At 48.3% G+C, this 288,358-nt stretch overlaps 3 protein-coding genes and 3 long non-coding RNA genes across 9 annotated transcripts; 1 reads left to right on the top strand and 5 right to left on the bottom strand.

Annotated features, from left to right (window-relative positions):
- Positions 1-28,934: 28,934 nt before the first annotated feature.
- On the bottom strand, positions 28,935-30,888 carry LOC128806669 (uncharacterized). The gene is made up of 3 exons (XR_008436901.1): positions 30,744-30,888; positions 30,480-30,583; positions 28,935-29,651 (listed from the first exon to the last, which is right to left on the bottom strand). It is a non-coding gene; the product is annotated as an uncharacterized LOC128806669 (long non-coding RNA).
- Positions 30,889-36,715: 5,827 nt separating this feature from the next.
- On the bottom strand, positions 36,716-43,674 carry FGF5 (fibroblast growth factor 5). Its single transcript, XM_053975680.1, has 3 exons — positions 43,356-43,674; positions 41,012-41,115; positions 36,716-37,980 (listed from the first exon to the last, which is right to left on the bottom strand). The coding sequence occupies exons 1-3, from the start codon at positions 43,672-43,674 to the stop codon at positions 37,639-37,641; spliced, it is 765 nt and encodes a 254-aa protein (XP_053831655.1). The 3' UTR covers positions 36,716-37,638.
- A 6,362-nt stretch (positions 43,675-50,036) lies between these two features.
- On the bottom strand, positions 50,037-54,753 carry PRDM8 (PR/SET domain 8). The gene is given in 6 exon segments (XM_053975716.1): positions 50,037-51,419; positions 51,421-52,169; positions 52,370-52,601; positions 52,832-53,052; positions 54,422-54,576; positions 54,698-54,753. Coding segments are annotated over 4 exon segments (1,833 nt in total). The 5' UTR covers positions 53,051-53,052; positions 54,422-54,576; positions 54,698-54,753; the 3' UTR covers positions 50,037-50,786.
- A 14,320-nt stretch (positions 54,754-69,073) lies between these two features.
- LOC128805943 (uncharacterized) lies at positions 69,074-78,326 on the bottom strand. 3 transcript variants are annotated; one of them, XR_008436661.1, is made up of 3 exons: positions 78,229-78,326; positions 71,525-77,304; positions 69,074-70,437 (listed from the first exon to the last, which is right to left on the bottom strand). It is a non-coding gene; the product is annotated as an uncharacterized LOC128805943 (long non-coding RNA). The 3 variants fall into 3 exon arrangements; XR_008436662.1 differs by lacking the exon at positions 78,229-78,326 and adding an exon at positions 77,400-77,571; XR_008436660.1 differs by lacking the exon at positions 78,229-78,326 and adding an exon at positions 77,417-77,571 and having other exon boundaries at positions 69,075-70,437.
- On the top strand, positions 77,611-155,340 carry ANTXR2 (ANTXR cell adhesion molecule 2). 2 transcript variants are annotated; one of them, XM_053974972.1, is made up of 17 exons: positions 77,611-77,806; positions 78,340-78,411; positions 80,849-80,920; positions 86,626-86,707; positions 87,663-87,770; positions 87,870-87,938; positions 88,746-88,826; positions 102,247-102,307; positions 103,273-103,368; positions 106,039-106,108; positions 119,095-119,173; positions 121,439-121,534; positions 125,873-125,914; positions 126,476-126,571; positions 129,410-129,577; positions 130,471-130,551; positions 153,503-155,340. In XM_053974972.1, exons 1-17 carry the CDS (start codon positions 77,682-77,684, stop codon positions 153,539-153,541), a joined length of 1,437 nt encoding a protein of 478 aa, XP_053830947.1. In that variant the 5' UTR covers positions 77,611-77,681; the 3' UTR covers positions 153,542-155,340. The 2 variants fall into 2 exon arrangements, with proteins under 2 accessions (XP_053830947.1, XP_053830946.1); XM_053974971.1 differs by lacking the exon at positions 153,503-155,340 and adding an exon at positions 140,905-141,045.
- Positions 151,088-178,522, bottom strand: LOC128805945 (uncharacterized). The gene is made up of 2 exons (XR_008436664.1): positions 178,443-178,522; positions 151,088-151,285 (listed from the first exon to the last, which is right to left on the bottom strand). It is a non-coding gene; the product is annotated as an uncharacterized LOC128805945 (long non-coding RNA).
- Positions 178,523-288,358: the final 109,836 nt, after the last annotated feature.

Here is a 288,358-nt window from a genome sequence, read left to right as displayed (position 1 = left end):
TGATCTCCGGCTCCTCGCCCTTGCTGAGGATACCAAGGGCCAGCAGGGTGCCGAGCACGCCGTGTGCCGTGCCCGCCGCATGCTATGGGGGCTGTCATTGCACCTCAGCAACTGTTTTATAATGAGCACTCATGAAACGCTTTTCCTCACTGCCAACCCTGTGTACATCCTGTACCATCTCAAAATCAAACTGGGCCTATTGCATTGATCATCAGCAACAAAAACAGAACAACCAGTTAGGCTCTGCACAGTGTCAACTGTTCTTAAGGGACACTGCTATTGAGAAGTGGAATTTTGCTCACACTTCAGCTACAGATCCAAGATAGGGCACGTTTTTCTAACCATTTCTTCACAGAATGCCTTTGGAGGATTATAAATACACGCTATTTATAATTTACTACAGTAAGTTTGCCATGGAAACTTACTAAGGATGGAACCCCCAGGTTTCTTCCTCTGAACTATACAGGTCAGTTCTCACTTGAGTGCTTCAGGAGCTGACACATCAGATCTGCCTTGGCCTCCAGACTCCATTGGGAGGGAACACCACAGTTTTTACCTGTGATGTTTTCCCTAGAACTAGAAACAGAGACAGTGGCACAGCCCTCCTTGCACAGTGTCAGATGCTGTCCTGAGGCCGGCCACCAAGCCAAGCAGCAGTTTCTAATACTTCTGTGTTCTGAGTCTCCAGATTTAAGCAATCAGGAAATGGTAATTGGCTAATTATATAGAGAAGTGTCACACGTACTGCCTGTCACCAACAGTTAGTGCAGAACAATCCTTCTGCAGAGAAAACCTTCCACCTCAATTCCCATGGGAAAGTGACAAACACACCCTTTCATAACAGCAGTAGCCCAAGATAAAGTCTCCAGCCAGGTTCAGCCAACAGCGCATACTACACCAAGAGCTAGCAGGCCACTGCAGTTCTTTAGAATCTGACAGTTACTCTTCCCTGATAATTAGGAGCTTGGGAAGAGGCAGGCTGCTTTCCCTTTCAGGGATGCTTGATCCATGTCCAGCTGTAGTGCTGAGTTACAGAACCAGCAGCTGCACCGGTCCTGAGTGCTGTCACCATGGGAGGAGGCAGGAGTATTCACAAAGAACCAATTAGAATGAAACAAGTGACAAGTAGGATTGAAGAGAGACAGAGATGCTGTCTCCAAATCCTGCTTTTCTTGGGAAGTTGAGAATTTCTTTCACAAACTTTAACACAGCCCTCCAATAATGTCCTCCTGGGGTAACAAACCCAAAATACCAAAACTCAGTAGAGTTTTTTTTTACAGAGAAGGGACAACTTCTGGAGGAACAAGCACCTCCTTTTGGAGATGTTTGTTACCTGGCTCGACTGACACTGGACACATCAAGAACACGCTCCCAGCCAGAGCTCTGCAGGAACCAACTCAAACAGGGCATCCCCTAAACACCTGGCACCGAATAAAACACAGCAGAGAATTCCAGGTGCCTTGCTGGAAATCATTTGAAATTGCTTGTTTTCATGTTATTTGAGCCTGCATCAATATGTTAAGTGAAAAAATTCTTGACCACTCCCTTTTTCCAAGTGAACAGTGATTCACAGAAACCTTCTGGGGTGGGAGGGGAAGGGGAGAAGCAAACCTGACATTTTGAGCTGTAGAAGTCAGCAAACAAACAGGATGAAACTGAGGGAAGAGCAAGCAAAAGTTAGGGCCATGCTTCCTCAGCCATAAATTGCACAACAGGAAAACATGTTAAATTGTCAGCCAGAGTGAGGGCAGAGGAAACCACCCCCCCAAAAATGTATCACAGCCTAAAACAAAGCTTATCCCACCAGAGCTCTCACTGGAGAGGGGTGGTAAAAAGCCTCAGAAATCTGGATGAGGGCAATATCCAGCAGGGCCCCAGCTACTTTTCAAAGACTTGACATTCATTCTGTGAAACTCTTCAAGCTCAGCAGAGCTGTCAGGAGAGCTGGATTCCCCTTCTGCAGGTGCAATTTTACACATGGAAAATGAATTCCAGATGCAAAGCTGAGTACTTGTCCATCTCCAGAACATGAACTGCAGTTTGAGTGACGTTCACTTGCTGAAATTCCCCCCTGCAGGTCAACTATGGGTTAACATGGAGGGAGCCCTCTCCTCAAAACTCCTGGTGATCTATCTCCTTCTGCCCCACTGCCACATACACAGTGACACAGGGGGCAACAAACCTGCACTTCGGCCTTGGGCAAAGGATTTTAGGCACGTAACTCATGTATGCCAATTATTTGTGGTGCGTAAAAATAATTCTTCAATTCTGTATTAGATGTAAAGAGAACAACAAACAACTGGAAAGGTCTTTTGTGTACTTGCAAATATGGAGTTTAGAAAGAGTATGAAATCTTTGGGGATGTCAAACTCTTCAAAATTCTTGATAATCACATTTCCAATTTCCTTCCCTCACCTCCCCCCCGTAACACACAGCACTGGAATCTGAGGCAAGCTGAAGGTACAGAACTTCTGTAGAAGCAATCAAATGTCCCAGCTGGCCCTAAAGCAGTGCAGTGAGCTAAGGAGCTGTTCTGCCTGGGATCAGTGCAGTTACTCTGCACCATTACTCCCCATTCAACACTTGCTGAACGGATGCCTGACTTAGGATCCCAGGCAGGGACACACAGAGCATGCTCTCCTGGGCAGACACATCACCTGAGGCTGCATGTCCCAAAGGAATGGCCTGATCACAGCCCTGGGCAGCTTCCTGGCACAGCTCCACGCTCAGCCATGGCAGCTTGGACAAACACTTTCTCTTACAGGTTAAACTTGTCTAATCAACCTGTCACTAGATGCAAGAGGAAATGATGAGAAAAATTCCTTAGCAGCGCTCCTAACTGCCAGAGTAAATACAACCCAACTTAGGTCTGACATACTGAACACTACCAAAAAGACAGATAGCTCTCTCTAAAGACCAGGGTCTTTATCTGCTGCTATCTGAAAATTAATGCCAATTGGCACCAATAATAACTCCCTGCAATTCATGAAGCTTTACTTGCCATAATCTGTGGTGCTCCAGAAAGCAGAGGGATGCTCTGAGGAGAGTCAGGCTTAGAAATGACAGCTGTGCCACAGAGAAACAGATCCCAAGTTCCCCACAATGGTGCTTTCCCTGTAGGAAAGCTGTTTGCTCTGAGCATTGCAAGGAGTAAGGAGACACACACCATCACTTCTGCATCTCCTCTTCTCGCCTGTTTAAATCTGCTCCTGTCCCAGCACATCGCAGCCCAGCTATGTCTGAGCACATTTCCCCTGCAGAACAGTACACCCTGGGGCAGCAGGTACCACATCCTGGCATGACACTTCACCCCGGGCAGAACAAACCAACAAGCACCCAGCAGCATCACCACCCACACAGGCCACTGCCTCCTGGCATTGTATATGGATCATGGACTTGGAAAAGCAGCAGCCCAGGCCTTGTGCTCTGGGAGAACTCACTGTGCGCTGCCACCAAAACACAGCCTAGCCGCCAAGGTGGAAGAGAGAGGTGTATATGGGAATTACTGAGGCTTTCGAGCCCACCCCCACGGCTACAAACCCAAGGTTTCTGCTAACAATTATTCACTCCATTAACCAGATTGCTTTGGTGCACGAAAGGAAGTCATATCAGCGAATCTCGCGTTTCCTGGGCTGACTCTGATCAAAGAAGCCCATGGGTAACACCACAGCACTTGGCATTTTACAGTATTGAAAGTAGCATCCGTGCTACTTGAGGCATATTGTTGGGGGAAGAAGTATAAAAACATCCTAAGAGATGGTTTTCATTCCAGTGAGCTCACGGTGTCGGTAAGACAAGCCAAGGGCAGAGGGGGAGCAGTAGCATAAGCCTGTTCAATGACTTTGCTGAAGATGGAGGATCTTCATACAAGGAGACTAATGCTGCCATCTCCCCAGCACAAACACTTGGGTCTCTAAAGACTAAAGGGAAAGTTCTGCTTCCCTAAAATGCAGGTACATTCTTTCCAAAGCACACCCAGCCAATTAAAAGCAATTTTCAAACATTTCCTAGCCCTATTTCCAGTTAAGAAAATTGAAACTTGGAACCCCAGTTTTCAATTGACATTAATAGGATCAATATGGATCCCTGAACAGTTGCCATCGGTGACAGCAGAGCAGAATTCCACAGACACAAGTAGTAAAGTAGCAACTCTCATTTTACAGCATTTCTGAAATCATACAGCAGATGTGCAGACTTTTAAGGATGCAAATAGTGAATAATGAATAATAATGAGTCTTTATCATGAGACAAAGGGAGAAAAAGTAGCATTAAATAAAAGCCAATATTTGAAAATTGGAAGATTCTTTTTAATAATCTGTAATTCTAAAGTAAGATGAGCAATTTAAGACACATAATTTGCTTAAGAGTAGCAATTTTCAAGACAAAGCAATCTTTCAGGCTGCTGTTGTAGCTATATTGATTGTGGGGCACCTTCAGCCTGAAGAAACCACTGCTGCTCACAACACACACACTGGATTACAGTGACAGCAGACACTGCCTGCACATGGTCGTTGGTTCTTAGGGAGCACCTGACACAAGTGTCCCTATTCTCTGTTCAACTGCCCTTGCTACTTTCACAAAGTGCTCCATTTTGCCAAGTTTTCCCTAGACAGGCCTTTAAATCAACACAGATGCCTCAAGCAAAACCTGCAAACCAACCATCTCCCATACGGTGGATTTCAACACGACTTCACTCTTGTTAGCACTGTGGCTAGAAATCAATTTCCAAAGCACGTCATGTCGCTGTGGCTTGGACCTGGCCTGTCCTTCCCTCTGTGCCCTGGCTCCCTCAGGACATGTCTTTGAAGGCCAGGGGGTCACAGCCTTTCCATCTGCCGGCAGCGCAGCGGTAAAAGCACCCCAGAACTCACAAGAAAAGATAGGAAGGCTTTCAGTGCTATCAGGTGCTTCCACACGAGTTCAAACGAAATCTTGGTATCTCAGGGAAATGTGCCTCTCCTTGCCAAGAAAGATCCTCAGCAGCAGCTCTGTTAAGAGTATTGCCTTTTATTCTAAGTGAGCTCAGATGAAAATGAAGGTGCAAAGCAGAAATTCCCCCTGCTGCCAGTTGGGAATGACAACACCAGACGCACTCTGCGGTACCTCAGGGGTTTCAAACAGCCTGTGGGACCGCAGACAGGCTTTCTGCACAAAGCCAGAGCAACCAGGAACTGCAACTCCTTTGGAAAGTACCTGTGTGCCTCAACCACAGCCCGTGGGCTGCACTGTTTACAGTGCCCCTCCTGCCAGACACCTGGCGTCTGTAAACATGCCACTGACCAAGGCCACCTCAACGACTGGCCAGAGCTTCCCCCGCTGGCTCTGTCTCCTGTGTCCCACAAGAGCCCAGCTCCGGCGCAGCCTCCCCAGCACACACTGCCAACAGAAACCAGCGCACAGCACCCCGGCTCTTGTGCTGCCTGGATCAAAAGGTGAATTCCACGTCTATTCCCACCAAAATCGCCTCCCTAGGTAAGGCTGGCAGACTGCCGAGTTTCACAGCTCCATAACACTGAGTTAAGCAGCCAAGTGCCTGGATGCACTCTGCAGGTACCAGTGCCACAGCATCGGCCTCCTGCCTGCACAGCCCTGGCAGCATGCTCGTCTTTCGGAGGCTCCCTCCCGGCACCCCAGCAATGAGCAATTGGTTTTCCTTGTTAGTTCATTCATGCTGTTAAACCTGCTCACATCCTGGGAGACTGAGCACCGACAGCCTAAAACCAGAGGGCTCTATACTGATTTCTGACCATGCCAATGTCAGTAAAAAGCAAACAGCCACTAAAACAGCAACTCCCCAGCCCACAGCCACTCTGGTGAGCCAAGAACCCAGCATTGAGGCACCTGCAGCCCCTTGCCGCCCTCTGGAGATCCCAGCCCTCTTCCAAGCACCCACTGCCCAACAGCCCTGGAGCTGCTGCCACCAGCCCCGGGTGCTCCAGCTCCCTGCCTTGGCAGAGGTGCTCCTGACTTCTGCTGCTCCCTGACACCTACAGGACATCATAAAGGGGAATTTCCTAAGCTTGGAAGTAACCCAATGTTACAGATCCATTAACAGCTTTAAGCAATTCACACAAGGTGAAAAGCAATACCTGTGGTCAGGCAGGAAAATGGAAGCTGAGCCTTTCCACAAGCTCACATCTATCGCTGTGCCCTCCCCACAGCTCGTGCACCACCCCAGTGCCTGCGGAGCTGCCGGATGCTCTAACCACAGCAGGCTGCATGGCTGCAGGCTCCCTCAGGATAATTACCCCAAAACAGTTTCATTTGACTTGAGACTGCAGATTGGAATGGCATCTGTGTGTTTTGTTGTGCTCTTTTCCTATTCCTGGTATTAGCTCCCTTTGCTCCTTGTCTAAACACAGCATAGATTATGAATTTCTTAAACAACCAGATTGTGTCATTCCCACAACAAAAATCATTGGTCTGGTATCACCTGCTTCCCCCAGCAGCAGTTTATGTGGTTCTTTCAGAGAAAGGGTTTCAAAACTGAAAACTTTTCAGTACTAAAAGGTAAACTCTAAACTTCCATCTGCACCTATGATTGCCACGGCTTAAAGCTCTCAAAAGTAAATCAAACCTCAAAGCAGGCAGCAGCAGAAACTGTGTATTCAGGTGAGCGCGCTGAGACACAAGTCCCGTTGGCACCTCGATTCCCACCCGAGACACTCCTTCCCTAAGCAGAGACACCACGCAGCAGGTTCTCCCCTCTGGATACGCTGCCAAACGGGGAATGGCGGGGGCTGTGAGAGAGGGGTGGAACAGTGGGGCACTGGTGTCCCCTCAGCAGGCTGCACAGCAGCCCTGCCCCAGGAACACCTCCTGGCCTCTCCAGGTTCCTAAGCGAGTCATGGGATTGAGCAGCCCAAACCCCCTGTATTCCAGCTGATAGCAGCCGTCTTGCTGGAAATTAATTTGCTGCCTCACTCCCCTCAGCCAAGAATCCAGCATAAGCATCTTCCAAACCTGCAGTTCTTACTTTTTTCACTTAAAGAATGTCACATTTGATGAAATACTACATTGTGTAAACAAAAGCCTTATCCCTAGCTATTAAATGTAAAGTCCCTTGTTTTGTTAAAGACATAACAAAGCCAAGTCCAAAGTCCCCAGATAGGCCTGCAGGATACTCAGAGCGATTAACCCCTCTGTCAGTGTGCCCTGACCTCCAGATGGATCAGGGATTTTCTGCAAGCGTTTCTTCAGAGATCCTGGCAGCACTAACAGTCTGTTCTCACCTGCAGCAGTGGAGGTGCTGCCCGTCCCGGGACCAGCGCTGGTTGGACACCGGGATAACAGAAAGTCCTTCCAGACTGGGAAGAACCAGGTCGCTTATCTCAGTGCTGACCACAGCTATTTTCAAAGCCTCTTTTTAAGGTGGTTTAGAGGCAAACTCTGGCTGCCGCCCCCAGCATAGTCCTTCTGAAATGTGTATAAAAGGGATTATTCAGGAAATCTGAAAGAGCCCTCAGAAACTGAACATTAAGGCCCCAAATCCTTCTCCAAACATCAATACTGCAGAGCATGTAAGAGAGAAATCCTGGACTCTCCCTCTGGAGAAAGAATTGCTGAAAACTGCGTCAACTGCATTTCTCACTGAGGAAATGCTGATGTTCACACTGCTCCAGAGCATAAGGCAGCAATGTCTTCATGCTCAAAACATGGAACTTAGAACTCTAAACTGTGCAGATAACAGGATAAAGGGACCACACCCTCAAAGAATATAAATCAGCAAAGCTTCTGGGCAACAGCTTCCAGTTGAACATAGATTTGCAGGCACAACATGAGCTATAAAACCAAGCTTGCACCCCTCTTCTGCTGGGCTGACCCCACAGGCAGTGAGGCGCAGCTCTGACAACACGTTTACCATCTTCCCCTCCCTTCTCACACAAGCATCTGACCTGGCAGAAGGCAGTCATTTTGAGACTCCTTCCATAGTATTTGTGTGAAGGAGGTGCAATTCCATATTTTGGCAATATGTCCTGCCTAATACAAATGTCTGGTCTGCACGAGAACAATGTAGAAAAAAGAAGTTTGGCTCCGAAATCAGACTTCAGCTCAGCAGTAGTCAGACCATGTAAGCCCCAAAAGCCTCCACAGCCAAGACCAGGGAAATCTGGTTTTTGTGTCTGCTCAGACTTCTAAATTAAAAAATGTATTTGCAGAGCAGCCATGGTGGAACTCCACAAGAAGTGCTTTTCACTCCAGTTTCAAACAGCAACACTGACTCAAAAAGAGGGGAAAATAAGTTAAAAAAAAAAAAGAGAGACCTGTAATCAAAACCTCAGGAATTAGATGGAAAACATACTTCTGAAGTAACACGTTTCTTACCATTCTCTGCAGCTGAGAATGGCTTTCAAAGAAGGTGTTTTCCTCTAGCTAGTGACCACAGCTAGAAATGCCAGCAACCCAACTCTAACTGTTCATAGCTGAAGCTTGTGCACTTGCTATTAGCCATTTCTATCCTCAAATATCAATTAAATGCTGTTCTCATTTTGCAACAAATAATTTAGTCACCCAGCCAGCAAGCAGAAACTGGCAACTACACTGTACACCTGTTATTATGCATTACAATGAAATTAAAGTATTTAGAGAATTTGGCAAGGCCGCGCTGCTAAAACTGTGGCGGCGGCTGTAACTGCAAACACGCAGATGAGTGCTGCTCCTGCCTGCTAGGAAAATACTGCTGCACAAAGAACTGCTGGCGTCCAGCAGCTGGCCTTTCAAGAGGAGTATCCACAAACATGCCCTCCGTGACACCTGCTCAGGTGGCACGGGCGCCAGGCTCCGGCGCTGCAGCAGGAGCAGCAGGGAAGGGGCCCAGGAACGGCCCCGCACAAGCGCTGACCTCCTTGGGGGAAGTGCAGAGCACTATTTATTCAGGTGCAATAATACAAATCTTTGTGGGCTGTTCCGCAGTGATAAAACGAAGAGGATTCCAAAGAATGCGTTCCCTGCGTGACTTCCTGAGCCCCACTGTAAGCACACCGTGTTTGCAATATCTAGTGATGGCCAGAAGCAAAATTATTGTTATTTGGGGCCTCCGAGTGCAGAACTTGAGCAGCTTTTCAAACTGGGAAAGTTTTATGGTGCTGCAGAGTGTAACTGGGACGTGGGGAACAATACAGGGACCCAGTGGAGATAAGCTTTTGCTCCCCCAGGCATCATTTCAGCTGTCCTAACCTTTTCATGTAAAACTAACCAGGACAAGCCTGCAATAAAAGGCAATTTATGTGCTGTGGCTGCACCATGAAAGCCTAGGGAGCTGGAGGCATCCCAGCACAGTCAGTGACCTGCGCTTGTGTCATTAATTACTGGTTTTGTTCAAGATGAGAGAATTTATGCTCATAAAACAAAGTAGTGCAGACACCTCAGCACCAACAACACCCAACCCCAGAAAACGTGTCCAAACGTGGGCTTCAGACCCGGAGGCTTTGCCAGATATGCACACCTGGGACTAGCGGTGTGCAACCAATCCCTCCTGCAGTCCTGGCTGCAGCTCACAGTGCCAGCAGGTCACTGTAACCTCATCTACTCGGCCAGGCCAATAACATCCTCATCCCAGGGTTTTCAAAAGAACACATCTGAGGGACCTGTGATTTCCCAACACAACACTGGCTGTTTCGTATCAGATCTATAAGCTGGATGATGCCTGACAATTTCCAGGGAAACTTACACTGGGTAATCTTGGGAAGTTTCTCTCTAAATTCAATGGAGACAGACGTGGCATGCAGGTAAGCTGCTGTGCTACACCTGACCCATTTGAGGGGCAGAGAGGGACAAGGTGAACTCAGGCCTTGACTGTGATCAAGTCACAATCCTGAAGAAAAAACTGCTAAAGAAGCTGTGTAAAAATACTCCTAAAAGACATTTTTCTGCTTGTCTGTATGAATCTGCCTTTTGCCTGTCAGCAATAGCTCTGTTGCATTTCTGAATAACGCTGGAGTTCAGGCACAATTATACATCCTGATGAGCAGGAAAACTGCAGAGTCACAGGATACAGCAGAACACCATGATCCTTGTGCTGAGATGGAGCTTGAAGAAAAGCAGTTGGATGCACTGGATGTTCCCTTGTCAAAGCCAAGCTGGAAGCTTCTAAGGAAACTTAAGCCTTCCCCTGCCTCATTTTCTTGATGTCTGTCAGAGGTAAGGGCATTGGAAGAAAAGCACAGAGGCTCCCTCTGCTATATGGAATGCCAAGGAATCCATGTCTCTCTTTCACCCGGAAGTTTTCTAATTTTACTTGCTCCACTACCAGACTAGATCACCAGTGCTAACATGAGTGGGTACCACCAGCAGGAGGCTGGCAGCACATAGCCTTCTGTGACAAAGGTTCCTCTGGTGTACCCCAGGCACAAGGAAGGTTTGGAAAATTATACCTATGCTGTTCCTGCTGGAATCTGAGTTCAGCCATCAAATTAAATATGATCGTATACAAAAGACTAAAGCTAAAGAGCAACAGTAACAGGGAACTGATATGCCAAGTTTAAAAATACACTTGTGTTCTGACCCATTTCAGTCATTTGCTTCTAATAAAACTGGATGGCTCTTGGAAACAAAAAACACTGATTTCCATTGAGAAAGAAGAAAGGTAGGCCCAAATTCCAGTTCTAGAGTGGTCAAAAAAACCCAAAAGAAACAAGACTGAAACATAACTCCCTCTTTGATTTAGACTGAATGGTCACCTGCATGAGAAACAAGTTCATTATCACACCTCTGTTCAGAGAGCAATTGTGTGTACACAGCGAAGGCACGCAGCAAGAGCAACTCTGCTAAGAAACCCCACAACAAAGCAGGTTTCAAAACAGAAGAACCTGTGTACACCTCACTGTGTAAACCAGACAGACGCTAGGAAAAGATGACAAGAGTTGTTTGATATGAATCCAAGATACAGCCATTTTAACAAAGCTTTTTTTAAGCCTCCTGTTGACAGTTTGAATAAACACACCTCGCATCAAGCTGGACACATAATTATGTCTCCATTGAGTGCATTGGGCTATATAAGTTAACTAAAAGCACTTGCATTGCCAGCTCTCACGTCATTGTCCGGCGTTTAGTTCTTTCAATAATCACATTGAGCACATTGGACAGAAATAAAACTGAAGATTTCACCTTATGAATAATACTTCCTTTTGCCTGTGGAAAAGACAGCTTCTATACAATGGATCTTCTTCACCACAGGACAACAAAAATGGTACCTGGATTACAGCAATTCTGTGCTCTCTTCTGGTCCAAGTGATTGCCATAGAGTAAAATCACAACTATTTTAAACTAGTCCTGTGCACACATCTATGATCTGGCTAAGCACATTATCAGCAGCTCAGTTCCAAACTACAGTAACTGCTGTAACTCTGGTGACTGGGAAAGTCAGACCCATAATGGAAAGCAACATTGATACTTTTAATCATTTCAGGCCCCATAAGAGACTCCCCAGTGAGCACTGAAATGGCATCAATAAAATTTTGTGCAAGCATTAGAGCAGATCTTGCTATTATGCTACACGGCGGCAGCAAAAGCACATCCCTGGAACGCACAAATATTATTAAGTCAGGGAAAAGCAAAGATGAGCAGAAACATGAGAAGCAAAACACTCTTGATTTCGGGAGGTTAACACTGATTAAAAAAACCTCTTAATGAGGTTCAAACTCACAAGTATACAAGACCTCTTAACTTGTTGTTAAGCCAAAAATCTAAGCAGTCCAGGCAGTCTCCACATAAGAAAACACTGTTCAGGTTGCAGCCTCCCTCTGGAATTCCTGTCAATAACCAATCTGCAGGTTGAATATTCTGATTCTCCCTCTGCACCAGGAGGGACAGAACTGGCCAAACACACCAAACCATGAACCTGATTGAAAACAGAAATGCCAACCTGCCTAAGGCCTCCCAGGCCGATAGGGAGCACTCCCATCGTGGAGCCTGCAACCTCCCCTGCACAGCCACACCACGGTTCCAGGGCTCATACCAATTCCAAAGTATTGAGGTTCTGGGCTGGCCAAGTGCCCCAGAGGTAATGGTTCATTCAACATCATCATCTTATCCTACAGCAGTGATAGATCCAACCAAAATACAGGAAATTCACCACTGAGCGTGGCACAACCCAAATGTGTGGCAGCTGGTCTTCTCCTCACTATCTCCATGAACCTGGAACACGTTGGGGTTCCTGGACTGGCTACCCTTGCAGACCAAAGGTAACATGCAGATGTCTCATGCAGCCAGCTGCCTCTTGCATGATGAAATTGAAATACATCACATCATGCAGATAGTCAATTTATTTTCTGCTGTCTTGAAGAGGACAATAAGGTAGGCAAGACAAAACATTTTATCTATATGTAAATATATATGTACATATAAATTCCCTTATGAGGCAGTCCCTCCTGTGCACCAGCAGCCTGCTCACACCCATGCCTGCACCCACCACACTCTGGCATCTATGGAGATGCCTGTGCTGCTGGAGAGACCTGGGCACCAGAGCTGGGACTATCTCAGCCTCTGTGCATGGCAAATCCTGCCTGTGCCAGAGCCTCTGTGCATGGCAAATCCTGCCTGTGCCAGAGCCTCTGTGCATGGCAAATCCTGCAGAGACACACAATGCCAACACCACTGACTGCCAGGGGAGTGAGACCTGGGTCAGCCAATCACCTCCTGATGCTCCCATACCAATTTGGCTGCTCCAGGAAGGTTTCCTCAAGTGTGACCATATCAAAGGGGCTTAGAATGGAGGGAGGAAAGAGAGGAAGGTAACTCTTCAAGCAAAATTGAAATGAAGAGTTCGAGCACTAGAATTCATAGCTGCCTAAATATTTTAGTAAATAAAGATTGATCCAGTAAACAGTTTTTTTAGTAAATAAACTATTTTAGTAAATAAAGATTTCCAGTCACAGAAATTCTAGGCCATCATTTCAGTGTGGTGTAACAAACTTTGGCTTTGGCCTCACACACATCTGGTTCCAATTAGCACCTGCATACCTCGGTTATTAAATGAAAACCAGCGCTCTCCACATGACCTGCAGAGTCCTTGTGCACAAGATCCAACACCATCATGTCCTCTCTTATCAGACGTGTGTGGTGTGACATAATGAACACAGTGCTGCAACACAAGTGGCACCAGCTCAATCCCCGAGTGCCAGGTCACGTTTCCCATCGCGCTGTTTTAACACAAACACTACGGGCTTGGTGGCTAATGGATGGAGCCCTGGAATTTTACCTCAGATCCTTCACATTTAACCTAAGGCTGATGAACTAAGTGCAGTCTCTAGGGAAAAATGCATCTGTCAAAACCATTGCTTGCACCACATGGCCGAACCGAGAAGTATGCACCAGCCATTTCCATCTTGATTTGTTGCACCCAGCCTCCAGTGTCTGCTATGCAAGCTGGATTACAAATGAAAAGTTGCTGCTCTAGATATTTTTCCAAAACAGCACTTGGGGATTTGGATGGAGAAAGCAAATTGTTTTATTGTTAAAGCATACATCTCCGTGTTCGGGAGAGCTTGCTTCTATTTCTGACTCCCCACGTGTACTGTGTGAGCCAACACAAAATTCAAACAACACTCATATTCAAACAACCTTCACAATTGTGAGCAGATTCAAGAATTTAGTAACTCCTTTAGGCAATGGACCCATCACTGGTGTCCCGAGATTCCCACTGCTGTCACTGGGCACTGCACAGGTCCAGCCTTCTGCAGGCCTTTAAATATCAGGCAAAAACTCACTGACCTGCAGGAAAAAAGACCTTGACTGAAAAGCAGTTTTGTGAGAAGGAAAGAGGAAGCATGGGGATATATCTGCCCATTTTTTTGTTCAATATAGCAGAAACCCTTGGGGTAATAAGGTTTCCATACATTTCCACAGCCTTTCGAGAGGCTGCCCAGCAGATTTCCCTGCAGACCAAGAGCTGTGATGGTACATTGCTAGCACAGGGACACCTCCTAGCAGTCTGAAGTGCTTGCAGTGACCACCCGAGCACAAAGACTGGGCAAAGGACAAGGAGCTTCCTCACAATGACTCTCAGGAACCTGAATGACTGTCTGTAGGTTGGGTCACACCTCCAGCTGACACAAGCTGGACTCGGGCCCCCGTGCCGCATTGTGAATTCACTTCCAGTCAGATCTGTGCATCCTTCCTGCCTCAGTGCAGGCTTGAGTTACCAAAAATTACCTAACAAAACCTTAGTTTTCATGTATTTCATGAGGCTCATGTTCTGTTTGAAATCCCTGGGTAACAAGCTGAAGAAGCTCAATGCATGACTTTGCTCAGATCTGCTCAGCTGGATGCTTAAAAGCAATTCTGAGTAACAGATAATTTTTTTTCTACTTCTGTACCCTACAGTAAAGAGCTCTTCGAGACGTGCCTCAGGAGCTCCTGGAAGTAATCAGGCTCAGAGGGCAGCCTGTGTCAAACTGCAACATTAATTTACTCTGCACTTGCCCAAAGGCTGCAGAAAGGAAAACTTCCAAGTGCAAACACTGAGACATCCAAGGAGATTAGATTAAATGCCTCCCTTTTTGTTTCTGCAGAGCACTGGCCAGTAAATACCCTAACTGGTGTCAGACAACATGGTACAGCTGTTTGTTAGAGCAAACAAGAGGAAATCATTAAAGATAGAAGCTTCCAGCCACTTGACTTCCACACCAAAATAGAAGCAGCAAGCAGACACATCCGTGACGCGATTTCACGCTCGCAAGCAAACTGCCGAGCGTGGCCCTGCCTTACAGCACGAATGAGAATTTTTCTCCACCGTAACCGAGAGCTTGCCAGTTCCGCTCTCCTGGGCTCCCATGCCTACATGTCCAGTAGCTGCAATTTACATAATTGCAATTTCATCTTGCAAATATGGCTGGGCTCTCTTTATGCCTGATTTTCCCAACGGCGGCTTCTTGGAGTTCAAGGCTCCGCTCATTATTTCAAACACTTAGCGGAAAAAACACAAACCATAATTGATACAATTATTACACAAAAAAACCCGGAAAAATTCTCATGGTTTGGAAGATGAGGGGACTGAAGGTTTTTGTGTTGGGCTTTTTCCCCCTTTTGTTCTCCTTTGCTCTTTAAGAACAGCACATGCAAAACATTTGTGAAGCCAACACAGCTGTGGGGCCCGCTCACCAGACCAGGACTGTCTACTCAGTATCCTTTCTAGCTTTTTATAGATACAACTTAAAAACACCATGAAATTTATTTCCTGTAATAATGATCCCCAAATATTTTCTTTAAAAGTGGACGTTTCAGCAAAACTCTCCCAAGAATGTGGAATTATGCACTTACATTGTGCTAGCACAGTCCTTCCCTCCCCACTTCCTTTACTGTGCCCCCTCAGACTCTCCCCGGTGTTTTATTTCACCTGCCCAGGTCTCTGATGTTTGCGAAGCCAGGCTGGCACCATCATACCCATAACAGACCTTGCTGCAAACTGGCACACCCCACGCTGGAGAAAGGCCCCAACAGACATCGAAAACATACAGGGTCGAGAGTTCTTCCCCCAAAATTTCCCTTTTTCCTCTGGTAAATTCCTGGGCCGATAACTTTATAGCTCATTTTCCTCTGTATGCTCCAGGACACTCCTGGTCTCCATCTCTGCATTTTCAGAGTCTAGCCTAGCCTCAGGAAGGACCTCTAGAAGCTGTTATAAAAAATGTTATTTTAAGCTAATAAATATAAGTCTCCTGGCCTGCATGCACAACCCATTCCAACGCATTGGTACCATTTCCTCATACAGCAGTCACTCTTTTAAACAATTTACAGCCTTCCTTCCACAGCAGCACTCTCCCCCTGGAGAAGGCCCAAGGGATCCACACCCATACACACCAGATTCCAGCTTTGGCTGTGTGAGAGACCCGCTGGCATGCCCTGTGGTCGCTGGACACCGACAGCACCTGGCACACTGCTCTCAGCATGTCAGGGTTTGGTTCCCAAAGCTTGGGGAGGACATTGGATATGCCTGAAGGCGATTTGCTCATGCTAAATCCATTGCTCAGGCTAATAATCCGCACTGCACCTTGCCACTTTGGTCCTTACCCCACTGGGGTTACGGCAGCAGCAGAAAAAAATAACAAAAATGCTCCCTCCCACACAAAGGCCAGTCAACTACGAACACTTCTCCAGCACCTCAGAGTTAGACAGTGGAAGCTGTCCAAACAAACAGGGTAAGCACGAACCAAACCAGGACAGCACAGAACTTCAATTCCCAAAGTGGAGCACGTGTCCAGGTAAGAGTGCAAAGAAGAAAGACAGGACAGTGGATGCAACGTGGAGTTTAATAAAGCAGAAACAAATGGCAGGTCTGGCAGTTTTGCCTCCTTGGAGGACTTGAAACACTAGGATGATTTTCCCTCTTCCTTTTACAGATGGCAAAGCTGCAGTTCAGGAGCTGTGCTATGATACAGTTCTACACTGGAAAAGTGTGCAGGTTCTTGGGGCTGTAGCCCACCAGAACCTACACAACCAGCGGCATATAAAGCACTTTGCAGACTCAGAGCTTTTCAGAGGGCTGGGGCTTGCACCAGAGGCATTTGTATTTGTATTTTACCAGTACCTAGGTGTACCTGGTTGTCAAGTGTCTGAGCAGAGAAACTGTCTGCTCAGACAAAAATCTAAAAAAATTCTAAGTACTCACAAAATCTAACTTCTCACAGCACACCCTTAACAACACAGTCCTCAGGTGCAGGGACATCCAACCTCAAAAGAAGAGTCAGTCATCCGCTGCAGAATGGAGGCCAGTTCACTTGCAAGGTAGAAACTTTTTTTCTGCATTCACTGCCCAAGAAACAGTTTCCAGACACTTGAGACTCAGCCAGACCATTTAATTGCCTTTTTCAGTCACAGTGTTACTGTAAAATCTTCTCGGGAATAGCCACTTTGTGGCTTCATAGCACCACAAATACAGCTTTGGGATCTCAGGTAAGCCCGGGCTGGGGTTTGGGAGTTAATTAAAAAAGAAAGGGTGGCAAATGTTTCCCATGACCTTCTCCTCGTATTTGACCAAAGTATCTGTTTTTCTAAAAAAGCAGGTGGTCATCAGTTCGGCCATACACTCTCCACCCAAGCCTGAGGCTGCACACCCTTGGGAGGGAGAAAGGAAGCCCTTAGGGCAGCGCAGGTCCTGGTGGACCACACCTCCTGCCTCCTCCAACTCCTCCCCAGCCACAGCCTTTTGGGATGCTTGCTGTGAAGCAGGGGGAAGTTGTTTTCTGCTGAGATGTACTTAGCCCAATGATATTTAGGACCTGAGGTGGAAGACAATTTGTCATCTCACTGCCTGTTTTTCTATTCTTACCCCATTCATTTAGTTCCCATCTCAGACAGCAGCGGCTATAAATTCACTCTGTACCATTTTGGTGTGACAGCAATGTCTGTGCCTGAGACATGTCAAAATAAACCCTCCTGGGAGAAGCCGATCACTAAGCACGCCATGTCAGAAACAGTTGCTAAATGCAACAAGCAGATCTTTGCTCCCCAGACCATGTTTTGATCCCTGAGGCTTATGCTCCTGACCCATGTTTTGAGGCATGTGGCAGCCAGCACTGACCTAGGCCTTTCTGTGCACCAGAAGAGGCTGCTTGCTCCACAGCAGCACTAATTGTTTGACCCTGCGCTGTCTGTTCCTGTGAAACACTTTACTTCCACCTGCACTGGATGCTGGACTTACACACACACAGGCTAGAAAAGAAAGGAACAGAGCACGCAGGGCCAAGGAATAAGCACATCTAACTGAAGGGGGAGAGCCTGAGACCCTCTGACTCTGGCAATAGCCACCATCAACATCTCTAGCTTCTGCATCTCCGCTGTGCTCAGAGCCACCAGAAAGGGAATCAGGCACTGGGATGAAAAATGAATAACTCAACAAATAATATTAATTGAGCTATCTAATTTCACGTGTCCAGTACAAGGAAAAATTCAGTTTATTTTACCCCACCTTATTTTGACAAGACTGTCAACACGAGTTCAGAATCATATGATACACAATATTTTTACCTCAAATGCTGCCACTTGAACAAAAAAACACCTCCTACAACTGTTACAATTCCACACAGAACAGAAGCTGCCTTGTGTGCAATCACCATCTCACTGCTACTGATCACCAAACACGCAGGAGTCTGTCCCTAAGGTATATTTACCATGTCCAGGGATTCCTGTTGCTAAACAAAGCAGTAGCACTTACCAATGACTACAGAAGGGTTATGGAAATCCCCTGGAGCAGAGCCTAGAGAAAAGCCTTCACAGGTGGGCACCCGATGGAAGTACTGACAGTCCCGTGCCCATTCCAACTGTAGTGCATTCCAAAGGAAAGGAGCAAGGGCTGCAGTGGCACTACTGTTTATGTTTGCCAATACATTCCCCCTCCACCTTGTTTTCAGACCTGGCATAATTAACTAAAGTGGGAGCAGAGTCAGTCACAAGTAGTCACCAACTTCAACTGAACCCAGGCCTTCAGGAGCAGTCCCTGAGCACTGAAATCACAGGGGAAACACCTCCAAGCTAACTAAATATCCTATCTGTATGAAGCACATCCAATCCTCTTTTTTTTTCCTTTTATTTAACAAATACTGCATGGGATGAAAGAATGTCAGGGCTGAACTCTCCAGAACAGATGTAGAACACATGTATTTGCATCAGTTTAAAGCAAGATTCCAGACACTAGAAAGCAGTTGTGGTTTGGCAGTGGAGATAGCTCATTTTAATTAGTTCAGGGTACTAATGATTTCTAGAAAGCCTTCTTCATCCTGGACTAGGGTTACTTCTGTCGGGACAGAACTTCTAGGCATGTTTTCATGGGGGGAAAACTGCAGGGGTAACGATTCCAACTCAACACGCCCAGTCCACAACAGCAGGCAAATTCATACACAAGGAGGTTCCCCAAGCCCCTGGGGTAGTGTCAGCAGCCACCTCAGAACCAGGTGTGACTGCACAGCCCACAGAGCATGACCCACCACAGGCACAGCAGCACCACGTCTGCTTCGCAGGGACCCTCCCATGCCTCACAGTTTTCTTGATCGGTCTTCTACAGATGTGCATTTCTTCCTAGCTCAGCTCAAGGGAAATTGAGTCAAGGTGGGACTAGCTCAGCTAATGAGCAGTTGTCATTTCCTATCTGCTAAGTAAAGTACTGGTATCACCCAATCTTTGCTCCCTGTTGCAATTATTTCCCTCTTAAGTTTGCTTAGCTTTCATGTTCTGCATAAGTGACTGGTCTAAGGAACACACAGAATTATTCCACAACCAAAAACTTGCTCTTAATTAGAAAGGAAATGTAAGAAAGAATTAATACGCCTGATTGTGTCTCCCGACATACTAAACTCCAAAGCCTGGGATATCACTCATTTGTCATGTCCTCAGCATCAGTGCTCAGGAACAGCCATTGGCCAGAGTATCAGGCAATGACATCACCACAGCAAACGGAAAAGACAGCACTCACCTTTGCAAAGGGAGGGCAAACAAATAGCTAACAACATGGAAAGATGAAATGGTTGCATTTCTTTCAAGACCCAACTTCAGCTGACAGGAGACAAGGGAGAAATGCCATGAACTGAACTTGGATTGACTGAAGCGACCCCAGAACACGGGCTGACACGTCACCGAAGTACCCCGTGCTGCGCTGTCCTGCCCAAGAACCAGGTTTGCTCCAATGCCAGCCCCACCAGGAGGGCAGGAGCCCACCCTGGATAGAACCCTGTCCAGCTAGGACATGTGCTGCCTCTTGCTATTTGAATAATTACCAGCAACTGCAGCAGAATGCTTGTTACAGTCTAGTCTCTTCCTCATTTACAAGGTTTAAGCCATCAGCTCTAGAAGACATGAAGTTTTCATCATCTCACGCTCTGGATCAGTCTTGTTCAAAGGGACAGCAGGATTTCTCCTGGAGATAAGGGCCACGGGCAGCCAGACAACAGGTAACTTCCCTAAGGCACATCCCTTCCCCAGGGAGCGGAACAGAGACCAGTCCGTGCTCACCATGAGACATACTCCTCTCTGCATTTGCACTGAAATGTGCAAAGCTTTGCTCTGCTCAAACCAGAGGCATTCAGCACACTTTGGAAAATGTTACCATTTATAGAATGTCCAGTGCTCTTCTGCCGTACTAAGGTTTCATCCTTTCTCCATTGTTCATAGATATTTTCCATAAAAAGCTCTACGTTTAATGGATAGATTCAGAGGGAAAAAGCTGAAAAAAAAAAACAACATCCCTGGGAGTTAAATCAAAGGAAGGGTTAGTTTTTCCAGCTGGGTTCTGGAAGATGGAAGACAGTCTGTCATTCTGAGGCCAGAAAATGTCTTTTACATACACCAGTCTCAGTAAACCTACCCTAAGTTATAAGGTTTATTTTATAATAGTTTAAGTCTTATATTGTACTTGACTTCTGCTGCTAACAACCAAGGCCTATGCAATAGCTATCAGAAAAGTTATTTTTAGCTAGAAAGCAGCACCTAGTTCATTCTATTTTGCCAAAGCACAATGTGCAGCCATAAATCCAAAACAGTCCTTCCCAGGTTGTTTATTATTATCATTAGAACAACGCTAAAGTTTGCACACTGTCACTGTAAGCGAGGAGTGTTCTCTAAGGGCAGCTCTTCTAGGAGAGCAAGCAAGGGCTGTAGAACATCTCCTGAGTGCAAACACAGCCTGTATCGTTCCGACACCTCAGCTCATTTGGAAACCAAATGCTGGAATTGCATCCCTCAGGTCAGCCTCGGGCACTTGAGGTAAGATACACGACAGCAAAACGAAACATGGGGTAGACCTCACAGCTGATGGAACATGGAGTTTTCTCCATGCTGAAAAGGTGAGGTGATTTGCCTTACACTGCTCTGAAATGGTGCATGCTGTGCTTGAAGGGCACGTGCCCCTCCCTGCCAGTGTGCTCTGCCCAGGGCGGTGGGGATGGGTGAGCAGCTTTGGGAAATGCCCCTCTGCCACACGCCCTTCTCAGAGACTTCAGAGCCACCTCCTGATCAGCTCTTGCTGACAACAGCTGTCCAATGCTCCCACAAGGCAGCTAACAGATGACCTGAGCATTTCCTTGAGCTTACTTCGGGCAGACAACCCTGAATTATTGGATCCAACGGGTGGATAAATTCATAGGAGGCACTGGTGCTCATTCTCCCCTACATATGGAAGCCCTTTTATGCAAACAGTGCAAACCAGGCACATGAGCACTAGGAGGTCCCAGCCCACCCAAGCCACACTCCCCAGAGGTGTTTTAACTTCCTACTACACAATTCCAGAGAACTGGCCCCTATTTCTAACGCTGGGATTGCTGCATCTGCACAGGACACCCAGTCAGGAGCCCTGAGCTGGCTGGCCAGGAACAGCCCCTCAGCACATTCCAAGAGAGATCATTTGGCACAAGCATGTGGGCAAAGTGGCAGCAGGCACCATGGATGCTCCTGGCCTCAGCAATTGAAAAACTTACATATTTACAGGAGTTAAAGACCAGAGAAAAAGCAGGCAGGAAAGAACAGCAGACAGTTAAGGTTCCTAAACAATTGAAATCCCTATGAAAAGGTCAATTAAGCTAAGATTTTAGTCCGCTCAGTCTTTCTACCAGCACCCAGAGCTGGGAAGGTTTTGGGTTCAATCCAACAGTGAAAACGTAAAAGGCTGGACATAGGCAGACATCTCTCCAGAGACCAGAACTTCCCTTGCTTTGTCCCTTTTCAGCTGCAGAAGACTAGTGTGACACAGACCATTTTGACCTCATTGACCATTTCACCTTTTTTCGTTATTAGTCTGAGCAATAACTCACATTACTACAATTTAGCTGAGGCATGCAGAATCTACACCAAGTTCCTCTAGGAAGAATGAGAATTCTCCCCACCAACCGAAATGCAAACTGATTCAACAGCATTGCTCTGTTCACAGTTAAGGGATGGATTAGAAACCTACCAAGTGTTTGGACACACTCTGAGATGGGTGTTATGGAGACTTCATGCACAGGGAAGAAAGAGTCATCCACAGTCCTTTGAGCACATTAGCTCATCTGAGAGCTCAAATAAAAATTATAAAAATACAAGAAAGGGCTGAACCCCCCCCAAATGATTATAGGCTGACCAGGAAGCCCACCAGCCCCTCCTCCAGGTGTGCAGACCCCCCCGACACCAGCACAGACCTCCAGTTCACAGCACTGTATCTATTTATGTGTCTCTGCTAGGCTTGCACTGTAGCTTCTCTCCTGACTTCAGGAGGAAATTACTATTTCCAAAAGATACCTTTTCCTTTTTTTTCCTGCTTTGTTTTTCTACTTAACTGCATAGAGTATTGCAAACACCTCATTAATGCTGCTCTGCTTTGGTCAGCTATACATAACAGCATTTATTAGAAGAGATTATTACAAGCATGAAAATGTTCATTATCACATTTGCGATATGACATCTAATTTGTGGGGAATGGAACAAATACACTCCTACATGAAAATCAACACAATGATTATGAGGTCAGGCTCCTGGTTTACTTCAGAGCTATGGGGTATCTGTTTCCTTTTCAGTTTAGGAGTGCCAGTGCTTCATCTCCCACCTGGTTCGCTTTCCACGTGCAACTACCACATAGCAGCTGGCAATTACCTCGTAGGTATGGATGCTACCTATTCTCTCACATAATACCTCGCAAATACAAGTTTCCAGGAACTGCCTGAAAGGATGATTAGGAAGTGTCCATAGACACCTGTGCATTCCAACCAGGTTCCCTGTGTTCTGCTCTCCACCTTGGCAGCTCAGCTCCTTACAGCAAACTGAGCGCTGTGTGTGTGCCGTGCATCGTCCCAGAAGCACAGGCTTGACCTGGTCCCTCCCTGTGCCAACCAGCTGCCCCATTCCAGGCTCACAGTGGCCTACACGAGTCTCTGGGCAGTCTCCAGACACCTGTGGCCCACGGGCTGGCAGGGGCAGAGGGGAGAAGGTGAGGAGCTGACCCCACACAGTTCCCAGAGGCTCCTGGCTGGAGCCCAGCTCTGGACCTGCCCCCCTCCCAGTGCTCCCATGTGAACCTGGAGCACATTTCTGACTGCCAGCGCAGGTGTGAGCTGCACCTGGCAAAGCATTCCCTTTGTTCTGTGCGCTAAAAACGGGAGCTCACAGGTGCACCTGGTGCTGTGAGGTGACGGGACTGTCCCTGAGGGAAAGGCCCTCTGCTCCGGGGGGGTGCCCGTGGCTGCTGCGCTCCAGTGAAATCCTACAGAGCGCAGTCACTTCCTGCAACATCTGAGCTCTCTTGGCCAGGCTAGTCTGTAGTCCCTGATGTAACGTGTCATCTACTGGACTCTCAAAATTCATCTTTCTAATGCCTTTGAAGGTCTAAATTATCGGGGGTTTGCTTTATGCCCTCTCATACCCCAGATGCGGCCCCACCCTCCATGCACTCTAAAGTCCTTGGGAGTTGAGCTCAATTCCACTGAGCTACCCCAAATTCTATTGTAACCCCCCTGACTTCTCTTGGAAAGCAAAGATGTGCCTTATGGCCACCAAAAATCTCTTTTATCAACCCAAACCTGCACACAGTTCAGCTCCAAGTCCAGCAGCACATTTAGTGCTGCAAATAGACGCAATTAATCATTCTTGCAAACCAAATTTGAAGGAGGAATTAACAACGCCCACCTCAAACACTGTGATTTCTCTCTTGTAATCATGGACAGGGAGGAAGAACAATTCAGAAACACTGTAAGAAAGGTGTCCCTGCTCATGGCAGGTGGGTGGGACTCATGACTTTTAAAGGTCCTCTCCAACCCTGCCTATTCCATGATTCCATTCTATGATTTTTAGACTTGGATTCTATTTCCCAGGTTAATGGAATTGATCAAAATTCTTCTGGACAGGAAAAACAGGTAGTTTTTCTTTTACCTCACAGCACAAGTACGTGGCTGTTATTTACAGCTGTTATGTCACTGAAATGGTACAATTCATGAACTCCATGAAATATTCTCAGCTCTCCAAACCTGTACTTCACTTGGATGATTTACAGCAAAGAATGAAGAAATAAAAGACGCTCTGCATTTCTCCTTGTTGTCCACTCACTTTTCCACACGGAGTCACAGCCAGCACCCTGGCCCTGGGGAACACGCACTACAGGAAGTCATGCCATTTTTAGGCATTTAAAACCATCCACAGGTCATGCCCTGCTACTGAATGGGAATTATTTGTCCATGCTACCACAGCTAAGACTTAAAGAGATGGATCTCAGGAAGGGAGAGAAGCAATAATTATACTAATTGGTCCTTTGTAAGTAACAGCTAATAAGCACAAAGAAAAGCTACAATGAACTTCAGACCTGCCTTAGCCTGCCCTACCATTTGAAACACCATTCTCTTTCCTATTCCCTCGCTGCTGCTTTTCCCTTTTCTGCTTCATGATCCTGTAAGTGAAATAACAGAAACCAGTGTGCACCGTAAAGGGACAGCCAGCTTCCCCCAGCTTCTTTCAGGGTCCAGAGGGCTCTAGATCCAGAGGCCCCATTTCTGAGCACTCCAAGTGCTTTTGTGCTCCACCACACCTGTTGTCAAAGGTGCAGCATGAGGTGTGTGAGAGGCAGAGCATCACACCTAGGGTGTCTGGAGAGAAAAGGTTCCAGTTGTCACCTGCACAGGAAGGCTCAACAAGGAACACCATTTCCAGACTTTCCTATCACCCTACTGCCCTGGGAAGAAACGCACACTGAGCCTTCCAGAGATGAAACTGCCATCTGATATATGCAGGAAAGGCAGTCTATCCTACCCTACACTGCCCAGTGACATGGAACCTGACAGCTATTTTGTACTGCAAGGGCAAAAGTGTTTAAAATTAGGGTTATGGTTCCCTGCATGACTCACGCCATTTCCATAGCAATTCATTAAACAGACAAAGATGGCTTCATTTAAAAGAAATACATATTCCTATAATACCCTCTTTTCCTTGACTGGGAACCCTTCAGGGATATTAGCAAACAGTAAAGGGGAAAGAAATCATGTCAGGAGGACACTGTTGGTCAGATCCAACACCATCCTCAGCCTCACCAATTTTCCACACGTGAAATGGGTCCTCTGGAAAGCTTTTTTGAGCCTTCTGCAGTGGCTGATGTGGGAGGCTTTAGGGGAACAAGTATTACCAGTGCTCTTGCCCAGCCTCAGGAACACACACTTGAAGCCCAAAAGGATCACCCAACTGCCTTCACAGCCAACACTCAGGGGCAGGAAAAAACCAACAAGTTCCATTCTCTCAGGCATGGATTTCATACGATGATCTGGTTGTAGTTCTCACACAGCTGAGAACACCAACACTGGGATTGGGGGTTTTTATATGCTTTGTGGTTTGGTTTTATTGGTGGAAACCTTTCCCCCGCCTACACACCCCCAATCAGTGGAACAGTAGAGAAAGGACAAATCCTCATCCTTCTGAGTTCCCTAATTTCCACCAACAGATTCCACCTATTTATTTGAAGCGACTAAACACTTTTGATGTCTGCTTATCACTTCTGTGGCTGTTACCCACAGAACCACAGCTAAAACTTGCTCCAATCGCCATGGAAGCCACATCCAAGCTTACAGGGTCCTCAGACACATCAGTGAAGCTGGAGTGTTCCTCTCTGGCCAGTCACAGTGAGCCCCTCCCAAAAGACCAGCACAGTCCCTGAGAGACTTGTTCTGGGACACAAAGAAGGAGTTCCCAACTGTTACATAATTTCCCAAGGCTTTTGTCAACACCAGGGCTCACATCCACAGGGCTCTTTATCACCTTGAATAAACAAGTAATATTTAATGCATACCAGAGGAGAGGTTAGGGCTAGACAGGGTAAACATACACCTGTGTAAAGAAGTCAGGACCTGTCTGCCTGCCGAGTTCTTCTGGCCATGACACCGGCACTGGCTTCCAGGTGAATTCCACCTCCTACAGCTCATTCCTCACACACGCTTTTCCGGATCAGGTCTGGAACAGACCTGGTCAACAAGCAAGTGTAGGCAATGCTTCTGTCCCAGCAGGCTCACTTGAGGGAACAACCCTCCCAGAACAACCTGCCACATGGGGGGTGTGTAAGAAAAGGGGAGGAAACAGGAACCCCAGCTAGTGCTGTTGGGGTCGAGTTTCCTACGCAAGGATAGGCTGGCTGTACACCCAGAAAAGACAACAGAAATTCATCCTCTGGCAGAGGTTGGTTGCTAAGGGTCTAGACACAGCCTCTAAAGCTGTACAGCACTGCTGCTGATACAGAGGGCACTGGCCAGATTTAAAACCCCACAGTTCCACAGGGATCACCTGCTCTCTGTTGGCTCAGTAGGTACACAACAGAGAAAACCAGAAATGCCTTCTGTGTGTCTCTGTGATGGCAGCCAACAGTAACTTCTGACCCACCAGCTGAAATTCCTCTCCACGTTGAAGTGTTTCAAGAAAACATTTTGGGGTTTCCTGTAAACCAGCAAACTGCAGGAGAACCAGGCTATCTCCATGACAGCACTAAGAAGACAAACAGACCAATAGCAGGGAACACCACAGATCACGGATACGTACCAGAGCAGCAGGAAAAAAAAAAAAAAAAATGGGAAAAAAACTACCCTAAAAACCTTTTGAATTACTGCAGATTCTAGAAAAAGAGCTTTCTAGGCTATAAAAGTTAAATCCTGCTGCCCTTCGGTGCAGGCAGAACCATCTCTGGCACGCACTGAGAGCCCTCCCAGGCTGGAATGGCTCTGGAATGACCCCAGCTGGAGAAGGAGGAAATTGCAGCTCCTTTCCAAGGAGATCGGAAAACTCTAGCCAGAGAGGGAGCCGAGGGAGTCACGGGCCGCAGCTGCCAATGGCTATTTTACCCTTTTTCTAACATTATGTGGAATAAGCCAAGGAATGTTTCCCTTTTCAAGGCTAAACCATCCCAGCACAGTCCCATCCTCTCTGAGCTCAGGCACAGATTTAACCTTTAGTGTCACATTTCTCCCCAAATATCCCAAGGAGAACAGCTCCCAGGACATTTGCCAGGCAGCAGAAACTGTGACCCATTTGAAGCTCATGCAAAACCTTGCTCATGTCTGCTGTGGAGCCACACTTGAGGCAGCATTTCCTCTGTCCATTAGCCAATCAGAACAAAAAATAACCCCAGAGGGATGGAAGGGAATAACACTTCTATTTCAAGCAAAAGTTATACAAAAAAACCCTAAACGTCAACATACTTCTCGCTGTCAAGAAATCTCTCATCAAATCATCTTTCTCACATGTTCCACCTGAGGTTTTTCTTCAAAATAACATGATTATCCAGATTAATTTTGAAGCTGTTACATTTATCATCATCTCACAGGTACTCACGGGAACTCTTCCAGCACAATTTGCTGCTCCTCTCCCCATTAGGGCTTGCAAGAAGTTAACATTCAGGTCTTGTCGCACGCTTCCCAGTGACCTAGGGGAAAAAAAAAAAAAAGTACAACTCAGAACGGTTTTACAAATGGTTTTGTGTTCACTGTTGGGTTAAGGGTTTCATAAGTATAAGGAGTCAGTCCTCAGCCTATTGGAGCCCACTTGTCTCACCCTGTTCTGCTTGTACAAACCCTCAGCCACTCTCTGAGACTCGGCGCTTCTGCAAACCTGCAACACAACAGCTGCTTCTCCAAAAGCCGCTTTTACTACGGAGCGTTTTCTGCTACGCACCCAGAGCACTCTGAGGGCTTATTTCACACGCTCGCGTACGCCAGAACACCTCATTTTCAGTACACCAACAGAAACCCGAGCAGGTGCAACACATTATTCCTCGGACAACACCCGCACAAACCAACTCCTGGGCGCTGCTCGACCCGGCCACCACCAGGCCCAGAGACCGCGGGGCCTCACGGCCCCAGCGCAGCATCCCCGCGCCCACCTCAGGCCGGCTGCAGCGCCGGTGCCGCCGCTGCCCGGGAGCACGGCCGCGCCGCAAGGCGCCATTGCCCCCCGCCCCCCGGCCGGAAGGGCCGCGCGCCTTCCGGCACCGGCGCCCAAGTTTGCCGCCCTGCCTCGCCATTGGCCGCTGCCGTGCGCCGCGCACCGCGCTGATTGGGCGAGGGCGCCAGGCCCCGCCCCTCCCCGGGCAGGGCGGGGCCGGGCCCGCCGGAGGGAGCTCGGTGCTGCTGCCGGGTTACTCTCACCGCTTAGCTTTGTGATTTCTTTTTAAAAAACAGTTTGTGCCTAACCTCGCAGCTTGTAATCGCATTTTGCACGAGTTGTGGCAACAGCAGAACGAGCTCTGTGCTCTCGGCCCTACCGCTCACAAAGCACACTGACAAAGTAACGCTTAAGAAGGAGTTTTTGGCTCCTTAGGGCAAGCCAAGCTCCCCATCCTCCCCCCAAAAAAGCCTCTAGCTCCCGTATTTATTAATTTGTTTTCATTAAGAGTCTAGAAGAGCACACAGTTGAAAGTCTGAAGATGTACAGAGCAGTGAAACAGCAGGGACAGGGCAAGAATAAGAAAGCAGGGGGAAACACAAGTTAAGTAGAATAAAGTGTGACTGCAGAGCACAGAACTGTCGGGGCGAAGTCACCGTTCCTGAAAAGCACACGCTGCAAAAGGTATGAAAAGGCAGAGTTCAAAACAACAGCCTGAAGCTAAAACTTGCATGAGCACTGCTTGTACAGCCCTGGCCAGAGATTTTTGGGGATCACATCAGCTCTGCCCTCACAGGCAAGAGGCTGAGGGGGCACAGCATGGGGAAGCCTTGCTGTGAGAGCGAGCAGCTGGCATGCTGGGGGGCCACCAGTGATAGGAAAAGGTCCCGGTGAATTAGGTGGAAGCCTCAGAAATAGTTCACCTTCTCCTCTGAGCAGCTTTTGAAGTAAGCCTCTGTCTTGCCTACAAGGACTTGTTGGAAGCTCATGAGCGAGCCGGCTCACATCTGCTGTGGACCCACACCTGAGGCAGCATTTCCTCTGCCCACCAGCCAGCCATAACAGAACACATAATGCCCCCAGAATTATGGAGGGGATGGAGGGGAGTGACACTTTTATTTCAAGCAGAGAGCCAAAGGAGATGAAGTAGATCAGCAGGGCTGATCATCCAGTCTGTGTCCCAGCCAAAACCAGGATATCAGGTCAGAACCACTCCTGCCTTGCAGAGCACCCAGCCGTGCCTTTGCAGGCCCCTGCAGGACTTGTCTTGAGCACCAAGGCCACCTAGGAGAGAGAAGTCCAAGCTCTGCCCTCTCCTTGAAAAAGGGACCGGAGGCACTATTCTGAACACCAAGACCACAATGCTCTTCCTGGGGCAAAACGAAAGCTCTTTAAAAGCCAAGAACTCAGGACAATCCTCCCTTGGAACTGAAGAATATAGATGCAGCTCTGCAGAAAGCAGCAATTTTAACTTGAGCCAAACCATCCTGAGACAACCAGTTGGGAGTGTGGGAGTGGCAGACGAGGCAGCAGCGATCCCAAGCGTGTCCTCAGCTCCTCACTAACCTTCCATCGCCTTCCTGGAGTGTTTCCAGATGCTTTGCTCATGTAAAAAAAACCAACATCAACATATTTCTTGCTGTCAAGAAATCTCTCATCAAATCATCTTTCTCATGAGTTCCACCTGAGGTTTTCCTTCAAAATAACGTGGTTTCCTTTCCAGATTCATTTTAAAACTGTAGATCATCACCTCACAGGTACACATGGGAACTCTTCTAGCACAATTTGCTGCTCCTCTCCCTGACAGGGCTTGCGAGAAGTTATGGTTCAGTTCTTGTCCCACACTTCCCAGTGACCTTGAGAAGAAAAAGTCCAACTCTTACTTGGAATCATTGCCACAGGTTTTAATCACTATTGGATTAAGTGTTCTGTAAATTATGGGGGATGGTCCTCAGCCTACTGGAGCTGATTTGTCTAGTCCCTGTTCTGCTTTGTCAAACCCTCAAACCACTCTTTGAGACTCAGCACTTCTGCAGATGTACAATACAACAGCAGTTTCTCCAAAGGCGAATCGTCCACTGCAGAGCAACCTAAAGCAACCAATGCTGAGGAACACCAGGGCTGGGCTCTGCGGTCTGCAGGGAGCCAACAGCCAAGCACAGACTCCTCTCCTCTGCAAGGAGACAAACAGGGACAAAGAATGATGAAGCTGGCCCCAAACCCGGCCAGTGCGCACCTGCTGCACAGACCTGAGGCCAGGCAGGACACGAATCCACACCCAGCACAGCCTCAGGGAAGGCCCAGCTGCTCATTTCCAGCAATAGCCAAACACCCAGTCCCGGTGTTCCTCAGCCCCTGCTCCCCTTTGCCCCGAACCAGCAACTCCCGAGACGCGTTGGCACCCCTGGATTGCCTGAACAGCCACAAACCCACACTGCCAATATCAGGTTTCTCTGCCCACCCAGGACACACCAGCCAGGGGCGTCTCTGTCTCCCACTGAACCAACAGAGACCTCCTCACTCCACGCCCCATTCAGCGAACACCAACTCAACCCCGAGCTGGGAAAGCAAAGACAAGACGTATATCAAAAACATCCCTGCCGTGGTGCTGTCCAGACGTGGGACAAAGCCCTTCCCGCCACCCTGCTGGCCCTTTCCCACTCCGAGTCCCTGTGGAAACGCACATCCAAAGGCAGGTCAGACAGACAGCGACGTTTTCCACCTGCCGAACGCCACAGCCGCAAGCACCAGGAGCCTCAGGATGCTCCGGATTCCAATTCAGTCAACCCTGCGGGGAAAGTCGAGTGGTTTGCGCACAGACAAAGTAAAAGTCACCATTTTCAACAGTTAAAATATCCATAGGAGTTACTGGCTGCTTACAGCAGCAGGCTTCATGCGCTCAGTTCCCCTCCTCAGGGCTTTTCCCAGGCTCGCCGGTCCCCGCTCACCTTCAGCGCGGCTGCGGCCACCGCAACCGCTCGGCTCCTCCATTGTCTCACCGCAGCCGGGCCCCGCTTCTGCTCGTCCCCCGCTGCTCCCGGGCACGGCAGCTCGGCGTCCCGGGAAGCGCCGCCGCTCCTGCCCTGCACCACCGGCCGCTCCCCACACGGCGGCAGCGCTCCGCGCGGGAACGCCACGGCGCATGCGCGCCGCCGGGGCGCTGTTCCGCCCTTAGACACCACGCGATGCGGGGCGCCTGCCCTCCACTGCGCATGCTCCGCGTCGCCCTCAGCGGCCGCGCGACGCGCAGCGCCTCCGTGCTCAGCGCGCAGGCGCGCCCCACCGCTGCGGCACCGCGTCGCGGCCCGCAGGTATCCCCGCCGCGCCCCTCGGTGCAGTGCGCATGCGCTGCTCTTGCTGCAGGAGCGCTGTCCGGCCGGCAGGCGGCAGCACCGAGGCGCGGCGCCCGGCCCGGCCCGGTAAGGCAAGGCCGGGCCTCGGGATACCAGCCACGGGCTGGATCGCCTCGGGAACGGCTGGGAATAAACTGAACCGGCCTCGTCTTCCGCTGCTCACAGTCCAGCCGGAGCGCCTGGGGAATAAACACTTGCTCCGTGTCTCCCGGGAAGAGCTTCTCCAGGTGGAAGCGCTGGGAAACAGGACTTGGCACAGCGCGTTTCTCCCTGCTGTAGCGACCAGAGCACAAAGGCGCAGCTCTCAGCGCTGTCTTACCCAAACACAACTCCGGGCTCCTCTGCAAGCTGTCTCTGCCGTGTGGTTTTCTCCAGGGGAAAAAAAAAAAAATTTGCTCATAGCAATTTGGAGAATAAATTACCACGCAGGGAAGTAAATAATCAAATATTCCTCTAAGAGCCCTTGGGATCTGTTGGACTGAATTGAGAAGGGGACGTTCATTCCCTGCAGAGCAAATACACAACAACCTCCAGCACACAGCACAGACTGCCAGGTGTGGTGACAGCCCCACTCTGACAATCCTCCCTGTCCTTCTCCCTTTCAGTGACTTCTGCAATCAAGCTCTGAGGCTGACAGGCCCAAAAGCTCTGTCCGGCCACCCAGGAAGAAAAGGACGCTCCCAGGGATGAGGAACATTCCCAGCAAACACTCCCAGTGCAGCACAGAGGCAGCCCTGGAGCTCGTGTGTGGGGCTGGCAAGGGCTGCCAGGAGGGCACAGCCCCCAGGTGGGGTGGCAGTGGCAGTGACAGCAGCCAATTGCCACAGTCTGATGGCACAACACACAGACAAAGGCCAGCAATGCCCGTGGGAGGTGCAGGTTTGCCTTCAGCTCCTTGTGGTGCAGCATCACCTTCCACCACAGCCACATCCCGGGAGAAGTCTCAGGAGGGCACATAAAAATCCCAGGATGCAACAAAATGCAGCGTCTGTCACCCTGATTGTGTTCCAGCCCAGTGTGGGGGCCCAAACCCCACAACTACGGGTAAACATTGACCTGAGCTGGGTCAGTGTTAAACACAGCCCCAATTCTGACCCACAGCACGGTCCCAGAGGTTTCCTGCCCAGGGCTGAGGGCAGTCCGACATGATGTGCATAAATAACATTTGCTGAGAGCAGCCACCACCCCAGTCCCTCAGACCTCACAAGATTCTGTAGTGAACAGACCCAACTCCTCATCCTTAATATAAATTTCAAACACATTCCATTAGAAAAATAGCAGTACATGATGCACAATCATACAACAGAATTAAAAGGAATAACAGAATATACAAGGAATAAAACAGAATATATAAGGAATAACAGAAGATTTTCCACAAAAAACACAAGTTTATTTTTCCCCTCGTCTGTCTTGGTCTGTAGGACCAAATCTTTGCAACTGAGACACAGGTTTTGGCTTAGAAAGTAAAAACTTTAGTGCATCTGGCTACATGATTAAAACACATAGATGCATGGGTGGTCATAGATGGAAAGCTTTTCAGGAGAGAAGAGAGCTGTTTCGATAGCACACTTCCATACACCCTCAGAAAAAGCAGAATTGCCACCAACCCCTGAAACCCTTTGAGAGGAATCCAGCCCTCCTTGGGACACCCAACACAGCAGACATTGAAAAAGGAAAGAAAAACTCAAACTTGTAGGAGGAAAAAATTAACAAGTCTCTCAAGTTTGTTTACCAAAGAGGACACAAGGTATCACGAGCTAACTCCTCTCTGTTTGGACCCAAGCAAACCCTTCCTGGATGAATGACCCATAACATGTCCCAGCTGTGGACTAAAAGACTCCCATTATTTTCCTTGGGTATGTTCAAGGCCAGATTGGACAGCACTTGGAGCAACCTGGTCTACTGAAGGTTGTCCCTACTCATGGCAGGGGCATGGAATGAGATTAACTTCAAGGTCCTTTGCAAGCAAAACCATCCTAAGATTCTGTGATTCTATAAAGAGTCAACCCTGCATCGTAAATAAATTTTTAAAAATTTAAAAAGGCATTAAAAAAAAAAAAAAATCAGTTTTTTCCTGAATTAGGAGCTTGAAACAGGATAGCACATGAGGTATGGCAATAGCTGAACTATGCAGCACATGTGCTCCTGGCCCACAAATGCTACCAAAGACGTTTGACACATGCTATTAAATTATGCCATAATCATCTCACAACACCAGAAGAAGGGGGAAATAACACAGGACAACGAAGCTACTCAGTGGCTCTACTGTTCACCAGCTATGCTGACAACCTAAGTGCTATAAAAATGTTTTTTAGCTCCTCGTAGCAAGGTCCCCCTCCAAACTACTATTTATGGTAGTTGTTAATTTATTTTTCTCAAGAGGCCAGGAAAGTACACAAATAAGTGTTTGAAGACGTACACACCAGGGAAAAAGAGTGGAGAAATGGCAAGAACAAAAAATCAGAGGGAACCATGCACAAGATACGCTAATATATGACTGCTGCAAAGCCCAGAATTCCCGAGGCAGACTGTTGTGCACTAACACAAGCTCAAAGGGTTTTTCATGGCGAGTTAAACACGGCGCATGAAGGAGCGGGACACACTGTAACAGCACAAAACGCCCCGGGTAGAGGACCCTGTACCTTGTGACAGCACCCACGGCAAAACAGGCGCTTGGCCTTCATCCCCTTCGTCCCCCGGGGCCTGAAGCTTTGGAAAACACACATTTCGGGGCCACAGCTGCGGAAGGAGGAGCAGATAATGCCCTTACCTTGCGGAGCCGCCCCCGCCGCAAGGTGTGCCCGGAGCACCACCCCGCTCCTCCCGCTGCCGCTCCACGGCCGCGCTGTGCCACGAGGGGCTCCCGGCCGGGGTGAGTTACCCCGAGACACCGGGGACGCCCAGCCCGGCACGGCGGCCGCGGCCGAGCGATGAGGATCCAGCGGCCGCTGCCGCCTCCCGGCCGGGCACTGCCGGCTTTCTGGGAGCTCAGCACACCCGCAAGCGACCGGCCCTGCCCTCAGTGTGGGACAGAGCGCCTGCGAGCATCCCGCTCCCCCCCTAGAGTTTGCTCCCAGCAGTGTGGCACTTCGGAGATGCAAATTCCAGCGTTTGGGACGCTTTGACTGTCGCTGTGATGCAGCTTGTTCAAGCAGATGCGCCCCTGGGAACGATTCAGCGCCCAAATCGTACTCCATAAGCACTGCACGGGATCTCCTTCGCACTTCTGGGCCGGGAGCAGCAAAAGGCTGCCTTTGCCGACCCGAGCCAGCCCCACCGTCAGCTGACCTCATACCTCCGGACAGATATTCGTGCCAAACTGTTTGACTCTCGGCAGCGGGGGACACACATCAGCAGCAAACACCCCAAAAGCCAGCGCTGCGCCCGGGACAGGCTGGGCGGGAGAGCCGCTCCCTGCTCCAGCCGAGCCCGGCCCAGACCCGGTGTGCCGGCCCCAGTGCCCCTCGATGCTCCACGACCGCCCGCTGCCATCAGACTCCAACCCTGCGCCTCCTCCCTCCTGGGGACAGGCGAAGCCACCGGGCCGATCGCTCCCCGGGAAAGCGGGGAGATGCCGACGGGCCCCCGCACTGAACGGACACCGAGCGCTGCTCAGCGAGCCCGGCCACGCCCGGGAGCCGAGCCCCGGCAGCCCCGGAGCCGTCCCGGCGGAGCCGCGCTGACCTGCGCTACGAGGGGGCCTCGGCCCGGCCCCCCAGCGGTGGCCGGGGGATCTTCGGGGTTCCTCTTGGAGGTGGGGTTTGGGGGGGCTGCGCACACCTTGCCCTGGTCACAGTCCCATCCCACCCGGAGACCCCTGAGGCACCGTAAGGGACCCTTCAGCTCTTCCATTTGTTCATTTTTCTTTTCTCACCTGGCCAGACTCGCCAGCTCCATAGGAAATCCTCTTCCTCTCGCTCCTGCTAAAGGATGCTCCTTCCAAGCCATGGATTCGGGAGTTCAGGACACACACATATCCTTCTGGGGGAACTGGAATAAGACATACATCCCTGATAGGAGTGACTGCAGGGTGAAAAGGGGATGGGAAGGTTCTTTTCTTCTCAGGTTCATTCTTCTTTGGAGAATGAACATCTCCAAAACCAGGGAGCTGGGGGACAGTGTCAGCTCGCTGCACTCTGCTGCACTTCTCACATCCCCCTTCTCAGCTCCGCGTGGATTTGCACCTCCTCTGAAGGCGGCAATTTTCTGGAAAGGAACTTGGGAATCCTCTTTAGCTTCTTTGGTTTCTGGCTTGTTCTCCCCAGCACTGCAGCAGTACCTCTGATATAGCGTACCTCTGAGGTGGTTGAAAAGGAAAAGAGAGAAAGAGAAAAAACACCCCCCAAAAAAAAACTAATTGGAATTTTAAATTTAACAGAAATATTTACCACATTCTCAGCCTTTAGTCCCCTGCTGCTGAGCAAGCCCAGTGAATTCCCTTAAAGAAGAGAGTCCAACAGGAATGGGAAGTGTCTGCTGGATTGCCCGACCCTGCTCTCCCTGCTGGGGCTGCTCTCTTCCTGGCACAGACCTCTTTTTTTTTCAATAGCATGACTATGTTTTAATTATTACCACAACAGCAAAACATCATTTTGGAGTTTTTTTTCCCCATAAGAGTTTTCTGTAAAAAAAAGATGAAACCAATACCTTTTGTCCTCTGAGGGGATGCAGTGGCAGGAAGACCAGCACATTTGCTCCTCCCTTACCTGCCCGGGCTGGAACAGCACCTGCAAAGGCTCTGATTCCATTAGCTGAGATGAATTGAGCACAAATCGCGTGGATTCTGTCTGTGCACATTCAGACAGTCCAGCTGGAAGTGACAGGGAACACAGGACACCCCTGTTCACCTGCCCCTGCCATGACCCAGCTGCAAGCAGCTGCCCCAGAGGAGCCATCGGGAGGGACACCCCGGGGCTCAGTTTGGGGAGCACAGCAAAGGGAGCACACACATCCCTTCCGCTCTGCTCCACCCCATCACCGACACCACGCTGGCCAGCCCCAACCCAACAGAAACACATGCAACGGCCAGTTTTGCAGAGCTCATTTTTTTCCTTCAGAAGAGAAGAAAACATAGACAAAGCAAGAGATCACACAATCAGGTTATAAAATGAAACACAACTGTTTTATTCCAGCGTCCCCATCCATCCTCATACATGGAGCACACATATCCGGCCCGGGGCTGCCCAGAAGGATGATAAAGGCAAAGAACCACGATCCCAATGGAAACAGCCATTTGTACCACAGTCCCATGTGGAGAGGAGGGTAATTATTGCTGGCGGATGCTGGCAGGGCTCAGGTCCTGAGAGGCTCTGCCAACCTGAGCCCACCTGGGCTCCTATTAAGGCTTCACCGGTGAGGTTCAATGCTACCAGTGCCTGTATGTACAGCAACGCTGCTAAACACTGACTACAAACTCCCTGTGCACAGCTACTCCACAGATCACACCACGACGGAGAAACAATTCCACATCAGGGCCGTCAGGCAACCTGGGTGGCAGAAACACTCCCCAAGGGACAAGCAGCTGTAACAGCATTTATTGCCACATCGCCCCGCACACAGTTAAAAAAAAAAAAAAAAAAACACCTTGCTCCCTGCCTCTGCAAATGTATTGAGAGTGATAAAATAAATCAGCAGCAAAAACTGTTGGACGAAACCGGTGGGCACCTGGGGGCCACAGGCATCTCTATCCTGTGGGGATACCTGCGGGGGGACTCCTCCAGGGAGCAGGAATGCCCCGGCACCGGGTCAGAGGTATTTTAAAGCAGGCATCGAATCCGCACTTGGATGGAGAGGAAGAGACTCGCTCCTCCAGCTGTCGAGGGAAGAACGGGAGAGACCACCAGGAGCAGGCTGCAAACAGCCATCCTCACCCAGCCTGCGACCCTGACAAAATATATGCACACATCTATTATTGCCAAAAAAGGGTTTGAAGACCACTTTGCACCACAGATAAGGCGACAGAGTTTGCAGGGCTTGGTCTCTGGGTTTAATTTGTGGAAGGGAAGAGCTGGCTTCCAAGAGAAGGGAAAGGGACAGACCTGGATATACGGTGCCTGAGGTATGGTAGGAGGAAAAAGTGCAGCAAGAAGGAGATGCAAGAAAAACAAACAAAACAGCTTGGCTCTAAACATCTCTCTCGTGTGAAAATGATTGTCAAAGGAGTCACTAGTGAAAATAAGGTAAGAAAATATGTTCGCTGTAGAGGTACCTTTCTACTTCTTCCAACAACAGAACGCTAACCCGAGGTCCGTCCAGTGCTTTCAGTTCGCCACAGGAATTCTCTTTGGCAAGCCCGAGCCGCTCATTGCCGGCGCACGCCTCCGGGGTCGCCGCCCAGCCTGCGCGGTGAAGAGAAGACCTCGAGCCCGGCACGGCCACCCGGGAGCTTCCCCGTGTCCGTCTGCAGAGGGAGACACGGATCTCCCGCGGGGTCACCCCCGAGAGCTCCCCGGTGCCCGGTCTCTCCGGCGCCAGCATCCCCGCCGCGGCACTACCCGAAGCGGAACTTCAGCCGGTACTTGACGGGGCCGGCGTTCTTCCGAGGCGGGGATGGGGCGACCTTGGGCTTGGGCGGCGGGGGTTTCTTCTCGGGGAGGGCGACGGTGAAGGCGAGCTCGGGGGGCTGCGGCTGCCAGAAGCGGGGCAGGAAGTGCGTGGAGACATGCTGGGGCCGGGCGCGGGGGCTGCAGCCCCGCTTGGCTTTGCCCCGCTTGTTGAGGGCCACGTACCACTGGCGGCCCGAGCGAGGGCTGCGGTGCACGGCCGAGGCGTAGGTGTTGTAGCTGTTCTCCTGGAAGCGCTCCCGGAAATGGCAGTCCACCGTGAAGCGGGCCTGCGGGGACAGAGGGGACACCGCTCGCAAGGGCCGGGTGGCAGCTGTCCCCCACCCCCAGTGCTTGCTGGTTGGGCTGCCTCCCAAAAGCCGGCCCTAAGGAGTGGCTGGAAACACGGGGCGCCAACACCGAGAGTGACAGGCACCTGACTGGTTGGAAAACCCCCGGTGCAGATACTTCAGCAGCTGCTTGCCACCCAGGTTTGGGCTTTCCTACGAATAAAAAGGCTTGGGCTGACCCAGCGGTGCCCATCCCTTCTCTCTAAACAAAGCATTCCAAAACCAAAGAGCAGAGCCTAGCACTCCACCTGTGTGCCCACAGCCCCAGAATCCCCATCTGTAGCTTCTGGCAGCCCCTCCAAAATGCTCTGCCACACTTGAACCTAAAGGTGGGCATGATGGTACTTGGTGCCCTAAAAGCTTCCCCAGCTCCATTTCCCAGCAACACCTCCAAAGCACTGACACAGAGGAGATGCTGAGCTCTCCAGCTCCAAAAGCAGCCACCCAGAACAAGACCCAACCCCCAGCAGAGCTTTGTAACTACAAGAAAAGTGCTTGAAAGCCCAAATTTAACCCAAGTTGAGCCTTAGAGCACAAGTGACAGAGCCCACAACCTGCCACGCACATTTTGCCTCATAGCACTTGGATTTAGGTCTTCTTTAGCTTGCTGATTCTGAGGGATGTCACCTCTGTGACTCATTTCTGCTCTCCCTGTCTTTCATACACCCTCTTGGCTGCTTCCCCCGTGCACAGGCCTTCACCTTCCCTAGCAAGGCTTTGCTGACCCTTGGTGCTCCCTGAAGCCCCAGTGCTCAGGCAGGATATCCCACGTGCCTGGGAAGCGCATCAACAGCTGCCTCACCATGATCCTGTCAGACTTGCCCATGTCCCAGCCTCTCAGCTCATCACTGCTCCGCTCCAGCCTGGAAAAGCCATTTTTTTCCCCGCATAGGGCAGGGGTGGCAGCCACAGCACATGGCTGGCATCGGACTTGCTCTGCAGAGCTCCAGAGCAGTCCTGAAATCAACTGAATTTCAAAATCCAGTTGAGCAGAGATCCGCCCCAGCGAGGAACACGGCTTTGTGTCAGCTCTTGGGAAAGGAGAATTACCTGGGCAAATCTGTCCCCCCAGGATCTGTGCTGGACAGGCACAAAACCCCTCCCACCCGCTCCGTGCTAAAAATGGACAAACAGGAGAGCGAGGATTTACCAACGAGGAAAAAGCCATCTGTGCATGCAACTGATAATTGCCAGGATAACTGTCATTTTCTGAAGCTGGTGCCTCTAAAAATGAACCACTCAGTAATTTAATTAAGCTGGCATAAAAAAAAAAAAGAGAAAAGAAAGAGGAGGAGGAGGAGAGCATCCATAAAACACCAAGCTGGGATGGAGCTGAGCCTGAGAGCGAGTTTTGAAGGAGCCCAAATTCCTGCAGGAATGAGTTTTGTCTGTGGTTCAGCAAGAAGCCCCCGGCCTGACTCCCATATCAAAGCACTGCCCTGAGTGACGGGCACAGGACGTGCTTTGTACTGCTCAGAACTCATTAGGCCATGAAATAACCTCGATCCTGCCAGCGCAGGAAAGAACAACAGATGCGGGGTTTGCATTATTGGCATTGTTTAGTCCGGCAATCTTTAGACATTTGGGTCAAGTTTCTACAAATTCGCAGCTTTCACCCGAGCGGGGCATCGTGTGTCCTCACCCCTGCCCTGACCCTCCTGACTGAGGTCCCTCTCTGGCCCTGCCCTTTGTGTGTCAACAATTAACCATGCACCAACGAGGCTTGATTTAATTTCTGCCTGTGCCAGGGCATAAATCAAGGCTTCAGCTCAGATAAGAGGCCCATTGTACGCCAGAGGGGAAGGCTCTGGAGGGTCCAGCAACCGCGCTCTGCCTCCTTCCCTCTCCTCTCCATCCTTTCCCTCTCCTCCTGCTCTGCCCCTCTGCTCTCGCCTCATGTTTTTTCCTCCATGGAACCAATCCCCTTTTCCCCTAGATCCCATTCATGCTCCTACTTGATTTCTTAAAAGAAGCAATCACGTGCTCACCCTTTAAGCATCTGTAGGCTGCAGGAGCAACACACCAAAAGGACTTAAGGGAGAGAGAGGGGAGTTGATAAATCCCCCTGGAAGTGATCTGCAGCCTCGGGCAGTGCAAGCACATCCGTGACATCCGCCCTGGGATCCGGAGGTTTGTCTCGGAACTGCAGGGTGGGCAACTGCCTTTTCCCTTTCCCCAGCCATCAGCCCTAGCCGAGGCTCTGAGGGAATCACCCTCAGCAATGAGATGCTGCCTTACAAATGCCCTTCTTAGGGTGGTACACGTACACACACCTTCCAAAGTCACCGACTTCAGTGTAAGCACAGGAGCGCACTGTGTTTGTTTAAAAGGTCTCCAGAGCTCACTACAAGAAACCGGGAAGCAACATCCCGAGGTTGAAATAAGCAGTGAAATCAGATTATGGATTCATTCGACACAGAAAGCTGGAAAAAGCATAATGAGACCTGCAGGAAACCTCAGCCTCCAGGAACACATCCTGCAGAGAAAAGTTACCGGGATTTTTCCACCCTAGCTGCAACATACCTGCGCAGCCTGGACCTCACCTGCCCGAGCCTCCCCAGGCTTCTCTGTCTCGAAGGGCAAAGGCAGCCCGAGCCCTGGGGCTGCCGGCGCCGCGCATGCTGCTCGCCGGGAGACATTTGGCTAAACCCTTCTGCGCGATCTGCGGCAGAAGCGGCTAAAAATAACCCGGCCGTGCTCAGAGAACAGGCTCTGCTGGTGCAAACACCCGACTGCACACCAAAAGGCGCGCTCTGCACGGTCAGAAGCTTTCAGTAGGAAGGTGGGCTTGGGGGGGCTGCAGCTCCACCTGTCCCCTCTCTCTTTGTCTGCGTGGCGCCGGAGCCGGCCCGGCAGCCCGAGGGGGCCGGCATGCCAGGGCCCTGCCTGGGACTGCCTCTGTGCCGACAGGCGGAGGTGCCACAAAGCCTTTAATACACAACACATACTGATAAGGGGGGGGTTTACTTACACTTGCATGGAGTTTTCCTTTTTTTGACATCGCTAAAAATTTGTTGCTGAAAACTCCTCGTATTCCTACAATCCCCTGAGACACAGCAAATATTTCCAAAATACCTAGGATGACAGAAATCCCAAAATAAATCACAGTTCTTTTCACATCGGTGTGACAGAGAAAAAATAAATACAACTTAGTCTGACAGGTTTGCATTTCCTCTCCCACGTCCCTGCTCCTCAGCTGCCTGGCTCCACCCAGCTCCTGCTCCATCCCTCTACCTCACAGAGCAGCCTCCATCCACTCTGGGATGGATACAGGCTGGTAGCTGGGACTTGTGTGGTCTTTTTTTAAAGTTCCATTTTGGGGCACAATTCCTGGCTGGGCTGTGGTAGAACAAGTTAACCCCTGGGGAAACCACCTACACCAGCCTGCTGGGATCGGAGTTGCCTGTGCTCATCCCACAGATGCAGAACTTGGGAAGTCAGTGTCCCACAAGCCAGCTGGGACTGGAGGCACTGCTGATGTTTCCTCACACCCCGTCCTCTCAGCAGGGCTTGGGGGACGGGGCACTGCGCAGCCCAGCCATGGAAATAATGCGACTTTTCTGAGCGTGATGGGGGTTCTGGCCCCTGATGGGGCATGCAGAACCTGCAACTCATCTGACAGAAGAACTGCAGCCTCCAAGCATCCCTCAGCAACAGCACCAACACGTCACCTGCCCAGATGGTGCAGGCTAACTTGGGCAGAAGGCAGGACATCCCCCCCTCAAGCTCTGCCAGCTGGGGTGCAGCGCCACATCCCCAGCATACCCCTTGCACCCCGGGGAGCCACACTGCTGCCCAGCTGCAGCCCCAGGGGCTCTGTGGCCCCGGCCCCAGAAGGAGGAGCCCGGAGAGCATCTCGCCCGGCCCCCACAGGGCTGTGGGATTAACGTGCCGGGAGCCAACACGAAGCCACGTTAAATCCCCCAAGGCTGGATATCGGATCACCACTTCCCATATTTATTTTAAGGAGGAAGCACATCCCCCTGAGGCACCCAAGCCCCAGCACCAAGGGCCTGGGGGCACTTTGCGGGGGTTATGAGCTGCCACACCCCTCACCCCATAGGCCACAAACCATGAGGCTCAGCAGCCCCACAGGAGCAAGGCAGGTACCTTTGTCAAACACCTGTCTGTCCTCAAGGGCACCCCAAAACCTCCTGCCCTTTGTGGGGTGGTCCTGCTGCCGTGGCAGACACACTCCTGTTTATTGGGGTTGCCTGGGGTCAAGCTCTATTTCCCAGAGGCCAAAGCTCGGGTCTCCCTGCCAAAAGCCAACTTCTTCCTCCTGAGAGCCTCCTCAGTGCCACAGCCCGGCACAGCCCCCTGTCACCAGCGCGTGTCCCCAGCTAGGGCTGGCTCTGCTCCGACGTGCGGAGCTGGTGTCACTGTGGCCTTTCCGGGGGAGATATCTCAGGTTAAGGAGGAAGGAACTGCACATAATTCAGGTCTCTGCAGGACAGCTGTAGCACCAAACTTCTGCCAGCCCTTCCAAGCCCATGTCTCCCAAAACAGCCGTGGTGTGGGGGGCCCCTTTTCCTATCCATCCTCTAAACCCCTCCAGGCCATGTGCCTGCTGTGCCCATGAAGCCCCGAGCAGAGCTCCTGGGCTCCGGCATTCCTGCCCAGGGGCTGCTGTCCCTCATGGAGCCACGGCACAGTCTGGGCCGCAAATCCTTTGGTCCCGGGCAGATGTGGTGGCTGCTGCGTGAGCGCTCCCAACAGCTGAGCCACACACGCTGCCAGGGTCACCTCGGGCCCAAGCCCTTGGGCTCCTGAAGGGATTTTTCATCCCCACCTGCCATTTCATTCTCTCTAGCAGGATATCATGGCAACTCCGACCAGAGGATAAGCCATGAGTTAGCACAGCTTTCTCTCAGGGGAACGTCAGCCTCAGTCCTATTTTTAAACTGAATATATCCTATCACTGTGCTGGGAGAATGAGAAAGCAGAGAGAGGGATGGAAAAGTCCCACAGGGAAAGGACCAAAAAGGGGCAGCATCTCCTCCCCCAGGTGCCTGGCGAGGGGCCGTGGTGGGAATGCAGACCTCACGCTCTCACACCATCCCCACGGGCTCACTTCCTCGGGCTGGGCGAGCCCCCAGGTGGCACTTCCCAGAGGAAGACAGGCAGCTCCCCTGACACCCCAAATGCCTCTTCCCGGGCCCGCCAGTGCTGCAGCTTGCCGCAGGCGAGGGCGACAGGAGCGAGGGGCTCTGTCAGCCCCCGCGGCGGTGGGAAGCGCGCAAGGACAGGGATGCTCAGCCCCGCTCGCCCGGCCCGGGCGCGGCAGCCCCCCAGACCTCCCGTTCCCCACTCACTGAGCGGACTCGCGTCGTGGGCGCCGTCCACGCGGCCGTCGGGGTGCAGCTGGAGGTGGAAGCCGATGCCCACCCGGCAGTACAGCCGGCCCCGCCGCCGATCCGGGCGGCTCCGCGGGAAGCGGCTCGGCCCCGCCGCCGCCGCCGGGGAGGAGGCAGAGGAGGAGGAGGAAGACGCGGGGGCGTTGCGGCCCCGCTGCGCCCCGCCGGGCACCTGCTCTCGCCGGGCGCGGGCGGGCAGGGCGAGGAGGAGGAGGAGGAGGAGGAAGGACGGGCTCATGCTGCCGGCGGGCGGGAGGAGGGAGGGAGGGCGCCGCATCCCGCTCCGCTCCGAGCCCTGGAGGGGGGGACCGAGCACGGGGGGAGCCGGGCCGCCCCTCCCCGCTATTTATAACCGGGCGGCGGCCCCGCACCTGTGCCCGGCCCCACGCCCCCCCCCCCCCCCCCCCGTGCCCGCGGCAGATGCGGGGCTTGGGGTGCATCTATCTGGGAATTAACTTGTCCTCCTCGCCGGGACGAGGCCACGGGGCTGCAGGACCCTGGGGACAGGCTCGGGTTGCAGCCCCCCGCCTGGGGTTCGGGGGGTGACACAGCAGCTGCACGCCCAGCCCAGCCTCGGGCAGGGGGCTCGGGGCAGCCCCCGAACCACAAAGCCGCTCTCCCTCACTCACGGGCCACACTCGGCCCTTGGGGATAAGGGGGGGGGTTCCCCATCACGACCCCCCAATGGCATCTCACAGCCTGCAGGGAAGTGGTGATGGCCCTTGTCGGTCCACAACATCCTTTTCGCTTCCCGGGCAGGGACTACAAGGCCCCCAGCCTCCCACCACTATCAGGGTGACCCACACACGTGCCAGGTGCCCCCAGCACCAGCAGCCGTGCTGCTCCCCAAACACAATGACCCCACAGCACAGCCGTGCAGGAGACGCCACAGCAACAGCCCATCAATCCCTCCGGCACAACTCCACGTGGATTATGCTTTCCTCAGCTCCTAGGGCTGCTCCAGGTCCTCAAAGCCACTGGGGAAACCTCACCTCTACCAAAGCCAACACGGGCCAAACACGCCCTGCCCAGCCTGCAGCCCCAACTCCACCCCTCTGTGCCCTCAGCACTCCTGCCAGCCGGGGTTGTCCCCTAAAGCCCACCTAGGAACTGCCCCTCAGCCATCCCAGGGGTGCTTCTGGCTGGTGGGCTCATCCAGGCCACGCGCCCAGGGATCAGGTTCGACAGGAAGGAGGCAGAGCCGGTGGCACGCCGGAGGGTGACCTTCGCCTTCCAAGGAAGCTGAAGGTCAGGGGCACAGAGAGGGACACGCACTTGAGGGGCTGTATCCAGCCTGGTTGACACCTGGCACAGGCTGGTGTGAGCAGATGATCTCACAGCATTGCTGCCATTTCAAACCATTTCTCAGCACATATCCATATCCCCAGAGCTATATGCACACGCGTTATATATAGACACGTACACATAGACAGCCCTATATATAGATGCACATACCTGGAGGAAGGTCAGGGCACTCAAACCTTGTTTACTTCTCCCAGCTGTAGTGGTTAGCCTGGCAAAAGCCATGACTTCCACTTACCCACCTCCTCTTGAATTACACACACATGCTGATTCCGAATCCAGATCCACGAGGAGGATGAGGACCTGCAGGACTTCCTAACCTCTCGAGTGGTGTTTGCGTGAGACTTCCTGTATCAGCATAGCTGAGGGAGGCACAGCCACTTTGCTTGAGGAGGATTTCCTCTTGGGCATCTTGGTGTAAAGGCTGCAGCTGGTACAGGAGCATGGCAGCAAAATCCCTGTTCTCCATCTGGGGCAGCAGACCAGAAACCATTTCTGCCACTAGGATTTAAAGGTGAATGCAAAAATGTTCACAGTTACTGTCCTGGGGGTGACGGGGCACAGCATCAGCCCAGGAGCAGAAAGGAGGCACCTGCATGCCTAGGCCAAAGATACACACCCTTAGAAAAGCTTCTGTGCCCAGAGGTTCACTAGCAAATCCAGCTTTGCCAGCTTTGACACTATTGTCCACCCTCACAGCTTCCAACAGCACTTATGGTACCACCCTGGCTGCCAGGCATCCTCTGCTCACTCACACTGCTGTTATTCCCCCCCTGTGAAGAATTCCCAGACAACTCAAACTTCCAAGAGGGGTGGCCACCAAGATGGCAACACCAGCCAGGTGGGCTTGCCCAGGCTGGTCCCCAGGACCCGCTTTTGGAAGGAATCCTACTGCAGTGAATGTTTCTGACCCTTTCGGGGTGCCCAGTGAGGCAACAGAGCCCTTGGGGGTTCACTCATTGCCTGTACTCCTCTTTTCTTTGTTGCAGAACAGGACAACTGCGGGACAGCAGTTGCAGGATAGCATCCCCCTTGTCTGTGGATTCCCCTGTCCCCCTCAGAGCAATACCCAACCACCCTCACTGCAGAGAAATGACTCACACGAGTCCCCGTGGCACGCAGCGTGTTTTCATCCTCACCGTGACACTCCGAGAGCTCACAAGCAGTGCTGTGGGCATGACCTGCGTGGCTCTGGACGCTTTCCATTTATTCACCTGCCTAACACACCCATTTCAAATGCTCCGGGCGCTCCTATAGCACAACTCAAAAAAATGCCCCAAAGAACGCCAACATAAAAACAAACCAAACATTGGGTTTAAATCTAAATAAATAAGTAGGTGCAATAGTGAACTTCCTAGAGCAATTGTGTGTAATTGCCTTTGGCAGTAGCAACCCTCACACACACATACCAGCAGCTTTGGAAGCCTAATGCTGATGTTATGTTATTTAAATTATTCAGGGCTCAGTTACATGGGAAACTCAGCAAATGGAGAGGATAAGCTGTGTTTCAAGTGTAAAATTCCCCGATTGAAGATGAGAAGGACTCTTCTGAGCCTGTTTGATCTGCTGCAGAGCACCGGGCCTGCAAGTTGCACCACAGGAGCACTCCCCCCTTCCAATGTCAGCCTGGTGCTACTTAATTGCCACTTAAAAATACGCGAGGCAAAGCATGAGGAGACATAAGACCAGCCAGCAGAGCCTGGAAATCAACCCCTTGCAATGAGGATGTGCCTGAAGGAGACTCACTGCAGTCAAATGGAGATGGCTGGTCCCCAGGCCACCCTGCATGTCCCTCTGAAGTGTCCCAGCTCCTGAAACAGGGAGAACTGCAGCTACTCAGGGTTGCAGAACTGCTGTCTGGTTGCAGAACCAAACAGGTTACCAGGGGGATGTGCATTAAAACAGGTGAATTTAATTAAGATGGTTGTCCTCCCCTTATTTAATTAAGATGATTATTACCCTCGGGTGCTGGGGGAAGCACAGGTGCAAGTGGTTAACATGCCCCATGGGCATGAATGTCACCAAGATCACTCAGAAGCCACCTCACAAGCCGGGATAAAGAAAGAAAACAAACTCTGACAAGTGAAAAGCATATCTCTTTAAATAAAGCTCAGAGCATGCCAGGCATTCCAGCATTCTGCAGGACAGCAGTGTATCTCACAGAAACATCCCCCTTGCGTTTTGGTTTTTGTCTGTCTTTGCTCTAAACACACTATCAACATGTTCTGTACTGGGCCAGGTTTCTCCCCACTCCAAATCAGTCCTTAGCAGCAGGGAAAGTAGAGAAGAAACACGTACAGCTCACGTGACTTCCAAAACAAGGGAACTACTTCAGCCTTTCCTAGACATCCACAGCTGAACAACGCATTTTCAAGAGCTGGGTATTGCAATGAAATCCTAGTAGCTGATTTTCCAAATTTAACCAATTAGAGGTTAACTGGAGACAGACACTGCACAAAGAGGAGCTCGGCCTCCTCGCAGCAATGGCAGCAAGCAGTGCCAGCGGCCGGGCAGCAGATCTCCATCTGTCCAGCACGCTGCTCAGCACCTTCACGTGCAGCACAAAACCCAACACACAGATTTTGGGACAGGCTTGCTGTGAGGATGCTCAGAGGTTGCGAAAGCCTCGCTTGTACACCTCTGTCCAGACCTAAGGGAAAGAATCCATGTGGAATTCTGTACAGCCCGTGCCCACGCTGATGAGCAGTTCAGGTGCCTGTGTCCAGCTGCCCTGTGCTAATCCATTCCCAAACCTGCTGCCATGTGGAGCCACAGGCACAGCTCCTGCTGGCTTCAGCAGGATGGGATCAGGCCCCGAGGCAGGCAGCTACCCCCAGCTCAAGCCCAAAAGTGCACAGCCTGTGGGTCTGCTGCCCGTGGCTGCCCGACTACTGCAGGAGTACTACTACTACTGAGGACCCTACATGGGGGAAAGCCAGCTGGTGCCACAGCTCAGCCAGCTTCTGTGCTCTGCAGAGACACAGCACAGCATCAACCATGGACAGGGAAAGACATTTAAAGAAAAAAAAAAAAAAAGGGAAAAAAGAAAAAATGAAAAAAAAACCCCCTATTCTCTTCCTGTTTCCCAAGCAGCAGAAATGTTGACAAAGAAGCAGCGTGTGGCAATGGTACCCATTCTGACCTGAGGAGAGCCAGCATGGTTCTGGGGAATGAGGGACCTGCTGTGGCCAAGCCCTGATCCCAAATGTCCCAAGGGGAACTTGTGTGAATCCTCTCCATATAACACCCAACTCCACTGGATCACGGGCACTGCCTGCCCTTATTATAGCATGTTCTGCTTGTGCAGGAAGCATTAGTTGGAGTTTGATTTATCACTTTGGAGTTCGATATCCAATTTCACCAAAACAAAGTCTTAGATTAAATTTCCTAGTCTGTAGATTTTTTGTCCTTTTAGACAGAAACAGTGTGAGCTTTGTGTGGCAGTAACAATGCAGGCACCTGCTGCACCACACGTGCCCTGTCTAACAGTGTTTTTAGGGGGGTGACTGCAGGCTGATCCAATCCCGATGGGAGAAGTCCTGGGGCTTAGCACAGTGCCTTCTGAGAGAGTCACATAGAACACACGGAAAGCACGGTGCTGCAGGATGCTGCCAGGGCAGGGCAGGGGCACAGCTCACCACACGGCTGCGAAAGGCCATAAAATATTTGGGATAGATGGAGGAGATTCTGAAACCTGCAGGTGTGTGCTGGGTTCCCGAGTGCACCTTCGTGCAGAGGAAGCGCCATCCTTCCAGCAGCACCAGGACAAGCGCGGGGAGCCAGGGAGAGCGCAATTAACACCGCCGCTATGAACCGCCCCGGCTGCCGGAGGGATCCAGCCCCGAAGCGGGCCCGGGGCTGCCGGAAAAACGAAGCCGCCGCGGTAGAGGAGTCCGGAGCATCAAACCCGGGGAAAGAGCCCGCCGGGGCCCCGAGCATACCCGCTAGCCCCGCGGCGGCCCCGCTAGATGGCGGTGCCCACCCGCCTCTGCCGCCCCCGGCATCCCCGCGGCCCGCCCGCATCCCCCGGAGCCCCGTCGCAGCATCCCGGGGAACCCTCAACAAAGGGACGGGCAGGGGTGGCACCGCTTTTAAGGAAAATCCGCGGGATAATCAGTGTCTCGCCCCCGCAATTAACGGCAGCAGGTGAATTCCAGAGGCAGGGAATGAAAGCAGGGAGGCCACTTCGGCTCCTGGCGTGGCTTGGGGGTTATTGGTACCATGCTGGGGTCAGCGCGCTGAGAGAGCGAGCAACATCAGCGGGAAGCTGGACTGTCCGCGGCGGGGACTTCTCTAGGCTGTCCTACGTGAAGCCTCAGGCACTTCCCCAGGACCCGCAAAGGCTTTGCAGCAGGCCCGGGTACTCCGTGCAAGTCCCAAACCCCACGGCAGCCGACGCCGGTGGCACCTGGACCCTATTTCCATGGCACTGTGGGGCTCTCACGTTCTGCCGTGGGCTCCGGCCTTGCACAGCTCCGGCTTTGGGATATCTTCCCTGCCAGTGACCTGCTGAGCCCCGCACAGCCTCGGTGCCAGGGTGAGGGCAGCCCGTGTGTGGAAATGGGTTTCCTGCACATCCCTGGGCTGCTGCGTGCCCCGGTGCCCTCCCGTGTCACCCAAAGCACGCGGGGCTGGCACTGAACGCACCCGCTGCAGGTGGTGCCCTACGGACCCGGCTGTGCACCCATGCCCGGGAGTGTCCCCCTTGTCTTGGTCCTCCCGGGTGTCCCTGGCTGCGATGTCACCACCCCGGTAATACACCAGGACAGAGGGGACCCATCCCTGGCCCCTTCAAGCACTCCCTACCCCAAGACAGTGCGGGCTGGGGGGCTTCCTCGGGTCCTGTCACCCCAGACAAGCTCCGGGCAACCTCCGTGGTTGTGCCCACCCTGCAAGGACCACCGGGGACCACCCATAGCCGAGACAAGAGGGAGGCAATACGGGCTCCTGGAAGAGGTGAGGTGGGAAAATACCAAAACACAGAAAGACAGAAAGAAAAAGAAAGACAGGCAAAAAGAAAGACAAAAAGAAAAAGAAAGGCAAAATGAAAGACATTAAAGACAACCCAAAAGACGAAGGGAAAAGGAAAGGAAGGGAAGGACAGGATGAAGGAGACAGATAAAGGCTGAATAAAATGCCGGACAAAAGCAAAGACGCACAGAGGAAGGACGGACAGATGTCGGAGGGGCCGAAGGAAGGCAGGCGAGCAGGGAAGGAGAGCGCAGAGAACAGGCGGCGCGGTCGGGCTTTTCTGCCTTTCCCTACGGCCCGATGCGGTCGGGGTTCCCGTTGCCACCGCGCAGCCGAGGGGCCACCCCTTCGTCCACTCACCGCCCACTCCCCCGCATCGATTAACGTCCAGGTGCTTTGAAGAAAATAAAGTCATTTATTGTCAAAGCATCCAACATACCCGGATAAACTATAAAGTTTAATAAATCTTTTTTTTTTTTTTTTTCCAGAGGGTCGAGGAAAAAAAAAAAACCAAAAACAACCCAAACGGGAAAGGGAAGGTAACACGGAACTACCGAGACTCCATTCCACGGGCACCAGTGACACTCGGGGGGAAAGGGGCGCGGGCGGCGGGGCCGGACGGGGGTAGCGCCCGGTGCATGCAGGACCCCGGCCCGCCGCCCGCCGGCCCCCGCCGCGCTCCCCTCGCCCTTAGCTTCATATCCAAAATAAAAATTTACCCTGACATAGAATTATTATTACATCTAAACCATAAGTGCTTAATAATTTAAGTAGAAACGTATGACAAATGCATCAATATGTTGCAATATATGACATTTTAAAAAATGTATTTTGTAAGTCATTTGATTTTTTTTCTTTTTCCCGGTGCTTCTCTTTTCTCTCTCTCTCTCTCTTTTTTTTTTTTTATTTTTTATTTTTTTTTTATTTTTTACTTTTACCTTCATTTTCTGCTTCTTCTTCTCCTTCACCTCCTCCTCCTCACCCGCTGCCCTCCCCGCCCCTCCCCGGACTGTGGAAACGCGTGCATCGAAGGGGAAGGGTGGGAGAGGCGGGCGGTGTGGGTGTCCCCCGCGCGGGGGTCTCGGACGGGTTCCCGGGGCCGGGGGGGTGTCCCCGCTAGTTGTGGGAGGTCATGTGGCGGGAGAGGTGGTGGCGCTCGCGGAAGGACTCGTTGCAGATGGGGCACTTGAGCTTCTCCTCGCGGCGGCGCTTGACGAGGGGCTCCAGCGCGTATTCCTTCTTGTGGTGGGAGCGCATGTGGTAGACCAGGTCCGAGGTCATGCGGAAGGACGCGTTGCACTTGGCGCACCAGTTCTGAGCCGGCAGGCACAGCGAGGTGAACGACGGCGGCAGCAGCGTCAGCGCCGACGGCAGCTGCAGCTGCAGCGGCCCCGCCGCCGCCGCCGCCACCGCCGCCGCCGCCGAGCTCTTGGGCCAGAAGGCCGTGGTGTAGAGGAAGGGGCTTTGCTTGGGCAGGCCCCCGCCGCCGCCGCCACCGCCGCCAGCCGCCTCCCCGCCGCCCGGCAGCTTGGCGGCCAGCGCCTCGGCGGCGTACAGGCGGGCGGGGGCGGCGGCGCCGTCGGGGCAGGGCTCGCCCAGCCCGCCCAGCTTAGGACCCAGCACCAGCGGCGGGACGTGCGGGAAGGAGCGGGCGGGCTGCGAGAAGGCGCTTTTTCTCTCGTCGGCCCCGCCGCCGCCGGGCCCCCCGGGGCCGGCCCCGAGCTGCGGCACCGTGCTGAAGGCGCTCCCCCCGCGCCGGGCTGCCGCCGTCCAGGCGGGCGGCCAGCGGGCCCCCCGCGCCGCCGCGGGGGCACAGCCCCGGCTCTGCGCCGCCCGCGCCCGGGGAGCCGCGCTCCGGGCCGTCTTCGGGGCCGCCGTCGGGCTCGGGGCCGCGGGCCGCCTTCTTCACCTCCACGAAGGCGCTGCGCTTGGCCTCGCCGGTCTCCGGGCTGGGCGGTGCGAAGAGGCGTCCGCCCTCCTCGAGCCCGCAGTAGGAGCCGGCGGCGCGGTACTGCTGCTGCGGGGCGCAGCCCGGCTCCTCCTTGGGCGCCGCCGGCAGCCCTGGCCGCTCCGCCGGGAAGCGGCCCCGCGCCGCGCCGGGCCCGCGCTCTTCCTCCTCGGGGAAGCGCCGCTTCGCCTTCCCGGCCGCCGCCTCAGGGCCACCCTCGGGGGGCGCCGGCCGCCCCGGGGACCCGGCGCGCCCGCCGCGGGAGTTCTCCAGCTCCCGCGCCAGGTTGTGGAAGTCCGTGGAGGGCTTGGTGCTGGCGGCAGGGCCGCCGTCGGGCCCGGGGAAGGGGTGGTGCTGCGGTCCGCCGGGCTTCCCGAACTTGCCGGGCTCCTGCTCCTTGCCGGCGCCATCCTTGGCGGCAGTGGCCTCGGCGGCGGGGCCGATGTCGGGGCCGTGCAGCCTCTTGGGGCAGCGGAACCGGAGGTGTGCGGCGAAGGGCAGCTCGAACTGGAAGCGTTGGCTGCACTCAGGGCAGGCGAAGGGCGGCGAGCCTGCGTCAGGCGGGCACGACAGAGAGAAAGAGAGAGAGAGAGAGAGAGAGAGAGAGAGAGCACCGTCAGCCGGGACCACCGACGGGATATCCGCCGAGAGTTTAGGGATCGGGAGCGGGGGATCCCGAAGCCGACCGCCGCCTCCCGATTCCCCCCCGGTGGCAGGGATCCTCCTCCTTCCTCCCGCCCGGGGCACCCACCGTTGGTGCGGGCGGGGGCCCGGGCCGGGCCGAGCAGCAGCAGCTCGGTGAGCTCCTTCCCGTACCACACCAGCAGCTCCTCGTCCTTGGCGATGCGGCGTAGGGAGCGATAAAAGAGCTGCCCGCTCTTGATGTAGGCCTCCAGGTTCTGCTCCTCCCGCTCCCGCGCCGACTGCACCAGCCGTAGCCACATCAGCCCCTCCGACGAGCCGTTGGCCGCCGACGTGTCCACCTGAAACCCCGCTTTAATCACCACCGGACCGAAAAACAGACAGACCGACCGACCGACCGACAGCACGGGGCCAGGCTACAGTAGGAACGGCGCGGCGGCGCGGCTCTGCCCTCGGGGACAGCCTCCCGGCGGCGGGGGCTCCCCGGACCGAACTGCGCTCCGCGGCGGGGACGCGTGTGGGCACCGGCCGACTTGGAGAGCGGCTGGGCCCGCGGGCGAGAGGCTCTTACCCGGAATATGTAGGGGACGGTGCGCTTGTCGGTGGACTTGAGGGCGATGAAGGCGATGCTGTCATACAAGGACGTGTGGCTCAGGACGCAGGGGCCGAAAATGGCATTTTCCGGGATGTCGCAGGTGGTGTAAACGCTGGTAAAAATGTCAGTCAAGCACTGCTGGACCGTCTTGGCATCCCCGTCCCATATTCCCCGCTGGACGCCGGCGTCCTCCATCCCTGCGGGCGGAGAGAGGGGCAGAGAGGGGCCGTTACCGCAGCGGGTCCTGCTCAGAGGTACGCCGGGATGCCCCGGAAAACAAAATAAAATCGACTTGAATTATGAAATAAAACATTACGAAAAAAACTCCAAAAATTATTTAAAAAAAGAAAAGAGAGATAGAAAGAGGAAAAGCAGGTGACCAGTTTCTCTGGTTTGAAAAAAATTTAAAGCAGGCTGGGAGCTGCGAGCAGAGGCGACGTACGGGGACTCTGCCGCGTTGATTTATTTTTTTTAGATATCGCGGCGGGGCTGATTCTGGGCAGGGACCCGGGAATCCCACCGGCCAGGTCCTGTCCCGAGCAGGCGCCGGGCCTCCCTCCTGCAATCCCCGGAGCCGGGCCGGGCTGCGGGCTATGCCGGGGGAGCGGGTGGGTTCCAGTGGCTTGTCATTGTCGCCGATTGCGTGTCAGCTCACCTCCCGCTCCGCGCGACAAGGGGAACGTATGGCTGCTCATTATCATAATCCAGCACTTTCCCTCCGAGACTTTAATTAAAAGCAGCAAGCAGAGGTAATTATTTTTACCTCGACACGCTTATTTATGGAGCAGGGTGAGCCCCGGCTGCCGCGCGTTACGAGGGGAGGGATGCGGGCGGCGGGCAGCTGGCGGGGCGCGGGCAGCGTGCGGGGCCGGCGGCGCCGAGGCCGGGGAGGGAGCATCGCGCCCGGCTGCGGTGCCCTCGCCCTTCCCGACCAGATTAGCGCACGGCTGCCTCCCCCCGCCCCATCTGCCATCGAAATCCGTCATTTGGGGCTGGCTCGGGAAAAGACCGGTGCTCCTCCCGGTGCGCCGGCTGACGGCTGCCACCGCTCGCACTGGGCACGGCTTCGCCGAGCCGCCGCTCTCCCCCTCGATTTCGGGGTACGACCCGCACCGCCGGGAACTTCACCCCCCACCCCCCCCGGAGCGGCGGGGGTCCCAGCCCCTCCTCGGGAACGGAGGCCGGGGGGAAGGCGCTCCGGCCGCCTCCCCGGCGCTCTCCCCGTTCCGCCGCTGCCCGACGCATCCCTTCCCCGAAGGAATGATTTCGCCAAACGAAACCACCGGCAGCGAGTGGCCCCCGCCGAACTTTCCTCCCGGTGGCGGCGAACCCCGTACGGCTCCCCACGGCGCCGCATCCCCCCGGCTCCCCGGGCCGCCCCCGGCCCCGCGGCGCTGCCTCCCCCCGGCCGCCCTTTGTCCGGGCCGGGCGGCGCCGGGGCCGCTCCCGGAGGCTCCCCCACCGGTCCCCGCAGCCCGGGCAGGCCCGCCGGCAGCACGGCCATCCCCGGCATTGTTCCCGCTCCGGGGCGGCGGAGGGCGGCGGAGCCCCTCCGCCGGTACTCACCAGGGACGGTGGGGATAATCCTCGCCCCGACAGTGGCACAAAGGCGGCTTCGGGCTGGCTGCCTCGGGCTCTCAGCGCCGCTCCATGCCGGGCCGGGCCGTGCGGGCGGCGGAGCGGGAGGCGCGCGGTGCAGACGGACCCGGTGCAGTGAGGGGCTGGCACGCAGACACACACTTTTTGTTTGCTGCACATAATCTGCCCAATGACGCGTGACAGCCCACGTCCCTCCCGTTAACCCCTTCGGGGCTGCCCGCTCGCCGCCCGCCCGCCCCTCACCTGGACCCGCTGCCACCGGGCACCAGCGGGGAAGGGGGTGGGAAACGCGAGGCGCGTTCCCCCACCGACCCTCTGCCGGGGCAGGGAGCGTGTTTGGGGCCGCGGCTCCGCTTCGGCCGGCGGGGGTGCGGGGCGGGGAGCGGGGGTGCCCGACGGCCGCTCCGCCCGGCGCCGGGATCTCGGCGGCTGCTTCCCGCCCTGTCCCCGCACCTGCCAGGTAGGGGCAATCGGACACGCAGGAAAAAACCTCCTCGACGGGACGGAGCCGAGTGGGGATGCCCATGCCCGGCTCCACGGAGCGGCCCTCCTGTGCTGCCGGCGCCCGGCGAAGGCCCGGCGTGCGGAGAAGCGGCACCAGGCAGCCCCGCGCTCCCCGCCGGAGCTGGGTCTCCGCAGGAGCGGGGAAGGGGGCAGCCCCGACTGGAGCCCCCCGGGGGACGGCCACGGGCTCTCCCCCTGCACACGCGGGGCTCCCGCATTCACCGACACGCGCGCAGCTTCAGGGAACAGAGACGCGCAGATGCTCTGCGCGGAAATAAGGGGTTTATCGCGTGGAAAAGTGTTTACCGGTCCCTCCCTGATCGTCGTCATTTCAGATACCAAATAGATTAAAAAAAAAAAAAAAGAAGAATTAAAAATAGAATTTGAAACCCCTTAAACTAAAAAAAAAAAAGAGAGACAAAGCGTTTTCCAGGGGCGAACGGAGCGGGGTTTGCAGATTTACAGAGAGTGGGCTGATGTTTGGCTTTCAAATTCACTTATCCTCCACATAATTACGATTTTCCTTGCATTAGGATTAAAGGCTGCATATAATATGCTTTCAACATTTATCTTATTAATTCGACAAAACGCAGCGTCTCCTAAAAGGGAGATTCTCATAACATTAAAAATATGGGAGTCTGTAAAAATTTGGATGTCAATTCCTGCTTCAAACGTGGTGGGCTTTTTTTTTTCCTATTTCTGTTTCTTTTTCCTTTTTTTTTTTTTTTTTTCCGCCAGTGCTGCAGCTCTCGCTGTAAGATATAAATTGTCCGAATGACTGTCATTAGTGGGGGGAAAGAAAACCTACGCGCTAATTTTATTCACGAGAATTTTAAGGGACACCACAGCACATATACGATCTCGAAATCGCTTCGGCATGATCCAAGCTACCGAAATTCCCTGGGACTGGAAAGGACCGCTGAGGAATTTGTGAGCTTTTATCCAGCCTCTGATGCCACTCTAAAAGTGGATCCCAGGAAACAGCGTGCTTCGACCCGCAGAACGGCACTGGGACGGACGCGAGCTCTTTCTTTTGGAGTTTCTGCTTGGGGGTGCCCCGCCGGCGCAAACCCCGGCGCCGGCGGCGCTCTCCCGGCCTCATGGAAATGCCTCACCGGGATTTTTGCGGGACACGGTGCAGGTGCGGCGGGCCCGATCCAGCCCCCGCCGTGCTGCCAGCGAGAGCGGTGTCACCCTGCAGGGCAGTACGATCGCTGCCCTCTGCCTCCCGGCTGCCTCACGCTCCTATCTCGGTACATCCATGTATTTCCTATTTGCTTATTTTTCCAGAAAAATCTCTTGCGGAGAGCCAGGGGCAACCCGGGCTGAGGCGTTCCGGCCGGTTTCCCAGGGACCCCCGCAGCCGGCAAACCCCCGCCACTCCCCGCCCTCCAAACGCACAGCCCCTGCTCTGCCGAGCCCCTCTCGACGGCACCAGCGCGGCACAACCAGCTCCCGGGCAAGGGGAAGCCCCAGGAGCAGCGGACAAGCCCGGGACCTGAGCTCAGAAGGGGCTGGGCTGGCGACCCAAATCCCCACAGAAGCATCAAGGCCTGGGACCTGGTGGGGATTCAGGTGGCTGCAGGGGCCGCAGGGCTGGCAGCGTGCGGATGCCTGGATGCTTGGACACCGTTGTCACTAACCACCGTGATAACCCTCTTCTTCCCGGGATGAGTTCTTGTGGGGATGGCTGCAAGGGACAGAGCACCTGCTTCCGCGGGTGTCAGTCTTCTCTTTCCTCGCTGACCTTCACGCAGGAAAGGGAGAGGAGAGGGACCAGGAAAGGCTGCTCAACCTGTGATTAGAAACACTCCTGCATCCTTTGGGAAACACTGAGTCGTGTCATGCGCCAGGCCTACGGGTGTGTGGTTACTCCTGTGAGGAGACACATACACAGCTGAGAGTCAGCTCCCAGGTGACTGCAATAAAATCACTCATAAAATAAAATCACCGGGAGAACACACGAGTTCCCAGAAGCACACGAGCCCAGCCACACACTCCCGCGGGGCCAGGGCACCATGGGGAGGGGGCATGAAGGGATGCTCAAAACAGCCTTGCTACCCTCTTTGCCTGCTGCTGCCAGGGGCAGGGCTAGCTGTGGTCCCCGGGAGGTGCACACCAGGTGGAATGGAAAATCCGCTTAAAACGAAATGTGGAGCCACAAGCTTTCCTGGTGCCTGGAGAGATGCAGCCGGAACGGTTCCCTTCCCTGGAGACAGACAGGCCTCTGTAGTGGAAATAAATCAGGGCCTCAGCTGAATGACTGAAACCATCCCTTCTGCTTGTCACCAGGCTCGTGGATGGCGCCTTTCCTGGGGGAAGCCCTGTGCTGGGGTGCCAGAGACATCCCATCATGCTACAGACATGGCACACAGAGGAGCTGCGCTTCTCCCACTGCTCATTCTGCCCAGCAGCATGGGGAACCCAGTGGGAGTCCTCAGACCCACAACCAGATGAATGTTTGCCTACCTCCAGGTCCTTGCCAGGGCTGAGGCACACCACCAGTGGTCTGTATTGTTTCCATCCCAGCTCCCAAATGCACCCGGGGTGCCTGTCCCTTCCTATTCCCTCTGACCCTTCAGCCCCACCTCACCAATGCTGGACTCCCGGGTCAGGTCACCGCCATGCCACAAAACCACAAATCCCTAAAAAGGGCCAGTTACCACCTTTAGCTGTGGTTCACCCCAAGGAGAAAATGCTCCTGCTCGCCAGGAAGCCGAGATACCTTCCATACCTGCTTTCTCATGGTTCAGACAAACCACAGGCATCTTGGCTCTCTCCTCATCCCTGATGGTGCCCAAATTTCCCCTCTACTTTCTTCTGAGCAAATGCAGAGTCTGGTTAGAAATATTAATTTGCATATTCACCAAAGGGTCATAGAAATTTTTTTTATTACCTAGACCACTGAACATAATACAGGTGGCTGGTTAAACGGTTCATACATAAACCCCTATCACTGCTGACTTTCTGTTTCAAAATTATTTTTCTCAGGTTTTCTGCTTCTCCTCCTTACTTGGCCTGACAGCAACATCAAGGTTTAAAACCTGGAAAGCTTTCACCTAGCTTCACCTTCCTTCAAACATTTAACAGCCTGACAGAAGACATGATTGGCTATGAAGGACAGAAAAGGGACAGAAATGAAGACGGGGAATCCCTGCAGGACTGAAATCTTCCTCTGCCTCCTGTACACCCGCGGGTCTTTCTGTCCCTGTGTGCCACCAGCAGTGTCCCTCGCTGGGGCAGAGCCCGTCCCACCGCACGGCCCTGGCCGTGTCTCGGTGTAAGGCCAGGCAGAAGCCACGTTGCAGCTGGAGGACGGGCCTCAGCAGGACGGCCCCACACTCCTTGGCCCAGCGCTGCCCGGCGTGGGGGCCCTGGGGTCGGACACTGCTGGGCTCTATCTCTTAGAACGCCTGAGCTCGGAGCAGTGGGCTGCGCATCCCTTTGGTGGCCACACGACCTCTCTGCTGTCGGGTCCATGAGGACTTCACTCGCAATTCCCCACGGGACCCTGGGTGGCCGCTGAGTTATGCATGGCCGAGCTTTGGCAGGAGCTGACTGCCCAGCATATTCCCTCAGGTGGATAATCCCCATGCAGGGATGGCCTCTTCCCTCCTGGTGCTGCCTGGGGGCTCTGAAGGCCCTGGCTTCTCCAGGGAGTGACAGTCCCTAAAGTTAGCAAAGGTTTCCTAAAGCCTGGCGTGGAGGGGGCGGGGAGAGCAGTGAAAGGACAGACAGACGGGGCGGGGGGGAGGGAAAAAATAAAGATGCAGAGGATTTCAGCTCCAGCTCTGCTGCAGCAACTTGACGTGGGGTGTGTGAAGGAGCCTGAAACTTAAAAAGATTTATTTTCTCTAGTCATAAATCTCATCCCGTTGTTCCTCTGACCAACCAAGCATGATAAAGTCCTTTTCCATAAAGTATTCAGTATTAAAGCCACAAAGCTCACCCAATCAGTAGCCATCTGCTTCTCCCATAACTGCTGCTCCAGAAGCAGGGAAAAGCAGCCAGAAGAGAAAGGGCACCACTGTTACGGCTCTGGGACAAATGAGGAGGCACTGAATAGCAGCCGAAACCTTTGGTTTGCCTTGTATATCTGTATCTATAGAGACAGAGGAAGAAAGGAAGCATTATATTGATACAACAATTGTAAAACAAAAAAAGGAAGAGGCATCTAAAGGGCAATACAGCGGGCATCAGAGGGCCCCGCGGGGAGGGATGCTCGCAGATTCATACAAACCTTTAATTGCTTTGCAATTGAAAGATAAAGAGGCCGAGGAAAAAAAAAAAAAAAAAAAAAAAAAAAACAAAAACGGAGAGAGTGGCAAAGCGACCCGCGTTACACGGTGCATCGGCGCCTGAACTCTCGCAGCCAGCGAGCCGGATCATTGCTGACTGGGGTACGATATTCCCGGGACCGACCCCCCATTACGCTCTCCCCGGCCGCATCTCGGGCCGGCCACGCTGCACTGAACTTGGCTTGCAGCCGGCTGGGAGGGAACAACCCCCGGCGCACCCCCCGGAGCTCCCCGTGATGTAGGACACGTCCCGCAGCCGCCCCGGCCTTCCAGGCTGTCCCCCCGGAGGGTTGGTGACTCCTCTTCGCCGCGCCGCTGGCTGCACAGAAAAAGCCGGCAACGATGTCACCCCAAAAGAGACGCGGGGAGGAGCGAGGGTGACGGACCGGAGAGGGGGTGCAGAAGCCTGGGGGGGCTGCAGGAACACCGGGCGGGCAGCGCCCACCCGAGAGCGGCTCCCGCCCCTCCCTGCGCCGCCGCCCGCCGGGCAAAGAGCGGGTTAATGACCGAGTTAGGTCATTAACAGATTTACGTCCCCTGAAAGCCGGGGATTCGACCCGGGATCCCACTGCACGCTCTGGGGAGGGGACATCGCCCCCAGCCCGCGGGGACGCGGGCAGGGACCCACGGACACGGGCCGGGATTAGCGGCGGCGGGCCGGGATTAGCGGCCGCCCGCTCTGCTGCCGCTCTCCGGGATTACGCCGGGATTAGGAGGCTGCCCCGTCCCCACTCCCGCGCCGGGCGGGGTGAGGGGGAGTCCCAGAAAACCGGAGGGGCTCGGGGCGCCCGGGGGGCTGGTCTGTCCCCTGGCCCCCCGCTGTGCCCGGCGAATGCTGCTTCCCTCCGATGGAGGGCAGGAGAGTAAAGACGAAGCCCGGGATGCTGCCGGCGGCGAGATGCAGGTGCCAGGCACCTGCCCGCAGCCATCTCAGCTCCCGGGGGGCACTGGGCCCCCTGCTCGGTTCCCCATCTTGGGACCCGGCGGTAGGCTGGAGGGCCCAGCAGGAGCCGAGGCTGGAAGCACAGAGGACCAAACAAAAAGGCGGTGGGGTTTCCTTTTAAGATTCCCTGGCACATGAGTGAAAGCAAACACAAATACGATTTATGCCCCAATAAAACCAGGGTCGAGGGCGGGGATACGCGGATGTGCCTCCCTCCCCCCCGCAGGTTTAGTTACTCTCACAGAGCACAAGCAGGACCAAACGCCACGTTGAAGGCACGAGTCGCTCCCTGGCTTTTCCCGAGGACTGTTGTGTCCAGCAGCCCTGTATTATGTCAAAAATCTGGCACGGCAGGCAGTGGCACATCTGCTAGGTGTGGATGACATTCATTAGCCAAGGTTCTCTGCTAAACGGCCTGCCAGAGTCTCAGCAGTGCTGCCCAACGCCAATCACTCGTCTGCTGCCAGCTCAAAGGCAATCCTGCTTCAGGGATGGCTCCTTTCCATGCTGGCAGGAGAAACAGAGGAAACAATGCATTTAGATGTTTGGGATGTGAGCTAGGTTGCACATGGGAGCAGCAAGCAGATGTAGCAGGAGAGGAGATGAAGTTGTGAAGTGTCATTCAATAATTGCAGCACAAGGGAGATGTGCTGGTGAGCTGAGGTTTGGGAGGGGAAAGCATTAACCCCTTTCCAAACCACAAGGCAGACAGCGGTGGATGCTTTTTGGAAAGGAAACATAATGAGGCTAATGCAGCAAATGGCCTGCTTGTGCTCATGGAGGACACACAGAACAACACGGGGAGATTGATGCCAGGACAGCCGGGAAAACCGCCCAGGCCAGGGGAGGGAGCTGCGCTGACCTGCTCAGGGGGCAGCCTGGCTCAGATGTCCTTCCCCTCTGGGGGTCTACCTGCTGCAGCCCAGACAGCCGCCTGGCTCGTGACATAGTGGGCTCAGTGCTGGCCCTGACAACTTGGTTCACAGCCCAAAGGGGCAGCTGCACACCCAGGGCAGGCTGGGCACTCCCCGCCCTGCCCTACGAGAGATGTGGAAACCAGAGGTGGAAGGAAGGAGCATCTGCTTGGCACTGCTACAAACATCATTCTCTGGGAAGAGAGGCTCTATTTTCCTCTGCTTAGAAGCTCTGGGAAGGTACTTGTTCCTAGAAAGGAATTAAAATACCTCGATCAGAGATAGATGTAAGGATGTTAATCTTCCCCTCTTATTAATTTAATAAACTTAGAACCACATAATGAAGCCTGATTTTGAGCCACTATGTGCTTTCCAGAGAGGCAACCTCAAATAGATGTTCAGTGAAAGCTCCCCTCAGCCCTATTTTCCCTTAGCTTCCATTCTGACTTCTATTTCTGTTTACATCCATTCAGGTAGTGGTTCATAAAATGTGTGAGATGCTACCTACCTACACACACACACATGCAGCTTTTCCCTCACAGATAATTCCTGTGACAGCCTCAGTTTCTTAAACATTCCAATACTTTTGCTTACACCATGAAAGGCCACTGGCAGCTTGCAGTGCCCTTCATGCTTCTTTCAGCCAGGAAGGGAATCACAGGCTTCTCCCCCAGCACTGGCCTCTCTGCAATTACCTGTGCTATTAAATCCTCATGTACACCAAGAGCCCTCCCAGGTCAGCACAACTGTTCCACGGTGGAGCCCATCTCTGACACCACACGTGCTCTTCCCACAGGCAGTGACTTGCCCGACTTCCTCTGCCTGGCCATCTGCGGCACAGCTCAGCTGTGAGCCCTTTCCTTCTGCTCTCGCCTCCCCAGGAAGTCGTTCTGCTCTGGCTGCATTCTGGACTGAGCCTTATCCACCTTCTGTTTCTGCGCTGGGTTTGTATCTGTTCTGGTTAGTTGGTTGGCCTCAACCAACTAATGTCTGCACATTAAAAGAGATTTCCTCAGTTTCCTACTTTTTGTGGTTTAACACTCGCTGTACCACATACACTCCAACACCCTTCTGGCAGAGGCAGTGTGAACCCCATAACCTCCCATCCTCAGACACTACAACTGGGTGGCTGCAAGAGCAGGAGCCAAATCAAGAGACAGAGACGCGATGCTTCTCCCTCCTCTCCAAACATTATACCTTCGTTTAAATACATGAGTAATCCCACTGGATCTCCTCCGGTGCTTAAAGTTAAGCCTATTAAGTGTTTGCGGAGCAGTGGTCTGCACACAGAGGAGCCAAAGAAAAGGGAAAGGGGAAAGCGAGGCGCTGCTCTGGCAGGGAGCCATGGTGGCAAGAAATACTCCCCGCTCTCCTTCCCCTCAGGGTCACCTTCTCCTCTGGCTACTCCCGACAGCCCCACCACCAGGCTCCCCTCAGCGTTCCGCGCTGCCACCGGCATCAGCGATGTGAGTGCGAGATGAAGTGGGGGGGGGGGGGGGGAGGGAGGAAAGTGCTTTAAAAACTTGTCAAAACAAAAGCCTGGATTCATTTTTTAATGCCAGGTTGGGCTTTGCGGTCGCTGCGCTGGAAATTATATTTTGTTTTGTTTTCAAGATGCTTCTTGCAAAACTCATTGTGTTCGTCATCATTATTTTCAGACAATGATACGGGAGAGAGAGCAGTTATCCCCTCTCCTACAAGGAGGGCTCTAGGAAAGCACTCATGCACGTGGTTTCCTTTGCTCTCTGAGGATTTCAAGCATGTGCTTAGATTCAAGCCTGAGTGCTACTTTTTGTAACAGGGAGCACCTCTTAGAAACAGGACTTGATTCAAAACCTGCACATCCACGGAGCTCTGGCTCTTCACTCTGCTTCAAGCACTGCAAAACCTCCTGCCTTGGCTGCACAAAGCCCTGTCCCACCCTTTGATGCATTTCTTGGCACGTGTACATTCTAATTCCCGACACCACCCTTTCTTCCCCTTTTCTTAGCTGGCTTTTCTCTGGGCACAATGCATTATGTTTTCCTGTATGTACTACTCCATACTGCTTGCACAATGTTTTGCATGATCTAATATTCTTTGTTCAAAACTGCAAGAAAATCTAAATAAAGACTATAGCGTGTCGCATCAGTATAGGCATCAGCTAACGTTTTCCACGGCATATGGTACTTCAGAAGCCATATGTACCACTGTTTAGTGATTCTGGCAAAGAGGCGCAGAATGGTGAAATCCAACTGCCAGGATTTCTGAAAACAAATATGTAAATGCTCCAGTGCTTTTGTTATTCATAACATACCTCTAACACAGCACATACAATATGCTGTTCATTCTGTAACGAGTATACTACTAAACTATATTTGCTTCCGTTCTCGTTTTAAAAGATTTTTTTCTTCTGTATATGATTCCACCATCCTCTCTATCAAAATCCATCTAAACTGCAATTCAGAAAAGGCGTTTTATCTATTTTGAAGCATACACTATGGGGAAGATTGTGTACCTACGCAAGGGTCTCACATCAGAACAAAGACAGACGTTATCTCTGCAGCCTGACTAGTGGAATGAAAGCAAGGAAGGGAAGTGCACTTAAGCAGATCAGCTGCATGGAGCAAAGCTTGTTCAGCCAGGAATGACCTCCCAGGGAACACCAGTGGGCTGGCCCTGCTCACGGGCTACTGCAAAGCAAGCAAGCGAACAAAGCTTTTGTGAACAGGCCCTCAGAAACAATAGCTGGGATGGAAAGAGAGGATTCCAGACACATGGCCTAAGGTGGATGGTGGCTGCCAAACTCTGACCTGGGCTGGGATCGGTCCTGGTGAGCCGGGGCTCGGCCAGCAGCTGCGGACAAAGGGGATGGTCTGTGGCTGGGTCTTGCTCCCAGAAGGGCTGGCAGCACCTACACCGAGGTGTCAGGGCAGTGCACAGGGCTCACGTGGAGCACCTGTGCATCACTAAAGGCTTCAGACCCCATCAGCCAAGGCAGAAGCCCTCCTTCCAGAGCCAGCACCAGCAGGTAAACAGGAATCAACACCCAGTTCCATGACCCACCTCTGATAGAGCTATGCCGGGTGCTCCTCTCATCCGCAAAAAAAGCTTGTCATCTCTGCCTGGGATCTTGCTGTGCTGAAGGATTCCAAAATGTTGCTGTTTAGCATTAAGCCTCCCCATTCACAACACACATTTTAACATTACCTGTTGCCACCATTGCCTCTGTCTTTCAGTTTATCAGTGCCCACAGACGCTGAAATTGTGGGAGTGACCAAGCCCATTCACAGGCCACTCTGCAGCTCGCTCCTGCCTCGGAAGAAGGGCTCCTGTACATCCCCAGAGCTCCCAGCAACACCAGGAGACCAGGCAAACCTTGGGAGGAGGAGACAGGTACCAGTGCCTCCAAGAAAAACGTGGCTTTTCCAGTCTCTTGCTTACCAAATGTTGTTAAAAACAACAATGAACCCAGGATTCCCTGCACACAGTCTCAGCAAAATACTGTCACCCTACAGGGTCCTGAAAAAATTCAGCCATCTCCAGACATGACAGTGTTATTCAAGACACACAGATGCTTTTTTCCCAAGAGATCGAGGACTGCTGCTCCTTTCTTTGCCAGTCTTGCACAGCAGCATCCCATTTCAGCAAGCACAATCTCCCTCAACAAGGTCCCATGCCCACCACCGCCTCTGCTTGACTTCCCTTGCACATCAGACCTGCTCATTACCTCCTGTCTGCTGCCAGCCCCCAAGGCATTATCCTGAGCTCCAAACCATCTGGGTGCCCAAGCAACTCCTTTTTGGTAGGTTTTTCCCCCTGTGACATAAACTGGGATCCCACTTTCCTCAAATTACAGAGATACTCTGTTCTAAAGCTTAAGCCAGACCTCTGCCTGCAGCCAGGTCTTTCACCACTAAACATAGGGTTTTTTTTCCTATTCTAATACAGAAGAAACCCTTCAAATAAGCCTTTATGTTTTCCTACTTTTGTAGGTCCTTCAGCCAGAATCCATTTTTTTCCTATTCTGTTCTAGCCAGCAGGTGATAAAAAATTGCCATAAGAAATGTTGGCTTTGAGCATAAGTGCCTGGATTAGAAAAAGAGACAATTAGAAAGTGAAAAGTGGCAAAAAGCTCTAAGAAGCCAAAAATAAAAGAACAAACAAACATGCAATCTGGCTATCAAAAAAGGCCACGTTTTTCCTTACTGCAGTAAAAATCAACATTGTCAAAATTACAAAGTATTTTGAGAGACAGGAACTCATGGGGAGAGGGAAAAACAATCCCACAGAGTAAAAAAGGGGAGGCCTAGGAAAAGCCACCTGAAGGAGCTGACAAAGGAGGGGACAGGGAAAGGCTAGCACCTTGCATTGTGCTGCCAGGATGCTGCAGTGATCCTGCAGCTGCCGGGTGAGACAAACTACTCCGAGTGAAGGGAGCCAAAAAAAAGAGCCCGCTGATTGAGCTGGTTCACGTGCGCCCGCATTTATGGCAGAACAAAGGTCAGTCTTGTATTACCTCTTGTGAATCCCTCTTCAATGAGCAGGCTGGGGATTTGATGAGCTCAAGACAAAGATTTATCGACATGCCAGGGGTTGCTGCCCTAACTCTTAACCTGCTGGCAGAGGTTGGGGCTTTTCATTAAGGGGGGCTATGCATGGAATACTTGCAGGCTTCAGCTAAGAGTAAATGTGATCTCAGCCAACACAATTTGCCACTGCCTAAGAGACACCAGATTATCTTCTCTCAGCACAGAAGTCAGCAGAATCCTGGAACCCCCTGAGGAGCCGAGAGCACAGAGGGGATAGTGAGGGGAAAGCTGGAAGGGGTTTCAGGGTACACTGTTCATTATATCCATGAGCTCTACATTGTCAGGGAAAACCCAACTACCCCTTCAAGCTGTACTTCCATGCTCTGGAGGCACCCCCTTTCTCAAGCCAAGCAAACACCCAGTGCCTCTGCTAGGACAGGCCCCTCTCCAGGGCCATTCACAGTTCCCATCAGCAGTCTCCCTGTGCCACCACAAAATCTGGCCACTTTTAAGGGTGAACAGTCTTCATGTGGCATATAACCACCTGGACAGGCTTGCTCCCTCTCCTAAATCCCCTGCCTTGATTGCACAAGCAACTATGGTTTCAGCAGGAAAGAATAACCTGAGGAATTGGGTATTTACAACAATGCATCCTTCTGCCTCTCCTAGTACTTGTTTTCATTGAGACCCACATCTCTGCACCCCAGTCCATCCACCTGGATGGCATCACCTCTGACTGCCTGTACATGAGCTACTGGGGTTTTTTTCCCCCTGTTCTTCCTGGGGTGTTTCTGTGAACCCTGCTGAATCCATCAGACTTCATTTTATGAGATCCAGCACCATTTTGAAACACTTGAGCTTTCCGCAGCAATTAAAAAAAAAACCCAAAACAACCCCAAAATATGGACTAAGGGGTTTTACACTTGGTGTTCTTGCACACTTCACACTTGTTCCTACCTTTTCCTTTTCCTGTGGCAACCTGAATACCCCATGGTGCTGGCTGAGGAGCAGTAAATTCACTCCCTCCTTCCCTTCCTGCAGCCTCTGGAAAAGCTCTCAGATTCCCTCTTTGTTCAGTTGAGAGATGCAAAGATTTCTCACCCGAGACACCATCCCAAGGATCTTCCCAGCCCCTTGGGGACACACACCACCCTTCAAGCGCCTGGGCTGCAGCAGGCACAACTGGAAGAGCCAGGCAAGGACTGGAAGAGGGATTCCCAATGTGCGCTCCTGCAGAATGAGTGAATAATTTCTCTCCCGCAGTTAGTGCCAGCACTTGCTCCTTGCCAGTTGGCAGAGGGTACCGCTTCCTTTTCTGAGGAATGCTTAACATCCACCTTTCCCCCACCCCAAGGGGAAACCACAGAGGCTGGGGGGAGTCTTTCCTGGCAACCGGGCATCTGAAGGAGCTGCAGGCTGGAGGAGGAATCCAGCAGGGAAGCCAGGTTTTACTTCACAAACTTCTTTTAGCTGAAGGGGAGAAGGAAGCACATTTCACCCTCACCTGAGAGTTCCCATGGGAACACAGAAGGGCAGTGTAACAGCAAATTTTGGAACAGGCACGTCTGTGAACAACTTCTGATATAATATTTGAGTCCTCAGATGTTCAGCCACTTGCACATACTGCGCGAGCGCCTGATTTGCATGGGATTTGTATTTGTTGGTAGTCACATTTGTAGGAGAACGCATACATTAGATTAATGTCATCACAGTTTATGGAGATCATCTGTGCCACAGTACCAGCTCAGGGCTCTGACTGCATTCTGTGCCCTGTGGCACATGGCAGCCCCTCCTGCCCTGCCAGGGCCACCGAGAGTCGGGACGGCTGTGCCAGGCTGAACCCCGAAGTGGTCCTGCTGGGTTCTCCTCTTTTTAACACAAAGGTTTAAAGATCATTCACAGTAACTGTCTAAAATTTCTTAGCCCACATTCCAAAGGTACAATTAATCCAACTATTTTGACTTATTCTCTTATATTTGTTTGTTTGAACTTACAGCACACTCGGCACCCTCATTTTTAGTGCCTACTTAAGGACATCCAGCTGTCAAACAGACCAACTAGGTGGTCCCTTTTTGTCTTGCAAGAGCATCCCTCTCTCAGTGAAATGGGATGGTTATAATTCCCTCCCCGTTTGCCATGACACCTGGGTGCTCTCATCTGCTAGACAGCTGGAAGCTGTCACTAGAGATGCTGTTCTCACGGAAGCGTTGCTGAGCTCAGTCAGACGCTCTTTGTAAAGCAGATGGAACACCTCAGAAGAACAGCACAGCAACAAAAGCTCATTTTTTTCTAGGGGATTTCTGTTACTGGGCAATGCTTCTATCAGGTGACTTCACACCCCAGTGAGCCCACATGCCAGCGGAGTCCGATGATTCTGTTAACCTACTTCCACTACTGAGGCCCTGCAGTTCCACTTCCCAAAGCTGCCCACCAGCCCCCTTTCCATCTCTGCCCTTCCAAATTACACAGGAGCACTAGCAATGGGGCCCCACTGTGGCCCTGCCACCTAGGATTTCTGACAGACCAGGATTTCTGCTCCGTCCCTGCAGAGCTGCGCATGCACGAGCCTCTCATGCTGGCAGCCACATCCGAGTCACTTCTCGTGCACAGGGTATGCAGAGTCTGTCTCAATCTTGATGGTGCAACCAAGAGGAAGTGGGTGCCACAAAGGAAGAGTGCACATCTCCAAACCTGGTGATGATTTCACACTTACCTCGGTAACAGGCCAATAACACCTTTTGGCTGCCCTTAAATGTCTTTTTCTTTGCAGCATATGCCACCAGCCCGTGCTCCAGCTACCTGCACAATTCAGCTGCTTCCACGCTCCTTACCCAGGCACAGCTCTCCCACCTCACAGCCAGCTCCCATCCGACAGCATTTGACACTTGAAGAGGCTGTGGTATGCATAGGTCACCCAAGAGAAGGGCATGCCCTTCTCCAGCATGGGTTAGTAGACACAATTTCAATTTCTGGCTCTTGCAAGCAAAATCTTGAAAAGTCCTTTCAATATTTGAGTGTTTCAGTCCTATTTTCCAAGCAGTTTATACACTAAGAAATCTAGATGGAAACCTCCAAGTGATAACCAAATCCCTTAGATATCTCAGAAAATGTTGCCCCATAGGATCTAGTACCCTCATGACAAACAGCTCTCTATTTTTTTACTTCCCACCAACATCTGTCACTGTGATTATGATCTCTAATGAGCTTCTAAATTATATCACAGCATTCTGCCTTGATGAGCTACATTCAGTAACTTTCATTCTGCAAGACATGAAACACTGCCTACAAGATGCTGAATGAAAATTCCCTCAGCACAACAGCTGAAAAACTGGTTTTGAGGGTTTTTTGCCTGTTTTGGTTGGGTTTTATTTTGGCATTTTCAGCTTTATGTTTTGTGATTCTTGTCATTTATCTTATTCCAGGATGCCTAGGAACTTTACAAACAAGGCACAGAAAGTTGAGCCTTCCTATTGCACACCCCTAAAATCTCCACCCGAAGATGGAAACTGTCTCTCACCACACAGCAGCAGGAATGGCACATTATTTCTGTAAAGCAGGACAGGGGGAAGAACCCAAGCCAAGGCCCCAGAGAAAATTGCCATTATTTTTATGCTGGCTTCCAGTTCCAGGTGAGGGTTAGTTTGGGTGATGTATCCAGACCCTCGGGATGCTGCACAGACTCAGTTTCCCTGTGCTGCCAGGACGCAGCATTATGCTCCACGCCTCCCTCCAAGCACTCTTTTCCCCCAGTGATCACACCAGGACACTCCAGTCTAAATGAAACTGGAAGAGTGAATATTAACCCCCAAGGTTTGCTGCCCTGGCTGCAAGGAACCAGTGCCACAGCTGTGGCCACTCAGCCTTGCTAACACATGCCCATGCTGGCTAGCAGTCTCTAGGATCTCTCCTGCTGATTCCTAGTCAACACCAGCCCCTCTCAGCATTCTCACTCACACATGTTACTAACATGCACATCCAGTGTCATACCTTGCACTAATGTCACCTGCCCATCTGGGAAAGTGTGTACAGTGTGCCTGAAGACAAGGACAGAGCAGGCTGATGTTTGTGTGTGCAAACTGCTCCCCTGAGGCAGCAAGGTGTTGACTCCCTGCTGGTGACTCAGCTGCACCTTTCCCTGCTGCTCATCCAGGATCTGTGACGTGGCTCATGAGAGCTGAGCTCAGGAGGGTTTGATTTATAGGACAGGATTTATGGGGGTTATTCCTTACTTCCTGCAGATAAGCACAGATAGCGCTGATCAACAGTTGTCATGTTTCTAGCTCAGAGTAGCTGTGCTCTCTCTGTAACTCCTGCCCGTGGCCAACCTTGCACTTGGTGCCTACAAAGCAGCTCCAAAACTAACGGGACAAAATGTGCTGAGCACAGCAAACTCAGGGTGCACATTGTTCCGCTCTCCCAGCCAAACTGTGGAGAATTGACCACCATTTCCCGTGCTTCCAGCCTGAGCCAGCACCCGGGTGGCAGGCAGGTGAAAGGGAAGGTGCTGAGAACACAGGCTGAGATTGCAATGCAGTCCCGAGGGGGACAAGCATTGCTGGCACACTGATCCTTGCTGATGAGTTCCCAAGTAAACTTTATTTCTAAGGGCATAACTCTAACTGCAGAGCATTAGCCTGGTTCCAAACAAACCCCATCTACCTGGAACATTTGCTTACTCACTGCAGCTGACACCATCTCCCATTTCTTTTGCTCTCTGCGCACCTAGTACCTCTCCAAGCCCACGGTGACTCTGGCTCATTCTCTGAAGCACAGCTGGTTCTGACGGTTCTTGTGAGGGCAGGAGCACAAAATCCTGGAATAGTAAGCAAAACAAGTAAGTGCTCCTGAGTAGAGGGAGAGGGAGAGCACAGGACTGGCAGGGAGCTACCAAGGAGCTCATGCAACATGGCTTGTCTGTGCCACAAGATGAGCTGCCCAGGTGAATGCACACCGACTCATCACCGTCTCCGACTCAGGAAATGAGTTTTCCAAGGAACTAAACCATGTCTTTGCATATCCTCAGCAGGGACTGAAGGCCCTTCTTGCTCAACATGGTCACTACAGGTGTCTTGGGCTACGGTGCCATAGCACCATTTTACCATGAGCTATTCTGCTTCTTGGTTAGCTTTGCTGAGCAAAGCATTTCCTTTAAAAGGTCTTCTTACAGGCACAAGAATTCAATTGGACCATGAAAATACTGCCCCATGGGGGATGACAGTTTAGTACCCCAGCTCTCTTCCTGTGGCTGTTGCCGTGTAGCAACTCTACCTGTTCCCCAAAAGCAGTGCCAAGCACACCATTTTCTGCACCCTGCTAAGCTGATCCATTAAAACATACAAGATCCTTGCCAAGCTGCTTCACCAGCTTGTCCCTGGGGGAAGGGACATGACCCTTCCTGCCCTTGTAGCATTTGTTGCTCTGCCAACAGCACTGCAGAAAATGAAGCCTTCAATTCAATCAACACTGCTCCACCTCCACCCATCTTAACTGCCCAGACACAGGAAGAAGAGAAAAGGATAAAACCTTGAATGACAGACAACAGGACATGAGTGCATATAAGTTAAACTTCTTACATGTGGAGAAATTGAGGAAAAGGTAACTCAGAGTCACACAGATGTAAACACCAGTCAGATAAGACACATCCCAGCCACTTCACTCCTGTCTTGAGGCCAGCACAGTCACACTGGTGATCAGAAACACTTGTCATGCAGGCAGCCAGGGGAGCAGCTCACATGAACAGGGCAAAGCTGATATATGCCAAGTCACCGGTGTGATCTGGCTGGTGAATAACCAGACAGGGCCCTGAGTCAGCCAGCAAACACTCCTACACACACCCTTTCTGCCCTGCGGTGTGACAGCAGCAGAGCCAGGAGATGACTGCAATAAAAATCCCATCCCACCTTCTCAAAGTGATGTTTCCCCAGGCACATCCTCTAGACAGTCTGGCTGGAGTTTGGTGTACAAATCTTCACTAACCTGAGATTACACAGGGCAGAGGAATGGTGCTGCAGCCAAGTGCAGGGGCTGTAGGCAAGAAGGAAAATCACCCAGTTATGTTGGAAAGAACCTCGGATGGTTTTACCTCCTGCTCAAAGCAGGGCCAACACCAAGACCAGATCAAAAATCTAGTTGGGTCTTAAAACCTTGAAGTGAGCTGACCCCAAATTAGCTCGGTTCTTGAGAGCCTGGTGCTTAAAATGCCAGGGATGTGGGTTCCATCCCCACATGGGCCATTTACTCAAGAACTGGACTCAGTGATCCTCATGGGTCCGTTCCAACTCGGAATATTCTGTGACTGTGATCTCAACCAAGCCACTCTGGCTGTCCTGCCCCAGCACTCAGCTGTGTGGTGACAAAGTTCCCCTACACCCTGCTGCATGCCTCTCCCAGCCTCAGGCACACAGCCAGCCTGTCCCTGAGCAGCTGTGCACCCACAGAGGGCAATCCTTCTCACACTGATCCCAGATCCATCCACCCCAGTGTGTACATGGTATCTTGGACCAGCAGGGACATTTGGAAGTTCTGCTCTTCCCACACTGGCCATGTCACAAGGACCTGCTCAAGCATTCCTCAGAGCTGTCTGACCCCTCACAACGACTCTCCAGTCCCTCCCACTCTGCATGCCCAGCACCTAGAGCCTCACTCCACAGTGCTCCTTCCCTCACTTGCAACAAAAAGCAGGTCAGAGCCCTTCTTCAGCTTCCAGGTGGCACAAGCTGCCACCCAGTCCCACTGTGGAGCCTCCATCCCCTTTCATGGCAGCATCACCTCCAGCCAGCCCTCCTCCCATGTGCACTGCCTCTTATCTGCAGGCAGGTCCCCGCAGAAACTCCACCAAAAGTCTGGCATCTCTCCACCTGCTCCTCTTAGTGCTACACAGCCCCAAACCCTGCTTCTCCAGCTCTTTACTGCAGCAGGCTCCCACAGGCCAGACCCCAGTCCCACCTGTGCCAGCACCATGTCTTCCTCAGGACAGCACCTGCTCCACCAGGCATAGGAAGAAGCAGGTGCCACGCGGCCACCAAGCCCCTGCTGCACATCCCTGATGTCCTGGGAGCAGTACCTCCTCCTCTCACTGCCCTTCAAACTTCCACGGCACCTCTGTGCCAAATGCCCAAGCATCATCTTCTCCCAGCAGCAGCAGCAGCAAGCCCAGGTGATCCCCAGGTTTGGGGATCCCAGAGATGGGAGCTGCTGGTACAATAATCAGAGCCCCACAATCAAGGAACGACAAACAGTTGCTGGGGCATGTGGCTGGGCTCAGGAGCAGTGACCCCACCCATGCAAAGCAGGATCTACATTGAAAGACAAATGTCTAATTCCACAAAGAGCTCCTGGGGAAAAGAAGGAAAGAAAAACGAAAAGTATTCTAAACACCAAGAAGCTTCCTCAAAGCTGAAAAACCTCCCACAATGCCATCCCAAAAGCCTCTCCCAAACTTATAAAAGCCTCTGTTTTGATACATAAACTAAAAAATTGCTCTGCTGGCAATCTTCAAAATTGGGGAATTATGAGTGGGACAGAAAATGAGGGGGGAAAAGGGGAAAAAAAGCCCTAAATAAACTGGCCAAAACCATGGAAAGGAATGGTGAAAAGTTGAAAAAAGCACCAGCAGCAATGCTAGCAAGGGAATCTCTCTGGTGGGAAAACAAAGGGGGAGGGATTTTCCCCTCCACTTCCAAAATTCTTCCCCCCACAAGCCTCTCTGAAGTGCTGGTCTCTGCTGAGTACCAACACCTGTCTTGGGATGTTCCCCCCAGCACACAGCTCCCTGTCAGCAGGCATGATAACCTGCAAGAGGTAAAGCAAGCCAAGCAAACGACCCAGCTCCCAGTGGGTTGCCTGAATTTTGTTTGTTCCCAGTAGAATTTTGTTCGATCAAAGCATGGGCCAGGTGTTTGGGCGCACAGAGCACACGGCTCTTCGTGACTGTCACTCACCCCAGCCTTGCAGCCGGAAGAACCTGGCACAGATGACTTCATGAAACCAAATTAGGGGTCATACACTAGAAAGGACATTGCCACAGTTCTGGCGTAATTAGGGCCCATCATCATCAAGGACAGGAAATTGGCACATCTGCTTTCCAGGCTGCTGATCCAACGGTGGCTCAGGCACGATGTCCTGCTGCAGCCCCCCTGGCCCTGCATAAATGTTGCCCTGAGTGCCCCCAAACAGTGGTACAAGCAGTTGTTTTATCACTCAACCTCCCAGTAGCTCTTTACTCTTTCTCTCCTGGGCCTGGCAGGACAGAACTGACACAATGCTCTCTCTTGCTCTCCTTTGCAGGGCCAAAGGGGCCAGGCCAGATGGATAAATGTCAGCCCCTTTTCCTCCAGTGTGACCCCAAACTGAACACAAGTGATGATTCTGTTTGGATGCACCTGTGGAAGGTTTGAACCTGTCCCCCTGGAGTCAGTGATAAAACTGCCAGAAACTGGATAACTGCTGGATCATGACCTGTGCTTTTTAAAAAATTATTTTTCTCCATATAATATTCAGAATTGTGTCATCTTTTCCCTGGGTTGCACTGCTCTGCAGGGAGAGTTCCTGGCTGCTCCATTCTTCTGTCTCCTCTGGCTGGGCCGTTGTTTCCCAAGAACACCAAAAAGGGTCACTACAACTCTAGAGTTGTGCTAAACTCCCAGCCCCGGTGATCCCTGGGTGTTGATCAGAGCCAGCAGCAGCTGCCGAGCCAGAGTGGGATTTCCATGTTTCCGTCCTGCTTTTTTTTTTGCTCTCCTAGGCAGAGTGATTTATTTTTATGCTGTTGTGGTTTGAACCAGGACAGCCCATCTTTCCCTCTTTGTTTTCATTCCTTCTGCTTGTCTGAGCACCGTGGAAACAAACAGCTTTGGAAAAGTGGAAACAAGCGACTCTGCGCCTTTTCCAGGGCATCAGGCAGCAGAGAACCACAAGAAGCCCAACGGAGCCTGCTCCGCTTCTGCTGAGACAGGAGGGAGCACCAGGGATCATCCTGGCTCCTCAGGGATGAGTCAGCATGCACACAGCAGGGACACTACTCCATATTCCTGCACTAAGACCTTCTCTCATCCAACATACTCCTAGTGTTTAGGTTTCCTGGCTGTTGGAATTGAAGGGTTTCATTCCCCCCTGTGTTTCTGTGAGTATTTTCAGTGGGCACTGCAAATGTTTCATGATGTTTGAAAGGAAGACCTATTCAGGAATTCTGAGCTTGCATAATTCCCAGATTTGTCTAGACAGATACTTTCCATCTGGATGATGCAGGCAGTACCACATGGACACGAGAGTTCCTGTGTTACTTAATGCTGTCCTTTTTATTTATTAATTTCTACGCTGCTTTACAGGATGTGCACAGACACAAGGCTACAGCTGTAAAGGGAACAAGGATTTGTAGTTAATCCTTCAGGAGGCAGCTCTCAAACAGCTCCTGCATGTTGTGTAACTGCTGGAGGCCCTCTGGTTTCTCTTTCCTTTTACAAAGCATGAGACTTCCATGTGTGGTTCATATCCTGTGAGGGGAGAAGAAAAATATTTTCCTGTGAGCTGCCCTGGCTTAAGGCTCCCCGTCATCATCATCACCTGTCCTTGGGTTTGCACAGCTCAGACTATCTGGAAGCACTGTCTGGTGCCAGTGCTGTGGAGACATCCCATTCCATGCTGCCCCTGGATCATTTGGCAGAAAGACAATCCCAGACCTGAGTCAGAAAGGAGATTTAGTTAATCAGCATGGCAGCTGCACTCACAGACACACCCGAGTTTGATTTTTCCAAATGTTGGCAATCACTGAGCATGCTGAAGGAAGCAGGAGGGCTCACAGCTGTTGGGCAGAGGTATCCTGGACCTGAACTGGATTTATCAAGCAACAAAGCCCTGCTGACCCTCTGTAGTCTACGCAAAAGACAGCCTGTGTGGCCACCAAGCCACTGTTTGACTCCAGTCCTGAGGTCATCTCACCACAGCACTGAAGGATTTCCCCCCCAGCCACCACCTTTCTGCTGCAGCATTCCTGAGGACCCACGGGCAGGGCCAGGCTCACAGCCAGGTTACAGCAAGGGTGACTTCTCCTCCCAACTGCTTGCTCCCCAAATATGACGAGTTCGCTTTGGCACCGTTTGCCTGAGGTCTTCCCGACCAGCCTGGGCCAAAAAGAAGGCGGGAGTGGGTGGATGTTAAGGGACAACATGTGGGGAAATCATCTGCAAGTGCTGGAGATGAAGAAGGGAACTGTATAACCCCAAAGGTGCTGTAAGCTGTTCTGTTTACTACTTTCTCTGCAGTAAGCCTTGGCAGTGAACTCGAGTTCATTTGTGCATCGACCATCCACGTCAAACCTTCTGCTTCTAGAGCTGGGTTACTTTGTAGCTGTATTTTTTTAAGAGTTCTGTTTTCCTTGACTGAAGGTGGTTTCTCCCTGTTCCCCCTGGTTTCCCTGCTGTCCCAGCCTCCAGGCACAAGAAGCCAGTGTAAAAGAGGTCCTCGTGCAAGTGACCTGGATTCCAGACGGGCGGGATGGGGAGCGAGGGCAAGCTGTGCCGGCTCCAGATGTGGAACCAACACGCAGAGGCAGCGGGACACTCAGCTGGGGTTGGGGCAGAGGTCTGCAGCTGGCCTGGGTCCCTCGGTACAGCCAAGAGCCAAGGTCCCCTCCTGCTGCTGCAACATGATTTGTTTTGGCATCGGCAAGCTGCTGATGCCCCATCTGGCTCCTGGGATATCATGAAGGTACTAGCTCAGGAGGCTGCTTTCCTGAGGGTTTGTGTGCACACAGGGAAAAACGCCTGCTCTGATGGGGCTGGGCACCCTGTGCAACACTGTGGCACTGGAAGAGGTTGGGGAGAGAGCCAAGCATCAGAGAATAAGTTCTGGGAACCGGGAAAGGAGGCTCCACCCCTTGTGTGAAAGAAGCCAAACAGCCGTGAGCCACTGCCCTGTATGTCCTACATGCCTACCTCCCTCTCATCCAGCCATTCCAGCAAAATAGCCATGATTTATCTGCTTCTTCAGCAGAAACCACAAGCTAAAAGAGGAATTCACACACTTGGAAACAAATAAAGAGTGAACTGGCAGTGGAGGCTTGTTCCAAACACACGGGGTCACATGCGCTTGAAGCAAGATTTCCAACATCTGGATAACATGACACGTAATCCCAGGCAAGGCGAGTGCTCCTGGGGCTTGGGGTGGACTCGTGCAGCTTGGAAAGCTAGAGTGCAGCTGGTTTTGGGAAGCTCAGCAAGCTTCCTCTATTGTCTCGCAAGCCTCTGCTCGGCCTTTCTTTTGGCTGGGTCTCTGGCAAAGCCCAGGCTGCTCTGTCCTTAATCTTCCATGTTTTGTGTATCCACGGAGACTGTAAAACACCACTTGCTTACCATTTGGCCTTGCTACCTTAAAGGCATTAAGAACTTTGTGAGCCAGATCTCTGGCTGACATTATTCACTGCTGGTCCGTGGGCTTTGGTAAAGTTTCCAACTTGCATCATAGGGAGGCTTGGCTTGGCGTTGGGATCGGTGTGGAAAAGGCACTGTGACATGGATGTGTCAGGTCAGAGTGCTGTGGCTACAGTGAACCATCCAGAGACAGCAGGAATGGGGCTGAACTGAGATGACAGGAAAACTCTCCAGCAGGACGACTCTGACTTCCCCATCTCCTCCTGCGGAGGGAAAAGCAAGATCCTTTTTGCAGTATGATTCACCTCCGCAGCCTGTGGGAGACACGCGATCACTGTTAGGACGGGCCTTTTTTGTTACAAAATCACAATTCTGTGGTGTTTGTGCACCCCACCCCCCTCGACATTACACTTATTTGGGGCTTACTCCCTGGCACACGTGCAACGCCGGCAGCACCACGAACCGGAGTGACGCGGCTGACGGGACGCAAGGGGGACGCAGAGGCCGGGCGAGCGGGGGCGGTGCGAGCCCGCCCGCCCTGTCCCCCGCCCCAGCCGCCCGCCGCCGCCGCTGCGGGGAGGGAGGGCCAGGCCGGGCCGGGCGAGCTGCGGTGGCGGCGGCGAGGGGCGGCCACTCCGGCGAGCGGCAGGACGGCAGCGGCCGCCTGCGCTCTCCGCCGCCCGCAGGCTCCATGGCCGGGGCCGTGCCCTTGGTGCTGCTGCCGCTGCTGCTGCCGCCGCTGCCCGCCGGCGCCGCGCCGGCTGCGGGCGAGCCGTCGTGCCACGGAGCGTTCGATATGTACTTCGTCTTGGACAAGTAAGCGGGGAGGCAGACGCGGGCGGGGATGGGGGAATCGCCGCCATCGGGGATCGGGGCGGCGGCGCCGCCGCTTTTGTTCGGGCGCTGCGTGGGGCTGAGGGGCCGCGCGCGCGGGGGGCGTTGTGAGGGGCCGCGCGCGCGGCGGGGGGGGGAGGCTGTGAGGGAAAGCGGCGGGAAAGGCGTCGTGAGGGGCTCGGCGGGAAGTTCGGGAATCCTGCCGGGACCTCCTGAGGGGGTGTGCAGAGGGGCCCCGTGGAAGTTCTCCCACCGGAGGTGTGTTTGCGGCCGGAGGCTTTGGAAGAGCGAGCGGCGGCAGCAGCATCTGCCGCCTGCCCCGCCGCGGCGGCCGGGCTTTTGTGGGGAAGTTCGGCGGCCGCGATCGCCCTCAGGGCCAAGAGGGAGCGGGGCGACAAACTTACCAGCAAGAGCTGGCGGTACTTCGAGATGTCTGGAACCGCGAATATTGTCAGTTTCTCCCCGAAATGTCACCCCAGATCAGGCCGCTGATGTGCTCTGGTTTTCCCTTGTAGGTCTGGGAGCGTGGCGACGAACTGGAGAGAGATATTTGATTTTGTAAATCAGCTGACAGAAAGATTTGTGAGGTGCGTGGTGCTGCTTGTGACACCCGAGGTGATGCTGGAGTAATTCTGGGCTGTGTTAAACCCCCCCTCCCCCGGTCCCCGTGCTTTTGCAAGCTCGGGGGATGTGTTCCACAAACACATTAAAAGTTTGGCTTCTAAGACCCAAACTGCTGGAAAATATTGGAAACTTTTACTTTATTTTCATGTGCTTGGAGCTCAGCAGAAAGGTGACAATATCCTGTCTAAATACTCACTCTCTTAAATGACTCTCAGATGTGATTTGATGTTTTTTTTTAACTTGTTTTTCAATATACCATTTGCCTAGTTTCTGATGGAGTACTGCTCAAATTCTGTGTTTGGAGATCTGTATAAAGAGGCAGTCTTGAACACATGTTAACATATGCGATAATATATAGTGCAGGTCAAAAGGAAGAGAGCAATGTTAAAGCTCAAACTCAGAGGAAACTACCATGTAACAGTGCATTTGTTGTACTTACATATAATCAACTTTGTTACTGTCAGCAGTGTTGTGGGGCAAGTCCAGCTCCTCTTGAAATAGCTGCTGTAAATCCTGGCTGACTGCTCTATACAAACAGCTGAGGATTGCAGTGCTTTGCTTTAAAAAACCCTACAACAAAATCCAGGATAAACTGAATGAATCCCTCACCACACAGAGGGAGAGATGGTGTGGTAGGTTTTGCTGAGGAAAACCCAGTGCAGAGTGCAGTTATAATCATGGATTGCTAAAAAAAGGATCCAATTAGGCTTTTGTAAGTAAAGATTGCTTATTTTCATCTTGTAAAAAGTAACTTTTCTGTAAACTTATGTAAAACTTCTGTCCAGGGGGCCACTTTTGAAACTTTTGAAAGTTGTTTTGTAAACTCGAATCACAAAAAAAAAAAAAAACAAAAAAAAAAAAAAAAAGCAAAAAAAAAAAAAAAAAAGCCTGATACCAAAGCAGGACTTATTTGGGTAGGTGGTAAAATATTGGCTCACCCTGAGAGGGTGGAAAGATTTCAGTGGAAATCTTTTGGTTCAGCATCTTCTCCAGCCAAGTGACACTCCCTCTTGCAACGCTTGTGTGGTGGTCTGGCTGCATTCCCATCCCAGTGTCCGAGTGCTCACAGAGGAGGCATGGACAGGCTGGCTTGTGGAGAGAAAGGTTCTTTGGGGATCCTGAAGAGAAGCTGGCTAAGCATAACTTGGAGGGTATGGCACGTGGGGGTGCATCTCCAACAGGTGCTAATCACTAGGCAGGGATGCAGTTGCCAGAGGGTGGGATTGCAAGTACTCAGTTTTGTTCGGTGGCTCAAAAGGGTGATAACCCTTCGGGTTCTGATTTATTTTAGAGCCTCTCAGGTTTTGGTATGCAGAGCCATTATGGATAGACTGCAAGCCTGGTTTTTAAACCCGAGGTCTGTGCACTTCTGTGCAGACTTGCAGCACTTACATTCCCTTGATGGCAATAGTTTTAAGTTGCATCAGTGCCATCAGTGGGCTGAAAACTTATGGTCATTCAACTTTTCAGGTGTTAAGTCCTTACTTACCATAACCTGATTAATTAATGCTGATACTTACATACAGTAAATTACAAAGTTAGTGAATATATTAAAATTGTGATGAATGAAATTTAAAATCATGCAGGAGAGGTGTTACAACTTACCTTGTGAAAATTCCTGTCTTGGGCCTCCAGAGCATCAGGCAACTCCTAAGAGTTTTCCACTGCTAATTAGAGATTCCCTGCAACCTTGTGCAAAGAGACAGGTGACCTTCTTAAAAATAAATTAAAAAAAAAAAAAAATTGAATTCCTTAATCAAATCAATTCATACAGCGTTGCTTTTTACCATGACATTTTCCTGGATGCTTTTAAGGGAAGAAGTTTTAAAGTCTCACAATTCTCTGGTCAGAGAAACAAACCCAGTTTCACTCTGGTAGACCCTGCATACTGCTTTCTCTGGGCTGAGAGACTCAGTAGACACTGCTTCTGTGACTGTAAACATAAACAAAAAGCAGAGTTGGAAATAGGCATTGTGTCATCCTGAAAGAAAAGGGGAAATTGCCAGGGTCAGTTTCAAAGATGGGAAGTGTGTCTGGTTAGTACCCACGGGAGCAAGAGGGAACCGAGTCATGTCCCTGCCTTGGTGTTATACCAGTGGCCCTGACAATTCCAAAGGATCTGTGCTACCTATCTGTGTGTGTGGGGTGGCCACATCACCGGAGACTAGTCATGTGGGAGAGAGTAATAATCCTGCTGCTTTGTTCCCCAAGCATCTGGGTCAGGAGAAGATGGGCAAAAATGCTTTAAATCCTCTCATTTGGGGTTTGTAGTTCAAAAGCACGTTCCTAGGAGGCTGGAGGATAAAGATCATGTGAATGAGACCTGAATAAGTGAATGAAATGCTGTGCATCAGTATGTTTCTCTGAAATGTATTTTTGTCTTCTTTCCCTTTTCTAAAGCCCCAAGATGAGACTGTCGTTTATCGTGTTTTCCACCCAGGCGCATGTCATTATGCCGCTAACTGGAGACAGGTTAGTGCTCTGCTTTTTTAATTCTCCCCCTCCCTCCCTCTGCCCTTACTGAATCAGAGGAGCAGTAACAGAAACGGAACAGCGACTGATACCTCTAAGTGGTGGCCAGTCATGAAGCTGCCCTGCAGATCTGATTTAATTTTGTGACCATATCCCTGGATAGCCTCATAAAAAAGGAAGGAGAGGAATGATGGGAAACAAATCCTTGATGTTACCTCTGCCACTGCTTTGCAGAAAAAACAGTGGTAATGTTTTCATCTCTTTGTGACTCTGCATCTCTCTTGGCACACTGCGAGAATGATTCTTCCATTTGCTTTTGTAAAGCAGCCTCCATAGGAGGATTAGCAGGATTTTTTTCATGTCTAGGAGAAGCATAAAATGGTAAATAAATGTTTGTCATATTCTCACATAAGGTAGGTATTTTGTTTTGTATTTCCTAATCTGGACTTTAGGGCCTGTTTAGACAGCGGGGTTGGTGCCACTTGAAGAGTGTGAGATCTTTCTGATACTGTGGTGATGTACGGGTGTGCCTGAACTTTCAGTGGATGGTTTTGAAGGCATTGGAATTCAAGGCTGCTTACTCTGATTTCTAAAGCAAGTGAAGATTTGCAGCTAGGATATCTTAAGGATGGATGGGGGGCAACAGAAGGAGGAGAAACAGGTAGAGAAGAAAATATTGCAGAAATAATTACCGAACTCACAGAAACTGGGAAATGGTCATGTGGAACGAGTACTCTCAGCAGAAGACAGTGGCATTGCTGTCAGAGTCCTTTGGTGTCCTCTCAGCTTTCTCAAAAGCAACATGACCTCAGCTCTCTCCCTTCTGTCCAGAAGCTACCACCATGCACACCCATCTGGGTTTTGAACCTGTGGATAAGCCATTTAGGAATCGCTCTACCAACCTGTGGCAGGGTGGAAGTAAGGTGGTCTGTCCTTTCTGCTCCCGTTAATAATAGGGTCAGTGCAAAACGTGGTGTGCTGTAGTTGGTTAGCTCTGCTGTGGGTTTGTTTGTTTTAAACAATACATAACAAAAAATTTAACATCTCCTCAAAAGACCTGCTGCTGGCAACAGGCATGTGTCATGTTACAGAAATGTAGCTGACATCTGAGATGTCTAAAAACTCAGTTCTGACCCCTCCTGTTTTAGCATTTAAAAAGTGATCTGACTTGAAATCAGCCTCTTCCCCCCATCCGGACTGAGATATTGGATCTGCTCTCTGTGGGCAGAGAGACGCTTATAAGCCATTTTTCCAGATGGCTTGAGAGGGGTCAGGAGAGGACACTTGAGCCTGTTCTGAGGCCTGCTGAAGTCAATGAGGTCCTTTCTCTCTATTTCAGTAGGCTGTCAGTGGCCTGTTCCTTATCAGGCCTGAGAGGCAGCACTGATAGCACACAGACCACTTGAAATGCTGGGCAGGATGCTGGAAGCCTGCCACGGGACACAAATGCCTTTTTCATTGCTGGTCTGTGGCACACTCGGAGCCATGGACAGAATTGTGTTTTTCTCAGAAGCCTCGTGTAAAGCACAGGAAGAACCTCTGCAGTTCCAGTGGGTTCTCTTGAGGGGCTTGGCTCTAGTTCAGGATTGGCTGATGCTCTTGCAAGTATGTCAGGGGAAGCAAAGTGCCACCCTTCTTGTTCAGGGGGAATTCTAAGGAGAAAGGAGAAGGAGACTGGTGACTGTGACCATATGTACATAGGTAAGGATGGATAGATACAGTTGGAGCAGCTGTCCTTTTAGATATTAAAGAAGTCAACAGAAGAAAAATACTGAGACTGTCTGGCCCCCATTGTTCCCAACAGAAGAAAAGGATGCTAAGCACACTGCAGTTCTGGGGACGGGTGTTTGTGAGGGTGATTATGGGATATTATGGCCTTGGTTTGTTACGTGCACTTTGGACTTGCAGGCGTGCTCTTGCCCTGGCTTACTTGCTAATTCCCAAATGTCAGAAAACCACAATTTATTCCCAGCAGTTAGATCAAAGTAGGGCATAATTTTTTCTTTGGAAAGCCTTAGGCTTCTGATTGTTTGCACAAAGTTCTTGCTGGCTTTACTGCACAATAAAGCTGTGGGTTTAAAGAAAACCACAGCAGAGCGCCGAAGCCCCCATATTCCCAAATATTTTGTGAGTGTGGGCAGTGCTGTGACTAACTCCTTAAAGAGAAGTCATTGTTAATCACAGTACACACAGTGCTACAATATATCCATAGAATAACAACAGCACCCAGGTGGAGCAGCCTTCTCACACTGGTTAAAGCCCATTTGATTCACACACGTTTGTGAAATTGAGCTGGAAACTGTGCAATAAGTGGTAAACAAAGATTGGTGCACTCACCTTTGGGGCTCATTGTTGGAAAGCAAGTGGTCTGGGACAGTGGACACCCTTAGGAGTACCATCCAGCTGGTATGATGTTACCTTTGTTCTCTTTTGGCCAGCTGTCCTGGCCAGCAGCAGTCCAGGTTTCTGTGAGCTGACTTTGGCAGCACTGACCGGTGCCAGCAGCCAGGACGAGCCCTGCTGCCTCTGCCTGGTTAAACTCTTGCTGGAGATAAAGAGGGATGGTGTTAGTGAAGGTGGAAAAGTAGGACGCTTGAGTATACGACCAACCGTCCCATCCTTGTCCCTAGTCCAGCGGTGCACTGACTGGTCCTGGTTTCACGGGGACATGTAAGACATGGACGTGTCATGTGAGCTGCCCCCGCGTGTGGGTCCCAGGCAGCTTGCCAAAACAGACTCATCTGAAGAGTGCGTTCTGCTGCATGTATCAAGTACAGCAGAGTTGGCCACTGATGTGGTTTTCATCTGGAGCCCGTGCAGGAGGCCTCAGGTTTGAAGCAGAGTAATTATTTTAAGTGAATCCACCCTTTGTAGTATTTAAGAGGCCTAGAAGGTATACGCCTTCTCTAAATGATGCATCTGAGGAGGCTCGTGCAAGGTTTCCTTTCACCAGTACGACAGCTTACCTTGTCAGAGGTGGAGCCATCCCTCTTTTTGTCAGAGAACACTTCCCCTCTTGGTTTCACTGACACATGTGTGTGTTTTCCTGTTTACTGCACATCCTTCCTAGCAGCAAACCCCAAGTACCTGTTTTGTTTGCCTTCGTTTGTTAGCAGTGAGCCTGTTGCCTTGCAGCACACAGCCTCATTTCTCACCATAAATCCATGCTCAGTGAGGGCAACCATCTCCTGCCAGCGCTTGTATGCTCATCACATTGAGATAATTTAAGATTCCAGCACTTCAATAGGTGGAATGCAACACGGAAAAGACATACAGAATGCTGTCCCCCACTCAGAGGAACTAAGAGCACCCATTCTGGGATCTGCATGAATATTAACAGCTGTGTTTGCCTGGCTGCTGCTGGAGGAGCTGTGAGGCAGTTACAAAGCTTAGAGAGGGAACAGACGGGGTAGCTATTAAAAATTAGTTGTGCCTGTGCTAAAACACAGGAATGGGCTGCAGCGCATATGCTGAGTGGGTAAAAGATATTAAATTTGTACTTATTCAGCCCAAACACAGACAGGCTTCAAATTGCTGATTCTGTTTTGCCTCTTCCACCTCCATCCCTTTTCTGACTTGCACTACAAAGCCAGTGGCCCTCAGCTGTTCCTGAGCTGTGCTGTGGGATGTCCAGGCACCCAGGCTGAGGGCTCTGCTGTCACGGTACAGATGAGTTATACAAACAGAACTTCCCTGGGGACTTCCGTGGCTACCACATGGCCTTACAGAAACTAGAGAAAGGGAAGTTGTGAGAGCACTGAGGAGCAGGAATGGGGTCCTGAGTGCTGTGGCTGGTTGACTGCTGAGTCCCATTCATTATCAGGACAGTGCAGGCAGGCATGAGCCCCCATGCCCGGCCTTCAAACCAGCCAGGGGTGAGTTTTAGAGTGAGGGAGTCCACCTCTCCTGCTGGTTCTGGGGCCCCAAGTCCAGCATCCACACTGGCCTTCTGATATCCAGACCAGGACTCGCTTGCACTTGACCAGCGTGGAGAATGCAGGGAGCTAGTTGACATCTGGCTGGGTCTGTCTAGTGCAGCTGTACCCTGAGGGCAAGAGATGGTGCCTGATTAAACGCAGCTAAAAGAGCTCATGCTACCAAAGATTTTACTGAAACCCCTTGTAGGCAGAGGCCTGGCAACACCAGAGATTGCTGTGTGACCGGGTCAAAAGGCATTGCAGATAAATAAAACTGAACTGATTGTACAAAAGCTATTTTTGCAAAATGAAATCTGTTTCAGAAAACTGGGACTTGAGTTGCTGCTTGTTTCTTGGCAGCAGAGCACTAACGCCTGTGATGTGCTGCCACTCATTTCTGGCAAGCACCAACTCTGTGGTTTATAATCTGCGTTCGTACATAATCACTTGCAAGTTGTTTCTATAGATGCTGAATGTAAAATATTTGGATCAAACAGATTGTATTATCTTACATAACTTGTTCCTTTCCATACATTCAAAGCCACATATCTCTTTTACTCCCTCCCCTCCCTGATTGTATCAGTGGATCCTGTGACAGGGAGCTTATTCCAGCTATGGATTGTACTTTGGAACAGAGCTGCTAAACATAGAGGAAGCCCATCCGTGGAACAAATGACGAGTGGGTGGCATTCAGGCAGTGTGGCATATGCATTCTTTCTCATTTGGTCTGGCCTAAGGAAAGCTTTCACGCATCCCGCGATGTATTTTCCCTCCATCTCCTCACCCCTGCTGGGTTCCTCTTTCTCACCTAGATTTGTCACAGTGTTCTATATATTCTGGCCCAAATTTTGCCCCTTCTTAGTTTTTTGCTTCTCCTTCCCTAGCATGACTTTCCATGGACTTGGCTGAAACTGTGTTTGCAGAAGAATGAAGACCCTCCAGATTTGATTCTTTCAGTAGTCTCTCTGCCTTTGTTCCCCCCACTTGTGCTGATTTAACTGGAAATAATTCCTGTGGTGCAGTCTATCGACTTCAGCCCTTCAGTCTATCCCTTTCAGCCCCATAGTTAGTGAGCATCTTGCAGATGGATCTGCTGTACAGCTTGTGAAAAATCATGGTGCGCATGCATTCTCCTGTTAAATCTAAGTGAGCTGTGGACCTGTGTGGGATGTCTTATGAAAGGTCACACAAAAAGGTTGCAACAGTCAAAATTTAAAAACTCTGCTCAATCCTGCACTTTTGCCATGGGAACAAAAGGTGTCTTGCAAATGCTGCATTTGGCTGAAGTCAATATTTTCTTCAGGGCAAAAGTTTTAATTATTGAAGTTCAGTTCTATGTGATTAAATTCGTGCATATTGGTCTGGAAGATTTCTGTTGAAATAGAACTGCTGTTTTAGGGGATTTCTTCTTTGGCTGCAGCGTGATTGGAAGCAAAGTTTGTTTAAAGTAGCAAAATAGACCTAATGCAATGGAATTTCCACTGGGCTATGTAATGTTGAGGCTTTGCCACATCTGCTCCACCTGGACATTTTCCTTGATTCCAGCTTTTTGACTCACTGAAGCATATTGTGTTAGATAGGTCTGAAATACCTGTTCCCACAGCGCCACTTCTGTCATGAACACACAGTCTGCCTCCACGTGGGATCCTAGCTAAAGGCTCTAATTTACAGCTTTTCATTTCAATTCTCCTTGAGGACAAATACCTTTTTTTTTTTTCAGTTGATAAATTACACCCTTTTCACCCTTCAGGTCACACAGACAGGTTCTTACCTTTTTTTCGTTCACAGAGAGAAAATCAAGAAAGGTCTAAAGGATCTGGAGGAGGTGAAACCAGCAGGTGAGACATACATACATGAAGGACTAAAACAGGTGGGTTTTACTCATCTTCTTGCAATCAGCACACCCTCTGTTCTCACCCTTTGGGTAACAACCTGTAATATAAATAGATTGATGTTTTATCAGTCTGCTATGCTAAAATCTGTCTGGTTGCCTGAGTGGTCCCAGGGTTGCTCACACTCTGCAAATCCCATGCAGAAGATGACTAGCCATCACAGCAATCTGCCATGTGGAGTGTCTCTGACTCGCTCCTTCTCAGAGCACGGGTCTGTGTGGCGGATCTCAGAGCTCAGCCAGCATCCCAGTGACATGGTAAACAGCCACACACAGCTCTGTAAGGCTGCGGGGCTTGCGCTGCCTTCCAGAGCGCTCTCCCTGGGGAGAGATTACCACACAGAGCAGTGATCCAGAGACAAATGCTCTTCATTTTGGACTATCTTAATTACGGAGTTCCCAGCTGCTTATATTTATTTTTCTTTGTACAAATAATGCAGTTTTGATGAAAGCCCTGGCCCTGAAGGTGAGGATCTGAGCTTTCACTGTTACAGACAAGTCAGTTCTTCCCCTTTGACTGTAGAGCCATGTTTGTAACCAGGATCTGCACAATGAAAAGCCAGGCAAAGGGAATTTTGTTGCTATTTAAAAAAAAAAAAAAAAGTTTTAAAGCCATTCTTTTTATATCTTGGAATCTACTGACTGCATTGAAATCTGGGAGGTAGCAAAGGAAATCCTAATGGTGGATTTGAAGAGATCTGTCCTGCAAGAACTGCGTATAAGCAAGGGTTGATAGGTCAGTGACCCCAGTGCTTTGGAGATGGGCTCAATGGTGGCTGGAAAGGACCGATGAGGATTTTCCTTGCTGGTAGTGAGTTCAGGGGAGGCAGAGGATTGTCATGAGAGAGATGTTGTATTAGATGCTTAGAAGATGCATCATGGTTAAAAGTTTGGGTGTAGTTTTAAGGTGGGTAATTTATTTTGTTGTTTTCAGGCCAATGAGCAAATTGCGAAGCAAGGAGCCTCAAGGTTCTCTAGTATCATCATTGCACTGACTGATGGCAAGCTGGATGGTCAGATTCCCTTGTATGCAGAGAAAGAGGTGAGCATGAGGTGGAAATACATGTCATGCTCTGCAGAGTTTGGGTGCTGCCTTGTTGAATTAAAAAAATGCTTATTTCTCTGTTCTATGACACCACAGGCAAAGAAATCCAGAGAGCTGGGAGCGAGAGTTTACTGTGTTGGTGTCCAGGATTTTGAACCAGAACAGGTATGAATAAGAACTTTGCTATTATAGAGTACTAGGCAGTACCTCAACCCAGAGTTCTACAGAGTTAATGTTAAGTAATACGGAAATTTAATTTTACTTACATTAGGCAGTATAATGTCTTCTCTGCCTCAGGAAACACACTCAGATGTATATGTAGACATAAATAAAATGTGTGGGTGTCATGCTCACTGCCAAGGAGACCCGTTGGAAATCCCCTTGTTAACTGGGAGCTGCCAACGAGAGGGTGCAGGCAAGCCCCTCTCATTGGAATGGCAGCCAGGTCAGGGTAATGATCACATGAACAGAGGAGCTGTAGATTCAGGCAGCATATATGTAACAGTCTTGGGATAAGGAAAAGAATGTGGGATTCATGTCCTGTTCCAGAGTTGCTGTGTCCCAGTGAACACTGTAGCTACTCCTGTTTGGTCAAAGTGAGAGGTACATGAAAGGCTCCTTCCTGCAGAAGATGCAGAGAAAGGGTTTTTAGTGAAAGGCAGAGCAAACAGGGAATGTAATTCTGGACAGAGGTACAAAATCACTGGCAAGATACAGGCCCTGAAAAGCTTCTTCAGTGTGATGCTTGCCATGATGACTAGACACCATTTTGTTAGCTGCAGTTGGCTGTGGTAAGTCCTACAGTTCAGAAAACTCTTAGTTAGCTGTGAGAGAGCTCTAAAGTTTCCTTCTCTTCACAGAATTGATGAGGGTTGCTTTTAGACATCCATTTAAATTTTAAGCGTGTAAAGCACTGTGATGAATTTAATTTGCCAGATGATTCATGTGTTTGCATGCGTTTTCTCTCCAAAGCTGGAAAGAATTGCTGACGTGAAAGAGCAAGTCTTCCCTGTCACTGGAGGATTCCAAGCACTTAAGGGGATAATCAATTCTGTGAGTACCAGGCAATAAGTTTTATCTTTCCTCAAAATTAGAGCATACTCTCCAGACCCACTCCCAGGCAGAACTGGTTCCTAAGGCAGGAATTGCATTACATGAAGTTCCCTCCCCATTACTTCAGAGAGGCAGTTCTGTAAATGAGCACTGCTTGCGCCTCCTGCAGTTATTTGTGCTCAGACCTCGTGTAGAATTCAAGCACTCTTCACAAGGAGAGGGGAGTTCATGTGCTAAGTTCGGGGGATGCTCTGATAAATGACTGCTTTGGGTTCAGTCTGGAAAAAATGGAGACTGTTACTCTGGGAGACTTGAGAACAACTGCTTAAAATCTGGGGAATAAGTGCAATTTAGGAATTAACCAAATCCTTACTTACAGAGAGAAGTGTTTTAAATCCATGACTTTAACCACTTCTTATCCCAAGAAGTGGTAAGACTCAGTTCCAGTTTTCAGCATGGAATGAGAAACTCCTGTCAGTGAGATGAGGTCATTCAGCTGATTACTGTGGTTTGCAGGAAGGGATCAAAGGGAAACATTTTGGTTGCGATCAGTGACTTGACACTGTTTCAGCTATGTGCTAAGACACCTGTGGCTGTGAACATAAAATTTATTTGCCTCATTTTAGACTGAAGGCTGTATCTTTTATGCAAGGTTAACAGTGCTGCTGCTGCATGTAGGCAGCAGAGTGCAAACAGGCTTACTGGCAGAAGTCAAAAGCAATCATGAAATCCTTTTTCTGAGAGAGAGCCCACTATCTTTCATTTCCCTTTCCTTTTCTTTTTTAAATAACAAAAAGGATACTACTCACTTACAGGATACTACACAGTCATGAATTTATCACTTCCTCTGAGCAATGTGGTTTTTGTGAATGCCGTAATGCAACAACTTATTTTCCTTGTTACTTAAAATACATGTAGTTCCAGAATCTTCCTTGGGCTTTTTAAAGAAAATTAATCCATCTTTTGATGCATTGACATTTGTTCTTCTGAAAAGACAGGGCAGTCCATGTGGTACTGCCTAAAACCTTTGCAATTTAAAATCTCATTCTGTGCCATTTGAAGGACTCTGAGGATTCAGCAATGCTGCTGGTGCAAATGATCAAAGTGCCAGTGCTGGGCTTTTTTAAAAGAGCCAAATGTTTAACCCCAGCTGTTGACATGTTTCCAAGGATACTGCTTTGCAAATAAGCATGTCAGGGATAGAGGAATAAAGGCCCTCACGTTTGGCGTTTCCCCTCCAGTGAGGGTTGCTGACCTGCAGACAGGCACCTTCTGAGGGCTCAGGTCTCCGCGCTCCTCTGGTCCTTTCAGGAAGCAGCAGAACTATGGTTGCTTGAGGTTTCTGAGGAGCTCAACTTGAAGAGTCTGTCATTCAAACACACAGAAGGTTAGCATAAGCTGTGGGGTGTCCCATTACCTGCATTCTCAGCCAAGGTATTTTTGGGCAGTCTCTGGCTAGTAGGAGGAACAGCAAACTGATGCACACTGTTCTACAGCTTACATTGCAAGGTCTGCTTCTGCAGACTGAGCTCCTGAGTTGGTTCAGGGTTTATTTACAGCCCGGCCACCAGACATGTGAACACTCGGCTTTTACCACAGAGCATGGATGGAAGTATCCATAGTAGGGTTTCTGGTTGGTTTGGATTTTGTGTGTGTGTGTGGGCTTTTTCTGTAGGGCATGTGTGGTGGCGGTATTAACAGGATATTTGGTATGTTGTAGTTAATACTCAGTTTTCTTTGCAGGGGTTTGGAGTGATTGTGACAATTCATTCTCATAACATGATAGCACTGATAAGTAGATCTAGTTGAACATGAAATAGTCACAGTTTTCCTTTTTACTATTATAAATCAATTTCAGTTTGCAAGTTAGCTAGAGAATACAGACTCAGAGGCACTGATCTAAAGGGGAAAGCTGATTTTGAACCAGATGAAAAGGAGATAGGTCACAAACATGCAGCAGTATTGCTCAAAGTACAGAGTCAAAGGTGCAGTTGTGAAACCCTCCGTAAATGTTGCTGAACAATTTCTGTTCAGAAAACACATTGTCTTCAGAAATGGTAGCAACCCAGCAATTAAAACCCCTGAGCAAAACTATAACCCAGAACTGCTGAGTAGGTGATGCAGGAGCCTATACTACATTGATCTCTCCAAGTATGAGACTATTTGGCTGCTATCCTGTTATTTTTGTACTGTATTCTAGGAGAGCTGAGCACTTATTCTACGTTTGTTAGTGTTAAAAAAAAAAAAAAAAAAAAGATGAGTTTTAGCACAGACTATTTGCCGTACCTGCTCCTGCAGTTGCTTTCAGCATAAGCAACTATTCCAATTTATTTTCTCTGGACAGATACACAGTGTCTGTTTAATCATGACTAGGGATTAACATTTAAGACAGTCAAGATGAACACTGGACTAACCTTGGCTTAGATGCCCAAGAGCTTGCACCATGTTTTGACATTAGTTCTGATAAACTCCTAGGGAAGTGAGAAGGGCTGATGCACCTCCATGCCATTGTTTCTGCTGAATAACATCCACTACTACACTACTAACTACACCCAACTACACTACTAACATCCACTACTAAAAGTCTGTGCTGACCTGTGAAGAGGGGGCTGCGTTGCAAAGTTTCCTGCTCTGCCAGCATTGCTCATACCTAGCTTACAAGGTCATAACTAAACAGCATTGTCAGTGTGAATAAATCTGAGCAAAACTCTAGAGCTTAAAAGCGAAACGCTGAAGGCAAGTTGCTGCATTCTGAGGAACAGTCACTGATGGGGTTTGGCTGATTATTACACGGAGTGTAGCCTTGTGAGCGAGCCAGGACAGGGTGAAGGCTTTGGGAGGACACAGTTTCTGTCACCATACAGCAGATCAGTACTACATAAGAAAATGAAACCTTTAATTAAATTCAAGTTCTGCTGATTTGTGAGTGAAGGTTGTCTGGTTGTCTCTGCAGGCAGAATTGGACAAGGCTGGTACCTTGAAAAGTTGCATTAAGGGAACTCACTTAAGTAACATTATCAGCGCATGACAGCTCTAAGTAGACAAACACATTTTTATACTGAAGTAAGTTGACAGCGCTTAATACAGGAAGTTAAAATATATTTTGTTCTTGGGAAACACCACAAAAACTTACCAGATAAGACTACAGGAACTGATACATGCAGAACTTTAGAGGAAGTAGGTCAAAAAAGGGTCAGCATAGAGTTGTTTTATCTTTCAGAGTTCCAAAATTTCTTAAAAATTCTGCCTGGAAAGGATTAGAAATAGAATTGGCAACATCTCCTTCTCCTTGTTCATTTTACAGGTGCTCAGGTTTTTTTGTTCATTTTACATGGGAAACTCACTGTTAAACATAATGGACAAAAAAAAAATAGATCAAGTCACGTGAACTGAGTAGTTGCATTGGAAATTGAAGCAAAATTCTCTCCAAGTTGGCTGAGCCTCTTGGGAAAAAGCCCTATGCCTCAGCATAAACTCAGTTTGTACAGGAAAAGTTGCATATTGGGACACTAGAGGATCTGCCTCCTGGTGAAGGGGTGACCAGGGGAGAGCAGACCTCAGGGTTTGCAGGGTGTGAACTCCCAGGCTGACATGGACTGATTCAGACCCATCCAAGGAGTGCACCTGGGACCAGTGAGGCCAAACAAAGGATTAAATGCACACAAGGTTGTTAAAAAAACCTGGATTCACCCAGTGTCAGACTCTGGCTAAAGGGGTATAAGCAGGGAGTGCTATAAAAAAATAAATTGTTCGCTATAAAAGTATAAATTCTCTCCAGTAAAACTGTGTGGGTGATGGAGGGAAGTCTGCTCCTTTTGCAAAGAACAGTCAGCAAAATCCCTCTGGCATTCCGATCCCTTTGGACACCTGTGAAGGGTATCTATGGAATATCCTGGGGGTTTCCATGTCAGCTGGATGGTTCCTGTGTCACTCGCTGTGCATGGCAGTGCATTGCTGCGTTGGAGTTACACGGCTCAGTGACAGTCAGCGCAGCAGGGCCCGCAGGGAGCTGCTGCACAAACCGTGCATGGAAGCGGCACACTCAGCGCTGCCAGTACCTCACCGAGTCACCTCTCATCTGGAGCATGGTGACGCTCACTGTCACCACGCCTGTGCTCCGGTGCCCAGCACAGACAGGGCAGAGGGGCCCTGTAGGCTGCTGACAAGACTTGGTGATGAGCAGATCTGTCCCTGTTTGCCGTACTAACATAAAGCCAGCAGGGAGGGTAGCCCCCAAACCATGTTGAACAGCCAGTTGGTGCCCAGGCAGGGACAAAACCAAAGTCTAGTGAGAGGGAGTCAGTTTTGTTGAGGTAGGCAAGAGGTTTTCATGTGAGGGACACTTTTAGCCTTTATGTTTATAAAACTTATTGCATTGGCTTCCCAAAGTTACGCTCCAGCCTCTCTCCATGAATCTGACGCCTTCTTTTCCAGCTGTGCTGTCAGCAGCACTTCCTCAGGCTGACCTGGCTTTGGCACTGGGGGAGGGTGAATTACCAAACTCCCACGAGTCCAACAGCATCTCCCGCTGGTACCTGCTGTAAGGCAACAGATTTTGTGTTTAGGGAGGGTGGGAAACTTCCCCACTGTCTCAGTGGTCCTCCAGGGTTAGACACCGGAGATCGCTGGTTCCATGTCTCCAACGTGGCTGCTTACCAAGCTCTGCTGCCCGAACCCAGGGGCTGAGCTGCAGCTTGGGTACTGAGCAGCAATCAGGGACTACATGATTTTCAAGTAATCCCTACTGCTGTGCATCCCCCTTGAGCTAGGCTGCCTCCTTGCACTTCCTTGGGCAGTGTGCTCAGCCTGCTCCCTCCCTTTCCCAAGTCCTGTCCCTCCACCATGGAGGAAGGGGGGTCAGCCAGCTGACTGGACACGGTTAAGATTTTTCAAGGCCAAAATTAGCTTAAACGGTTCATTATCAATTATACATCAACTTAATTGGATCATTTCCTGTAGGAAGAAAATATGCTCGTTTTATGCACTGGGAATCCAGGAAGCAAACTATTAGACCTTTAAGGAGGTGGGGGGAGGAGAAATGCAGCAAGTTATCATTAAAAGAATTATTCTGATTAAATCAGTCATCTTATTTAATCCCCTTGGACGGTCTAATCTTCAAGCTGCACTGGGTGCAAGGTTCAGAACTAACTCTGCGCTATGTTTTCCATGTGATTGAGACTGAGGAGATAGTTTTGGGAATTACTGCATGTAGTTGTTAAAAGGAATCAATGGCCTGGAATAGAATGCTTTCTGCTCTACCCTTCACTGCCGTGCAGCCCTCAGTTTGACATTCTCTGACATATTACAAACCATATAATGTTCTCCTGGAGCACAGTGAGCTTGATAAGCCAGCACTGGCACTGACATGACTCCAGTTAGAGTGAGCGTGCCTGTGCCCTGTGATTGGGATGGGACTTGTCAGCCAGCCCTGCACGCCTGGCAGCTCTCTTACGTAAGGGATGCTGTACAACTGGCTCCAAAGGAAGCAGTCACAGGTCCAAATGAAATCCAGCGACTCCTTAGTGAGAAGTTTCTTTGAGCCAGATTTTTCTTACTAAATAGAAAAAAACAAAAAAAAAAATAGCCCAAACAACTTTTTTTCCTGTTATGGAAAGTAACAGTTTATCTTGATTCCTAGTTACATTACTTGGTAAGTAATGTTTTTAGGGTTGTTTTTAGTAATTTGGGGGTAAAGGTTCTAATGCTGTTAAAATACGCATCTCATGACCCACAGTTTTGTCATCTCCATTTGCTTTCCTCAGTGGCTGCCAATGAGGTGCTGCTCAGCCTTGGTGTAATTAGAATATTCTCACTAACCTAACGCCGCGCCAGGCTTCTCTCGGGTGGTGATTTTATGCAAGACCATATGTCTCAGGGATTTTTTTCACTTAGACAGGGGACAGGGTAGCAGCCTTCCCCTTCCCCTCACTCTTTGTCCACGGCACTGCCGAGCAGCGTCAGGGAGCAGGCCAGGCTTGGCAATGAGGTGTAGTCATGGGCACAGATGTTTGGCAGCAGAGAATGGTAGAAGCCATTAGATATTAACTGCTGCAGCTCCTGCTCTGACTTTGTGGGAGAGAAGCACCAAAATGGTGTTTCCTTGAAAAGCATGTGTTTCATTCCAAGTCACCCTGAATTGATTGCCTTCCTTCTAGTGTGAGGTGGTCCTGCTGCCTGGTGCCTTTCTGCACAGATTGGCACTGGGGAAATAAATGACAGAGCTTGCTTGAACACAGCAGAGGCACATGATGTGAAACCAACGCTAGAAAGAATGAAAGGCTGCACTTTGGAAACAGTTAATTTCAGGGAGTTCAAGCATTAATTGCTATATGGACAGGCTGGCCTGTCCAGAGCCTAAGGTGGGCTGCAGACGTGCTTCTCACTTAAAAAGTCTGATAAAGGTTTCTCATGCGTAATCACAGAAATCAAGAGCTCTACTTAAATTTATTTCCTCTTGTAACCTACTCTAGATCTTTTTTTGTTAAAACCTAATTCTGCCACACTATTAGGGGGCACAAGTCCTGTTTACATAAAAAAAGCAACAGCTCATGAATGAGAAACCTGTAACAATGCCAGCCTGCATATGCCTTAAATTCTCCATCATCCTCATTTCACACATGTTGACTTTACATGCCAGAAGAGTCACTGAATTCAGCAGAAAAAATCCTGCTCAATGCACAGTCAGCATTTCATTCTCTAGAACAAAACCAGTGAGTCCAGCAAACCGATTAAACACCTCCTGCTTTACTTCTCTTTCCTTTTTACTGTCTTAGCAGTAGTGGAAAAAAAAAGTTTTGAGTTAAAAAGAAAAAAAAAGGAAGCAAGCTGCCAGTAATACTTCTAAGTGACTCATAGAAAAACAAACCTACATGGAAACATGGGGTAAGCCCAGTCCTGATGCAGCCAATTGGAAGGAACGAAGCAGAATAGTTTTAGGAACTAAAGCAAGCACCTGGGTGAGCTCAACTGGACACAACTAACCCAGTACTGGCACAATGCTGCCTTCATCATCCATTCCTCTGAGGAGCTCCACAGCCCCGAGCTGGGATGGGGCTCCAGAAGGCATTGACACACCAGAGAATGGCCTCGCTCAGAAGCAGCGTTCTATTGGCTGGAGAGCTTTCCCCAGCTCTGATCTGGGCTTCTGGACCCCATCTGCATGGTCTGCTGCACCCGTGTACGCAGGAGCCCTGCTGTTGCCTACTGTTTAAATAGCTGCCCCCGCACCCAGTGGCATTTCTGAGCAGCTAAACTGGGAGCCCAAAGGTGCAGGCAATTTCTCATCAAGAAAAGACCCACAGCTGGCAGTCATTTAGGCTTTGCCTCCATGCACAGATCCAGCTGAGGCACAGAATGCTCAACATAGATTTAAACACTCTCTATGTTATCAGGGCCCTCCCAGACATCACCTTCCATTACTGCTCCCCACCTGCCATACATTTATGACACTGACCATCCATGTGTTGCAGTGACAAATACATGAGATTGCCACTGTGTCTTGAAATATGTATCCGGATGAGAGATCCAGCTCTTGATGAGGCTGGTTTTGTGGTTACCTGCAGGAGGAGCTTGGCACAGTACAAGAGGAAAGCACATCCTCATGGCGTATCACACCATCAACAGTGTTTAGTTTCTAGCTCTTTTCCTTGAGGTTACAGTTTTACTCAGTAGCTGTTCTGTTTGTAGCATTCCTAGAGAAAATTACAGACCCCTCGTTTGGAAGAGAGAGAGGAAAGAAAGGAGTCTCCACAGAAAAGCTACTATTGCCTGCAGCTCTGAGGCTGCTGTGCAAGAGGGCTCTCAGGCCTGTGCTGCCATCTCTGGCTTGTGCACACTTTGGCTGGCAGTGTGTTCATGGACTGCGCTCCAGGGACAGGCTTCGTGCACCGACCAGGAGATAAAGCTGCAGGGACATTATCTGTGCACACACAAAGTGTGGAAGTCATCCTGCTGTGCTGTCAGGGTTTTTGCACAAGCCTTGCCATATGGCAGTAGAACAAAGATGAGGTTTTAAAGGTGGACATTTCCTTTTCTTTACAAAGAGGTTCTGGAAATAGCAAGTTGGATGCATTTGTTCTGTTGCAGGACATACACTTTGTTCAGAGACTCATGCCACCTTTCCCCAAAAATTACAGCAGCCTGATTTGTGGTCAGGTTCCGGTGAGCACTGATGTAAACAGAGGTGCAAGTTTGAGTGGATCCACAGGGAGGAAAGGCCACTGGTGGCCCTGGAAATCCTTAGCTGTTCAGAGTTGTTAGCATGCTAAGTCTGACCAGAATGTGTCAGCAGCTGTCTTCTTCCAGCAATTCCTGGTTATTCTGACCTCTGTCCCAGGAAGCAAATGCTTTACACAGTCATGGAGCATTTTGAAGACTTGAAATCATTACGGTGGTTCAGTGAAGAATCCAGCTGTGATGATGACCTACCCAAACCCTGTATGCAGTGTACGGTTCTGGGCAGGAACAGATGCCATGCAAGTTATGATTTATGGTGCTGCCTGCTGCCAAAAACTTTTGAACTGCATGCAGGGCTAAGCGAAACTGAGTGAGGTTGCAAGACAAATTGACACTTAGCGTATTTTGTTAATTGTCTCTGTATGGTTGGGCTGCTCATGGCTTGTTACTAGTGCATTGTTCTCACAATTTCACGGAACACAACCTTCATTAGAGTCCTGGAAGGGAAAGTTGTTTGTGTAACACTGTGCTGCCTGGTACAGCTCTGTTCCACAGCATGTGCTGAGGGAATGGCAGGCTAAATACGCAAAAAGCTGCAAGAGCCAACCTGCTTTGCTGTTAAACACTGAGAACTTGTAAGAGCCAGCAGTGAGGGTGAAAAAAGAGTCCAGGCAGAGCCAGGCCCGGTCTGTGACAGGCTAAAGAGGTCCTGGAAGATCCCCAAAGCACATTTTCCACAAGAAAAAATGTTGCATAAAGCAGGGGAAAGATCTCTGGCAAGACAGAATTGATAAACAGAGATGGAGTTTGCAAAGACCACGAGCAGTGGGGAGCTGGATGTCAGCCTGTTGGCTGCCTTTCTGCAGTGTGCTGCAGGGACATCAGCCCTTCTGATGTCAGAATTTGGGTGTGGGATGTTTCTGTGGCTCGGAGCTGACAACACCCGCATGTGTGGTCAATTCAGACACCTGCAGGTCAGAAAGAGGCAGGATTTCTCCAACAGCTCTAGTGGGAGGAAGTGTGTTAGTAATGACAAAAAGGGGAGTCCACTGCTTTAGAAATGGTGAACTAAAGTTTTTGTGAGCCTTTAGGAACCTTCTAGTGGGAAGCGCATAGAAAGCCATGAGGTTGGATAGGGATTTTAAGTACTCCTTAACAGTCAGGAAAGTCTGGGAAAAATGCACTAGGTGAAAAGTGGGACCACATGGAAAAGCTGGTAAAGCTTTCTGGTAATGTGGACCTGATAAATGAACTTCCTACAACTGTTTTAGGAAGATGTACATGTGTGCTTATTTGTAAGCCACTGAAATAGCCGGGAGACAGGTGGTTTAAAGCTCCACAGCCTCAGTTGGGATGGCTGTGCTGTTCCCAGAGGAGCTGGGCAGCCCAGCAGCTGATTGACAAGCGACCCTTTCAGCAAAGAAAAACTTGTTTGGGTAGGTAGAACCCAAGGTGTGACAATGAGTTTGCATCAAGGGTGAGTTGGCTTGCGAGTGCCCCAGCGTATCTTGGATGCCTCTCTTCTGGTAACTTCTGCTCTCGGAAGTGTTCTGAAATTATCAACTTGCTTTACTGAGAGGTGCTATAGGAAGTGCACAGGGTCCACTCAAGAGCCATAAGAAGGGATTTCACTGAAGGGGTGGGTGGCAGGCTGCCCTGCATGCATCTATCCCTGCAGAGCAGTGCCTGGCAGCAGAGTCAGTGTGGAGCACAAGCTGCATTCGTGCCACTGGTTCTTGTGCTGGCTGCTTTCAGAACTGGCCCTAAATAATACCAGGGTTTAAAACATAAGATGCTTGGTTGCTGCTGCTGCAGTGTGGCAGCAACATAACAAGTCCTGAACGTGGAGAAGCTACAGAATCATTTCCTCAGCAGTCTGTTGTGTTGCTGTTGAACAAGTGGATGTCTGGGGCATGGATTCCATGTCTCATTTTTGTACAGTCCAAGAGACTGACTGCCTAAGAACAGAGCTCCACTGCCCCACTGCCTTCTCTTGCCCCAGCAGCCACACCTTTGTTAATGAGCTCACAGCTGTGGTCACTTTACCTTGATAGACTCCGGTTCCAGCCAGCACCATTCCCGCACTGCACAGGTCGCCTCAGAAGGCAAAGAACACCCTCTAGTCTTACCACAGCTCTCCACTTCTGCAGCTGCAAGACAGCAGGACAAGGGCTGACAGGTTTCTCCTCTACTTTGCACTTGGATTTGTGGGGAACTGGTTCTCTCTGGTAAAGCCAGCACTGGGAGGAGGGAGAGAGGAGGGAATGGGAGAAAAGCCTTTGTGAGCCTGGGAGCAGAGTCCTATATTTGGTGTGGACCTCTGGAGACAAAGTGGATGACATCAATTCTCAGAATCTCTCCTTGCATGCTGTTAAAATAAGGCAATTTGTCTTATTTGAATTTTTTTTATGTCAGCAGAGTATTTAACTATCTTCTCCAGGGATGGCCTTATAGAGTTATTGTTTCAACTTTTCTTGTAGGCAGTGCGTTTCTAAATAATGAATTTGCAGTGTCTTGGATTATCCTGAACTGAAAAAGAGGGAGCATTGTATAGATTTTTGTGGAGTTTGTTTTGGTCTTGCTGACTTTGCAGCCCAGGTTTCCACATCAGGATAGTTTAAAGTTAGTTTTAAATTCTAAAGGACAGAGGCATGAAGGTATATTAAATAATGCACATGGATCATAACGAAAATGGGCAAGATGCCTTCACATCAGTTCTCCCCAGATGAAAAAAACTTTCTATTGGAGTGCTGGAATGCACTGTGCTGGCTGGAAGGAATGGCTTGTGTGGAAAGGGAAAAAAGATTAAAAGAGGTAGAAAAGAGTGAGTAGGAACAGCGAAAGGTGTCAAGTTTCTGTACCTTCTACTAAGATGTGCAAATATGTTAATTTCCCCCACATGTGAAAGGGCATGCAGCAATTGCTGTATTGAAAATATTCTCAGTTTCCCATGGTGGTGGCAGAATCCTTGTGAGCCAAACCATACACAGAGCTTGTTCTCAGGACAGCTCATGGGCTTGGACCCTGCAGAAAATGTGATGGCTTTTGCTTAACTCTGGGAAAAACTCAGTTCTGAACAGTGTTTCAGTGTTGCTTAGAGGGAGCATTAAGGAGAACCCAGAGCATAAGCAGAGGTTAAGCAAAGAACTTTATCTATGTGCTTCTGATTGGCTCCACCTGAATCCAGTTAGCCCTTGACAAGGTTTGATGTCTGCTTTTTAAACAAACTTGATCCTTGAGGGGAGGGGCTTCTGGGGACAAGGCAGATTTCTCTACCATTATCCTTTCCCCCCCCAAGTGTGTACTATCAAGAGGCTTTTTGAAGGACAGAAAACAACCTGACAGACTTACAAACCCAACTTTTAGTAGTTTCAGATGTTTTTTTCACCCCAATATAAGCTTTGTTTGGGGGGAAATGGTAGATTTAGGCCACCACCCTTGCAAAGAGAGGGTCTCTAAACAGTACAGCTTGCTTAAGCTAAGCAAAGGATGAGAGTAATAAAAATTATGAAAAATTATTGTTGAAGCAGTTATTTCTAGGAGCAGTATTAACATCTGGTATTTTCTGCTTTAGCCAAGAGCATGCATGAAAATGGATTCCATGCAGGAAATCAGTGTGTCCTGACCCCTGTATTGAAATTTGCTTTTGTTCATGATTTGTGATCATTTTGTCTACACCGTATTTCAGCTCAGTTGGGGTTGTTGTGTCTGCCCCTCCCAGTTTGTTCTTAAATCCAAAGATAGTTAAATATATCCAGGTAGGTTTTTCCCTGATTTATATTGCATTTGGAAGCAAAGTGTTAGAAAATTCACCCTGGGATGTAATGAACCTAGAGAACTACTGCTTTGCAAGGGAAGTCAGGTCCTGTCCCATACTGTCTTCCCTTCTCCCTGACCTCCAGGTCATACCATTGACCCTCCCTCAGACACTGGGCAAATGGGGCCAGGACAGGGTTGGAAGGTTCTCCCTCTAAAAATTACTGAATTCTGTGCCACCTGCTGGATCTTTGCTTCACATAAAACTGGCCTGTAGTCTCAGCTTCACTTGAGCTATTTATCTGACTCTTCAGTGAAAACAACTGAACATGCTTTTGCAGCAAAGGAATAAAATGCTATACAAAATATTCCCCAGCCCCCAAACAAGCCACGGGAAACTTCTCTCCACACTGCAATAGGAATCAAAAGGCTAAAGCCCTTTTTTGGAAGCAAGATCCTCAGCTAATATGAACTGCTTGGCTTGCACTGAACTCCAGGCTACATTCTTTCCTAAGATCTCTGTTGCTGTGTCTCATCCAAATGCACGCGCCTGCAACGTCTCCATTTTTTAAAATACCACTTAATATTTAACATGGGTTTTAAAGCACTGAAAAATTAATTTGTGCACAACAGTTTGTAGGGAGAGAGGCAATACAGGAAGTGTTCAGTGAAGCAAGATGCTCTCTTTCTTGGAGCTTAGCATGCTTCTTGTCAGAACAGTGCCTACATGATTGTTTCTGCTGGGTCTGGATACATAGCAACACGAACCGCTGGGAAACATCACAGAGTGTGAGAAGTCCTACTGAGAGGAAGGCAAGAGTTAAGAGCAGGACAGAGGGACAGTCCTAGGAAGTCAGGGCAGCTCAGCAGCAGGCACAGACCTGGCAAATGGAGATAGAGAGGGGACAGTAACAGGACTCTCTGCTATGCACGTGATTGCAGGGACCTGAACTGATGCCATGGAATGTTTACGAATGCCTGCTAAAAATACCACTTCGAACAGGGAGAGCTGAAGTGAGATCCCAGTCCAATGGCAGGCAGTGCAGTCAGGAACACTGCTGTGACTGTGCCTCTCCACGCAGGGCAAGGTGCCAGCACTCACAATAACGTGCACTTGGCTTGACCAGGCTTCATTGTTGGAAGACTGCTTTAGACTGGATTAGGTTTTGGGTCAGGCTCCTTGTGATTAATTTTTGGCTTAAACATTAGGACTGGGGTTCATGGAAAATCTAGGGATCTGGAGATCACTCTATTTTAAAGGTTCTTCGGAGCTGAACAAACTAATCCAAGCCTTAATAACTCCTAGACTTGACTGTGCAGGTGTGCAGGAGCTGCACATGCTTAAGGCAATGTCCTACAAAGTCAGACTCAGCAAGCCAAACCTGTAGCTGTATGTGTGATCTAGGGGAAAGCATTCATTTTAAAATAAGATTGCTCATTGAAATAGTGCTATGAAACATATTTGTGACTATTTCCTCCTTTGCAATAGGTCTTGAAACAATCGTGCACTGAGATTTTATATTTGGAGCCATCCAGTGTCTGTGTAGGAGGTAAGGTTTTAGAATTTTAATATAATATTCAATTATTATAGGACTGTGGTTTCCCCCTGTTTTATCCAAAGGAAAACTGCATGTCTCTAGAATAAAGCATCTCTAACTCAAGTCTTCAAGAGGTTAGAGAAGCATGAGATTTCTCTGGTGACTTCTTGTTCTCCTCAGAGGAGCTGACCACCAGGGCCTGCTTCCATAGCTTGGGTAATGCACGTGGAAGTTGGAGAGCATTTACCTGCCCCTTTCCCCTGAGTCTACTCTGCACTTTTCTCAAATCTGCCCCAAAATCTGTGGAGTGTAAGAACAAAGCATGTGACTGCATTTTTGGGCAGCAAGAAAAATATATTAATGAAATAGAAGAGTTGCACAGAATTTTAAGGCCTTGTCTTCTTTCTAAGCTTCATAATCCATGCATAGTTTGAGATAATCAAAATAAGGTAGTTGCAAAACATTACTTGGATATTTTTGTGAAAATGTGGATGCTCTGGATGAAGTCAGTGGCCCTGGTAAAAAAAAAAAACTCTTTTCAATCCTCCTCTGCACAGCTCACAGATAGCCTGGCCCTTAGGCAACTTGCAGATAAGTAGTACTAAGGGGAAGTGTTTTCTTCATCTGGCACTTCAAGTGAGTCTGATCTGAGTTTGGGGAGTCTTCTTGTTCTGAGTCCCCTATTTCTCATTTCTTATTCACTGAGAAACTGTGTCTTACTGTGCAGCTGAGCCCCAGATCCTGCTGATAGCCTGAATCCACTTCCTGTTTCAGAGGGCTGTCTCAATAAAGATTTGGGAACAAATTTTGACTTTGCCAATTTATAAGGAGAATTCAGTACAAGGGTTCAGGAAAAAAGGAGATATTACTATGTTGTGCTTTGTTTATTGCAGACTAAATGAAATTGCCATGGTCTAAGTGTAACTAACTGCACACACTGAGGTTTAGTGATTTTGTGTGTTTGCTTTTCCCTCCAGAGGAGTTTCAAGTTGTTCTCAGAGGAAGCGGCTTAACCCTCGGTGGGAGAACCGACAGCGTGACTTGTACCTATCAAGTGAATGGAACGACAATCCGTAAGTGTGGACGTTTGCCATCATCTGCCTGTGTAGTCAAGTAGTTGCCTCAGCTCATGAAAACTCAAAGAGAAAAATATCAAAGAGGAGGAGAACAGGAAAGCTCTGAGGATTAGTAAAGGGAAGAAAGTTGTTTCACACTCTGCTCAGTGGTTTCAGTTTGCTACCAGGTGCCTTTAGTTGTGAGCGGTGTTGGCAACCCCCTTGCTGTGGGTATTAGCATGGTGAGAACTGTTTGGCTCCTGACGTTTGAGCAAGCAGATGTTTGCTGATGAACAAACCCGTGGCTGTAGTGTACTGACTGAGGTCCCTTTCTGCACGATAATCCTGGCCAAGACATCTCATTGCAATTCCCAGAAGCACTTACCTTGTTTTTCGCAAGGTCTCTGCTGGTCCTGGGTGGTGTGCCAGGCGTGCTGTGGGTTTCAGGGGCACGTCAGTCCTTGTCCTGCAACAGCACAGAAAAAGGCCAGGTCAGAACAGTGGTGTATTTTCTCATGGTCCATGATCTCCGTCTGCCCAGCATCAGGGCTTACTGCAGCCATAGCACAAAACAATTCTGTTTCAGAGGGTGACCATGACACCTTGTACTGGCACTTCCTTCTAGCTTATACATGAGTTAGCTTTTTCTCTCCAGAAACTCAAGTGGATAGCTAGAATAAGTACATCTAACTTCTAGCTCTAAACAGAATTCCTTAGAAGCCAGCCAGACTGGAAAACAACCAAAAAAGAACTTGAAGGAAAAACTACAACTGATTTTTTTTTCCCTGCCTACTGTCTGATTTCTGTATTAGCCTGTCCTAAATTCCTACACAATTGAATTTGTGTTTCCAGTGCAGTTTCTTCCTTACCCTGGATATTGTATATACTGGAATGGGCTGCCAGTTTCTCCTGCCTATTAAATACCTACAATAATTTGGCAGAGTAACAGGGTAAGCCAGTAGTTCTGGATGCAGGCAGCCTGTGTAAGTCAATTCCGCTTGTATAAATTTCCCTTCAGTTTCCATTACAATTGTCACCTCTGCTTCCCATTGCCCACAAACACTTGATACCATCTGATGTGAGAATTGCCAACTACAGCTCTGGGCTGCTTGTTTTTTCTTGGCTTCAGAAAGGGGTGTGCTGAAGCACATGAGGGTAGGGGAATGGCACAGTGATGTATTGATTATAAAAACACAATCTGCTCTATGGGGTCTTGCCAGGGCCTTCTACATCCCCCTGGTCCATGTCTTCAGCAATGGACAGCAGCGAACGGCTGGGGAGTAGTACAGGAAGAAAGCAGGGACATTTCAAGTGGTCCTTCCCCCAGTACATGAGGTCATTCATTACAGCTCTGTGCTGGATTCTGACTCCCTGCTTCAGAGGAAGCCTAAAGGGGGCCAGTGGAGCCAGGATGAACAGGAAGACAACGAGGGCGCTTGGAGCAGTAGCAGGAGGAAGGAGATGGTCCCGAGAGAAGGACACCCATCCCCGTGTCACTGCAGTCTCCTCTGCAGAGGACTGGCAATCCCTCTGCAGAACCCTCAGTATGTGAGGGCACAAACAGAGAGCACTCAGGCGAGGATCTGCTGGTGTTGGAGTTCCCCTCGGTGGGTGCTCTCTTTGGGACCAGCCTCTGAGCACACTCTTACTGTGTTAGTTCCCCTGCTTTTAAAGGATGCGTTTGGCATCTTGCTCGTTCTGCATTTATAAAGAACCATTACCAAATGCTAGAAAGGAAACCTGCCAAATGGAGCTGTGGGATAGAAAAATAATCTATGAAACATACCATTAAGACAAAAACATATGGCAATGTGCTAATCCCTCTTCCCCACCTCACAACTAGCCCCAAATCTAGGCCAAGCAGTCAGTGCAGATTATAGCACATATGAAAAGCTCATTTATGCCAACAGCTCCTCCTTCAGTTGCCCCTGAACTGCTTGTCTCTCTGCCTGTTCCTGAAATGCAGGACAGAGTCATCTCCAAGTTGATCTGGCAGATCACTTATCTGCTCTCACCCCACAGTCAGGAAACAGTCTTTGCACAGAAATCACGAGTCCTGCTGTGGGGAATTTCAGGCTGATGGTTCTGCACACAAGAGCTGAATTTTCCCCAGTTTACCAAACGTGTGAGGCAAAAAAGCTCCGTCCTCCCCTCCTCACACCTGCACAACAGAAATGCTGTACTGGACACGAGGCTCTGCAAATAAGTGTTTTGTGTGCTCTACAGATAGGTGCTTTGTAAGTGTAAGAGGTTTGCAAATCACACCGACTCAAAAACAAAAGAAACACTGGAGAAAAAAAACGACTCGAGTCACAGCTAATAAAACAGTCCTGTAATGCAGCGCACAGGGATGGAGCCAACTAGAATCAAACCTTCATCTTCCAACTACCAGGAAACTACTAATAGTGTTCTCATTCTCCAGAAAGACGGTGTTGATTCTAGGAAGTGTTCACTCTGGAAGAGCATAAGGTGACTTGAGTAGCTCAAATAAGCACTGCAATGTGGGCTCACCTGGCATTTACAGCCAGCTCTGGGGCTCTGTATTCCATACCTTGGGCCTGTCTTGCTGCCAGTTCCAGCTGGGACAGACCAGCAGATGGGAACAGAGGGACCTCACAGCACGTTCACATGGCAGCTCCTCACCTAAGCTGCACAGCATAGTAAGCTCATATGATTTTTGTTTTTCAGATGAAAGGCCTAAAACAGTAGAATCTGAATTTTTGCTCTGCCCTGCACCGATCCTGTACAAAAGTGGCCAGTAAGTACTGAACCAAATGCCAGCCCATGTTTTGTTGGAATTTAGCACCATTATAGCCGATGTTAACTAGGAAGGGTTTGGCTGAAGGCAATATTTTGTTGCTTTTACAGGGGGTGGTTTGTTGTTGCATTTTTCCCCCATTCTTGTGTTATTTCCCTGGTGTATATGCCAGCTTTGGAGTGAACTTTGAGTAGTCATCTGTGACCAAACCCATTTGGACAGTGCCTTAAAAATGAATATTCAGCCAGTTTATGCAATACTGAAAAGATCTGGCTTGTCATAAGTTCTATGCAGATTAGCTGTTTTAACAGGGCATAATATGCTCTCGTCCAGATCATCTTCAGGCCCACTGTTAAAGAGATGACATTACCACTGACACTTACAAGCTATTATTAAAATTAGGTGTCAGGACATTTTCCCCTGCTCCACACATCCTGATCCAGTGAGTTAACAGCTCCAGCACTGGGGCTAAACTGCAGCTCTGGCCTTATTCTCAGTGTCACCGGCCAGGGCTGCACATTACTTCTGGCCCTTGGAGAACTAATCCTTCCCTCCTTCTCTCCAACTCAAAGGTGCCTCAGGGCCTTATGGTCACTTGGACTTCATTGTGCAGATTTCTGAAGACCCTAAGCTAATCTGAAGTCAGAAAACTGCACATCAGATCTGAGTTTTGTAGGAGGGCCAAGGCCAAGGCTTTGGCTGTTGGCTTCCTCCCTGTTTGTCAAGTAGTTATTCCCAGAGATTACTAGGCATGAGGCTAATGCTAATCCAATGAGAAGCACAGCAGTTCTGCACTGGCCTTTATCTGTGGCACTTGAGGAGCTGAAGAGGTAAGGATGTTGTATAGATGACTGGTCTGTAGTTACATTTCTGACTTGAGCAACAATCGGCCGCCTCAGTGGTGCTGTCAGATGGATAGCAAAGCTCCAAAAGCACATCTGGTTTGTGCGTTAAACAGCAGGCTGGGGGAGGGAAGCTGGAAAGCCGTAGAGGAAAGACGTTCCCTGCTTGACCCCAGAGGGTCTGCCTCCTGAGCTGCGTCATGGCTGGCAGGGAGAACAGGCACGGAGCAGAGCTACATGCCGAGCAGAGGGAGGGGTGAGGGATTCAATACTGATGTGTTTTCTGATGTTGCTTTTCACACAGCTGTGTGACAAATGCATCTTTTGCCACGTGCAGCAGGGTATCAGACCCCTGTGCCTGCTGAGTGGCCTGTGCATCCCACAGCGCTGCAGCTCTGCAGCTTCTGGCTTAGCTAAAACCAGTCAGCACCACCACAGTTGTAAGGGAACTGATTTTGTCATCAGAACAATGGCTTTAAACCCCTCCTCTCCAGGCCAGGTATTTCAGTGCAGTTACTGTACAACAGAAGAACAGTAGCAAATTACATACACTCTCATTGTGAAGCATACATTATATACAATCCCAGTGTGAAGCTCCCCAAAAGCTGATGCTGTAAAGGCTTTTCCACACACAGTTTGTCCCAGAGTATGTAAACAGCCAGTCCTGCCAAAGGGACGTGAAGTGCATGACACGTTTGTGTAGGTTAAAGCTGTGGAAGTTAGTTGCACATGCTGCATTTTTCCTTACACTCTGGAGTGGTACTGAACCAGACAGCTGCCACCCTGGAACTGCAGTGTGGATAATGCACCTCAGGACAATACAGTTGGAGTTCTACAGGTTCACAGGAAAACACATTTTCCCAAGTTACCATGTGAAACACTGCTCCCTGTCATGCTATTGAAGGAGTTGGAGCTTTGGCCCAGAGCTGAGCAGTTTACTGTGCAGAAGACTGACAGCTATGAAAGATATGTACGTACTTGAACTCCTGACTTCCCATTGGCACAGCCTAGACTAGTGCTGGATATCTCCCAGTAATTCCTCATGTAGTAGAGCTAATATTAGTCACTAACGTAGCAACAACCCCTCTGTTATTTTCTAGTGCTCTTTTGGGTGGATTTGAGAGAATGCAAGCAGCCTGAGTTAGCTTGCTGTGTGACTTTTAAACCTGCAGTTTAGTTTCTGGGTGAACAGTCAAGACTTTCGTAACAGGTTTCATTGTATCTTTTCCTAATTGCAGACACTTCTTGTTGCCTGATGGATTAGCAGTTTTCACATGCAGAGCAATACTAGGCTGTGTGAAATAGATAAAATGCCAAAGTACTCAGGATGTTGGGTTGGTGAGCCCCTGCTCTCCTGGAACTTGGCCATGGTGTGTTTCTGCTTCCTTCCCAGCTGTTGGCTGCATTGAGTCTGGAGCTTCCCAAGTGCCAGCTGTATATTAAACCAAGCATTTTTTCCAGTCTGCTTTTCCACAGTACCCTGTAGCAGATGGATGTATCATCCTTAGGTTGGGTGACAACATGACTGTGCTGCCTGTGCCATTTAAAATCCCTTCTTGTCATGCTGCTTCTAAAGTGCAAAATTCCATAGTCTGCTTACAAACCCAGCCCACTTACAAGGCTCCTGATCAGCTAACAGCTGACAATTATTCACGATTTGCACACAAGGAACCCATGCCTTATAAAACACGTTACAAATTTGAAATAAAGCAGAAAGGGAAAGTACACATACACCAGGCAGGAAGGTGAGGAGGCTAACTCAGGTTGAATTGCTTTGAGAGATCACCTATGCATTGTGATGGCAGGTGTAACAACACAATCAAGCTGGTTACTAAACAGGACTCTGATTTAAAAGTCACATTTTGAAGGTCTCAGAATATTTTAGCTGAGACTTGGATTTGTTGTCCTGCCACAGCTTGAGAGAGTCAAACCAAACCAGAGGTGGCTGTGACCTCTCCATTACTGTACATCTTTCTGTAGTTACTGTGCCTCCAAAGGCAATCAGAGCCCTTGTCTCTTTCAAGAGACTACTCATGATCACTAGCCTGGAACACTAGTACAGGAAAAACAGTGATATTTTACAAGTCTACATTCCTTGCTAGCTTCACTTCTGTTCTCTCACCTCTGCCCTAAGTTCTGTGAGTCTGCATTCAGAACAATCTGTCTGTAGGCTTGGCTTCACCTCCAGCTGGCTTCTGCTCTGGTGAGCCATTGGTGAAACCCCTCTGCCTTGCATGGAAACACTAGTGGGAAAACTGGTATTTCTTGCACTGCCTGAACACTTTAAAATTTGCTTTTATTAGGTGAGTGGATGACAATAGCTACAGTTCAAATTAGCACAACAAAACACTGTTTTGCTGAAAGGCTTCTACTGAATAGTTATGTGATTACTACTTCTCAGTCTACTTGAACTCTCATTTCTCATTAGAATATCACAGTAACACTTTGGATCTGATGGTGCATACTGCAAGCATCCTGTCTTGTGCAGACTCTCCTCTAAACCAGGCAGGAAAGGATAGATGTAGGCCAGGCAGTGGCTTATTCAAACTGAACCAACAGGCTGAGGAATTGCCATTGTTCTTAAAATAGTTCAGGGAACTACAGAAGGCTATTTTTTCATGCAGCTGCAGTGCTGGCCAGCTTCCATCTTTGTCCATCCTGCACTTGAACTCAGGTTTTGGTATGACAGAAGAATGTAGCATCCTTCTCCTTGGGCTCAGAAGCTTAAGGAATAACAGAGCCAAAAAAGAAAAACCTTAGCCTAAACCTGAGTGTAAGTGAAACTTCTATCAGAGGTACCTCCACTTGATAATCAGCTTGCATGCCAAGGTGGGACAGTGTTGAGGGATTTCTGCAGGAAAACAGATATATGCACAACCCAGTCTTCATTGAGACTGAGTAGAAGGTCACAATGCCCTTGAAGGACACAAAAGGAGAAGAACACGCTCAACTCCGGACAGTTTAAGACGTAAAGGCAGACAAGAAAACCACAGTGAGACTCATGAAGAAGAAAAAATAACTAAATTAACTAAAAGCTTAAAATGCGTGCACAGAAAGATTTAACCAATCATGTATTAGCTTGAGGCACGTGAGCAATAGAACACATTATAAATATAGCTTAGTTTTTCTAATAAATCAGCTTCACTTGATCATATTGATCATGGCATGATGTCCCGTTCCTGATCCTCTGCAGGACAATTCACACTGCTGCTATTAGTGACCTTATTTGCCCTCTATTCAAATGCTGCTGTCTTCAGCTTGCATTTATCGCTTCCTGCATCCTGTCCAACACAAACAGCTGGTGGCACTTAAAGAGCAAAGATTCAATAGGAATTATTTTCTGGGTGGTAGGAAGGAAAATGACTACTGTAGTGCCAAATTCTTGGTTACCTGCAGTTTCCAAGGAGCTGATGGAGTCTGGGACAGCTCACTTGGCACAAAGCACACAGCAGTGCAGGAGGTAATCTGTTACCCATCACATGCCTCACATTCAGCTCTACGATTTCTAGGTGCAACATGTTTCCATGACAGTGGAACAGGGGTACCTTGAACCTTGTCATTTTTATTAATACCAGCACCAGATTTAAGGGGAAGAGCGTGGACACATGAAAGCAAACAGACACAGAGAAGATGAATGGATTGTGTGCTCCATCCTTCAGATTGCCTCACTGGGTTTCGAGACAGCTGTCCCTTTGGAGAGCAGCTGGAAGGTGCTCTACGGAGTGGTTGTCATGGCAGGCTCCTAACCAGGGATCCTGACTGTTCCCGCTACCCAGAGATAGGTCCTCTTCTGCCCTGACTCCATTCACTGCTGCCTGTGACCTGGGAGCCAGGAACTGACCAACTGCTTTTAATGCCTCCTATCTTGGGGAACCAGAGCCCGTTCCCTTGGGATAGTGGTGGTCCCAAATTCATCGTGCAGGCAGGATGCCAAGCAAGCGCTTGCACCCCCAGGCACATCCCCAGTACATGCAGCAGCAGGGAAGCCAGTCTTTGCAAATTTGATGTAACTATACCAAGGAATATTTTTTTCCACTGTTGCTTCCCTTTTCTTCCCCATCAGTTGCAGCCTCTTAAGTCTTGCTGCTTCCTCCCCTGTGCTCCCCTGGCAGCATGGATAGGTGCTCAGCTAAGGCATTACCTGTGCACTCCAGCATTCATTAGGACCCCATGATCCCCTTTCATACACGTATTTCCTGCTGCAGCTCCTTTATGGAATTTGTAGTTTTCCCCTTCTGTTTCTTGCTCTTGATAAAGACACTTAGGAAGTAAAAGCAGTGTTGAAGAAGCGATGCTTTGTAAGGTGACTGATGGTGACTGTGTTTGCCTAATTAACTTGTGGCTAATAATTCTAAGCCATTAAGTAGCTAGTTAGTACATGCTTGGAATAAACACATCTGGTGCTGCCCTGAGTGGAGGTTGTGGCTGTGTGTGGGTGACAGATGTGCTGTTTCCCCAGCGCTCCCTTTTCCACGCCGAGCAGCACAGCAGTGCCGCAGCCGGAGCCAGGCAGCCTTGCGGCAGCTGCGTGCTCCCTGAGTGGCTCCAGGGACTTGTGCCTCCTCTCCTCAGCTGCCCAGCCACTGCAGCCCACTCTGGTGCCTCAGAGCTGGTGTGCAGCTCCAAGGAACACCCTTTTCAATAGCTTAGAGACTCCTGCCTTCTGGGCAGGAAAAGGGGATAAAGTGTCAGGCCACCCAAGGAGCAGAGAGTTCAGCATTCCCTAGCCCTGCAGATTGATCTCTTGCTGAACAGCGGGCATTGGGAATGTTCACGCCTTGCTGTATCACTGCCTGGAACTGCTGGGCTGGACTTGGAACAACCTTCCAGGGAGGGAAGAGTCCTTCCGTGGAGGACAAAAGCCTACTCCTTTCTATGGGCAGTTGCTTCCTAGGTTGGCAGAGCTCATAACTCTCATCAATCTTAGAAGTGAGAACAGCTAGGATCAGTTCCATGCAGGAGAGACCCTTTCTTCCACCTAGGCTGTTGCCTGGTTTTTCAGGTCTTGGCTTTTTCTGCTGGGGCTGTTTAAAGTTGGGTGTTTTCCAGACAGAAGGAGGAGTTATGGCAATGAAGTAAACAAACAGAATATTTTGCAAGAGGCTAATTTGCACAGGAATTAAAAGTGAGACTTAAGTTCTAAGTTACCAAGGGGCAAGTAAAGGTTTATTCCTAGTTCTGAGGGCACATGAACCCTGGTTACACTGTAAACTGCCCCATAATGTCCCACACAAGCTGTCATTAGAGCTAGAGCTGCAGGCCCAGCCCATGACCTCTGTTTTGTCAGACACCAACAATAGCACAGCTGCCCCTGCCTGGCTGGGATCTCAGACCTGCCATTTGGCACGAGGAACAGAGCAAATTGGATAAATACACATAAACACATTGGGAAGGGAGGGAAAACAGAACAGAATGAACCAGAGCAGCAACCCACAACTTGTTTGATAGGGATGATTTAAGTAGGCATATGGTATAGTTAAATGTGCTTTCAAAAACATTGGCCTGATTCTTCAAGCAAACACAAAATAAATATCTGAATAGCATGCGAGCCGATCCGGCACCATTAGTGCTCTCAGAGGACGCACTCGAGTGCTCGGGCTGACACACTGACATTCCCTCACCAAGTGTCAGTGCCTCATATTAGCATGGCACGGTTGTACTTCCCTCTGACAGTGCAAGCCTCAAAAGCAAGCAGGCGAGGAGCTCGTAATTACACCTGACCTAGCAGCCAGTGTCATACCTTACTGGCCCACTGTTGGCAGAGCACCCCAGCACAGCCCAGCCACACCTCTCACAGCTGGATTCATCCAGCAGTCCCACTGCCCTCACACCCATCTAACTCTGGAACTCGCTGGGTGCTCACCCGACACCCCTCTGCAACGCTGGGTTACTTGGTACCTCAGTCACACCTGCAGGTTACACCTCACTTTGTCTCACTGTGTTCTACCAGATGGACAAACAGACAACAGCAATAACCTGAGACAGTCTGTCTGATCACAAAGTCCAAACTCACATTTAAAAGATGACCCTGACAACCTGCCCAGAGGCTGCCCACAAACACTGAAGAACCCTGTGATTTCCAGTGCACACAGGTACACACACTGTTTAGTCAGACAAGCCCAGAACTTGGTCAGGGCCATGGAATTTTGCAAAACATCCCTTTACCTGTCTGAACGAGTGCTGAGAAAGGTGTGTGGAACTTAAGTGAGTTTTCTGATAACATGGAAGTGAGTGGCTGAAAACCAGAGGGAGGAGAGCTGTTGCTTGCTATGGCTACCTTTACTACTGTTATTTTTGTTTTGTCACTTTTACTTCTTCTGCTGAGAAAGGTAAAAATCTAGAACAGCTGTTGTCAGCAAAGGCAGACAGAGGGTTTGCAAGCTGCAGCTCAGTCTCACATGTCTTTCAGGGTCACTCAAGAAAGGATTAAGATGCTGTGGCTGTGTTGAGCATTTTTGAACTCTTTCTAACTAAGAAGTGACACTGAGCTCTTTCTATGGTGCTGTTCACTAAGTAGCCTTAGCACAGCCTTTGTGGCAATGCAGACAGGGGTGTCATTTGACCACGGAGCTGAATTACTCACTAACGTAAGGGGCAGTGCTTGTGCTGAGTGCTGAGCCACTCGAGAGCTTAGCAGCTGGTGTCAGCATGCAAGTGTGGGTTAAAGAACCAATTTTCCAAGCCTCATCCTCAGCCTGAAACCTAGATGGTGTCTACATATCACTTGGAAAAAAAACACTGTTCAGAGACAAGGGGACCAATTAAAAGGAGACTTTGATAAGATTGGCAACTTAGGAGCAGCATGTTGACTAAAGTATTTCCCATTCCACATAACACTGGTCACTACTGTGAAAAGGCAAAAGCACAAAGAGTTCAGTCACCTCTCAGAAGCCAGCTGTCCTTTGAGATGCACCGAACAGAGGAGAGCAGGCCGCCTGGTGCTGCTGTAGGAGGTCCCAGCCCCCAGGATGAACTCTGGGCTCTCTCAGCTGCTCAGTCCTCTTCCAGCCTTGCCAGCAGCTCTCTGATGTGGGAGATGCAGCCATTCTCAGCACCAGGCAAAAAGGAACTCACCTGTACTTCTCCCTTTTGACTTCCTGCTGCTCAGCAGGAAGCTCTAGGTCAGGTTGTTTTCACCTGTTCACTGTTGTTTTCACCGTTGCAGAGCCCCTGTGCCCAGGTGAAGGCAATACCCACCCTCCCCCCCTTGCTGCTGTGCCCATGGCCAGTCCAGACCTGGATAGGATATTGGCATTACCCCTCATTGCAAACAGCTGGGCTTCCCCTGCAGCCCTGGGCAGGGAGCCAAGGGGGTCAGAACTGCTCCCACCTGCACCAATTCTTCCTGTTGTAAACTCACTGAGGTGAAGTGTTTAATGTAGGCATTGTCTTTTATTTCCCTCCACAACATTTTGCTCCAACAAAAATAAAAGACAGTATGATTCCCAGTGTCTGGTGCTCCCATGGGACATGGTTCCCATGTGTCTGGTGCTCACATGGGACAACCTCCCCCCTCCAAAATAGCCAGAGAAATCAACTCAGGTGGGGGAAGCCAGAAATAGGGTTGGATTAGGCTTAATGTCTGTCATAAATATTAACTTCTGCAAATATTTTAGAAATACATTTAGTCTGACACAATTAGGGTATAATGGGACCTATTCACAGATGGAAACATCCTCAATGAATTGTACAGGCTAACAGGCCCCTCAGCCATATGGATGTGGTGTTAAGATCAGTAGTAATTTCTGGCGCAGTCCTTCATATCCCTCCTAGGGCACACAGTGTTCCCAGAGCATTAGCGAGGACTGCGTGAGCAGAACTAAGTGCTGCACTTCATGCAGTGGCCATAGGATCCCGAGCTGAATTAATAGTCTACTTTAACAGAATAATGATGTTTCATACCCTGCTACTGCAGGTTCCCATGGTTCCACAAGATCAGAATGAGTTCCTCGCTGGCTTCCAGTTCTCTCACATTCCCTAGGAGTTCCCAGCACTGAAAGTTTGTGTCCCATACCGTGGAAAGTCAAGCCCAGACAGACAGCTTATTGGACATGTGGCTGGAAAAGCTAGAGGGTTCTGGGGTAACAAGAAGGAGCCCTAAAGAATCATCATCTGAATTTCTATCAGTGCGAAGCTACACCAAGAAGGGCAGGGGGAAGAGTTTGTACTAATTCTTTACCAGAATCCCCAAACACCATAATGAATTTGAGGATGAGCGAGTCTCGCTATCCTCAGGAAAATACTCAGTGCTCCTTTTTATGCCTGTGTGGCTGATGGGAGGAAAACACCTCTGACCACTTCTCCTAACGGCAGGTCATGTCCTGTCCCTGGCACAGTTCCCACTGAGTGAATGGTCCCGGTGCTCCCTGGGCAGAGCTGGCCTGTGGCATAGTGGCACTGCACCAAACAGGACAGGCAGGGTGGGAACCCTGCTCCAGGAGAGCTGTCCCTGTCCTTGTGCAGCTGGGGCTGTCGGTCTGCGAAGAGCACCACACCCAGAAGCCTGGGCTGGAAATCCCTTCCTCTGTGTGTTGCCTCCTCCTGGGGCAGGGAGGAGTCCCTGGATGCAGAGTCATCTTTGTGGTCCAGGAGTGTTTGTTAACAGAGCCCAGGGAACGAATCCTCTCTGCTTGGGTCAGGGAGAATGGAGGGGTAAATGTTAATTGCACCCCAGCAAGCAGTGGCCAAAGACATCAGAATGAAGTTGGTCAAATGGAGCCTGTATTATAAAGGTATTCATTTATTTTATGAAGGCAGTGTTGGAAGGGAAAGTGCCCTTTAAATACACAGACTTATTTTTTGCCTTCCTCCTATGTACAGCATTTTTGCTATTTTAGTGTAGGCATTTGATTCTGAAGTACCTTTGTCACTGAAATTTTAGTAACTTTTTGAGCAGTTGCCAGTTTAATTTTCAGTGCGTGAAAATTGGAGGTAAATTATTTATTACTTCCAGCAAATGTCTTTCACAATTGTATTTAATTTTTTTCATCTTTTTTAATGGGTCATAAAATGGCAGTCTTTTAGTAGCTTCCCATAAAGTAAGGAGCAAATGAATACTTTGCAAATAGGCTACTGTGGATGGAAATGTCAGCTGTATTTCACAGTGAATGGGAGGCTTTAGACCAGAGTTGCAGGAACATATGGCACTGGGCCACATCCCTCTGCTGTCACAATAAACGAGCAGTGGGCACGATGGAAGGAATTGCAACTGTTCGGCCTCCTCAAGTTACATTTTTGGGTAAATTGTGTATTAGGATGGGCAGTGGGCCAGGACCGATGCAGCTTCAATTTGCAAGAGTCTTGTAGTTACCTTTGCTCAGAAATCAGAACATTTTAAAAAGCTCTTTCCAGACTTAAGTTTTCCAGGATTGGTTCCCATCCAAAGAGTGATATTGCACAGACAAAGGATAGGAAAATCCCTTCCACATGGAGGAAGGGCCATGAACTGTAAATGAAAGGCAGTTTTTCCTAGTACAGTGAGGCGGGTTTGAAGTACAGACCGCTGGGAAGGTGCGTGTTAGGGCTGAGGTAGAGGCAGAGCAGTAGGATTTGTGCTGCACAGCACTGTCATTACTCGTGCTCCTTTGCCAGCTCTCTGATTCCACCTCGCTCAGGTGTGCTGTCAGGAGGGAGCACAGGATGGGAATGAGCATCCTGCCTCAAAGCCCTGGAAAGCCACTGTCTGTGGGCACTGCTGGGGTTTTGAGGAGGCGTGAGCAGGGCTCCGCTGCCTTTCCCTGGAGCCTGGCCCCTGCAGCCCTGTGTGTCCAGCTGCATGGAGAGGAGCTGCTCAGGTCTGCGTGTTCCTAGTGCCAGGCTGCAGGATGGTGCTGCAGAATGGCCCCGGGGGGCTGCGGCAACAACACTGCCTGACTCTAGAGGGGATTTATTTGAGGGGTCCTGAGGAGATATCCCACTCTGTGGCAGCTTTCCAGAGCTCAGCCCTCAGCTGGGATCTGTGCTGGTACAAAACTAGTACAGCCTCACCCTTCCCTAGTGAACCAGGGCTGTGCTCAAGGGCTGCCTGGCTGTAGGGACAGGAATGTCCTCTTGACCGGACTGTTCTGAGATCCACTGGAGGGACTCGGCCCTCACACAACAGTGACAGTCAGCAGTGGAAAATGCAGGGACCTGAGAAAAGGGATCACTGCTGCTTGTCATTTTCATCTCAGAATATTTTCAGTTTCAGCAGAATGTTGAGCTAAAAGCCTCACACACGTTGCTGTATGCGTCTGTCTCTGAGCTGTGTGTGAAGGAGTAGCAGAAACAGGACACCTCTTTCTGGGACTCCCCATTTAAGGGGCAGCATTTGTATGAATCACAAGTACCCACAGCCCAGCAAACAGGTGGCTGCTCAAGAAATGAAAGAACGTATTGGGTATCCCCAACAGCCGTGACAGTGTCAGGGAAGGAGTGCTTTTGTGTGTTGACAGGTTCATCCTTTTGAAGATGAGGCAATTATCTGTGTGAGTTCACTCTGTGGCTTCCAGAACAGAGCGGGTATGATCAGCTCCAGTGACATCTCCAGTGGCTCATCCCTGCAGCGGTGTATCAGGGCAGGAGTGGGTAGGGCAGGGCTGCCCTCCCGCTGTGTGTCCGTGCTGGACCCGATTGTTCAGTGAGCCTGTTCCCTGGGATGTTAGCGCACCCACAGCGGGAGCGGGGCCACAGAGCTGCGGGCACTGTGTGGCACACTGCACTGGGGCTGGGAAATGCAATCCCAGCTGATACCTATTACAGCTGGGAATAGTTACAGTGTTGCAAACAGCAAGGTGTACAATGGGCTCCAGCCCGCTGGGAAATCTTTCCTATTTTACAGAATGTTTGATATAACCCAGTGAACTCAAGAACATGTCAGGGTCCCCAGGATGCCCGGGAATGATCCTTTGCTTTAGTGTAGCTTACATGTTTTATCCAGGTGTGTTTCATGGCCCTGTTTTGCTCCATTTGCTAGCAAAGACCATCTACCAAAACAGCCTCACTCCTCACTAGTAGCATTTCAGGCAGGACTCAGAGGGCTGCCAGGGCACACAGGGCTGGCAGGGCAGCTGCAGGAGTGTGTGAGCAGCTCAGCTGAGGCTCCTCCTCTCCCCCAGGGGAGGCAGGAAACCCTTCTGCCCTGCAGTTAGTTCCAGGAGTGTTTGGCCAAACCTGAGCAGAATCCTCATGCTGGAATTTCCCCCAGCATTCCGTATTACAATGCCAAAACAAATAATTGGAATTAAAAATAATAAAAAGCACCACATCTTAAAAAAAGTAATCATTGACCAGAGTTTCACCATGGTTTGACTTATTGCTCTGCAAGGGAATCAAATAGTTTTGGTTTTTTTATTTGGTTCTGATTCACTTATTCCAGTGAATTCCAATTAGAAGGAAATTAGAGTTATTCTTTCTGTTGGATCAATTATTCAGAACAGAGATAATTTAAAAATTAGTTTAGTGGAAGCAACTCCCTTCATTTTTGCTAAAACTGAAGAAGAAATGAGCCAAATTAGCTAAAATAGCTTTGAACTCCATATTGACTACAGTGTTTGTGCCAGAATAGAAACTCATGACATGTAAGAACGGTGTAAATGATTAATCATTTTAGTTCATGGATATCTACATTTTTATTTAATTACGTCTATGCATAACATAAACTGTCTGAATCCTGGGAATCCAAGCCAGAGAAGCTGAGGAGTCTTATTCTGTTTAACATCCACCATGTGTTGTTTTCTTGTAGGGTTAATTTGTAAAATGTAAACCACATACTATTTGTATGCCGTTTGGGGCTATTTATAGCAAGTCCTGACCATTTATAATTATCCGACATCTTTAACCATAATGTCTGTGTGTGACTAAGGAGATGGTTATGGAACAGACAAAACAATGCTACTTTTACAGCTGAACTTCAATTTATTTTATGTAAAACTTTTGGGAGTATTTTCTGCTCTGTGGAATGGGGAAGGGGTGTTCTCTACTTGGACAGCTCTTTGTCAAGGAGACCAAACTTATTCCCAAATAGGAATAAGTACAGGCTTCAATTTCCCCTCTGAGGACAATCCCTGTGGAGCAGAAGCTGTAGGTACAAGTGCCTGCACAGCAGGTATGAGCCTTTCTTGGCTCTTCCATGGCTGCTCATGTTTCTTCTTTGTCTCTTGGCAGAACCCTGGAGGTTTTGGTGAGTTTGAATGAAGGCCAGTCTTTCATCTCCAGCTCGTTAACCATCACTGCTTCGGAGTGTGTAAGTGAATAACTTCTGTAACTCCTTGTGAAATCCCCACACCCCATTTCTCTTTAGACTTTGCCATTGCAAGACCTCGGAGCACAGAACCTCTGCTTCCACTTTGCTGTGCAAAGCTGTGTCTTTGCAAGTACTAGGAGACCTCCCTGCCCTCAGACACCTGCTCACTGTAGATAACATGTCCTGAGGGCCAGTCATGACAGTCAGCTGGGTCCCATTCCGGCATGGCTCTTCCCTGAGGGAGCAGATGGGCACAAGCTTGGCCCTTCAGCCTGTGTGTGGAGAGAGGTTACAGGTCTGCAGAGGTGCTAATGCTCTGTAACTCTGGGGCCTGAGTGAGGAGTGTAGGCTCTCTTAGCTCTTGTTCGTCCGGGGAGACAGCCTGTCCAAGCAGAGGCCAGAGTGTCCCACTTACGCCTGGGAGTGAGGCAGTGTGAACATCCTGCTAAGTCTAATCACACGTCATAAAAGAAAGAACTGCTTCTGAGAGAGACCACACACTTGTACAGCCAGTGACTGTTCTAACTTAAAACATCTATTTTCTACTCTCAGATTTTTGCTCTCCTTTAATTCCTTTTGTATTACACAGGACAGTTGGAATTTGTGGAGGGAGATACAAGCCCACAGTGTTGAGCATGTGCTGTGCACATGGGCCTTTAAATGTGTCTTACCTCAAGCGTGACTGGCGAGCAGCTTTTCCATTGGGTCTGAAGCATGGAGAGAATCTCTTTTGCCCATCACCATGCATTGCTCCCAACAGGATTTCTTTGCTCATAGATCAGTATCTATGAAAAGAAAAGAGGAAAAAAAAGACATTTTTATTCTGTTCATTTAAAACCTCACCATTTCTGCAGCTCTAGAGATCAGAGATCCAGTGCAGCCCTGCAGTTTGAGGAGGGGAAGCCTGACTGAGCTGGGAGCTGAAGGAACACATAGAGCCAAATTACAGTTCTCAGTTTCAGGGCCTCTGTCAGGCAGCATGCCATCTGTACACCCAAGCAGGATGGCTGAGGACTGTGCAGCACAGGAGCTGCTGCAGCCCAGCTGCAGCCTGCCTGCACCTCAGCCCTAGCAGAGAAGCCAGCACCTGGTGCCCCTGTAAGAGCTGCCACAGAGAGGGAACAGAAAAGCCCTGACACAAAGCAGCTCAGAGCGAGGTGCTGGGCACGGCCTTCCCACTGAGCTGCATGGCAGCTCCGCTGCTCTGTGCTCACAGCCTGTCCTGGCAGGAAGCAGAGAGGTACAGATGTGCACAACAGCAGGAAGAGCTTCTCAGCAGCCTTTTTTGTCTCTTTCTGGTTTCTGCTCTTGGCCTGTGCTGCAGCAAAAGCGGCTCCACACAAGAACTGCTGTTTCCATAGTAGCAGATGGGCAACTCAAGAAATGGGTCACTGCTAGAACTGCTCACTAATTCTGGGAGCTGAGCAGCTGACGGCTGACTGGGAGATGAGTTACAAGTTACAGCCTCCTAACAAACACACATTACTGCAGTGAAAACAAACAAACTCACATGGCATTAGGCACCCAGGCACCACTGTACCTGTGTGCCTCACTGCACCTGGGATATGGCTCTGTTCCACCCCCATGTGCAGTGGAGCACCTCTGGGTCAGGACTGTTCACGCAGTATTCCAGTCTCAGTGGTTCCCTGGGTCTCTCCTTTCCTTTTTTTCCCAGCTGAAGTCTGAATAACTTTTATTTTCCTAGAGATGCTGTTGTGCTTCTGTCAGTGTTGTTCTAAAAGCCTAAAGTGTAGGAATAAAGAGACCCCCAGGAAGTGGGTTGGAGGTATGGGAGGTGGGCTGCTCAGTTCTGCAGTTCAAGTGTTGCTGGAAGCAGGAACACTCCCTCCGTCAGTTTCAGGTTCCCACAGCATGGCTGCAGGGAGTCAGTGTGCCACAGTCTGTGCAGGAGTGTGGGCGATCAGCGTCAAAGCCTCAGAGTTGTACTGTTCATAGAGACACCTTAAAACCTCCCTGCGTGCTCCCCAGTCCATGTATGAGACCTGGGACCTCATGGAGGAGAAGAGCACCTCTGTGTTATCCACAGGCTTAGGATGAGACTTCCCCTGTCTGTGTCTGATGGCTCATTCCTTAGCAGGTAGTGGACTCTCTCTTTTCCTCAAGCCGGGCCTCATTCTGATCTCAGGGCTATCAGTTTTATGAGTTTTTTTGTCAGAAGGAAGCCCCTGAGCTGAGCAGAACTATCGCTGGCTTTTGGGGTGAGCGGGTGAGGCAGGACTGACTCTGTCCCTGCTGTCTCTGCAGTCCAGTGGTGTGGCAGCGCTCATTGCCGTCCTCGTGCTGTTGCTGCTGGTGGCGCTCGGCCTGCTCTGGTGGTTCTGGCCCCTCTGCTGCAAAGTGGTGAGTACAGACCGTGGGGAACAGCCCCTGCACCCTGAGCCATGCGTGAGAAACACAGATCCTGCAGGAAATTGGTGAAGTGATGGGGAGGCAGCTCTGGGGGGGCTTGTGACAGGCAGGAAAGGGCTGGGGAGAGCAGCTCCAGCGCTGGGCTTCCACTGGGCATGTGCCTGTCTGAGTTGCACGCACAGGAACCAGCACCCATGGGAATGGGGTGGCCCTAATGGTGTGCAGATGTTACCCTGAAATCAAGGACCACTTTTAAAGCTGCTCTCAGTAAAATTGGTATTTGTAGTCCATTATGGGCTCTCAGGTTGGAAATCCCTATTTTTTTTCATAATCCCTGCACACATCCATCTCTTTATCTGAGTGCGCTCTCTGTCCTCACCCCAATAGCAGCAGTGTTGGTCACTTGCCTCCTGCCATTCCTTTCTGGGGGAGTGGGGAAGTTGATTATTCATCCAGCTCAAGGACAGCATGGAGGACTTGGGAAATGGAGATTGCTTCCCTGTCTGGGTTCCTGTTCTTGTCTGGGGCTTGTGGAATGTGGGGCAAAGAGGAAATGGCCTTCTCACCTGACCGTGCTGCAGCCCTTGTGATCCGGGGCTCCATTGGGCCCCTGGCTGTCCAAGGGCAGGAAATCTTAGCCTCCATCTGCACCCTCACAATCTGGGATTCCTGAGGTGAGAACAGAAAGCCTCGCTTGTTCTTATTCTCCGCAGCACAGGCCCAACAAAAATCCAGGGAGCTTCCTGTTAATAACCTTACCTCCACTTTGTTTCATATGACGAGCCTTCCTGTGGAAAAGGAACATTGCAAATCAGTAAGAAGCAAGCTCCTGATTTTCTTGCTTTAAAAAACCTAACCTTGATTCATAAACCAGCTTCATAAGTTAAAATTCCTACATGAAGCAGTCCAGTGGAAAGTTCTATATTATCAATTTTCAGCCTTATAAAACCATAGTTCTTCAAATATTTGTGCCCTCTGTGTTTCCTCCCACCTCCTGTGGATACTATTTTGTTACTTCCAAAGAAAAGGCAATCTTAGGCCTCTTTGCTACAGCACTGCTGAGTTCCAAGCCCACATGCTGTTGCACTGAACCCACTGCAGAACACTGATCCTTCCTTCTGGTTTTGCTGTCCCTCAATTCCTGCCCTTCTCTCCTGCACATGAGGCTTGGACATCCATCACCTGGAACAGCCACTTGTGGCTTAGTCGTCCTGGGCTTCTGGGCAGTGTCCCTGAGGAGAGAGGCAGCATTAGGGCCAGGCAGGACCTGCTCTTCCCTTCCTCTGGCTCTGCTTACCTGGCAGAGCACAGCACCTGGTTTCCTGGAACAAGGAGCAGAAGCACAGGAGTCAGATTCCGATGGAAAAGAGAGGTCCTGGGCATTGTGGGCAGAATAAGTGTCTGGAGCCAGGCAGTTGTGTTGCCCCCTGCCCGCAGGCCCTGCTCCATCCTGGCTGGGGCTCGGTCTCACAGTGTTCCGTGGTGTGAGTCCCATGGATACTCAGAGGGTGGGGCAGGGGGACTCTTCATCCTTTTACTTCCTTGTTCCGCACTCTCAAGGGTTTCACTGTGACAGTTTTGTCACTTGTCCCTTGCTGTGGAACATATGATTGCAGCAAGCTGGCTGTAGGCTCTGTGCTGACATCTCCTAATGCCCACATCATGGAGCAGTAGAGAAGTGTTAATGAGTAGATCAGAGGCACTGCTGCCTCAAGCACCAACTTCTTCTTTTTAATGATTTTTTTAAAGAAATCAGCTCTTCTCAAACCTTCATTCTTTGCAACTCACTAATTGAGATGGAGCTTTGCTTGGAGAGGCTGATGATAAAACCAAACAAACTGAGGAAGCAGCCCATCTCTTCATGAGGATGATAAGACAGCAGTCTTATTCAGAGGCTTCGTCATTGAAACAATATGAATCCAGCTCAGGGAAAGATAATTTACAATACTCAGGTCTTCCTCTGTGCAGTTCTGTGTGCAGCTCCATGCAGAGCTGCACGTGTGCCTTGGATTTCTCTTTTTCATAAACAGCTTTCTACTGATTTCACTTGGAATACCACACGATTGAAAAGAATCCTTGTGTGTGCACGTGTGATTCGAGTGTGTGAGTGTGAGAGCCTGTGGAAGCATAAGGATGCAGGCATTGACATTCCAGTGCTGTCAGCAGGGTGAGGAGCTGCTACTCAAAGCAGATTATTTTCTCACACCACTGTCACTTTTAAAACAAGTTTCATTTTCTGAAGCCATTAGAAATAACAGCTAATTAATGGATTGCTTGGCTTTAAACTGAATTTCCCCTCAAACTTCAGCGAGTTCAGGAGCTGGCACAGGATTAGATCCTCCACTTGAGGAGATGAGCAAAAGCTGCCATTGACTATTGCCTTAGGAAGCCACAGTAAGCTCAAACAAGTCAGATTTCCCTTGATTGTCCAGGGTGGGAATTGTGATTCCTACATCCCCAATGGGCACAGGGCCTGCAGGAATTCCATCCCTCACTGTGGAGAGGTTTGCTGGGCAAAACTGTCTGTGCTCAGACAGATGTGAAGCTTCAGAGTGGCACAGCTATAGATAGAGAAGGGCAGTGCCATTTCATATGGGCGCATACAAATCCACCTAGGAGGACCTTCTCCTGTACAATTGGCAGGCCTGACAGAGACTGTTTCGGGTTGATGGTTAGGGACAGGTGAAATGGAAATAAGAACAGAAATTAAATGAGGTGTCCCTTCATGGGGAAAGTGCTGCTTTACTGTTTCCAGTCTCCTGATTGCTTTCAGTGGCAATGAAATATCTCCAGGCTTTGGCAAATCCTACTCAGGATCTGTCCCACGATCCCTCTGTGTTGCTGTTTCACGTAAAGTTAGGGTAATGATTCCAGTGTGGCTCTCAGGAATGTTTCACTAATTAAATAATTACTTTCTGTTAAGTATGCTGGGAACTCCTGATGACTGGGAAGAAAAAGTGTTCAGAGCTGTTTAAAGAAAAGTAGTATCTGGCATGGTTTTGCAACATCCTAATAGCAAAGGGATGTCTCAAAGTTGAAATCCACAGGTCACTTTCCAATCTACCCAAAGCACTCTGAGCTTGACAAATGAGCCATTCCATAACTTAAACCTGAAGGGCTGTGGAAAACTGGTCCAGGGGTGCCACAAATTATTTCTGCTATTGGGCAGAATTCCTTTATGCATTGCTGAAAGTCCACAGCCTGTTTAGGCAATCAGTAGTAACTATATGGATGGTACAGAGAAGTGAACTATAAATCAAGATGGAAAACTCCACTGATCAGAAAAATATGTTTCTTTCATGTATTATGCTGACTGTCTGCAGTGGTATTGTTCATAAGCAGTGTTTAATGAAATTACTAAAAATAAATAGCACAGAGTGACCAAAGTAAGGCATATTTCAGTTAAGTTACTTAAAACCTGCATTATATTGAGTTGCTTGTCAGCATGCACAGTTTTGGATATATTTGTGTAATATCAATACATAGCAAGAACAGACTCCTTGATATTCATGGTGTATTTTTCAGTCATTTCCAAGCAATACCCAAGCCCAAAACATGGCCCAGTGTCAACAGAGAACTTACTGTTAGCTTGCAAACCTGCTTTTCTCATGGAGGAACACCTCTGCATTCAGTTTTCAGAAGAATCAGTGAAGAGGGTCCCTTGCCTGCCTCTCCCCTGCTGGGACTGTCAGTGTGGATGTGACAAAGGGAACAGGAAGAGACTGTAGGGAGATTTAAATAGAGGTGTAAGAAATGCTCCCAAGAGTGGGCCTCACCCGGAGCAGTGTCAGAAGTGTGGGAGTGTGACTGCAGTGCAGGCACTGCACAGTCATGGAGCTGGGAGGTGGGAAATGTGAGGGCTGTGGAAGCATCCAGGATATCCAGAGGTGAAGCCTGAGCTGCCAGAAGGCATTTCACACTTGTCACTGGGCCAGAGACTCCGCAGCAGCAGCGGCAGCTCAGCCCACGGCTGTGCAGGACCTCACACAGGCCTCGGACGCTTTTCCTCCAGGATTGCTCACGGACTCTGGGGGGTCTCGGCACTGGCTCTTCCTCACAGCGGCTGAGGCTCATCCGGCCAGGAAGTGTGGTGGCAGACACGTCTGCCCAGAGTGTCTGCAGGCTGGGGATGGCAGGTTCTGGCAGGCAGACGGTGGTAATTTCCAGAAGGCCTTGCTGATGGATGCTCAGGGGAGTGGGCAGCAGAGGCTGCCAGCTCGCTGGCGGTTGTGTGGGCTCGGGTGGAACCAGGTCACTCTTACTGTGGTCTGTTGCTTTTCGCTGCTGCCACTGCAGCACCTTATTCTTTCCTATGTTTGGCTCTTTCAGGTCATCAAGGATCCCCCTCCACCTCCGCCAGCCCCAAAAGAGGTATGTATGGTCTGATGGTGCTAATTTTACCACAATGCTCACACGGAACCACTCCTATGCTTCCCTGCGTGCTGCATGTCTGGCTCCTTGTCCGAGTGCTGCCTGAGAAAGGACTGCCCTGTGGGGCGCCCTCAATGGAGAACAGGGTTGCTAAAGTCCAGATCTCTGCTCTGCCTCAGCTCAGTGTGGCTTGAATTAAGCCCAGATCCACAGAAACACTTAGGGCCTTTATTCCAAGATAGCTTTGTTTTCCACATTCTGCACTGAAAGCAGAAAGCTTGAATAGCCCTTGTCCAACATCTACAGATTCATGTAGGACTTAGGCAGCGTTTTTCCCCAGCTCTGTCATTCCAGACAGTGAGGAATTCCCCTTACAAGGGAATTCCTCTCCTTCTCACAGGCAGTAACACACTGGAGGCTCTGCTGTCCTCAGTGTTTACACTCCTTTCACAACCAACAGGGTACACTCCGGGAACTCCAGTGAAACATACAGAAAAGACATTCAGTGTGTGTGTGTGTAAGCATCTTTTAAAAGTAAATACCATTTGAATGTACTTACAGGAAGAAGAACAGGAGCCCTTGCCTTCCAAGAAGTGGCCCACGGTGGATGCTTCCTACTACGGTGGACGAGGAGTTGGGGGAATTAAGAGGATGGAGGTTGGTATGATTTGGAGATGGTAGTTCCCTCAAGCACGAGCTCTCTGAGGCTGCAAGTGTGGAAACAAAGACTTGAAAGTGCACTGAAAATACAAGGCCATAATGTGTGCTTGTCTTCCCACTGGCATAAGCCTTGGAAAATTCGTTACCATATCGAACAATTCTGACCTTGCCTCTGAAAGAACAGCTTTCAGTAGTTCCATTTGACTGGGACTTTAAATAGCTGCCTCAAGACATGCTCTTTCCATCACGCTAATGAGAAAGAGAGAGTGAGAGCCTTTTCTGCGTGTTTTGGAAGGAATTACAGTGAAACATAAGTCCCCCAAGTGTGGGCCAGCCAAATGCGCTGACAATGGTGACGCTGAGGAGAGGCTTGATCCCAGAGGGACTCGCAGCGACAACAGAGCCTGTCTTTGAAGAGACACGATAGCATCATGTTAATTAAAACAGAATGAAGAATGTGCATCCTTATGGGCACATCCTTATGGCAGGTTTTGTAGTCAAGTCAGCCTATATGGAATGTGCAAAGCAGTACCTAACTGCAGTCCAGGAAGATGTCTCTGTCTGAAACACCCACCTAGGCCACACTGAGGTGTCTTGATGAAACTTTAAAGGTATTGGCCTAATCAGCTTTGCTCGAGAACTTTTTAAATGCAGCAGCAGAACATGCAGGTTTGAAGCTGTGTCACATACATGCATTTTCTTCAGCAGTTCAGAATTGCTAATTTAGAAGAGCTTCAGATTTCACAAAAAAGCAAACATTTTGTGCAGTGTTTTTCAGAAGCAAACTAGGGAATGCTTTCCAACATCAAGAATTACAAGCCTGGTTTTGAGGGAAACTATGATAGCCTCCAGGAGGGGCTCCCAAATGGGATCCTGCACAATGGAGCAGAAGCCTCGTGAACACAAGTGACATCAGGACCACAAAGAAAGACATGTTGAGCCCATGGCAAAAATGCAAACGAGGGTAGAAACTGATGATTAGGTTAGAAAACCTTTTCATCTGTGATACAAATTTTGTGCAGGACTAAGGGCTAAAGAAGTTAACCAACTGAAATTCTTGCCAGCTAATCATGACCCCTTGAAAAAAGCCTCTGTTCTGTGGGGCTGTGGCTCTGTCCGTCCCCAAGACCCCAGAGCAGAGACAGGTCTGGCTGGGCACCAATGGCCAGTGCCTCCAGGTTTGAGTGGGGAGCTTCACCTCTAAGCTGCTGTGTGTGGGATGGGCTGGGAAGATGGGCTGAAGCTGTTGGGAGAGCAGAACAGGCTTTACAGCTCTCCCTGGCTCAGAAGAGCACACTGCTCCTTTGGGGAGTTGGGGCAGAAGCAAGAGAAAACACACCCCAACAGAGGTTGTTCTTTACCTGGCAGGTAAAGGTGGTTTCTGTGCCATGGCCAGTGACAAACCTGCTGGCCCAGTCATGATATTTCTTCCATGTTTGCAGTCCATGTGGCAGTGGAGTCATCTGGTTCTTATTGCTTCTCTGGATGATTTTCTTCTGACATTCCTCTGGCAGCTTCCCTTTCTGGAGAAGGAAAGGGACTGAACCATCACCCTTGCACTTCCCACTCCTGTGCTGGGGCAGGTACCCATCCACTCCTGCCTTCCCCACTAGCTCCACCCCTCTGTGACAGTCCCAGGTAGCTTGGGCAGTGCGGTTTGCTCTCCTAGCTCTGCCTTTTGGCATTGCTTTAAAGTTTTGTGATGTCATTGCCAGACCCCACCTGTTGCAGTTAATTCATTTTTATCTCAAAATTGGGTGGTCAGACTCCACCACTTCTGGTTTCTTCTGGGTGAATTGGCTTCTGTCTGAAGGAGAAGGTAATTTTTTTCAGTGAGAGATCCACCAGCTAATGTTTTTAACAGTGTTTAAAATACATTTCAGCAGTCACATTGCAAGCCCTGTAAAAGTACCATGGATCACAGTGAAAGACACAGGTGTCCTCCTGGCAGGCCACATCACAGCAAATGGCATGATTATAGCAAGTTTTGCTGAAATGATCCAGGCCACTTTCACTAAGGACTCTCAAACTTTTAGCTGTTCCTTTTTGGATAAGATGGGAACAGTCTTGTCCAGGCTTGTTTCTGTGTGTAGTACAGCAAACAGCCCTGCTCAGATTGCTGCATGGTGCTTCCAGTTACAAGGTGAAATAGGATTCCTGCAGCAAGGTGAATTATCCCTCTTAGTGGGGGGATTTTTCCATGTATTTCATCTCGAGAGCACAGTGCAGCCTGTATGGAATACGTGTCTGTCTCCCCAGCAGGTTTCCTTCTCTTTCAACTCTATATATTTTATACACTTGGAGCAGTGAATAACATACACAGTGCTGCATGTTCTCCATGCACTTAGGCAGGATAGACTGCTTCACGTGCACTCCTCCAGTGTGTATCTTCCTGCAAGACAACATGGAAAGCTGAGCAGGTTCAGGGAGCTTCTGCTCAAACCTGCCTAAGCATCACATTAAATCTACACTGGGGTTCTTGAAAATTCTCTGGCCTAGGAGACCTAGGTTCAGAAGTCTTGGCTTTCATGGGTGCCAGATTAAGATCTGGTATTTTAGGATAAATAAGAAATGGAAATTATATTTTTATATCATTACTTGGAGAAGATTTCACAGATTTCCTGACATCCATGTGAAGCAAGATAGGATTTTCTTTCACTACTGAGACTTACTTACAAACATTTACCTAAGACTGTTACCATAATGAAGAGGTAGTGTTTTCCTCAGCACCTCCTCTCTTGTTTATCCAGCACCTCTTCTGGATTTATCCTCTGTTATTTGCAGCAGTTTCCCTGCCCTGAGGTGCACTCACACCTGAACTCTGCCTTTCCTCAGGTGCGCTGGGGCGACAAAGGCTCCACAGAAGAAGGGGCCAGGTTGGAAAAAGCAAAGAATGCTGTGGTGAAACTCCCAGAAGAACCAGAAGAACCTTTTCACCCTAAACCACCTAAACGAAAGCCTACCTCACCAGTCATGCAGCAGAAGTGGTACACACCGATCAAGGTATCTGTTCAGTCTTTGGTACAATTTGTTACTAAGGCCTGGATTCTTTGTGCCTTATGCAAGCTGAGCTGTGCGTTACTTTCCAAGTGTTCCCATTCAAGTGTAATGTGCTATTCTCGAAGGGAACACCTACTCAGCAGGAATGGCAGTAGCAGTTTGTAGCCCGGAATGCAATACTTGATCGTTACTGCCACGTTCTGTTTGCTCCCCTTAAAAAGAGACATATTGTACAGTGAGAGCATTAAAATCTATGGGGGCTTTGTTGGCTTAGTAGAGCTAATTAAACCCAAAACTGCACAGTTTGTAGCTGCTACACTAAGTTTTAAACACACATTGTCATGACAAACCAAGAAAAGCAAAAAATTATATAAAACAATGTAATGCAAGAAGTCTGATAAAAAGCGAGTTGTTCTATCTGGCTCATAAGAATGGTGCTCTGAGTCACCTGCAAACAAAGCACAAGCACTGCCTACAAGCAGAGGTAGGTCTGTAAATACCTTGCCTTTAGGTGTTAAGAGCAGAAAACACACAGGTGTAGCTGGGACTCTGGATACTTCTGTCTTCCCAAGTGCCTGCGAGTCCTTTCTGACCCCAGAAAGCCCTGAAGCCGAGATGTCCAGATGCACAGGCAAGGTCTGGAACCATCTGTGCAGAGCGGGATGCTCCTACCCGGCACTGCTCCCTGGGCAGGTGAGTGCCCTCCCTGGCACTCCAGGTGGGCAGGAGCAGCACCACAGTGGTTGCAGGGGACACAGGCCAGGCTTACCTATGCTTGCCTGACTCCAGGGAAGTGGTGCTCTGCTGTGGCACTGCAGGTGCCCGGGATGCCCCCGGGCAGCCCCCATGCGGATAGAGGTGCTGCTGTCCCTGACTGAGCCGCTGTGTCCCCGCAGGGCCGGCTGGATGCACTGTGGGCGCTGCTGCGGCGCCAGTACGACAGAGTTTCGCTGATGCGGCCTCAGCAAGGAGACCAGGTGGGTGTGCGGCGTGGGGCCGGGCCACGGCCAGCCTGGCAGCTCTGGCGTGGGGGGAGAGGGCCACCGGAGTGGCACGGCGGGAAGGTGACACACCGGGCGATCTGTGTGGTAAAAGGGGCGTGGCACCAGCCTGGATTCGTGGCACCGGTATGGGGCTCCCGGAGGCAGAGGGAAGGGTGTTGGATGTGGTGTGTGCTCAGGTGGAGAATAGGAACACAGCTTCGTGGAGGGTAAACTCTTGTCACAGGCACACAAATTGCTCTCAGACCCAGCTGTTTGTGACAGCAGAGGCTGGCAATAATGTCCATGCAAGTTGCTTCATAGAGCTTTGCACTTCCAACCAATGACACCTTTCACAGAAGAAAAAGGTGAGGAAATGTGTTTCTCAGACCATCCTTTTTCCTGGAACATCTGTGGCCACTGAAAAAGGGGCCTCTCCCCCAAATGCTGCTGAGGAAACAGAGCAGCTGTTTGCACCTCTGATAGTGAAACCAGATCAAGTATTTTTGATTGCTGCTCCTCAGGAAAGTATCACTTTGAATGTCAGCATTTATCTCGTGGGTCCACTCAGCTTCTTGTCTGTGGCACTTGGGAAGAGCCACGGGAGCAAATGATTTTCTTTAAACAGGATGGCAGCAGGTCACAGTCTCACGTATTCCAGGGCACTGCTGTGCAGGAACACTGTCTATGCACCATACAACATGAAGGCCGCATAAGAGGATGAGAGGGCTGAAAGGGGAGGGAGTTACATGTGGTAGAATAGGAGATAGCAGGAATTTTGATTATTTTCCTGGGATGAAGTTTGGTGCTGTTCAGAAAGATGAAGAGGTGAGACTAAGGTAAGGCAAGTGTTGGAAGCAGCAGGATGGCCAAGTGCTGTGCTGCAGGTGGAGAGCACAGCTGGATACAGCTGTTAGCATTGTTACCGTGGCAGGTTAGTCACTTTTGCATGAATGATGCATGTGACATGGAGCAACAATAACAATAGCAATCTACACACAAAATACATGGCACAATACAGTTTAACAGGTAAATTCATTGTAAACAGGAACATCGAAGTGGTGCCTTAAAAGGCTAAAAAAGTGTCAATTAGGCTGTTTGGGGGATTTCTGCCCCTAAAAGCAGGGAGTTACAGTAAGGATTGCCCTCGGGGCAGGCTTTGCTGAGCCACTGTGCAGTCAGTTACCTGCCTTCCCTGGGCCTGACGGGAGCAACACTGGCCAGCACCTCAGCTTGTGAAAAACAGAGCGGTAGTTCAAGGGAAAAGGAGTGATATTTGTGCCTAAAGGAGTGGTGGGTCAGATGTGACCTGTGTCACTGCAGAGTGCCATTTCTGTCTGCACAGTGTTTGTCGTCTCGGGGAAAAAAATGATATCTTTTTCCTTGTTCCTAACACACTGGGTGGAGATCCCATGGTGGGCCCCAGGTGTGTGTCAGTGCACATGTGTGCACAGGGAGACACACACACACTGTGGAGTTGTTCTATTTCATCATCTTTCCATTACTGTTTAAGAACTTGTCAGTTCCATTTGTAAAAGAATTCACTGCTGAATTTGAGTGCTTGATCAGGCAGTTGAAATTTAGGCATGAAGTATCAAAGCAGAGCGAGCTGTTTGTGCATCCCTGCACTGTCCCGGCTGTGCCGTGTGGCAGGCGGTGCAAGGGCCGTACCGGGAGGCTGCCAGGGAGGCTGGAGCCCTGGGAGCGGCGGCTGCCAGAGGCAGGCAGCGCCCAGGTGTGGGCACACCGAGCAGGCTGCGGGCACAGCTGTGTGGCGGCCGCAGGAGCACGGGGCAGGCCGGGGCACGTGGGGCCCGGGGGCTGCAACACTAAAGGTAGCACGGCTTGGACACAGCTGCTCCCCGGCTCGCCTCAGGCACAAATCCAGAGATCCAACGCGGGCTGGCTGTGCTGGGGGCCGAGGACATGCAGCCACTTCAGAGACAGCTGCACGCCGTGGCAGCTGCGCCAGGCTCCCAGTGAGGGATGAGGACAGCAGGTATGGATCGAGGGCCCCACAAACAGGCTCCATTAAGCCACGAGCGCTTTTGAAGGGCTCCCATCAAACAGAGCAAGTCCGCAGCAGGAGATTTCGGCTGCAGAGCCATGTGGTGTTTTCTGCGCTAACAAGGTAATTTATAAATGATGCATTACCCTGTGTCTGTGCTCCTAGCTAGACTTCCTTCCTTTTTTTTATTAAAGGGGCAAAGAAGACTGAGCCACAGCAGTCTGGGCTACTCTGATAAGCCAGTTCAATGTCCAAGGGTCTGTACTGAACTTACTTTCCCGGGAGTCTGGGGCTGCCCAGGAACACGGCCTGGGACAGGAGCACAGTGCCAGCCTCGGACAGGAGCACAGTGCCAGTCTCAGGGGCCTGGTTTTTCCTCTAAATCCTTGTTTGTTTTCTGAGTCACAGTTCAGCCCCACGAGGTGATCATCAGCGGTTTGGATTCTTTGTCTGAGCTTGCTGCAATGTGATGGTGGCTGAGACTCTGATCCTATGTGCATTTATGCAGACAAATGTCTTTAAGTCCACAAATAGCCCATAGCACTTGTAGTGAAAATTTTGCCCTATCAGGATGGAAATAGGAGTCAGTGGTAAAAGGAAAGAAAGACTGTACTTCATTCCAGAAGAATCAGAAGAGGGGAGAACTATAGAATGCTTCCAGCTTGTACTTCCATGTACAAACCAGCCTTTTAAACAGGAAGACACCTGTACTTGTTTCTAAGCCTGTTAGTATTTACCTAAAGTTCTTTTCTAATAATGGCTGCAGAGTTACCACAAACATCTGTTTAAACTATTACTTTTGAGCATCTCTGCATAGTACAAAAGTAATTAATACATTCTGCACGTGCGAGATGTGGCTAGCAGTGCTCCCTCCAAAAGGAAGCTCCTGGTCACTGGAGTCATGGCCTCTCCCTGTAACCTGAGCTGCTTTCAGGAGGGTCTGGCTGGCTGCCTGGCAGGTGCCCATCCCAACTAGAGTGGCTCTCCTGGCAGTTGGATTTGCTGTCAGTCAGTGGAAGCGGGAGGGACCATCTTGCTGAGGAGAGGATGTTGTGCTGGTGTCAGGAGAAACAGGGATATTTTTCCAACTACGTAGGCAGCAGTTCTTGGCACTGCCTCCCTTGGTGCAGATGAGTCTGCTGCTCTCTTAAACGAGCCTTCAGGACTCATCCCTCTGTGAGCACTGGTAGGAATGAGAGAGCAGGAAGAAACCAACCTGCCTAGCAGTTCCAAGGCCATGCGGCATGTGATGACAGCCACGGAGAAAGGAATGCCAGTGCTGGGGGCAGCACAGACGTGCCATAGGTGTCCCACAGCGTCCAGGCCAGCACACGAGCAGTGCAGCCCCCCAGGCCAAGCCAAAGGAAACCTTTCCATGGGCAGGGCAGGGGCTGTTAATCATGGAGTGTTTCACTGCGCAGGATTCCCAAGCAACAAGCACATTTGTTTTGCTCATCCTCATGACAACTTTCTCATGGAGTGAGCTGCAGTAGAGTGATGCACCAGGCCTGTTCCCCTGCCCAGATTATTCCTCCCCTGTGAGCTGGCGGCGCAGGGCAGCTGTCCGAGCGGCTGGCCGGGATTCGGGAATGGCCGCTGAGCTAATCTCCAGGCTTTGCAGATGAAGGAGGCAGCAGATAACAGGATTAAAGTTTCCCGACCCAGGGTTTTCACAGCCTGAGACGCGGGCGGAGGGGGAGACAGAATGACTTCTGTCATTAATCTTAATTGATTGCCAAGAGGTTTTTAATCTGGCTTATTAATTAGGAAGGTCCTTAACACACTGTCTACATATCAACATCAGATGCTCTTTTGGGACTTTGGGGACATATGGCCTATCTATATTTACATTCACACAATTTACACATACATACATCGCTGTATGGGAGCTGCTCGCACAGCTAACGCACACGCAGCGCCGTGGAAGCGTTTGCATTCACACACTCTTCAGCAAAAGGGATGGAAATGAAAAAACGCCTCGCATAAAGGTTACATTCCCACATGATGAACTCCCATACCTCTGTTTATATTGATATGCATATTAATCCCAAACAATTTTATGTGCCATTTATCTAGATTAGCGTTCAAATGGCATTCTTTGGTTTGGCAGATTTAAGTGAGAGGTCCCAGTGTTCTTCCACAGCGACATGGCACGTTTTAAAAAGTCCAGGCTGTGGTTCCACTGCCATTTTGGAGGAGATCAGCACAAATACTTGATATAACCGAGTCAGGTGATCTTGGAAATAAGTGACCAGAGCCAGAGAGGCTCTGAAATGAGAGGCGGTGACAGAATGAGGTGAACAGAACTAGGCTGGTTTCCCTGTCACTTCACTGGGCTCTGCTCCTCTAACCAACAGCAAAGGCATGTGAAAACACTTTGGAAAAGCTGTTTCTAGAAAGTGAGTTTCTGTCTCACCTGGCAGGTGTGCTATCACCGGCCATGGCTGTGGCAGCCCCAGCTCATTCAGTCACCCAGGGTAAGTTGTTACAAACCTGTGGTAAACTGCAGCTACTGGAGTTCAGAGGATGCTCAGATGTGCCCAGCCAGGCCCTGCCCAACCCAGGGCTCTAAAGTCTGTAAGCAGTTGCACATGTTAATCCTTTTATGCACAACATTATCCAAAAGAAGGCAGGGAGGGAGCTGTTTTCCCCTACAGCTCTTCAAAAGCTGGGAAGAACTACAGCACACATGCTGCTGGATGTGACTACTGTATGGGAGAGGCAGACAGTGGAGAGACGGAGAAGAAAAGTGATCCAAAATTACATTTATTGCCTCTGATCTTATTACTGTATTCCCATTATTCAAAATTACTTCTGTTCTGAAATCAGTTTTTGCATATTTAAGTGCATTCTGAACTACAGATCCATAAAGCGTTAACAAAACCCCCATAACACTTCAGTTGTTCACATTTTAAACTGGCCAGGTGTTCCCCAGCCAGAAGATTTCCTGACCCCTGACTGTGGGCTGGCTGTGTCACAACCTCCTGCAGTTTAAACACAAGCTCCAAGGAAAGTAATGCAATTCACAGCAATGGTTACTGATGCTGCTCCTTGTCACAGAGGGTTTGCGGGTGCACACAGGTCTGTCCCCTCCCAGTCACTCCGAAAAGAATTCTGTAACTTCTAGGAACTGGTGGGCAAATGCTACATGAGATCAACCACAGCAGTTCAGGTGGGCTCAGCTCCTGCCAGGCTCCAAGCCTACTGGAGCAGGCTTGAGGAGGTGACCAAGGAAGAGGAACAGTTTCCCTGGCCTGCAGCCTCAGGATGGGTGACACATAACCTTGAGGATGGTGTGACAGCCTTCCTAGGGCAGCGCTTCCCTGCTGCAGCTTTGTGCATGCTCTGGGGCTCAGTACTGCTCCTTCCTAGGTAGTGGTTGTTCCTCAGACACATTTCTGGCTGCAGTTTTCTCCCACAGCCTTGCCCTGTCTTTATTACTTAATCCAGCAGGCCACACGTGGTAGTGTAAAACAGTTTGATCCAATGAAAAACCAGTAGATTTTCTTGGAGTTCATTATCACCTTTTTCCAGTGGAACAACAGAAATTCTTTACTAGTGTGAAATAGAAGTTCCCTTTCTGGATGCAAACTGTGCCTGTCTGAGCAGAGAGGAAGTGAAGGTGCAAAGCACACAGGAGCTTGTAACAGGTTTTGTATCTTTCCATATCCAAGTAGATGGATGATATTTTATCTTACATTATAGTAAAACATATAACTTATTAAAATCTGGAAAGACTGTAAAATGATGAGCAGAACAAGCATATTATGATCCAAAAGAAAATTGGTTATTTAGAGTTGAACATTCAGAGCAGCACCCAAGGGCTCTGAGGCTATCATTCCATTCTGGGAAGGATGTTCCCAGCCCAGCAGAGCACTCCTGCATTAGGGAATCCCCCAGAAACTCGCAGTAGTGCCACTGGAGCCCCCCTGCTCACACAGGAGAGACAGAGAGGATGTCTAAGGGCACCCCCTCTTCCCAGGGCTGCTTCCCTGCCTCTCAGAACTGCTTTGCTGCCCTATTCCCGTCTCTGCTGCCTTGGGGAGCTGTGGGTGCCTGGAGTATCTCTCACAGCCCAGCCACAACCAGTCAGAGGCCATTTGCTGTCATGCCTTTACTGAAACAACGTCTCTAGACAAAGGCTCCCCAGTGAAGTGTCTGGGGCAGTGATGGGAATGCCCCTCCCAGCCCACCTGCTCCCACATTGGAACAGCCTTTGGTCCCCTCTGGTGACATCGCCGTGCCCCAGCAGGTGGTTATTGGTCATTGGGGCCAATTGGCTCCATGATTACAGCAGTTCAGTAAGGTCTTTCCCTCTGATAACAACATTTACAATAAAAAAGAAAGGTGTTTGAAGGATTAGGAGAATATAATGGATATAATTTTTCCATTGTACTTAGGAATCTGTGCATTAGAACTGTGGGAATTCTCTGAAAGAACTCTTCCTCTTTCCTTAAATTTTTTCCTATGCTAATTGTAATTAAGGCCCCTTCCTCCCAAGCCAGCCACATGCCCAGCTGGCACTCTGTGAATGCTCCGAGGCACTCTCAGGGCATGTTTGATGTCAGTCTGTCCTGATTTATAAACCCATAAATGCTCTGCTTAGAAAAAGGAGAGTAATACTAGGTTTTGGCTCAGAGAAGTCAGGAGTAACGTAGTGTGCTGTGTCCCCCCCCGCAGCAGGGAGGACATGCCTTCCCACTGGGCCATGGCCATACAATCCCTAATGCAGTATGTCCTCTGGGCAGAGCAGCAGGGCTCTCCCGAGAGACAAGGGGAACTGAGGCACATGTGCAGAGGTGATGTGAGCCCCAAGTAATGAAGCAAGCCCATGGCCAGAAGGGGGAAGGAGAGATGCCCCTGGTGAGCCTTCAGTACCAGCTGGGAGCAGAGGGTGGCTGATCCAGGTAAAGGGGTTCACAGTGCATTTCAGGGGATGAAAATGGGAGAGTTAAACTGCAAAATCCATGACAAGGGCATTTGGGGCCAAAGAACAACATCCTAAAACAGATTTTCTCCCATCAATACACTCTTGTTGCAGAGCTTAAGACGCAGAGATTTCAGCTTGTACACAGACACAAGCCAAGTCAGAATCTTATGCCAGTCTAGAATGAGCTACACAAAGCCCCCTGCATTTATCAAGGACTGTGCTGCTTAGGTAGAAAGTTGTGGCGCAGAGGCTTTGTTCATGAGATGGCTCTGAAGAGCAGTTTTATGAATAACTGCTTCACCTACTGCATTCGGGCTGAGCCATGTGGCACCCCCGTCAGCCAGGAGAAACACTGAAACTACTGATTTTGTCCAGTGCATGCTCAGGGACAGCGTTTGCTGTGCTTTTGCCAAAGGCTGCTGTCACTGGAGATGGCCTGGAAAGGCCAGTTTGGTGCTAATGAGATGGCTGGGAGAAGGGAACTCCGCAACAGCGGTGGGAAATGGTTCTCTGAGCTCGCTGCCACTCTGGGATTAGGGTCTGTCCCCAACCTGTCTGACATGGTCTGAGCACCCGCAGAGCCCTCAGCGTCTCCAGCTGGGCACCTTCAGGAGCATCCTCCCACTGGAGAGCCTGTTCCCACAGAACCTGCATGTGCTGGACCAGGAGCAGCAGGAGATGTGCCTGTTTGGGAGGTGACACCAGAGCACATGTACAGGAGTGACCTGACCTGCTCACACCTGCATTACAGCTGTGCTGCCCGGTGTGAGAGGAAGGGCTGGGCTTCCTTTGGCACCAGGGCTACAGGTCTGTCTGTTTCCATGGTGTAAGTTCAGTCACACGCACTCCAGCTTCCTGAGGCTGGTATTTTCACATCTATTTTAAGGGCTCTTCCCACTGCAAGTCTGTGATGAGCATTAGAGCTTTAAAGCACTGCTTTGGGAAGCTATTATCAGTAGGTATTAATTATTGAACACTATACCTTCTGGAAAAGTTGTTTCATCACTGGAAAGTGACCTTGCTAGAAGAGGTAGAGGGAAAGAGAGGCGTATGGTGCCTCCTGAGAGCAAGTGGAGTGATGCGTGGCAAGAGAAGACACTAAAGATTTATTGTCTGTGGCAAAAGAAACACAGATCTCTGCTTGTGCAGTAAGTGTTTTTGACATCATACGCCATAAAGAGTGATTGGATGCTGTAGTTAAAAAGTGTTTCACTGAAGGGAAATAATAGACATTTTCACAGTGCTGTGTCTATTAAGCGTCCAACTGCGTAGCTGCGCAGCTGAGCTGGCCCTGATAACTCCAGTGCTGGAGTTCAGGCAGTTCTGAGTTAAAAGGCAGCTGGATGATCCTGAGAGAGGACTCTGAGAATTTATCTCTCTTGAAAGAAGATCTCTTTTGACCTCGGCTGGTACAGGTTCTTATTGCCTGACAGCACACCACTGGACAAGTTCAACATCAGCACTGTTCGGATACCTCGCATGGAAATCTCATTTATTAACCTGGCCCTGGCCTTTTCCCTGGAATTTCTCTTTTTTCCAGCTGCTAGTGCAGCAGTGTGCTTGTCTCCCAGTGACACTGGGAGCTGGACTTCTCCCTTTGCTCCAGTGGTTTAAAAACCCCAAGAGAAACAGGCATTCAGTTTAAAATAAAAGCTGGGGACAAGCCAGCAGTCAGGCTCACCTCTCACCCTGTGGCTGCCTCTGGCAGGCAGGAGCGTGAGGTGTGGCCAGAGAGCTCCTTGATAAATCATCATTAAGTCCACGTGCAAAGACAGCAGCCAGGCCCAGGCGCACAATTAGGCACCTAATTACGGTGAAAATGCAACTGCACACTTTGCTACAATGGCCCTGTGGCCCTGGGGCCCGTCCCTGCCCAGTGAGGCGCTGGGATGGCACCTCTGGGAGGGGTCCTGCGAAGGGCAGAGGTGTGCACAGTGCTCAGACAGGAGTCTGCCCGGGCACAGCCCGCGCTTGGGTTGCTCCTCCTGCCCACCCGGGGGTGATAGTGACAGAGAGGACAGGCCACAGCATGGGTGTGTTACTTCTGCCTCTTTTTGCTGCAGTTTCTTTTTCCTCCGTTCAACAAGGCAAAGGGGAATAGCCAGCCAAGTGGGATCCGTGATTGAGTGTGTGACTGAAACTGCAGTGAGGCTGATTCCAAAGGAACATTCAGTTTAAAATAATGCTGTCACTGTTCAGGGACAGCATTTTCCATATGAAAATGTCTGATCTGGGAGTGTTGTTAATGAAATATGATCCTAGGAGGGCCAGACTGTTCAGCCACTGCTCCCACCGGCTGGGCCCACATGAGAGTATCAGGGAGTGACCTGGGAGCTGAAGCTGGGTGTTGGGGGAACAGCTTTAGCCTCTGCTATTGCCTGCACAGGCGAGGTGCCACCACTGGCTTCAATTCTGTTTACCTGTGCCAAAAGTTTTCAACCTGGACTTGAACGCTTAGCAGCCGAGGGAGAAGCCCATTTCCCAATCAAGAAAAATGAAGTGCACTTGTCATGTGCCTGTTCAACATCCTATGATGCATTTTCTGTATTCTTAAGTCTTGTAAAACCAGCAGTCCCTTCTCCTTGAAAACGTGCTGCTAATTTCTTGAAGGAATTTGAAGGAATTCCTCATTTGGAATTGAAAACTTACACTAAAAGTCTGAGAATAAGACTTGTTGGAGAGAACCTACTAGCCAAGGAGTGAAGATACAGTCCTACATTAAAAAAAAAAAAACAACACAGAACTGCTAAAATTATGGCAGTTTTTAGTTTTAAAATGCACGTAATTTGTACAGCCCGAAGTGCTGCTCAAAGGAGCTCTGTCTGTGTCAGGGGAACTTATTCAGGTTTATTCTGTGAACACAGTAAAACCAGGATTTCTGTACGGATTCAGGAGGAGAGGCTACCTGGGCCTCATTTCTATCCATATTCACCTCACCTGCCACAGTCAGGCCATCAGCTGAGAGGTGTTTGTATTTCGTTCTTGTGCTCACCACCACTATTTAGTCCTAAGGAAAGCATCATTTTGCTTAGGAAAACCGCAGTGTTTCACATGTTTTGTAGTTTTTCACCTACGCTCCCAAAGAACGGGTCCATGTCCCAAAATCCCACCAAAGAAATCCAGCACCAGAGTTGGGAATTGTACCTATATTTGGGAAAGCCAGTTTCACTGCTCTTTGATCCAGCATAGGTGCAAACACAGGGTTATTACCTGGGTTCGAGACACACCTGCACTTGTAAGCTCTTGCATCCCTGTCTCAGGATTTCCCATCATTTATTACCATCTCTGTGACAGAGGAGGAACTGTATTTTCTGATTGTCACTACCAAGTCTGCAGTGATTTATTCCTATCGGCTCTAACTGAATTAAAATGTTAATTAAGCTTATGCCACTTTTTTCTTCATTTTAATTAGGAACAGCCAAATCACTTGTCTGGGGGAAGGAGAAAGAAAAAGATAAAGAGCAGCAACACTTTTTTTTGTTCTCTAGTTGTATTAATGAAGGAGTGGTGAGAATGTCCTCCCAAAGAGGTACCACAGGGCTGGACAGGTAATGCAGCACAGCTGTGGTAAAGTAAATCTCAGTCTTCCACAGAAATACTTTACTTGAGTGTTTCCTGGTGTCATTTCACACCTAACTTCTACAGTCCTCACTTCAGTAAGAGATCAGGAAATGACCCATTACAGTGCTGAGTTTTTGGTGCAGTCACATTGAAAACCCTCTCAGATCATCACGTCTGGCCGCTTCCCCAGCACTGCCAAGGCCACCACCAACCCACATCCCCAAGTGCCACATGCACAGGCCTTGGAACACTTCACGGAGAAGCATCACTTGTCTATCCTGCTCGTGTTCCATCTACAGCAAACCGAACACAGATCACACAGGCTGTGCCTTGAGCACATCAGAGGTTCATACTAAGCTCTCCTACCTTACCAAATGCTGCCATCAGTAAAGTCTAAGTCCCTCACTTTTAGCAGCAAAGGGATTTTCGTGTGCTCCTCTTTCCGTGTTACTCTCCAAAGGCTGCAGCTTTGCACAAGCGCAAGCTGGTCTTTGTGAGGAAGCCCTGGCTGAGCTTGTGTGCTCCTCCACAAGGTGGATGATTTTTTTTTTTCCACACACTGCCCCACAGGGCCTGTGGCAGGGAAATGGCCATTCCACGAGTTCCCCTGGTCTGTAGGAGAATGCGCTTCCACCAGCAAAGCTGCTGTGGCAGGGCTGGGGGCTCAGGCTTTCTGAGGGCTTCATGGGGCGGGGACTGTCCCAGGGGTACCTGGAAGCTCCCAGTGCTCCTGTGAATCTCCTGCTCAACATCTGCATGTTGACATTTTCTACTTAAGGGGCCTTTTGGCATCTCTGGCATTAATTTATAATGCTGTGGTAGCAGGGCTGCAGCACTGCTGGAACTGCCTTTACTTTAGAAAGATTTTGCTCTGGAATCCGACTGGAATCATTGCAGAGACTGACCACATTCCAGCTGCTCCTGCTGGGATTTGGTTTGTTGAATTTTGATTTTTTTTATCCTGATTGTTTGGCTAGATTTTACAAGTATATTTCCTAACTGTATTTCCCAGTATCTTTACATTTCACACGTTCTAATGGAGCGTTACATGACACTGCTGGATTTTGTGCACCTTCCTCTGTGAACTGAGCCCCGGAATCAGTCCAGGAAAAAAAGGGGCTTGAATTTGTGTACTTGTTTGGCAGATGTAATTCACAGACTCTGAAACCTCCTCTAGTTCATGCGAAGGTACAGTTAGAACCAGGAGGTTTTACACAGCAAAGTGGGCTTAAAAGGGCCATTTATGTCAGTATGGCCTTGCAAGGGCCGAGGACAGACCAGCTGGATTGAGTTTTATTACAGCTGGTACAAGGCCCCTTACAACATGCGTGGATCATTTAAAAATTTTAGAAATCATTTAACTTCAATCAGCCCTTCATTAACTTCAGTTAAATCCATGTAAACCATTTGAGGACAGTTCACAAAGCTATTTTTACTCACTTAACTACACCTGTTTGAAAATATAATTTGAAATATGCAATTAATTACAGTAATTGAACCTGTGTTTCATTTCTGCCAGAGAATTTTTATTTAGAGGTTTCTGATTTGCGAGTGCAGGCTTTGGTTCTATTGTGCTTTCAACTCCAAAGTGTTGACATGCTCATCAGTGAAAGGATGTAGAAAAGGCACCAATCTACCCGTGTTGCAATTAAATTCAGGCTTCAGTCCATGTGTGGCTGCAGCTTCGGAAGGTAATTGTGCACACCTCATTGCTTTTTAGTTCTGAATGCTGCTGTGGTCATTTACCAGGTAATTCCAGAGTCAAGGTCTAAATTATCAGTGATTTCATAAAGTTTAAAATGGCCATACCTAGCGGGAGGACACTGGGGCATTGCCTCCTGCCTCCCAGACTGTGAGTCCAAGAGTCCTGGAAAAGCCCCAAACCCAGGGGGAGCAGGGCACTGGACAGCCCACGGCGCAGTTGTGTACAACAAACACCATGTTGCCATGGCAACCACGCTTCATTCGGCTCTGTAATAGCTGTGACAAACCCCGCCACCTTTCCCAAATTCACCATTTATCACAGTATTCCTACACTTTACCTTCAGTTAACAGTTCCCAGCCATTTCCCAGCTCTCACACAGGGTTTTTTTGGAGGGCTGTTCCTTTCCTTTGTCCAGTCAAACCAATCCGAGCCTTCAGGCAGCCTGAATCTCTCTAGGTGGGATAATTCAAATTTTTGTCAAATCCCTTAGAACTCAGTGTCCTCCTCCTGGTGGCATTCCCAAGTGTCTCCTCAGGCAGGAGGCAGCTCAGAGCATGGCTCCCAGTGACACTGAGGCGGGGTTGTGCTGTGCCCACACATCTGCCAGCTCGGTCAGGGCCCTGTGCAGTGTGCACAGCTCCTTTGGGGAGATCTGACCGTGCCCTTCCTCATGGCCCAGTGCAGCCAGGGCTCACGATGGGCCCTGGGAGCAGCCCCCAGCCTTGCCCCAGGCTCTGGGAATGCCCCCGAGCACATTGTCACTGGCAGTGCCATCCTCCAGCCCCCCAGCCTCAGCCAGCCTTCCAGGCCAGGCAGATATCAAACAGCGGGGAGTGTGTTCCTTGGTGTTTCAGCGCTGCTGGATGGATGCCTATCCTGGCCTGGCCCTGTGCTGTGCCCAGGTGTGTGCCCCTCCCGGCCAAGCCATCTGCACTTCCATGCCCAGGAGGAAATGTGGCTCAGCCCACCCGGGAGGGGAAGGACGCTGGACAGGGACCTAGACACCCGGCACACGCTGCTCCTTTTCCTTTTGCATCAGTGCAGCTTCTCAGGAGAGAAGTACTCAAGGCCAATTCCTGAATTACCTGGAGGAGCTTCCTTCCTTAATTCTAAAGCTGACAACTCCATCACCACCTCAACCAGGCTGTGTACAGCTCTAAGCTCTGGCCAGCCTTATCCACGCTTTAGTGAAAACCAGATGTTCCCTCTCTCCACAGCTCCTCTGCATTATCTCCCATTCTGAGACTGGCCTCGAGGGTGCTTCCCCCTGCCTGGTAAAAAACTACAGAAACCCAGAAGCTTTGGATAATGAAGCAAACATATTTTTCTGGTGTGGTGTGGGCAATTTTTTTTCAGTCTGCTGCTGCTAGTTTTTAAATATAAAGTATAGCATATGTTTAACACAGAACATATGGAAAGAATGAAAAAGCAAATCTTGAATTCTAAGTATCGTATTCTAAGTGGAAAAGACTCCACAGTGTGAAAATGGTCATTCAGAAAAAAATTCAGGAAGATGTACTTATTATACGTAAATACTTATAAATTCAGTTATGAGAAGGAGAGTTCCCTCACTCTGGACTGTGTCCAGGCACACATAGAGGTGAGTCCTGCTTTGAGAGGAAGGTATGACTCCCCAGCCTTGTCAGGAAGCGTGCTCAGCTCAGGAGGCTGCTCACCACCCCTGCCAGGGGGTCGTGTGCTCCTTCCCTGATGTAAGTTAGGCTGGGTAAGGCACCTTATTTTTCTGGACAGACTGACACTGCAATGATTTAATTAATTTCTAAGCCAGATAATTCAATTCTAAATTCTTAGCACACAGTTATGTTCAGTGTAAGAACTCTTCCATTTGTATTTCTGTCTGCTCTTGTACTTTGTACCTGCCTGTGTAGGACAGATCAATCCAAACTTTCAGCTGGGAGTTCATGATCTCTAAGTGCCCAGACTCCATCCACATGGACCTGGGTGCTGGGAGCAGTTCAGCTCCCCGCACAGGAACAACAGCAAACGCTCCTCTGTCCTGTTACTGATGGGGAGAACTCCTGAGAGGCCATTTCACACACGAGGTTTCTTTACCAGCAGAGACCCTGAACAGAAGGCAAATGGAAAAAACAGCACAGCCACCATTGCATTCCCTCCTGCCCCTCCCTGTGCTCACAGAACCACGGCACCACTCGGGCCCAGCCCTGCCCTGATGGAAACACGGCGCAGTGCAAAGTCCGGCATTGTCCCCAAACTGTCCCCAGACTGCAGCAGCTTCTTTTCCCATATCCCGGCACTTTGTCTCTCGTCCAGAACACAAGGATAGGGAGAACTCGTTTGAATATCATGAGACAGGTATTCTCTGTTATTTAGAGAGAAAGGACTCAGCAGTGGCAGAGAGGGACCCCAGTGCAGGTCTGTGCTCCCCAGACCCACCAGCACACAGGAAGCTTCAGGTGCCATCCCTACTGACTCTTCCTCCTTCCCCCCTTTCTCTTCCCTCTCCTTTTGTGTGCAGTCCCAGATAACTGCCAGTCACTTGGCCGGGCTGGCTCACAGAAGGTGCAGCAGGCACAGATGGCACTAATGCATAAATGTGATCTAGTGAAGGGATGCCAGCACCAACCCCCCACAGGTTCCAAGGAACTGCAGTGCACTTAGAGGGATACGGGGATTGGCAAGGTGAAAGCTGAGATTTGCAAGAGCTCACTGTTCCCAAATCAACAACAGAACCCTACAGCAAACGCACAGATTTCTTTATTAATTTAGCAAATGCACTTAATGCCACCATCTCTGGGTTTATGTGTAACAAAGCCCCTCCAAAGCCCTCACTCATTATACAAATTAAACTGAGTGAAGGATAAAAGGGGAAAAGGCAAAGGTGGGAACTGAAAACCAGAACAAACTCAGCAGTCTGCTCTAATTCCCACGGTTTTTGGGAGAACTTCTGAGAGGAAACATAGCACAGAGGGGTTAGGAGTCGGGATCTGAACAGGATCCAGCAGCAATTGAGTAAATTCCATAAATACCGTGTCCCTCCTCAGCACTCGGAGCACACAAACACTCCACCAAATCCCTTCTTCCTGCAGTCACTGGTAATGAACATTTAGAAAAAATGCACAGGGAAGGGAGTAAACTCAGCCTGACCACGTTTCCACAGGACACCTCTCCTGACTGTTGGAGAACAGGGGCATCTCCATAGGCACATCTAATGAGGAAAAAACATCTCAGGGAATGCAGCCTCCACTCCCAGGCCCCATTTCCAAGGCAGGAAGAGAGGATATCCCAGTGTACCCATGCTCGGGACTCCCAGCACTCTGTGTGACAGGCCAGCCTGGGGGGCCAGGAAGAAGCCCCTGACAAGACTGCACCCTGTCACTGTGCAGTCCAGGGATCCTTCACATCCCAGTCCCATGAGTCTTATGCAGCTGCCTTTAAAGGAACTATTCCTGATTTTCAGCAAGCACACAAGAGCAGAAGCAGAGCCTAAAAATTAACCGAGCTGCTAACTTAGTGACACTGGCACCTACGGGGGAGTTGTAGCAAATGCCTCAGCAGTACAGAACCAGAGAACACTGCTGGGGAGTGGGATGCCCAAATACCTGAAAAGTGTGAATTACTAATCCCTTTGGCATTCCAACCAAAACCTAAACATGTGCTGGGGGGTTTTTCTGCAAGAAGAAGAGTTTACTCTTGTGGTACCAGGGAAGCTGATGTGACTGAGGGGTGGAGAACAGCCTGGCACCTGTGTCCTTCCTGGCCCAGTGCTTGGTGTCAGCAGCACAGAATTGTCAGCAGCTGTAGGGCTGGGACAGCTGGGTGACAGTGGCATCTAGAGGGCTGCCACATGCAGTATGTGTGCAGGACAAGGGTCCTGCTGGGCTCTCCCTTCCCATCTGCAGAGCCAGAGCCAGAGGCAGAGCCAGCCCCAGCCAAGTGGGCACAACCTCAGGGAGCTGCACCCTCCTGCCACAGCCTTACTAGTCTTCCTCCTAAGAGCCCCCACTTAAACCCTGCCTGCTGCTTCCCACAGAATTTCTGAAGCGGATTTTTTGGTTATAGTAATTGTATGATAACTAGCTTAAAATTATTTCCATAGTGTACTAAATACCACAGAACTGGGCTGCCTTCTCTCCTTACAAGCAATTGCCACATGCCAGTCAGATGCTGTATAATCCATGGGCCAGGATCCGAATGCCATTGCTCTGTTATGGGCTCAGAACACGTGCCTGGATGACTTACACACCTAAAGCCATAGAGCACCTGGGTCTTTAATCTCTGAGCCATGTGAAGAGGAGAGTCTCTCTTCAGAAAGGCCCAGGTTAGAGAGTTGATCAGGAAAAGGTCACTGGGAAGTATTACTAAAGGAAAGGGATTTTAGGAGTGGCCTGAGCTGAGGTCATGATAGAGCAGAAGTGGAGTTTAAGGAGAATGGGTCTTTTGACAGTTCTGGTGTATCTGTTGCTACACCTGATTTCAGAGAAGGATAAATTGCTTTCTTCTCACAGTGGTTACACAGAGGGGAGGAGGGAAGAATAATGGGAATATTTTAACTTGTGCTTTAGAGGTACCATCCCTAGGAACTCCATATTTCTGATATTCTTTCTCCTCATAGATAAAAAAGGCCCTAAAGCAGTAGGATTTGCTAATTTATGGTTTCACCAGGCTGATTCTTGATTCTACGAGGCTTGAAGTGTGATGCCTCTACAGTAGCAGGTTATCTTTCTTTTCTTCCTAAAAAAGATGTACCGAACTCAGGAAGTTGTTTAGGATACTGACATGAGGAAACTGGCACTAGAGATCAGGCCTGGTGTCAGTCTGTCTAGAAACACCCCCTATAACATAAATGGGATCCCCATTCACAGCAGGGATTCATCCCAGAAGGTTTGGGAAGAGCTCAAAGAGCTGAGACATGTCTCAGAGCAAACCTCTTCCCTGTTCTTTCCTACACGCTGCAGTGCTGCATGTGTGGCTCTCAGAGCTTCACCTGGAAGCATGAATCACAATCCTACCCCTCAGTGTCCTGTAGGAGGAGAGGGAGCTGTCCCAGGGACAGCGCCACACGTCACTGTGGAGATGGCAGGAGATGTGTCCTGGTTTTGGCAGCACGTGCGTGAGCGGCTGAGTGTTGGCGCTGAGCAAGGTGTGTGCTGGGCTGGCGCCAGGACACAGAGCACCTTCCCTCAGGCAGTGCAATGGCCTCGCTCTGCCTTCCAAGGACTAAGGAGAGCTGAAGGAGAAGAGCCCTCCATTGGCAGGTGCTGCAATGGAACTGAGAATATGCCCTTCAGGAAAGGGTCAGACCCTGCCAGGTCAGAGGGCTACTTCCAGGGAGGCAGCAGTGCTGGGAGCGAGGGAGGCTCACTGCCAAAGGTCAGGGAGAGTGAGCTAGGGCTCTCGCTCCAAAGGATCTGTGCTGGAAAAACAGGGACTCTGCAGGCTATTCCCACATCCTTTCCTTTTGCATAAGCAGTGCTTGCCTTGCATGAGGAAAACAACAAACTCCTGCCCTCTAGAGACAGGAGACCTCCAACTCTGCTGAATAAAATATTTGCCACAACCTCCTTTTGAAGCAGATGCTACAAACGCAGCCAGTTTTATCCTCCCCCAAGGCCCACGGGCCGGCTCAGCAGCTCAGCACTCCCTCCTCCCAGCCCTGGAAGGCCGGCTCACAGGAGAGGCAGCTTGTCACAACCACTCTTGGTCAAGGCAGGAGTTTATTTGGACAACTGCTGAAGACAGCAGTCACGGAAAACTTGGGAAAGGAGAGAAATCCCTCCCTTTTCTTGCTACCCAAACCCATCACGGCAGGACAGCCAGTGCTCAGGCCAGCCCAGTGCCTGCTCCTGCCCCCTCTCTGGCTGCCCACAGCCCTGTGCCATCTCCATTCCGCCTTGTCCACAGCAGGGTGCAGGGCACCCGCAGACAGGCAGAGTGCAGGTGGCTCTCACTGGGTGCCATAGAACACAGGGAGCTGCAGAGGCCCTGCACCCAGGTCCCACAGGGATACACCCCTGGTGACACATGCACTGCCAAGATGGAGCAACTGTGCTGACTTGTCCATATGCCCAGTTCCCCAGTAAGTGCTGCTCTTGGGTAAAAAGCTACTCTAATGGCATTTCCTCAAAGCTGCCAGCACACTGAAGACACCCTTGGCTCCCAGGGCAGCAGCAGCTGTTTGCAGTTCCATCCATGCAGCGAGTACCAAGTGGGTATGAGCCACCCCACGTGCCAACAGCAGCATTTCACACATAAACATGCCCTGCCCTCCTCAGTGTGCATTCCAAACACACGTCTAAATCACAGGCACTGAAAAATAAAATCTTCCAGCCTAGCATCTTTAAACTGCCTCTTTGGAACCTTTACCTGGCAGATTTGGTTTGCTGGCCTGTACTCCAAAATACAGCATTTATCAGGTGTGAAACATAGGAACTACTTTTTAAAACAACTTAGTCCTGTCTTCCTGCCCTTTTTTCCCCTCAGCTAAAGCAAGTCCGAGGGGTGGAAGGTGGCTGTGAGGTACCTGTAACTGTGCAGTCTTTTTTTGGGTTCCCTTGTGAAACCAGTTCCTGAACCCCAGACCCTGTGACCTTTGGAAGTTGACATCCAGGACTGTGGGGTTGCTGGGAAAGATCATGGCATTCACTTGTCAGTGGGTATTTATGGGGTGATTGAGTATTGTAACTGAAATACATCCCAGGCAGAAGAGCCAGAAAGGAGCGGTCAGATTTAATGCCAGAGGGATTTTAGTGCCCAGATGGGCCAGGTGACACAAGCTCTAGGTAATGCTGCTTCTGTCACCTCTGGAACAGGGAGGTCATTAAGGGCCCTGTCAGACAGCATAGTTTGGCCCTGCACAAGCACTCTGGTTCTGCTCCCACTGCCCAGGGGAAGTGCCAGGATCATTTCTGCAAGGAAACAGGACTCTGAGGCAGGTGCTGACAGGCACTGGCACCTCATGCCCAGTTTGAATCCCTCAGAATTCCCTTTTATTGTCACCATTGCACACGAGTGTGCAGGTCCAGAGCACATTTGTTATCCCAGTGAGCAGGAGATGGAGAGGTAATGATTCTGAAGAGGTGTGGAAAGGAGGAAATGGCCTTGCATTACCAAAGAGGAAGAGGTGTACACAGTCCTGTCTGTTAGTGCAAGGCCTACAGGGAAGAACCCACTACCCTCAACTTTGATCCTTAGAGGGAGGCAAAATGCAGGCTGGGCCACAGGGTGTATGCGAGAAAAAGCAGAATCAGATAAAGCAGGTTCTTGCCTGCTGACCCACACTTCAGCAGCAGCCTGGGCAGGCTGCCCTGGGGAGCTGTTGGGAGCAGACCAGTTCCCAGAGACATGCTGTGCTCACAGGGATGTGCCCATGGGGGATGGAAGATGCTCTGGTAGCGCTGTGAGGATGGGGCAACAGGAATGACACAAAAGCGTTCAACATGTGTCTTGGGAGGGATATTATTCTGAAGCCCTCTCCTTCCTCATGGCTCTGCAGGCACTGATCACAGAATGCAGGATCAATGCCAAATCCCAAAAGGGCGTGTGCTCCTCATGGGACACTGCAGCCGAGGTAGGAGCACATGAGTCTCAGCAACGGGCGGTGGGGATCTCAGTCCTCCAAGGCCAGGAGAAGCCAAGCTTTTAGGACATTGGGTATCACATGGGGCAATGACTGTCATGGCAGGACAGCACTGCCAAGTGCTCCTCTGGGAAAAGCAGTTGTTCTTAGTCCTGAGCCAGATGCTGAACACATCAGCAATGCCATCCATGGAAACTTTTCCCACGGATACAACTGCTTGGCATGCTAAGGGAAACAAGCAAGGACAAGCACCTGAGACCAGGCAGAGAAGCTCAGCCTGGAGGCTCAGTGCGGTCTCATCCCATCCCAGATCCAGTCTGCTTCACCTGCCCATTCTGAATTCCTGATGAACACTGGAAGGGCTCCAAAGGAGCTAACGCAGTGTTCTCCTGCTGCTGCCGGAGCCCAGAATTCCGCTGGGATGGTGGGGCAGCACCATGTGTCTGCTCACACATGCACAGACACCCCAAAGTGCTCGTCACACCTGGCTCGCCACCGTCAATGGCCAAGCTCCAGGCCCGGGGTGGACACTGTCCTGAAGTGATCTCTCCTCCCCCCTTGCCCCCAGCACTCTCCAAAAAGCCTTATGGTTTTGGAGAGGGACACGAGGCGGGAGAGCTGGTCCTGCAGGCCACTCCTGGTGCCTTGTTTTGGGCATTGCCAGGTGAGGTGCTAACCTGGGGTTTGGTGTGACCACCCGCTCGCTGAGATCCCTTGCCCTTTGAGACTTTTCACCTTGCCCTGTAATTTAGATTCAGTAAGAAACTCAACAACTAAAGAAATGGCTTTGATGTAATATAAAAGAATTCCTTCTTAGGTAAACCCCCTTGCCATAGATATTTTTCCTGTTTTTGTTGCTGTTCAAGACCTGCCACATTCTTCCCCTGCAGTACCTCTGGTGCATCTGTGAGCATGAAGGGTGAGGTTTTTCCTATTGGATCTGGTGCATGGAGACAGATCTTATATTACCTGCAAAGATCACAGAATGCATGCATAACTCATTTTTTAATTACTCTCGTGCTAAACCACTAATTTAGTGCAATTTCATACGGACTACATGTTGGTATTGTTAAGGTTTATGAGCCAGTGATTTACAGGGCATGGTACGTCAGAACTCAAATTGGTTGGATTGATGATTTAATTGAGCACAGGGACATGAGTGTAACAGTAACTCCCCACACTGAGGGTATCCTGGCAATGCCACCAGGATAAGAATGCATTAGTGAAATGGGTTACATGGAACATGCATGTTTTAATTGGGAAGTCCAAAACCAGACTGGCGAGACTAATGCTTAGTAAACAGTACTTCTACTTAAGCAAATAGTTCTTTCTGTAAAGGTCAGATTAATCAGAAGAAGAATTTAATATTCTGTTTTTAAAAGCTGGTCTCAATGATGACACAGATATCGCTGCACGGGAGGTTTTGGATGCCTTTCGAGGAAGGACTTACATGAGTCCACGGCTTTTTCTCCACACCAGTTTGCAGGAGACAGTGCTGTTGGTCACATCACTGAGTTTCTAGTAATGAAAACCTGCAGCTCATATTGATCTGAAGTGATAAACCCCTAACAAGTGAACATCAACCTTTTATTTTCTGCCTGCCTCAGTCAGCCAATCTAGAATGCAAATGGTTGAACTTCCCACTTAAAATGACAGTCTGTTTTTTATTACATGTTAAATGTCTGATGCTGACAGTGTTTGGAGAGCTGGTGTTTCTTAGGGCTCTGAGATTCCCCAGCTCAGGGTGTTTTCCCTGCCAATGACAGGAGCAAGAGTCTGCCTGACCACACAACTTCTCTCTCTCCTCCCTTCTCCATGAGTCATGGAATAAAGAAGTTGGGGGCAGAGATGTGGGAGATGAGTGGGGAATCACAAAGGGCAGTGCTTGTTTAAGGTTCTCCTCTTTCCCTGGCAGAAAAGCCATGTGGATATGGCACTTGGGGACATGGTGGTGGCCTTGTCAGTGATGAAGGAATGGTTGGATTAGGTGATCTTAAGAGCTTTTCCAGCCTAAAGGAGTCCATGATTTATCTCCGCATCTCTTCTACATCTATAATACCAGATGGTGGCAGCCAGAAGTTCCTATGGTTCCTGTCCCCACCTTTTCACCTGTTGTATATTTCTTAAACAGCTGACAGAAACAGAACTGAAACATTAGGAAACCCCTTGATGAGAACACTGCCCCTCTCATGCCAGCCAAGCCCGGCTTGAGTCACAGATAACTGTGTGCCATCACCCTCCTTGATACCCAGAAAAACTGGAGATCAAACTAAATGAATGACAGGAATATGAAACCCAGCCCAAATTTAATTTGGTAATTCCATAATCTCCCAGGTTTGAGCAGAAAGCAGTAATTTCTCTCCAGCAGTGCATCTCTTAAAGCAGAAATAAGGATTCAGAGCACAAGCAGTGCTGCCTGCTCCAAAGCCAGCACTGTTCACGTGGCACCATCCTTGACAGATGCCCGTGACCAAAGGGAAGGAATTGTTGCTGTGCCAGAGAACTGCTTTGAGGCAGCACACCCTACTCCTAACACCCCATTACCCTGTGGGAGTTAAGGCATTCAAATGAGCTCCAAGTGAATAAAGAAGGTTTAAGATTCTGCTGTTAGATTTGTTTCATTTTGGCTACACTGAAAGCTGTCAGGATTCACCTGGACCCCTTTATGGATGTGGCATCACAAGAAACCCCCTTCTGTGCACAGCAATTTACAGATCCTAAGTACAGGGTCTGTAGATGCAGAGTTAGGGTTATTGCTAATAAAATGCAGTTTCAGATCAGCAGCAGCTCTGCTAACTAACAGTCACATCTATCCATGCTCACTGTGTGAGGACTTGGCTCAGGGGAGATTCGGGGGCAGGATCTGCCTTCCCCATGCTCTTCTCTCCCCACGGTCAGATGGGTTTGAGTTTGCTCACTGCAGCTTGACAGAATTTGTGAATTATGCTCACAGAAGGCCTGGGAGTGTCAGAATGTGTCGCCCGTGTCCTTGTGCTTGCCTAAGAGCATGAATTTGTAAGGCAAATGTGGTGCCTCACTCTGGGTAATTTCCATTAATTCTTAAAAGGTTTTTCATGGGTTTGTTATTTTCCCAAACATCTGAATTTCAATTACAGCCTCCTTCTAGCATCCAGCAACCTCTGTCTGTGTGCTACTCCACCAGTAACAGCTTCTCTCTTCCCTCAGGGCCGCTGTATCAACTTCACCCGAGTTCCCTCTCAGTAGAGGAGAAGAAGTGGATACCAGGAGGAAAGACAGCCACATTGCCACTGTCCTACCCAGCTGAGAGAACCGAGCCCTTCCTCGCATCCCTTGGACCGTCTTGCAGCCCAAGCTCCACAGGTTCCTGCATCCCTGCTCCGGGAGCCCGCATTCCAACTGCACACTGGTGCTCTGCCTGTGCCCCGGAGAGCAGCACTGCCATGTGTGCCTGGCTCTGTGCGACACCGAAGGGACAGCACAGACACCAAAGATGAGAAAGCTTTTCTATTTTTTGTTATTTGCTGTTTTTTTAAGGACTACAGGTTCTCAGGACACAATGTGCTTTTAGTGGCGATGCAGCGTTCCTCAGCTGCGGCGGAGGCACGTGGTATTTACACAGGGACTACTCGCCACGGGCACAGGATAACAATTCCCACCAGGCTAAGCAGGCGCAGAGCCAAGTGCCTCAGAGCCATGTCAGATCCCCAACCCTTGCCAGCTCCCTCCGTCGTGCCTTACGGGAACCTTCTGACTGGAAATCTTGTCACTCTAACACTGAAAAGTGCACATGCATGACAAAATGTAGACAGGATGCCTCGAGGTATCGGTAGCGAGCAAGACTTTGCCCTTTAGTTTTTGAAGACACCTTTCTTTCATTATGCACCCGGGACAGGAAGGAATTACTAGAGCGTTATTCTGCGAGAAGACAGCCTGTAAGCAGAGATCTCGAGCAGAGTTGGAGGGAGTGATGCTTCAAGACCTTGACACTGTGGCTGGTGGTTTTTCCCCTTTCCTGCATTCACAGTTCAGTAGCGCATAAAACATCATCATCTATAAACATACCTAGCAGTCGTAGGCTTGTGTATTTTTTTTTTTTAGATTAAAAAAAGCAGTAGCCACTAAGCTGGTATCTCAGGGTTTTTTCCCCCCACAAATCTCCAAGGGCTCTTCAGCGTCACAAGCCAGCAACCCTCTTTGCATGAGAATTTCAAAGTTTAATTAATATAATTAAAGGCAACAGCAAGCAGCAGCCTGTGAAGATTTTGCTCATCTTTTTTATGCCTTTTGACATTGAATGACCTATTACTGTATGTGCGTTCCTCAGTGGCGGAGGGGGCGCCGAGCTTTGGGTACGATTCCGCAGTGGGAAAGACCTCTTTCCATCAATTCGGAAATTAAATTTATGGGAGCGCCGGCCATCACCAAACATCGACAATGTATGTATTATAATTTTTTAGAAAAACCAGTGTCGTGTCACGTCGACGATGCCAAATTATGTTAGCGTGAGCGGAAACACTGTGGGGGAGGAAGGAGGGAGCAGCTGAAGAAAAAGGCTCAAATGATCCAGTCACTTTCGATACTGTACTTCAGAGGCAGAATGGATATTCGAGTCGAAACCTGACAAAGCGCGCCCGCTTTGATGGGAACTGGTATAGACAATGACCAGTGGCTGGGTCAGTGGGATGTCTCTCTGCGAGCAGGGAGGCTTATCAAATGACACTAAAAATAAGTTCAACAACCATCACGTTGGAGGGGAAAAGGCGAACATTTCACATTTGGTGGGCATGAATGTGTGCAAGATGGAAAGAGCAATGCGGAGCATCCTGGGCTAATTATCTCCTTTGTGCTCTTCATTGGAATCGCAAGGGACAGAAATAATTCTCTTGGTCCATGTCCAAATACGTGGCACTGCCCAAAGATGCCTTTACATTTATCCACTCGCTTACATCTTCTGCTTGAGTTTATTTATGTCACTGGTAGCCTCATCAGCAACAGCCATGTCTGCACATTAGACTATAAATAAAATTATTATCTAAGTTTCAGTCATTATTTCCATCTTCTCCTCCCCCGTAGCCTCCCCATCATTCCCACAGTCAGACCTCTGTTTTCCAGTGCCATGGTGACCCATGGTACTGACTTCCAGAGGCAGCCCACTTTCCTTTGCACAGCGTGGCCAAGGAAGCTGCTACAGCCGCACCCAGGGGTCCCGGCCGCCCAGGGCCGGGGAGAACCCTTCCAATGCCACAAGGATGCTGCTCATGCCTTGTGGAGCATCAGCCACGCAACCAGAACCACTAAGTGCCCGCAGCGACGCCCTGTTGCTGCAGAACCACAGCTTAGGTGGCACTGACCTTTGGCTGGGGACATGTGCAGATTTACTCTGTGCAGTCTCCAGCCCAACGCAAGACCAAGAGCAAACGCTGGGCAGGTGTGCCAGGACACAGATGAGGTCCTGCAGTGCTCCTCAAGGTGCTGAGAGGGCACAACTGAAAGCACTGAGCTCACCAGATGCTAGGTTAAAACACTATCGGCTCCCTCTTACTTTTCCTTCATTTTCCATGTACACACGACGCATTCCAAGGTATCACTGGAGCACTGGCTCGTGTTCTGAGCTGTGCTGTGTTACAGGACAACATGTAGATGAAGAGGGTTTTTCCCTCACGTTTATCTGCTGCCTCTCAAAGAATATTTGTAACCAGCTGAGACTCAGAAGTAGAAATCCACTGACCATTTTTTGTCCTTTCTGTCTGTGCCCATTGAAAACCATGAAACAAGCAGCTCTTCACAGAAAGGCTGATCCCAAGCAAAACCACATTTTGGGTCCCTACATGGATTTTCCCTTCTAACTGGCACAATATCACAGCACGTTATACTTGGCATTTTGGTGCAGACACTACCTGAGAGTTTCCTTATTACACAGTGTGGAATGTCCACAAATAATTTGGGAGGCAAGAGGCGTAGGGTGATATAAAATCCACTGATTCAGATGATGCAGATGAGACTTCCTTGGCAGGAGTGCTCAGAATGCCTCAGAATGCCTCTAAAGAGCTGTATATAAAGAGCCCAGCAATGCCACCAAGCAAACCCCAAGGGCTCCTCTCACCAGTGAGGCAAGGGAGAACTCATGGGAACAAGTTCCTCAGTATAACAAGGCTATGTTTATTTTATACATTTTGATAATAGCAGAAATGAATTGGCTGGAGTTAATACGAACTAAAAATTATTTTTGCCACGTTCCCTTTCAGTTTTTTGATTTAACAAGAACTACAGCATTCTTCAGGCATGAACCTGCTGTGTGTAACCCGGGGGAGCTGGGTCAGACTGATCCAAGGCGAAATGGAAGGGAATTCTGAGTGCTGTGATGCAGGCTCATCCTGAGCTCTAGGCAATGCAGGACAGCCCTGGCTGGCTGGTACTAATTCCTGTTGGGGATTTTCCTGCAGGAAATTTCTGAGCTACATCCCTCTTCTTCTCATCATCCCTAAGGTGACACCACAACTGTATTTCGCACACAGCAGTTTGTTTTACACACTTGACTCAGCCTCATCACACTGGAACACTCCCACTCCTGGAGGTGCTGGGGTTTAGTGGCAAAGATAAGGTTATCTTTGACCCCTCTCAGCAATAGCACCTCATGCAGGTCCATCATAGATTTGCATCTCTTTGGTAGGGGAGGTTTTGTTTTTTCTTTCTACTGTTTTTCCTGCACGTGTAGAGGTACTTGGGAGTTCTATATTATGTAATTTCAGAGCAAACCTCCCTTTCCAGCTGTGGAAGAAGTGGCTTTTTTATTGGTCACAATTCAGACTGTGGGGAAAGGTGAAAGAAACCCAGTGCTATCAATGAGGGAAAAGCCCCCATTTGGTTCTCTGTCATTGAGTGCTGCCTCATGACAGCACGAACCCTGCTCTGCTGCAGGACAGGTCTTTTCCTTAGTTCACTGGGAAGCAACAATGGCACTGGCACCACCTGCCTTCTGAGCTCAGCTTAGGGAACCTCTCCTTCACCAGAGGAGCCACTGAGGGGAAATTTGGGAGCTCAGCTCTGCACTGCTGGGAGGCAGGATCCATCTCTGACCTTCCCTCTGTGTGCTGCTGGGCATCCAAAACAGGCATTGCAGTGTGGCCCTGGGAGCAGGATGGGCACAGTTAACAGTTCACCTACCGCAGATGCCCAGCTCAGGTTTGGCCAGAGCAACGTCCCCTTCCTGACTGCCAAAGCAAGGGGCTTGGCTGTTGTCCTCACTCAGAGCCAGGGCTCTGGCCCATGGAGCTGCACCAGGGTAGGACACTGGGCAAACGGCCTCACGTGGCCAAGGGGGTCGGCACAGCACGCCCAGGAAAAGCCACAGTAGGGGCAGCGTGCTAAGCAGAAACTTCAGAGGCTGCAGTCAGCAAGTCAAGGCAGTGCTGCACCTGCTAAAGAGTGGCTTCTGAGTACCTCTTGTGCGGTTACAAAATTAACGTCACAATTTCTAGGGAGGGCCTTATTAGGCCTGGCATGTCCTACTTTACTTCACAAATCTGTTTTGCATTGGCTCAATTAAAATTGTTATATATTTTGGGTCCTGTGTAGGTGCCATCTGTTTAACAGTGCAATTGGGTCCTGTGATGCACTTGTAAATTTTGTGCTGCAATATTTTTTTTAATATAATAAGGGACTTTGGATGCAAGAAACTACCTTTCCTTGATAACTTTTTTGGGTTTTGGCAGTGAACTCACAATGGTTCTTCCTGTGTTACAAGGATGGCTCCACAGCCCATGGAAAAGCAGGATTTGATTTCCATGTTTGCAACAAAATCATATTATTTAATTTGCACTACTTTTTTTTTCATTTGCTTGCTCTGCCTGATTTTGTAAATGAACTTAATTTCCCAAATGGGAATGCACAGGACTGCTCAGCTGGGGCCTATGGCTGCTGCTGCCTTCTGGGGAGCTCTGGGATGTACCAGTAGGGTTCCAGGGGCCCACTGCAACAAACCACAGCCATCCTCACTGGGACTGGGAACAAACACACTCTGAGACAAAAACCCCACCTGCAAAGCTGGATGTCCTCTACAGCACAGCTGAGCCCAGGACAGATCTCCTGAGAAACAGAACTCAAACACGGTTTTATACTTGAGGAGTTTTAGTACCATTTTTAAGTCTGTTCTGATGTCACCAGCACCAAAATGCCTTTCCTGACTCCCAGTGAATTATAACAAAACCCCAAACCCATCCCATTGATTGGTTCTCCTTTAAAAGCACAATCTCAAATTCTGCTAAATTCTCCAACACATTGTAGGAGAAAAGCATCTGCAATGGCACCAATTCTGCAGCATTTGTGGGGTTCCCAGGTATGCTCCACAGCCAGGAGAAGGGTGTCAGGTGTGAGCACTCAGGTTTACTAAGTGGAACTGCTTTGTTCTGGGTGGTGAATTGGGCAGTACCCAAAAAGCTCCCAGCTCCCTGCGGCACTGCTCAGCAGGATGCTTAGGAAAACTTGTTCCAAACAGCATGCTGCTTCTTAAGCTGCCTTCAGGGTCGTGGATGTCACCTGGAGCATGAGTCCCACCCATTTCGGGATGTAACAAGACATGACTAAGCCATGGAAAAACTCCTTCCTGACCACACCCCTGGTTTTAGCATTAACTCAAGCCCCACCTTGGCCCTGAGCACCTGCCCAAGCTCCAAAAACAGCCCTCACTTTCCTGGAAAATCTCCTGAGGGCACAGGGAGACCCATCTGCTCCAACTGTGGCACTAGAGCAAGGATTTACCTGAGATTTAGCACAGCATGGAACCTGACTGCTCGATACCTGCCGCAACAGCTCGGGCTGCAGCGGCCCGAGACGCCTTCCTCTCTTTCCCCAAACCTCTCCAGGCTATCCATGCACTCTGTGGTTCCTCGGGACAGCTGCCTGGGATTGCCAGCCCCTGGGATAGATGGTGTCTACTGACAGATCTGCAAGATGCTGATTAAATTATGTGCTTTGGCCAACCTGTGTGGGGAAAATTAATTTAAGCGCCAAGTGATGGGTTCAGCGCTGCCTTGTTGGAATGGGGAGGTTGGGCTCTGTGATGCTTCATCTCCTTTTATTTGATTAGGCAAATTAGGAAACAACAGTGTGAAATGCATTATTGTACTGATCTGATGTCCAAAATGTGAATCTCATTAGAGCTCTGTCCTCAATGCTTTTTTTTTTTTGTTTCTCTGTAAGCTGAGGAAGAGCAAGTAGGCCAGAAATAGATATTTTTCAAATTACATTGGAATGGCCCAGTAATAAACATCATATTCTGTACAGGCTTCAGTCCCTGGAACAGCTCCTCATAAAAAGCATCGCTCAGCTTCTGGAGAAATTCAGTACAACATGTGCTAGGAATTGAGGAGATGCACCAGCTAAAGGAGGTCGGAGCCAGATAGGGTGATTCACTGACCAAGTTCCCTTAGAGCTCTGTGGGGTGAGACCCTGGTAGCAGGGACACTGTGCCCCTCCAAAGGAATACTCCATGGCCCTAAAAGGGGTTGTGCAGAGCTTCTCTTGATAAGGGTGCATGCTGTGGTGGTTAGGGAGAAGAGAGGAACGAAGCAGGATGGATAGCAGGGTGCCATAAGCCCAGGGGACAGCCAGGCACCATCTTGCCACAGCACGGAAAGAGGGGCTGGCCTCAGAGGGCTTTGCTCAGCCTAGCCTGTGCCAGGGCTCCCTGCAGAACCTCCTCACTACACTGGCCCTTCTCTGCAAGGTTGAACTCAGGGTCACTCTGTAACACCAGGGGAGAATACATGTACAGTGTAAAACACAACATTTCACTGCAAAGGGCTCTCCAAGAAGAACCAGTGCAGGTGTCATTTGGAAAAGGGTCACTTCACAATACAGCCCTTCCAAATTGCAGCTCCAACTCAGAATTAATTATCCTTTCACTGTCTTGGGTTTTCTTTTCTTCTTTGCTTCACATTAACTGCAGCTGAAATTATTTTAAAGCAATGATCTTGAACGTCATGTCCTTCAGCTGGCCCTGAAAATCCATTTTCCATGGAAAGCTTCCTTTCTTCTCCAAGATTTCTAAGAGTGTACAAAGCTCATCAAGGCACTGGTTCTCTAGGGGTGTCAGATGCTTGGATAATACCCAGGTGTCTGCCTGCTGGACCAGCTCCAAGGTACTTTATTAGCATGAAGAGGTCTATTTGGAAGCAGTTTAACTCCTTCGGCTCTCAGGGCCTAGCATGTGTCCTGCAGCAGCAGCAGACAGAAACCAGGACACTGCCTGTGCATGGCTACAAATGTGGACACCTGGGGCTCAGCCCTTCCCCAAACTGCTTTGAAGAATCCCAGCAAGCCCCTCTTGGGAGTAGCAGCATGATGGGACACTGTGGGGACTGTTTTCCAGGCATGACACGCAGCTCGGCATTCCCAGGCACGGACTGACATGGGATCCTGAGATGCCCTTGTCCCTGGCACTGAGCAGGGCAGGGGCAACAAGGGCCTTTGCCATACCAGGGTGACCTGGAGGGGCAAGGGGGACTTGTCCCTGATCCATCCAAGCACATGCACAGCACTGGCAGCAAAGCAAGGGCACACATGAAGATCCTGTCAACACACACTTAAAATAAGAACTGTGAGCAGACACTCGGATTTCTAGGGACTGCAGGAAACTTCAGCTTCTGGCTCGAGCAACTTGCCCCAGTAGTGGCAGAATGTCTCAGAATGGTCCCACAGAAGACACCACACCCACTGGAACAATGCACCCTGCTCCATCTTGCTGCTGAGATCACATGGTCTGCATCCCACCCTTTTACATGAGATATTTTCTTTAGTTTCCAGAATGCAAAATTGGACTATGCAAAACAAAGACAGAAAACACACTATTCCCAGTCTTAAAAAATCAGCTCCCACTTAAAAAGCAAAGCTCCTTTTCAACTGCACACTGTGTTGCTTCAAAGCTTGCAGCAAAGAGTTAAAAATCTGAGCCACCAAGATACATAAGATTTGAGCAAATACAGTCCCGAAGGCTCTGTTTAAAATTTTAAAAGCCCAAGGTTTAAGTTATTTGTGAGCTGTTTGAGGCCTTTTCTTGGATTAAAGAGGCAAAACCTTCCTTGAAGTTTGGGGTGTTTCCAAGCGGCTGTTGGCAGCAAGAGAAGAGTGGCATTCAGAGCCAACTGTGTTCTCCTTCCTCGTGCTGCCGACCAGGCCACAGGACAGGACATGTGCACCTCCTCTTGGAGATGACTGCCCCTTGAATGTCACAGCCACAGTCATGTCTATGCAACCAAAGAAAACATTTAGTGTTGCCAAAGCATTACACAGTGTAGGAAGGCTGTGAGAGAGTGAGGTTCCTGTCGCTGGGCTTCCAAACACATTTGAGGAAACATGGATTTTGGGAAGAGTGAAAGGAAGTTCAAGCCCTCTGTGGAATGGGGCTCCACAGCCCACAGCAGCTGAGCAGGGAGAAGAGGAACTGTTAGCTCTCATCCCAGCTGAAGGGAAAAGCAGCATTGCTGGTCTGAGCCACAGAGAGCAATCAGGGGCCAAGGAAAAGCTCTCACAGTGCTGCTGCAGCGTTGGACCCAACACAGTCTCTTTCCAATCTCCATGTCCTCCTGCTCCCAGAGATGCCCCAGTTCTGACACAGATGTATCTGGGGGATGTCAGCTGGTATGTCCCCAGTCCTTAGAGAAGGGCCATTATGCTGGCTGGTGCAGCTCAAAACATTCACAGCTTCATCTCCCTGCCAGGACAGGACTGCACAGAGGGTTCCTCAACCAGAACCTGGACATTCCTCAGGTGAATTGATCTGATGAAGCCAATGCTGAGTACATTGACACTGGGAGGTGATTCTTGTGTTTTCAGAGATCTGGAAACCATGCTGGGACATCCACTGGCACTACAACAAGGCCAGACCCACCAAGGCGTCCATGACCAGGTTCCTCCTCCCAGAGCTGCTAAAACTGCGCTTCCCTCTTCTTTTCAGGGATGAAGCTGTGCCTCTGACATACACACCAGCTAGAGGAACTTCACCTACAGGGAGGTGATGAGGACTATTCCAATTGTAGCACTGGTTGTATACAGGGTGGCTGGTGGCACCAGCTACCTGCTTTCCCCTCCAACCCCGCACACCCCCATAGGATCAGTTTAAGTGACAAAACCTTTGTGGGACCAACAAGACTCCCCTCTTACTTCTATTTGTTTTCTGTTACACAGCAGCTTCTCCCAACAGCTGAAGTTGAAACAGGACTGGCTTCAAAGGTAAGCATTTCTCACAGCTTTCTCATCAACTATATTAAATACAGTCATAACCTCCCCCCCAATATTTTCTGTATTTGCTGAAGGATGACGTCCTCCTTGCCTTCAGCGTGTGCCAGATTACTCATAAACCTGGACCATATGCCACTGCAATTTACTGATGGGCCCAAGCTGTTTTGGTAGATACAAAATCCGAGGGGATTAGGGAGGCTCGAGCAGTGCTGAAAACAGAGCAGCAGCAGTGGGGCAGCTGCTTGCTCTCTTTGCTCAGCCTCAATTTAGGTCAGTGGACAAGAGCTGTCCCATGCCAGGCTGGAGAGCTGGGCTGGCTGTGGGGGCGCACACGGAGGGGACCCCAGCCCTGGGTGTCTGCCTCTGTGGGGAGGCTTGCTCTCCGTGGGGCAGGTGAGACCATACTGCTCCCTCGGATCCAGAGCGTGGCTGCCACGCCCAGTCAGGAGCCGTCAGCTCAAAGCCAAAGAGGGGGTGCCTTCCCCCCATCCATGGTGATCCCTGCCCGGCAGTGTGCCTCAGGGTGTGGCAGAGCATGGTGACAGCCACTGGTGGCTCTAGTAGAGCTCCCTGCTGAGACCTGGCTGGTGGCCTGTCTAGAAGGTGGCCAGGTGACTGGCAAGTCACCAGAGCTGTGTTTCTGTGTCCCTGGCCCAGGGAAGGATGTGCTCAGGGAGGGAAAGGACAGCTCAGCTGGAAGCACCACCTGAACCAGGGCCTTTCCTAGGTAGGGTTATCCAGCACAGAAGAGCTCGAAGCCAGCCTGTGGCTCCCAGGCCTGCATCTTGGCTACTTTCTCAAGAGCCTGAACTCACATGGAACACAGAATGACATAACAGATCTGCTGACTTGAGCACTACCCATTTAACACCTGGCAGGACACACAATGCAGCTGCAGCAAGCAGCTAATTATCCAACAGCTTCTTCGCTGCTGCACTGGAACCATCCCTCCCCTCCACAGCATCTGGACCTCCATCACCTTGAACAGAGCTGCTGCTCCTCACCAGGGAATTCCAAAGGTCTGTGGAGAGCCCCAGGGAATAGGGACCAGAGTGGTTGAGCACAAGCACCCCAAACTGCCCCATAGGGACAGGAAGAAATCCTGACTATGGCTGCTGTGCACGAACATCAAACTTAAGTAATGGAAACCTTCTTTCCAGAATATTCCTCCACTGGGTGTAATTTGGGACTTCCCATCACTTAGAAGATGCTCATGATCAACATAGCCTGACTGCATTTCCAGCTGTTGGAGCTTCCTTCCAGACCACAATGTACCCCACTGAAAGGAGATGCTCCAGGGGATTACACTTCTCAGCACTATTACAGCCCATTGCGACTTTTAAGTAAGAGTTCATGATTTTACCCCCCATGTCTTGACAGCTGAAATGCACAAAAGAAACTGTGGACCTCTATCTGCTGGGCTCCAGAGGTACAGCAGAGCCTGACCACAAGAGCCTGGCTCAGGCACCCCGTGTCCAGGTCCCTGAGAAGGGTGAGGCCATGCTGCATCCCACTGGCTGCCAGACCTGGCCCCGGGTACTTGATAGTGGGGACATCCCTTTGTGCCTGCCCAGCACAGCCCAGGGCCCGCAGGGCCTGTTGCTGAGCACCCAGCAACAGCTGCCAAGAGACGGAGCGCAAGTGTCTACTGGAAGGGTACAGCTGGGCTTTGCTGTGTATTTTACAGATTTTTCTCCTCAAGTTTGTCACTGCTGTGTGCCAGAGTGACCCCAGACCCCCCACACCTTCTTTCAGAGTCAGGGCAGGTGGGATGGAACATGCTGCTCCCTGTTCCATGTGCCCAGATGTGCCCTGCAGATGGATCTGTGGGGAGGGATGGGGTCTGGCTGCTGATCACTGTTTACAACTCTTATTAAACCCATTCTCTTTTCCTAATTATTATAATAGTTCCTGAAAACACCACCCGTAGACTTTAAATGTTTGATGTGTGCTCTAATGAAAGCTGTGGAATTATCCCATGCTCGCTGCCACATGGCCCACACAGCAATGGAGATGCTAAATAATTTTTAAAAATTTATAGTTTACAAGATGTATGTCCCATCTGTGACTATACAGCAGCTCCCAAATGCCCTGAATTTCACCGCATTAACAACACCTCTTAAAACCAACTGGCTGCGCTCCACAGGAGGGCTCAGTAACAACCCAAGGGGTGCATCACAGTGTACACAGGTTGGAGACTGACCTTGTTGGGACCGAATGCCAACGATGCACACAAAGTCCATGGCCAAACCAAGTGCTTTACACCTCCAAGTAACACACTGCTGTTAAAAGCATTAATCCCACTATTCCAGAGAGAAAGAAGTTCCTTTCAGCATCTTTGCCAAAGCTCAGCCTAATCACGGGCATGACAATAAAGACCTGGTGAGTTCAAGTGCAGTATCCCTGGAATGATCAATCCCTGGGGTGAGATCAGGAGTCACTTTTTCCTCCTCTCCCAGGAGACGTTCTCTGTCACAAGGCAAAATCACACAAACTGTGCCCAACTTAAAAACTGAGTTTGGGATGGGAGCCAGAGCAGATGGTTAGGAAAGCTAAACACCGCTGATTTATTTCTTACCCTTTATGCAGCAATATTAGAGACAATGGCCCTGATCAGAACAAATGAGAACAAACACAGGAATGCAGACTCAATAGAGAATTAACAACCAGCACTACCAGATTCCATTATGCTGTGATTAATTCTGAATTTGTGGCAGGATTATCAGCAGCAAACCTCTAGCTCTATCTAACAGAAGCAGTGCCAAAGCATCCAGCCTTTCAGGGAGGGCTATTCAGTCTGCAAGGGACTCCAGCAGGAAAATGGTGTGGAAGATGTCAGGCTCTGTGCTGTAAATTCAGCTGAAAAATTAACTTCCTGTGCCTCACATCCACCCCAAACCCCAAGAAAACATCAGAAAAGTCTGGACAGACACCAGAAGTCTCTGAGTCAGGGAGGTCTGAGGGATGTCACCTGCAAACATGAGGGACGTAGCCACAAGGCTGTCCCCTTCCCTTGTGTGGTCTCTCTTACATGAACACTGGCCTTCATCCCCCCATTTCCCTCTAGGCATACTGTGAGGCTGGGGGGAACATCACCAGGTACTATCCAGCCTTCCTCTTCCCTTGCCATGGCTTCCTGGGTGCTCCAAACTCTGTTGCACGACATACAAGGCTTTGGTCACATGATACCTCAGTTTCCTCATCTCCAGCACACCACAGCCTCCCTCCCCCACAGAGCTCCCCTCCCCTTGCAGGCACAAAAAGTGCGAGATGCCCGTTATGGCCTTGTCACCATCAGCATTCCCATAAACAGGCTATATGAATACTTAACAACTGTTCCCCACTGCACCATGTCACCCCTGGCTTGCCTGTCTGTGCAGAGGACACCTGGCCTGGGAACTGCTGCTGGCAGCCACAGGAAATGGACTTCCTGATGAGGGTGTTCAAGGCTGTTATTTGTGAGATGCAGCTGAGGTGGGACTCAATGACTTCAGCCCTGTTTTGCTCCATTTCCCATAGCTAAGCACACAGTAACAGCTGAGTTTATACCCGGAGCTGCCATGCATGAATATCTCATTATAACTGCAAAGACCTTTCATTTGTATCGGGCCCCACACCAGCGCTGCACTGTGTTAATCACCAGAGCTGGGCTCTGTTAATGACCAGCTCCATAAACCAAATACAGCAGGTTTGGTTCCTTCCATCCTTGGCCCTGCAAGATGGAAAGCAGGGGGTTGCTGCCAGGCTGATTTTGGCTGGCACATAGTGGATTATGGCTGCAGTCAATGGCGAGGAAATCCTGCCTGTCACCAGTGGTGAGACCACAGAGGTGACGTCACGGCCAGAGTTGTGTTCGGCACAAAGAATCCTAGTACATTACCACAGTCCAACTTCCAAAGAACTGATTTCTTATGGCACTTGATCACTCTCAGGCATGAGAGAAAAGCCAGAGTCACTGGTTTGATAGAAGTTGCTTGGGATTTTTTTTAGAACTTTGCTGAAAGTTGGGATTTGTTTCCTCCCACCTCCCAGTAGGGAAGCTGCTCTTTTCCACCTCTATGGAAAAGGGCTTCTCTGCACAGAGCTTATCTGCCTGCAACTCCTACAAGATCCCATATCCTAGTTCCTCCAAAGCATTCCTAAAGCAGAGCCAAAAGAGAACAGAGCAGCTGGGAGGAGGTGGGGGACATTTAAGGGTGCTTGCAAAGGCTAGGAACTGTTTTTCCTTCTGGAAAGCTGAAGGCTGAGTAAAAAAGGGACAAGAGTGAAGGCATATGGCAGAGAAATCCAAACACAAAGATGAAGCCAGGTGATGCAGTGAAATACCAGCACACAAAACACACAGATGCTTATGAGGTAACACAAATCTCCAACCCAGATGTCTTCTACAAAACCAAATCCTTAAAAACCTTCAGTGTCATTTTTCCCTTCACAAACATTCATAATTTGGAAAACTCTGGGCTGGAAATTGCTCCAGCTGTTCATGCTCCAGGGGCTGTGGCTGCAGTGAGTCAGTGCCACATGTGGGGACCTTGGGAAAACTCTCTGCAGAGCCCAGCAGTGGATGCCAGCACAGCACTGAGACAACATGACAACTCTGCTTTCTGGGGCTGCTCAGACCCCCTTCCTAGGAGACCCAAACACCTTACTCCTTCACTCCTGGGTTTTGGTTCCAGCTTAAGAGGCAGTGGAGCAAAAGAAAAGCTGAAACAACTTTATTGCTCAGCCAAGCCAAGCAGGGACCTCGCCTGAAACTCCTCCAGTTTGCTGGACTTTTAGTTTGGCTCCAAGCTTGTACTGAGCTGTAGCCACAAGCTTGGAGCCAGCTCTGGGATGACCCAGAGAGCCAGGCAGTGGCTACACTCTGTATGGGGTTATGCAGCAGTTACTACACCCAGGGTCACCTCTAACTTGCACCCAAAAACTGGCCTCCACACACACATTTTGGAGCTTTGTAATGCCTGAATGAGCACCATGGAACATGAGCACCTGCTTTAGCAATCTGTGGTCAGGCAAGCTTAGGAGACACAGATTTGGCAGTGCTTTTGGCACAACGGCAGGGAAGCGGTGGTTCAGAAGTTCAGGGGTTTGACTCTTCAAACAATTAGAACAGCTCTTCAAAGTATACATGGAATGACTGGAAGGAATGAGATGTCTCCCTACAGCCTTTAGCAAAACCCAAATCTAACTCATGCCTATATGAAAGCTGCTGCTCTTAAAACCGGTCCTAATAAAACTGGTGCCAAGATGCTGAGAAATGTGCTCTGAAGTGTTTTGAACTGGAAGTCAAGAGCACCTCTAGAAAGGGAATTCCCAGCTCACAGATCTAAAAAAAGTTCCCCATTCCAAAGACGCAACAGTGGCAGCAGGACTGGGAGTCTGTTCTGTGAGAAGGGACAACATGGCACTGGTACAGCCCACGTCTCTTCTGTCATGGGTGTGGGGGCCTCCTAGTGAGGGGTTCATGCTCTGTTGCTCCCCACTCCCATCTCCTTCTTTTCCAGGGGCAGTGGGATGGATGGGACGTGCTAGGAGAGGGGATAGCAACACGTTATCTGGCTTTGGCAGTCACCCCATGTGTTGTCTGGCCCTGGCAAGACAGCAAAGCTCAGGCTCTCTCCTTTCCAAGGGGCTGTGGAAGGAGAGCTGACCTGGGAAAGCCAACAACATGGACATGAATCGAAGGAGAGCTCTGACCTCAAACCTGAGCTCTGATTCCACAAGGAAAATCCCACCAAAATTGGATAGAAACAAGAGGTCACATTTGAGTGACCAGCAGGGGAATCCCACGTCTGGAGGGCTTCTGTGGGGGCTCCAAGTCACCCACTCACTTTACACCAGACAGCAAACAGAAGCAGCAAGGGCAGTGCCTTCCTCATGTGTTACAAACTGTTCTAGCTTGGAATATTCATCAATGTGCAATAAAGCCACGCCTCCTGCTAGTAGGTACAGAACATGGTTCCTGTATTTAACCCGATGCACTAGGATTCCCCATGCAGGGAAGTGCTGATCAGTCCCCTCTCTCTCTCCACAGGCACTGATGGCATTTTTGGCTTGTCACCCTCCTGACATATACACAGGAAAGATTCTTTCTGCACAGAGCAGGAATGAGAGAGGGGACTAAAATGCGGAATATCCCAGGAACTCTTGTTACATCCAATGTAGTATCTTTCTTGGGGTGAGGAACTTACACATCTTTTCTCCAGTTTCTCTTTTATAAATACTTTATCTAACTAATTTCCTTTCCTAAGTAGACTTGGATATCAAAATAAATGAAATAAATTCAGCTCTGCTGTGGGCTTTGGTAGAATCCCTGATAACTGTGGCAAATGCTGGGGAGTTTGCATTCATCTTAAAAATCCCCTTTTTAATTCCTGCTTACATGATTAGGTCCTGAAGCACAGATACATTCAATCACCACCTCAGAGTACCTCGTAAATCTCTGCTCAGTATCAAAGCAATAACAACATGAAGAACCTAAAGTGCTTTAGGCAGAATATTCCCATTTGCTGCGCTTTGAGCACAAAGTGTGCTGGCCCACCCCAGGGTGCAGGAACAGCCCTAAATTCCTCTCAGGAAAGCTGGGGTCTGATAAGCACCTGCCAGCTATGCCAGGTACCTGCACCATCCCTTTTATGGGCTGTCACCTCCGGGCTCCTCAACCACCACAGCTCCCCTCCTTCCCTATCTCCCCCAGCTGTGCATGAAATCCCATGCCCTAAAAATACTTTGGAAACTGAGCTGCTTTGGAAACTGCTAAAAGTGTCTGTACAGGTGAAAGGAAATCATTTCACTCCATGTCAAATACAGCTTAAATTCCCATGGGATCAGGCTGAGTTATGTAAGTATCAGACAGGGTTACAGCAAGTCCCTGTGAGAGTGTCTCCACCAGAGTGGTGGGATACAATAAAATCAGTTTATACCAGCACTGCCTCGTCTGAATCACACTTTTCTGCAACTGATACTTGTATCTGATCCAGTGCAAGGCGCTGGTACCTGCAGTAGCTCACTCAGCCGGGCACTGTGAGGCAAAGCCACCAGTGCAGGTAAAACAGCGGCTTTAAAGGAAGGACAGAAGCACAAAACCTCCCTATGCTGATAGGGGCACAGCGCGTTCAGCTGGCAGCTCTGCAGGTAACCAAGGGTGAGTGGTTTGGGGGGGCTGTGGGGAGGGCAGCATTGGGATGAAGGGTTTGGACAGCAACTGACAGGGAAGGATGCTTGGTGGCCCATGAGGAATTGTTTGATCTGACCAAGGGACTCTCCTGAAATGCTTGGCAGGTGTTAAGTAAAGCAGAAAAAATGTGGACAAAAATACGCTGCATATTGGTTTGGCTCTGAATATCATTTGCAGTTTGGCCACATGAAAGGACCTTACGTGTTTAGTCCTTGTGAACACAGATGTGGAGCCTTGCTTCGAGAAAACATGGAATGCTGGCCTTAAATCCTCACATCCAACTTCCAAATGAGAAACAAACATTTAACACTGATAAATGAAGTCAGCACTGATTCATTAAGACCAGCAGAAACACAAGCCGTGCCACAAACAGTTCTCAACTAAAATTTAAAACCTTCTGTATGTAATTTGTGTGTGGTCAGCAGGCCGAGGGAGGGGTCTCCCCTGCTACTTTACTCATTTCAAGACAAGTAGCATCTCCTAGGGCAGCCATGCCTGACCATGAATTTGTGTGTGCTTCCCAAGAGGAACATGCCCATGCTGATCTGGCCCTGGAATCAGGGGCACAGGCAGGTTCCAGTGATAAGCACGGTGGCCACGGTGCACTGCTCTGGCTCCCCACATGCGACAGCCGAGCTCCGCTGGGCTGTGCCCATCATCCCTGCCTGCCCTCCCTGTGGCCCAGTCACCTCCAGGGTGTGAGGAGCACCAGCCAGAGCCACACAGAAAATCACAGGTTCCCGAGCAGCACTTCACACCCCTCCGAGTGCAAACACTACCACTGGGCTCAGGAGCCAGCATGCCGTGACACCTCCCTCACACAGGCTCCCATGGCTCTGGAGAGCCCAGCCAGCCCGGTCCCCTTACGCAGCCTGCCTGACAAACCTGCAGCGGCTGCGACCTTGCTGCTGTCCTCTGGCTGCAGCCCTCTTGGGAGGAGGCACGTGGAGCGGGAATGCCAGCCAGGAGCTGGGCTGAGAGACACGGAGCTGGACACGCTCAGGGAGCAGGCAACGTGCATGCATGGCTGGTGACCTGTGGGACTCAGGCTGGCGGCTCCTCCAGGGCCCAGGACTTGGCAGGCTCTGCTCCCAGCCCCTTCTGTGCAGCCACAGGCAGGTGCCAAAATGCTGCCCAGCCTGCATGCGCTTCAGAAGGTGAGGGGAAGGTGGAACTGGGCTGCACCAGAGACTGTGGACTACCAGAACTGTCTCTCAACACCTCCATCTGCTGTCACCTCACCCCATGGAAGGAACTTGCTTATCAGTAGCATCAAGTTCATAAGCTCTTTCCCACCATTTCACACTGATATTTTTTTTTTTTTTTTTAACAGAAGGTGGTAGTCAAGAACCCAAAAGATTTCAGCAGCCTCCTGAGCATGAGACCTAGGGATAAGGCAAGAAGGCACCATAGCCAGAACTGCACACTCTAATAATTAAAGTCACCAAAACCAGGGAACTTTGCCATCAGACACAGAGAGGCTGGGGTAAAACATGCTAAACGCCTGAAATCAAGGCACATAAATGACAAATACTGAATTTGGAGCAAAGAATTAGTATATGCTAGACTGAATAAATGTAGCTAGACATGAACAAGGCAGAGGGCTGGGACACACAAAGAAATTTTCCAAATGGGACTTACTAAACCTCCCAGGTGCCTCCATTCACCAGCACAAGTATCTCCCTCTGTGCCCCAAAGCACAGCCAGTTGCTCTCTGTATCCTATAAGGTCTTTTCCTTTTAGTTGTATTTTTCCTAGACTTTGGCAGCATCAATTGCTGCTCCATTTGACAGCCTTGCCCAACAATAGCCTGGACAAGAATGTGCTAATTACGCAGCGCGTGTGGGTGTTTAAAACCACAAAACTCAAACAATGGTTTGCTGCATCCAGCAGCCTTACCCCACGACCAGCACAAACCCACTTTCACATGAGGGCAATAGCCAGCCAGGCACTCCAGCCACCCAGGTACCAGGAGACATGCTGTTCTCCAGAGCGGACTGGAAGGCTCTTACAGACCCATCTCCTCACTAAGGGGATGCCACAGGAGCACCTGGGGGGAACCTGGCATACTTGACACCTGCTCCCAGTTTAAGCAACATCCTTAATGACAAAGAATAGCTGCCATTGCAGAAGTCCATCACCCAAGCTCCATTCACCTCCCCGCGCACTGGGCGAGGGCTGCTGGCACTGGGAAGTGAGCCGGGCTCCCTAAAACAAGGTGGCTCGCTCAGGGAGGGTTATTGCCAATGTTATTGCCATCCACATATAAATATGTACATGGACCATCATTTTCTTGTAACAAATGGTGAAAGCCACTGCGGTGACAGTGAGGCAGCGCGGGAGCAAGGTGACTTTATCACCTACCCATGACTATGTTTCCCAAGCAGCCTCCTCACCAATCCAGAGCCCTCCATGATCATTAGTTCCTGCACATGGCAGCAATGAAATTGTCCCTTAAAGTAAATCATTCACGGATTTTTATAATCCGAAATAAAATTTTCTAATATTTTTTTCCTAAGTTTTCCAGGTTTAAGGTTTTAATCTTTTATTATTTATTGTGCAGCAGTTGTGAAGGGCATGATGAGCAGCCCAGCATAAATAGTCATCGGTGGAGGGTCGGTGCCAGACAATGCTGCATTGAATAAATTAATTTATTTTCTTTTTCTTACTACTCCACATTCTCTCTGAGGGGATTTGAATACAGCTAGAAAAATGAAAGAGTAAAACAAAACAAACTAAATCTGCACTTTGGCTTCTGGGTGTTTTCCTGCCTAGTGGCTAAGGTTGCTGATAAATATTCCCTGGAAATGGTACTGAAGGAGGAAATGGCATATAGATATATTTTCCTTTCTTCCTTCACACTCAGAGCATCAAATTCAAAAGACAACAATTTTCTGCTGCTTGAGATGCAGAGTGTTCCTCTATTTCTGCACTCTCCAGGATTTATCACTCTTTTAAACTACTGCAAACACAATTTAACCTTTGCTACCTTTACCTCTGGTCATTTCCTTTGGCCCACCAGACCCTGAATTAATGCTAATCACAGCAAAACACTGGACATTCTCCTAACTGTAGGCTTAAAAAATAATCCTCTTTCCACAGAAATAGACATAAAATATCTCATTAGACCAACAGCACTACCAGGCACATTCCAGCCTAGAATATAAAAAAATTTATGTTACGTATCATTTCTTTCTGCCTAAATTCTCTGACTCCTGGAACTCTGAGGTAGAACATCCTGGTGAGCCTGCAGGACCCACTCCTCTGTGGCACAGTAATGCTGTGAATAGAGGCCTCTCCAAACTGCACACTACAGGTGACACAATAATGCCGTGTCTTGTTGGCACTGTAATGCTGCCACTTGTTTTCTCTTGGAAACAACTTCCTCTTTTAATTTCCCTCTGTATTCAAACTGTACAATAGCACCAGGAACCATTTCCCTGTACAAGAATCCTACAGTATTTCAATTAAAATCTCTCATCTTTAGACCATTTTTTTTTCCTGGACACCCCTCCAGTTCCACTCACAGCCAAGGCACAAAACCCAATTAGTTATTAATTGAGGCACGTTAAAATTCATTAACTCTGCTTGTGAAGCTGAAGCTATAATTAACTGTCTGCCCAGGCTTTTGTTCTTTCATCTCCAGGTAGAAGGTCCCACAGTTAATAGGATAAGGCAGCATCCCACCTCCTCTCTGTGGCAGACAGCCCGGCTCTGGTGCAGTGGAAACGTCTCACTCTAATGCTGTCCTTGCAGCTGCTGCTTATCCTGTGCCTCAGGTCAGCCAGGGCACATTTGGAAAGAGTGGGACCATTAAAAACCTTGTGGAAATATTTTGCAAAAGGCCATTTCCCACAAGCTCACTATCCTGCTGCAGGACGGCCCCAGCACTTTAATGTCTAAGAGCTGCTACAAACACAGCTCAAGGCAAATCGCGTGGAGCTTTCACACGTGGAGCAGCACCGAGCCAGCCTTTACCGTAAAACAAGCATGGGAATTCACTCCCATGTCAGGTCCCTGTGGCAGCCTCGGCTCCGGCAGCCACACATGGTGCTGCATCTCCACTGGTTTGTGAGGAACACAGCCAAATCTAACCAAAACTAGCTCTTCCCAACTGGAGCTGCTTTGGGGGGTATTTCACAGACAGATCAGTGGAAGCAACTTCCTGCTTCTGGTATGAACCATCCTTGGCAGAATGGGAATAATTTGCATTTAACCTGGGACATGGTGGACTCCGTGCCCATAAGCACCATCAGTAAAGTAAATAGGAGGAAATGGTGTAAACCAGGAGGGAAAGAGGAATGTCTTGTCCTGGATGTTTTTCCACCCCATGAAGGCAGGGCCATCAGGGGCCAGGGCAGGTCACAGCAGAGGTGACAGAGCCAGGACTGTTTCCACTTCTTTTGTCCCACACACATTCCCTGTTCCTGCAATGTGCCAGCCTACACATTGAAGCTGGCACCAAGGAAGCTGGTTGGTGCCAGGAAACAAGTCTGATGCAGATTATTTCCCAGCTGGAGCAGTAAGGGAGCCACAGAGACTCTGGGAGTTGCAATATGGTTGCTCACCCCACTCTCACTGCCCCAGTGCAGTGGTACAGTCCCTCAACCAGCAGCCACACCTCTCTCCTCAGGCTCCAACCAGGCTCTGAGGGCAGCATGAGGATCTGGATAAACTGCACAGAGGCAGCAGCAACAAGAAAAAATGAAACTGGAGATCAGAGAACAGGCAGGACAGCCCAATTTCTGCAGTGCCCTGTATGGGCACTACAATTTGTCAGACAATTCCACCTCACAGAGTACATAGACACAGAGATAGCCTTCAGAGAGGTTGCCTGCATCCAAACTCTGACAGCCCAGCAGTCCCAGAGTTCCATTTGGACCCACCCAATCCATCAATCTGGCAGAGCCCCTGGGGGTTCCTGACTCCTCCTGCCAACTGACTCGCAGCAGCACCAATCAATTCATGTCCCTGTGTGAGAACTCAGGAAAGCAAATATGGCCTCTGTGAAAGCCAGGAAAAAAATGGCAGTGACCTCGCCCAGTTTCTCACATGGCTCCATATCCATCACACCCATCCCATCCTCATAAGCTGCACAAGGAGCTCTAATGCCAGTATTGATGATGCTGTCAAGCCTTCAACAAAAGGCGCCTGACAGCCTCATGTAAGGCAGAGATACAGGGAGCTCGGGCCATCAATAGCTGCAGAAGTCTCACACAGAAAGCTCTACTCAGTGCAAGCACAGACTGCCAACAGCTTCTTCCTTCCTTTCCCTTATTTTGTGAGGATAAATGCCCACAAGTGTCAACCACCTCACACTCTGCTACAAACACACTTATTTTCACAAGAGAAATCCAAACCATTAAAGGCCTGTTTCTGTCCAGGAGCACCTGAGGCTGAGACCTTGCCACTCTCCCTTGAGCAACAGCTGAACAGGACATAGAGGGTGGTGACAATCCACCCGCACTTCCACCTTTCAGGCTGGGAATGCTGCCGTGGAGTCTCATCTACTATCACTGGGCCTCCTCGTCTGGGTCTGTCAGCTACCAGGCCCCTCACCCAGCAGCCTGGCTCAGCCCAAAATCCAGGTGGCTTCAATACTTCATCAAAATATTAATGGCCATATTTTAAGATCAACATTTGTTTTGCCAGGAGCAATGAATAATATGAACAGCATCTACCTCAAATCAAGACTATTTTACTTAGATCAGAGGCAGAGAGCCACCCTCTGATCCCATGCCAAAACTGAAGGAAAATAAAACGCCTTTGGAGCTCATGAGAGGGAATAGGTACAAATGCACATGGAATGAATGGCTCTGTTTAGCAACAAAATACAGAATCAACACAGCCCCGGGTCCCCAAATTGCAATGGCCAAAGTGCCCTGTATCTCCTGTGCCCTCTGAGCCTGTGCCTCCAGAGCTTAGAATGCCTGTTTCTAGGAGAAACAAGTTTCCTGGTTTGCTTCTTTCCAAAAGCAGTGACCCAAAACCTCTATCATTACTTACAATAATTAGAAGGTGCCATAAGAGGGAATCTATGGTTGGTTGCCACTACAAGGAACAGTCTCATTAGTTTAGTACAGATTTTTAACTTCTTTGTCAGGACATGGCTTTGGAAGGACATGGCTGTTGAAGGCCATTTAGGACTCACAGGACACTCTATGCATCAGGCTCCCTCAGGACTGTCAGGAAGAAGGGAAGCAAGGAAGAGCTGGTGGCTGCTGTGTAGTTTTGCCCATGCAGCCAGAGAAGGTATCAGTTTGTCAGTCCTTCAGACAAGAAAAAAAACATCCCTTCTCTGAACCTTTCTCACCAACATACACTTAATATAGCTTTTCTTAGCTGGGACACAGCAAAGACCCAACAGCCCTAAGCTAACTGATCATTCAGAATGGGCACTGGGGAAAAGTTCCTGTGTCACACAGCACCCACAAAGCAGAATTCACCAGTAATCACAGACCCAGCAGACAGGAAGTACCCAGCAGCCTCTACAATGGAGCAAAGACAAGGAGATAGGAACATAGCTCTAACAGCCAGCTCGGGAATGCTCCCAGAGCCAATTCCTGGCATCACACACAACTGGGAAGGCAGATTCATAATTTAAGTCTACTTTAAAATAAACAGAAAAGCCCTGTCATTAATCATAGCTTTTATTATACATGTTATGCAACTATTGGATCTACCCGATTTCCCTGACTGCTCCTTCCTGGCAGTATTAGAGCTCCCAAGGACGTCTCTGCAGAAGAGCACAGGGAGTCAGGAGGAAAAAGCCCTCGGGAAGCACCATGGGAAGTAAACTTCCCAGAATATGGGGCTGTGGGCTTCCCACCCTCCTCACAAGGACCATCAGCTGAGACCAGCAAGCACTTAATTTTTCCCAGGTATAGAATAGTCAGAGCATGCAGTGGGTGCTTGGAATGACTAGCAAGGCCAAGGCTTGCAAACACAAGATGTGGGAAACCAGGTGGAGGCTTTCTGGACCACCTCAACCTCCTGCAGTCCCTGAAAAAAGCAGTTTTAGGAATCAACATACTAGCATTTTCACCTCAGAAAAATACTTGCATCCAAGCACACTCTTACATCAAGTTGTTATTACTTATCATGACATTTTTGGGATGCTTTGAGGCATGTACCCCAAAGAAGGTGGCTGTGCTTTTTATTGCACATCTGGGAATTGTCTCTGCTCTCCTTTACCAGCAGCAGCTTTGTGCTATGTTAGATTTTCTCCTAATTGCAGTCAGAAGAATAGGTTCAGGTCTCTGAACAGAAATCATCCAGACTGAGGTAACAGGGTTAAATCCACTCTGCACAGTAAAAGCATATTAATCTAGGCTGATAAAGTGTGAGCCTTTAGTTGCCAAGAATCCACGAAAGCCTGTAGAGATTTAATCCTGCACTGCATTTCAAGAACACAGTATGCCTGGGTCCCCCCTAGCCCAACCTTGTTCCCTCCAGCTCAGCTCAGCCCAGCCCAACCTCATGGCACACGGGTTCGGATTAGGTTTCTCAGCTAAATGTACATAAAGGGTTTTCTACTTGCGGCTAACACTGTACATGCAGATAACAGTAAGGAACCTTTAATTAAGGCAACCTCTGGTGCATGGATTCCCATGTCACCAAAGAAAGACCTGGAGGGTCACCAGTCTTGCAAAAAAAGTGCAGATCCCCAATGTTTAAACAGCCAAGCAACAGAGGAAGGAGTCCCGTGTTCTACATTACTGCCTGTGATGCTCTTTTTCAGCTTGTTTTTATTGTACAGTTTTTCACATACCCAACGATTTTCCTCACTTCCAGAATTGCCCCAGCCACAATCTAACCACATCATGCTTGCCACCAGGCACAGCAACAGGCACCCACTGGCTGTGTTGGGATGAGGAAAGGCAGAGCTCAGGGGGCAGCAGCCCCTCCTTGCCCACCTGACCTAGCAGATATATGGAGCCTGGCATTGCCAGGGGATCCAGCAGCGACCAGCGCTGCTTATCGGACACCTGTAGTTCCACGACCGGGAAAAAAAATTCATGTTTTACGACTAGGATCTAAAGCAAATTTTATTGGGAGCTTTTATGTTGGTAGCTTTGAGTAGTTTTTATAGAGAGGAGTTCTGAAAACTGCCATAAAATTTTGCCTTGGGGGTTATGATTACATTTGTATCTCTCCCAAACTTAGATAAATAAAGACGACAGTTTTTACTGTAGAAGCTTAAAAGGTTAGAGTGGTATTTGGTCTGTGATGAACCTTTTATAGAGATGATGTTGTAAGAATTTATTCTTAAATATCAATAAAAAAATGCAACTTAACACTTCTTGATAAAGCTATGGTGATTAGAAGAGCTGTCAAAGAGGTGGCAGCACTGCTGGTGGCTTCCTTCCTGCTCAAATCATGCTTTAGTACATTTTTGGTTGCTGGAAACTATTAACTAATTTGCATTCTGTCAGAGGAAAAGTATACTTTCTAAGGACAAAGCTTTGTGGTGTCCCAGTATTTGAGATCAGGTTCACCTCACAGCTGATTTTGGGGTTAAGGTGATACACCCCCTTTAGGAGGGACCTTGATCAGTTCTGTCTCTTTACACTCTTTGCAAAAGGTAAATGAGACACAACAGCTGATTTAAGCAGCCCAGCAGGTGCCACAGCCCTGCCCTGAGCTCAGCACATTCAGCTCCCAACAGCCTGTGCTTAGGCTGTGTCCCTGCCCCACACCTGCCCAGCAGTGGGGTTCCTCAAGCCTTACCTGCACAATTCCCCTGTGTGATTCAGCATCTCAGTAACAGCAGCAGGCCTTTCCCAAGAGGCATTTCCCAAAGTCTCCTCTCCCAGGCACCACATCCACCTGGACTGTTAGAAAGGCTGTCACAAACCTACAGGGTGTGGGGTCCAAACCCCCATGTCACAAAGAGGTCCCAGTTCCAGGAACACTGTGCACTGGTTGAAACAGGCACTGCAGCTGGTCTCAGGGGAGTGAGGCACACACAGCATTAACACACTGATTTTCAAACACACAACAGCTTGTGTTAAAGTGAACACTTGAACAGAGGAAACAAGGACTGTTGAACTTGCTCTCTCTTCCATCAAGCATAGCAATAATTGGGATTTCAAAATTCAACAAAAAGTAGTGATAATCTTATTTGTTTCAGATAGGATGACTAATTAGTAAGGAGAACTCCCTCAAAGCCTTCAGCAGAGCAGCTCTTGGCTAAGTGCAGCATGGGCACAGGCACCTCCCCACTCAGCCTGGCACCCCCCCAATGTGTTCCACAAGGCTAAACCCTGCTCAAAGCCTCTTTCAAATCAGGTGGTCTTGAACACACATCTGAATGAAATCTTTGCCCACAGATATGTTAACTGAAAGTAACTAGACACCATCAGTAAGGAATCACACACATTATGACAAGTGCTCACAGTGAACCAGTGCTCTGCATAACTGGCAATAGACACAAAGTAAAATGGAAATCACAGCATCCAAAAGGAGACAACAAAGGCAAGCGCGCAGAAAAAAGCTGCTTTATTTTTTTTAAATCCCCTCCCTCTTACCTTAATTTCTTCAGTCCAGTGCAGCTCAAACAGGATCGCTGTTCTGTTCCAGCCATCAGAAGAAAGGTGGATGTCCCTGAACGCACTTGGAATCACAGTGTTTGCATCTGTTTGTGTGCTTCAGTCAGTGTGTGTTTATGTGCTTCAGTGTAATCTGTTTTTCAATGTGTTTAATGTGTAATTAAGACTGGAACATCTCCTACCTTAGCCTTCACCTCCTGCTGGTCCTGCTCCTTCACCTGGCAGGTCCACTGTGGCCATGCCGGGTCACTACAGAGATCCAGGAGACAGCTGCGCCACGAGGCACTGCAATGCCTGCAAAAGGATGGTGCAGGGTTAGCCAAGTCACAGGAAAATGCTCAAAACATTTCATGATGAAAAATCTTTCATTCAACAGGTGCCTGAGCCCCAAAGACACAAGCTAAACATGTACTGAAACACCTTGGTCAAACAATAAAGATTCCCCAACTCACTTGTATCCAAAGAGGACAAGTACTCTGGAAATGCACAGCCACCTGCTAAGCAAGACACTTCCCAGCAACTAAAGGTTGAACCACACAGAGTGAAGGCTGAAAACCAAATGCTTGCATCTCAAAGCTCAGGAACTAATGAAAATGTTTGCACCCATTATTACCTGGGGACTTAAAGATAAACATTTTTATTAGGAACCCCACCTCTTCAATGCTTCTGGGGGAAGTAAAGAAGCTTAAAGCATAAAGTAATTTATTTGTTTTTAATTACCTCTTTAGGTCTTGTCTTGCTACAGCTATTAATACTTCATTGTATCCATGAAAGGTTTAAAAATGTCACTGAAAATGACAAAGAGTTTTATCCCAAACCAGATTATAAGAAACTCAGTAATTTAAGGGAGGTCTTTGTGTCGCTTTAAAGCAGAGTTGGCTGGTAGGACTCGAGCCTGTCCCCAGCTGAGGACTGCTCAGCTCTGCAGGCTGTGTGGTTACTCAAAGTCTGCCTGGCCCTTGACACCCTCCCCCAGACTCCCATCTTCCTGCAGGCTGATCATCAGCTATTCCAGTAACTCCTGCAGGCACTCCAAGAGCACATTTCACATCCCCTGCCTGGCTCTAAGGACTGTAGCAGGTGGATATTGCCCACGGGTGAACAGGGTTTCAGAGGCAGTGGAACGTCGCCAGCAGCTGGAGGCTGAAGGCAACAAGCCCGATCAAAGGAGCTGCTGTTACCTGAGGCCATCCCAGAGCTGCACCTCCGGAGAGACGCTGTGTGTTTGTCGTGCTCACAGCATTCCTCCGGATGCTGGGGACTGTCTATGCGTGGGGCTTGGGGGGCTGCCCCAGCACCTGGGCCCCCGGCTCTTTGGGGTGGAAACTGGAGCCAAGGCAGCACAGGAGGGAGGGACGCAACCCTCACCACCCCAGGGCACAGGGGAAGGGGAGGCACTATCGTCATCCCGCTGGGGACGTGCCCAGGAGAAGTGAACTGAGAAATGCCAAACAGAACGAGCCAGCTGAAACAGGAAGCCTCCAGAACACCTTCACCCAGTTTTGCGTTCTTTCCTCTTTTTAAATAAAAATGTTCTGCTTGCCCCAGGCTTTACAGTACATGTGTTGCACTGGAGGGCAGCACCCTAAGCTCAGCCCTCTGATGGGATGAGCAGAGACTCCACACGAGACAAGGCTACAGTCCCAGCACCAGTCATGTGCAACACCATTCCAGAGCCCCAGTTCAGGCTCAGGACACCAACAGAGGCATTTGGATACCACATGCCTTGTTTATCACAATTCTAGCAGAAGTGCTCGTGGCTCCATGTGGGTAGGAGACCGAGGAATGTCTTGGAGGAGGTGGGAGGGGGGGTTCAGGGAGTCCCCAAGCCCCTTTGCTCCTTACCACTATCCCTGTCTCATTGCACTTATTTTTCTGCTCATGGTCACACACACAGAGCATAAACAGGGGTTACCACAGGGCCTCTTTACCCCACAGGCCCTGCAGACAGGATGAGGATAGCTTCAGGGAGGAATTTTTGCCAGCATGTATCTTTTTGCTGTTGTTACAGGTTGGCTTCTCCACAGAGCAGTGAGAGAGAGCCAAGTTTATTACAACCAAGTTTATAATTTACAGCCTGCGCGACTGAAGGCTGAAAACACAGCAATTTTGCAGGGTAATTCTGGGAAGTAACCATCCTGCAGCACCAATTATTAAAACCACTTGCACACAATAAAGCTATAAAGATTAAAAATATAGCACACTTGTCATTAACTATGGATGAAGTAATGTAATATGTATTATAGAGCAGCACAGGGCCAGCCAAGCACTACGGCACAGCCCAGCCGAGGAGCCCAAACCCCAGTCCCAGACCAGCATGCGTTTTGTCAGAGCCCAGGAACAAGTTTGTCATGCAAAATAAACACAGATGTTCCAGCAGTGACTGCAGCTCCCAGGCAGGGCCAGGCAAAGCAAGGGCTTTGGGAAGCAGGGCTCTGGGTGCTCTGCTGCTGCTCTGCACACACCACGGCATCCACTGAGCTGTGTACCACGCAGAGGGCGCATCCTGCTCTGGGGCCTCATCTGCTCTGCTCTTCACTCTATTTGTCCCTGGATATTCTGTCCCGAAACACACTGAAATTGGCTCAGCATACTCTTGGGCCTGGCATACCTCGGTGACATAGGCACTCCATGGGTGCCTCAATGTTTCCAAAAGGCCCCAATTTATCAGCATCTCAGGCACCACTCTGCTGTGTCACTGCAATCGCTTCCTTTCTCCCCTCGCTCTGTTCCCCACAGAAACAAATCATTTTCTCTCCTTTCACACACAGGAACATGCCTCAGTTCTTCTAAGTACAGCATGCAGGTTGCTGGAGTGTTCTGCTGGTACACAAACACCTGCACAAGCACATGCGCACACACACTGTGGCACTTCTCAACTTTACACCCTGTTTTACTATTTTCCTAGAAAAAAATATAGTTAGTATTTCCTGGTAGAGAAAATATTCATGTTGGCTAGATCAAAGATCAGCTGAAGCCATAGAGGGGGAAAAAGAAAAAAGGGTTGATTCTGCTGGAGGATGAACAAGGTGATTCCCCTCCACAGACCCATACGGGGGAAATAAAACACCAACCACAGCGGTGACTCCCCTAAACCAAGCAACAGCTGGAATTTCCAGCATATTCAGTTGTGAATTTGACTGGAAATTTGCATGAAATCAGCCACAGATGAGGGAAGGAGAAACACAGAAAAGGTCACTGAGTGACTTTAAAATCATAACTGGGTGTGTGACACCCGGACACTTGTGAAGATTTATTCTAAATATGCTGAAAGGTTAAATTTATTAAGTAAATTACTGACAGAGCATTCTTCTTCCAGCCCCACTCCAAGCCATGAGCCTGAGACACTGGATAATGCATTTCCAACACTTCTGAGCTGGGCACAGATAATTCATTCCCAGAATCTCTGAGCAGGTCTGCCGGGTTCATTTGGCACTGCAGACCTCGTTGGGTGTCAGTAAGTGCCGTGCCTGTCCCTGGGCACTGCAGGAGAGGACATTTGTTGGTGTGAGACAGAGGCGGGGCACAGTTCAAATCCACTCCAGCTTCACACAACCCATATGCACCTGGCACTGCAGCCCACGTGGGGTGGGAGGAAGGGTGCACAGCAGGAGAAAATGCTCATGGCAAGTGTGAAAGCAGCACCAACACAGGAAGGAGGCACCAGCATGGCTGGACTTCTGTCACACTGATCTAAGATCGTCTTTGTGACATTCTAGCCTTTGTGGCCAGGAGAATCCCACATGGGACTGGGCCTGTGACACACAGGTGCCTGAGTTAAGCACTGACTCGGGTCCGCCTGTGACCTCTCCTCCCACATCACTAAGGCCCTGTCATCCAAACCCTACCATGCCCGAATACCCACAACTTCCAACCAAAACCATGCCCTGGCTATGCTCTGCATGTGCCGGCACAGGCACTATGCTCCAGCAGGCTGGATTCTCAGCTGAGGCATTCCTCAGTTAATCAACTCAACTCTGTCAAGCAGTTTTACAGCAGCTGCCAATGTGGTTTCTTGGTTTTGTTATAATCCTACAGATGTGTGCCCTGGACCGGCTCCTGCTGGTCCCTGTAGATCTGCAGTGGTCCCTGAAAGGGGAAAGGCCAGAGCCACGTCTGTGGTGAGCACCTGTCTGACCCATGTGAGGCCACATGGAAGGACACCACCTTGCCTGCTCCTGGGGAAAGCCAGCCAGAGTCCAAACAATTGATCCTGATTCCAGGAAGCACAAGATTGCTTCCATTTTCTCCTTGCAGAGAAATCTGCAACCAGCAGCTTGATTTTGAGCCAGAGTCATACATATGGATGAAATGGGGTCACCTCTCGTTCCCAGGAATTCAACATTCATGCCCAGATGTTTCAACTGGACTGACCCCAACGTGTGCTGTACTGGTAAGGGTGGAACTGGATCTCTTAAACCATGGAAGAAATAGAAAGAGTAAAGGGAAAAAAAAAAAAAAAAAAAAAAAAAAAAAAAAAAAAAAAAAAAAGAGGTTGGAACTGTATTTCTGGTCTTTTCTGGAACTGTCAAGCAGAGAAATCTGGAACTCACAGTGTTAACGAGTGTAAGCTGCTTCAACAAGGGAATATATACTGTTAAATCTTGGGAGTTATTTAAAATGCCAGTGAGTATAATAGCAGTGCTCTGAAATAACCATTTCATCTGCCTACATTACTCTAAAATTAATGAATAATGAAGCGATGCCCTTCACATTCTCTTCCCTTTCCATTCCAAGATATATTGATCAGATGACATTTATTTAAGTTTGGGATAATGTATTAATTTCAAGATAATTATTCAATATACTTTTGTCACTGTTGATATGCTTCAATGTCATACAGGGGCCAGGGGATGAATAAACTGTTATCTGACATTGCTGGACAGGGTGCTAGGAATAAATGCAATCTTTCTCCTTGAGAATCACTGCCTTAGTTTTCCCTTTTCTTTTCCCCCCTCAGTGGGGAGGAAAGGCGTTCTGATGGAGCGGAGCCAGGCAAGACAGATACAGGGGGTGGAGGGAGAGGGAGCACTATGGGTTGAACTGCTCTTTCCTTGTCACCAGGGTCAGCCTGACGCTCAGCAGAGCTGACAGAGCCCATCCTTAGTGGATGCCACTGCAATATTAACACTCATTTGGAACAGATGTGGCTAAAAGCATGAAACATTGAACAAACAGCTGCCACGGATCCAGTGCCATTGCAGGAGCACTTATGGTCCATTGATGCTGTGTTCCCAGGCCGGGAGGGCAGCCCTGCTCCCCTCAGCGCTGTGGCTCCTGTGGCCCACCTGGCCCTGCCCTCCTCCCACACACCAGGAGCACTTGCCTCTGGATTTATTCCCACATAGAAATGGCAACTTTTTTCCTTTTTTAATCTCCAATCTTTATATGCCCCTCCACATATCATGCACGAGACAAGCAGCCAAAGGGGACAGTAAAACCTCAAACGCCCCAGCTCAGTTTGGGAGAGCTCCCCTGTAAATCTGCTGCCCACACAGGCTGATTTCGGGGGGGACAGAGAGCCCAAGTCTCAGCCCAGGGGCACGGAGCACACAAACAACATGAAACCTTCCCACACAGGTATCTGCAGAGAAAAGGAAACACAGCAAGCAAGGCATGAGCCAGGCTGCTGCCTTGGATTTCAGATGAACGCTAACATTTGACCCAGCCAGACCAATAGCACATTCCTGGAGCCCAAAGCTGAGCACAGCAGTGATGGAGCTCTCGATCAGCCCAACAGCAACTCGTGACACCAGCCAGGGGATAGTGTTGAACGCACAGCTGGAGCTCACCAGCCATGAGAGGGACAGGGGACAACACAGAGCTGGAGCTCACCAGCCAAGGATGCATCAGGCTACTCTGGCTCCTGGGCAACTTCTCACATATCCAACATTTTGGCATCTGAGGGGTTTCTAAACCATTCCCTTTAAGGCAGCCACTCTTCGCCTGTTACTGACCTAAGCTCTCCTACCAAAATAATGTCAGGTAGTAAAAGGAACTCGAACCTGCTGAGGTAAATACTATTAATTTACCATTAATAACCATAAAGCACCATTAACCAGATATCCTCTTTGAATAGGAAAATGAGTATATGGTTCTGCCATGTTGAAAAACTTACTCCTGAATAGGGTCAACAGCAAGAGGTACAGAAAGAGCAAGAGACGCAGGCATACATGTACCTTTAGTACGACTGCAGATAGAACATCTCTCCAAGAAGGCAGGTAACACAAGGACATGGAGAGCCAGGACCCCAATCACTGTCACCTCTTCATTCCATACCCTCCACCTTGGATGTGGGTCACCAGCACACCAACTGTGCTCTTACTGAATGGCATATGGTACCCCAAGCCATGCACAGTACCTGTAGATCTCCAACAGTTCACCTGAGATACACTGGCCATTGTAACTATTTTACAGCTAAGCCAGCTGCCCTATTTCACCCCAGCACCAGGATCTTGAATTCAGGTTTTCCAAAAGCACATCAACCCCTGGGACTTATGAGCCTACGGGCATAGGTAGGCACAGGACTCAGGTTCCTGATGCCATGCAACCTCTTCCACTGGTGCAGGAACTCACACCCCAGCTCTGCAGTCTGTGCTGCTGCCAGCTGACAGGGACTCCCAGCTTCCTCTTGCTTGTCTCAGTTTTCCAAAGGGCCCCTTCAGCTAGCTGAACTTCATTTAATTTGAATGGCCCTTTAATGCCTGCAGTTGTCTAAGCCACAATAGTAACAAAAAACTCAACCCAAATCAGTGAAGGAAGGACCAATACTCAGGGGAAAATCCTGTGTTCTCAGGTAAGTGAGGTATCCTGAGAGCACTGTGGCACAGAGGTTACACTGACACATCAAAGAGCACCTCCTCCCTCAGCACCAGCCAGAGGTACTACAGCAGCATAATGAAGTGCCACTGCCATCATTAGTGACATGACAGACTGCCCTCCATTAACTGATGGTCAGGCCTGCCCTCTGCTCCTGTCCTTCCACCTCTCAAGTGTGTTCCTGATCCCTGGATTCCAGGAGGCACAGTCCATTAATTGCATTGACAGCAGCTCCTCCTCAAAGGAAGCAAATCCCATGCTCAACTTCCCTTTGGAAGAGATCCTCAGAAATTATTTTGGAAGATATTTGCAAAATGCCTATGTGTGACTTAGGCAGTCAGTGAGACATGTATTTTCAATTCACAAAAAGCTTTTGCACATGTCACTAAGGATATATATGGCTAATTAACAATGTGTTGGACAGCCACAGGAACACATCATTCCCAAACCATTCTGAAGAAAAGGCCAGGAAGTTTGCATCCAATTTATGCTGTATTTAAACAGGCAACAGAAAGCTGCTCCTTAGCACTCCTGCAGATGCTTCCGGGCTTGTTTCCGGTTTTCAGTACCCCAGTGACATTGCACAAAGGCAGCAGCCCAAGCCAGCTTCATGCCACCCTTCAATGCCTGCACTCCCCATCAGGCTCACATGAATTCCGTGCCTCCTGCCCCAAGGCTGTGGGAGTGAAGCTCCGCGCTGGCCTGTCCTGCGCAGCAACAGAGACACTCTAGAGCACAAGAGTTTGGTTTAGTGATGGATGCCCACCCTCTGGCAATAAATTCTCCACTACAGCCCTCCTTTCTTCAAATCCCACAGGGAACTTGTTCCAACTTTTTCACTTGGCTTCAGGTAAACAGGTAGATTCTTCCACACTTTCCTTTGCAGTGACAAAACAATGGAAATGCCACACAAGCAAAGCAACAGCTCCATAGCCTGCACTCAAGAACATGGCTTTCATGTTTACTTTTTCAAAGGGTTTATCTTAAGCCTCTGAATGAAGGAAAGAAAAGCTGCACGATAAGGCACGTTATTCTGATTGCATCTGACTTGCTCTCTTGCTCCTCAAGAGACTCAGATCCCCTGGCCAAGCAGGACTTGTAGCTGCAGAGAATCCTTGTCATGTGCAGCCCAGTGCTCCGGGCTGCCACTGGCAGTGCAGTGCCAATGACCGAAGCAGAGCAATGGGGCTCAGTAACTCCTAACCAAACCAGCCCCTCCCCTCCCAACACTGCTCCCTGCGATCCCAGCAGCAGCCTCCTGCACTCGCCCTGCCTCAGCAACCCCAACACTGACTAGAAATGCAGACCCACAGCCCTGGATAAAGAGCAGAGATCCCCAGAAGGGTAGATGGAAACTCGTCAGGAGTCTGCCAGCTCCTGCACTCACTGGCAGGCACAGAAGCGGCTTGCACTTCCATTGTGAACTGAGGCTACATCAGAGAGAATCCCCCAGCAAAAGGTCAGTGACTAATTCACCGAGCTGTGGCACAGTGTATCACTCACTCTGCCTTGGAATGACACATGGAGACAAAGGGGAAAAAGAGACAGAAAATCTATCCTGGTAGAAATAACACCTCCGGCTACTGGCTATGGAAAGTGCATTTCTGAAAGCCTCAAATCATTCATAAATGATTGAGATAAGCAGGGGAGGCAGCGAAAGCTGAGCCATTGTGAGGTGAATCAGACAGGTGAGAGAAAAGCACCACATATCTATATTTGGTCACTGGCAGCTTCATAGCAATGTCCAACTCCTATAATGGCCAATTCCTTTAATGGGAAATGCTGAGCAGGATGGAAAATGTGGACAGAGTGAGAGCACAAATGTTAACAGGTCATCAACCCCACAGATGCTCTTGGGACTCCCAGTCTGTCCAGCCCCTGTCTCTGCTGACCAGAACCTGTGTAAGCACCGTGCTTTGCCTATCTGCAGGAAATCCATCTGGCATTTTCTGCTCAGGAAGTGGCACTGGAAATCCCACAGGAGCTCTATGTTCCACTGTACAGCGCACAGCCCAGCTCACTGCCTTGGGGCAGCCTGACCAACCTGTGGGTGTGCTTGGCTCCTCTGGCCTTCATCAGGAGCTCATTCTATTCTAATCTACCCTAGAAGCAAGCCCTGCATGCTTTGAACACGTTTCAGATCAAACACAAATATCCAAGCCAGAGCAATTTGTCTCTCTCTGCTGTAACCCACCTTCCTGGCAGAGCTGCTGTGGCACCCTGGGCTTCACCTGCCCTATGAGTTCAAAGGCTGCAGTAACAATTGATGCCTATTCCACAGCAGCATATTCCACACACAGGGCAAGCAAATGAGAGAATATTTAACCAGTGCTCCTCCTCTGCCTTACAATTGGATGTGTCAGTTGTTAAATTGTGTGTGTTTTCCAGCTCTGCAGCTCCTTTCTGAAAGGCCATCTCACACAGTCCCCATTTCCACGGCAAATTGCTTCATAAATGGGAAGTAAAAGGATAACGTTACATTTCCCATTGCAATTAGGCAGGGCTCCTGACAGACAGGGATAATGTGTTCCACATACACATACAGGTTGTTACTTACTAGAGAGGAAGCTGGCAAGGTCTGTGCTTTCACAAGCCACTGGATACCAATAAACCTGGGGCCAAGTGCTGGAGGCCCTGGTGTGTCCCTGTTTCTGCCACAGACCCAGGGAGGGACTCCTCTGAAAGCACTGGCCCCATTGCAACACTGCACGGCAGCAAATCCCCATCCAAGCCCCCACCAAAGCCTCACACCCTTGCTCACAATTCACCAGGAGGAGGGAAAGTATCCAAGTCCTGCACATGCTTACAGGTAAGTTTCTAGGTGAGCTAACCCTGATTAGATCTGACTGAGATCCAACTTCATTTCTCAACCAGGCTGTGATCTTCATTTACCTGGATGCTCTGCTGCTGCTGTCAGGTGGAATAACTCTGCACTGGGCTTCTCTAAGTCACCAGCAGAGGAATAATTGAAGGGGAGGTTTGCTGGGACCTGATGGAGCAGTCACAATGCACAGCTCCATCCCCTGGCCTTTACCCCCACACATCCTAGAACAGCCTTTAGCCAGTGTCCATGCACAGATAGAGGAGTGAAGGCGATTTCAGATTTAACAGCACCCCATCAGCAGACTCCTTTTGGGGGTCAATAGGAACTACTGACCAAAATGTCACTCACCCTTGTGTGCCAGGTGCTCATGCAGCCCCTGCTCCTGTCATGAGTGAGGATGATGTCAGATTCATCCAGCACAGGAGGCTGCCACCAAAGGCAGGGGAACAGCCATTCTCTCTTCTTTTGGGATGGCAAATCTCCCCAGCCATGGGATGCTCCAACACTGTTTATAGCCGGCACAGCTCCAGCATTTGAGACATTAAGGACATTACTTGGCCCATCAGGCACTGCTACAGCAATAAAGTGTGCAAAACAGCAAGTCAGGGGAGCACAGGCAACATGTGCTCCACACTACCTGTTTGGTTCTGCTGGAGATATGATTACAAATTACCTAAGTCCTCTGCAGGACAAAAAGCAACCAAAATTATTTTTGTGGAGAAGAGAGATAGAGGAGGAACTGAACAAATGTTAATAGCTAAAATTAAGGTACCATTATTTTCCTTCCAGCCATTTTTATAGATCAGATCCCTTCTCAGCCCTACCAGCCTGAATTTAGTTTGTGAAATAAAAGAAAATCCCACAAGTTATGGTGCTGATTTAGTTATTATTAGTTATTGCTATGGTTCAGAATAAGCAAAGTGTTGTAAGAAGAGTTGAAGTGCTGCCTGAGCACAGGTGAAGTCAAAGCAACAAACAAGAGATTAGGTGCTTGCCAAAATAATCTGTGCAGGTTGCAAGGATGAATTAAATTATTCTCAGCATGGAGGAAGCAGAATTGAGGATACAGAGGTTGGGCTTTCTTTTGCATTTTTAAGGCCTCCATTAAAAAACAAAGCAACTATGCCCTATGAAAAGACCATCTGGCTGCCTGTGGGTGTGTCACAAGTCTGCCCTGTGCAGAAACGTTTACAGCCCTCTGGAAAAGGGGCCTTTTCTGGTGAGCTAGGCATGGGGAGCAGGAGCAGTGCCAGGTGGGCACATCTGTGCGGGACACATAATCAGTTGGGTGCTCTAGTGTGTGACTCCTCATAAAATTCAGTGCTGGAACAGCTCACACTGCTCCCACCTCCACCCATCTCTTCTGCATCTCATTGGCATTTGAGAACATTAATTGACTCATTATTTAAATTCCTGTTCAAGGGAGGAAGCTGATTAAGGCAGGCAGATGCAGGATCTCCAGACAGCGTTGTTGTCCCGGCAGTTTACCCGAGTTATTACAATGCTTAGGAGGTAATAGGCAGGAGAACTGGGAACGAGGCCTGGGAAAGGGGGGTCCTCGCAGGATGGGCTTTAACCCGCAGTGACACAGCCCTGGCCCTGCCCAGGCTCCAGCAAAACAGCCCAGACATCTCAAACCCAACCCAGCAGCAAGGGCTGGTTTCAAGACAACCCCTCAGCACGCACAACCCCTTCGCATAGCCAAGGAGAGGAGGAGGAGCTCTTCCCTGCCCAGCTCTGGTGCAGTGTTCTTGACTGAACTGAGAGCCCCACTGCTGGTCCCTTCACTTTCAGATGCACAAACACCAACCTGAAGCAGGAAAACATCCCTCACGGAAGTCTATTAGGAGTGACAAAGCAGACAATAATGGCTCCTTTGGTGCTGTTATGATCTGTCACATAAATACACAATTAAGGACTTGTTAAAAGGCAGATTATGTAAATACATACTAAGGTTCTTCTAAAAATGCAGATTATTGACCCTCTGTAGCTGTTCAGAAACACACATGAACACGTGGAAGCACCTCCATTACCAACCCCGAAGTCCTGCAGCTTCTCCCATACAGTGACTTGTACAATGCCTGTAAATGTACCTGTGTGGAGAGCAGATACTTCTGGAATCTGCTTGCTTAGGAAACTGCTCTTCCCCAACTTACAAGGAGAACGGGCCAATTCTATCAAAAGGTGGCAGAAAAAAAAAAGACAAGCTAACAATTGCTCTCAAATCCAGACTGCACGTGGAGCCATTTCAGAACCTGATGGGTGCACTGAATTTCCATGGAAACTCAACCACCCAAAATGTACACACACTTGTGAAGCCAGAAGTAGTCAGGATCTGCCAAGGTAGATTTTGCCCAGCAGAATGGAGTTAAGCACTGAAAAAAATTACTGTTTTTTTTCCCCCCAGCATAGTCCAGACACTACACTAACCCAAATGTTAATCTCTATTCCACACCAGCAGCTCAGTTTCGCTCCCTGAGACCAGTCCTGGCTCTCAAATGTTCCCCAGCCATGTGAGGGATGCCAACTGGACGTCTGCTGGTACCAGTATGGAAAACAGTGCCAACAACACTCCTCCAGAGAATCACAGCCCAGGGAACTCTTCTCAAAGAATCCCTTTTCCACTGTACTTAGAAGAATGCTTGGATGCCTGAGGAGAGCTGGGAGAGAGATCGAGCAGGTTTTCAGAAGAAACAAAAGCCAAAATTCCAACTGAAGAGCTAGATCAGATTTCACTGCTGCCCTGGCAAAGTAGCTCTCCTGACAACATATATACACAACAGCTTAAAAAGTGTGATATGTGTGCCCTGGAAAAGGGGTCAGGCAGGCAGCCTGGTGTGGTAAGAAACAAGAAACCTACCTGAATCTGCACAGTATTTCAGAGGTGCTCAGTTTGTAGTACCTGTCACTGTTTAGAGCTTGAGACCGATGCCACACTCCCCCCTGTTCCACCACTGACATCTTCCCATCCTCTTTCTACATCTCCCCTCCCTGGGCTGACCCACAGCCAGCCCCAAAATGGCGGGAGCTGACTCACGGCCTGCTGAGAGTCACAAAATGGCAGAGACTGACCCACAGACCATGTAGAGCCCCAAAATGGCAGGAAATGACCCAAGGCCTGTTGAGAGCCACAAAATGGCAGAAAATTACCCACAGCCTGCTGAGAGCCCCAAAATGGCCGTGGCTGACCCACAGCCTGCTGAGAGCCACAAAATGATGGTGACTGAGCTACAGGCTGCCGAGAGCCACAAAATAGATATATCTCTGTGTGTGTATAAGAGGCAGACAAAGGCCAAAGATTTTATTCGCCCAGACATAGGGGGAGAATAAAGTCAAGTTTCTGTTTACTGGGTTTCATTAAATTTCATGAGGAATCCAAACACTTCTTCCCGTAAAAGCTGATACCTGTGTATTGAATAAACCAACAACTCCTATGACTAAGAGACACAGCACTTGGCATGCTCACTTGGCCTCAGCTGTTGGAAAGGCTGTTTGCAGGACTCCTCCAGCCCTGCCCAGCTTTGCCAGGTTTGCTGTGCTGACACTGACGCAGGGGCTGTGGGAATGGGAACAGCTCTGGGAGAGCAGGAGCAGCAGGAGTTAAGCACAAGTAGTGCTTTAGGGAGAATAAAAGCCGCTGTAAGAGGAAAGCTGGCTGCCTGACAAACACGTTCCAGCAAATATCATTATCTTTAAGGTCTGTTGCTTTACCAGTCAGCAGTAGCTGATAACAGACACCACAAGAATGAGTGGCTGAGGATAGAATACTCCCTGTAAAAACCCTGATTTACTTGCTCTCTCACAATGACCAGCTGAATGCCCAACCCATGTGTCTGTGCCACAGGAATGGGAAGACAGACACTCCCTGCCTAACTGCTCCTCCGTGGGCGCACAGGGGGCCTATGCCGACTCCCCACCCCGGTTTTACCCTCCATTTGAAGCTCAGTGCAGAGGACCAGAAGCTGCCAGCTCCCTGTTCCGCCTGGGGCTGCTGCTGATGAGCTGGGCAAAGGCTTCCCAGGCTCTGGTGCCAGGCAAACCAGTCCCTCCTGGCAGCGCCAGACCGGAGCCCTAGAGGCAGCAACAGAGAGCATGGCATGGTGGCACTTGCCAGCTCACAAGCAGAACTAAGGAAAAAACAACCATTTGCTTCAATCTGTGACAAAAAATAGATTGTGCCATTCAAAATATGACAGAACTAAGTAAATGCAGAGGAAAATGATCCTAGTGTTTTCTATTTTTTGTCCAGTCATACCCCAGTCGATTCTTCTAAAAAGGAGACTTCACAGAAAGAAAAAAAAAAAAGAAAATCCATCAACCCAAACCTTCTCCAGCTAGTTGTCAGAATTATTTAGACCCAAAGGAAAAGCAAGTCTGTTGTTAGGACACAAAGCAAAGTAAACCCAGGTAAATGAGTGCTGGGATAAAGTCTGCACAGTCTCGGGGGAATCTCTTCCTTTTAATTTGCCAAGATTGTGTCGGGGGAGCTCAAGGAGCAGCCAAGATCCCCAGGCCTGCTTAGGCCAGGGAAGTACACATGCCTTAGGTATTGCTGCCCTTACTGCACAGTGTACCCAGAACTACAGTGGTTCTATTTGTGGGGAACAACCAGCTGACAGCAATATCTGGACCCTCTGCTTCTGCTGGGCAAAGACATTTCCTTCAAGTGCTCCTTTACTGATAAAGGTAGACATTGGCCCTTAATTACTGCTTTGGACTGCCAGTGTCCAGAGCCTAGGACTCCTTTCTTCTCCACAGAGCTGGTGATATTAGTGTAGGTTTTCCTTCTGTTTTCAATTCTTTGTCCATGACAGATTTCACAGCAGGAAACAGTTCTGTGGCATATGGCCACTAAATTACTGAAACTTCAGAAACTTCTGTCCATGAGTTAATTTTAAAACTGAAGAAACAGATTTTTTTTTTTTTTTTAAACACTACACTAGACCACATAAAACCCTTCCCTCTTCCCCTAGCCTTGGACTCACACTCTCTCGGGTCGCAGAACCAGCCCTGCCATGGCTGTCCCTGTACAAGGGTGTGAAGCATATATAGTTGGCATAAAGTTCTGTAGATGCATGAAGACTAGGGAGGAACTGGAAAAAAAAAGAAAGATATCAAAAAAGGAAACTCACACAATTACCAATCCAAACCCACAGAATGACTGGAAAATCAGACAAACTAAAACCACACAGGTTTTGGGCATCTCCGGTTCTCCCTTTGCCCTGTGCCAGAATAGATTCTTCTCATCTCAGCCCCAAACACGTTCCTTCTAGAGTGCATGAGACAGCTCAGTGGAAGCACGTGGTACAAGTAAATTGCATCTTCAGGCTCTAGCCAAAATACTGTGAAAGATAAGCTGTCTTGGGTTTGGGTTTTTTAACTTGACAAAGGAGGAACTGGGCAAACCTAATGATTTCAATGAAGGAATTTGGGTAGGATTTCTTGTGAGGATACACCACCAGCAAGACAAAGCTTGCAGGAGCAGGGGTGGTGAAAGCAGGCAAAAACAGCAGCCCTGCCCAGGCTGGGCACATGGGGCTTAAACTGGGCAGAGCCAAGAGCCCTTCCTTCCCAGCCCAGCAAATCACAATGGCAACACAAGAACTGTGAGCCCAGATGAAACCACCCTAAAGCCCCAGCAGAACCTCCCTGCAACCCAGGAGGCTAATGCTGCTCCCAAACACCCTGATTGGATCTGGCACGGCCAAGGTTTCTCAGTGAGAAAATGTACAGCTCCCTAATGCTGTTGACAGAAAGCCACACTCAGACCTTTTCAGAGGCTCTCAGGAATTATTATCACAGATTAACTATGGCGGGAGCAAAAAGGTTTAAAGTCTTGTTTAGAGTTAGCCCATGGCTCTAAATTAGCAACTTCTCTCTGAAATGATCAATTGAGTCACAGGCGTTAATGAGTCAGGCTTAGCCAGGAGGGGTGAGGAAGGAGGGAGAAAGATCTAGAGCCACGGCTTTGCAAAAAGGCAGTATGAAAATCTCAGTAATTTCTGAAGTCAAACTGTGTTTTAATCAATGCCTCCCAAATCAGATGAAGAAGCTACACTGTGATTTTCCCAGCTGTAAAAAAATGGAAGTCTGGTTTCACATTTGCATGATTTTGAAGGTCAAATGCCTGCTATCCAAGTCTTACTGATCCATATGGACTAGAAATGCCACAATATGCAATCATCATGAAGGCAGATTGTCTCCTGTAAATCTGTCCTTTTTGTAACACATTCCGAATGTACCGTATTGGATGGATTATAAATCCATTCAGGAACTGCAGACACTGCTGTACGGAGCAGCACCAGTTTGTGGGAGGGATATGCGGGATGTGGTGTGTGCGTGGCTCCAGGAGCGGCAGGGACAGATGGCCCAGGCCTGCCCTCCCCAGAGTCAGCAGGAGCACTGCCATCCCCTGCACACGATGGAAGCCTGCATTTGGGCAGAAAGGGGCCTTTATTAGCACAAGGCTGAGTCAGTCTGCATCTAGGAATGAAAAACAGGCAGACAGGGCTGTGGGAACCATCCCCTGAAGGGAGCAGGCTGCTATTTGTCTCCCAGCTCCTCACTGAATGGTCCGGACGGTGCACGGGGCTGGGGAGCAGACGGCTACAATACTCTGCTCCTCCATTCCTTGGACACGGCAAAGCACAGGAATGCTGCTTCACATGAAACCAATAGCCATTACTCCCAAGTTAGGGAATGCAGAACAATATGCATTTTCCTCGAAGGGAAGGGCTGGGTGGTCCCTGCTCTCTCCCGCAGCCTCTGAGCACATGGCGCTTCCCTCTCTCCATTTTAACAGATCCCTTTACATGTTGCCATTTTTTCTTCCAGCACATGCAATTGAAAAGAGACATATGGAGACCAGCATGCAAACCCTGCAAACATTTCAGCTTTGCTTCAAAACTAATGCTAATCCATTTTTTTTAACTTCTTCCTCCCCCCCCCCCCCATTTCTGCTACCTCTGGAGCGAGTTCTCAAGAAACCAGGGGATGGTTTAAGCCAAGACAGCAATTCTCAGCAAGTGGCAGGGTGCCTGCCCACCAAACATTCATCCTCTTGTCTCATTTTTTAAACACATGCAGACACAGGGTCACCCACAGCATTCCCACAAGAGCCTGGGAGCTGCTGGCATGGAGAGCTGGGATCAGCACATCTGGGAAACCACATCCTGACAGCAATGCACCCAGAGTTGTATCACATACCAGTTCCCTACTTTTTTCCTGGCGTCAAGGAAAAGCTCCTGCTGCAAAATCCTGCTGCAAGCCTGTGCTGAGCATTACCTGGGAATGAGGCAGGCACGAGCTGAACAGACCTTTACAACAGAATGTGCATCTGCCAAGACAGAAATACCCGGCGAGCTTCTGGCGCTGGCAGCGTGTCAGGCGTGCAAGCTGTCTGCGCAGCGGCTCCCAACGGGCCTCCCGGGCTCTGAGTGTGGGTCCACACTGGCCATGGGGCCCATGGACCACACGCTCCCTATCCTGCCACCTGAGCGTGCACCAGATCGGCAGGACTCTGGACAACAGAAAACCTTCCAGGGCTTTCCGTGCAAACGCTCTGCAGCAGGCACAGAGCTGCTTTCCACCCCCCCACCCCCCCCCCACTCTCTCTCTTTTTGTTCAGTTGCCTGGCATCCACTAACCCACAAGCTGCTGTTTCCCTTTCCAAAGAAGCTCTGATGGGTGGAGGGCCAGGAAAAATTAGCCCAACTGATGAATGCAATCTCGACAGAAAATATGTTTTTTATCAGAGACCACATGTTGCCAACAGCAATTAAAGTAAAACTGGGAGATTTCATCGGATATAAGCCCGCATAAAAACCCCCTGGACCCACTGATCAGGTATCTGTCGGCTCAAGAGGATTACTTGGGTGCTCCAGAGCCTGCTGTGAATGGGAAGGGCAGACAGGGCCCGGGGAGGGTGCCAGGAATGCCCAGAGCAGCACGTGTGCTCACTGGGAGCTTGCTGCCTGCCTGGTGCTGTGGCTAGGAGAGCGCTCCCAGGCCTCAGAGGGAAGCACTTGGAATGCCAGCCACAGCACAGCAAAACTTGGCTCCAAGGTATATTTTACTTACTGGCCTTGCCTACAGGCCAAGGAACAAGAACAAGTGACCAGAGAGCATCAAAGCTCCAGCTGATGAGTACTTCCCCTCATTAGTGCCATTTGCACTACTATGTCACACTCCTGAACTGACAGAGGCTCAGGCTGTCAGCCATGAGAGGAGCTGAATAAATCACCACAACTGGCAAAGGAATAACGGGAGTAAACAGCTCCAGCATCCGAGTGTGCGCAGCATGTGCAGCTGGCAAGCCCTGAGAGACCTGGGTGGATGGATTCAGAGAAGAGAGAGCAGTGTGGATAATAAAAGATAAGGGGATGATGCTCTAGGCAAACAACAAAGAAAAGGGGTAGGGCAGGAGCAGGTGAGGATCACTGACTGCTTTCCTGGGAAGCTGAAACCAAGAGGATTTATTTTTTGAATGGATGAACCAGGGGAGGACAGCTCCTGGGACCTAACACAAATAATTTTAAAAGCCTTTGTATAAATAGTTATCATCATGCCCTAACAAATCACTTAAACCCCACAGGTCTGCTTTGGGTACATCATCATACAAAAGCCCATGCCAAAGACAGAGCCCTCTATTTCCATGCATCCGGTGTTTGTTTTAGCTCTGGGTCAGAAGACTTTTAGAGAAGAAAAACAAGGCAGGATTTTAGGACTATCCTGGCATCAGAGGGAAGAAAGTTCATCAGTTCCAGGATTTCAGCCTAGACTGACTGTACTAAGATTCTGCAGTGACCATCAGCACCCACCAGAGAAGCCAAAAAAGTTTATTCTTCAGACTGGTATATGAGATCATGTGATGAATTTATGTCACTCTGCATAGATGCAGAGATAACTATACTCTCATGTACACACAGATACATCCAAATTCAGCCAGTCAGGGTGACAGCCAGCTCAGGTGCCTTGGACAGACATTTGGGAAGGTTTCTATGGCAGCACATACCATGAGGCTGCAGCACAGGGCTACAGGGACACATCCTTGGTGCAAACCCCACCCCAAAACTTTGCAAAGCCACTACTCCTGAAAACCAGCACCTCTCTAGTGTCAGCACTGCTTCCACCTCACAGTGTCCTCTTGTTGTTACTTACCACTTAGTGGAACACTTATTAAAAGGAAAAATACCATAAAAAAGCTGCCGTACATTAGACTGCAGCATGGCTGTGCGAGAGCCCAGCCAGGGCTGCCACCAGAGCACCTGTCATGCTCCTCCATAGGCAGAGCCACCAGAGCTAGGAATCTAGGAGGCCCCGCACCTTTCAGAGCACAGCTGGATATTAACATACGACAAAAAAATGCCCACATTGCTGCCTGTGAGCCCTGATAATCTGTGACCAGCGGTGTCACAAGCGATGATTTCAGCACTGCTGGCACGATCTGCTCTCCCAGGCATGGGGTTGGAACCTGTGCCACAAACCAGCGACGCTCTCACGGCTGCACTCATCCCCTCCAACAGTGACACCAAGTGACATCTGCATTTGGCCCATAAGCAGGGCAGTTCACCTGACACAGGGTGGCCCAATTACTGCTAAAGACCTTGTCTCTCTGATCCAGGGATGGCCCTGGATCCCAATACAGCTCCCATTTAAGACTATTACAGAGGAATCAATCACCTGTCCAAAGAGAGTAGCACAGCGAGCCTGGCTGTCAGGAGAGGCTGCTCCTTGTGAGCGGTACATCAGGCTCTGCCTGGAGAGTGGAAGTGACAAAGAGCCAGGCTCAGTGGCCAGCCAGCAGTGACCTCCAGCGAGAGCAGTGGCAGCAGCTGAGTTGGGAAGGCAGCAAGTGTGCCACAGGGAGTACCAGGAGAAGCCCAGGAGAACCCCCGGAGCAAACAAAGCTTGCTCCTCCTGCCTGCGTGCAGTGAGTGCCACGCTGTCGTGGCCAGCCTGCATTGTGGCGAGTCTGAGCCACAGGGAGAAGGGGCACCAAGTGCCATCCTTGTTCAGACATTCACTTCTGCATCTATCCAGGGGAAATACAGATATAGGGAACCATCTCCTTTTGACTCTTGGTACCACCAGGTTCTGGACAGGAAGTGACTGTGTTTGCAACTAAGCAGCACAATTTTGTCAGATGTGTGGACCATTTGCTCTGTAACACACAAAGGCAGGGAGAGAAGGTTCTGGTTTATCTAAGATGCCTGCCTTGTTTCCCATAAAACAGCCAATCCCACATGAACACAAGGCACCAGCTGCACTGGCTTGTGTTTGTGGAGAAAACAGAGAGCAAAAGGGTTAAACAAAATCTCTGTATGGTCAGATCTAATTTAGCATCCTGATGTTGATCTAGAAGGGCAACTGCAAAGTAAATTAATAGCATTTCTGAAAAAAAACAAACCACCATTTAGGGGTTGTCCATAGGAATGGGAACAAGGTACCAATACTCTGATGGAGATATCAAAATGATTACCCGCAAAATGGTCATTTCTGACATGCCTGTAAAACACATTCATTCAGAAAAACCCAGGGAAGGGATACAGAGATGAGCACCAAATAGCAGCAGTGGATCAAAACATGTCGTTTGATTCTAATAAGTCAGAAATTCAGTCCTGATGAGTGTTATACAACCCTCAGGAACCCCAACAGCTAGGAAAACAATTCAGGAGAGACACAAGCCCAACATCCTCTGCCGGAGCCAGAGTCACCCAGGTCTGTGACCCTCAGATGCATCCATGAATGCTAGAAGCACAACATGACAGCTGAGGGTGACACAGGGCAGGAGACCATGCAGCAAGAATGAACTGCAGAATGAAGTCCACCCTCCATGGCAAGAGTAATTCCTTGCACTAGAATTCAATTCAGCTCTTCCAAACATAATGGAAGCCAGGGTGAGAATCAAAGGGAGCTAAGCTGAGAGGAAATTTCGTCTCCTCCCTATAACTCAGGGCTAGATGTTTATTTTCCTGGAAAGACCTCTAAGGAGCTAGGGATGCTACATGCTACTCTTCATTCTCCACATGCTGCCATAGCCTTTTCTCAGGCCTGGCTGGCTGTCCAGTGCACTGAGACACCACTCCTCCCCACAGGGCTCCTGGGGGAAAGAATTAGGAATACAATGAAGTCCTGGGGGCAAATCTTTTCTGGGGGCTAAGTTGTGGCTCCATTGTGAGGATGCAGTGTCCAGCAGGCTGGACCAGCAGCACTGACATCAATGCAGCCAGGCTGATCTGTATGGGAAGCCAATTTAAGCTGCATTTTACACATAACCTTCAAATACCTTGTAGCGAAAACATTTTTAAAAGGAGAAAAGCCATGTGGAAGCAGCCACCAGCCTCCCTCCATAACAGAAGCCATGACATTAGTCCAAAGAGCAATATCTGGCGCACACAAAGAAATGCTCCTGAAGAAGTGAATTTGGAATACACTTGGACATGTCCTAAACCACAGCTGCAGACAAGGTGAGTCTCTGAGAAAAAACAGACCGCATCTTCTACCATACCAGCACAGCTCCCAGCAAGAGTAGACAAGTTTTCAGGGCCTTAAGCCCCTTATTTACCAGAGTATTTCCTTTTTTGTCCAGCTAAGTACCTTATTCTCATTAAGCCTCTATTTCACATGCTAGAATCTCAGTGGCCTGGACTACTAAATTCCATCGGATGCCTCCATAAAGTTTGTCAGTGCTCTGCTTTGAGCTCAGTCCCATTTAAGCACACGAGATAACAGTCCACATCTTCCCAAGGAACTGGGGCTTGCTGCGTTACCATGGCAGTGGGCTCATGCTGGAGCTGGGGATGGTTTACGCTTACCTGGATGGAAAGTACTGTCAGAATGCAAAGGCTTAGCGACCAGGGCCCATGGAAAAGGGCAGGGTGACAATCCAGGTACAACATGTGGCTAATAGGCCTGAGAGCAGTGACTCTATGGTTTATGACAACACTTCACCCTCTGTCTCTCGCACCCCCAGGTGCCTTGGCTGCCCATGCCCACTACAGTCAGGTTCCCTGCAGCCCCCTGGTTCTGCTGACCACAGCTCGGCAGAGCCCTTTTCCAAGCTAAGTCATCCCTGCCTGGTGCCAAGCTGCGCACCCACTCTGAGACATCCCAGGACAAAGACTGAGAAAATGTATCAGAATTCATGTAACCACTTCTGAAAATTCTAAATGACATCTAATTTAGTTTTTACCTGCTCAAGTGCTGGCTGAACACAACAGGCCACCACCATCTAATGGTCCGATTCTACTACATTCAGCCATGGGAAATCAAGAAAAAAATCCAAGGATGATTTATACCAGAACATAACCAGCCTTCCTCGTCCCCTCTCACCTGGGCAACCCAGCATGGAGTGAACCAGAGCTTTGGTCACGATGAGGGAAGGAACAGGAACCAAGACCTTTGTCACAGCATACCTCGCAGTCGAGATGGCCATCGTACACAGAGTGTCACCATACGATTTCAGAAAGCTTCAACCAATACAGAGCAACATCATGTCACTTCAGAAGGCTGCAATCTTTACTCTTCTTGTTCTTTACCCTAACCTTTTATACCCTCATGGTTCATGCATCGCACCTGCGTGCCCTCTGTTCCCTTTGGTGATTGGGCAGCACACCTGGGCACTCCCTGTCTTGTTACCTTCAATGCTGCTCACCTGCCTGTCACAGCTGTAGCCCATTGGGGATGAGGCTCTGCCGCAGCCCCACTCCCAGTTCCACAAACTGTGTACCTACAGACCTTCCCCAACTGGGACCCAGCTGTCAAAAGGTGCCAGGTCTCTGCTGTTCCCAGGACAAAGGTCCCTTTGCACTCTCAGCATTTCAGATCACTTCCCATACACGGGAATTGATACCTGTGTCCCTGAACAGCCACAGAGCAGATCCTCTTACATGGATATTTGTCAACACTTTCCTTCCTGAGGCTGTGATAGAATTAGAGGTGTTGTGGGTACCTGCAGCACTCCCTCCCTGGGTTTCTGGACCAACCACGGGACACAGTGGGGAAATGCAGGTAGCTCTCCATGATGCCTTGTGCTGGAGCTGTTCAGGAATGCACTGGGAGTTATTTCTGGTTAAGCCATAGGTATTTTCAGGGACTTCCAGTTGCTGCAGGATACCTGATCCCCACTCTGGCTTTGACAATTTAGCCCCTTTCCCTGCAGGAATAAAATCTGAAATCCAATCCAATGTAGCGACAACCTGAAATTTCTGCCTATGGCACAGACATATTGCTAAGCTCTGTCCTGGGCCTCTTCACACACAATCTATATCCGCTTCCCAAAAGATCCTAGATAACTTGGAATAATGATTCCAGGCTGCCCTGGCTCCATGGGACTCGGCAGCAGATCTGGGTGTTCTCAGGTGTTATGGGAGCACTCCATAGGTAGAGACTGGGGCCACGACTGCCCATGGTGTCTGGGATGCAGTGGGTGCTCTGGCAGTTTCTGCCTACCCCTGTACAGCCCAACTCTAATTACAACCTCATTCCACTTAACGGGGCCTTGATGGCAATTTCATTACTCAAAAAGTCACATTTATTAGTCCATTGTAATGTGTTGTGATTGTAACTCTAATGCTAATAGGAAGAAGTTTAACCTCATTCCATTTTCCATACAGTTAAAAACCTGGTTACAATGGTCATAAATCAGGGTTTCAAATGTCATAAAAGCAGAGTTGCAGCTCTACACTACGCGTATCTTTTTTTAATCTTTGCATTTCATATTAATCTCAGATCCAGTCTTTCACAACTCCACTTACAACCCACATTTTATTTAGATTATCATTATGATAGCAGAAAAAAATCCTCACCCTGCATATAATTTGCATGATTTAGGTAGACTGTGTTTTCAATTACATTAATAACCTAAAATGAGGCAGACTGATTAGAACCCTTTCTCTCACTTAGAACAAGTATTTTCATTAGTGATGTCTTTGGAGATGCCCCTCCTTCCTCAGCATTCTACACACACGCACCATGTAAGGGAAATGTTCCCTAACTCTGGTGCCTAGGGATCTTGCTCTACATGGGAAGACAGACAGAATGGAAAGATACTACAAACAGACCCTGCATCTAGGCTGGAACTCCTCACCTCATCTCTTCCTTTCAAGGGCACATTATTTCAATTTTTTTCCTCAACTATTTTCAGAGATGCTTCTTAGAAAATAACTAGTTTTGTCCTAAAGGCATTTCAATGCAAACACAGAAGGTCTGGATCCAGAGTGCCTTAGGTTGGCATCTTTCCTGGTAATCCACATATTTAACAACAAAGAACATGTACTAATCACACCAAAAAGCTGAGGTTTGAGCTGAGACAAGAGGAACCTCATCTTCAGTCTACAGAGGAATGATATCCCTGGAGGTTGTGCATCACTGATCTTACAGCCTTGATACTAAGTTTATCTACCACTGCACAAATGACAGGCATAATGCCATGCCATACCAAGAAAGAAAGAAAGAAGAGATTGTCTCTGAAACCTTTTCAGTTTGGTCTTCATGATCTCAAGGTGAGCTGGAAGGTAGAAAAGATGGCACACAGTAAGCACCTGTTAATCACAATATTTTTTTCCCATCAGCTCAAAGCCTCTGCAATGCTCCGAGGCAGACACCAAGAGGAGCGTTCCAGTCCTTGGCTCCCAAAGCCTGAGCCACCAGAGCTCTATGTAGTGCCTACTTAGAGTTCCCACTGCCAGAGGTGAAAGCAGGAGGAAGGAAATGCTGCTCTTGGAGACCACAGAAGGGGAGAGATGATGGGCCCGCTCTGCTGCTGCAGTCACCCCGCAGGCTGTGAATTTGGGTTAGAGGCAGAAATGGATATGCACTTTGCATCTTGGGCGAGGCTGTCCTTTAAAAGGGCTCCACTTGCACACCTGGAGACAGACTGACAGACCTGTCACAGCCAGGCTCCCTTGCACACCTGGAGAAGGACTGACAGGGCTGTCAGAGCCAGAGGTGCAATGCTGTGCTCTGCTCCCAGCCACTCCAGCTGCCATGGGGCTGCGGTCAGACCCAGAGCCCCAAATGGAGCTGCTGGAATGTGAAGGAATGGGCCTGCAGAGCCACGTCTTGTTCCTGGCACTGCCACTGCCAACAAACCCATCTCTGCCTTTTCATGCTGCCCAGGGAGGGCAATGCAGCTCCTTAAATATTTTAAGTCCGGGGGCAGTGGGGAGGGACAGCCAGGAAGGGAAAGCACCTCAACCACTGCCTTGTCAAATGTGGATGCTGGCACGCTCCACAAAATGCCTGACGGGTCCGAGCCTGAGGCAAAAAGCTCTGCCCAGCCCCCATGGCAGCTGTTTATCTGCTCCATAGATGTAGGAACACTCCTATTCCTGCCTCCACAACCCTCCACTCCATTGCCAAGGGGAGGCTTAGCTGGGAATTGGACTCCAAAACACATGCAGCACAAACCCAGCGGCATCTGTCTGTGCCCTGGAAAGAGACTTCCGAGAGCAGGGACCTCCCAGCCCTCCTGTCCCACTCAGACACTTGTTCTCTTTCTGCATCTCTCCCTCCAGCACTCCTGGGATCCGTCCTGCCTCCAAGGATCTGTTCCCTCCCCCCAGCCCTGGTTGCTCTTCATGAGTTTTCAACCAAGGCAGTAGCAGCACCTGCTTTCAGAACAGCCTGACTTTGCTCGGTCTCAGGGTTTACCCAACACCTTGAACCATCTCTTACTTACACACCTGCAATGTTACCTGGACAAATAAAACAAGGAACCTCCTTCCCTAAACCAAATTTCTCCCTGCAGCTTCAGCTCGGACGGCTTTCACTGCCTGCTCTTGGCTGTGTTCTCCTACAAAATCCCACCCAGCTCCAGCACTGCACAGGCCAGGCCTGTCCCTCAGCCCCTCTCACCTGACACTCTTCCTCCCAGGCTTCAAGTCTCTTTCCTGACAGTGAAACCAGCTTGGCTCTCTAGTGAAGGGTATCTGAGCCTTTGTCAAAGGTTCCCCCATACCACTCCAGCACAGAGGTAAAGTGGAGCATGGAGCACAATCCCAGCTGTACAGAAACAGACAGTTCTGAAATGCCCTCTGACAGCAAGCACCTCCAACAGATTTGTTGGGTTTGTGACAATCCTGCAAACAAATACTATGGTGCGTGGAGTAAAATGCCAACAGCCCATGAACTGTGCTCTATTTCTGCTGACTAAACATCTCCTGCATCAGGCAGAGCGGACCTGGGAGATGCGCTGAGCCATCAGCCTACAGACACTTTTGAGATGACAAACCAGAGGTGCTGATTCCTTCCCATAGCTGATCCATGGACACCTCTAGGGCCATGAAACAGCCTAACAGAGCTGTCCCTACCAAGATGCCACTGGTACCATTCCTCACAGGCACTATATAGGGAAGGAAATGTCAAAACTATTTATTTAGAAGGAATTTTATCCTGCTCTGAAAGCACCTTCACCCCCCCCAAGAGGCACAGCACAGAGCAGGGTGACCGTCATGGGTCAGTGTTTGAGCTTAAACTTAATCTAGTGCTTCCACCTATGTTCTAGATCAACATTGCTAAAAATCCCTCTCTCATATAATGTTATGGGGAGGGAGGGGGGAAAAAAGCAAATACTCACTGGGGACTGCTGGGTACATGGTACCATCAGCAGAGAACTCCCTGGCTTCTGCCAACCCACCAGCGCAGCCCAGCCCTTCCCTTCCCTCCTCACACACACTCTCATGGATCCAGATGCATGATGCTGTCATTCCTCATTGTTCTCAAACCAACCATAATATCAGATGATATCAAAACACAAGGGCTTGGAGGATTTCAACCCACTCAGCAGAAAAATGGGTGTCCAAATGCTGTGTGCTTACAGACATTTCACACGTTGGACTATCACAGCTGCCTTCAACATTCCCTGTCCTTAGTAAGTCTCAGGCTTTGCTTATTTTCATCTCCCAGTTCCACTCTAATTTGCATTTCCACAGTGGCTACTCCTTACTAACAACATCAGAGGTACTGAAGAGCAGGAATCCAAGCTCAGCACACCTTGAGCCGGGCTCCAGTGATAAGTCAGGCAGAAATAAGCGGCAAGCAATAGATGTCCACTGCACAAATCTTTGCCAGTGAGCCTGGCCAGGTTCTAATTCCACAGAGGCTATGGGCACTGGGCAAAAGCCTTGGGGTTACAAAGACCGTGCCCCAAAGCAGCTGTTCCAGCCCTCTGGCACAGCTTGTGGCCGGCATGTTTGAGAGATGTCCTGACACACTGCTGTTCGCCACCATGGACAGACAGGGCACAGACACCAGTGCTTTCTTCCCCCATTTCCTTCCCAACACAAATGGTGTCTGTGACATACCCGATTATGAGGGAATAAGGAACTGGAGAGCAATGAATGGCCAACCGACGGAGAGTTGTCTTCAACCACTGTCACCAAGTTAAACACATCCCTACAACCCCACTCCTGACTTCTGAGACTCAACTGCCCTGGTGAACACAGAGCTGTCAGTGTTCGGGTTAGCTGCTGTGCACATCTCCAGCCTTTGCTCAAAGCTCCATAATGAAGAGACTGAATTTTTGATAAAATCATAAAATCACAACCAGACCCTTTCCCTAGAGCCAGAAATCCCTCCTTTTGGTTGCCATATCATGGCTCTCACTCTGAGATCAGACATGGTATTTAGGAGCCCTACATGTAGGCATAAAACAAAGGAAAAGAAAACCCAACAAAATAAAATTTAAAGCATCATAAAGGAAATTGCCCCAGCAAACCCTATTTATGTGTGGGCTGGGAATGTCAGTTCAGGAATGCTTACTGGGGTATCTAGACACAATTCATTGAGCTACTCAGCTGCTTCTTGACACGAGTCCTTTCTTTACACAAGAAGGAAGAGCTGCTACCACCTACATTCTACTGCCTCAGCCTAGGATGTGGAGAGCCCATAAGGCTTGCATCTCACTGCTTTTGTCCACTTTTGATGCACGCTGAGTAACAGCTGCACAAAAGGTCCATTTTCCATCCAGTACTGTATACCAAAGATAAAACACCTGTCAGAAGGTTATTTGCAAGGCAAAGGAACAGGATTACTAGAAAGCAAACTTGTGCTTACAAGTGAAGGAGGGAAAGAGACCTACTGCAGGTTCAGCACCCTCTGCAGCCCAGCTGGCACCCATCCTGGAAATGTAGCAGATGAGAAGCCCAAAAAACTGCTGAGTCCAATGACAACTGCTAAGGAAGGAAATTTCCTTTTCTCCTTCCTCACAAGAGCGTGCAGTAAACTCGCTGCAGCTCTTTGTCCTTGAATGCCAACATCAGAAGGGAAGACACCTTTAAAGAGAAGTTATCCCCCAAGTTCACAGCTGATATTCCTTTCTTATTTAGGGGAGTCTCTGGGGACAGGCCTGTACCAACAGAACTGGGGTAGGACAAGGTAAAGGTGGGGTCTTGTGCTCCCCATTACTGGATTTTGAAGGGGGGGCACAGGAACTGACACGATTTGTACTCATCAAGTAAGTAAATGTATCGACTCCAACAGAGCCAAGAAAACACCAACTAGGCAAGATATAGAGGCCCTCACCATCTTGTCACCCTCCAAATGGGAGAAACGCAGTTAACAGCACTAGAGAAATGTTTCCTATTTGATTTTATTAACTGATTGACATGAATTAATGCATTGGGATATTTGATTGTGTCATAAAATGTGTATATGAACATCATGATTCAATTTAATGTACCCATTACTGCTTGATGTGCCATTATATTAGACTAAATTAAAAGAATTTTATGGAAAAAAAATTACAATTAAAGACTCAAAATTGATTACATTCATAACTTAGAGGATATTCACTTCTATTCATGTTTTGAATAATGACAATAAAAGAACCAGAAAACAACACAGACCATGGAAAGATGGACAAAATAAAGTATGGCAGAGATAAACAGAACAAATGGAATGAGGGGTCCATAAAACCCCACCTTCCCAGAAGCTGGGAACAGCTGAGCACAAATCATCAGCACAGCAACAGTGTCTTCCAGGACAGCAGGAATTTTGTTGAGACCACAGTGCAGCCGAGCTAAAGGAATACGGAGGCCCAAACATTTCCCAGGCTCTCCTGGGGGATCTCTGCTGGAGTTTGCCCCATGTGAGCAGTGTCCCTGGTAGATAGGTACAACTCTGGAGCATAGCCAAAGTGTTTAACCATGCCATACAACTCGGGTGCTAGGTGTCTGCTCATCTTCTCCTGTAAGGCTGTGTAGTGCTCTGTACCCACCCAGAGGTGTTTGGTAGTGAGACCATCTCAGGTTTTCACCTATGTTCTTGTGCTGCCAGGCAAAGGGACCCATATCGCTCGATGGCATGGAGCCAGGGTACAACAGCTCAGTTCAGTAACTCAGCACTATCTTAGGGAGCAGGAAAAAGAGACAGGAATTCCCAAAGGGAAAGGACTCTGACAGAGGACTAAAATCAGACATAGGTAACACTGCCTGGCTGGGGCTATCTGAACTTCCCCTTTTTACCCTGGGAAATAAGAATGGTACTAAGAAACCCCAAAAGATTTTTGCAGCATACACAGAAGTGACTCTGGAGAACAGGTCTGGACTCAAGACAAACCAGAATTATCATTTAACTGGTAGAACTGAGACTTGGCCCGAGTCATGCCCCACTTTCTGTGGATGATAGATTCTGAGGAAGAACTGGGCATGTTCCTCGGCGGTGAGAAGGTAAAGAGCATCTGATCTTCCAATAAATCAATACTCCAAATTATCCCACAAAATGAGCAGCAATTTAAGACTCACAGCTCTTTTTCTCTTGGGAAAGGAGGGAATGACCAGCTAGCTAGGATATGCCAAGTAGCCAGTTCAGTCTGGGCATCAGCGGTTTCAGAAAGACAGGTGTTGGACTCATGGAGATGTGCACGAGTAAGTGGCGAGGGCCTTGAGGAATATCTGCTTGAAGACATGCCAGCAAGTAAATTGTCGGAGAAAAAAAGTACAACGCATGTCAGGTTTTTAATTACATGTCTATTTTCCCAACAAAGAAGTGCAATTAAAGTTAATCATGTCTATTATATTACACAATGCCTCCCTTCCTAATGGAACCAGGCCTGCATGAAGAAAAAGCACATTAATACACAAACCCTGTTCATACACAGGGATGTTTTGCACCCCAAACACACTCGGATACAGCCGTGCTCAATTAGGCATCATCCGCTCCAGCACACTGCTCTACCAATGTCTTGAGGAGTGGCAAGAGGGGGAGCAGGGCTTACCTACAAACCCTGGCAGCCCCAAAGATGTGATGGACGGGCCCACACATCCTGGGAGCACACAGGAGGGTCCCTGCCTGCCTGTGCCAGCTTCCCCCAGCCCACTGTGCACAGCCTGGGCCCCAAGCAGGTACCCCACAGAGCTCTGGCAGCCTCAGTGTCAGACAGGCAATGCACAGGCTGAGGAACAGCAGCAAAGCTCAGAGCCCTCTATCATCAGCGAGCCAGTGCAGTCTGATGGAATCTGAGGGACACCCAGTTAGCAGGATAAATTTTGCTCTCTGGTGTCAATCCAGAGTAGTGCAGTTCATTATGGGATTTAATCCCTGTTACAGCAGGTGTACATAACAGCAATTTGACTTTCCCCCCCCCCAGCAATTACAGAAATAGTATTTCCTGCTTCAGTCTCATTTTATAGCCTTCTGCGGCTGCTGCCATCACTGTCCAGCTCTGCCTTTACACACACATGGTGCCTGAAAGAAGCACTCAGCAGCTGGAAGGAAGGAGGCAGCTCTCAGAACCAGCAAAGCCAAAGACAGTGCCTATCCATCTCTGTATCCACAGTGATGGCTGTTCCTGGTGCATCCCAGGGCAGCTCCCACACCCTACAGCATCCAGCAAGGTCGGGGCAGCTGTGCCCGGGGCAGCTGTGGGCAGCAGGCACTGCTGCCAGGGATGGAGGATATCTCAGAGAAACAACATCAATGGCACTGCTGAACCCTGCAGCAGACACCACCTGGAAAGTGTGTGCACGCCCTGCTCTGTGGCAGCTAAGAGTCTGGCCTCCTGGCAAGGAGCAAAAGAGCTCAAGATGGACACGAGTGTAAGGAAATGTCCATGGACATTTCCATGCAGTTTCCAGGTACTTTGGGCAAAGCCCCATTGCAGCAGCTCCTTGGGTGCTACAGAGCACTGCCCCTGCATTTCCAGCACCAATCCAGCCACCAGAAGAGGACGAGATCAATACACAATGCAGCACAGTGCCTACAAAAGCCTGCTGAGTCCCACAGCTTAGCCCTCAGACAACTCTTCCTAGCAACTGATTCCAGTACCTTGGTTCCCAAGTTGTTCTTTTAATTTTACTTTGATGGCTTGGCTGATTTCTTTCAGGCTGGCAAAGCTGAGTAAATCCAGTGGAGCCGTGACAGCTCAAACTGCTTTTGCTGTGCTGATGAACCAGCTTGGACAAAACCCTGAAGAAGTATATAATTTGCAGAGAGAAAAGTTTTAATTTCAGCCAAGTCAAAGCAAATAACCAGTGCAGGGCATTATTAACAAAGCTGTCTGAATTTAATTTAGTCTTCAAAACAGCAATTTCTAAAAAAACTGCTTTGATACAAGGCAAAGAGAAGGGGAGGAAGGAATCCAAATTCATTAATTTTTTTTTTTTTTTTTTGTGACCACCTCCAATAGCAACCACTCTCCCTCTTGCTCAACCCAAATCAGACTTTTAGATTTTCATGTATTTAATTTTCTTTGCTTTAAAGAGAGTCTCTGCAGCTGGCTGGGAGGGGATTTAGGTGGTGGAAGTGTCCACCTGGACAAGGATTTGCTTGTAAGGGAAAGGAAATCTGGCAGACGGCATCAGGAGTGGAGCTGAACCCAAGCACTGGTTTTTAAAATCACACGCTCTTTGGAAGCTGCTTCATCCCATCAAAATGAACATGCTGATCTGAACCAGCACTTGAAATTCCAGCTGCAGAATGCTCACTATTATTGAAGAAGAAATGAAGTGTTTTATGAGAGAGACTACTTTCAGAAAATCGAAAGACCATGAAAGAGAAAACATATGATAGGATGGTGCAGTTGCCAACTGTTGGCAAAAAGCTATATTCAAAGGAGAAATAGAAATTTAAAAATCACTTAATGACTATAGTTGGATCTGATACATACAGTTGGGCTTACTGAAATATTTTTTAGCTACACAACTGATCTACATATACAATCCCTCCACACCGTGCACATTACCAGGGTGAAGCGGTGACACTAAGCACAAGACAACTGTTCTGCACAAAGCCACAAGAACATCATTAAGCTATGGCCCCTCAACAGGCAAGGGGCAACAGAAACTAATGGCCAAACATATCTCAGCTGGTGTAAATTAAGTCAGAAAAATAAACACACAAATCTACAAGCCTCTGGAATGGAAGAACTTGCCAGCTATGCCAATGGAAGCCATAGCTCTCACAGGTTTTTCTGAGGAGCCTGTTTGATGCAGCCCTTCCAGGACACCTGCTCACATCCCTGAGGAACACTCAACCCAGTTAGTGACATTCCCTGGCACAGACAGCTCCGTGCAGTGCACATTGTGCTTCGGACAGGGCAAGAACATAAAACCAGATGATTTTTAACAATCTCATCTCAGTGAATCTTAGTGAACTGGAACCAGATGTGGGCAGGGAGCTGGAACTGGCCTCTGCCCCTCTTCCCCACCTCTGCTCAGCTCCATTCAGCTGCTGTTTGGATTCATTTTTCTAATTTGCCTCTGGCCTTTTAATCACAGTCCCTGCAGACACAAACGGACGCTACCAATGACTCAAGGAATGATTCACCAGAATTATTTGTTTCCAGAGGAAGTGGATGTGGCAGGCTGCTGTGTCCTGGCCAGACGAGAGGCCCAGCTCCGAAAGCTGGGAGGCCCTGCTCTGCCACTGGACATGCACTCTGTAATGCTCAGGAATCCCAGATGGGAGAAGAGGGCCACCCGCCTTCTGAGCAGCTGTCATGGCACTAAGCATCCAGCATTTGTCCTATGCTTATCAGCCCTGGCCCTCCCTGATGCTCTAACACACTTTGGCATTTCCCAGGTGGAAAGCACAAGCCTCAGTCCTCTTTGTCAGTCCCCTTGTTATACTGAGAGGAACAAACAACTCCTCCACAGTCCTGCCCTGCACTGTGATATGGCAAGTAAAATGACTTTGAATTCACCACAAGGAACAAACGTCAAAGCTCCAAGTGATACATTCAGATACTACTTGTAGGGAATGGACAGCTTCTCTTCAAGAAGGAAGATGACACCTTGCTGGGAGCAGAATTCTTCCCCCCACGGCCATCTTTACCTCGGTGTCCCTGTCCTGCCCCATAACACCCCATGGCCATGCCTGACTCCCCTGTCAGGAAGGGCCTCAAATGACACGCCTTGGCAGCAGCACTCTCCAAGCGATGGAAAAATGAGGTGAGGCTGGCAGGAAGGAGCCACATGGCTCACACAGCCACTCCTGGAAAACTGGGAGCTCCTCTGGCACCATTCCCCACACACACTACTCCTTTACTTTGGATTCATTGATAAGCAGTAAAAGTTTATTGCCAATGACTAGATATTTAAGGAATTAATACAGCTTCGTACAGAAAGGTCTTGTAGGATGCAACACAGGGGAGCAGCTAAGCAGCTTAAGGATTTTTTTCCCAAAATGCCATACATCAACCCGTGTACCAATTCTTACCCAAAATCATTGGAGGATTTTTTCCCCAAATTCCTCAAGTATGACAAATGCCAGTAGGTGGGACTTCAAGGCCAAAGGAAGAGACATCGCTTCCCGGGGTGCCCACCCCAAGGCTTTGGCCCCCCCGAGCCCTCCGGGCACACGGCAAGTGACAACAGCATGGGCTCATCAGCTCAGCTATTGTGTCTCGTTAGCTTAACCAAACTCCAAACTCCATGTGGAGCGCCTTTCCCCCTCAAGTTATTAAAGGGTAAATTTCTTTTAATTAAACTCATTTACATGACTAAATTAGATTTAATTACTCCCATTCATTTTGCTAATACCTCTCTTTGATTGGAGAAAGGCAACTTTTCTAATTGCTCCAAACAGGACTGGGTGGCTCTGCCCTCACGCGAGCTGGCACAAGGAATCCCTGGTCCTACAACACACAGAGAAGGGCCCAGTGCAGATTTCGGGTATAAACAAACTGGACAGCTTTTCCTACCACACATGTACTGTGTGTGGTAATTACTTGATCACCATAAGACCTGACATTTATGGCATGATTTAAAGCAAGGGAAAACCCACTAAAAATTATTTTCTAGTACCTTCTATCTGCTCAAGAGAAATGTAAGGAGACAGCAATTCAACTTGCTTCCCCTCTTGTACTTTTGAAATTCAGGGGGGAAAAAGTCAGTAATTTTGAAATTGAGGGATCAAGACATTTTTGCTAAGTCCCTTAGCCAGACAGCTCACTGATGTAATTATTAATTTTCTTAACTGCAACATCCAGCTCTTCCTCATTTTTACAACTTCGGATTTGGAACGTATCGTGCTGATGCCTAAGTTATCCATTAAGCCAAAGTATCAAGCTTCCCACTAGGCCAGAAGTCACCATATCGAACTCCATGGGAATGTCTGGCACACCCCAATGCCACCCATTTCATCCTTTCACAGGCACTGCCTCATGTTGCTCTAGATCAGTGATGCACAAGCACAAGAAATTGAATTCACAATATGCTGAGTTTCCAGACACCTGCTCACATGGCTCAGTGATTTCCTTCATGCCAACTGCAGCATTGCCATCAGTGGCCTGGGGGGCCAGACTGGACACAACCTCCAGAGCACACAAAAGCCCCACCAAAACCAGGCACTCACAGCAGAAACAACCAGGCTTTTGTCCCATATATTCCTGTTGGTTCCTAGGTAGCCAGCCCTCATCCCACCCCAGAGGCCTTGTGCCTCAAGACAGCTGACTGCAGCCCATGGCTGAGAACAGCAGACCTCAGCTTTGTACAAAGCACAGGAATTAACACCTCAACTCAAACATTGCCAAAGATACTGCTTGCAGAACAGCAACAGTGCTACACAGAGCCGAGCTGGTGACCCGTTTGCCAGCGGAACGGCCCCCAGCCTCTGTCAGTATTGCGTGGGCACATTGTGCTCCATAAAACCTCCTCCTTCGGCCGAGGTGAATGCACGGCATTTATCCAAGACAAATGCAAATCTCTATACTATTTGGCACCAGTTCCTTTCATTAGATACAATTTTCTGCCCCCTTTCTCAACATGTAACTAGTATTTATCCAACCACACATGATGTGTGGCCTAATTATCACTCTAATATTTTTCCGAAAAAAAGAAACAAATGTAATTAACAAGGATCTAAGAAACCAACCCCCCCACAACCCTCCCCAGCTTGCTATTTTTGTTGGTTTTAAATCAGGTTCAGTAGTAATCACAGTGGTTTGGTTGGAATCAGACGTGGTATTTGGATTCTTTGCCAGCACATCACAGATTCTGAAATTCATAGAATATTCCAAAATCAAAACCTCCCCACTTCTCTGGTCACTTCTTCTCTTCACCTCCCAAGTCACCTGAGTATCTTCACAGATTCTTCATTAAAAAAGATTTGAGTAAACAGTGTCATCAAAAACCCAGCTGAAATACATACTTTTCATAGGATAAATCATCTGACCCAAGCACATGGTAAATGTAAAGTTACTGGCATGCCTTGTACCATTAGCTTTCACTCTGTTTCAGCAGCTTTTATCAAATATTTGAGAAGGCTTTTCAGCTGCAGGACATGTGTCTCCAGTAAAACAGAAACCCTCTGCTTTTCCAGCCAGGCACAACAGAGCCATCAGTGGCTGGGGCAACTGCATTCCTGGCTCAGAGGTGACACTAAATGCAATTAAGGGAAATGAATAATTAAGGAAGGAAAAGTCTGAAGGAAAAACCTGCGGCTCCTGCCATTAACTCCTCACCTTTTACCTGCCATTCAACCCACCACACTCTTGGCTCAGGATTTTGTAAGCAGCTCTGAAGCATCTCCTTCCTCTTCATCTAACAGACCCACCACTGAGCTCTGATTTCAGAAATTTCTGGACAATAACCAGGCTGTAATTACATGCTTATGCAAAGTTATACTGTCACATTTAGGAAATCACTTGAGAACACGGTTAATTCCAGGAATATCATGTCCCTATTTTTCAAATCCTGCGTGGGAGAAACAGCTTTTGGTTCTGTTTGCATACTAAAAACTCTACGTGCCGTCGCACAACAGGTTGCCCTGCTCCTACAAAAATAAAGGTCAGATGCATCCATCAGTCTGAGGGGCTGTTCTGAGTGCAGCACATGTACCGTAATACCCCCAAATTCAAGGCAATGTGAATACGCCCTGAGTGTTGAATAATCAGGGAAAAAAGCATGTGTGGGGGTTGTTTGGGTGTTTTTGTTGGATTTTGTGTTGCTTTATTGATTTTTTGGGGGTGGGGGAGTTGTCAACATCAAGTAAACGTCTTGGCATTGCCTGCAAGGAACACCTGAGTGACCCAGTGTGTGACACAAATGACCCCATGCAGGCCAGCTCTGTGTTTGGGAAGAGGGAGAGGATTTGGGAAATGTAAATGTCCCTAAGATTGTGGTATGGCTTGAAAACTTCACTTGAATCGTGCCCCCAACAAATGCTTTTGCTGTCGACTAAGGAAAAAAGAAAAAAGTGCTGTTTAAAATGTTTGATAATCTGACAAGGCCATAAGGCTTAATGGAATCAATGATTACACACAGATGGATGATTAACTCTCGAGGTTTAATGTTAAAAAAAGAGTGCTGGATTGCTACTTAATGGAATTACACTGCCCATATGGAAAAGAACTATAGCCTGCCTATACCCAGAATTAGGGAACAGGTGGTCGATCTGGGCAGGACTGCTTGGAATGCACAAAAGCGTGCTGAACTTGTAAGTGCCAGAAAAACAGAAAAAAAACTCTTCCAAAGTGTGTTAACTTTTCCTATCTCAGAATTGTAAATGGCAGAACTGAAGGCAGGGATCCTCCCAGCCCCTGTTCCCAGCCCCAGCCCCAGCCACCCCGTTAGCTGCAGCTGCTGAGCACTGCTGGTGTGAGTGAGTGATGCTGCCAGACCCACACAGACAGCAGGGGTCGGGAACAGCTGGCCCCAACGCTGGAATCTGCCATGCCCAGCCTAGAGCCTAGCGTGAGTTCTGTTGCCTGCCCAAGGGCTCCAAGAAGCTTCCCCATGGCAGAGGATCTCCACAGAACAGGCTTTGGCTGCTGCAGTCCATCCCAAACTCCCCGGCCATTCCTTATTTGGAGAGGACCCTGAGGGCCACTGCTGTAGGACAGCATGCTTGGCTTTGCTGTGGCGCCGCATGGAAGAACTGCCTCTTGTTTCTGGAAGGAATCCTTGCTGATTCCATTCTCAGAACAGTGATCCCTCGTTCACCATCCAGAAAGCACTGAAAAGTGAACCCTCTCACAGCCTTTGCTCCTGCTGCCTGGGGGCCCTTGGGTCTGCCAGACACCCTTACTGCAGGAGCTCTATGGTATCCCATTTAGAGACTTCTCCACACACTCTGAGACCGTTCACAGAATGCAGTCATGAACAAGGTTAAAGCAAGCCTCTACACATGCCACGCCTGAGATCACCATCCTGAAAAGGACGACCTTTAGCCTAGCCTCCAGAGTAGAAGCTGTACACACAGGTACTCTCCTCTGGAATGAAAAGTATTCTGTACAAGCAAAGTAGCATCACCAAGAACTTCTGCCCACAAGCCTCTGAAGGTAATCCAACAGGAAATCAGACCCAGCTTTGTAGGAGAACAGCTTCTTTAGATGGGAGATAGAACTGGGGCTTAGGAAAATTCACAGCTAATAGATTCCAAGACCCATTTCCAAAGCAAGTTTGGTACCCAGACATCCATAATCCTCCTGAATTGAATGAAGGTTACCAGTGCATATCTATAATAAACACAGATCATTAAACAGGCACAGCTATCCAAAAGGATCCCTTATTCTACACTAAGAATAGCTTGCTGGCATCGTTCAAACAACTTCTAAAGTGACATCAACTAAATTGCAAAGAAAGTATTTTTCAGTGAAAATAACGTACTCTAGAAGATAATGTTCCTAGAGGGCACTTTAAATTCACACCTCGTCTTGGTAAAACAGTTCCATATGGAAATACCCAACTCACACACAGGCTCTGCAAACCCAGTTAACAGGAAATTAGGTGATCTATGAATCAGGCTGAAGACCTCAACTCATTGAAATGTGAGCTTGACACGAAGGGTTCACTTGACTAGAGCTGAGGTGTGAAATGGGGTCCCAGAGCCTCTCCCCCACCAGTGGCAGAGGTCCCTCACCTTCCCTGCCCCAGCCAGCCTGGCTGCGCACAGAGGTGAGCTGTCCAGCTTTGCACACCATACACAGGGGCCATTCCAGAGAGGAAGGGCTCTTGCTTCTTCCTCCCAGTGCAAATGTTCAGAGGACCAGTTGTCACAAATGACCACTTAAAATGTACTGAGGTTTTTTTTTCCCCCATATAATTTATTCATGTTCTTCTGTAACCAAGGAAACAGAAGTGATTTTTCTCTCTCATCCAACATTTTCTGTTAAGGGTTGGGTTTTCTAAATCTGTGGGGTCTAATATCTGTTGAAAACTGAGTGCCAAATTTCATCCAGAGAAAGTCAGCACTCCCAACACAGCAGCAGGACACCAGTCTCCTTTCTCTACCCTTACCCAGCACCTGTGACTGCCCTCTCCCATGTTTCCTACCATAAGCGTTTCAAGTCCAAGCTCTCCCAGGCAGTGCTATCTCTTACTACCTGCTGCTCCCAAGCAGGACATACTGTCTCCAATAATATGACACTCTGTCACAGTCCCTCAGCATAATATGAACATGGAAATGCTCGTGTACTTTCAGTAAACAGATACCTGGTAGCCATAGGCTTGGCTACTGCCCTCCTAGCCATGACATTTGCACTGATTCTTTCAGAAGGGCTCTCCCTCTCCACTCTCTTTATTCTAAACCATGCAGAGGACTGATGGATTTGAGAGGGTCCCATGATCTGGATGTCACACCCAGAGAAAAAGAGGCCAAAATCCCTAAGTAGGACTTGACCTTCCAGTCTTTGGGCACTTGAACTAAAATGAGCAGAATCCAGCCCATTTGAGGCACTAACTCACTTGGTTCTCACTACTCAGCACTTGTGACGGCAGTAACTGGCAGTGGAATTGCTGCACAGTGTCATCCTCACGGAACATAGGGTACTCTCCAATTAAATTGGTACCACTTCTGTGCTGCCATTAGGATGACTTATTTGTTTCTGATTAATTAGGTTTCAGCTTCTTCCTTTTGGCATTGCATTTTCCTCCTGTTCAGTCTATCTGGCCAGTCTAGGTCTGTGTTGGCACAGATCAGTCACTGCAATTCTGGATCAGAAATCTGTGCCTTTGATGAACCTGGCTTCTGGTTCCTGTCAATCTCTGTTGCGGGGTATCATGAGCCACACAGACACTCAGGCTCTTACACACACATACAGTGCGAGATCCCTGCAGTGGGAAAGAAGGGAAGAAGGCAGCCGTGACAAGGTTGTCACCTTTGGAACCACAGAGAGGTGCCAACTAAAGGTCCCAGCAGCTCATCTGCCAGAGCATAAAGAGCAAACATTTGTCTCCTTGCTCATTTGAAGGCCTTGTTGTGGCTGGAGTGCTGGATTGTGGGGAGAGAAGTTTGGGAGGGAGGACAGAACCCCAGCTCCCTGCAGCGCAGCTGCATCTCTGCAGCCGGCAGCATCACGGCAGCCACGGACTGGGTCAGAGGGTGGCTCTGGCAGGTTAACTGGGCTGAGCCCACGCAGCTGCTCAGCCGTCAGGGCACTGCTCTTACACATTAAGGAACAAGTAGCAATGAGGAATCAAAACTCAAGGAGTTCTATCAATGTAAGGGAGAGAAGAAACTGAGGCATTCCGTATCGTTCCATGCAAAATTACATTACTGAATTCTTGGAAATGGTGCCTTTTTTTTTTTTGGCAAACAATATATGGGGTCGCCAATGCGCAGATGGGAGAGCAGCTTATATTTAATAAAATAAAAATTGACATTGGTGGCACATTCTCATATACAGTCATACATTATGGATGATATACACTTGGTATAGTTTGCACACAGCCTAAACGTTTGTCCTACAGATGGACAGGGAATTAGAGGGATAATAGTTTACATTACACAAACATTCCAAATGTGTGCTTTTACAAACACAAGTTAGTGGAAAATCTACCTCAGAAGTAGAGGACAAACCATAACATAATCTTCAACTCCCAGTTCCATGTACTCCCACCGGCTTTGAGATATGATGCCAGCAAATTAAGGTACTGTCAAACTAAAGGTAAGTAATGAAATTTTAATAAAAATTTCAAGACTTCTTATAGACAAGTTTTGCAATTCATGTTACCTTCATCTGGTAGCACCAAACATGCATCAATGGACAGAAAGAACATACCACTTCCTCTGGCTCCTTAGGCCACACGTCCACCTACAGCACTGCTGAGAATGTTAAACCCAGAATATGTATCTATGAATGCTTTTAATCAAGCTGCCTGCCTTCAACTTTGTCTTACAGACACTAATTTCACAGCACAGACACTGCCTCCAGATATGCCTTTGTTAACAATGTCCGTTTTTGTTTGAACATGCCACTTTTACTGTGCAGAACTTGCTTAAAAGACCATGTGAAGCAAAGCTTTCCATCCCAGTTCTACCTGGAAGAAGTTTTTTATGTTTTCAAGCCAAAAACAACTGTAACATTAAGTACTTAAAGTGAAACTCAATTTTGCCATCTTTCACCCTTTTCACAAAGACCCCCATTTATGAGCCTCCCTCAAGTCATCCCCACCACAGAATTATCCCATTTCAAAAAAGTCTTTAAGCCTCATGAAGTGTCATTGAGAAATGCCATATTTCTGAGCATGTCCAGCAGATGTTTGAAACTGTCATTTTTTCAGTATGTTCTTCGGCTTGTTGGATAGTACAACAACAACAACCAGAAAAAAAAAAAAAAAAGGAATCCTTGTCTTTCCAGGAAACAGAAATTTTCAGTCATCTCAGGGAAAGTTGTTTGTCTTTGAGAATAAGACAACAAGAGAAAATCTGCTATTAATGGAAGAAATGCCCATTTCCTGCATTGACTGTGTTGTTCTGAGGGCTTTGCTCAGTGTTCCAGGAACAATGTGTAAGAAAACATTGTCAGGCAGAGCAGCTCCTTTGCTATTCCGAATTAAGATGGAATTAGGGTTCCCTATATCCTTCCTGCAGTGCCAGAGGAACACAGTGAAACTTTCAGCTACTTTTCAGGAAGGGAAACCACTGACACCACAGCAACATCCTAAATCCCAGTTCCAAGACCACTAAAATCAAGTCAGTAATAAAAGAGACAGAGTCCCAGTTATATTATGAGTCCTTAGCAGCAATATTTAAGGTAATAGCTCTCTCCATAATGATTTCTCATTCAATTTTAGTCTCAAAGCTCAAAATTAATTACAAATATGAAACAAATCATGCTGTTAAAACATATATTATAAACAAATTATGCTCTCAAAAAAGGTAACTTATAGCCTGGGAAAGTAATTGATAAACCTAAAGTGCTCACAAATAACTGAAAAATGACAGGTCAAGTGATCACTGAGTGACCAACATATAAAACTACCAGCATGAGACATAAAACATACAAACAGACTGCCACTCACTTATTACACACTGTAAATAAACCATATGGGCTTTTTTTTGCATGTGTCCCAGTGCTGATGTTCTTGCACAGTGTTCCTAAGCCAAAACCTCTGAGCTGTTAAAAAGATTTTCATGCCTCAGCTCTGCCCACTATGACACAGAATTAAAATTTCTGTTCATCAATCAGTTTAAAAAAAATATTCAAGACTGTAACAAATTCCTGCTTAATTCCCATCCCAAATTCTGTGTGCTCAGCATTTTGCTATTGTGTGCCCTGCTCCAAAAGGACGGAACCTCCTGCACCTTCCAAACCAGGCTACGTGGGCCTGTGTCACAGCAGCCACCATTACCAGCTACTGCCAGCCACAAAGCCCCCCACACAGGACACAGCTCCCTGCCTGCAGCCAGCCCAGCCCCCTGCTCCAACACCCCAAACGTGCGCTCACACATTGGCAGCCCTGCCAGGATGCCAAGTGCCTGGTATTCCCTGTCAGCTGGTTTCCAGAGACTCACGCAGCACAGTGTGTTGGACATGATGTCAACTCAACAGCACTTAATAAACCCACAGAGAACTAATGCAATTGGAACCCGACAGAGTAAGGCATTAATACTGTGCATTTTAATCAAAGGGAGAGATAATAATTATATCTCTATGTAACTAGAAAAGCTGAAAGGTTCTAATGGGAAAAAATAAAACCATCTGTTTGCTCTAAATCATTAAATGAGTGCTTTAGGACAATGTCATCCCCCTAAAGCCTGTAACAATTTGGGCCTTAAGCAGAGATGCAAATTGATTAAATCCCAGCATATTTTGCCACAAATGGTGGAATCCAAATACCACTGAACAAACAGTAATTTCTGCCACGCACCATGAAGACAAGCTAAAGACATTTTCCCATTCCTGAGTCTGCAGACAGGAACATGATTAATGGCTGTTTGCAACCTAGACTTTCAACAGCTATCATATTCTTTATTTTAGGAGTCATACAATATTCTGCTGCTGGAGGTGGGGGGAGACAGAGCATTCCCTAGTTCAGAGGTAGCTGTTGGGCTCACATCTCCCACATGAGAGACTGTCTCCAGTTGTGTTTTCTGCAGGGGAAGGGTTGAACCAGCACAGCTCTGAAGGGGCAGGTGCTGAGGCCTGGCAAGCAGAAGTTTAGGATTAATGTGCCTGCAGGGACAGGGGCTGTGCTGACAAGCACCCAAGCATCATCTCACCAATGGCTCTACTGGGTACCTGCACCCTCTGATTTAAATCCAGGCTTGGCTCACTCTAAATTACAACTGTTTTTTACACCCCCAGTAAGTATTTCTGTTGAACCTCACTTTGTCCAGCCAAGACTTGCTGTAACACAGGGTGGCTACAAGCAGCTTTCCAGAGCTACCTCAGCTTCACTGGCAACAGAAGCCACGCTGAAATGATCCGCCACAAAGACAATAACTAAGACACGGGCCTGTAATTATGGTAGAAGACTACGCTATGGGATCAGTCAGGTGTCTCTTACACCCAAAGGCTCTGACATGACCCAAATGACCTCAAGAACACCGTGTCCAATGCAGATGGCTGTGTGAGTCCTTCTCCAGGCAGGAGAGGACCAGATCCCCGATGGAACAAGCCCTGAAGCACAGAGATTTGAGGTGCTTTTCCCTGGCTGCCACAAACCTGGCTGTGCAGGGGGACTTGCCCCTTCCTATGCCCTTCCCAACAGGAAGGTTCCTGACTTACACCGGATCAGATCTTGCTCCTTAGTCTTTTCCCACCTCATTCACCTGACAGCCTGACAGGCTCCTCCAGAACAGACATCTTATCAGATGTGACTGATTGCTGTAATCTGTACTCTGGGCAGCCATTAAGCAAATTACCTGAATCATTGCAAGGATTAGTCTCATTAACACATGATTAGCATCAAATTAAAATAATGAGTGTTTAACTTCTGATGTCTTCCAGTTGTTTGAACAGCTTGATCAGCCACACCAGGCTGGCAGGGAGGTAGTGGGTGTCAAAGAGTCAGGGAGAAAAACTACAAATAAATAAAAGGGTAGGCTGTGTCCCAGCAGAGCTGCAGCTGACAGAGACCACAGAGGCCTGGGCCCAGGGCTGCCAGAGCTGCTCCATGCACCGCCCAGGTCAGAGGCTCTCAGCTGACCCCACAGCCATGCTCTGCTGGACAGGTTACCTTGCCTCGGCTCCTCTGCCCCCAGAGCTGGGATTTGCCAATGCAGCCACTAAAACAACAAGATGAGACAACCTGATCCTTCCATTCTCCTGGCTTTCCTGTCTTTTCCAAGTAAAGTAAATGCTAAAGAAGGCAAAGCAAAAATCCCATCACGAGCAATAATCCTGGAAGGCAGTTTTCTTCAGAAACTCTCCTTTTTGAGCTGGGCATAGTTAACCCATCACCTCTTTTTCTGAATCCCCCTCCTCCAATCATGTACTTTCCTGCCTCTCTGCACCTGATGTGCCACAGTGGGACTGTGGCAAAGTCTCTCCAGAGCTGCAATTCCTTCCAACCTTCTGAAAGTTATTTGGATTTATTCACAGGTGAGTTCACCGAATTTCCTACTGTTGTTGATTCTCCTGCAGAGCCACAGAGCTGCAATCTAAGCCTTGCCTAGCCTTGCCTCTGGGCTGCTTACAGTTCAATTCCCTCCCCATGTCATTGACAGGCACCTTCCCTATCTCTGAAGGAGAGGGGAGACCTAACATGCAAGATCTGCAGGATGGGGACCTAAATCCACACTCAAACAACTTCCCTCTCCATGAAGGAATGACAGAACATGTGCAGCAGCCAATGTTTAAGCTTCAACATCTTGGTTATTTATTCTTTGAAATGCCACAAACCATAAGTACGTATTATAGACAAATCACTTGTCAAAGCTCTTCCCTAATTTAATTAAAGCCATTTTTTATTCATACAAGTGCAAAGAAGCAACTTAAACAGATAACATTTTTCACACTTACATAAAATGAAAATAGCCAAACTAAATTTTGGCAAAGCATATAAAAACAAAAGATCCAAGCAAAGACTCTATATGTGCCAACTTCCATCTCTGCTGAGATGTTAGCAAGGAATTCCACACACAAAGTCTCCTACTTCAATTTCTGATGGACTCCTGACCCTCCACGCACCACAAACATACCAGTGGTTCCTGTGCTGGTGCCCAATGGTCCTTTCCTCCCACCAGGCTGGAGCTGATCCTTGACATCCCCAGTACTGTGAATCACTAACAGAGCAGGCAGCAAAACACTGCTTCAAGTTAAAGACTCTCTGCCCCAAAAGCACCTTTCACTTATCCACTGCGCATCTGACTGTTCTACTGGCAAAAGCACAGGTGTCCAGAACAAGTGGGGGGGAAGTGTTTTTTTACGGCTCTAGTCCAAGACTTAACACACATTTTTGCCTTCCATCCAGGTGACATCACAGGCCAACCCTGACAAGAAACACCTTAAAGCTGAGCAAAGCAAATTTGGGATCAGCAATACCAAGGAAAGAGCTCTGCTCTAATTCAAAGTTCACCAAAATTGACTGGGAGATAAAGGGATAGAAGAATTCCCATCCATCCAAATGTATCTGCAAGCACCATTTCTGTCAACTGAACCCCCCAACCACTCAAGTCCAGAGGCAGTGTGAGGGAATTCTGCAGACTGGGCACAGTGCCCACCCCAAGTGGTTTTACACCAGCATTTACCAACACGACCCATTTCATGCACATCAGTGGCCAGCACTGCTGTCCACAGCACACATCTCCTAATTCTGTTGGGTTTCTTACCCTCTGCTCTAGTGAATAGAAAATAATTTCTCAATTTACCCTCAAAGTTCCAGTTTGCTGCTGTGCCATCCCTTACGGCGCTCAGCATCTCCTGATTCATGCAATACATTCAGGCTCCATCTGTGCATATTATTGACCAGATTATGTAAAGTACGCTTTAGCAATTCACACTCACTTGGTTCTGCAGTACCTGTGGGTGCCAAGCATATGTTTCCCATTCTCTTTGCTCTCCTGGGCCATATGCAATCCCCTCAAACCAGCAGCTTTCCTATAGACCCAACTTGGTGCCTGGTATAAATCCACATAAATCCCTTTGGCTGTGCCAAACCCCGGATGTCAATCTGTTTGCACAGACTTGGTGGTGCTCTGTGTGTGTGATCCCAAGGGCTCCGGGTGCCCAGCAGCACTGCTGGGTCACTGCTAACACAGCCCCCGCCTTGCACCTGGCCTGGAGGGGCCGGTGGGGGATGTTCTCTGAGCACCAAAGGAGACCTGGCAGGTGTGACACAGCCAGGGGGGCAGTATCAGCCCTCATACCAACCTGAGCACTCAGCCCCTGGACTCTCTCCCGACCCCCTCAGCAAGGCAGCCAAACTGAAAAGCCAGCATGCTAAAAAACCAACAGGACTCGTAGAATCCGGTTTTCAAAACTGAGATATTGCTCTGTTGCTAGGCAAAATGGAAGGGTTTTCTCTCCTCTTTTTGGAGAAGCCTCTGCTCTCTTCTTGAGGGGCAGAGCTGAAAATCATACTGTCACTAATGCAAAATTAGACTGACAGCATGGAGACCTGCTTCTTATTCCAAGGCATGTCGCCATCCAGCCTGCTCCCTTCTGGGAATGACACCATGTACTCAAAGGATTTTACAAGGGAAAAAACAACCCTTCAGCCCACTGCTGCAGCAGGATGGTACTGGGGCTCTGCTTCACACTGCAGCAAGAACAGGAACTTGAGCACATTCCACAGGCACAAAAAGCAGCTTCAGGCAAACAAAGAAACAGGTCCAGCGCATTCACAGAGGAAGGGAACAGCTGTCTGGAATCCCAGCAGTTGGTTGGTCTTCCTCTCGTGTAGCTGTCACTTTTAAGTACTGAACATGCACTGGGATATTCTGCTCCTTTGTTCCAAACTCTGGTATGTTTGTTCCAGAGGGGGATTTCAAACACTTGAACACACCAACAGAAATTTTCCAGTAGTGCCAAAGCAAGGTATGACACATTCCTCTCTCTTGTCTGCAAGAGAGGACACAGCACTGTCACTGCAGACAAAAGATATCCCCTGTCCTGTAGAGAGTGACACCAACGTGGTATGACCCTCCAAAATAAACCTCCTACATCTGTGGTAGGATTAAGTCATTTGCAGAGCAGAATGTGACACTGGGAGCCAGGTCTAAGAGTGCTGCACACCAAAGGGACAGCGTTCCTAGCCCACGAGCACTGCAGAAACATCTGCACAGGCTGGCACTCTGGCACTAAGGAGCTCTAGAGCAGGTGCCCCATGCCCCTGCTTGATGAGCTCATCCCTTCCCAAGAGTCAAGCGCCTAGCCAAAGGCTGCCCCACACCCACACCTGGATTAGCCAAGAACATGATCTGCACCCCAGGAGAGGTTACAACCCAAAGCACTCTGCTCTCTCCCATCACCCTTCATCGGCTCCCTCACACACCCTGCAGAGCTGCAGGGATTTATTGCTGCCTCATACAAAGCAAATTAGGACATCCCAGGAGCCAGCGCATCTGTGCTAGCTCAGACTAGCCCAGACAGGAACACTGACTTCCCAGGAAGAGTAAATCATTTCCCTCTTACTTCTGCTCACCTGGCCCGAGGTGCAGGAATCCAAGAAGGATGGGGTTAGTGCACAGCTCCAGTAATTAAATAGATAACTCAGACTAAGTGTTTGCAATTTCCTCAGCCTGCTTTTGTTAGGGATGCATCTGGATCTCCATAACCATTACCTTCTGCTACCTACAGGTAGAGATAATTATCCACGAGTAAACGATTACCTAGGCTATAAATTACCTACAAAAATTTGGGCTGGGGTTTTGCCAATCACCATTCCAATTAATTAACCAAAATTGACTAGCTGGCTTTAGACCAAATATTTCCTCATCAGTATTCCATGCCAGTGCATATGAGATGAAGGAAACAAACCAGAGAGGAGAGACAGGGAGAAATCCAGTGAAGGTTAGAAGGAGCTGAGAGCAACAGAGACAAGCAGGAATGGATCCTGGTGTTCGTGGTGAACGCTCCCTGGTGTGGCATGTGACAATGCTGAGGGCAGGACTGCACATGGCACCAGCAGCACACTCACAGCCATTCCCATCAGGCAAGGGTATCACAACCATCAGCGGGAATGGAAGAGCTCAGCAGCCTCAAATACCCCTCTGGATCGGGGCTCTGGCCACACTTCCAAGGACCGTTTTGGCAAGCAGAGCACACAGTCACATGGAGATTACCATGACTGGGAAGTGGACACCCCCCCAGGCCTAAGCCCCACATTGCCACAGGAGCTCCCAAGTCCTCAGTGCTCCCTTTGGCAGGAGCTGCTCAGACCCACACCAAACCCTGAACTTTCAGTAGAGGACAGAAAAATGTCACACCAATATAACCAAGGCACTGCACACTTGCAGAACAGCAACTGAGGCACCACATGCTCAGTCTGTGTGACTGTGCACACTGAGTATTGAAGAAATTCCCTTCATTCTCTGCTGAATGGTCCCTGCAGCCCAACACATGTAGATTTTCATATGTCCCAGTGTTCCAGGAAGATTCCTAAAAGGAGAAACTGCCATTCCAAACAGAGCAATGAGCTCTTTGAAAATCCCCCCTGGGGCTCAGCATCCCAGAGTACCCCAGAACCCTTCCAACAGAGCGCCACAGGAGCCCTCACCCCAAGCAGAGCACACCTGAGAGCAAGTTCCCATTGCTCAGGACTGGACAGCAGCCCCTCAAGGTACCACCTCAGGCACAGGGCCGAGCACATGTCCTGCCACACACATGGGGTGAGGCTGAGCTCAGCTGGATCAGGTGCACAGGTCCATGGAACAGCATTCACTCTGCACCTTCTCTGAGGGACATGATGAGAGAGAAACTTCAGAACAAACCACGGTGTGATGCTGCCTGGGTCTTCCTTTCACCATTTGGGGTCTGCCCTCTCAGCCTGACACCTCCAGGTGCTTTCAGAGAGACCTGACTTCTGGGCAGAGCTTCACCTGGTCACCAGTAAAGGACTCACACCTGTACTTTGTACCACAGCTCTCACACGGGATCACAGGTAGCGTGAACACGAGTGCTGGCACTGTGTGAAGAGAACCCCAGAGGAGTGCAAAACTGCAGTGAGAAATCTGAGCTGTTTCTTCCCAGCTCCGAACAACCCTTCCCCTCTGTCATAAACAGAAACATATAGTCAGCTGAAATAACACCGGAATATTTATTTGGTAGTGATTTTTACTGCTAGTTCTTGGACATGTAAGGCACCTCCTGCACTTCAAGGAAACCTAAGGCTGTAAATGCTGACAAACCAAGTGATTAGCAGCCATTCTAGGCTGTTCTGGAGAACTCAGCAGGGAACTCCTTTCAAACCAAACAATCTGCAAAGAAAATCACTGTTTCAGATCATCTAGTGCCTTCCATATCACCTCAGAAATTGTTTTCAAGATGCTTTTCTCATGTCACCTCCACTTATTGATTTATTAAAAAGCAACAAGATATTTCACTGTATAAAGTAAGATTTTTATTTATTTATGCAGGCCTGTCACTGTTGATAAAATACTGTGAATGCTAGAGATTACTGCACTCTGTATAATTAAGGGAAAGGGCAGACCTCTGTGCAAGTGCTCAACAGAATCCTGATCCTGCCCAGGCAGAAGGGGTGCACAGAGTGTACAGAGGTGCTCCTGAGGACAGCAGAGCCCTGTCCCCCCGCCATGGGGGACGTGGAACAGTCCCATGGCTCCCCAAAGGTATTCCAGGTCAGGGTTCATGTCTGGGAACACCAGACAGAGGATGCAAGTGGAAAACCTACCAGCCCAGAGCCCGCCAGAGCAAAGGAAAACCATCAAAACTCAACCAGCAAGAAGACAACCAACACAAAGAGCATCAAAGTCTCATGTCTCCACTCGAACAAGCTGCGCACGTGAGGCACGGCCCAACTGTATCCACCCTGCCCAGCTCCACCACAAAGCCAAGGTACTTCCATTTTGAACTCTATTTATGCGCCTGTAACAATTAAGCCATCATTCCTTCTTCTCCTGCCCTGTTCTCATTTCAGGTTTACTCAAACATTTGCTAATGAACAGTAAATCTTTAGACTACTTAGAATTGCTCTGGTTAATAAACTGAGGGTATTTAATCAACCTTATTTAAAACTCAAACTCATTTATGAAAAAACCCACATCAGTCTGAGAGAAAGATGGCTTCCACTCCCAGAAAGGCCCTGGCAGCACAACACAAGTTCAGGCTGACTGAAGCATTCTGGACAATAAGCAGAGTCTGATATTCAAGAGTTTAATTTCAGAACCTGAAAATCAAACACACAGTTTCTGAAAGCACATGAGTCTGTAACTGTAACATGGGCACTTGAAGTGCCTGAAATGCTAGACAGATGCTAGACACCAAGCACTCTTGAGACGCACCTAAGCAGTGTGAGGTGTTCAGAGCAGAAGACTGAAGGCATCTTAAGTTCTTGCAGGTTTTAGTCAAGAATCCAAAATTATTTTCCAAAGGATCAGAGCACGTGTGGAATTCCACATCTGGAATAGTTTCATACTCACCTGGCTGCACAAGTGCTCCTTGCCAGTTACTGTACAGAGCCAAAAACAAGAGCAGATTACAGGCCAAGTAAAACTAAAACCAAATAAATAGAATAACAACTACAGGGAGCAACTACATCTACCTGGCAGGTTTTGGAATAACTAAGAAAACCATGAAAGACATCTCTGCAAGGACAAACTATCACCTGACAACTCTGGAGTAGTTCCCCAGATCCCTGGGTACCAGCCTCTAGTGCCCTGAGGTCAGCTCACATTGCTAACACCACACTCTCCTCTGGCCAATGCTAGAGAGAAATCCTGGATGAGCAAAGCACAGACTAATCAAAAGTAAAAGCCTACAAGGTTTATGAAAATTAAGTGGAAAACACCCTTCTCCTAAAGATCGGAGTGCTCTCAGTTTATTTTAAACTGGTACTAAGGATTTACTTCAAAGCTGTACAACAATAAAGCCAAAATATGAGTTTCCATGAGCTGGATTCACCTCTCAAATTACAATAACAGGTGCCTTGGGAATTGCAAGTTTGCTCTATTTCAGGATGTAAAAAAAGTTCCCTAAATATCCCTTTGATCCATCACATTCCCAGTCCAGCACAACAGTCCAGTTCCCACTCCAGTGTCGCTGTGCCCAAAAACTGCAAAGAATGCCCAAAGCAGGGAGGGGCAGGTGCAGCTGAGGCTCCTGCCTTGGGAAACTCTCCCATACTCCCAACACCACCAGCCAGGATGGGAAGACTTGAACCCAGTCACACAGGGAGATGTCCAGGGACCAGCTCCTCACTGGGTCCTGCTGCCTTGCTGGGATACTCCTCAGCACTTTGCTCTCTTGGTCCTTTCTTTACTCTCAAGGTCATCTCTTGTTCACCTGATCATGAATTCTGCACCTCTCATCCCCCAGCTGGTTCTTTGACTTTCAGTGAGTTCCAGCAAAGCTGGGCCTGCACCTCCCAGGGACCAGCATTGTTTGTGACACCCAAGGAATCATTGCCATGGTCCTCGGGGGAGCTCGGGGGACCTCAAAGGCAATAGTTCTCTGCCCAGGAGCAAAGAAACCATTACAGCTTGTACTAGAAGATTTAATAGGTGTCATAATTTATCATGTAAACCGAAAAGTGTTTCTTAATTAAGTGCGTACGTTAATGAATTTTTTAATTTGATCCCTGTAAGTACCTTGCTATACTAATTGCAATATTCTACACATTAGTCATCCGCTGTTGCCCTTGGCTATTTTCTACCCTGAGAGGGAGAGATAGAGCTTTTCAGTTAAAGTTCATTTAACTCTTTCCACCCAACAAATTACATTTTCTGTTCTTCACACTGGAGAGTGACAGCTGCATTCCAAGCCTGGAGCATGGAAATCATGGTGCTTAGCACACACACCACGAGGGATGGACACATCCTGGCCTGGTCTCAAATGTAGTGATTTGGGTTCATTTCATTACCTTGATTACAAACAGTATCAAGGGACAGAATTTCCAATGCCCTCACTGATCCAGGTTTCCATGTGCGCTCCAGTGAGGCATCAGCTTTTCTGATACTGCCCACTCATACCCAAAAGTCAAGAGCAAGAGAGTGGGGAACCTTGCCACTGAGCATTCAGAGAGCAGAAGGAGAGTAGCTGGAGGCATGGCACATGGTTCAACCATCTCAGCAGCCACCTCAGCAACTTCTTCTCCATTTAGAATAGAAAAACTGGCACTACATGCAGCAATACTGAGGCAGTTCACAAATCTGACAGGCATCTCTGGCTACTTTCTGCTACCTGAATAGTTTATAGTGGGGCTTCAGACACATCCAACACATTCCAGGCTGCAAAGCCAAATTCTCTCTCTGCAGGAATAATACTCTTGAGCTGTGGAGGTTCATTAGATGAGCCACTACAAACAGAGTGCCTCACTTTTAGCAGAGAGGCTCCGCAAACACAGTAAATGAAGTCCTTGGACCCCTACAAACTCAACAGTAAGACAGGACAAAGTACAAGGGTTATACCAACAACCAGATGAGAAGATGATGCTGAAAACACACAACTTCCTTCTCAGTGACTTGATTTGTTACTGCTTCTGGAGTTTGCATAAAGGAACTCAGAATTGCAACTAAACGGTGATGAGAATCGAATGTGAATGAGGAGTTGAGCTTTGTTTGGCCTTTCCAAGTCCTAAACCAGCCCCTTCTGAAGCCTGTTGAGTAGCAGTCACTGTGCTTGGCTTGTACAGGAGAGGCTGACACACCACAAAACATCCCCTCTTTCCACACAGTTTTTGGGAACAGATGTGCTGTCATTCTGCTAAGACCCAGGCAGCAGGAAGCAATGTGTTTGCACATGCCTGACCTATATGCAGTGCTGAACATGATCAGCACTTGAGCAATTCTGCTACTTCCACCTGTACTTCGCATCCCTGTCACTGTGACAGGGAGATAGAAAACCAAACTACGGTAGAAATGGCGCCAAGCGTGGACAGTTGCAATGTAACTTCGCCCACGGAACCCCAGCTGGGCCTGAGGGGTGAGGCTGCCAGGCCTGCCCTACATCTCAGGTATTCTGCTGTCCCATGTCTGAAGGTTCCAACTGGATGCTTCCTGCCACACCTGACTTAATTTATACTAAGATCCAGCAGCAACTGCTCTAATCACTGATTGGAATTAAAGCTACCTCTGAACTTCAAAGAACAGTAACACATCATGGTAATTCACCATACAGTTGGTTCTCCACACACACCTCTAAGCACATCTTTGGTCTGCTTTTGCTGGCAAGCTCTTCTAACAAGCTCATGCATGGAATTAAGTGCATTACATGGAACAAGTTTAACTAGCCCAGGAACCTCTGAGGCCGAGGTGGCTCTGGGTACCAGCACTGCACCACTCATTCATTCCCCACTCACAGGCAGAGCCTGTGAAATTAATAGCCACAGCCCAGTATAACACACTTCAGGGAAGTGAGACTCTTTACATGGGTGGCTGTCACCTGCTTTTCAACAGATTTCAAAGTGTTGCCTACAGCATCCTGTTGTATTAGATGAAATGCATCCTGACACCTTTCTCACTGTATTACACTCGACCGCTCAAATATTGAGATGCAAACCTCCCTCTCTGTTTTTTAAAAAAGAAAACACTGCCCAGTAATAGCCAGAGGTCAGATCTTGGTGTTTGGCAGCACATCCTGCCTGTCCAGTCCTACGGATGCCAGAGGTTGCCAACTGCACCCTGTTCAAAAAGCCCTTCTGTGATGCCCTGACCACCAGCATAGTTATTCCTGGTGAGTTCAGAAACTGCTGCCGGCTGTTTCCCAGTCACCTCTCCTAGTGCCATCCACCAGCAAAGCTGCACCTGAATGCCAGGAAGGGACAGCTTCCCAGAGTGCAGCCCAACACCCTGCAGCGGTAATGATCAAATTAAATCCAAGTTCTCCCCCCCCACTATAATGCACCCCCCACCCTCTGCTGACCAGTGCTTGGCCAGTTCCAGTAATCTCAGCAGGAACAACACGAGCAATTTCATCAGGGAGGATCACATCAGCCACAGGTACAGGAAAGAACTGGATAAGCAGAAAATAGTCTTGTTCCTCTTTCTGAATCCAAAATCTGAATTAGGAGGGTTAGAGAAGTGGTACTTATCTTTTGCAGAGTCTGCAGAGACCACAAGCAAGTACATTTCCAGTACTTCCACCACACATTACTAAAGCACACCACAGGTAGACGTGTCAGAAAATCACCTTCCCCACTACATGTACCATATGTTTATGAAGACACAAGTTACACATATTTTATCCTAGCGTGGGATCTGACATGACACTGTCAAACAAAGCTCACTGAGTTTGTCACTCAAGCAACGACATTCTTGTCATATTTATCCTTAACCACTCCCGCAGACACTGTTTCCAGTAGAGATTATCTTTGGTACGCAAGATGCTGTTACTGTAATTACCCAAAGACAGACAGTGAATACACAAAGCCATGAACTTGTGCTTCGGCCTGGACATACCAATATGCAGTTACCTCTGGGAAAAATGGTAGCCCAGATACCACCAGGCTTCTCTCTCCAGTGGTCTGCACTTGTGGGTGTGTATCCATCCCTATGAACCTTCATTTTGATCCTGTGCCAATTTTCACAGGTGTGAAACCATGACAAGTGCAATACAATGGAAAACACCAGGCTCCTGATACTTTTCTCTCATGGAGATTATCTGGACCATATTTTCAGTTGGTGTAAGCCAGCATTAACACGTCTGGCATCACTGGAACCATGCCAAATTTACACCACTGAAGAATTTTGGCCCTCTGTTCCCTTGCACGACACACCAAGCTTGCTGTCACACCCCAGCAACAAATGCACATGGACGCTTTGTTGCGAGGCTGTTTTACACACTTTGGCCTTTAGAGAGGGAAATCACATATTCCTTTTCTAAGTTCTCTGAGAAACCTTTGGGAAAGCGTAAGGCCACTCAAGTAGGGGACAAGAAGAGCTTCCCAGATTTTGACCAATTTCTGCAGGAATTCTTCTGCCTTTAGTGGGATGTCATCATTCCAGTGCTCTTCCATCTGCAGCTATCTCAGAAGCACTGGTACAAACACTCAACAGTGGTTAGGCAAGCATTGCATCAGTCTGCAGCTGGTCTCCTAAGCATCCTTCTGAGAAATTCACCTCTGTGCTCTTCTTTCCAAATCGTTCCTCTATCACAGTAAAACACCTACTGACTCTGGGTGGAGTGACCCCATGGCTCATGTGCTCTTTTAAAACACCCTGAGTGCTCTGTAAGTCTCTGGTGAGGATTTTATTTATCCATTGTTCAAAGCACATCCTCCTTGCTTATCGGTCCCTTTTAATGATCATTGCAGCACAAAAAACACAGTTTTAAGGACTCAATTCCTGTCCTGCATCGTGCAGCCTCCTTGCCCGACATTGACGTAGCTGCTTCTTGGCTCCTGGGAATGCAGTCAGGAAGAGTCCAAGATCCACCGGCACAGTTAAAACCGTACCCTCATGCTCCTCCTTGAGTTTTGCCTCTCAGACAAAGGTCACTCCCTGGGAATTCCCTGTAAGCAGGCACAAGATAAAACCCTGAAGCTCGTTGACATCTGGTCTACCATGCTGAAATGCCCTTTGACAGAACAAACCCAACTCTGGTGGCTGAACTAAATATGAGAAAGCTTCTCTGCCATTCTCTGTCCCCAGCATCCCCACAGAGCAGATGACAGATACCCCAGACACTTTCGGGTCCGGCTGAATGCCATTTAATGCAGAAGACATCCGATCTGCCACTGAGAGCAGCACTAAGTGGCTTGATCAGAAATGACATCTGAGCCAAATGAGCTAATTAGTTTACAAGAATTTTCCCTTTCTCCCCCTACAACAGGAGTGGATTGGTGTTTTCCCCTCAGCTCCAACCTCACTGCAGGGTGCCATCCTATTGTTGGACCCATAGCTGGCATTTATAAAAAATATGAGCTGCATGCGTTGGCAGTTCCGTCAAAGCTGGCACACACGCTGCCGACACACTGTCAGCTCTTTGTCAGGAGCAACACAGCATCCCGGATATCAAAAGCCGTCGGAACAACAGCTTCCACTTAAGGAGGGAACCAGCACTGGCAAACCAGGACAGGACAAGTCTGAGGCTCTCCAAAGTTCATGAACAAAGTCTCAGGACTTCTCTGGGTTCATTTCTGCTTTCTCTGTGGTGGTGGCTGGGAGCTCCAACCCCAGCAATGTCAAAGTTGCCATTTTCAGTAAGCCCACCACATCAACTCTCACAGCCGTCTTGAAAGCTTTAAATGAAAACAAAGTACCCACTCTCCTCTCAGTTCTTCAGGGCTTCCTTCACCTGCCCAGACTCATTCTTGGGGAGCACAGCAGCCACCAGCCCCTGGAACACCGAGCACCGCTGACTGCATGTTCCTCAAATCCACAGGAAAACACCAATCTTGTGGAGCAGCAGTGACACCATTGGCTAAATACAAGAAGTGCAGTGGCTACTAGTTCCAGACAAGGTTCCAGTATTTCCACTGGCAAAGCCACAGCTGCACAGGCCCAGTGAAAGGCCAGGGACCCAGGAGGCTGGATGACTGAATGGTGCACCTATCTCCAGATTCCAGATAACAGCTCCAGACTGCCAGCCAGCGAAGCAACTCAGGCCAGAATTTGCCAGAACCGACATGACAGATGTAGCGTTAAGTTTAACCCAAGCTTGGAGACTGGGCTGTAAACAATTCCCCTGAACACAACATTAAAGCTGCACCAGGCTTAAAATTCACTTATGAAGAGTTTATGTTGCAGCTGGGCAGAAACACTCCTTAACCTGCCCTAGCAGGTCCCCCTTCACCCCAGCAGCAGCTCTTCTACACTTGCAAAGCCAAAGGTGACATTCCTCTGGCCCACTAACTCTGTACCTCCAGATGCATCACCAAAGCCACGACCATCAGAAGAATCACCTAAGCTCCATAACAGAGCCACACAGAGCTGCACATTGTCATACTCACACTGTCCAGGATCATTCTGGAACACTTCCAACGCCCAGTTTGCACTGCTGTTTCCAGCGGTCCCTTCAGCACATCAGCTGAGCTGCCTCGAAACCTTCAGGCCAGCTGCACAGGGATTGTCAAGGACTGGTGCACAACACTGGATTTGAGGGGCAGATCTTCATTACAGCAACAGTTTTAATACTTAGAATTGATTTATGCAATTTAATATGCAATATTAAGCCATTTAATATGTGATTTATATAAGTACAAGTTTTATCAGGTCTTGAAAGAGCTGTTAACCTGGACAGGACAGAACATATTCATGCACCAATTCCTGCAAAAGAACCAAACAGTACATGGAACCAGTTCAATGATGCGAGTGAAGAGATTTGAGGATGTGCACAAACATTAAACCAAGTTATCTTGCTCTGCAAACACCAACTACAGCTGATTCACAGCTTTGTGGGGTCTTTTGAAAACAAAACCAGCAGAATTTCTCTGAGCCTCTCTCTCTGTATTTTACCTGTAGCAGACAAGGAGCGCAGCAGACAGGCCTCTGCACTTGGGGTATGAGCATATGGGCCTCAGCTCTGCCTGCAGTACCTACACATGAGGTGGCTCTGAGTGATTCTAATCATAGCCAGAACCTCTGAAATGGCTGCTGTGGTATTTCTATCCCCTCAGATATCCTCCAGGAGCACTGATGAAAAGAGCAGCACTTGAGAAAAATATGTGCGTCTTGCTGAGAAACTAATTTACTACAGCACAGCAAAAGCAGGAAAACCCAAACCAAAAGTCCTACACAGCCTTCACCAGGCTGGAGCAAGGGAACACACAGCTCCTTGGGTTCAGTACCACAGTCATTGTCCACACTGGAAGGGCTCCTCCAGGCAATTTGCTCACCAACATCGTTCTCACTGCATCTCCTCCACCCTCAGGCTCCTGCATGGAGCACTGCTCCTTTACTGCTGTGTCCACATCGGGTGGCTCCAACTGAACAGCGGGAGGTAGCCGAGGGCTCCTACTTCCCTTGGCCTTTCCTGTCTCCCTCATAGGTTCCATAGTTAGGACTGAGCAAAGCACTCTGCATATGGCAGCTTATGTCACCTGCTCCTCTGTGACTGTGCACAATATGAAACACACCCTCCTCTACGAAAGGGGAACTCACACATGAGAAGTCATCACGGAAGGAAGAGCCTTCCAATGAACAGGCCACCTCCTTTTGGTCTTGGCAGGAAGACAAACCTTTATATTGAAATCAGGAGTGGGAAGGAACCTCAGAGCTCCATTCTGCAGGTTCTGCCTGGGGTGTCTGGGGTAAAGATGCAGGATGGTGTCACAGCGAGCTTTCTGATGGAAGCTGTTCTCTGCCTGTCACTAACCTGGTTTTTATTTCTCTTCCCCCCTCACTTACCACAAGCAACCAGGCTGCCATGCCCTGAGTTTTTTCAGCTGTGTTAGTTTCTGAGGAAGACTGGGACGGCCCAGCGAGACAGGTGGTGACAAGGCTCCACATGCACCCAGTCCAACAGTGCAAGAACAAGGGCTGGAAGGAGGCTCAAGACTGGATGCTTCCCAGTTAAACCACAGGCAAGGCTGAGGAGACTGTGTCTTGCTATCCCCAGGAGGAAGTAGGGGAACCAGGCACACAAGAAGACAGAAGGGATCCCAATGTACCCTTAATCTATAAATATTTAAGCAGTCCCTCCTCCCCCTCTCCTCAACAACATATGCCAGTGTCTCCTTCAGCTCATAAAAGCCAATTCCCTCCTGCTGTTCCCGAGCACCAGGAATCTCCAAGTGGTGATTAGTGGATTACGTGCAGCCCAGGGCCTGCCTCCAATCACTTTCCCGTGCAAATTGCTCAGCTCCGATGCAGCAGCACAGAGCAAAGTGGGCTCTGTCGCTGGGGCCTGGTCCTCATTATGGCCAGGAGACAGCAGGAGTTTGTTTACACGGCTGGAACATCATCCTCCCGGGCAGCTCATCAGCCTTTCCCCAGGGTTTCTGCTCCCTGAATGCTTCAGAGTAATCACCACCAGCTACCTACACCCGGAGCAGCATCTCAGCAATTCACCAAGTCAACTGACAACAGCTTGAGGTAATATTAGCCCCCTTACAGGAAGGCAAGTGCTCTCCACACAAGGATGCTGGAGCTTAGCACCACTCAATAAATCAGAGCAGCATCCTGGAAAGCTTGCCATTAGTTCTGAGCCATTAATTTTTGCTGGGTCTTTGACACGACTGTTTGAGAGCACTATAACCTGCTCTCTCAAAGTTAAATTATAAAGAGCAACTTCCCTGAAGGTGCTAGTCTACTAACCCATTTAAGTCCTTGGCTAAACACCTCCAATAAATCACTCGGGAGCTGCAAGGCAGAAGGTTTCCTACTGCGCAATATGTGAGAGTGAGCCATTCCCTCTCAAAACAAACCCCAGCTTGGGGCACCTTTGGCCCCAAGCAATACCTTTACAAGATACTCTGCATCGTGCCGCACCAGCCAGGTTAAACCGGACGTTTCACCGCACGGAGTTCCACTTAACGACATCTTCCTCCAAAGTCCCTTCCACTAATTCTCCTCTCAATGATTAAATACCAAAGAGATTTATAAACATCAGAAAGCAAGCAAGCCTAAAAATTTCCAGTCTGTTCCCACTGCACCCCTGGAGACACAACTGTGTTCTTCGAGAGGCCCTGTAAGCCTGCACTTTCTAACTGTTTCCAACATCAAACAAAAAACATGTAAACAAGTAAAAAAGGAGTTGTTTTGCAACTAACTCATGGCATACTCAACTCCAACCTTAAAAGCCTTCAGCTGAAGGTCCAAGGTGAGAATCCCCAGCTGGGACATGGCCATTCTCCTGTCAACTGCAGAAGGTGGACCTGGGAGCACTTGCACCACACCTGCTCTCTGTGCGCAGGTCCGGAGCCCTGCCCACAGCACAGCTCCCAGCGCTGTGCACAGCTCTCAGCCCCGTGTCCTTCTGGACGAGGCTGTAATGGGAAATCCTAGTTAAAGGCATAGAAGGAAAAAGGCCTTCTAGACAATTAATAATCAGCCTACCATTAGGCTCAAGCCGCATTTTAATTGGATTGTAACGAGGCAACAATGTAGCTCTGATTCCGTTCCCACTGAAAAGCCTGCTCTAGGTAAATGAGACCTGCATGTTCACAGAGATGGGGAGCAATCCACCTCCTTCTACATGGCACAATAAATTATAGAGAGGAGGTAATGAAGCAGTGCCAAAAAGGAAATACTTGACAAAACCTAGTTCCTTATATCTCTCCATGGAGTGCAGTCCCACTGCTGTGACCGTGGAAGTACTCTTTCCAGACTCACCTACATACACAGCCATGACCAAGGAGAAAAGAGTGGCTGTATCCTCAGAATTAGTTTTTTTTTTTTTTTTTTTTGTAATGGTCTCTCTATTCTGCAAACCAGTCTGTTTTCAAAGCCACTAACCTAAGCCAAGAGAAAGCATAATCTCCATTAATATCTCACCAATCTACACTTGTGCACTAATACAGAGTGAAAATAATTTCTTGAACAACGAAAATTGCAGCCATCACCTTACTGGGTCAAACATGTTTACATCCATGCCTCTGACTATTCCAACAGAAAATGCATCTTATTCATTCCCTTCTCTGTCTCATCTTGTATCTCCTGCGGCCCCAATGCTCTATCAGCATGTTTACAGCTACAGTCAGCTTTTTGTCTGCAAATAAGACCTCTAATATCTTTAGCCAATTAATAAACTAAGGAAGCAGGGCCTTTTTGTACTCATCAGACTCTCATTACCACTCAGTGCTGCCCGTGCTAAGCAGTCACAGTGCTGATGTGGTGAAACGAAGCCATGACTGTGGAACAGGCAGGATCCAACACAGAGCACAGAAAAACAGGGAGGTGCTGCTCTTGCTTTGAGTGCATTTATCAGAGGCCAACGGTAAAGATCACCACTTCCAAAGGATCATACATGCTAGTGACTGACACCTTGGACACAGGAAGACACTAATTCACCCTAAGTTACTGTCTGAGGCACCAGACATTCTCTCTGGAGATGGGATACAAAAGGTAACAGAATATTCAGACATGACAACTGCTCCTGGCTGACACCTCCAGCTGTCTCTGTACTCACACCGTCATATGATGGTTCATTTTAGACCTCACACCTTAATTCAATACGATGGTTCATTTTAGACAATAGAGTAAAGAAAAAACATTCAGCACAAACATTGCATAGAAAACCTGCTCAGCACCACAGAGAGAGAGGGGGCCCAGGCTGAGCCTGGAACATAAAAGGGCTAGATAGCTCAGCTCAGAAATCTCCTTTAAGACACGAATATATGTGAGACTATTTTTATGACTATTATTATTTGCAGGCTTAACTAAATTGTCATTTAAATAACATATTGAAAGGTAAACTGCCACCTGCTCCTGCCAGATGTTCTGAAATCTTTAGCACCACTTCAAGCACACTACAGTACTGAAGGAAGCACAGGACTGAACCTCAAAGGTATTTATCTCCCCTGTCTCCTACTGGGGTTTAAGGAAATTTCTATTATGCAGACTCATCATCAAAATAATAAGGACTGTGCTCCAATTAGTTATGTAAATGAGAATACAATATAGCACACTGCTCTTACTCCCACGATCCAAGTGTATGTGAACACACCGCGATACATATGGTGATGCTTCCTTGCAATTCCATTTCCACTCCATAGCAGGAGGCATCCTGAAAGAGTTTTGTTTGGGCACTAGCAATGTTTTGGAAAAGTAAGGGAAACATTCTTGTCCTTTAAAACACTGCACCCCACCAAGGGGCATATCCCAGGGAGCTGGCTAGACACCTCTGGCAGTGGCAGACTGCAAGCTGTGCATAGACACTATACGTACAAAAATTTGTCAAACTGTAAAGCCCAGCAAACCTTCTTCTGCAAATAACCCTGGATTCTGGAGGCACTTTAAGCACGAAATAACTTGACCCCTCCAGCTAACCATCATTAGAGGGGTACCAAGTTCCCATTTTATTTTATTTTTGCAAGATGCCATCAGCTGGGAGGAGCTGACTCCCTGCCTGCTGCAAACAGGTGGGACCAACCCCTGTGCAGGGAGAGGGATGTCTGTACATCAGAAAGGAAAATACAAGCATGGAAAGGCAACAAGCAAGCCAGGGAAGAGAAGCGTGGAATCCATCATGAAGCATAGGTGCTGGTGGCTGTACAGGCACAACCTTCTCCCAATCCCCGCGCCTGCGCTAAAATGCCCGTATGGCCTGACAGGGGGACTGTGCACTCTGTCCCTGGGAACCGATAGCTCCTCCTGGAGCCCCTGCAGTGCTCTCAGCCTCTGTGGGTCCCCTCAGTGCTGTGATGAAAGAAAAAAAGCTCCGGGCACTCCGGAGTTCTGGTCCCTCCCTCCTCCTGTGCCCTCAGGCTGCCTGTGGAGCCCATCTGCCTCGGCGTCCACAGCTGGAGAGGTCCGTCAGGTACAAAATGAAGAAGCTAAACTAGAAAGGCCTGTCAGAACACACAAAGGCTGTCAATAGATATGGCTTTTTCCCCTCAAGTGACATTTTACTTATAAAATGAACTGTCAGCAGCCGAACATTCTGCCAAGTCCATAATTTCACTCTACTCCAGGCAACTCACTTTCACAACAAGCAAAGGTTTCTGTTTAGGGGTTTCAAGAGAGGCAGAATGGCCTCTCAAGAAGGGTCACAACACGGATTACTGAGTAAAACAAGGATATTCAAGTCTACTTTTCAGGTCTTGCTTCCTCTCTGAAAACATAAATTGGTTACTTTTTCTATCAAGATCTCAAGACATGAAAAACCGAGCCCCGCTTTTACCAGAAAACTTGCACCTGCAAGCAGAAAATTGTTCCAGCTTCCAGACACGGTCTCTTTACCACAAAGCCTTTTTATTGCAGGTTTATGTCTTTTTACCGAAGAGCTTTTTATTATCCTGATGCCTTAAGTTTTAGCTTTGATATTTTTCAGACTCTGTACTGCATTGGTATGTGACTCTGAACTTCATATAAAGTGTTAGCAAGTTCCCTTCACAGTTTAGTTAGACAAAACAATCCTTTTACAGCCTGAGAAACAAGGACACCATTGCAGCTTCAGGCCAAAAGAGTGTAAACAATGGCGAATTGAAGAAAGTAATCTGGGAGGATGTGACTTCATGTCAAGTCCCAGAGCCCCTGGCTGCTATCCCAACCTCTCCTCAGCTTTAACCACACCTTCATTTCAACAGAGTGACCATGCCACTTCCCCAGAACAGAGCTAGTCCAATTTCTCCATCTCTTCCACAGTCTTCTTCACATTCTATTAAATTCCACTGGACTGCCAGAACAGGAGCCCCAGGACTAAACACAGCCTTGAAAACACCAGTCACAAGCCCCCAGGGGCATGGAAGCACTTCAGTCCTCTCACTGTTAACTCTTTAGTGCTGTTCTAGAGGTGCAGTAACACCTTTAGCAATGCCTCTCCTGCTGCACAACATCCCAGACACCTCTGTGCCCTCGCTGAGAGCCACAGTAACAGAAAAATGCAAGGTGTAACAGTACAGGACTAAAGCTACACCTGCAGGGTATCAGTACAATCACACATGCTCAACACTGAGAACCTGGCTATAGCTGTATTTCAAGACTCAGCAGTTAGCAAGCTTTTAATCTGGTGATGTGTGATAACTTTCTATCATTTCAGTTTCTTAATCAAAATCTCATTGGGTACCAAGAGAAGTCTATCAGCCAGATTCATAATCTCATTAAAAACAATATCAAGTTCATTTGACAAGATCTCTTTTCCATACGGCCAAGTTGATTGACATTAATTATATCCAATGCTTGTTTCTGCCCCAGCCTGCCTGTGTGTGGGTGTTACTTGCCTTTCCAAGCTTCAATCCTCATCTTTTATAGATGAGCACACCCTTCAGTCCCACTTCACAGAGGGCTGTGAGGATCAATCCATCAGTGCTTACAGTTCTGGGACCCTGGGAAATGCAGGCAGTGACAGGGAGGGAACAGGCTGCACCCAGCACTGGCAGCTAACACAGGGCACCATGCCCAAATGACCAACAAATCCAGTGATCCAAAACCAGCTTCCCAAGGACTGAAGCGGACATGAGAGTGGACTTTGGGACTCACTGCATATGGCCCTGACTCATGACTCCTCGTTTTCTAAGCTTTTCATTCCCTTCCCTCCATCAGATTTCTAGTTCCTCCTCTTCAACCATCTTGTGTGCTTGCCTGGCAATCAGAAGACAGGGATAGATCCAGGCAGAGTAGATGAAAAGGCAGAGGCAGGAGCAGAGCTCTGACACACTGTCCCTGCTCCTGGCAGAGACAGGCGTGTCTGCTCAACCCAGCAGCAACAAACTGGAGGGCTCGGGCTGCCACAGCAGCCAGGACAGAGCTCAACAAGGGTGTGTGGGCAAGCACATCTTCCACACAATACCTGTTCTAAGGAAGCACCCGATGCAGCTTGCCATGATAACTAAATTTATTATTAACTGTGTATTTCATGATGTTAGTGACAATATGTTAATGTGATTTTTCACGTCCTCCTGCAGTGAACAGATGGCTCCTTTTACTTTACTTTCCACATCAAGTGTGATTATTTCTTGGTGCCAAAAGCCACCTGCCGCTCCCTGGTCTCCAGTCTAATTTTTTATGTTGGTAAAACACAGCAGGACTTGTTATCAGTTGGATGGCATCTTAATAAAAGGAGACATGCCAACATATTGACATCATGTTCAAGGGGAAATTTTAGCCCCATCCTGGCCCCTCCCCCAGTCCATAAAAAATAATAAAACTAAACTAAGAGGAAAAAAAAGCCAAAAAGCCCCCCTCCCCAGACTCCACCAGTTTCAAGACGCTCGGTCACCATTTTTGGGCCTCAAGCCAAGGCACAGCATTGGCCTCCTTTTGTTCCCACACTGAGCACCTCAGTCAGGGCTCTGATCTCTCGTCCTGTGTAATGATAATTAGCCGTAACATATTCAGAAGTCAAATGTAAGCAGGAATACATTAACATTGAGATCAGTGCTGCGGTAATTTTCATTGGGAAAATGACAAAGAAGGACACAAAAATTAAAATACGGGATTGCAGAGAGTCTCAGTATCACTTTCAGAAGAGGAAGGGTGAACTCATTGGTTTGTCAGTCACGAGCCCACACTCTACAACCAGCTGTGGTCTACACCAAACAAATAGCCTTAGCTGATGAGCCCTAGCAGCCCCTCTCCAGCGCTCAGCACACGCAGCAGTGTGACACGCACGCGGAGGCTCCATCCCACACAGGACACTCAGACAGACCGTGTTCAGACACCTCTTTCGATGGCCCGCTTCTCCCACACCCACTGTGCTTTGACTGCCTTAGGCACAGCAAAGTCCTGGATCCTGGCCAGTTGGGAACAACCATACCAACAGCTGCCAAGGCACAAAACAACACTTTCTGCAAACACCACTCCAAGGCACCCAACATCTCATGCAAGGACAAACACCAGCACCTTGGGGCAGCCCAGGCACACAGCTGGAGAGACAACTGGCATAACAAACATCACTACTTCCTTCAGTGTGTTCCTGTGTCATTCAGAAGCAAAAATGGAGGGAAATTCTCTAAGTGCATCAGTATTTCTAGCCTAAACAAAACCTTCAGAAATGCACCAAGAAGTTGTTACAGGTCAGGAGCAGTTCAAACAAGGGTTATTGACAAAACCACATGAGACTGATATTAAAACACCAGGCACGGAAGGCTACACTGGAGTCTGCCAACAGGTGACTGCTCTTATCAACATGTGCACCATGGTGAGTGTACATCACAGCTGTACCTGGCATCCTTGAGTCAGTACTTCTCAAACCTAGAAAACATCTTCTTCCTCTGAGCCACTGACCTCCAAACCTGGGCAAACTGTACTTTGTACCAGACTCACTATTCCATAAACTTGTGCCTCGCTACTCGTAAATCCCATTACACCAGCAGCAGCCTGAAACTTGTGCCATCAGCACAACAGCTGAAACAATTCCAATCTCCACTTGTGTATTGCTCAAAGTCCAAGCTGGGTGAAAATTGGGGAAAAATTTTTTCAGTGGAATAAGACAGAGAGAGAAACATTACACTGTACCAAAAATGCAGCCTACAAACCCATGTCAAGGTGGGCTTTGATTATATAGGGAAACACAAGCACTTCAGTAAGGAAGTCTGTATGTCATGACCTGTTTATTCATCTAACCACCTAGTGGCCAGGAAGTTAGATCTGGAGCTCCTTCCTGGCTCCAGCTCCTAATGAAAGGCCCTGCAGGATTGCTGGGAACCATCAGGAGTGGTGGGGCACGCATTCCTCACTGCCTGATTTGTGTAAGCTCCAGACCTTTACAGCCCCAGCAACTCCCATCAGGGACATGTACCTCTGCTCATCACACAGGTTCATCTCCATACTTCCCTCTTTACTGCATTCTCTGCAGGAGTGCTCTGTCACTCAGAGCATCTTTGTGCCACGTTTACTTACTGGTTCAAACAACTGAGCCAGACTATCCACCCTGTGCTTTACCCTGGCACCCAGCAGCAGACGTGCAGCACTCTGTGCAGCTGGGTCTGATGGAAGGATTAAGCTTGTCATTAGGAATCATTTTGGTGGCTGAAAATGCAGCCTCTCTCCTGATAATGTGCAGTATCATTTAAAACAAATTAATTTCTCATTTCTTGCTGCTGGTCATAATTCTCAGCATGGGACGCATCACAAATGACTTTAAGGATGGACATACAATAATCATTAGCAAATCAGAAAAAAAGGCAACTGAAAAACAACCCAAGCCCATTACAGCCATATTTCTTAACTCTACTTTCCTGCAGTTTTTGAAGCTCATTTCCATAATATAATTCAAGCAATAGCAGCAAATTACAGCCCTCTGATCCTCCTTTAGGCAGCTACATCGGCTCTGTATATTCTATTACCAAACTGGTTAATTAATAATTTCTCTGCACTGCCACTAAGCCGAACACCAAGCCATCATGTGATGACCAGTATGTTGCCTACACACACCCAAGGCAGGACCAAGGGCAGGACTTTGCTTAGCCTAGAACACTTCTGGGCTGCTCTTCCTGTGTTTAAGCAGTCGCAGTGGAGGGTTGGAGCAAGCAGGGTCACCAGGGGCAAGGTGGGAAGGACAAGAGCACTCACTGAAGTACAGACTGGGGATGTGAGCACAGCCAGAGCTGCAGCTCCTCGACGCAGTTCAAGGACAAGGTGTCTCATGCACAGCCCACGAGGGACTGCTGCAGGAGCCCAGCTCCCTCTCATTTGCAGGCACAGGTAATGCTGCAGCTGTTCCAGCCTCTCAAAAAGTCACAGTGAAATCAACCAAACAAATCAGCTCCTTTAAGGACCAGGCTGCTTCAAATCCTCCAGCTCTCTCTTTGAGCATGGCTGTGATGCTTGTGTTATCACTTTGATATTAATGCCCATAATCCCCTGGGAGTAAGCAATTGTTTGTCTGAGTAAGCCCATGCATCAGACTAAACATTAAATTAAACTATCATCCATCTAAAAGCAACATTCTGCAGCTACTATATGTGTTAGATATTGAAAATTTGTTGCTGCTGCTTTTTGTTTTGTTGTTTATTTTAATCATGCAGCCCAATAAGATCCTCATGAGTAAACTCTCTGCTGAGGCCTGGAGTAAATACACTCTCAACTCAGTCAGTCACCCACTTGAACCTCCTGCTGAAATTAAGAGCCACACCGTATGTTCCAATTGTTTTAATCAAAACAAAATGAATAAACTTAACCTGAGGAATATTTAAATATCCACTTCAGTTTGCAGCAAAAACTTTACCAGGTGGTTTAGAGGAGACCTGGAGGAATTGCCTGCAGTGCTTGGCCCCTGTGTTTAGCATGCATTACAGTCCTTACTGTCCCAACAGCTTCACAGGCTATTTCTCATTAGTCATACACACTTACCCGGGACACAAACAACAGAGAAATCTCTCACAAATTCCCAGCCAGTGGCTGCCGGGATCTCTGAAAGTAACTCTACCTCAAGTACAAACTTCACATCAGGAGGAAGCAAAGTCTGAGCGCAGCTAATTATGCGATCTATTATCCCTCTGGAGCTGACTGCTATCTTTCCCTCACCATCAGATGCTGCCTTCAGCTGAAATTCAGCCTCTCCACCATCACCAGAAGCCCCAGAAATACTGTTCCCTTGGCAGTAGCTAGGAATCCCCTGAGAGCTGTGCATGCACACCACAGGGCTCAAGGGACACAGGCCCCAAGCACAGGAGGGATACTTTGCTTAAGGTGGCCATTAAAACATTCTTGGCCATTAGGAGATTGCATGAGGCAGAATGCACACTTCTGTTACCAGCAACGCTGTATAGGCATGCTAGACAATCTGTACAGTGTATGTGCAGTCATCCACCCCCCACCTAGGCAATATTTAGAATTTATTTTTGTCATCATAATTTCTTCTTTCTTCTGAAAATCTCATGCAACCAATTATGTCATCTGAACCCCAAACAGAAGCACAGCCCCTGATTTATCAGCCCACTGAGAGTGGTACATCTCAAGATAAGTCAAATGCAAATCCTTACAGCTAAGGTTCACATAGACTAATGCAGCATTTTTTTGGCCAAACACCTAATTTCTTTTCTTAAATACCAGTTCAAGGTGTATCAACTACAGACAATATCTTGAATCCTTGTCTATGCCAGACTCTCAGGAATTATTTGAGATAAAATACTCTTTTCCCTCCTTACCTGCTTGCTGCAAGCTCTTTAGGGCAGAAATGATTTTCACAGTGCACTCAAACACTGTAAGGACTTGATCTGAACTGGGTTTTCAAGTCAGACAATTACCATACTTGATTTAAAAAAAAATCCAACCAAGAAGTTTAATGTAGGAAACGTGAAGTCTCCAGAAGAATGCAATGAGCTCAAGGATAAGATCCATCTGTCGTGGTCCCCGTGTCCAATCAGGTGGCAGTGATGTCAGCTGAGCACACAGCCCCAGCTCTCAGCTCAGTAAGAGTAGGTTGGAAACTCAGCAGTACCTCGGTGCTACCCTTGCCTGGAGAAATTCCAGCAAACCCAAGATGAGCCTACCCTGAGGCCAGTCAGGGCTCTCTCCAGAGTGAGACAGACAGGTACACCTGAGGCACACTTTCACAGGAGAGCCTTTCAAAGAGAAAATGACTGCAGAGAGAGTGGAGCAAAACTCAAAGCTACAGGAAATGATTATGTTTGAGCAGGGATTTCACCTAGAGTTATAGGAAGTGCCTAGAGCTCAGACTAGAGGATGTGGCAGGAACACCTGAAAACCCCCTCAGGTATCAGCAGCCACTGGCAGGGAAGTTAGGACATGTGAAACTTCTCAGTGCCCAATGTAATTCAAACAGCCAAAATACTGCCTATAATTACTATTCCATTTATCTTCACCATAAATCGAGTACGATTATCCTTCCTACTGGCAGACTGCCCAGTTGTAGGCAGGACACCACAATCGTAAACCCAACACAAACCCAAAACAAAGAGAGGATGTTCTGACAGGTCCTCCATGCACAAAGCTTCAGTGCAAATACCATTGACAAAGCCTGAGCTAGCTCTGTTCCAAAACACCCCAGCAGTGCTTCATTTCAAATGGAATCTCAGCGCTCCATGTTCCCAACCACCTCCATAGGGTCAGAACCCTGGCTGAAAACATTTGTAAGGATCACCAGTTGCCCTATTAGGCCAAGGTTGGCAGTCCAGCACCACAAATGCTGTCACACCGGGATTCCAGCTGGAAAAAACACAGGAAACAAACTTGCCCCAAACAAAAGATTCTATTTTCAGAAGAAACTGTAGGCAGGGAAGGTGGATGGTACATAAAACATTGTCTATTTTTCAGAAAGAGGACTAGAGGAAAACCCCAACCTGAGTATTCAGTGGAAGGAAAAGGCTTTTTGTGATACTGTTTCACTCAGAAACCTTTCTGCATAGAAATGCCTGTAACAGAGATTGCCTATTAGACTCACTTCCAGATTATCCTTTGCCACAGTATAATTCTATTATCCAGCAAGCCCGTGAGGCAGCAAACTCCTCTGGAGCCAGAGACCTATTTTTGAGCTTTCAGAGTTTCAGTGACTGTTGCATATGTTTATCAAGAGGGAAACACAGCAGCTGGGGCAGCCAGGTCTGACTCACATCAGGTCTTATTCAGTACTACTTTGCTACTTCCAGTAACAAAGCTCAAGCACCTACTCCAGGTACTTGCACTGGGCTGTTCCCCCTCAAACAGATCTCTCTGCCCAAAGAGAGCTTCTTCACATTCTGCTCCATGCTGCAGGAATGATCCATTTACCAAAGTCATACCACAAACAAAAAGAACCTATTTAAAACATTAAGAACATACTGAACATTCAGATTCAGCCACTTCTTTCCTAAATGGTGTGAAGCCTACTTACTGGACAATGTCACTTCTTCCTTAGAACTTTTTCACTATTTGGCATTCGAGTAGTAGCCTCTTTTCTCAGATCACATTGTTTACTTTAGCAGCTTCTTTGCCTTCTGGAAAGTCAGAAGAAGCCACAGGTTGAAATAAACATTCAATTCCACCTGTAGCTTCTTTCAAGTTTCCAGACAGTTCCTGCACTTACCCCCCTGCACTCCCCCCTATCACCCTTTTGCCAATAGCTCTGAGCACATAGGTAGGTACTAGGACTTTAGTTCAGTTACAAACTTTCACTCACCAAGACAACTGTAAAGATTTCTTAGTATGAACAATTAACTTGTTCTTTCCTTCCCTGTCAAATGGGAAGATGTAGATTACATTTTTTTCTGTAAGCCTAGTGACAATATGGCTTCAGTGTCAACAGCAGAGACCCTTCAGGCTCCCCACTGGCACCAGAGCACAAGGCAGGTAAGCCACATGTCACATCACCACAAGCTTTTTCATTTCCATTTTAAATTAATTTGGTTTGTTTCTTTTTAATTGAATAGCTTCCAATTCAGTTTTCCTACTGCCTGGACAACTTTCAGCCATGCCTCAGAACTTTTTCTTTGTGTCCAAGTTCTGGTTTGAGGGAAGATTCCCCAGTAATAGCTTATCCCAGTGCTCTGACACAAACATATTAACTAGCTCTTGGCTCCGTACAGACAGCAAACAACAGGCCATGCATTTGTGGCTTTACTCAGGCAAAAAGGGCTTTGCAGTTCTGGGGTATTTTCACCTTTTAACTTAATTACTTAATCCAAACAGTCCCAGAATACCTGAAAGTCATGGCAGGGGCCCTTCAGTCTGGTACCTGCTCTCATCACTTCCTCCCTTCTTCACAAGGTACTCATGGCGTTGGCCAAAACAGAGGTCAGGGGACAAACCTCGGCTGGCTCCGCACTAGGCCCGGACTGGCTGCAGCCACCAACAGGGCTGATGACAAATGAGAAGCCAGGCTTCCAGCTGAATTTCAGTTTAGTTATTTTTGTTTTAATGTATGTGTGAATCAATTAATCCTGTCATAGAAGGGCATCGTAAACTGTGTGCCAGAGTTAATGAGTCAGACATTATCACATCATTACACCAGCTGGCATAATGTAGCATGTGTTGTTTGTCATAATATACACTGCCACGCTTAACAACCATTAATTGTTTACACGAGCAGTCATATTTTTCTTAAAGAACCTTCAGTGACTGGGTAATATTTTGAAAGCTTCTTAAGCGAGTAACTCTTACCAGAGAAAGATAATAAAAATCACTCCCTCTCTCGTGGAGCTAAACATGTTGGATTTACACATAATAACAGTTACATTTCCCTCATTACAAAACTGAAAAACAACTGCAATCCAGTTCCAGCCATGTCCCAGAATTCAAAGTCCACTGGGCAATGCTGCCAGAAATATTAACAGAGGTGATGCTCAAGTCACTTCTGTTCCTCCTGTGCTCGGGCAGAGCACTGAGCACCAAATCTGAGCCTGTTTTCCTCCTCTCGGGCAGGTACCAGAAGGAAGAGGATAGCAGCCAAAGCCTTGCCAGCGTAACACTGATACTATACCAGAGCCTGAGCCACACTCTGGAATGAGTGGCTATGAACTTGCACTGCCTGACAGAGATGCTGTCACTCCTTGCATCCATCACCTGTGTTTGTCAGGTGAAAATACAACAATCAGTCTTACTTTATCATAATAGTTTGGCTGCAAGTATTTTCTTGGCTGACTAAAGACAACATTTGGACACTCTCAGCAACAAATCCAGGTTTACCAGTTTTCTGTGAATTGGAATCAGCCTGCTTCTGGCCAGATTTGTTGGCCATATGGCTTCCCAAAGCCATAGGCTAATAACATGTTTTAGGCTGAAATGACTACAGCAGCCAGGAACAGTGAATTTGACCCACAGGTTCCCCGTATGTCCACTCACACACAAAAATTTTTGTTACAGTGCAGCTCTGCTTTTAAACAAACACCTGTGTGACACCGGCAAGGCAGTGAGAAAACAAAAGCAGTAAGTTGCTGCTTTGGAAAGCAACACCAGCTATAGGGAAGCCTGAAACACTAAAGGCAAGCTCCTTTTATTAAAAAAAAAAAAAGAAAAAAAAAAAACAAAAAAACAAAAACAAAAAGAAACAAACAAACAACCCCCAGAAATATGGAGTATTAATACCTCAAACAACCTTAATGTACTGTTAGTTTGATTTAAGACACTCATGATTCCAAGAAGTGCTAAAAACAACAGATGCTGCTCTTTTGATGGGAAACATACAATCCTGCTCACTCACCTTATGGAATTCATTGTCACCATCCTGTGCTCTGCCACAGGAAGGGAAGATGAGGGCCACAGATGTGGATAAGAAGACACGGTGCTGCAGCAATCTCTCTGATAGTTAAACCTTGTGTGCCACTTAGCTCATGCCCAGGATAGCATAGAAAGGGCTGTACATACTTGCCCATCTCAATTCCCACCCTACGTGAGCCCTGATTCCACAGAGTACCAGGGCCCATGCTCATCTTCCAGCACCTCAGTACTGCACTCGAGTCACAGCCAGTCACAGCCTGCCCAGAGCACCCAGAGTTACCTCCTGCTCACACCTTTCGAGCCTGTAGCCAACCTGCAGAGCTCATTATTTATTCCTCTCCACCACCCTTCTGGATCTTCTGTCTTAGCACTAAGTGTAATTAGCTTTATAGTGAGTGTTATTTTCTTTTTGCCAAGCAGAGAATCAATATCCTGCTGCACAGACATAAACACTGACTGACCTGTGTGTAGGTAAAACCAGTTGTTTCTGGGTTAACATCAGTGTTTAACACGTTCTTGTATCAACCCTCACATCCTAGGCCATACTCTGACAATTTGGTCACACTTACAGACATCCTCCTGCAATTTGCCTGCAGCATTTCTGCAGCCTCATAAGGCTTTTAACAAGGGACCCCCTCAGCCAGCAGTCACAAAGTTGCTCAGAAATAAGCAAGGAGAGGCCCAAAGGATATTGACCTGTACAGCTTTAAGACATGAGGAGGAAAAGGTTCCAAGCATACATCACACCTGATATGCCGTATGTCTGAGGGTATATCAAATCCAGATGAAACGAAAAAGGAATCTTATTTTTCTAATGAAATTAAAGCCTAGGGAAAGTCATATCAGATCAGTATCCCTCTCCTAGTCCATCTCAAAGGAATGATTTTACCTCTTAGTTGGACTTAGGGTAATTGTACAGAGGCTTCCAATCTCTGAAATCTGTAATGAAATTTGTAATCCTGACCTGCTGGATATGAGCTATACAATTACTTGGAGTATATTTAGAGCAAATAATCCATTCCCCTAAAGCTCCAAACATTCATGGCTGTGGATACATGGCCCTGACCAAGAGTCTGCATTATAATTACTTGTCCAACAAGGTGAAGGGCACATCCAAGTCCTGCTAAGCCCTTTAGGAGAGCTCATCCTCCCTTCTGACAGTGTTCGAGACATATTAAGTCTTTGCTGAATCAATATCTATTGTGCAGGAGCAGAAAACAGTGAGATTAAAAAACCTATCCAAACAAAATGACAAACAGTCATTACAAACCAATACAGAATAACCCATAACCACACTGAGCAGGCAGCAAAACCCATCAATATGGTTCATTTCTGTAAGCTAAAACCAGCAGAGAAAAGGTTCATCAGGACTAGCCCTCAATTTATGAAGTTCACTCAGAAGGTCAATGGAGCAGAGGCACTCGGATCCCACAGTGCCCCCCCACTCCTACCCCAACCGCCAAGATCAGCAGAGTGGGCCTTTATGTGTCTGCTTCACTTAAATCTATGCTGAAGGTGCACTAAAATGGAAAAAGGCTTCATCCTGACTGTAAAGTGACCCAGATTCAGAAGTTCTTCACTCAACTATGGGATACAAAAGCCAGCTTGACTATTTTTGACAGGATAGGTAGTTCGAGACTCAAATGTCTATTAACAAAAGGACCTGATTGTCTTAATCATATACACTGTTAAACAAAGCAAATGTAAATGGCTGTGATGTAGCACAGGTTTGGAATCCATGCAGTGAGTCAAGTCAGCAAGTCCATTATTGTTTCCTAAGACTGCTTCCTAACCCCCTTCCTCAGACCACCATGCACTGACCAAAACACTCGGAGCCCCAGAGTCTTTCAAGTCTGAGTCATGCTTAATGATGAGGTTTTAAGACCTCCTTCACTGGGGGTTAAACTAACCAGGTTATTTTCTGGATCAGGTCTGGCATTCTCTGCCTGTTGCGAGACCAAGCTTTCCCATCAAGATTCCAACACCTTGTTTTGCAAAGCCTTGCAGGGAGGAAAACTTCTCCAGACAGTGCATCTGTAGTAGTAGCTCGGCAGGGGGAGCGAGGACTGAGGCTGCCCAAGTGCCCCAGACTTCCGTGAAGTTCCTGTGCTGGGACGCTGGTAACAGATTGTCAGAAAGGGTTAAAGCAGCTGTCCACATAGCTCTCCGTGCTCTCCGGAGGGTGGCAAAGCGCATTGTTTGGCGTAATCACAACACAGATCTGCATGTGTATGTCTTCAATAATTCATGTTGCAGCTTGTCTCGCTGTGGGGACAGATGTCAGTGAAATCAGTGACAGCCGATCACGCTGATCCCTCACATAATCATGGGAGAGCTGATCCCGTGGCAACACTGAGCCTTGGAACCCGCCTGTGGTGCTGATGGGGGGGATGACAAGAGCAGGCAGATGCAGCCACGTACAACACCTGCGTCTGAAAACACACCAGTGCTCGTGTAGCAGCACTGCACATCTTACACCCATCACATGCTGTGGAGAAGCCAGAATAGCTGCCGTGGGCTGTGGGTGCCATTGAGGGGCCATGTCACACACCCCCCACATGATAGACAAGTCCAAGTCACTCCGAAAACTTGTGCAAGCCCTGCACAAGTTCACACGTGCTTCAAAACAATCCAGTTGTTTCCTCTGGTTTTTTCCTGCTTCTTGAATGCTCTGATTCCTAATTGATTCACCACCGCCATTCAGGTCTGTCCCATTTCGTGTTGTATTGGCCTGCTCCAATGTCTCAGCCACTGACAGGAGAGACTAAATTGCAGTTGTACCCACCACAGAGCTCAGATATAATCCCTCTGGGAGAGAAAGTGAATCAGTGCTAATTAGAATGATTGGATCTCTTCATCTTGTTTGAAAAATCTTTTGTTGTTAGACAAAAGAAGCACATTCTTCTCAGCATTACATCCTTCCTGTTTTACTCCAGTGCCTCATCCAAACTGTTCCATGTCCTCTGCTTGGATATTTAAGAGAGCCACCCAATTAATTTTTTATGGTGGGGGGGGGGGGATTTTGATTTGTTTTGTTGGTTTTTGATTTTTGTTTTCTCAAATACAGAGATACACAGCTCACTTAGGTCAGCTTTCTCGGTCTGTTTCTCTCTGCTGGATGCATTTCTGTACCTGCGTTTAAAGCAGCAGTTAAGCAAATCTAAGCTAACTTAAGTGGGCATATTACACCTTCCATCATTGGCAGAAATCAAGATGAGCTGATTTACACCAGAAAAATGAGAGTTTAAGGAAGAGATAACTCTTTCACTTTTATGGCAGCAACTTAAAAGCCCAAGTGAAACCTGTCTCAGTGATATGTGAGAACAGGACATCTCCATACACGCATGTGCATATCGGATTTCGGTCAAGTGACACAGACACAGTGCCAGGACCACAAACTGGACTCTAGGGCCAGGTATTCCCAGTTCACAGAGCAGTGTGTTCTACACGTTTGTCTCTCGATCATATTCTTCCCCAGCAATGTTAGTGCCAGCAGAAACCTCATCTAAGATCAGTGCATTTAAAAAAGGACATTAATTCCTCATTATACTCTGATCAGATTGTTTTCAAGGCAACATCCTAGCTGAGTCAAAGTACCTCATTAGAGCTGCCATGCATACTGTTGTTTAACATCATGTGCCATTTTTCTTGGGAAGGTGCATTTACATAAACATTTCTAATCACAGCCCTGTAAAGAGACACAGTATAATAATTTATGACTTTTAGGTAATATGTCATATGAATCTAAACATATGGCATTGCACTGTATGATGGCAATCTTGGCTCTTCCAAGGGAACCTGGAAAACATCCAGTGAGATGTGAATGAGCCAAAGGCAATACAGAACCATATCCACACTAATCCAGGTTTACACCTTTCGTTCAGCACTCCAAGCTTCCACCAGATGGTTTTGCACAGAAGCATTAATGCCAGGAATCACTGTATGCCTGGTTTTCAGAAGGCTCCAATGTGAAAATAATCCTGATAAATGGCACCACCAACTCAAAGGTGCAACGAATGGTCTGAAGTCTTTAGAATATGCCAAAGGTGCCAAAAGGTGACTTTAGATCTTTGCCATTCCAGATCACTGCTCATTCGTTTTGCAAGGCGAGTTAATGTACAGCCATTATACCCACACAAGGATAACCAAATACCAATCCTGGAATGACATTTGCAAGCTGCAGTGTTGTGGGCTTTACAAAAGCTTGATGAAATTTGCATTGGTAACTGAACTTCCTCAGATGACCACACAGGATTTCTCTCCAAGTTTTGAGGATATCACAGTAAGCATGCTAGTGTCAATGCATCAGAGTAATGTACCAAGATTTCAGAGAATTATGAACAGCTGATGACAAAATAAAATCACCCCACTACAAACCTGGTTCCCAGATCACCTTGTTGCACCACGGTATGGAAGTGTGAACACTGAGACAGTCACCAGAAGTGGAGATAACAGACAGGGGTGCATTACCAGCTCTACCGCACTTTTCTGTCTCCCTATATATGAAATGCTGCCTGGAAGCTTAAATAGAAGCACCCACAGTGAAGTGTTTTATCTGAGGTCACCTGCAAAGCCTACACCTGCATCAACAGACAGCATCAGGTACAATCTCCATCTCCACAAACTGTTAAGAACCACACAAGTAAAATGTCAAGCCATTGCTGCTGAGAAAGTGATTCCAGCTCCAGGACTGGCAACCCCTGCCCCAGTCTGCCTACAGACTGGAGCAATACCTCAGGATGCCGTTTTCTTGTGGAGGGGTAGTGATGACATTTGGTGCTCTGGTACTCTGTCATGGGTGAGGGGATTCTGCAGGAGCCCCTTCCATGCCAGGAACGCATTCTGTAACCATCCCTGCCTCGGCATTCTTGTTTGCTCCATACTGCGATGTGCTTCGAGTCACAAAAGGTTCTCTTTGTGTGAGGTATCTCAAAACAGCATCTCCCTACCCCTCAGTGCTGCCAGTCATAGGGGACATGCCCCTCATGTAACACATACCAACAGCACATATGTCAGCTTTTTACTTCCTAAAAAAACCAAAACCCCACTTATTTTTTTTCTCTCCACAGCAGCATATGCATGATGAGCCAGCTGTCAGGGAGATACCATTTTCAGCTTCCTGCCCTGCAAGTAGGTTGAACAAAACAGCATATTGCCACATTGTTCCAGGAGTGTGAAGAGAAGAAAGGAAAGGTTTAACTTTTGCTGTTAGCTCCCAGTTCCTTTGTGGCAGACATGGCTCCATCAGACACAATGGCTTTGTTACAGCACATTTCAGGCAGGGCTCAACCGTTGAATATTCAGCAGGGCTCCAGGCTAGCGATTCTGTTGCAGCTAGGTTTCTTGTCTTCCAGGAAGCCCTTGACAAAGGTCACAAACAATTTGCTCGTTCCTCTTATTAAAATAAAGATGGAAAGCATTGATGATAGCTCTGCCCAGCAGCTAACTTCATCATCTGTAGCAGTTCCAACATATGCTTGTGAGATAATGAAAAATATAGCATTAAATACAGTGGCAGATTGAATCTTGTTTCAGGGTAAATATAGTAAGTCATTTTTTTTTCCTCCTCATTTCCTCAGAACCTGTTTAGCATTAGACTGTTAATATCATCACTGATACATGACAAAATCATTGCATAATATACTGCATTTGAAGCCAGCCCCCCCATAAAAGTGAGCAATGACAAAGTGTGAACATTACCAAAGCACTGATCGTAATAAAGTGCTCCAAGCCAGCCCTCTTCCGGATGTTTCCATTCACACACCTTCAAAGAATGGGGCTATGGGCCAGGCTGTGCACCTCAGCCTCCCACCTGCTAAGTCAGGTTCAAAATGGAATCCCTTCAGGCTTCTGTCCAGGTCATACAGCTCCACCCATGTCCTTGGCCCTGAGGGTGGGCACTGCTGCCCTGCTCACTGCCAAATCTTTCCTCAACTTGTGTTCTTGTCAACATGGAAGGCAGGCAATTTATTTTCTTCAAGGAACCTTAATTAGAAGCCTTGACAGACTTTGTAGACAAATGCATCTTGCAGAGAACTGCTCAGACAAATTCTCTGGATGCCTCACTGCTGCCCTGCAAGATTCCTCTCCAGACATCTCTCCTGACCTGGGCCCATCTGAACAGCCCAAGGCCTTTTGCCTGCAGAAACTTCTTGAGCACATGCTCACACTACTCATTACAGTCAAAAAGTTCAACAACATCTCCAGAGAGTGCACAGTAGCCCCCTTCTGACTTTCATGAGAAGTGGCAGTTCTGCCACATGAGCCAGTTGAGACAAGACAGTGGTGACCAGCACATCACCTCTGTTCCCAATGCTGGATGTTGTACATTGCCATTCCGACTGTGCTGCTGAGGATGCAACTCAGCACACACACCAAGAGAGATGCTGGACATCAAACAGTTCCAATAGGCCAATATTCCAAATAGGCACCACTGTGCAGGTGGCACAGTGCTGTTTGTGAGCCAACTTTCCAAATGGAACACCCCATCTACCGTTACATGCAGCTACATTTTACATAAAGAGTTCAGGCACTGTGGACATTTTGCCTGATATCTGCATCTCAAATCCTAATACTTGACTGCCTTGCCTATTTCCCCCCAATTAAACCAATGTCAGCTCTGGGGCATGAAGAAGCAAAACCCATGTCCCTTACTGGCTGATCTGCAAGAACAACCCCCACAACCACATTTAATGAAATGCTAGGGTTTTAAACAAGCAGTCAGTTCATTACTATTTACTATAGACTGTTCTAAATACCCCAAGTCCTATGGCTAGATTTTTCTAGTGATGTTAGAGCAAAAAAAATAAATTTCTTGGAAATTGCTTGAAGCTATTTTAGTCAAGAAGCCAAGGACTTAACAGACATGTACAGATCCCTGCAATTTGCATTCCTGTTGCTGTTACCAGCATCATGCAGCTGTCCTGCTGTCTATTCACGTGAAATGAGAAATTAGGAAATCAATTTGCCCATACTGCATTTGGAAAAACTGGGACTCAGCAGATCAAGGTGCCTTCTCACCCACACTGTTAGAAGCACTTCGGCAGAACCAGGCATCAGCTGAGACAGGGACACACAGGGATCAGAGCCAGTGGTTCTGGGCTCTGAAGACAATCACCCAGATTTGCTTGGAGAAAGAAACCACGGGCAAGAAGGAAAAACAGGAAAGGAGACAGTTTGCTGTGCCACATGCAGACTCAGCTGTTTGGTATTCCTAGCTGAGGAACCATCTTAGTGATGCACATAGCTCCCCTGTGTCAGAGCAGTGTCAGAGCTCCCATGCATCCCAGGACAGCTGCACACGGCAGGTGGATCAGTGCAATGTTCTAATAGCAATGATTTACCCCTTGCCCAAGCCTGGCTATCTCTGAACAGCAGAGCCCATCTCCTGTGTTCCAGGGAATTTTTCTAACCATGAGTGGTTTACGTGCATTTCTCTGCGTGCCCATTCCATCTCTCAGCTCCAACAGCTCATTGCCCTGACATACTCCTGACAGATGCCACCACACACAGCTAACCAAGCTGCTCTTTCCAGCCTTGTCTCTTGAGATGGGCATTGCTGCTCTCTTTCCTCATCTGTCCCTGTTGCCATCATCTTTTCTGTGCCTTGCACAGTATTTCCCTGCCTTTATGTGAAATAACAAAAAACCAAAACTATATATTTGGGGAAAAAAAGGAAACTAACCCCTCCCAAACTGAAACAAAAAAAAAAAAAGAAAAAAAAAACCCCAAAAAAAAAACCCCCCAAAAAAAAAAAAACAAAAAAAACCAAAAAAAAACCACAAATCTCCAACACCCCACGCCAAAACAAAACAACTTAAGGAAACTTGATAGAAAACACTAGGGCTGAATTTCGGCACTTTTCTAAACCTTTTCAACAGTATTTACACTAAAAGAAGCAATAGCCTTTAAGTTATTTGATATAAAACACCTCTGTAAAGAGAGCCAGAGTGCTGCAGGCTGGCCACACAACAGCAGCAGCTGTTCCAAATGTAGGTACTCTCATGCTGTTTTCTCAGCCAATTCCAGGTACATGCTCGCACCAACTGTGGAAAAATACTGGAACCCAGCCAGTACCTGGGCACCTGTGGATAATCATTACCATACTAAGCCCAGGTCAGAACTTCATGTACATTTCTGCTCTCCTTGAAGCATCTCCAAGAGCCTCAGGGAACACTGACACAAGGGGGAATGAAGAACTGGTGAAAGAGGGCAATCACACGATCATCATTAAGATGATAATCTATGGCCAGCTGCTGCTCAGATACTCCTCCTATCAACAGCTGGCCACTGACTTCACACAACTTCCCAACTTCTTTTTTCAAACATTTTTTTCAGATGTTTCCACCCCTTTAAATCCACTCCTGCTCGTAGCTAAGTAGGTAATTTGCTATCCCCACCTGCTATGTAAATTGATTAATCACAGGCAAACAGAAGGCTGGTTCCCGTGCCGAGGAGGAAGGAAATCTGTATCAACTGCTCTTTGTGACACTTGGGTTTCACAACACTTCCACCAAAGCTAAACCTTCAGCCTGTGCTCCAGCTCCAAACTTAACTGTCCTCGGGCCAAAAGGGAACAATCTTTCAGAAAGCTTATAAACTCCCTGAAAATCACAGCACAAGGAACAGAAAGATTATTATTATTCTTTATTTCAGCCAAACACAATAAACATTCCATCAGGCACACAGGGCTACACAGATGGTTCCCGAAGGGAATGGACCATCTTTCAAGGGCCAGTTGCAAAGTGACACCATCACTTTGTCACTCCAGCCTCCCACTTAAGGCAGAGTTGGAAGTTCTTCATAAAGCAGCATTCTGCAGATGGCAACATTTACACATGATGTATATCACCTTTAGGGAACCTCAGAGGTTTTACAGCATTAAGGATGTCCCTGGCACTGTCATCCATCACAGGATTAAAGTGAGAAAGTTATGAAGGAACCCTCTCTGGTGGTGAGGCAGTAAAACTCTGTACTTTGCCAAGATGTATGGAAAACTCTCCCAGCACTCAGCAAGCCTAGGGATCATCAGGACAACCCTGAAAACAGCAGCAGTGTCCTCCCCACCCCCAACAGAATGACTTCACCATTACAGACTCCTCATCTACTCCTCACAGAATTCTCTCTGACAAGAGGAAGGCACATCCCTTAGCTGATGGCCATCGTGTTGATTGTCTCAGATGCTAGAATGGGCTGAAAAGCTAAGTGCTGTTTCCTGACCCCAGGAACTGTGTGCAACTGTCAGACATCCACAGGAAGCCCTGTAAGTGGGGGCCTGGGGTCAATGGCCCCCCAGCCCAAGAGCACTGGGGTGACACAAGGAAGCTGCAGTTGGTCACTGCCCAGTGGGGTCCTAAACCAACCTGTTCCCCTGCAGAATTCCATAGGAGCTGTGGACCAGTGCAAGTGCTTGGTCCACCACTATGACCTACAGAGTCACAAACGTGTACCAGTAGGGCCCTCCTTTGGCACCAAACCTTCAAGGTGCTGCCAGTTTTGTTTCACACAGGAGCCACTGAAAGGCTCTCACACCCTCAGAGAAGGATGAAGACACTTTTCTTCCTCCCCAGGCACTACATACCCAAGCTTACTGATATCCAAAATTCCTCTGAAACATTTCTGCTGAAAACTTCCATTTTATTACACACACAGAGCCCTCCCATCCAAACTACTGAGGACTGCAGAAACACCTCTACAGGCCAGTTGCAGCTGGACAGCCCCAGCCCAGTGGAAATGTTTCCAGCTGTTAAATGCCGCTCATGGATAACACACAGCTTGCTCATGGCATGACTCATAGCAGCTAAGGGCCATGAGAGGGTCAGCAGGACAGCAAGGCTTGGGATAGCTGCTGCAGAGCAGCACAATGCCATGATTCATGGAACTCTTCCGAAGAAGAACACTGGCAGTGCCTGTCACACACCATGGCAGCAACAGGCAAGGCTGAAGACTCACCTGGCCGACACCTACATGCAAGTATTACACAATCAGACACATGCTACCTGTAGCAGACAGTGGGCTTCCTGTTCACTGACGCCCCTAAGTCAAGCACTACCCATCTCCTAGGTCTGACTAGTTCAGAAGTAAAGCTTTACAATTAATGACTAAAACACAATCTGCCATGAGTAGTAGCATGGCTGGACCATATAAGAAGACACAGGTTATAAACCTGGCTAAACTCCCTTTCCTCCCTTACTCCCACAAAAGCTGCTTATCCCAAGGCAGCAGCATTCACCTCCTCAGTCTGCCCTCAGGTAGTAACTCCTTTAATTTCTGATACAGCCTTCTCTCTCAGCACCTTGTTCTTTGTTCTCCCTTCCCTCCTCCCACTCAGCCCATGCAGCAAAAAAAAACCCACAACCAACCAAACAACACAAACACAACCCAAAACAGCCCACAATAATCTTTCCATCTCTCCTACAAGCATGTGTTTATCTCTTTATTTCTAAATGTTACAGCTTCCCAACATCTGTCTCTGTGTGGTGTAATCTTACTGATGAAATATTTCATGTTTTCCTTGAGCCCTCATCAATATGTCTCTGTGTTATCAGCTTAGCAGATGGAGACACAGAAGGAATAACCTCAGCTTACCTGGGTGATTTCTTCTTAAGTACATACTTATTTTACTCCAGGACAAGACTCACAGTTACTTTAGCAATGCAACATGATCTATCTCTATAGCAAACTAAATTCTCCCCCCCTAACGTCACCTATGCCCTATTGCACTGCCATCTTCCCCTCGGAATCTCCAAATTGTTCTCACTGAAATCTAGTATTTCCAGCCTCATTTCATACAGTCAGGATAACTGAGGGAGGCACCAGGGCCACCAGAAAAGCCACCTGCCTATCCAGGAGCTGCACCTCCTTTTCCCATACTAGACCCTACTGGTACTCTTGATCTTCACAGCTCTTATCCAGGTGACTGTTCCTTAGCTTCCTAAAGAAACGCCACTGAGACACCTCTGGGATGTCCAACCTGCTGCAATGCTGTACAATGCACAAACCCTAAAAAACACCACTTCTCCCAGATTCCTCTCCAAACTTCATGTTTTGGAGGTTTGTCTCTTCTCCTTGTAGGTAAACACTCCAGTGATTGTAATAAGCAAAGAGGTTTCCTTAATACTATCTCACCACTATGGAGCACAGCCTCCAAAAGCCTTCCTTCCCTTTTTGCAGAGGTAGGTTTTTGTTAGCCCTCTGACTTAACCAAAGACACTTGACCATGCCATTACCCATCACCAGACTCGCAGTGTGTGAGTAAAAGGAGGCAGGTATACATCTCACCTTTACCACTTGGCTGCTCCTACAGCACAAAAACACTGCTCTGCACCCAAAAAAGTCCCAGTCTGAGCAACACTGTGACCCCTCATTTCCTGAATACTCATGCAGGTACCGATCCAGGGCACAGCCTGCAGCCAGAAAGTGTCTGCAAAAAGAAACACCATTCTTTGTATCAGCTCAACAGAGGTTTTGGCCAAGGCACCAAATATCTGTCACCTCATTCTAACTCTTGGCTTCAGCTGTGCATTCAGCATAGAAACAAACTCAAGCACCACCAAGTACTTGGAAGTGCACTCAGCAGGAGCAGCATTCCAACAGAGGCCAGCCCACCTGTCTACATCTCCATGGACATTTACCGTGTCCCCGCCACACCTGCCAGCACGCGGGTCCAGTGCCAGCCCCTGCCTCAAGGAGCAGGTCCAGGGGTGCATGGGCAGTGCTGCTGTGGGGAACCCCAGGTATAGAGTCTGCAGGAACTGAGCCCAGTGAGCCACAGCTCAGCCCAACACATCACAGAATGAGAGCTCAGCTGAAGGGTATTTGCTGTATGTTAGGGCATGTTGGGGGGAGGGTTTTTATTTATTTGGTTTATAATCCTATCTGAATAAAGGTAAACACATAGGGATTATAAATGAAATAAATCTGAATCAGGATAGAATGGGGGTGGGAGAAAAAAAATCTCAAGAGGGTCAGGAGATAATGAAGATTATACCTCAATATTGGGATTATGATGTTAGTTCTTTATTTCAATAAAACTGGATAGAGATCTTTTGTATCAGGGACAGAGCTTAGCTGTAAGGACAAAGTAATCTTCTGGGAATTATGCACACAAGCTCGACATCATTTTTATTGGATGGCTGATGAACTGGAAAACTCCAGGATAGCCTGGTTTTAATTTGTAATCTTAATTTTCATATAAATCGGTACAGTTGGAGGAAGGGGGGGGCAGATGTACAGGGACTCTGATGCTGTGCTAATATTGTAGCATTAAGACAGCACATGCATTAGGCTACAACTGTAACTCATCTACTATCTGATCCCGTCTTTCTGTCTATCCATCTGTCTTCCATCTTCACATCTATCTATCATTTCCCCACCAAAAAAATCTCAACCATGACCCAAGAGCATAAACTCAGTGTAACATTTCATCCAGCAAAGTGCATCCACAATACACCTACAAACCTCTCACCTATTAACATCCAGGTCAAATTGCTGGCCTCTGAGATATGGGGACTCCCATCTACGGGTTCTCCGAGTGCTCACTTAACACAACTACGACACCAGTGAAATAGATCATCTGGCTCCCCACCCCAGCATCTAGTCTCTGCCTCAATCCACTAGAAATCATTTGGCAAGTCTGTGTTTTCTTCTGCAGAGTTCAGTTACTTTTCCTGCCTCCATCACCTCTTTCTTCAGGAACAAGAGGGAGAAATACAAGTGAGATGGGATTGTGACAGACCAGTCGTGGGTCCAAGAACAGAGCACTGGTCTCCTCAGCAGCTCCGTTGCACAGGGTTTGCACACACACAGAGCAACTACTTCCCCAATAGTGCCGAGCCACTCAGCCATCAGCAGCGACTGACTGCCCTGAAATGGATTTAGTCCATCACTAATATGCAGTTTACACAAGCACTGGATTGCAGTAGCCATCACCTGTATTCCTCTACCTTCCTGCTAAGTACCAAACCCCCAGCATTGATGGAACAGCTGCTTTCATAAAGGCAGCAATAACCAAAGGAGCTCCCAGAACTCCCCAGCACCTGAGCATCAGAACAAGATCTCCAGGGGAAACCTGAAATGCCAAAAAGATTTCTATTTCCTTATGCAGATATCCTGCAATCTTAGTCTTTAACACATGGCCTATCGGTGCTGAGACGGAGAAAAACAAAACACCAAACTTCTCCTTCCACTCCCCAATATGCAGCAACCGTGAAACACAGAATGGGCAAAGACAGGTTTTACAACCTGCTTGATAGCAAAATGGTGAGTGAATAAGAGAAGAGTCTGACTGACTTGTACATAATCTTATAAACTAAGTTTCTTAATTTTACTCCAGTTGGGAATGCCTTAAATCAATTCCCACTTCCGCTTTCATTTTTGAGATGACATGGTGACACGCTGGCAGAAATACTGTGTGAGCAAGTAGGACAAAGGGCTTGTTGCCTTCCCCTATTCCTCCTCCTCCCCTACCACATACATCTCTCCAAGCTCTTTCTCCACCTCACTCCTCACCTCTGGAGAGCCAACAAGACACCAAAAGGAGAAGCAGCAGCCGCCACAGTGGTGCAATGAATCAATCACCAGTGAGCCTGGAAACTGTGTGGAAAATCATGCCAGATAATGCAATTGCAACAAAGCAGGAGATCAAGATGTGTGTGGCATCTTATTCTGGGCTCTCCAAGAGCCTCCAAGTGTCTCATCAAGCCTTCCAGAAAAATCAGGCAGTTGTGCACAGACAGTTCTGGCTGCAAGTTAGTCAGAGGGATGAAGGGAGGGGCAGGGCCAAGATGAGGATCAAACGGTCAATTAACATAATGGCTCAAGATTAACAAGGAGGTGCCCCAAGACACTAAGACCAGAGTTACTTACAGTCATTAGTCATGATTTAGAGAAGAAGCTGAGAAATGAGGTGACGACCTATGCAGATAACACCAACTCATTTGGATTAGTCCAACCTATACAAGACTTGGAGGAGCACAGAATAGATGAAAGACAGCACAATTATAGCAGTAAGTAATGAGCACTGGGACCAGTAATGTCAATGCTCCTGTGCCAAATCCCAGACAGAACTACAGCAGAACTGAGAAATCAGCCAGGGTTTTTGGGACAGCAGGACAAAGAACCTGTCTCTGTAATGGTACAGACAGAAAGAACACAGGAGTATGCTGGAAGTCACACTGAAACCTGGCTGCAGACACAAACATGAGCACAGGTGCCCTATTAAGGGGCTCAGATTTGGATTTTTTCCTTTAATGACACAATCATTTCAGAAAATTATGGAGATGATTACACTCTGCAAAGTTGAAAGGCAGCCACACAAATTCAAGATGAAAATAATTTTTTGTATTTTTGCTGTTTGTCCTTCAAACTCATTGTATCCAACTTTGTTCTTACAATAAAACCAGGACATTAACACATATTTCCATCTCAGACAGGTGCCATAAGCAGGACTTTATCTTTAAAAATAACCACCTATCATGACATATCAAACCTGGTTTTACCACTCTGTCTTGGTCACTTTGCAAACGCCCATTCTGGAATTTTTTTTCCCCTTTTTAATTTTTCCCTGGAATATTTGGGCTGCTTATCACCAGAACGAAGTCAGAGGATTGCCACATCATTCAGTGTAATGTTCTCATGTTTCTGCTGCATTACTTCCTGACAGCACAAGCATACAGAACATATGACACTTCCAAGACATTAATTTTATCACATTGCTATATCCAGGTATACATGGATCACCAGTGATGTTAAATGAACAAGTTAAAAAAGCATCTATAAACTACAAAGCAAGCAGTGGAGATCCAGGGGAGAAACTGAAATCCTTTCATAATGACCACTGGTCTCTCATTTGGTGGACAGAAGTGAAAACTTCTTATTTGTGAGAAAAGATCCATTTTCTATCAGTTTTATGCAGTATTTTACGGGCTCTCAGTGTTCCTGTCATTTCCAGCCATTTTTAACTTGGTACTAAGAAAAGATTCAGGAACACAAAAATATTTCCTGGCTCATCTGCCTGCATTTCTCCTTAGAACCATCACACCACTTATCATCTATGACCCAGCCCTGAGCTCCACCCTTAGTGACATCCCAGAGCCCCAGCGATCCAAGCACACCCCTCAGCAAGGCAGCAAAGTGAGCACTGGCACAGAGCTGGGAGTGCGCCCTGGGGACAGATGGCACACAGAGTCCTGGCAGCAGGACATCTCCAGAATCACCTCAACTCTTGCAGCCCAGCTGGGAAGTTGGTCTTGACCTCACATAACTCTCTAGAAAGAGACAGCGTTCAGGGAGAAACAACAGGCCTTCCATTTGCACAACTTGGAATGCCGACAAATAGATGCCTCTCCACAACTAATCATCAGTGGAAGATGGAAAAGTCCATGGCCCCAAGAAATCAATTTAATACACTAACTTCCTGGACATGTTAAAACACCAAACCACCTCTCACTTGCCACTATTTCTTGTTCTTATTTGTGCACTACTCAACTACACTGTTTGTGGCAATCAAACTAAAAAACTCACTTGAGCTGACATGATGCTTTTCACAGGCTTTACCAAGACCCACTGCCCAGAACACACTTGCAAACAGGCTGTGATTGTGAATAGAGAACTGAAACATTTCTCTTGCTGCATCAGGGATCTGGGTTGTATGATTCACCCACAGTTTCCAGTCCAACCCAGGTTTGGTCCTTCCCTTTCCCTAAGCCCTAGAGCCTCATACAACAGGGGCTTAGCCTGTGCATAGTCTCAGTTACAGCAGCAGTCAGGGTTATGGTGCATTGTCTGTTCCTGGTACTAGCTCCAGTTAAGCTGCCATCAATGGCAAGGAGAAGCAACTAAAAGCTCCTTTGGGTTCCAGCTGTCATCTCGCCTCCTCATGCCATCTTTTCTTGCAATTTGAGGCTTGCTCCTTCCAAATGCGCTTAGTTAAAAGCTTTTCTTTTGGCTCTCAGGGCAAAGACTTCAGTACTAAGTAGCTTTCCCACTGCTTCCATCTAATCTTCCTATTTATCAACCTGAAGACTCCTCAGCTTTGCTAATCTTTGCTGAGTCCATATAATCCCGAGAGTGATTTCCTAGGGAAAACAGAGTTAACCAAGCTGCCCGATAATTGCCATTTGGAACTTCGGCTCTCGTTTTGCACGCTATGCTCCAGCTCAGGCAGGACTGTATCACTTGGTAGCACACAACTCCAGTCTGCCTTCAATTCCCGTTTTTGTCCTGAAGGACTTCATGGGATATCTTTCACATCTAGCCTGGAGAAAAACAATTCCTTGTCGGCCCCTTGACTCCTGCATCCACAACAGGACCGTGTTATCTGTGGTTAGCACCACCACCTGGACAAGAACATTAGGGGGAGAAAAAGCACATAGCTATTCTTCAAGGGAAACCTACCCACTGGAGCCCTTTGCTCAACAAGCTGCCCAGCAGCCACAGCAGCTTTCCTTCCTGCTGTACTAGGCAGTGCCTTGATCTTGAAGGCAGAACTGACCCTTGTTCATTTACAAACCTGCAAAAACCTCCTCCCTCGTAAATGCTGGTTGTTCTCTAAAAAGGGTGACCAAGAACAAATCCAGCCCTCACACAGCCATGGAAGCCTACCACACTATCATGTCACTAAAATTTCTACAACAGTTTTTGGCAAAGTAGACCCATACTATTTGCTTTCCCCCTAATCAAGGGGGGAACAGCAGCAGAACCAAAAAAGACTTTTAGGTGGATTTCAATTGAAATAGAGCACATTATATGGATTTATTCTTTATTTCTATGTAAAATATACACAGTCCCAACACTTCTCTACTAGGTTGAAGACAATGCTATCTACCTTTCTTCCACCTGTGTCTAAGAGCTGCTTTCAGAACTGCCTTCCCTGCCATTTTGCACCAAGGCAGAAAAAAGCAGCTTGCAGAAACCCAGCTTTTTGATGAGACTTGGTGAACATCAATCAGCTTCAACCTTAACGAGGGGCTTTCCATTGGATATTGAAGTCCCTGACCTGGAGGAGGCTGATGCCACCCTCAGCAGAGCTACAAATCACAAGAGCAGACACAGATTCAGCACTGCCATCCCCCAGTATCAGACACAGTAAGAAAAGGCCTAGTGGTTACCAAGCATTCTGTTTGTTCACAAAGAAACTCTCAAGTGTTTAAATAGGTAAAAACAATTCTACCTTCCCTAATTCCAAATTTCTCTACTCTGCTAGCAAACTTCCTGGAAAACACTTTCAATTTTGCTTTCTTCCAAACAAGAAGGGAGACAAGCTAAGCAACAATTTCAGTACCCACCCCCATCCTGTACAATATCTTTTTAATCAAGAATCACAGGTTAATCCCAGCTTTCAAAATACAATAATCATAAAAATTTTTATACACTACACTCATTCCACAACTGGACATGAAAATACCTAATCCTGTAAAACTACACAAATTTCTGATCAAAGTATAGCAGGTAAATCAAACCTGAAATGAAAAGATTAGAAAAGGTTACTCTAATTCTTTTCTGTTAAATAACACAGAAGCAGATTTCACTGAATCATACTCTGTAATTCCCATCTGGAAAAGAAGCATTGGAGGAACGAACAGGTTTGAAGAAGGCCTTTTCATGACATCTGTAAAGTAACCCTAGCAATCAGAGCCCATCCTAATCCTTCATCCAGCAGCTGTCCTTGGCATACAACCACAGTCGTACTGATCAAACCCCGGTCCTTGGGACACCTACAACTTGTGCTTTTCCCCCAAAATTGCCCATCAGCCTCTCATCTTTTCCAACCCATCTGAGAGCCAGGGGTGGCATTCAAGTTCTCTCTGCCCTACCCAACACCCACTTGCTTTCTGCATTAGTGCACATCCCATCGTGCAAGGATACCACAGCCAGTGGCACTTCAGAGGCTAATGAAAGGACACTCACAGGTGCTGTACCAAGATCCCTACCCAAAGGGCCAGCTCCACCTCCTCCACTCTCCCCTTTTCATTAAGTCACACAAAAGGAAGACCTTTTGCTAGTTCTCACTGAAACCTCAAGGAACACTTGGGAACATGGCATGAATATGAACTGTGCACCCACCTAACTCCAAGGCACCAAAGGACAAAGAAACCTGAAGGTTTCGCTCTTCCTTGCAGATAATCTGAAACAGAGAAATTGCCTTTTACTTGATTCACCATGATCTGAAACATCCCCATGTGGGCAGCTTAGCACTGCAGAGCACCACAAGGGAATTACACCGTGCTATGTGTGGACATGCGGCACACACAAGTTACTTGTTCTAATTTTACTGGAACCCAGGAGGGCGGAAGGACAACTCCTCATGTTCTAATTAGAATTTAGACTGTGCCTGTATAAACCTCTTCAGTACTCATTTTCAAGCACGGCCTTTCCTACACTTCAGAGTCCTTCTGAAATGCCCCTCACAGCAGCAGCACTGGAAAGCAGCTGCTCTGTCAGGCCTAGCTATCAGACTGTTTCAACACCATCCATACCTGCATCCCTGCAGCCATCCACCCCATAACAAGGGAGCATAAAAGCCCAGCTACTGTTTCTGTGTGTTCCAAGTACCACATGGTTCAGTACAATTCTCCCTCTTGCAAAGCCAACAAATGCCCTGCCCTTGCATAATTTACCTATTTTATCTTCTTTCAATATATTAATTATTGCTCTGGCACCTCAGCATTCTCATGAAGCCAATAAAGCATGAAATGCCTCTGCACAGAATCACAGTTCATATTTTCTGTCTTGTGTGTTAATTACTTCCCTGCTTTTCCTCATTTGGTGAGGGAATTAACCCACATAGCCTGTAAGAATGAACTAATACAGCAAGAAACCTGCTGTACACCTCTACTGTCCATTTCAGAGACTTTTGCCCATCTAGTACTTCTTTGCTTATAAACTACAATTCAGGAACTAAACAGATCCAGCCCATTCTGACATCAGCCTGCAATTTGTTAACCAGGATGCTACAGAGCAGCTACAATCAGAAAACAGCATTTCTTTGTTTTAAAATCATGTGAAAGCCATAAAATTATGCACTCCTGCACAGTGGAAACAATGACAGAAAACAAGTTAACACTGACTCTGGAAAAAACCAAGAGGAACTGTCAGGAAGTAAAAGACACCTGTACAGTTAACAACTACAGAAGTGCTGTCTGATGTACCCTTTTAAATTTTATTTTTAGATAACAGAGAAAAACAAATAGTCAACTATAAGTACCAAAAAAATCTATCACAGACCAAATACTACCAACCCATCAAGCTCTGTCAGTCCTTTATCCTCACAAATACTTCAAAAATATTGCTAACAACCCTTCCTACCAAAAGATGATCTTGCTCTCAAAGGATTAAAGTAGATACTCTGTACATCAATATTCTAGGGTCTTTTTAGCTTACCTTTCCCAAAGCTACTGGAAAACCATGAATAAAAATCACACACTAAAAAAATCTCAAAGCTAAGGATTTTATATTAAATTATGCCAATTTTTCGTTTTGTTAAATACAACTCATCTCATCCCAAATGAGGACATCAAGGATGTCATTCTGTCATTCCAAAGGCACAGGAAGACACAATGAGTTTTCTGTAATTTACAATGAGGATTAAAGACAACCTGGAAGACTCCAGCCCATGTCTTCTTCAACAACACGCCTCAGAGGGTACTGAGAGCCAAAAACAGCCTCTGTGCACAATACACTTCATTGTCACTAGGCTAATGTTTGTCACCAGGGCCTTCTGAACATATCTTAGATGCTTTACCAGAGCTGCTACATTCCAAGCTCTTGGGCTTCTCCTGGTCATTCCTTTACTCGAGAGTCTCCAAACCAGGACCCCATTCCAGCTGTCGGCAAGCCCAGAGACATACATATGTGCCTGGCTCACGCCTCAGGGATAGCTGCAATTCCATCTAAGATGGTATCTGGGCACAAAGTGCCATCACACACTTCCAGCTCCAGAAGCCATACCAGCCCAAGCTCCTGAACACTGATTTACCTGCAGGCTGACAGGGAGCTATGGAGCACCTGGCTTCCCTCTGCTCATCCTGAAGGGGGAAACAAACCCAAGCAAGCTCAGATACAAGCTCATTCCACTGTGCTTCACCTCTTGTTCTTCACAGCTCACTACAAACCAGGCCATAATGCAGTAAGGGTTGCCAGCCCATCCTGATGATGTAGTTATTTCCAATTGGCACTTGGGAGCAGTGAAGATGGGAGGCATTACTCATAGCCAAGAGTACAGATGTTTCTAATTGCTTTCCATTACCAAGAATAACAGCTGTTTACATCTATCAGCAAATAATTCACAAGAGCTCCAGACTATTAAGATAACACACCCCACCTGGTCACCATCACAAGTTGTCAAGGCCAAGGTAGTGGTTGCCAGAATCCCCTTCTGCATCTCTGTTCATCAAATGACAGCATGTGTCACCTTCAGATATCCTTATGCTACCCCACAAGCCCTGGCGTCTTGGTGGCCTGACAGATCACACAGACATATGGATTCTTCATGGCCTTGCAGTAAATGTTTTATGGTTATACCACAGTCAAGGGCAAATGACAGGAGTGAGAGACTTGCTAATAACCCGGTAAAAGAAATACCCACGCTTGTAATAAAGTGGGTAGCAAAAAAGTGTGCCTGCTTTGCATACATCTGTGTGCAGAACAGCCTTTAAAAACACACCAAGTAGCTGACAGTGGGTTTAATTTTACGGCTCTCTTGTGCCTCAGCCAGGGTCCAGGTAAGAGGCCTGCACAAAATGGTCAGCACAGAACTCACTGCTCCCTTCACTGACTCAAGCTACCTTTTTCAAGGCTGGCACAGGCCATGAACTCGTTTCCTCACACCAGCCCATCTAGGCAGGAGGGACTGTCCTTTTCCAGCCCTTCACAGCTGGGGGCCTGGGTCTATGGCAGGGGCTCCCCACCACTTAACCCATACAAGTAGATAAGAAGCCAATTAACATTAACAATTAGGAAACAGACAGCCTAACACCCTACAAGTGACTGGTATCTAATGAGTTCAGCAGTATTAACCATTTCATGATTATTAAAGCTGCATTATCATTTGCCTCACTGAGCTCTAAGTCCACACATTCGCAAACAAAAAACTGCTTGCCCAAATGCAAGTGGATTTCCATCCTTGAATCAAGGATAACTAGGCTGACTTCTCACAAAAGGAGAGAAAGGTAGATAAGTCCTCCATCAACTGTTTTGGTCCATGCATAAACCCCTCCCTCTTCCAGTTACATTTCCATGGGAGTTCCCATTCCCTAGGAACTCTTTCTCATGTATAAATCCCTTGCAGAATATATCAAACATCTCTGGCAACAGCATTGGTGTACCAGGATCTTCTTCCAACAGTGTTTTACCCATTGCACTGAACTGTTTCCACTAAAGACAGCTTTCTTGATTATCATTTTACAGCCTAATAACTAAAGCCTTAAATTACTGACATACACTTGACCCTGCTGCACTTTGGCCCACGCTGAGCAGCAAGTGCTGCTTTAATTAGATTAGGATCAATGGGGCACAAATCCATCAAAGGGCTGGTGTGCTACTCCCAAGGTCAATACACCACAACCAAAAGGATTTGGCCAGAGTACATAATTTGGAAGCTGCTTCTATTTCAGATGTGTCACCTGTGTCCCCCTCCCAGACTGCTAGCCGACTCCTGCTCCATATCCTTTACATCTTAAAAACAAGTTCCAAAGGGTTCTTCTGTGAAGTTACTGCAGTAGGACATGTAGGACCCTTTGATCTACTTTTGAGAACTGTATTCAGCCCCTCAGGCTCACCAATGGGTCTCCTGGGTTAGTCCATTGTAGCTTTTTGCCTTGGGAACATCCAAATACCCAGCTGCCATCTCTTCAGTGAGCTTCCTTAAACACAGCAATCCCAGGAAAGGAATTACTGATTGCTCCATGTTTTGGTCTCCCAGAGTTGCACAGCCATTGTTCTCATCGTTTGTGCTATTACAGGGCAGTGTCTCCTGCCCAGGGAAGCCTGCCAACAGGAGCAGAATGCCATTATGAGAGGAGGCTGCTGTGAGCTGCCACCATCACAGGGAATTCATCATTGCGAGCCACAAGCATAATGGACTCCTTCACCAAACGACTTTGGATATGCAGGGCTTGGCACAGACTCTGCCATCCACATGCAATTACTGAACTGCAAACGCATGTAATAGGAGCAGGGGACAGGGACATCACAGCAGTGCAGGCAGCCATCTCTTAGCAGCTCTGTACACACAGGCACAGGAATTCACTCCAAGAGTCCAGACTGCCTGACAGGCGGGCAGGGAAAAAAAAAAAAAAAACACAAAAAAAAAGGAACTCCAGAGCTTTGCTAAACCCAGCAACTCAGGAGAGATGTTAATATTGAGTGCTTTTGGCTGGGAGAGTGAGCTTGGCTAGAAAAATCCAGATACAGAAGCCACAGCATTATCTGTAAACCTTTGATGCCTCAACATTCCATCTTGCTGAGCCCTAGTCTGGATTACGGACAAACACACTAACTCCATTAGGTACACGGACCCTTCCCAACAGTCATTTCCTAAAAGGGCAACTATGTAATTAGTTTATTTTCCAAAAGGTTCAGCAGCTCAAAACTCTCACTCCAAGAAAAAGTTTTTCCCTATGTGTGGCCACATGATCCTCCAAGGCCAATCTAGGAACGCAAACCTTCTACCTGTGAATACAGACAAACAAGTGAAACATCCACTGGACCCAGAGCACAGGGGGTGGACCCTCTAGATAGTGCTGTCATCTGGGCCTGCAAGCCCTATACCTTCACAGTCAGGCTAGAAGTTCCCATTCTTCCAAAATGGTTACTACCATTTCCTATGCTTCCGTCACTTCTCTCTCAAGCACATCCCTCTCAGGCTGCCTCACTTGGAACCAAACTAGGTATTTTCCTCACACCTACATGGACTTACACTTCATAGTACAATTTCCTAGAGCCCTACCAACCTGTTGGCTTCCCATACATCCAACAAAGGAGTTGAGATCTGGATTTAGGATTCCTGCCTTTTGCTTTACTTCTATTGCTGAGACTCTAAGCAATCCCAGATCAGTGATGTAATCAGAGCTGATACAAGAGCAAACACAACTGTCCATGCACATTTTTTGGCAGTTAATCAATTATAAAGACAGAGCTAAGCCCAGGAGGCATGTAGAATACAATGAACTGCTACTTCCTTAAGCTCTCCATTCCCCTGGGAATTCTCAATTGTTAGTGACTGGATTAGCTTCCTCACCTGCTTTATCCAGGCAGTGCACTCCCTACACCCTACCCTCATCCTCTTCTCTCTTTTGTTGTGACTTTTTATATCAAATATATTGTTGTTGGACACTGCTTCCTTTTGCTATCCCATTTTTCACTCTCTCTAGCCTACCTCAACCACCCTGTCCCAACTCATACCATAGTTTTCCACTCACAGACTTCTTACTGAAGGAATGAGCAGAGCTGTGCCTCCACTCCAGTGGAGACTCAAGAGATGCAGGCCAGGTGCAGCCATGCTGTATGCACTGGCTTCTACAATCACAGGACAGTAAAACTGTTCCCAATGGCATTTCAAAGAAAACTTTTTTAAAAAAATTAAAAATAATAATAAAACAAATCCCAACAAGTTGCTCGTTCTCCTGGTGGCAGCTTCTGAAAAACTTGGAAAAACTCAAACATTTAAAAACTCCAGAAGCAGACACTGGCTAAAGTGCTGGATATTTTTCCCTTCCTTCTTGTCATGATTTATAATCCAGGTCTCCAGGCTCCCAGTGTGGCATGCTGGAGGCTGCCACCTGGTGAGAGAGCTGGGAGTAGAGAGATTTAAGGGAAAAGACTACCAATTACCGGGAACATAGCAGCTGAGCTTCTATTCAAGTCAAACACTCCTGCAGACCCCTTTTCCACCCGCATTGAGCTCACATTGCCCAGGCAGCAGGAGCTGCAGCAGACAGCCACAGCCCCCCTCTATCTGCACACAGCTCTAACTCACCCGTAGGTTTCTTGACTTGAGCACACAGTGCTGTGACTGATGCGGAAGATGGGTAGATAAATGTCCAGCACGTTGAGCCCTGAAAGATGCCGGCACAACCCAATCCAATTAATCTTCCTGCAGTGCCTGAGCTCTAATGGGTGCCCAGGCACACGCCATTCATCACCCCATACATATCCATCACACTGCAGCACGTACAGGGCCTGGCAGGGCTCTGCAACGCCTGGGGACAGGGCACCTCTGCAGCTGCAGAAGGCAGGTTCTCCAGCTCATTATTTAACTTGGTCCTGGAATAGAGGAGCCAAAACCTCTTACCAGCACTACTGAGGTCTTATCAAGACATGCAAAGAACCCAGATTCTTTGACACAACTTGCTTATTTTGACAAAATGGAGAAGCTCCTTTGCATTGAGTTTTTGAAGCTCTTCTTTTTCAGGATGGGGTACCCCTCAGAGACTTCCCCCAGGACAAGTGACTGCACTTTCACACTGTGTATCAATACAATGACCATACCACCCTGAGCAGCATTTTAACACCTGCTGGGCAAGATTTCACATTTGTCAGCTCCTGACACCTCACTTGCTCTCACAGAACTCAACATAGCCAGGGAACTCCCTCATCAAGGCTTAAGTGGCCAACTGGGAAACAACTTCTACTTGCAAATTGTTACCAGGGACATTAAGTGGAGACTCAAATCCATCCCCATCCCAGTGCATACCATTCCATTTTCATGGCTATATGGAAACAAAACACAGCTAATGGGCACACAATATGGGACATGCCACAGCATCCCTGTGATTTACAGGATGGCTAATGAGCACATCCAACGAAGGCTTGTTGTCTCCCATAAAATCAGATGGATGTAAGCACTCATTAGAAGCAATTAACTCCATGCAGCACTAAATAACTTGCCGTCATTACCGTACTTTCTTTTCCACCCCATCAGATAAATACAGGCAAATATATGATACATAAAAATACATATGCAGCTGAGGATCTTGGTACTCCAAAGCCACCTCTACCACATCGGTAGCCTGCAAGTGACAAGCCTTTTCTTTCACTCATCCTGATGTCAACAGCCATGTAAACACCACAATAAAAACCCAATGCTTACGGTAACCTGAGACACACATCACTTGAGTCATCACCAAAACGGCCACAAAGTCTGAAAACCAGGGATGGAATACTTGAGTACTGACAGTGAAAATGCCACAAGGACACAGCCCAGGGAATTTAGGTCCTGTCTGCTCAGATGAGATAGACAGGAAACTTCACTAGAGGTATCTCAGGAACTCCCTAGGGCCACCAATCATTTGAGTCTGTTTTACAAATAAGATATTAAGAAAGAGAAAAGCAGCTAACAAACTACTGCTGCAGGTGAATGTTAAAGAACAGGAGCTCCTAGTATGAACTCTGCTTTGCACCCCAAAGCACTTAGAGCCACAAGCATGCAAAGTGCTGACTAAGCAGCATGCCTGGGCTACAGCAGAAATCAGGCTGACATAAAGGAGCATCATCCCTCACCTATAAAGCCATTGCTAGAATGACAAGCACCTCAGAGACCTAGGCCCCAAAACCAGCAAAAAAATTAACCTCCTTGTTTTTTATCTTTCCCACAGGACTCCTGTCCAGTGTAAGAATCTGCAAGCGGGATGAGAGTTACATTCCAGCTGGAACAGAATCTAATCTGCAACAGCAATCCAGAGCACATAGCTCAGGAGTCAGTGTGAGAAATTCTGCCATGAACAGTAACCAACCAAACAGCTTTTGGAAGGTGCTTTTCCCCAACTTCAACTGCTGGCATAGCTGGTTTGTACTGAAAACAGCAATACATGGGATATGGAGTGTTTCTAACAAAAGAATTTTCAAAAGCGGTCTGCACAGGCATTTATCTGTTTCTGTTCCATTAACCAACAGCAACATTTACCCAAAGGAATTGCCCTCAACTACATCAACTGTACTAAAAATTATGTTTCTACAATAATTGCATCATCATTTAGCTTAACTTTCACTAAGTTTCTACAGAAGAAGCATTTTGTACACATTTAAAGCTTGTTAGTAATCCTAGTAGAGATAGAAGGATTAAACATGATCATTTTCCCAATTCCTCTCAATCGCTTTGCAGACTCTGCTGGTGTAAACAGTAACCACTCAGAGACAAATATCCACTGTTCCAGTCTTATGTCACAGGTACAAGCTTCACAGGACTACTTGGCAAAGTCAAGTGTCAGAGTAAAGCCTGCAGTGCTGCTGCTAGAGGGGTCTAGTGAATACCCAGCCTCTGCCTACGGCTGCTCAATAAGCTGCCATCTGCTTCACTGAGGGTCCAGGCTCTGCTTGAGCAGCATTACATAAAACCAACCACCATGACGTTCCACAGAGTTTTGCTTGGCTGGACCAAAAACCTCTTCAAAACACAGTTGCCCACTCAACAAAGACATCGGACCCTCAGATCAGTGGGACTCATTGACCCATCCCCTACACAACAGGCACAAGGAAATCATTTCCTGAATCAGAGGGTTGTTCCCAGCAGTACCGGCATATTCAGCCCACCACACATCTGCAGCTCCACACCAGCAAGAGGTGTGCTGGTCAGATGGTCCAAAGCAGCAGTAGCTGATGAAATAAAAACCTTTTAGCATAAGGTACTATTCATTTAAGTTCCAGCCCCCTGTTCAAATGCTTCGCCACTGTCCCAGGGAATTAATTTCCATCTAGCTGGGATTTCCCATTGCTCCATTTGTCCCTCTCACAAGGCACCTCCAGAAGCATTCAGCTCTGCCTTCTCTCACCTTTCCATTTAGCAGCTGCAGACAGCAGCAACATCTCTCTCTCTCAACATCTCTAGGGTCCCAGAATCCCTAAGGAGCACCCACACCCCACTTCTGGAACTCCCCTCCCAGACTGAACCACTGCAGGACTCCCAGCCTCCATCCCTACCCTCTGCCTTTGCACACTCCCATACTGTTGTGTCAGTACAGTGAACAGAAGTTCCTGGCAGAGGCCTATGGCTGCCTGTCTGCTCCAGCTGCCCAGGCTCATACAGATGACAGAGAGATAACACAAGGGCTACAATGAGAGCTCAGTCTTTTTACAGTGCTGCTCACTAGATAGATTTCTGCAAAGTCACAGGATTGCTTGGGACTTTTCCCTCCTTCCCTCAGAATATAAAGCCACAGGAAAATGGCTGGAGGGGGGTGGGGGGGGAAGTAAAAAGATGGCGTGTGGTGGTTTGAAATGAGCAAGATGTTAACTAATTTTACTTTTAATCTTCCCTTTTGCTACAAAGTGAGCCATTCAGGCATCACATCTTCAGCATTTTCCTTGCCTCTTTCAGAGAAGCATATTGGGGCAGAACTTGCCAGCTGTCTGCCTCCTTCGCCTTCTGCTACCATTATCCTGAGGTACCACCCCACCTTCTGGCCCTCCAGCTTGTTGTTGGGGGGGCGGGGGGGGAAGGAAGAGGAGAGAGGGAGGATGGGGAACACAGTTACTCTTACAACACATCTACGGTGGGGAAGCCAGAATGAACCAGACAAATATTCCAATAGGACATGGCATAGATGGAGAGCTCTGATTTCTCCTAGCAGAGTTTACACCTGCCTCCATCCATCCCCATGCACACCCCCATGCCCAGAGAGAGCTCTGCACTGCAGTTTCACTGTCACTGCCTTGCGACTTCATTAACCCTTCCCCATTAAACCCTCCAGTCAGACACAGAGCGCGCTGCCCCTGCCCCCACCGCGGGAGAATATTCTGATGCCCACACTCAGCCAAAGCAGCGACTCAAGTTAGAATGATGCATTTCACCGCCTGTGGGCTCTGAGCACATCCAGCAGCCTGGCAATCCCAGCCCAAACGCCTCGTGCTGCCTTCAAGTAGGTGTAGCTGTTTGCAAAATACACAGCACACAGAGCCTGTGTGTGGCAACAGCTCTGCAGCCACAGATGGATTTAAGGGATGTGGAGCATGAGCACATCACTCAACACATTAAGAAGCATGAAAAAAAGGAAACAAAAGAGCATTTCTACTTATTCACATGCTCAAATATTCCCCTCTGTTTTTTTTTTTTTGTTTGTTTGTTTTTTGTTTTTTTTTTTTAATCAAACCCTGCCAATCTAGTGTTTCACCTCAAACTGTTTTAACCCCTTTGAAGCTACAAGTAAAACTGTATGTTAACTACCATGTCATGCCCCAGCGGCATAAGCGGGCAGCCTTCCTTTAGCAGTAGAACTGCACCAAATCATACCTTCTGCCCAATCAGGCTGTTAACCTGCATAGAAACCCAAAATGCTTCAAGGACAAGTTTGAAGTTGAGAAACAGAGTTTGTGTGCCTTCCCTTAAGTTCATCCGCTCCTCTGCTTTCTCTTGTCACACACCCAGCACTCACTCAGAACCAACACAGTAAACAGAGATTATCAATGTCTTATGCAGTCAAAGACAATACATAGGCTTTTGTCTTTTGCTGCTACTGTTTTTCATAGATGCCCTTCTGCCTCCATCCTCCTTGTCTAACCCACAGTGCCTCATGCCACCCAAAGCTCCCTGGCTGCTGTCTTTTTCTCAGCTGGACACACTGTATGGCCATCAACAGTCCCACCTGACCCAACAAGCTACTCACACCTCTAAGGACACCACCTCACTTAAGTGCTCTACAGCTTCCAGAACTGAGCAGTAGTTAGACCTGCCACAATTTATCTACTCAATCTCATCTAAATCAGTTTTAAAACATACAGGGAAAAAAAACAAAAAAACAAACCCACACTAACAAGATCAGACAGTTGTAATAGAGAATTCTCATCTAAGTTATCAAGGTCATAACAAACTGGGATGATTCTATTCCTTCTGGAAGAAACTGGGGTTTGGATTTCAAGTCCTGAAGTCTTCCTTGATAAACAATCAGCCTCTCCCATACATCACCAAGCATCTAGCAAATGCCAGACAAGATTTCTGCTGACCAAAACAAGCTTTCCAGCCAGAATTAGCAACAGTCTCCAATACTTCCTTAGTGACAAAGAATGCTTCAAATAAGATGAATAAATCCAAAGAATTACAGCTGAAATGAAGCTCGGGAGGGCCTTTCAGCCCACCCTTCTTCAAAGCAGAATGTTCTGCACTTTAAACTCCTTCTGACAAGAGATGGTACCACATACCTCCAAAGAACTTCTACAATTTCAGTATTTTGCATTAGCTTCTTCCATCAACTTTGGAAAGTCTGGGTAGGTGCCAATATCAGCAAGGGAAAAATGCCTGGTTTTCCACCCACTCCAGCCATGGGAAGGAGTCTGAACAGCAACTGAGAAACAAACCAACCCATCAGGATCTGAAATATTCCACATTCCAGACTGCAGCTGCTAGGCAAGCTGGAGTCGTAACATCAAACACATCCCAACAGCCATAAAAAAAGCCTTTCAAGAGTCCACTACATCTTATGAAAGGAACTTATACCTCACTGAACCCATGTGCTTTCCAAACTAGCTATTTGTTAGTTCCAAGTAGTGATAGCAGTAATAAGGTATCACCTGTGCTCAGCTGTTACCAGTGGTCTCATGATAATGCTGAAAACTAGAAATCTTGCCCAAAATAGTAGCCTGGAAAAAATAGGGTACACAAAACTACAAATCAGCAGTCAGAGAAGCAGGTCATGTGTACCAGTGCTAAACTGGATCACCACCCATCACCCCAGACTGATGGGCAGACAGAGCCCTCATCCTTTCCCTCTGAACTGCTCTCTGCTTTGAAATCAACTCTTGAAACCATCTGCCATTGCAACATAAATGAACTATTATTCTAGTAAGCAGAACTCAGAATTTACACATGGCACTAAGTACAGGCCTTTTCTTGTCTGTTGAGTATATGGTGCCTTCCTTGTTCTTCTGGTATTTCTTTTTTTAACTACTTAGCCATCTAGAAAAGACAGGAGGTCCTAAATATCAGTCTTCTCTAAATATCACCAGAAGGCAACACTACAAAATTACACGCAACTCCACCATAACATTGTGGTTTTGTTACATGCCCTCTCTGACACCACCACCTCTGCTTGCTTTCATGGATGATAATGCCACTGAAATCCATGAGGTGGCATTCATTTATACCAACAGATAATTTGCATAATGGCTAAGTATGCATTCCCAGAGCTGCAGGACAGGCTCTCTGTGACCTGTATGTTCCAGGTATGAAGAGGGTACAAGTGGCCAACCCTGCTTGCACATTTTTCTTCACATCAGTGTTTCTAAGCAGCCCAAGCAAGTGACTGCAGACACAAAGAACACTGCAGTTCAGCCCTTAATGTGCCACCGTTCAGCAACTTGCCAACAGTAGAAACCACCTCAGGTGTCTGACACGCACAAACACATGACCTTTCTCCACACCTGGCCCAAGAGCTCTGCTTTCTCTCCAGCTGCACACACAAACAGCTGCTGAGTTACCCCAGTTTCTAGACAAGACTGAGACACTTACTCCCCTACAAGGCAAGCAGTCATAATCTCTGCAGCCATCCTCTGCTGCAGTGGCAGCAATATTACTATCAGCAACATAGGAAATACAGGGTGCTAGGTCAGTGAGAAAACAGAATAGTCATCCCTCTTGCCTGAGCCTTTTTCCTACTCTTCTATGCAGGTTTTGCCCTTGGCATTTTTTATTTTTCAAACATCTTTTTCTCCAGCCTTCTGAAACAGAAATGCTTTGAACGCTACACTTCCGAGGCGCTTTATTCTTAACTGCCATTGAGCAAAGCTACCCAAGAGACATTTCCTGCACACAACGAGTTCTGCGAACAAGAACTGAAGGGTTAGAACTAGCCTGGCTGTGAGGAAGACACGGCTGATGCTAAGGGGGACTGACAACCTCTGGTGTTCCTCTCTAGTTAATCTGATGACTTACTCTTAGAGCAGACAACATGAAATCTTTTTTATGCTGTTAAAACTGGGCTCCCACCATTGAGAAAAATTAAGGATTCTTCATTCCCACTGCAGAAAAAGCATCAATTTTAAGTGCTTGCACAGGGTTTAGGACTTTCGCATCTGGACTCTACCATTTAAAAACCTGCCTTATATTTTTCACAGAAAAAACACCATCTATTTGTACATGCACAGAACCTTTACTGTTCCCTTTTTTCAGCATGACATACTGTCCCCACCCAAATTCAGTCCTGGTCTTCTTACTGTAACTCCAATTTGGTTCCTGAGGTAACATGCTCATAACCAACCGCATCAGCACTCACCAGAAGCATCTGCACAAGTCAACACGTCTCACAGACCTCAGACACCTCATTTGCACACAGAAACACAGGGCTGGAAGGCAATCCCTGAATAGGCATCTAAAAGGACAGGAGGATTTTCATTTTATGCTTACGAACAGATTTTCATAAGTGACTACCGATTCCACATGTTTCAGCTTCTCCATTTTTTCTCTCTAGGTAAGTCTTTAAGAAGCTGGATTTCAAGGCACTCCACTTTAAATCAGTTCTCTCCAGGATGGAATTGCAGCACTTGGTATTTCTAGAAAATCTTGACTAACAAAGAGACTCAATTTCGTGTGAATTAATGATGCTCTGGAGAAAAGTAAGTAATCACCCAGATTTGAAGCAGTTTTAATCTACCTGGTTCACACACCAGACTCGTGCAAGCTGCATAATTAACTCTAATTTATATTGCAAGGGAAAAAGCTTATCTTTGGAAAAGGCCCCCCTCAAACTCGGAACATAGCAAAAAACACAGGGAAGCCACTGTGCCACACCACAGTGCATGCCTTGCTACTGTCCATAAAAACCCCATTCACTTTATATCTGAAGCACTGCTGAACAGAAAGTTACAATGATGGAATAGCACAAACCAGACTTTTCTAAATGCTGCCATCTCTTAATTTCTTATTTGTCTCCACCACACTGATGTCTTGCAGGCTCCCCTTTAATGCCTGTGCACGAGTTATTAAATAAATGACTGTGTGCAGTGGCAGTGGCCCATGACACGCAGCCATTCTGCACTCCCGATGCAAATGCAGCAGGATGGATGAAGCTGTCACGCTGCATCCTCAGAAGGGTATTTGTTAGCCTCATTTTGCTGCTGTCATGGGCTGTAGATGTTACTCTGGCCTACCCTCATGCCAACAAGAGTTCAGAAGGCACTGCAGGAAAAACTCAGTGTGGAAAGCAGCACAGAAAGCACTCAGCTTCCCTTTACAGCTTTCAGAAGAAAACATTTTATTACAAGGCAGAGAAAATGCAGGTTTAGAAACACACATATATGTTCAAAAAGGTGTCTCTTGCTAGGTTTTGAGGCTGAATTTCCAAGTGCTTCTGCAGTTCCGTGATAGAGCTCTTAACATCAGCTGCTCTGGTGCATCTCCAATCCATACTGGTTGGAGATAAAATTAGCAAATGAAGGATACAGGGAATGAATAACTACCCTCTAACTGACACCAAGAATGGAAGAGCAGCACAGCTCAAGAGAGCCTGAAGTGGTTGAGCACCTCCATGCCAGCACCACAGAGCACAGGAACCCAGCTGCTATCCACCTTCAGTCAGCTGCTGGGCTCTCCATCAGGACTGTTCATCCCAGCAATCATTTCTGAGGCAAGTACTTGGGTACTCTAAATCACTGTGATGCAACCAAAGTTACTTAAGGACAGCCACTAGAAGCTGGCAGCTTTTGACAGGATAACACAGATAGGACTCAAATGTCTCTAAGAGAAGCCAGGATTACTCAGTATATTTCTCCTGGTAATTCAACCCTCACAAAATACCTACTTCTACACATCCCACTTCCCCCAGTCTGACCCAGTCAGCTGCACCCTAATGATCCACACACAGACACACACAACCACTCCACCATATACACACATGCACATGCATCTACAAATTATAAAAGCCAAAATAACTTTGGCACAACACAAAGAGGTGGTTGTCAACAAAAACAGATGGTCAAAGAATTGGGCAAACACTCAGAGTTCCAGAAATGAAGCTTTTGCTTTCATTCTAAATGCCACACTTCTTACCCAGCTCCAGACAAGAGGATACATGGAGCCAGTCACAAGCTCGCTTCCTGCCAGGCTTCTCTGTTTTCATGACAAAATTAAGAGTCCACAGATGGAATAACTCAAAGCTAATTTTTACACAGGTTGGTTTTCCCTCTCTCCCTCCTCCCCACGATTCCAAACAACAAGAATAACATATTGTACGAAATTAAAGAAACAACTACAAGGAGGGGGGAGTAAAGTTGCAGTGAGGTCATTTTGTTGCTATGACTTCAGTTATGCAGGGAGTTCTATTTAATTTGAGAAATTATTTCTTTCGCACTGTGCCTCAGGAAGTCTGCTTCAGCCAAAAGCCTGACAGTATCACAATCCACCATTCCAAGTTCTTGTTTTTATTTCCTCCCAGAAATTCAAGGCAACTATCTTACTCTTGCTCTGGCCCGCGAACCTACTGCCACCAACTTTCAACAGTCCAAGCTTTCTCCCAGCCCTCTTACTCTCACTGTTTCCTCCCCTCTCCCAATTGGATTCCCACTCCTACTGAACTCAACAGAGCCCAGCAGAAAGCAGACAAGGTAAATCCTACAGGTTACCTTGCTCACAGCACAGTACATCCCAGGTACTTGCTGGACACTCCTCTGAAACTGTGCATACATGGAGTCAAGTTCAATGAAGTAAAACAAACACAGTATTAAGAAGCAGGAATATCTAGCAAAGAATGTGTTCATTCTTACCTCTTAGATAAGTAAAGTTCAGAGTGATCCCAGCAGCATATTGAATTATTTTTCATTTCTTTCAAACAGGCATTCCCAAGCACTTGGCCAGCACCAGCAGTGTTCAAATCTGTGGGCTGCATTAAGGCTGACCATCTCCAAGGGCTGCCATTTGCCAACCAGCACTGCCCTACCAGGCTTTGCTTAACAGCAGAAGAAAAAACTCTGCTGCAGTGCATTTAAAAACTTTGGTAAAACGTGGTTTTGCTGGGACACAGAAAAATGACACATTTTTAACCCGAACACCCAAAGCTTTGAGCAGAAAGGGAAGGTCACTGGCCAGCTTAGTGTTAACTGTTTCCTGGGGTCAATTTGGTATAAGTGCAGCATCATTTACAGAAGCTCTGCCCAAATATCTAATTTCCAAACCGTAAATTTTTTCAGGCTGACATACTACAGCCGGGTGCCAACACTGGGAACATGAAGGGCCAGCAGCTGCCATGAATTCTGGTACAAGTAATGAGTTACTTGCAACTGATTGATACCAACATTTAAAGCAGCTGAAGAACAACAGCCTATCAGGAGATTTGGCCACCTTCTCTCCAGTCTGCTGTCAGTACTGACTGCACTGTATGGATGCAGCAATACATTTCCATTTACCATACCTAAGGAACTACTACTCTGCTCCAGCTTGAAACCACCATCCTGTTACACATGGTTGTGTGTCATTCACAAGCCCAAGCAGAAGCACTAAGACAGCAACAATTTCCCCTCAAGTGTGAGGGTACTGACTTCATGGTGACATTCCTGGCTCTTAAACATTGCATTCAGTCCCTTTTTCTCTATGTTAGAGAGAGTTTGCACATCCCTTCCCCCACCCCAGCACACAGCTATCAGAAAGAGCCGGTTTGCCCACACACATCCATTATCTGGATTTGCCCTCCGCAAAGCTCCCATTATGGACTGAGCTGAGTACTCATTAGCCACAGCCAACGCTACAAACAACTGAGGTCAGCTGACTGAGAGACTGACCTTTCTAAGTATCGTGCCTCCAAAATAAACTGCACCATCCACACCATTTGATGTCCTGGTTAATTGGAACCTCTTTTTCCTGCATTTTGTCAAACACAGTAAATGTCACAGCAAATTTTAAGTGACAAGAACTTGGAAGACACATTTAATTTCCCAGTGGCATACAACAAACTAATCCAGTTTGCATTATGCTTGTTAGAGCTGATCTCAAAGGTCCAATGCATAACTAGAGTTTGAGGAATGTTCATTTACAGATTAGCTCCTGCCCTCTGACCTCCGCAGGAGCTTAATTTACAATGACGCAAACTCAGCTCCCACAGAGCTCCAAAGGCAGTCTTGGGGAGCTGGAAACTCCTGACCAATATATGGACTATGCTCCAGCACTGCTGCTTCACCTCACCACAGAGCAGGCGGGAAATCTAAGGATGGGCCAGGTCAGATCCTTCAGGTCACGCTGTGTCTCCCTGTGAGATGTACAGAGGCTGACACATGCTTTGGCTTGGGCATATTCAGATAGAGCTCAAAAAGTTCTGACCCTCATCTTTTCTTCCCGATCTAAGTAACTCCCAGGTATATAAGGGTTGAACACTCTCCTACAGAAAAGTAACTCCACATGTTGATATGGATCAGAATTTTAACTCCTATGCTGAATCTCATATTTTGGGCCTCAATATAAATTCTGAACTATCTTTCTTTATTAAACATGTCTTGTACTAAACCATCTTTTTTCTATCTTGGATGGAGAATTCACCCCCTTCCAAACCCACTATACTTATTGCAGTTCAGTGAATATCCATAGGAAAACAATCTCAGCCCAGAAGATGATTATTTAGGCAACAGTTTTTTTTCTATTTCATTAGTTATTTTCCCTGCTTTGTCACTTCTACACAACCTTCGTCAGTTTGCTTTTGAAGCTGTCCATTATTTACTACACACTCTCACTTTCAGTATATATAGTTACTTACATAAGCATACACTCAAATGCCAGAGGCAAGTATTAGGATTAGCTGACTGCTCTTAATATGTTAAATTCCGGTGTACCTTTGTAACACAGAGATCTGCAGCTCAGAAAAAAAAAAAAACCCAAACGTCCTTAGGAACATGAAACATATTTTAAGCAAGCATTACCATGAGCACCTTTTCAAAGTCCCAGATGACAGGAAAGATGACTCCACAGCCATGATAAATTGTCTCCTTAGTGCATTTAATGGCTATCATTTAAGACACTATTTTCCTTCCTGTTGGCTGCACGATTCAAAACCATCACATACCCTTTTGCTGGTTTGACAGCACCATGGGGGTAGCATGCACACAAGATTTCACAAAGGACAGACCACATCCTACTCTAGGTACAAAAGTCTCACTTAGACATGAGAGAAACTACAACAGCTAACAATGGCAGCTCCATCCACACCAACACAAGATTGCCCACAGGTTCCTCACCTTCCCACAACCACAATTAGTGCAGCCTGCTCCTTGGAGATTGCCAGGCTCTGAACAAGTGTTTGGTTAACAAGGAATACACAAAGGTGCAGCCAATACACCCACATAATCCACCAAAAGCACATGATGTGTATGGCAGAGCAGGACTCCAGGGACAGACCCGGCCACACCTACTCATCTGGGGCTCATGGGGTTACAGATCACTTATTCTAGGGAAAAGACAGCTCTTATCAGAAAGGTGAGCAGTGAAAGACCACTGCAAAGCTGGGGACAAAGCCATAACTACAATGTAAGAACAAAGTCTTGAATCAAGCTTTTCAGAGTCATTTAGGGAATCAAAACATCACACATTTCCTTCATGGTTAGCTCCAATATATTTATGAGCTTTTGCATACTCCCAGAGTCATCCACTAACTCCACTACCCTGCTCTGCCTTGCAGAGGCCACCTTGCTTTAACAACTGCCATGGGCCCAGGATCCTTGATAGTCAGGGGAAAAGTCATCTGCCCCTCTTCTCTAAAGCTCAAAGATGAGAGAGCTTCCTCTTCTTGCTTTTGACAACCAATGAGCCAGGAAAATTTAGCTCAGTCAGTAAGAAGGCATTGATGTACTTTCAAGAATTCTAAGCTCCCTTTGTTTTACACCATTTCTGCAGTAGCTTCTTTCAAAAGAACATCTGCTGTAACCCACACCAAAGAACCACCCAGCCCAGCCCACTCTGACAGAAACCAGAAGCACACACTTTGTAAAAGGACACAGAATAAAGCAGGCCCATGGGGTCACTCATTCAGGACACACACCCAGTCCCATAACAATGTGCAGCTCTGGGACTACCTGAGCTCAGGATGGCTTTCCTGTGTTTAACAATCATCCCTAAATTTCTATTCCAGGCACTC

This window comes from Vidua macroura, chromosome 4 (genome assembly GCF_024509145.1).
Source record: "Vidua macroura isolate BioBank_ID:100142 chromosome 4, ASM2450914v1, whole genome shotgun sequence".
In the NCBI taxonomy this organism is placed as follows: domain Eukaryota; kingdom Metazoa; phylum Chordata; class Aves; order Passeriformes; family Viduidae; genus Vidua; species Vidua macroura.
This window is presented reverse-complemented; position numbering and strand designations above follow the sequence as displayed.

Bases quoted from the DNA above. Each gene is read 5' to 3' on its own strand.
- FGF5 (XM_053975680.1), bottom strand. From the start codon at position 43,674: ATGCGGCGCCCTCCCTCCCTCCTCCCGCCCGCCGGCAGCATGAGCCCG. The intron at 41,116-43,355 runs GTGAGTGGGGAA...CTGTCATCCTAG, and splicing joins CCACGACGCGAGTCCGCTCA to GTATTTTGGAAATATTTGCT. The intron at 37,981-41,011 runs GTAAGTAAACCC...CTGTCCCCGCAG, and splicing joins AAGGAAAACTCCATGCAAGT to GCCCGCTTCACGGTGGACTG.
- ANTXR2 (XM_053974971.1), top strand. From the start codon at position 77,682: ATGGCCGGGGCCGTGCCCTTGGTGCTGCTGCCGCTGCTGCTGCCGCCG. The intron at 77,807-78,339 runs GTAAGCGGGGAG...TTTCCCTTGTAG, and splicing joins ATGTACTTCGTCTTGGACAA to GTCTGGGAGCGTGGCGACGA. The intron at 87,771-87,869 runs GTGAGCATGAGG...ATGACACCACAG, and splicing joins CCTTGTATGCAGAGAAAGAG to GCAAAGAAATCCAGAGAGCT.